The sequence below is a fragment of the Trachurus japonicus genome, chromosome 9, assembly GCF_045865225.1.
Source record: "Trachurus japonicus isolate A0001 chromosome 9, Traja_1.0".
In the NCBI taxonomy this organism is placed as follows: Eukaryota; Metazoa; Chordata; class Actinopteri; order Carangiformes; family Carangidae; genus Trachurus; species Trachurus japonicus.
In genome coordinates, this window is record NC_140915.1 from 19,924,367 (window position 1) to 20,212,724 (window position 288,358).

Sequence of the window (288,358 nt, forward strand, 5' to 3'; positions counted from 1 at the left end):
TGCTGCAAATGAGAATGACACAGCTTAATCACGTTTGAGCTATGGTGATCTAATTTTACACATGGAATATATGGAGCTGAATGTTACAATACCCTACATGTACATTTATATGCTTACTTTATGAATATCAAATGAATGTTCATTTATGTAATGATCCATAAAAGGAAATCAGGTTCTGCCAAATTCTAACTACAGATGATTATGGTGGAAAAAGCAGGACATTCATTTTTATTTTTGCACTGACTGACACTTTAGGCCAAGATTCTGTTTATGATAGCCATGCAATGAACACCTACACAAAACATACAAATTCCCCATTCAGATTGTATCATGACATTGAAAAGTTAAGGGTAAGGGCTTACTGAATGAAAAATGATTCCCAAACAGAACTGAGATAATTACGGTAGGCTACTTGCTCAAATTTGTATTTAAATGAAGCAGACATATCACTTCTCATGATAGGCCTTCAGGAAACTACTGTACCTGTATCAAGACCAATACGTTAAAGTTAACATGACTATTACAGTCACTAACAATAATGACAGGTTAAAAAATAAAACGACTGTAGTTAATGTCATAGGCCTTCCAGTAATAGGAGACAGCTGGTTTGAGATTTGACATTTTTTCTTTTCCTTTTCTTAGAAAATCATTTGTTTTATGTTACACTGGTGGTCTTATGTTGTGTGTTTTGCCAAGAGCTGGCTCCAACAGCGGCTACCCTGTAGTTGTTTTGCTTCTGTTTCCATTAGGCCTAATTGTAGCCAATGTATTTAGCATGCTAAGAAGCTGCCAATTATGGCTCAAGCAAGCTCTTAGTGAGTCTGCTAGCTAAGTAAACAGCCAATTTTAACACTGGCTGTGAAACAATAACAACATTTTAACATTTGCATTATTTGTATATTATATATTGTCAATGATAACCTCAAATGTAGGAAGCTAGGTAGCTGGAGCACACAGTAGTTTATAGAGGAGAACATAAATTAGCTGCTACTGAAAACACCTGGTTTTTGTATGTTGCGCAATATTATTCACAGTCAACATGAATGGAATTTAAATTAGTGAATTTTAATATTAGTGAATGGCATCATGTGTTTTTTTTTTGTCTTTACTGATTAATAAAAGTTAACTTTACTTTATAGGAAGCAATATTCAAACAAATGTTGATTGTGACTTGGAATTGGCTTGTGACATTTTTCATTTGGTCAGTATGCTATTATTTATATATATGTATATATATATTATTTTTATTTTTATTTATTTATTTATTTATTTATATATATATATATATAGGTATATATATATATTTTTTCATTTATTTATTTATATATATATATATATATATATATTTTTTCATTTATTTATTTATATATATATATATATATATTTTAAATAAATTCATTTTGGTTTTAGGCCCTGTGCCACTATTCAAGCTTCCTGACTAAGCAGAGAATAATCCACCTGCATTGGTCGACCACTTGAGCCAAGTCTATGCGATGCATATTGATTGGTGAATAGCCTATTAGTGAGGGCGAGGGGCGGGGCGTCGCGGGTCTCCACACGTGCAAACATTTAAAAGTGTGGACAAACAGTTTGTGCGCTATTTGTTGGACGTTCACGGGTACTGTGGCGGGTCTTTGTTGTTGTACCTGACAGGAACACGGCGGATTCTTGAGTTTTCTCGCTGTTTAGCGTTGGGAGTGTGAGGAGGGAGCTCTCTTTTTGAACTCTGCCTTGTTTTTTGTTGTGTTTTTTGTGTCGAGGTACCACGGGCTGAAAAAAAAAATGTTGCCGGACGCCTACGGATGTGTTGTGGCGAACAGGTTCGGGAATCTTCTGGATGACGAGGCGGACCCGTTTGACTTGATAAACGAAGTGGAGACGGAGAAGGAGAAGGATAAGAAGAAAAAGAAGAAGAAGGATGCTGACGACAAGAAAGGAAAGCAGAAGAAACCTGGACAGAAGGAGTCCCAGAAGGACAGACGCGTCCCCTTTTCGTCGGATGTTCACGAACCAGCTCCAGGTAATAGGCGCCACACACACGGCTGCATTGTCGCTACTCAACACACCCAAACGATTCTGGCAGCTGGTGGTATTTCTAGATGGGATGGTCCAGCCAAGTGGCCAGTTTGCTCGGGCTTTGTCAGCTGCTGATGATGCAAGGTCAGCGAGGCTGTTGAAGCACATGTGCATGATGCTGTCAGAGTGGGTTTTCAGGTGGCTATGTGGCCAAATAACTCTACTAGCTACTAGGGTAGGCTACATATTCCAAAACTGCATCTAAATCCATATATTTACACACGACATTATATCAGCTACAGATTCAGTGTAAATCTGCAACCATGTACAAAACTGTAAGGTTTGCAGTCAACCCCTTATTTGCTGTAACATTTTTTTAAACTACAGCCTTTGTTCTTCCTTTGTTTTCCATCATAGTGTGACTATCTCACACCTGTTTCATTGCAGAATTGTGTGTGTGTGTGTGTGTTCAAGGTTGAGACCTAAAGCTGTTGTACTGAAAGATACTTACAGTAGCCTAGATAGTGGTCCAACTACTCTGATTTGCCTGACCAGACGTGTCATTATTTACAATGCTCATATCATTGACAGACAATTATGACTGTGTAGACTATGACTAAGCGGTGATAATCTCACTAACCTGACCCTCTCTTAGCAGGCCGTAAGCAGCAGCAGCAGCAGCAGCAGCCGCAGCAGGCTCGTCCACGGCCAGTGAATGAGAGTGGAGATGGCAGAGAGGAGGCCCAGAGGGGCATGAAGAGGGCTGCTGCTGCTGGCGAGCGTAGAGCCAACCAAGAGGAGTACTCACAGGAGTTTTCCAACCCCAGGTACGTGTACTCGTACAAGCTGAGGCCAAAACAAAACCCTGATGTGATTTACAGACCATGGCTGCTTATACACACATTTTATTCAGCACTACCACTAATTGAAAATGAGTCTAGGTTCTGGTTAGTATAAAATGTTTTTGCTTCCCCTCCCAGTAACGTAGGCCTATTTGAAAGGTGGAACGACAACACTCTTCCTCTCAATGATAACAGGACAAGTTCATAAATGCTGAAATGCACCATTGTTTTATTCAATACACTCAAAGCTCTTGGTCCTTTGGAGGGTAACAGAATATTGATACACTATGACGATGCTGCGTCGATTCTTTGAGGTGCTGTCGATATTTTATCAATCACAAAAAATAGTGTTATGTTGGCAGTTTCAGTGACCGTGTTTCATATTAGTAAAACTGTCTACAATTTTCATTTCACATTGTTTACCCTTATTGTACGCACCTGAGTTGTTTTTTTTACCTGACTAAAATAAAATACATGAACAGATGCAACAGTTTTGACTATGAATACACAAAAATGCAATATAGAACAGTATATGATATCATCACACCTCCTTCAGGTCAGGATATGTATTGTATTACCAGATTGTTGCCAATAAACAGCCCCACAGATGTTAAAGGCTTGTTTGGTCTGGTATGACTATTCACCAATGAACAACCTAAAAAAAAATCAACCAGGGAGACTCCACAACATAGTTTGAGCCATAAGAGCTGTTGGGGGAATAAACAGTTAATCTGTGTTCTTCAGGCCTCCCTATTATGCAGACTCTGACTCCAGGGGCAGAGGGGGCTTCAGAGGTAGGAGAGGAGCAAGAGGTGGCGCCTACACAAGGAACCAGGACAGCTTCAACATGAGGGGCAAGAGAGAATTTGATCGACACAATGGAACGTAAGCGTTTTTGTTATGTAGATTTAAAAAATCTTATACCCATGTTTATGTCTCTCATAATGGTATTTTGACAACTGTCTTAATTAATTGCAGAGGAATATCTCCTGAGGAAAAGAGAGGAGGCAGAGGGCCCTGGAACTGGGGCTGTGTCGAAGAAGCTGCAAGGTAAGTGATTGTCCATTATCAACATGGAAATGTCAACTTTTACACTTTGGGGCACAATGTAGAAGTATTTCTCTTTTGTTAAGTGAATTAATGGAGGTGACGTCAGACGCCCCGGTCAAACCCGAAGACCCCCAAGTGCCTGCAGGTGAAGAGAATCGGAATCAGTGAGTGACGCGCATGAGCACTTTTCTCTGGTTCAGTGTTAGATTCATCTGTCAAGACGAGAGTGACAGCCAACCAGTCTGAATTTGTTAAACAAATCAAAATGAGAAAGGGCAGACAAAAATCTAGCTATGCTGCTTGAAAGGGATGGTTAAACATTTTGGCAAATTTGCCTATTGCCATAATCCCTATAGTCAGAGGGGTAGATTCATTACCTTTAATTATACACATACAAATACACAATCCAACAACTCCAAAACGCTCTTGTGGACAAGCTGTGACGTGGACAATCACCACACTATAAAATAATAATGCAACATTACAAGACAGAATTGTTTTCGAGGCAAATGCGTAGCTGGAACTACATTCCAGACACGGCTGCTAGGCAGAGTGATCTCAAAAGCGCAAGTAGTTCGAGTATTTGCTTCATGTGTCGTAATGTTACATAAATATACATAAATTGTTGAAATGGGGATTATGGCAAGGCGAATTTGCCAACATGTTTAACTATCCATTTTAAGCCCTGACTTGTGTTCATGTTAAGGGTTTTTCTCATTGAACACTACAACAACATGCAGTGCTGATGACATATGTAAATTACTGATTTACCCCAAATTAAATTTGCTTTAATCTTCAATATGTTGCAAAAAAGGACCTCAGGTTTAGGCTGATTATATTAGGAGAAATGACTTGTGAAACTCCTTACTGTGTATGTAAAAAAAAAAAATGGACTGATTGGATTGTTTGTCCTCAATTATGAAAGAACAATGGAAGATGTGGATGGCGAGATGGTCGTCCAAGTTGCCATGGAGATGTCCCTTGACGAGTGGAAGGCTGTACAGGAGATGAGTCGTCCCAAGCCGGAGTTTAACATCCGCAAAGCAGAGAACAAGATTCCCTCCAAAGCCAAGGTCATCCACCAGTCCAAGCACCAGGAGGTGAGACTGTAAAGCACATTGTAGAGCTCCTAACTGCTAACGTTTGTTTTTAGTCATATCATAAGTCCCATCTTGAAGTGTCGTACAATGGTAGCATATAGAGGCAAGTCTTTTAGGAATAAGCGGTGAGTGGTGCTGAGATTCTGAGCGCTCAACCTAAAAACCATAATGACAAAATTGTACACAACACTTTGCCAGAGTCAGAATTTATGTGGTGGTTAATGGAGAGCTTGAGTATTATTGTATCCGTCTATCAGACTGTATTTAGCATTATGCCTTGAAAATTCAGGGCCCCAAGGAGACTCTGGAGGACTTGGAGGACGATGGAAACTTCCTTCGTAGGTCTGTGAATGACATCACCTCCCTTTTGGACATCAATTTTGGGAGTCTTGGACGACCCGCACGTGGGGGTCGGGGAAGGGGAGCGAGAGGTGGTCCAACCAGTCGCCCAGAGAGACCTAAACCCATATTGGAGAAGGTATGTTCTCAACTCTGAATCAGTGTCTTATAGATAACCACCAGTGAATGAGTAGCAAGGCAAAATTAACATACTACAAGAAGAAAACAGAGTATTAGGAACACATATGTAAAATAAATTGTATAATCTGACTAGACTGGTAATGTCCATCTTCCCATTAGGAGTTTGAATTGGCTCCTAACCCAGATGACCCCGAAGACTTCCCAGCACTACCAACAGGAAGATAATTCACAACACCTCTTCATTTACCTTGTGGGGAAAATTTGTTGCACTTAACACTTCCAAAAAAAAAAATCAAAAAAAAAAAAAAAAAATCACTGTTTTCATGTTTCTGCTGTTCTTAAGATTTGGGGTTCTTACTGCACTAAAGGCACTGTTCAGCATTTGACTCTGGGAGAATAAATGCTTCTGCAAGTTTATCTTGGAGCTGTTTGTTTGATTTATTTATTTTATTTTTTTGGGGGGGGGGTTTGAGCAACTCACCTTAGCTAGGCAGAAGTTGTACTACTACTCACCGTGGTGTGAAAACCAATGAACAAACGGAACCATACTTGGGAGTACAGTTTTATTTAAAATGTCCAATTATGTGCTTCAAGCAAATGTCTTTAGTGGATTATGAATGTGAGTTTGACAAGGCCCCTTTAGGACCACTGACTTGTTTCATAGCATGATTCAAACATAGTACAAAAATATTTACAAAATACAAACCGAGTATATCAAATGCTGACATATTTACAGTCTTGAAATACAGTAGCTGAAAAGCTTCACAAGTAAATGACAGGAATAAAAGACAAGCCAGATATTGAATGGCAGTTGAAATGTGCACAGTATTGTTTTGTGTAATGGATTCTTGCCATAGAGACTTGGTGTTTTGTCTGTATCCTTTGTGTCTCCGACCATGGAGAGTCAAGAGCTGATTTACTCCCGGTTGTAACCATCTCCAGATCATTTAGATTGAATGTTAATCATCCGCGTTATAAACCAGTATATCAGTTGCACAGTGCTCATTTTGGATAAAATCTCTTAGATTTGCACATTCACATGCCGGTCTGATGGATGTGGTTAAATCTGATGTTTGCTAGTACATGCTTTAATAAGTAAACAACCAGGCAATGATTAAAATTATCCATTTCATGATGCTGTTTTAAAAATATAAAACAAAAGTGCCTTATGAGTAAAATAACTTGTAATCAAACAATCTATAAATCATTGAAATGTCACATAGAACAAGTTTGTTCCAATCCTTTTCTCAAAATTAAAAAAACTGAGTAGTACAGCTGTATACGAGTTGGATTTCATGTTTATGTCTTCAGGATTTCGAGATCCGCAGGCTCACCGAAGTAGAGGAGCTCTAGCTTTGGGTATGGAGTGACTATAAAGAAAACAAACACAAAGTCAGCATTAGACCACTGATTAACTATACTATTATCTCAAAATGTTTCCACTCATGCAGTTGGTGTATATTCACACAGATCACAGACATGCCTATAAGAATGCTTCATAATACTGTATAGGTAATTCCAAAGATGTGCCATGTACAGTATAGTATGCCACAGAAAGTGAGGAGGGGATAGATACCATAGCCTGGAAAATCGAACTGATTGCAAAGAGCTGCGAGCTTTACGTCCTCGGGAGACTGTGCGTCTGTTGCATGTGGGAAGTGAAAGAAGGGAAAAGAGGAAGGAGACAAACAACGTAGATTAGCACCAGTAAAAGATGCAGACATGGCTTTTTTGGGCAACAGGCCAGAAGCAGAAGACACAGTGAGCAGCAGAGTCCAGAGAAGCTATAGCCAGTCATACTCTGAAATCCACTATTCTTAGGAAACATGCAAGGAAAGCTTTTGAAAGAAAGACCTCGAGACTGAGGCAGGTGGAGTTTAACCTGACGCTGGTGCAAGAGCAGGACAGATTCTCTGTATATTAGTCCTGGACAATGTCAGAATTTACTGTGTGTAATGTTAGTACAACATCTGAGAAAAGAAGAACTGTGGCTGGGTTGCACCATCTTTTGATATAATCTTCCAGGCAACCAGTGTAGTACTTTTGAAATCAACCATGTTGGACAATTTAGTATGAATAAAACCTCAACTGATCAAAAAATATTAAAAGTGTTTATTGGAAAATGACAAATATATTCTCAATTTATTTTATTTCCTTTTTGTTATTTTAAGATTAATGCTGTTAAACCGTAACAAACAAATTTTCTTAAAAGTGAATAAAGGGAGTATTTAGGTGGATTTCTTTCTTTCTTCAGGAAACTGTCACTGTCCTCTTCACCTAAAAAGACACTGCCCCTCATGACATTTGCCTTCATTTGAGCTGTCAGATCAAAATGGTTAAAAGAAATATCCAAATTTAATTTAGCTTATTTCCTAACCACATAAAACATCTGATTGTGAAGAATTTGTGGCTGAACCATAATTTGATTATGTTTAAACATTTAATCATTGTTGATGCATCCCAGCCTAAGTGCTTTAAGGGACTATGACAACCACTGTCTTGAGCATTAAGAGGAGAAAGTAGGAGAGTGCTGAACCTCTAGACTTTGGCTGGATTTACCCAGGCACCAGTGATCTGTTTGCTTCACAGATCTGATCATCCCTGGCTGCCAAAACCAGAAAAAAATCACTAGTAATAGTGTTTTTTCCCTGTTTGGGCAGAGAGGAGATCTCTTCTTCACAAAAAAAAGTGTTCTCTTTTTTTTGTTTGTTGGTATGCAAACGCAGCCAAAGTCTCCATATGGCTCAGAGTGCGTCTGTGGGAGCTTGCCTGCAGGTGGATCTGTGCCATGTTTAAGTTGATGAGAGTGCCTGCGTTGGCTGTAGCACTGGCTGTGTCTCTATGGCTGCCACATGGCTCACAACACATTGGGTCCCTGTCGCCAGTCACTACATGCAAGTTGCCTAGGGACCTGACCAGTCTGGTGTGGCACAGGGAGCTGCCAGAGAGAGGGGGAAGCTGTTAATTTGCTCCACAAGGATCCATGAGTGGCTATAGCCTCTTGGTTGCTTTTCAACTGTGTCTACTTCACATAAAAAAAAACGGTAACACTTTCTATGAGGCCCCTCCTTATAACGCATTATGATGCGATCATAATGCAGTTATAATGAGGTTATAATGATTTATAACTAGTGTTATAATGACTTATACATGTTCATGATGTGTTATAATAACAATTATAAGCAGATTATAATGTTTTTTTATAATGTTTTATAAGGGCTTAAGCATCATAATGTATCATAAAGTATTATAACTATTCTCTCATGAACGCATTATAATCACAGTTATTATACATTATAACATTATAATAATTTATTATAAGTGTTATGTCAAATAATGGCTGTATGAAATGGTATAATGCTTAAACAGTGATTATAAACCATTATAAGCGGTCAGTGGATGCGTTAAGTAAAGTGAGGACACTCTGGTGGGTTATAGAAAGTCATGATACATTATAAGTTGTTTATAAGCTGTCATTGGATGCTTTAAGTAAAGTGAGGACACTGGTGGGTTATAGAAAGTCATGATACATTATTAGCTAGTTAAAAAATCAATACAAGTGGTCATACTTTGCCTAAGGTCCATGTCCCTCTGGCACCCTCTAGAGGGCACTTCTATCCAACACTTTATTTTCCCATGATCCATTGCGTCACACCACAACGGAAGTCGGTTTTCAACCCCGTAGTAGCATTCTAGCGAGCGGCTAACTGGTAGCGTTAGCCACCGGTGTAGGCACCAAATGTGGGGGCTCCGGGCTGCCAAAACCGCCCTGACTAATCTGATGTTTTGTCAAGTCTACAAAACGAATTACCGAACAAACACCACCGCTTCTGTGTGCACGGCACGCCTCTGCAACTAGTCATGGCTATCGTAGCCGTTAGCTTTGCTGCTGCTGACGGCTAACAGCAGCAGCAAACATACATCAGGACGTCAGCTGTTAAAACCCTCCCGTTGTCGGACACAACATGAAACTACTCCAGTTAGCTCAGTCATGTTGGAACTAGGATATCCGCTGGAAAAAATATTTTTTTCATGGGCTGTTTATTGAGTTATTTAAGACACTGCTAACGGCTAACAGCTAACGTTAATCTAAAATGTAATGAATGGAGTGTCATGGCGACACCCAGCGTCGTTCTCCGGAAAGTGGTGGATAGGGTCAACAAGAAAACAGAATTATTAAGTGCCTGGTCAAAAACAGAAAGTGGGGATATAACATCTGTTAAATTTTAACTACAGACAACTTTTAATCTTAAAAAAAAAAGAAGGGTGCCAGAGGGACATACCTTAGGCAAAGTATGACCACTTGTATTGAATTTTTAACTAGCTAATAATGTGTCATGACTTTCTATAACCCACCAGAGTGTCCTCACTTTACTTAACGCATCCAGTGACCGCTTATAATGGTTTATAATCACTGTTTAAGCATTATACCATCTCATACAGCCATTATTTGACATAACACTTATAATAAATTATTATAATGTTATAATGTATAATAACTGTGATTATAATGCGTTCATGAGAGAATAGTTATAATACTTCATGATACATCATGATGCTTGAGCCCTTATAAAACATTATAAAAAAACATTATAATCTGCTTATAATTGTTATTATAACACATCATGAACATGTATAAGTCATTATAACACTAGTTATAAATCAGTATAACCTCATTATAACTGCATTATGATCGCATCATAATGCGTTATAAGGAGGGGCCTCATAGAAAGTGTTACCAAAAAAACACTTGAAAACAATGTGATGTATTTGTTATTGCACCAACACTGAACACACGTATAACACTAAAACCTGAATAATTGGTATTCATTAGTCTGGTGTTGTTAGTCTAGGTTTTCAACTACTCAAACAAAAAAATGAAATTGGTGTCTATTTGATTAAGTAAAACTTGTCATGTCTGCTTATTTAGAGTGATCAGAGTCATTGAGTGCTCAATATTGAATCCAGCCACTGACCTTCCTCCTACTCCGTTGCCTGGCAGTGAGGTTCTGGTCCTCTTCCTGCTGTCTGAGTGGTCAGACAGAGCCAGGGGGTTCACACCTGTCTTACAGCCCTGAACACTGCCTTGCAGGATGACCATGCTGCACAGGAGAGAGGGAGGGGTGGCATAATGAGTCTCAGCCTTGTCATTGTCATTATGTGCATGGTACTGCACATGTACAGTGAAAGTATTACCTTAGAGACTGTGATGATGACCTGGTGTGAATCTTATTCTCCTCCTGTCTGTAAAAACATAAGTGACATGACAGTAAAAATGTGATTTAGCTTTATATCAATGAGCAATGAGAGAGAGGAGGAAAAGGCTGTATGGAGATGGGCAAGAAGGCTTTTAAAAATTGATAGCTTTAGACTTAGGCACAGATCATTATTGCAGCTTCAGCAGCCAAGTTGGATTAGTAAAGCCAAGTAAGTACCAGGAAAAGCCAAGGGGTGGCACCAAACAACTTGGAGGAATCTGATTTGTCTTTTTACAGAGCCATTATTGTCATGAGCTTAACTCTCTGAGGGGCTTTGATTTTGGCAGTTGGCCGTTCAATCAACATAATAACAGGCAAAGCATGGTGTTTAAAGATGACAGGATGATGGCAGCAGTTATTGGTACAAAATCATTATGGACTGAAACATGGTGACAAGAAAGGCAGGAGCCTGTGATGATTTCAGATTTTACAAATGTGGCTCTTGCTCATCAACTCAACGTTTTATGTGCTCACAAAAAAACGACTGTTCTGATTGGGTTGGGAATTAAAGATAGACAGGGGGCTCACTTACAGCATTCTCAGTTAGAGCTCCAGAACGGGGCAGGACAGGTTTTTGGGGGTCTGACAGGCGGTAGAACTCATTGAAATCCTAACCCGTCTATACAGAAATGCAGGATGGAAGAAGGGAAGCCATACACAATCCACCACAGGGCAAGGCTACACAGGGAGGAGAGCAGCATGGCTACCAGCCATCTGAAAGGAGGACAAATCCAACAACAAGAGCAAACGGAAAAAAAGGGGGGAAAAAAAGGAAGGAGAGACAAGAGACGTCCGGGCAGGACACAAAGCCTCTGATGTTCTGCTTTTCCACTGGGACTGGATTAGATGAAATACCTTTCATGGAGCCTTGTATCCAGCAGTGCTAGACAGCAAGTTTTTGTTCTTCACATGCTGTGATGTGTTAGCAGCCATATACTTAGAGCCCAAATGAGGTGGGAAGTAGATTTTAGTTTTGTGAGATAAAAAGAAAAGCTAATAAACATACTGGCAGACATTCCATTTATACAGAATGTTTTTGACAATAAGGATAAAGTAGTTTTTAAGAGTTGTCAACTGTTGTTTTACATCAATAGTAGCTGTAAGACAAAGAAGTCTTATTAAATAAACAGCATCTATAACACTGGCTTTAATTGTTAGTTGGTAAAAACATTTTTTTTTAAATGTGTCCATTATGAAATTTGGCTCCTCTAAAACAGAAGAACAGATCAATTAAAATAAGGCTGGCAGAAATCTTAAGACTAAACAAACTCAGATGTTTTTTGTTTTTTTTTTAAAACTCCGATCCAGTCACAAAAGCAATGGAAAAACAACAGGCAATTGATAATGAACCCGGCCCAACATTAATTACGTTAGACAAACAATTGAACACAGAGGCATGTTCATGCGTGCATGTCCAAGGATTTCATGCCTGCTGCCATGCGTGAACAAGAAGGCAGAAAAGATGAAGAGAAGTTTTCATATAGTCGTCGTTCTCGCTGAAATTGAACATGCACCTCAATATCACATGATAAAACAGTAGAGCCAGATGGTGAGGTTCAGCTACAAGTTTGATGTTTGTCTAGCAGAAACACGTATATTGATGTGTGGCCTCAAGTTCAAGCAAGTTTCCCCTCTCTCAACTCCCTTTTACTAAGAATCCATTTTTGTCCCTCTACTTCCTCATAAGCTCACATATTGTGTTTTATGGTCCTTTCTATATGTGGATCAGGAGGAATTTACCATACCAACCATGCCGTTTAAAGCTGCTAATTTAATGCATAAAGCGCCTCAGTCAAAGATGATTCAAAAAACAAATGTACTAATGGCAATTTCCAAAAAACACCTACAACTTAGGCAGACCAGTAGCTATGTTACCAAACAATAAGGAAATACCTACAGCAGATCAGACGGCGGGCCAAGTTTCCCTAACTGAACTCTTTTTCTTGATAAGTGCCAAGTCAGTAGTGCAAGCCATGCACTAAAACATTTAATTCAACTAATCCAGATCTCACGTAAAACCGTGATTAGTTGAATGACTGGTGCCGTTGTTAACAAGTACAGCAGCAGGCTCAACTCGAACCATTTACTGTAACTCATATTTCATACAAATGTGTCTATGAGACAGACAATGACAGGCGTGTCAATGTAATGCATCCATTAAGTGCATATCACTTCACACCGTAGTCACCCAAAGAGAGAAAGGAAAGAAAAAAAGAAAAACAATATCAAATCAGCCATACCATTAGCCATACCATTCACTGGCATAGCAACCATTTCTACAGGAAGAGGATGTCAGCTAGAAAGGAAGTGATGTGCACTTACCTCCATCATACATAACCTCACATCCTCTCTCTGTTTTTCCTCTCCCCCACTCTTTCTCTGCCTCTTTCTGCTATCTTTTGAACGGCAGGCAACACATCGGCCACACCGTGCCCATGAGGCTGCAGCAGAACACTACCACCTGCCTGACATGGGACAACAAAAGCCAAAGCCATATGGGTACATTGGCAGAGGCTGGTCAACCATACTCAGCCCTTTCTGACACCCAAGCTTCCACGGCTTGATTTACACAGGCACAAATGATGTAGACTTTATTCCTACAGTGAGGTTGAATTAAAAGAAAAAAAAACTATCAGGGTTTCTCCCGTTTAGATAACTGTAGGAGGTTAGCATTAGTCATTTTTCACTTTCTGATGGAGCACAGTGCTTCCACAGTGCTGGGTATTCACATATAACAGTTGTCCAGCTGTGCTTTATGCTCATTGCACAAAAATGTACTAAAAACAAAACCTAAATTACCAGGTTTCTAACGGCATAATATGTTTGCAACATGCCACTATGACTCATTTGAAATATTGAGTTTTTCTGCTAATGTTGAACTCAATGCTTGTTTCTCCTTCATTTGGCATTTCCAACAGTAATCGAGAAACCGAGTTGGTTTCAGATTTCACAACTGCTAGGCTGTGAAGGCACTTCTGTCAGTGGAGAGCATGGACTCACAGAGAAAAAGAGACATTCCCTTTTGTGTGTTTAACCACTGATAATGTTGAGTGGCAGTGACTATGTCCATTCGCCCCTCCCTCATTATGTTATCTGGGACCATTTCAAATTTGTTCAAGGTTGGTTCTAACATTGTCCTGCCAAAACCCAGAATCGATGAGACTATACAGCAATGCAATAAAATCAGTTTTGAATTATAATGTTAATCAAAATCCAAGTTAAACTATAAGAAAGCCTTCTCATGAGTGGCCCATTTACCTCAAGGACAATGTGACATGATAACCTACTGACAAGCTAGCTCTATACTGATTTGGCCTATATTTTCCCCCTCAACTCTGAGCTTTATCTTTTGACTGGAGAAGGAGATTTACAGATCATCAGTGCTGCACACTCATAGATTCTATCTGTAGCTTCCACATCTTTTGTGCCTCTCTAAATCCAGGCCTCAACAAAAAGGTTTTTATTGGAAGATTGTGTCTCAGATAACTCTGATTATCCAGCCCTATAACAACTATGTCACTCACTCCGCATCTATTTGACTTCCTAAAATTATTGTCCATCCTCCCCGCTTATTGATTATAGATGATAAATGAATGGCTTATATTATTCCTGACCTGCATGTGATGACATTTAATCCAAAGAACCAAAAGGGTACACAAAGAGTTATTAAAGAATACTGCCTGGTTTGTTAAGACAAATTATGATATTAGGATGAAATTGCCATGATATGGATAAAGGAGAGCAACCCGAGGAGATTAGCCGTGGCCAAAACCTGACACAAAAAGACAGCTGACTACCTTGAATAAACATTCGGCAAAGGACAAAGTTCATTAAATGAAATGATATACAAACAAAAACCTACAAGGTCACTTCCTGGACTGCTCTTTATGAAATCCTACTTTTTCCAAATCATAAGTTACCTATGATTTGAAAAATCCCATTGTATTCATGTAATGGTCTGACAGACTGACACGAAGAGGCGTCGCTCAGTTTACAGTTCTACAACACGTCAGCGTACTGCATGATGAAACCTGCAGGCTGCCCGGGTACTTACGATAGTGAACCTGTGGATGATCTGGCCTGCCTCTTGCTCTTCAGGGCTCTCAGTTTATCACCCTGTGTAAGGCCATTTCTCTCATCTTCATCATTGTACTGTGAACAAAGAAAAAAAGGCATGAACTTGCAGTTCATTCTTTTAAAAATCTTGAAAGCATGACAGGAGCATCGTTTTAAAACTCACCAGTTCCATTTCTTCTTTTTTGGCTGCCCTGTTCTTGTTACTCCCGTTTATGGTTATGTCATCCACCCCAGACAGGATCCTGGTCACAGCCATCTTGCCATTCTCTTGTTCATTTAGCATCTTCTCCCGGAAAACATCTCCCTCAGTCCAAAGACCGTTCTGCTTGCTAATGTACAAAAGCACAAACCACAATTATACATGCTGTTCTTTCTAAACCACCATTATTAACATCATCATTATTATTAAGGCCTCTTGGGTCAGACCTGCCCTCACATGAAGTACCAATTGTGCAGACGTTTGTAATATAATGAAAGCCTATTTTCTTAATTATCATAAGCTATGAGATCCCAAGTGAATACAATTTTCAGCCAAAGCTAACAGATTTGTTCCCTTGCCTGGGTGGGGGATGTATACATTGCTGTGTTGCTGAGGGGTAAAGAGAGTACTGGTTGTGGATTGGAGGGTGTTTGTGCATGTGTGCGTATGGGTGGGGGTTAAAGTGTAATGTTGCTATTGTAAGTATTGTGCATATATTTGTCTTTTCTGTAATCTGCGCTACTTTTATTATAGGTCTCATTGCCGTGCTCCTTCTGGCAGGGGGACTGCCAATGGAAATTAGCCTTTTGGCTATAATTGGGTGGGTTTACATTTTATGTTTTTTTAAAATGGTTAATTAATGTACACTGTCCCTCTCGAACAAATAAAGGAAAAAGTAAACTAAACTACATCACACAGGAGATCAGTATTTCTGCTTTTCTCACTGGTTTGAAATGAAAATGCAATGTTAACAATCAGTTACGATATGTTTGAAATGTAGCAATAGTGGTATTGAGTGTCAATGCTGCCAGTAAACCACACCCACAAAGTCCTAATGAAACATAAGTATACCAATTTTCTGAATGTCAGACTCTTCATAAACTACAGGGGTTCTTCTCTGGCCCATGACCTAGCTTGGTGCACATTAGTTTGGTAATTTTTTGCATAATCTCGTTGAGAAATACAAAAGTCATGGGTGACCTTTGTGGCATATCTGGGCTGCTGTAATAACTGATACATTAAAATATTAAACTACAGAGACTACACTGTAGACTGCACACTACAGTTGATGCATGCTACTGTGACAATACTGATATGTTTGCGTTTCTCCAACCATCAAACCACAGTGCAGAAAATAACGAGCTAAGATTACAGGGGATTTTATTTAAGATTCAGCAACCAGGTGTTGTACATGTGGCCTGGCTTCTTTAAGAATAGCTCTGTGTGAAAGAAACGAGTGGGAGGGCAAGTCTATGTGTGACGTGAAGCTGGCAACTAGAGCAGGGAGAGCCAATTAAGGAGTAGTAGCGCAAGTAACAGAGCATTGTTTGTACAGTTCAGGCTGCTTGTCAAAAAATAAATGTTACATCCCAGAAAGACCAAAGCCAGGTTCCTTTGTTTTGCTTGCCACCAGCACTTTGAAGGGAAGTGGCTTCAAAGTTATAAACAACTTTGGGCCTGGAGCACCACACAAGTCTCCCGTGTTTTCCAAGCAGTCTAGAAGCTGAAAAAGGACAGGCTAACAGAGAACATGTCGACAGTGTCTACATATATAGGAAACAGCAGGCTCAGCTGCGAAAAGCACTGGGGAGCAGTGTCCTGACGTTGCCTGACATTGCATAACATTGCATACATCACATACAGTACTGCATAGCTGAGGACAGGGAAAATTCCTTCACCACAACAGATCAAGCCAAAGAAATAATACATATGGATGTTATTTTCTGAACTTTGACTCTGCTTGTAATCTGGACACAAATATTCTGCTTCAGTTGACACTTACTCTTCAACAAAGTTCTGCTGAGGCCCAATGACGGACCCTGGTCGACAGATTCGTATCCAAGCAATGGCCTCTGCAGCGGAGAGGCGGTAATGCTTCATCATGTAGCAGCCAATCAGAGTGCCGGTCCTCCCCAGACCAGCTGAAAGAAAAAAATGTGATAGGTAAGGCCATGATATTGTGTAATACAAAGGACACAGAAGACAGTTTATACAGCCAGGAGTATTTTGTAGCTGTCAGGCATTGACCACAATTAGCCACAGTAGTTTGACCCATCAACAATTCCTGAATATGGGTTAAAATCTTACCTTTGCAGTGGACAGCTATGGCTCCCTCTGCATTCTCACAGATGTTAAGAAACTTCCTAACGATGGTGTCATTAGGCGTACTCCCGTCCACAAAGAACAGGTCGTGATGCTCGAAGCCAGAGTCTGTAAAACGCCTGGCGTCATACATCTTCTTGTTGAGGCGGATGACAGTGCTAATGTTGTGGTTCCTGAAGTAAGGAATGTAGGCCTCAGGAGCGTGCAGAGGATAGCCTGAAGTAAGAGGAATAAAACTTTGTTGTGAGTTTAAGAGGTGTCAAAGTTGAGTTAAGGACAGTTCATTCTGAGGTGTACTTTTCATTTACCATTCTCTATTTTGCTTTTTGGATGAGGCCCACTGAATGCAAGGAACTTTCCTGGAATGATCCAGTTCAAGTCTCCATTTTCTGCCCTCTCATAGTGCTCATATTCTTCAACATCAAAGTTAGAGAAGTCCAGCCAGCCATACTGCAGAGCCTGAAAGATGTGTTGAAAGGGAGTTCATTTCATTAGGTACGTGACACAGCAAGAAAGAGAAATAAATAAATCCAAAAGTTTCCTACCTTGTAAACAGCACGAAGGCAATCTAGGATGTTCAGATTGTACATGCAGGTTCCAAATGAAGCATCTCTGTGAAACATGAATTATAAGTCCCTCTTTATCAGCACAACATACAGATTTCTTTTTCCTTTCCCCCCCTTTATTATCTGGACAGAGTACAGATTGCTATCTCACTTCTACTGCTCTCAACTGCTTTTCGTCTCCCTCGCAAGTTTAGTTCTTTATCTTATATTTACGCTTCTTATTGTTATCCTTTTTCCCTTTTATAATCACAGTTACAGTAGAATAAAAGAGCACAAGAGACCTTGAGCCCTCTAGATCCTGTAATCTTAAACACTTATCATTGTGTTGCAACTTGCACCTGTGTCTGAACACAAGAGGAAAAAACAAACTTCTTTATTTCTTATGGATGATATTCACTTTAATACTTTTCAAGTCACATACCCAGAGATATCATCAATTTTAAAGTTTTTTTTTTCTTCAAAATAGCAGATGCAGCAATCTTTCACCAACAACTCTTCTTCAGGGTTTATTGTGTGTTTTTTACTTAGTATTACAATAAATGCAAAATCCCTGTGATGCTTGTTAGCTTGTTTTTACCATGTATGCTAACCACATCAGTTCTGAGAATGACTGAGATTGCTCAGTACCTGGACAGTCTACACCCAAACCCTAAATGTATTTCAATTTTTGGCTACTTTGGGAATTTAGAAGTACCTTCACTATTTGCTCTTGCAATTTGCTTTTAAAAGAATTGAATTTACTATTGTGAATAATAATGTTGACATTGAAAATCCACAGCTGTGACTCACTCTTAGTTCCCCCAAAGATAACAAGTTAAATGTGAAATACATATGATTGGTACCTGAATGGGATGTATGTTGAATTCCTTGAAACCAGCAGAGTGTAGGCCTCCTCTGGCATCATGTTCAGATGCATTACCTTCAGATACAAACATCTCATCAGCAAGTTCCTTGTTTCTTATATTAAATGATGTAATTTCAATTTATGATTATCTATCAGATTTATGTAAATGCAGTATCATTTCACAAGTTTCATGTTATGTGGTTTGTACACTACTTACAGCATATGAGCCGATTAGGTAGGCTGCATTGGCCTGTTTCTTCTGGTCTCCACATGTGTAAAATATTATCTTCTTCCTCGAGAGTGTAATGGACTGTGGAAATATTATAAATAACAAATAGCGTCAACTGACATATCATGTGATGCCTCATGTTACAAGTAGAAATTACACGAGCGAATCTCTTTATTTATTGGCTATGCAACTGTAGCGTAGTTTTTTTGGACTGTACAGCTGCAGACAATGTACACTCTTGAATGACTTGATTATGACACTGCTACGCGGTGTGATGAAATCAGCAGTATTCGTAAGCTAAGGAAAAGTGTAATCACCACATAAGACAGTTATGCTCCAGAGCCGCAGAAAGCCTGAATCATCTGTGCCTAACAGCCTTTGAGAACACTATATATGTGCCAACTCCAGACAAATTGCCTCGACAAACAGGAATGGCAGTATTGCAAGTTGATACAAGATGACTTGGGACATTAATTTAACTGTAAAAAAAAAAAAAAAAAGTCCTGCACACCAGGTTTAAGTTTATATTGATTAACCTAGATTTGCTTCCCATTCTCTCCTAGGAAGTGAATTAGGAGCAGCAGTTTGCTTTACCTTGAGCTTCTTTGTCAGCTTGCAACAGAAGCGATAAAACATGGCCAGGTTGAGGGGGCCAAAGTCCGCATAGAAGCTGAGAGTGAGGGAGAGAGAGGGAGAAGGATAAAGACAAAAAGGAATTAGTGTGTCAGTGGCTATTTATGCAACCAGCTACTGTCTCTAGGGAAGTTTCACTCGATGGAATCGGCTACCTCAGACTGTCACTGTAAAAACACTGACAGAGTAAAGACTATATTTGGAAACATTTGCCGTGAGAGTGGGTCAATCAGAACAGGACAAAAAGCTGCAAAGACAAGTGGATTTTATTTTTAGTACCAATGGCACAAAATTGACTTGGAGAGGAAAGGTCAGTGGTGTCCTCTCCTCACTACAACCTCTGAAACAGCTGTGGTTGAGGCATGGTGCTTTTATTTACCTTTAATTTTTAAAGCTGTTGTGGTTATTTAGATTTCTCCCAACAGTAAAAATGGCCAGTGCACCAAAATATCCTTAAATCTCATGCACTAAAAATAACCAATATGAATACTGACTAAGTTTGCTCTAATGGCTTCTGCACTCAAGGCTAAACCGAGATCCACTGTATTTTGAATTAGGTATGTGCAAACCTGCTTGCACAAGCACTAATGGTGGAGAGGATACGTTTTAGATGACTGCAGTGATAACACGGTTTGGATAGTATCGTTTACTGCATTCACATGCACGTGCAACAGAAAGGCACAACAAAAGAAACCAATGCATTAATCAAGCAAACTTACATCTAAAAACTTAACTTACTTCTCATATGCCAGCTCTTCATCTATGCAGAAACAGTGACGTTCAGCTGTGCTCTTGATCTTCTGCTGAAGTATGGCGAAGTATAGTTGATCTGGAGGGGGTGGGGGCAAAGGCAGAGGGGAGCAGTTACTTGCTTTTGTAATGCATGTGCACTTCTGTTGTCTCCTAAACCAGCTCCTCTTCGTCAACAACAACAACAACTTAATTTTAAACATTTTCTGGTATCTTACCCTTGATGAACTCGATACATCGTGGCCAAACATCTTCCGCGGTCATCCTGCCCACAGATTTGAACATGATGTTTACTCGAGAAACGTAACGTACGAGGTTGATTTTCTTCACAACGACTTGCGCATAACGTTACTGAGTTAAGCAGACATTAAAAACGTGCGCGGAGATTAACAAAAAAAAAAAGTTAAACGCGAACACCCGCAGAGTTTAAGGTTAAAAAGGTTGTTTTAAGAAAGCGTGGCTTCGCTATGCAGGGCGAAGAAAGTTAGCAGGCGAAGAGGAGGGAAGGAGAGTTTCGTGTGCAAGTGCGCACTCTGCTAAAAAATTATCTCCACTTGACTCCGCCCCTCAGATGTTCCGCGGCACGCTATTGGCTGTGAGGGATGGACAGCGCTGCGCGATTGGTGGAACGAGCTGTCGGTCACGCCTCCTTCAGTTTAAAGTTCTGAACATGAGACACATGATAGGCCCTGGGAACGTTGCCCAAGCGGTTGCTAGGACGATCCGTCAGCCAGTCAGATCCGTGATTTCCACTTGGTGTGACCTCCCTCTCTCCCTCTCTCTCACTTGGGCTCCTCAAGGATGTTCAAAAAGCAGGGAAACGCCACAAAAGACATGGAAATCAACCACGGGCGACGCCAACAGTGGGTCAACTACGGTATGACAGTGCAGCTCAATGTGCACATATAAACCAGCACTTAAATACCCTAAAACAAGACAAAGTTGTTGTAATTTCCCTCCTTTAAATGAATATCAGAGTAAAACTGAACTATTATTGTGTGTCCTATGCGGACTGTCAAGGTAAGTCGATGCAAAAAAAAAAAAAAAAAAAACCGTGCATTAACAATAAAGGGACAGACGGTGTCGCCCTAAAATCTGACCAAAATCAAAGACTTTAACACACCCTGGTCGCTCCGCACAAAATGATGTGCGTGCTGCAGGCTGCTGTGTCACATTTGCCAAGTAGGCTGAAAGTTGACAGGGTTCATTGTGCAGACCATCTTACCTGTTATCTCAATGTAAATATCAGAGTTTAGCTCCGCCTCTGAGCTGCTGTGGGCTGCACAGCGCTTTTTCCTCGACTCGGCTCGTCTCCTCTCGCTCTTGCGCTTCATTTTCTCTTCAGGGCTTCACGGTGGACATTACTGAGCAGCTGCAGCAGACCTCCTCCGCTTCGCAGTGCGGCGGCGGCGGCGGCGGCTTCACTGTCCCCGTGTTTGTTGCAGTGTTATTACGGCATGTCTCGCTCCAGCGCTGCTGCTGATGATCTTCTGCGAATCCGCGTGTGCGTGTAGGCTATGCGTATGCGTGTGTGTTGTTGTATATGTGTCAACCGAGACACAGTTGCCTGCTCCAGACTCTCTGGTGGTGGTGGTGACGTCTGTAAGCAGGGGCAGGTTTCTGCTTTCTGAATCCCCTGCATGTGACGTATCAGGATTAGATGTCCTGTGCCCACCCTTCACTGTTCAGGAGCAGCAGCGCTATCATACAGTATGTTGGGATCCCATTAGGATATATAAGGACGCGGTGCGCAAATGCGTGCAAGTGCATACATACACAGCCAAGAAATAGCAATTCAAATTTATTTTTCAGGAAAATAAGCCATGTGTAAATTTAGAAAGTGGGTAAAAAAAAAAAAAAAAAAAAAAAGCAGCATGAGGACCGAATTTTAACCTTGATCCATGCACCATTGTGTTCATCACTATTTATTACACTATGGCTCTACCATCTTACTGCAAGTAGCTGTACTAACAGAATTACACAACATAAGACATTGTAATATGACTGTGCTGTTAGGACAAAGGAAAAACAAGAACAATGCATGACAAAAACAGTAATGCACACTCTATATTTGGCACAAAAAATGTCTTAGTCAAGGGCCAACTAGCAGCTAATCACATCTAATGGTTCACATAGCAGAATTAGTTTACCCAGCTCACTTAGCCTACTATGGATTTTTCCAGAGCTTTTAGTGTCATTGGCCCATGGGATGTGGCTTAATGTCCTGGAAAAAGGTCAGAATGAGACTTAACACTGAAGATTAAAAAACAACAACCAAAAAACAAAACAAAACAATTTAATAACTAGGCAACTATAACGATCAAGAATGTGGTGTCAAACTCACACTTGATTTTTCTTTTTAGCACTCTGAGGTCTTGCTTTGTTGTGTTATGTGACTGTTGTAAATTGATGATTTGTCTTCTAATCTTACTTTGCATTTGAAAAAATATAATATATCTCAAAAGACTTCCTTGTTAAAAAAAGTTTAAATTAAATAAGTATAAATAAAACTTTCAGCCTTATGCAAAATTTCAGCAAGGTAGTCAAGTTGTGCCAGCACAGGAATGATAAATCAGAAATACAGAGACACCAATATTTGTTACGGAGAATGATGCCGAACCCACATTCTTCTTGTTGCAATTTGTCAGTGCACAGTGTTCGATGGAAATTAACATGAAACATCTGTACACCTCTGCATGTGTGATAATAACAGTGATGGGAGACAGAGCCAGATGGCTATACATGTATGATCTTCGGCTTGTCGCTGAAGTCCAGAGTCTGTTGTACCCCGGCGAGCTGCAGGAGCCAGGGGATGGGCATGTGGTCAAGATGGTTCATGTCAAAATGGGAAAAATGAACTTCAGAGCCTGTGGAGAGAAAACAAATGAAGAGATATAACACAAAGGAGGGAAAGAGAGACTGAACTTTTACAAAGACAGGGAGAGAGAGATAGATAAAACTTGCCTGGCCCTGCAATGATGGCTCCACCTTGCTGATGTAGATCACCCTGAAAGTCAAAGGCAGGGCTGGTCATGGCTCTCCATATACTCTTCATTTGGCCCATGAAAACACCAGACTTCACATGGGGACTGGGCCTTGCTGAGTACATAAACACATACACACGATGCAAGACTTAATTAACTACCACTTCACCACATGTTGACTCATACACTGCCCTTCTTATTGCATTACCAGAGTCTGTAAATTTCTCCTCCCTCTTCATCCCAAGCTTTTGATATATGCCTCTCTCCGGGTCCACGTATATCTCATAAGGATATCCAGTCAGAGAGCAGAATGGCTACATGAGAGAGACACACATTTACATGTAGCCTACTGTAAAATTTAAATTCAAGTTTATTTGGTATTGAAAGGGTTTCGATTCTCTTTGAGGACATAAAAACAAACAGACAGATCTAAAAACCTGAGAGGCCATAAACAATGAATTGTGCAAGCTACATCAGTAGTCAACACTGAAAACTGGTTCAACATGACAGAAATCTTTAGAATATGGTGGTATTATGTGTATGTTGATCATAAATGAATTACCTCTATATGATGATGAGAAGACTGACCAATCACAATCAGTCTAATGTCAGCATCCTGAAACAACACAACAAATTTTGAAGTGATTAGAATAAATTAATTTAGACTGATATGGAACTGATTTAAAGCTGTGATGCAGTCAGTCATGGTTCATGGTCTTTACCTCCAGCACTTCTCTGGGTATTCTGCTCAAATCATCAACATATTCTTTGCAGCTGTAGCACAAGAAATTCTGCAGGGACATAAAGTATAAATCAGTAAGTCGTAGATGACTTGTTCAAACTCTCATTTTGCACCTACAGTAATGAATGCTTAGCTCTCTGTCTTCACCTATAGATTCTGATCTCTTCATTCCTCCACTTCCATAGCATGAGAAGTTGTTGCGGCATCTGTCCATTAAGGCTGAGGCTCACCTGTTGCCTACTTTGATACCTTAGAGAGAAACATATCCCCAAGCTCAATCTAATCATCCTGAATTAATCTCATGGTTAGACTACATCTCCTGACAGGATATAGCCTGCAACCGCCTGCAACCCATCACCAGTCACGTTAAATCAAACAAAATTTTTCCCCTACCCGCACGAAAATTATGACCGATTTCCTGTCTCGATACAAGTCCTTGAAAGGAATTGAGACTCCGTGCCGGTCGTAAATTAAACAGTCTTCAACTTCCTCAAGTCGAATATCGACGGAAGAAGTTTGATTTCCACGATTTTCTCTTGCAATTTGTCGAGTTATTGGTGAAACTACTTCAGCCATGTTTTTGAATCTTCCTGAACTCGCACTGCTATTTTTGGGAGTTGCACTAAACCCCGGAGGAGCAGCACGGAGGCTGGAAATTCACGCCCATATAGCGTGTGTGTGTGTGTGTGTGTGTGTGTGTGTGTGTGTGTGTGTGTGTGTGTGCGTGTGTGTGTGTGTGCGTGCGTGCGTGCGAGAGAGAGAGACGGAGAGAGAAAAGGCGAGGGGGAGGGAGTCTGAATAGAAAAAGAAATTATTTATGTCGATTTCAAATGCATCTCTGCATTAAGTTGACAGTTTATGCAGTAAAGGATAATCATCTATTTCAAATCAGTCCAGATAAGCGTTAGCCTATATATATTTTTTTCAATTCTATTATTTTGTTTAGCTACTCCTTTTAAATTATCATCAAATGCAGGATAAATAACAGAGACGTCTGTGACATACAGTTTAGCACCACCACATGCAGTTGAATCAACATCTCTCTAACAAATCCAACAAAAACAGATGCTTTACCCCCCAACCCTACCCTAACCTCCCCCCAAAGGCTCTACAGCAGCAAGACCACCCAGCCCCCATGAAGAATTACGAATCGCCCTCGTCGGCTTCCTTCGCGCTGCTCTCTGGGTGCGGAAGTGTTGTCCTCCAGAGCAGAGCAGAGCAGCTGCAGCTGCAGAGCCACAGCTACGCTAGTTCAGTAGCAGCGTTTCTTGCCACCGCGTCTCTTTTGCCGGGACTTGTCAGCGCTCATCTCGACCGTGCAGCAGAGCAGTATTATGCGAGCTCCGCCCGGAGTGTGGGAGCACCGTGTGAAGTGGTGAGATATGTTTCATGTTGGAGCTACAGCTAACTTAGCATCTAGTGATGGAGCGAGCTAGCCTGTCAGAAAGCTGATCTGGGTTAGCAACGGGAATCGTGTCTTTTTTCTTTCCTTTTCTCCTTCTTCTTCTTCTTTTTTTACTTGAAGCGAGCTGTGAATATGCATCAAATTTGAGCAAATATCAGACCCAAAGCTGTCGCCATTTCAGAGACAACACAGCCGTCACGTCAGACTGCTTTGTGTATGTGTATGCTAAACAAATGACCACCTGTTCACTGTTTACATCTTTGTGTTTTCATTCGGCAGCAGCCAGACGATGCATCTTTGCTGTTTCCTTGCTAGACTATAGTTACACATTTTTAATAACAACTCCGCTATTCATTATTCTAACCTAGGTAATCCAATTAAGGTAAGAATATGCGATAAGTAAGTTAATGTATTCACAATATAATGCAATACTATTCACGGGGTCTACTTTGTTGAGTGCTGTACTGCAGATTTGATGCAGAACTTTATTCAGGGCAACTGATTATCAGTATATTCACAAACATAGGCTACAGTATAAAACACAACAAATAAGTAAGCAGGTAGCAAGCATGGTAGACAGCCACACTATTTAACGCTCCACTCTCCACATCACTGAGGCTGGATTAGTTGTCCAGAGGTGATGAGTTATGTGTGTGTAGTTAAATTAGTGCAACCTCTGACATATTAAGCACTGTTTCAACACAAATGTTCTATGTTTTATGGGGTCTGAAGTATGGTCTTAAGAGCAGGTCACTGGGGACCCATAGCAATGTGTACTACTGGGTTAAATGGACTACTATGCACAGCACTGTTCAGCTGGGTCACTATAAGAAATCAATGTTTGTATGAATACAGGATAGAAATATGCAACCTGCCTTCAACCTGAAGCGCTAAAAGCTTCATGCACAAGATTCACTTTTACAAGAGAATATGTGGATCAGCCCTCGGTGCTGCATGCTTGTGTATAATAGGCTGCAAAAGCTGATGGGATAAAGGAAAGCCCTGTTCTGTTACTCTTACCACCAAGGGTCAACCTGATGGAAGGGCCCCAAGCTGCATGAATATTGGGTATTGTGGGTAAAGAAATAAATATTCAGTTCTTGAGAAGACTTTCTCAGTACCAACTATTTTTGCTATTTCACAAACAAGTACAGCATTTTAGAAATACCAAGCTAAAATGTTGCAGTACATTCTGGTAATGACAACTCCATGAGAAGAAGAGTGTAATGGCAGTGTTGGTAACCCTCAGTCTATTTTCAGTATCATACATATTCCCAGCTGTTTCAGTGTGTATATATAGATCTATCTTCTTGATTGTCCTTGACACCTAAAGGACAGGTTCACATTTTTCCAGGTCTGTTGTGGTAAACTCACTCACATCATAGTGTTCAGCACTGTGCAACAGTTACATGTGCTTTAAGATGTGTAAGAAGTGATGACAGCTTCTAAAATGGCACAGTAAGCACATTTAAATTGGTGCCAGACAGTTCTCCTTGGTTCCTGCGTGCCTTGTTTCTCAAAGTAGGTGAGCAGGAATGTTCTTACAAGCATCCTCCAAGCATCTTGGAGAACTTGTCATAGTTCCCTTCATGTGATGCTACACAAGAAGCTGAGATCAGGACTCTGTGGTGGCTCTCTCTCATCCATAGAAGGACTCCTTGTCACTGAAGATAGTGCTTTTTTTTACTCTGCCTGTATGTTTGGGGTCAGTGCAAGCAAAGTTAAAGTGTTTTTAGTGTCAGAATTCCTCTTTGCATTACTATCCTTGGGAAACACAAAGATAGACTTTTGTCTTGCTTCAAGAGCAGGAACGGAGAGCAGTTAGATATTTTAATTGTCATTTTCTATTTGCATATACTAGAGATGGGTGTTAAGAGACAACCTTGACTGTTTTCTTTCTTGCTGATGTAGGTCCTTTCTAATACACATGCATTTTCTTTGCTCTAGAGGTACCTTGAATCATCTATATGGGCCATCTTCTTTCGAAAAATGGTTACCGCCTGAAGAAGAGGCCACGCAAATTGCATCACAGGAAGAAGAAGAAGAGGAACTGTTTCCTACAGGGACCTTGCATGCTGTGCTTCATTGTCCACAGCAACAGCGGCAGTCTCGACGACGACAACAACCACTTGGAAGCCGGTGTCAACGGCAGCGGGTGCCGTCACAACAGCGTCACCGGAATCAGCGTCCCTGGTGTGGGTGGTGTCGGCATCGGAGCCGTAGCTGCCTCCAAGCTCGCCGAGCGATACGCGACACTCACGTCTCCCGAGGACTGTTCCAAGTTCCTGTTGTCCCCAAGGGAGCTGTCTATCTGGGAAGGCCAGGGGAGGAGCTTGTTGTCAGCCGTTCCTGCCAAACTGATTCCACCACCAGCGCTGTTTCGAACGGCTGGGGTGTCTGTGACCGTACCCATACCTGTGCCGGTGCCTGGCTGTACCAGCGACTACACTGAGATGGTAGGGTGCTGGGGGGATGCTGCACCAACTCTACTTAATGTTGTAGCAGATGAACAAACAGTCACAATTCACTAGTGCTTATCAGTTCTGAATGTACCAATTAGTTACCACGGCATTTAGACTAATCAGGTATTCTACCACTAAAATGAATCTCTCTCCAGATGGATGCTGTCATGTAAATGGGTCTCTTAAATTTTTATTAACAACCAAATATTCAATTTGTGACAAAAACTGATGCCCTGACACCATTTCTGACAACGGCTAAAGGCTAATGGATCATTACCTTTAAATATCATTAAAGCAGTCTATTCAATAAAATATATTTGCTGACCAAGACCTCATGAGAGCAGCCAATCTATTTAAAATGCATATATATGTATATATATATATATATATAAATATTGTGCTTTTGTTCTGGGGAGGTGGTGGAAATGACTTAAAATAAAGAAATTGTGTTAGAGAACACAGTAGCTCATCCTATAATGCAAACAGGATTTACCAACTCCTATGTCTGCCTGACAGATTGTTTCATGAGTTGATTTTCTGTCAATTTTTGTCTTCTTACAGAACACAAAATCAGAAATACTTAAATGCTTTGTGCAACAGATTCTAAGTGTTTTAGATGTAAAGGTCACACGGGTTCAAAAGTCAAAGCTTCACACTCAATAGTCTTTGTTCCATGTTTTTTTTTTTGAGGATTCAAGGTCAGCAGTGCTGTGTGTCTGTAGTTGCCGTTTCATAACCTGGGCAGTCTAAAGTTCCATGTCCTAATTACAATTTAAGACTTTACAGTGAAATCTGCCTTGGTTTGCCTGAAGAAAAAATCTCTCCACTTAACTGATGTGTGTGTGTGTCTCTGGGTGCAGGTGTGCAAGAGGAAGTGCTCAGAGGTGCAGAGGTGCACCCCCTGTAAGCAGCCGCGCTGTGCCTTCGCTGCCCCTGACGGAGGGCTGGAGAATGGAGGGGGCGGAGGAGAGGCCGCCTCGAACTCTGAAACGGGCCACTGCCACCTACCCCTCTGTCCGCTCCCCTCGTCCTCCTCCTCCTCTTCTTCCTCTGCCTCCTCCTCTTCCTCCTCACCCGCCGATGGCTGCTGTGGGCTGGGTCTTCATGCTGACCTGCCCCACAGTTCGGACTCGTCCCCCTGCTGCCGGCATCAGTATGACGACTGCCAGGCTAGAGGTTCTGAAGCTGCTGATCACTTAAGTATCAATCACCTGCCTTCCTCCATCCTTCTTAAGGTTAGCCTTTTTCTTCTGTTTATATTTTCTGATCATCCTCTTTTACTCTTTTCATTGGAATTTGAGGAAAAAAAACCTTTTCATTTCAAAAAGATGAAAAAGTTTGTACATTTTTCTGCCCTTTACAGACACGTCTGTTATGTGTTGATAGACTGATGATGTTTTTCTGAAGATGTGTTTTGATTTTGTCTTTGTGCAGGTGCTCTCTCACTTGACTGTGAAGGAGCGCTGTCTGTGTGCCTCTCTGGTTTGTAAGTACTGGAGGGACCTCTGCTTGGACTTCCAGTTCTGGAAGCAAATCGACCTCAGTGGCCTACAACAAGTAAGCACATAGTGTAAATGCAAGTTTTGTCTGAGGGTGTATTCAGACCTGGCTCGTTTGGCACAGTTGTTCCGTAACAGGCAGCATTTAACCCCAACGATCGGTTCGTTTTGGGCATATGTGAACGCAGCAGTCGCTCTTGGAGCGGGCTGAGGTCGCCAAGAAGGGGTGTGGTCTCGTTTTGCTTCCATGTGAGCCCCAGAGCGGTTCTTTTGCAGTGAGAACACAAACAAACAAAAAAAACAAACTAGCCAACCACGCTGCTGATGTTCCATGGTTTTTGTTTTTTCCCAGGTAACCTCCTCCTCCTTCCGGGTAAAATTTCTGACCAATGAAAGAGCAGTTGGTTCGTGCATGGCGTTTGTCTACAATTTTGGACCACTTGGGACTGTTACTGTGTGAATACAAACGACCCAAAAGAATGTAACAAGTGTATCGTTTTAGCCCCTGAATCATAACAAAACGAATGAGCCAGATGTCTGAATACACCCGGAGACTTTATTGCCCTAAGGTTGAGCAGAGTGGAACATTACATTTTAAACATCTTACTTGATACTCTGTTTTGGAGGGAATGAGGAGGAAAGGCTTTAGTGTCTTTTCCGACAGGATGGTAACTTCCTCAGGAATCAAAAGCTTTGTCGTTTCTACTGACTTTCATATGTCCTTGTGTTCTCCTTCTTCCCAGGTAAACGATGATCTCCTGGTCAAAATAGCCTCTCGGAGGCAGAATGTGACGGAGATTAACATCTCAGATTGCAGAGGGGTCCATGACCATGGTGTGTCATCCCTGGCCTCTCACTGTCCTGGCCTGCAGAAGTACACAGCATACCGCTGCAAGCAGCTAGGGGACATGTCCCTGTCGGCCTTGGCTACACACTGCCCTCTGCTGGTGAAGGTGCACGTGGGCAACCAAGACAAACTAACGGACAATGCACTAAAAAAGGTTTGCGCAAGAGATCCAAAAACTCTTTTTTCAGCATTTAGAGCTTTTGCTTGTCTGTGTTACATACCTGTTCTTTCTTAGTCTTGAATGAAAATTGAAGTCAAAATCAAGGTTTCCAGCATTTAATCTTAATTTCTCTTTTCTGCCTTCAGCTGGGGGAGCACTGCAGTGAGCTGAAGGACATCCACTTGGGTCAGTGCTACAGTATCACAGATGAAGGCATGGTGGCCTTGGCGAGAGGATGCCCTAAACTGCAGAGACTCTACCTGCAAGAGAACAAACTGGTCAGTCCAGCACATCCAGTCTCATATTCGGTGTTGTGGTTTCTCTTCCTGCTTGCCTCAGGGCTTCTGCTACAGCAGGAGCCCAATTGTCTGTGTGTCTCTGTTGGACAATTTCAAAATCTTTCAGTGTCCATTCCTCTCAGATTCTGTATAAGAGCTCCTCTAAGCTCTGTGACTTCTACTAACACTCACTGTCATCAGAGTCATCAGAATATTGTCAGAGCACAGTGGCCCTGCCTCTTGCTTTTATTATTCGTCTCAAAATGGTACCCAAACAGTGTTCATCCCTACAGCTTTTAGGTTTACCTTTATTTATCGAAAATGGACCCATTAACAAGTTTGGGTAACATAGATTCATCCACATTAATGAGACTTTTTTATAACCAAATACAAACTCCTCATTGTCCCTTTAATTTGGTCACCAAATTAAGATTGTAACCCCGTAATGTTTTAATATATGATGCTTTGATAAGTTAAATGACAGATCTTTTTGTTTTAAACATAATCAACATGAAATGAAAGTTCAGATTTCTTTTAATTTAATTCAGCAGGGTGCAAAAAGTGACGGATGACTTTAAATCACCACTAGATGCCACTGTTTACAATATCTAAAATCAGCCTGGCAGCTGCTCTCTTCTTGTAAGCCGCAGCTTGTTGATACTAATGCTGAGTTGATCATATCTCCACCAAATCACAGCTGCATATCATCTCTAACTGTATTTAGTGTTGGATTCCAATAAGTAGTCATTTGGCAAGTCTGTCTCAATCCCCCTATTATTTAGACCTTCCCTTTTTCACTAATGCTTTTGCCCTTTCTCCTGCTAATATTTCTTTGCAGCCCATGAGTAATTATGACCTTGATGAATTGCACAGCCTTAAGTTGTTAACAATAGCTGAGTTTGTTAAAACCCCATTCATCAACTTAATAGTATATGAAATTAGCATTTAGCACTAGTTGAGAGATTAATATTGCCGCTGATAACATTTCAGCGCCCCGGTATCAATTTCAGTCGTTTTTAAGAGGTGAGATCGTCACAGTTATTTTAGCTTCCTGTCATTAGAGGGGAAAAGAAATGGCCTGGGCTTATATGGGAATTGTTATGTCTAGGTGCTCTGGTTGCTCGGCCTAAAATTGTCATTAAGTTCTCCAGGAATTAAGACGACCCAGAAACGCTACCATGCCAGTGCCCAGAGGGCGTTTATTTCGTTGGACAGTTTCAAAAGCCCTATTCTTCAGCTTCTCAGAAAATAAAAATCTGATTTAGTGGCTTCATAAGAAAATGTTTAATTACAGTCTGCTGATTTGTTTGGCTGAGTACGTAGACATGGTGAGGTGAGCTCAAATAATATGCGTGAACACCAGTGTCGTGTTTTGTGATAGTTTGATTTTGTACTCATCCAGGCTTGTTGGCTTTAATTCAATAATTACAAATATTGTATCACATAAGAGTGTGAGGAATTTAATGAGTGACAACTTGTGCTTTGAAGATCATATTTCACTCAGGCTCAGTTGTTCATAGACAAACTGAAAAGGTCTGAACTTGAAGCAGTGTGGAACAAGTATTTTCTGAAAAGGTTTATGCAAAGACTGAATGGTTGATCACTTCTGGGACCACTGTGTGGGCTCAACCCTTGTTCTCTACATGAATTGATCCAGTGAACGGCATTGAAATGGGCTTTTCACTTTTCAGTGTGCTATGAATTGCACAGTCATGGGACACTACAGTGAAAGCCTCTTAAAGGCTATATTGTAAGGCCTCTCCTCTCCTCTCCTTTCTCTCTCTCTCCTCTCTTCTTTACTGGCTTTTGCGGTACAAGGATCCTGTCTCTGTCTCTCCTAATCGGTCACAGATGAGGATGAGCCTTTCACTCACTCTGATCTGCCCTCTCTTTCTCCTCCTTCTCCAAAATTGAATAATTGAATCGCTGCAGGATTTTTCTGTGTGGTCTTTCACTCGCCCTCTCCCTTTTTCTTTGCCATGTGCACACCCACATACATTTTTCTGTCCTTCTTTGCCTTCTTCTTGTCGTGGTTGTGGTTTCAGTTCCATGCTGGAGGGTTTTTTTCCCTCTGTGTTAAGTCCATATCCAGCTCTGTAGATGGTTAAATGGCTTTATTTTTTTGGAGGGAAGGGGGAGCAGCTCCTCTGAATAACCTTGTGTAGCCTGAGGGAAATATTTAAACACTACCAGCACTAATTATATTAGTAGAAGCAATTCTGCTAATGCTGCTCTGTTTTTTGTGTCCCTTGTCAGTATCCTGCAATGTTAAACCACAAAATTCAAAATCGTGGTTTGTAGTTAACCAAGGAAAACCTTCAGAAAGTTTTTGGAGACTTGAAGTGCAGTCAACAAGTGTCTTGTAATGATGCAAGATGTGCAACTGGCATTTACTACTTTTCCCCTGAGTTAAATAGATAATACAATTAATTCTTGTCATTGTTATCTAGAAGGACACACCAGTTACCTTTTCTCAACAAATGATAACGTTTATGTTTTTAATGTGATGCTGAAGCCGTCTCCAACTCTGTCTGGTGTCTTCAAATTTTGTTTACAGTTGACAAATTGACGCTTGACTCTTTCATTGCTTATTAGCCCGGGGCCGTATCAGCCCAGGGCAATGAATAACCCTGGGCAAAGTGTGTTGTGTGAAAAAGCAGGTGACTCTGGTGTCTCTGTACCCGACTCCTTTTGACATCTATCCTGCATTCTTTATTGCCATTCATCTAGTATTTATGCCGGAGTTGGTTATATCGCACCAGTTGCCTTTCAAGACTTGTTTTCATTTTCTGAAGTCCTTTTTTTAAAAAAAACTCCCCCTCTCCCCCCATTCATATTCTGTGCTCTTTCACCACCTCGAAGGGCAAAGGCTCTGAGAATAGCAAATTCCCCTTTTCCTCATCTCACTTCAATTTGCCGTAGGGGCGAGAGGCAGCCCTGAAAGTTTAACTCTGAGTTCTGTCAGTTTCATAGACCAAACTGGTGGACGAACTCCTAAGCTGCAGAAACCTCTTGTCACTCCATGTTGGTAACTTTGCTTGAATGTTCCTCTCAATTAAACACACATCGCAATCTGCCTACATTTTTTTTGCCAGGGAAGCATTTTTCTTCTCTTTTTTCCCCTTCTCTTAAGAAAAAAAAAAAAACTTTATCTGCTCTCCTGTCTTGTTAAAATCAAAGCGTGTGCACTTAATTTCCCAGCAGTGTGATGGGAAGATTCTTCCACCGGCTCATCTCAAAGACATTTTGTCTGCCTACGCACTCCCTCTCTCTTTCCCTCCCTCACCCTCCACACATACACGCTCAGGCTCAGATTATTTACAGTTTTAATTAGTCCAAAATGTGGAAATGTAAGTGGAACTCGAAGATGACCTAACATAGATTAGCATGTGCCCTCAATTTAGGTGTAATTACCACTCAGCATGTACAATCAGAGCTTCCCTCCCCAAGCTCTCACCACGTTTTCTCGCCGCGATGTTGGGGAGGAAAAGGAACATGTTTGTATGAGGAGCAACATGAAACACTGAGAAAGACGAACTGTCAAAGCGAATGGTGTTTCTTGGCCGTTGGTCAGTGAAGGAGTCCACATGTCCCGCTCTGATTGGCCGTCTGTCTCGCTCATCAATGGTTCGGTTTTTACTGGCAGAGGGAGCGACAGGGAGGCTGCACCGGTCCAATCAGGAGTAATCGCACAATGAATTGTATATTGACATGAGCAGATTTAATTACCAGGATTAGATGGAGAGCAAAGACAAAGGGAGTGATAATGATAGCTGTCAGTTATTATGGGATAGACCTTTTGACACGAGCCAACACACACACACTGACTAAAACACACCGAGGCCTAGTTAAAACACTGAGACAAGCGACACACACATGGGAGCAGCTGAACTGAATGGCTGCCAGCTGCACTGGATTCTCCTCTGGAAACTTTGTTCATATATTTGACTGTAATTAGAGATAAACAGAACCACACTGACCGGCCACACAAACATCCCAGTACACACACACACAAACAGTGCATTGTCCATCCTCTCTACAAGATCTCCCACAATCCCCCCTGGTCTTTATAGACAGGAGTTTTAGACTTAACAGGATGTTGAATGTCAGATGTTGTATGATGTATTAAGTCAGTTAAACTGTTAATGGCAGTGGATTATGTCTGTCAGAGTGAGGAAAAGCTCAGTTCCCATCCCAAATTTCCATGCTTTCATGTCATAAAGAAGTCTCCTTAGTTTTCTCTCCCTTTTTTCTTGTCTTTCGCTCTCTTTGTCTGTCTGTCTGTCTGTCTGTCGTCTGTCTGTCTGTCTGTCTGTCTGTGTGGATTTGGGAGGTAGCCACTATGTGTAGGTACGGTCAAGATAGACTTTGCTGTACGGAGCTGAGGAGATATTGTTTGTTGGTGTGCCTGTTTATGGTGTGTTATCCCAAAGAGAGTGCCAGATATTCTTAAATCCTGTTTCTATTCCTCTCTTTACTATTTCTTTCCCGCCAAAAATATTTTTCCTTCATTTTAAACTTTTATCCGTTCCCTTTCCATTGATGAAACAATTAAGTGTTCACTTACTCTTTTGTTCAGGAGTATTTAAATGTCTTAGTCTTCATCAACTGAGCTTCATCAGCGTATAAAGACCTGTGATATACTTGAAAGTTGAATAATTTAGGTTATTGGATCATTGTTCGGCAAAGCAAGGTATTAAATTATGTTACCCTGAGTTTTGAGAAATTCAATTCTGTTTTCACACTTTGATGCAATTTTATAGACCAAATGATCTGCACAAATGATCTGATCTGTACTCTCTTTAAAACTTTTATTTTCACCATTACCACTGCTTACATTCTCAGTATGTAGTGTAAGCTAACAGCACATTCCTCTCTCTGATATCCTCTTCTTCATTGCTCTTTTAAAGTGCTTCCATATCGATCCCTGTCCCCAAAATGCTTCTTTGTGTGTGTGTATGTGTGCGTGCGGGCTGGTTGCTGATCGGTCTTTGCCTGAAGAGTAATCAGGTGCATTAATGAGCACTGACTTTAACTTGGACAGCCGGCTGCACTCAGACACAGACCTCGTCGATATGTTCCCTCTGCCGTCTGCCCAAGAACAAAACAAGTTTTAAAGGGAGAGAAAGAAAAGGAAGAAAGCGAAAGCACTTTTTAGAAATGCGAGTCTGTGAAGCGTGCCTCCAAAGCGATATTTCACCTTCCTACAGTATTTTCTTTTCAACATTAGTTACCCCGGGAAAAGATTCAGCATCAACATTGGCGATTTCTCCTCGGCTCTATCAATAACACAGGTGGAATTACTTTTTTGAAAAAGAACACAAAGACCTTGGTGCAGCAGGATGCTCTTTTGGATGCCTTGAGTGGCTCATAGAAATGTTAAACTCGTGGAAAGAAAACAAAGTCAAGTGAATGACAGACATTTTACTGGAGAAGTGGGGCAGCCAACATAGCCGACTCTTTACTGCCTAACAGTGACACAGTGCCAAAAATGACAGTGATTATGCCAAAGTCAAATATCTTTGTTTGGTGGGGCAAAAAACAGAGAGCAGCTGGAGCAGTGGAGGAAATTTCTGCTGGTAGGCTAATGTTAACATTTCTCTTTGGTGGCTTGAAAATATAGAGGCTGCGGTCAAAGCTTTTACCAACAGAAGTTAAATTAAAGACTCTATTGCTATATAGAAAATAACATGCCATTTCATCATTGATGGGACCTAATTGATACATATAAATTGAAATATGTAGTAAACCAGGGAATGAAAGGTTCTGTAGTGTTCAACAAATCAAGAGGGTGTTTTAGTCGCACCCTAACATTCCTCTGTGCATACGTGTCTAAGTTCAATAATTTTATCCATCTTGTATCAACAAATTTTGTTTAGTGGTTCATATGTTTACATTTTTTGAATGGTGAACAAATTCATCATGTTGTTAACCTCAGCTCAAAAATAACAATGGAGAGATGGAGAGAAAGAGAGAGAATACATGAGTCCAAAAGGCGATGAGTTTACTTTTACAGTTAGACTTTCTGTCCATTGTGTCCTGAGGGACAAATCATATTGAACTGAAGTCAGATCTATCCGCTCCAGTGCTGTGTGGCTTGGTGTGCTTGATTTCCACCTGCAGAGGGTGCAGTAGGACTGGATAAGAGCAGAGATTCAATGGTGAGTGAGCAGTGGGCAAACAAGCAGCCAGATGCAACCAGAGTGTAATACTTGGATGGTACATAAAATATCCAATTCCCCTTTATAAAATCTTGAGGACAATAATAAATACTTGAGTGACACACATTTTTAATTTCCTCGGTGGTCTCGTACGTTGTCGTTTACATTCCTGCAACAAGTTATAGACAGAAACTCCTCCAAAAAGTCAGTTTTGACTTTGACTTACTATATTTTCCTTCACAAATGAAGGTGTGTAAAGTGGTTGGATGCCTTCTGCACCTTTTTTTGCATGCAATTTTACACAGGTAGTCCTGCAAAAGGTTGTAAACACTTTTTGGTGTGGGATGAAGCAGCACGCATCTATATCTACATCTCCATGACGTTATCAAGCGTTTGCCCACAGCCACCAGAGTAGCAGGAGAAGCACTGACGAACGTTAACGTGACTTCCCTTTCTTTTCCTTTTTCTGTTTAGTGCTCATACCGGCTGAGCACATGGCAGGACCACAGCCTGAGATGGGAGCAAAGCTGAGATGAAACCCACATTTGATTTTGATTTTTTCTTTCCTTTTGTGCTTGGAAGGTTTTTTTTTTTTTTTCTTTCACTGGATGGTCGGTGATGTGCAGGCTGTGCAAATTTATCCTGCCTTCTGGCCCGTAGCTGCTCACTGTTAGATTTTTTTGTTAAAACCTCACAGCTTTTTTGTAAATCTAAAAAAAAGTTTGAGTTGAGGAGAATATGAGGACAGTGCGCAGAGCTGAAATGATTAGCTGATCAAGAGACTATAGTCTCTATAGTCAATTAAATGTTAGTCAGGAAAAAGGCCAAATGTTCCCTCGGTCAGCTTCTCAACATTGAAGTTTTGATTCTTTATCATAAATGATAAACTATATTTTGGGGTTTTGACTTTTTAAGAACTGAAGTTCCAGTGAACTAATTGATTGCCTCCAATTACCTGAACAACTGATTGATGATATAATTCATTTTAAGTTTTAGGTTGTTGACTGGATGAAATAAGGCATTTAATCACGTCACCTTGTGCTCTATATTGCGATGGCCATTCGTCACTGTTCTTTATATCTTTCATACACCAATCTTTTAATCAAGTAATAAATTGGTAGATTAATCGACATGAAACATGACCATTAGCTACAGCAGCTCATAATTGACAAAGTAATCAAGGATTTAATCGATAATTAAAGGAGCGTGTCAGTGCCGCTAACCTTTGGTGACCGCATGTACATTTTTGAACCAACGATTCTACTAATAGTAATAATTGTACTGTGAGTTTGATGCTTTGTCACCCGTGATAGTCCCCAGCAAGTTAGAACTGTTTTGGCAAAACAACAGGCAGCAACTTTTTGACAGGAGGAGAGGAAAAAAAAAATTGGCACAGGTGTGGGATCCCCTGAGGGGCCAGTGCCGGGCCCTGACCTGGCCGCCGTTTAAAGTGCATTGCTTTAGAGGCCCTCTGTTTATCCAGCTCCAGACAGCAGCAGCTCCTGACACCCAGCCAGGGACGTCACTATGATTCATGGCCCTTTCCGACACCTTGCTCACGCCTTTACTCTTCTTAATCTCTTTGCGCTCTCTTTCTCTTTCTCTTCCTCTCCGTCTCCCTCTCTCTGATGATGAGTTTTCCGTTTGTTTGAGAAGGACAGAAATGATGTCATCATTTAAAGCGGGAGCCTGAAGCCAGGATGGAGAGGCCGCGTCTTCAGAGGCCTAGTTTGTATGTAACATGATGAATGGCGCTCTTTGGGAATTCTCCTTTGTCCCGTTTTCCCGTTTTTTCGTTTCCCGAGAAAAGACAGAAGTGCAAAACAGAAGAGGACAGAGAGAGAGAAAGTATACCTGCCCTCTTCAGCTCTTTTTAAAACTCTCTTTATCTTTTAATGCTCATGGTTCCACTACTCGTCCCATCACTCTCCTCCTCTCTCAAACAAGCCATGTCCTCCCTCTCAATTTCTCCCTCCCCCTCTGTCACCCTCTCCTCCCGCTGTTTCTGTCTCTTTGTGATTGAGAGGCCAAACACGGTCTAATTTGACTTCATTAGTAATGATTGATAAGAGGCGGAAAGGTGCGTTCCTATATGAACCTCCATTTGTGTGCGTGACCCATCCCCTCCTTAGCAACCCCCCTATCCCACCACCACTACTACCACCACCACCACCACTGCATCTACTATTTCACCCCTCCACAAGACGTCACCCTTCGGCCTCCCCCTGTAATGCATTCGGGGCCAGGCATAGCAGCAGCGGTTCAATACTCAGGGTAATGAATGTGTTTAATAAGCACAGTGGGTCGATGGGCTTAATGAAGGTGTGACAGAGGATGGCTTGGAGAAGGCTGCTGGAATGAGACGCTAACGAGCCTCTGGGGTTAACGAGGTCACGTTACAATCGGGATTCCCTCACTTGTACAGTTTCTGACTGTCTCTCTCTCTATATATACAGTATATATGTACGTTTTTTACCCCATGCTCGTCTTGTGTCTTTTTTCTGTTTTGTTCTATAGTAAATTCACTTTTTTATTGGTTTGTCAATTTTCTTTCAGATATTTCTGTTCCTCTCCATCTCTCGCCCCCCAACCCTTATTTGCTTGCTCTACAATGCTTCCCTCTGTCTTCTCATCATATTCTTCAACTCTTCTGTCCATCTCTCATGTATGGCTGCCTCTGGCTCGCTGAAGCTTGTCCATCTTTTCAAGGACAACCCAGCTTAGAAATGCTGGCTGAAAAGCTCTGGAGTAGTGTGAGCCCCACCCCCCCCCCCCCTCTTTTTTTTCCGCCATCCTAGAAGTGGGTTTCTAAGAGACCTGCCAGGCTATTTCTGGAGGCTCAGAGCCTTTATTGTAGTAAGACCTGACGTCAGAAAAAACCTCTCTGATAGCTACACATCAAGCTGCTGCACTTTTGTTGTTATTTTTTTATGCATTTTTTAATGTTTTCTTTTGTGTTGTTGTTGGTCAGAGCCAAATAAAACTCATTCAGTTGCACACGTAACTTAGTTGGTTGTTTGGCTGTTTTAAGTGAGATGCAGTCCATATATGAGGCTGTCCATCTCCGTCTATATATATATAGCTGTTTTAATTATTAATAATTGCGGCCTATACTCTACTGATGGACTGAAATGGGAGTTTGTTTGACTGGGAGTGGAGGTTTCCTCTTCTTTAAAACTGTTGACATAAGAGCAGCTCTGTGTTTTCTCTTACTTGAGCTACATGAAAGGATGTGGTGGGTTTTATAGCCTTTGATATTTGCTATGGATAACTGCTCTGAAATGGACACTAAACATTGGAGTCTATTTCTGATAAATCATTCAGTTTGTAAAATGTCAAAGTTAATAGATGTTGTTTCCAAATCCCTGAAGGTGAGTTTTAACACTTGACACATGGAATTGAGAAAGGGAGCCCAGAGGTTGTGTTTGTGATGCTACAACCATATTTGGTTTGCTTTATACTTTAACTGACCAAAATGATTACCATTTTATCAAAGTTAGATTTTTTTTTTATGTATGTCTATGTGTTTAACTAAGGAAAGCTTTTCCGTAGTCATACCCCCCCCCCGGATCCGTCTTTTCTGTCTCATTCACACACCAGTCACCAGTCAGCTTAAGTGCTATGCAGATTTTAAAAAGCTGGCAGGTTAGCAGCCTGCCTGCCACCTGTTGAAGCAATATCTGATTGTACATTGTGGTCTGTGACATTTCCAGATGTGCCCATAATGCCTGAACAACAAGCAGAATTTTGAATTTGGTTACTTTCTTCACATCACTTTTCATTTTTGTTACACCAAAGGGGGCTTTTATTTTCTTTCACTTGAGATTTTCGTCACTTGTCTCTTTTAGAGTTGAAGAGTTCTTAGCCGTGAGAGTTTCTGCGACGTGTTTCCGAACATTTTAAGTAATCATATCTGTATTGTCAGGATTTGTGATGCACAGAGTTACACACCAGTGCGCACAGCTGTCCAAATATTCTTCCACTCATCCAGACTGTTACTATAATCGGTGTCAATAATGTTCAACCCTGCAGCACTTTTTCTGCTCTCAGTTGCCATCAACGCAACACCCACTCCTGTCTTTGAGAAGCAGCTATTACTCTCTGCTTCCTCTCTCTCTCCCAGCACCAGTATTTCACCAGTGGAAAAGTGTGACTTCCTGAACCTCACATTTCTTCGCCCGGCGTTGTCGGGAGTGCAACACCCGTTATGAGATATAGCATAGAGACAAGCAATCGATTAATGGTGCACTTAGCTGGACTAATTAACAGCTATGTAGAAGTGGAGAAAGCATCAGGCAGCATCAAGGAGGTTGTTTCCCCATCGCTAAGACCCCAGATAACCTTTGAAGCATATATCACTTACAGCATGGTTTACATCACGGGTCGCAGGGCCGAGCAGCTTCATAGACACCTTGCACTTGTTCTTGGTCGACTTTATCACATGGAGGGATAGTGTAGGTCACTGAGGTGAGCACAAGTTCGATTGACATTGTTGCTGCTGCTATGAAAACACGTTTTGTCTTGTTATGACAACTTTTAAATGCTGATTTTTGACTGGCTGATGAAGACCCCACTGAGTTTTTTTTCCTCATTCAAACACATTACATAACACCTTACAAATTAAATGATATTTTGACTCCTCTCTCTTTCTCTCCTTTTAAGATAGAAAATGACACAAACAGCAGATTTCATTGTCACCTGTCACACCAAATTTAATTCCCCTTCTTCTCTCGGTGAATCTTCCTCCCTCTCTCCTCCTCTCTCTTTGCTCCCCCTCCTCGGCTCCTGTCTCATCTACCTCCGTTGTGAAATTTGGCTTAGCTAAATTAGCTCTCAATTAAAAGTGAATTTGGTGAAAATGAGCATGCTCCAGAGGGCACAGATGAAAGGGAAGGCAGTGCCGAAGGGCCGCCCGGCTGCCTGACTCGCTGTCTGGCTGGCTGGTGCTCGGCATCGTCGTCGTGTATTTTGGTGCATTCAAAGTAAATTATGTGTGTGTTGTTGAGTGAAGACAGCTGATTTGCATTTAGATAAATCCCTGTGGATGTGTGGTTGTCATTGAGATGCAGGGGGCTGAATCCAGTGGCCCCCCTACCCAGGCACTACTACCTGCAGGAGAGGATATGTGTGATACTGTGTGTGTGTGTGTGACTGTGTGTGTGTGTGTGTGTGTGTGAGAGAGAGAGAGCTCTTAGCATGCTGTACTACCTGGAGCATTTGCCCCACTTCTCCAGAACGTGGTGAAAGGAAGGGAATTATGAGCCATTACTGGAAACATAGGTGTGTTCACATGTGTGTATATCTGCACAAAATAAATCTGCAGCTGACCTTTCTATACGTGCACAGGACTCAAATTATATCTAATAAGAAGTGACTGCACACAACGGGCAGACAGGGCACCCCATTAGACGAACTGTTGATACAGAGAGTTGCAAAGCTAAGAACCGCTGAAGGTGTGGCTGCTCAGCTTCCACATCTGTCCTTCATCATGTACCGTCAGTTCAAAAACACACTCTTATAGCAGCATGCTATGCAACATTAGGCAATGGGTGGTGTCCAGAAGCTGACACTTTCCATTAGGTCTTTTGATCATATAGCAACTTTCCTGCTGCTAGCCAGCTCAGATTGTCACCTGTAATGTACACTCTTTGGAGGGAGTTCATGTTTTATGCATTTTGAATCCTTCCTCTTGTATTTGGGAAACTTGAAGCCTGATTTTTATACTTTATACTTTATACTACGGATGGAAACTAGCTCTGAGCTAAATCCGGCGCACTTACATGACGCCACGGCGTTAAATTGTTCATTCATGTGCACTGTCCTCAGCAAATAAACAATAAATGAAATGAGAAGCAATTATTTGTAACTCATAGGATACACAAATGAGGTAGATTAAAGTTGAAGTCGAAATCTTTTGTTGAAAAGGTTCAGGATCATATTGTAGATTTTTTTTTGTTCATTTGCAGGAAAACACTGTGAAGGGTTTGAGTTTGAGTTGGTATCAGTTTGGCAAAAAAGAAAAGAAAAAGTAGCGTCAACCACTCAAGCGCTGCATCATTGTTGTCGATGTCAGTGTTTGTGCCGAGCGGTGGTGGTTCGGTGCTTTATGCCAGTTGATGGATTGGCAGAGGGGGAGGCGGCTTGCTGCTGATTGACAGTCGGGGCTGAGTGTGGGCAGATGGGCTGAAGTGGCAGTAAATATGAAGCCTGTGTGACAGGTGAAGGTCAGTGTGGTGGGAGGTAGAAGAGCAGCTGAGCCTAGTGGGAGGGTGATGTGCTCTGTGTGTGAGTGAGAGAGCAAGGCAACTAACGCGGTGAGCCTTGGTTTGGGTTGTATATGTGTCCTTGCGTATGTGTGTGTGTGTGTGTGAGAGAGAGAGACGTTTTTCATCTCACATTATTAAAACTGTTGGCTTCTGCACACTTGTTATAAAAACTCAATACATCAAGTTTTTGCTCCAGCCTTGCTCTGGCACACCTGAACCAATTTGAGGTCTCTATCTATGATTGGTATACACGGTGCCATTTCTGTTTGAACCTTCACATTGTACATAGAGAGATATGAGGTTACAAAACAGACTTCAATGTGCAGTTTTAAGGTCACAGATCAATATGTTCTTTCTATTTTGTTTTGAAACTATCCACACTAATTAGTTGCTCAGTGGCACATTTATTTGTTTGAAGTGAACTCAAACATTCATGCATTATGAACCAGACCTCCATGGATAAGTGGCCTAATCAATGTCTGTCCCCAGCAAATGAATCAGCATCTGTTTTGATAATTAATGAATCATTTCTTAATTTTTCATGCAAAAATTTCAAACAGGTTTTATCTACTGAAATGTGAGGATTTGCTGCTTTCTTTGACATTTAGTGAATCATGTTTCAAGAGGGTTTGAACAAAACAAGCCAACTGAGAATGAATTTTTTGTTACATTTAGATTTGTATGTGTTTTTGTATGTGTCAACTGTCTGCTTGACCACTGAGCAGGACATTTGGACCTTTGAAGGACCTTCTGTTTCATTGCATCTCAATGGAATCAGGTGTGCACCAGAGGAGCTGCAGCAAATGTTGAATAAGAATTTTTTCAATATAATCAGACGGACATAAATATCCTGACAAAAAGTTATGGTGCTTCTATCAGAAGTTACTTTCACCTCACAATGTTATATATGATCCTTGCAGTTTTTTTTTTTTTTTTTTAAATCCTTAATTAGCAGTAACAGTTTATTTTGAGTTAACTTTATTCCCCGATATTTCACAGCGCTGCAGAGCTCTCCTGTACTCCTGTCCATTTTATACTCTTGCCTTATCTGAACTGTATTGATAAAAATGGTAATCTTAAACTGATTGCCCCTCTTTTGCCTGTGCCTGCAGACAGACACAGGCTAATGGTATTCAGGAAGTTCTTTGCTCCTCTTCTGCTGTACCTTCCTTCATTGATCTCTTTCTCCTCCTCTGTAAATCCCTCTCTTCCTTGAGTAATCCATTGTGGTGTTTCCAATGTCTGCTGGAGTCGTGCCAGAGTAGCGTGGGATCACTCTGACTGGGGACAGACACACACACACACACATTCACAGAAGTGCACAGCCTATATATACACTTTGAAATTTCTCCCTTTTACAATGTGGGCCACCACAGGAATGTGCCAGGGGGCGCCCATATATTGACTGTGACGGGCCTTTCTGGGCTCCAGGGAACCTTCTGTGTGGCACTAGGTCGAGGGAAACCTTCCTCCCCTCCTCCTCTGGGCTCGTATCAAGGGAAGATTATTTAGGTAGAATCCTGGCTTCCACCGTCTCTCACTGCAGTTTCATAATCTAGTTGGGCAGTAGAGATGGAGGGATTGTTTAGTCAATCCATTTGGTCAGATAGAAGAAGAAAGAGGTGGGAGAACAGAGACAATGGAGAATCCAGGTAGGTAGGCAGCTCTTGTTGTGCAGATTGTGCATTCAAATTATCATTCACTATAACTGTCATGAACACAAATATGGTTATAGTATGGGTCAGTCAAGTATGGGTTTCCAGTCTTCACACCATATGTGACTTTTTTGAATGATCTTAAAAGCAAGTTTGACAAGGTCAGTTTCCTTTTGACTTCGTTTAAAATGAATAATCCCTCTCCAGCCGTGTGCCTCGGGTGAAGCAGATCATGTAGTTTGCTGATTCTTTTGGGAAATGTTGAGCTTTTATCACATTTTGATCTCTATATGTAATTATGACTGAGATTGTTGATGGGAATCCCATGTACAAATCAAGATGTGGTAATATTTACAACTTGGTAAAGTAAGACAACATAGACATAGCATTAAAGGCTACACTTCTCCAGTGAACTCTAATTGGATCAGCCATGCACAACAAGAACCGGAGAAGAAAAAAAAAACTGGTGATACCTGACAACTGGGTTGAGAAGCTAAATAAAAGCATCTTAATAAGGCTTATTTTAAAGAGCCTCTGACTGAATTAGTTTGCAGTATTTCCCATACATTGTTTTATTTATGGCAGCCTGCCACAATATTAACATTTACCGCCATGTATTGATTTTCTTTTCTTTTTGTATATATTACTATTCCAAATGAATAAAATAATATTGTAGCGCTGTGAGCAGCACATGATTCCCTCAGCCCCTCCTTGCCTCTTTCTCCTCTCTCACACTGTGCTCGGACCTGTCCGTCATAGTCAGACTGGCCATTGGGAGAAATCCCACCACATTGGTGGAGCATCAAAAAATTCATAAAGTTTTTTTTACCAGCCTTTTATGTCTCTTCACTGGCCCTCTCTCTGTGCCTTTCGCTTGAGGTGCACATGAGAGCGTGTAACCAAAAGGTTGTTATTTGACACAATGTGAATCAACTACAATATTGTTCAGCTATTCATTTCTCACATACTATATATATTCAGTACATACTTCAGCTACAGCCACAAATAGATAGATTGATTAATAGATAGTTTGTCCAAATCATTAAAGTAGAAAGTAAAATGAAAATGTAGAATATTGTGTGTGGCATGACAAACTTTACATTTACATTCTATTTTCCCCATACATATAATAGTATAAGGACATATTTTTCTTATATTTTATATTCTATCTAGCATATTTTAATATATATTTATTTTTATCTTTAGTCTATTCTTGGACCAACTGTGATGTAACATAATTTCCCCCTGTGGATCAATGATATAGATCTGATCGCACTTAAAGGAAATCATTATTCTACCTAGACAAACTCACCTTCCTAAATATAGTGGCCTACCTCGCCACTGTGTGATTAAAATTCAGAAGGCTAACATTAGTCTTTGAATATTAATCACAGGTACCCAGTGGTGTTTTAGTTGTAAACAAACGTGGTTTATTCTGTTCACTGCACCCATCTACACACAGGAAGCTTGAGTGGAGATAAAGAATGAAACAGATCTTTGACACATACTGTGAGAGATGTTGCTTTGTACAGTGATCATGGCTTGTATGTTATTATAGTATAATGTTATACGGTGTGCAGAAGAGGCTCTCTTTTTACTGTGTCAGCTGACAGTATATGAGAGAACAGGGGTGAGGAGGGTTTGCTGACTGGGAGAATTAAGGAGTTCTCCAATGCTGTATGGGATTCAGCAAGATCAGGTACCACCAGTCATGGTGTGTATTTGTGTGTGTGTGTGTGTGTGTGTGTGTGTGTGTGTGCGCACAGTCTCCTGCCTTTCTATTTTACTTCTTCCTCCTCCTCCCCTCCTCCTCCCCTCCTCTCTCCTCTCTGTCTTTCTCTCAGTAATAAAGGGGAGTATTTATTTCCCCCTCTCTGGCTCTCAGGTCTCTTAAAGGGAGTCGGGGACCGAGCTGATATTAGACAGAATGTGTGTGTTTGTACGTGCGACAGTGTGTATAGGTGTGTGTGTGTGTGTGTGTGCGTATGCGGGCCCTAGCGTTCTCTCACTCTCACGCTGTGCTGTCTGCTTGTCTCATCACCCATCCCAAATGTACAGTTGCGTCTTCTCGCGTGCTAACACACCGAGATTGAAAGTTGCTGATTCCGAGCCGCGGGGACTCGTAGAAGAGAGGCCTCTGGCGGGGGCTGATTGAGCTGTGCTGAGCTGAGGTAGAAAAGTTACAGTAGCATGCTATTACCTGCCAGCGCCAATTGAGTTTATTAGCATTGCAGATATGCTCTGGCAGAACTCAGTGTAGCCAAGCAAATAATTTTATGACTGTAGGTCCATGAGGGAGTTTAAGGCTAAAAAGGGTTGTCTCTGTCGTGTCAACTAGACACTTTGGGTGCTTTGCTTGCGTACGAAAATATCAAAATATATATTTTCCTCATGTGTAAGTATATGCAAGACTCCCACTCGTGAATCAGTCATTATGACTTAACAGTATAGCCACATCTATTAACCCCTCATGTGGCTGACTGCCTGTGTGCTCTTGTGCTGTTGGACAGATATTACAGGTCAAATCTGATTACCTTGTGTAAATCTATCAGGATGACTACAAGCACGGTCATCTTAGATTATTTATCTACAAACACCACTTAACACGAGTCCAAAAGAACATTGAGCTTACCGTTCTTTTCCTCCATGCGAAGGCAGCAGAGCAGAGATCAGCTCAGAGCGTCGTGCTGGTGAATTAGCTCTTCACGGCTATGGGACTGAGCCTGACAGTTGGCACAGTGAAGATGATTTATGACTAGCCAGGAGAGTCAGAGATGGATGAGGAGAAATAACTTTGATCAAAGTTTTCCTCTAACAACAGAAGAGAGCTCCCTCTTGATATCTGGCAGTGGCCTGACTTTATTTTCCAGAGGGAAGCAGCAGAGTCTGTCTGCTTGTTTTATTGTCTTCACACAGATTGCCAGTAGTTCACATGCAGATACAGGAGTACATTATGTAGATACCTGTGAACATTTCAGATGTATATTCTGTATGCAGTATCATTATATTAACATTTAGACACAAACCCTCTCACTGGATTATAATATATCTGCTATTGAATTGCACAGGGTTTCATGTATCTCTTGGTTTTGTGTTGAAGCTGCACATTTTAATTTAGTTTAGTTTTTACACGTAGTCGTTCCTTAATTGTCTGTTAACATTAGAAGCCAGTTGTTTTTTTAGGGTTGTCTTAAATGTATTTGAATATGGATGAAAAATAGATTCTTTCACAACTGTGGCAAATAGGGTTCATTTACATGCAAACCATAGATATGCTTTGTTTTGTCAAATTGGTTATGAGTAAATTATACTCAATGACCTGCTTTAAAAAATGGATTAAAAAACTTAATCTGTCTGCAGAATTTAGAGTCACATTAAATGTTTTTTTCTGGATGTTTTTTACCTCAGGAACAGTAGTCATTTCCTGCTGGGTCCTCATATCAAGTGGATCGATGCCCATTTCTTAGCACTTATCAAAGACGGTAAACCAACGCTGACCATGAACTGTGTCATCCCTGACTTTAGACAGGCCAAGGATCTTTGTTGCGTGTCCTTCCCCATTAGTCAATCCCCTCTTTTCCAGTAATTCCTTGACCTTGATCAGCTCTGTAATAAAGGCATAAAATGCCCCCCAAAAAGCTGGAATAAAACAGGTGGCATACGAGGCTACCTCCTTTCAACCAGTAGAAACACACAGCTTAGTAATTGGACACATGCACAGACACACGGACATGTTGGCTTGTGTTGAGGCCTCTTTCAAGGCTTAGATGTTCTGTAGCCAAGACTCCTGTGGCTTTCCAGCTCAGTGTGTGTCCATCCCTGCTCATCTGCTGCCTTTCTACAGGTCACACCCTAATCCCGTGAAGGGGTTTTGGGGCTAGTTGCCCCCAGGATCCGGATTATCATGCTCGTCTCACAGGGACCAATCAAGACCAGCTATCTGTTACAGTGTTCCTGTGTCACTCTTGTTTAGATCGCAGAAAAACTGTGATGGTTTCATGTTGGGAAGTTTCACAATGCACACTGAAGGCATATTGAGAAGAAGACATCCAGCATGGTTGAAAGAGACATTCAAAATTGTGTAGACAAACGCACAAGCACAGGTTTTGCAGATGGAATCGAGTCTGTTTTTCAATATGTCACCGTTTCAAACCCTGTCTTGGAAACAATGACATATGGTATCTGATATCAAAGACATGTTTGTCTGGTGAGCTGTTCATCAACCTGTCCTCTGTTGTTTTCTACCTGTATGATATCCCTAATTCATTATATAGCCTAGTGGAAGTGGCAACGTAAAAGCTGTGATCCACCATTACTCTGAATTTCGGGAAAGTCCTAAGTCGATTTAGGGATGATCATGAAACCTCAATACTTGTGGCCATAGTGCTGTATGTTAGAAACTTTCAGCTACTGTGCGTTAGCAGGATGTTTTGTTAGGTCTTTTTATACCTTGTTTGATAATTTCTTAGTGACAGTTAAATAGGGACCATGTGATATTGACCCAACCTGAGCTGAAACAGTGTGCATAGTTTCGCCTCGGTATTCAAGATTTACACTACTTTTTAATAATGCTACGAGGGATTATGTTGGAATGTGAACAAAGTGAAAAATTGTGTGAATAACAAACAACACATGTAAAAAAGAGAAACGAAAGCCTGAACCTCAGCTGACAAATTGCCTTTTACTGTTACCTTCCCAGGGACGCCTGTCTGTTCCTATCTCTCCCTCTGTCTCTGCCTCCTCTGGTCTTCCTCCAGGTCTCCTTCTCTCTTCCTCCAGCTCAGACACAGCGCGCTAAGCCCACGAGTGTGTCTGAACTCTGTGAGAGTCACTGTTTGATTCCCTGCTCTGTGTTTCCTGAGCCCAGCCAGCTTCCCCCAAACCCCCCGAAAAAAACCTCCACTGTGTGTCTCTCTCATCTCTCATCTTCCCGCTGCCATAAGACCCTGGCTGACCTGGCACGTAGGCACATGCTCACCCACGTCTCCCACCCATTACACCCCCCCCCACGACACTCCCCGACTCCCCATTTCCCCCAGCCCTCATAGTCTCCTCTCTCAGCAAGGACTTGAATCCACCGTCCAACCACCTCTGTTGTCTGGACCTGAAGCACAAGCAGGTCCCTTTGTTATGACTGATAAAAGGGAGAAAGCAGGGTGAGGGAGGAGGATTAATTTAAGCGCAAGCCAGACGACACATCTGCTTGTTGTGTCCGTGTCTTTCCCTTCCCTCCCGTGGTTTCCCTTGCTTTCGTTCTATTATCTTTGGTGAGAGCAGAGGATATTGGGTCGAGATGCATGGTGAACTCTCAGGGCCGTGACACTCCTCTAATCCGCTCTCTGTTCTGTCTTTTGCCCTTTCTGTCTTCCTGCTGTCTCCATCCAGCATTACCTCCCTTCCTCCCTGAACCCCCCTCCTCTCTTTCTTTCTTTCTTTCTTTACCATAGTTTCCATGTCTTCTTCCTTGAAGTGATAGTGTGCTCTCTTCACTTTTGTGGTGCGGAAGTTATGATGAGAGGAAAGAATGTAGACTTGCTCTTCTTTATGACACAGATTTTATCGCTCATGTGGCCGGTAAATGTCTCCACGCTTGCATTAATAATGATTACAGCTAGGTCAACACAGTGAATCCCTGTAGAATTGGGTTGTGGTTCACTGCTAATAATTATGCTTCCTGTCTTTTGTCTTGCCTTTTTCTATCTCTTCCTGCTGATTGGCCTGAGACTCAAACTGGGTCACTTTTCTTTTCATCCTCGTTTGCGATTCACCTTGGCTTCCGTGGCATCTCTGTCGCCCCCACCTCGTCCTCCCTCTGACCCGTTCATTGTCCTGAGGCCGGGGTCATGGTCACTGGCCCATGTCAGCTTTCTCAGTGGGCGTGTTTGATGGCCTTTCTGCTCTTCTGACAGCTCTCTGGGTCAGTGGAGACAAAGGCGAGGGATGGAAAAGGGATTAGTCTTTTCTTTAAGGTCTTTCTTTTATTCTGCATTCTTGTAGGGGGGAATTTGCAAACATACAATTATATTTTAAAATGCATGAAAGCATATTTTCAGTCATCTTCTCCTACTATTATTGTGAACCCAGTGAATCTACGTGTGCTACTTTTGTATTCTCATATGTATGTTGGTCAATGTGGGCATGCAGAGGGAATGACCTTTAACCTTGACAGTGGTCTTTGCCACATTAGGTCAGTGGCAGGCGCTAGGAACAGATCTAAAACGCCTCTGATCAGACAGGACAGGAACTTGGGTCTCCCTGTTTCCTTGGCCTCCTGCCCCATCCATTGTCATCCTGCAGACCCCTGCTCCTCCTTTCATCCCAGCTCATACTCAGCATCCCACGCCCACTGGACCAATGGGGAATGACTGTAGGAACGAGAGCGAGAGCAAGTCAGAGGAGGAGGAGGGGGGAGGGCTGTCTGCTCTGTCACTTCATGCTGACACGGTGTGAGGTGGAGTGACACTGAGCCCAACCATAGTGTCTGGGAACAGTCTGGCCCAAGAAGTCTGACCTCCGTGACCCTTTCCCACACCACTGGGATGGAGGGGAATATCTTTTGTTTGCGTTGTGTAAATGTGTGCTCGAGAGAAAGCGGTAAGGAAGGCAGAAAATCTGGGGCTGGGGTCTCTGAGGAGGGACTTCCATCTCCAAAAAGGTGCAGATCAGCAAAGCTTTGCTGCTTAAACAATGGAGGAAAAGTTTCTGTTGAAATTGCCTGAAAAATGCTGGTTCATACTTCTGGCTGCTGCTGCTATTGGGGTCGAGGGTTAAAAGCAAACTGTTGCCACTGCTGAAAGTGTAAGAAAGGCCCTTCAACCCCTGCTTGTCACGGGCAATGACAAACCGGGTTACTTTTACAGTTCTGTCATAGTTACTGTTGTTTGGTGTTCAGAGTGCTTGCGAAGCAAATTCTGGAGTCACAGAGATTTTCAGTGAAGAGCGCGAAAAGACGGTTGTACTTTCTGCACACCAATCTGAGGCAAAGATTTGTCCAAAAGTTACAACATTGCAACATATGCTATGTTTTGCACAGTATGAATCTTTATACAGATAGAGTGTGAGTTCTGAAATCAAATTTAAATCATCACATATTGTTACAAAGTTGCTATAAATACAAACTATGACTCACCAAAAGTTGAATTTGTATAGACAAGAGGGTCTAAACTTGTCTAATCAGAAACCACCATTGTAATCAGTTACAGCCCAAAATGCTCAAATCATGAAAACAACAAACAAGTGCATATCTGGAAATACCGCAAATGACAACAAGAAGCTCTGATTGAAAACTTCTTGATAGAAAACAAATGAGATGTAGGTAATACTAATGGGGAAAAGATTGATTCCTCTGCAAGGACGGCCAGGCCTGCTGCAGGTGCCAAGGGTGGACAACAATTAAATATGCCTTTACACCTGTTTTGTGCGCTTCAGTTGTTGGCGTCGTTAGCGGATTGTTTTGGCAGATATAAATGAATGATTTGAAAGTTTGGATACAAATCAACTCACTCACACCAAGACCCATCTGGAGAGGTGAACACTGGCACACTTTCTGTCTGATCTTAAAACCCAATCTGATACTAGTGTTGTTGTTGGGGAAACTGAGGATTTTTTGGATACAGTTAATGTAGGTTGTATGTGTGTGTTCAGGCCTTGCAGAAACCATGAAGTACAGCAGATAAATTCTCATGTGATATCTCCTGAACACTATGAGTGCACCTGCTGAAGCGTGGGACAAAATCATTTTAAACATCACCCGGGGAATTGTCATTCAAATTACATCAATCACAGCCTAGAAAATTATAGTTAATCATGTTACAGTATCCAGTGTTTTGTAGATGGATTTTTTTTTGCCCCCAGGAATGAATATGGTGACATAAGTGTTAAAGTAATGACGTCTTCTGGTCCTCGGGCAGGACTTGGATTGGATTTTCTGCATTGGCCTGAAACCAGGCTGCAGCTGGACACTGTTGAACCCCCCACTGTGGCCCTCCAAGCGACATTTACTGGACTGTGACAACCTTCACACATCCAGAGAAAACTCACCCTCTACTGTGCAGACCGGCCATAACAATGCAATTATCATGCGGCATATACATTTTTGTTGGCAGTATTGTTGTGCCGTAACCTAACTCAGACGCCTTTGTTGCCCTTTCACCTTTGTCTGTATTTCATTGTCACACAGCGCTTTCTGTGGAAGCTGCGCTGTCCTGAAAGCTTGAAATTCAGGGACACAATCACACTGACACTCAACTGGCTTTCCCTTAACTGTAGCCATTTTACTCGCACAGTGAATCAGGAGTTAAAAGAAGAATCCGATAGCAAGGGCTGTTCAGATATGTGAGAAAATGTAAATGATTTGCGGGGGGGAATTACAAATCTCGAGTCCCACAAGAAACACTCTTGTTCAGCATCAAAAGACTTTGGGCACATTTTAAAGTTGAGTGCTGGCGAAACTGTGAGACTGACTCAGTTTTCACTTTCCTTATTTCCCACCTTTTCTCTTGCCTCCCAGCTCGCACAAGAGCCGTGCGACTTTCTGGAGAAAGCATGGACATGCCACAGCTCCATCCATTTCACAAATATACAAGCCTAGTTAGACCACTACACTTACTGTTGTGTGTGTGTATAATGATGTGTCCTGCTTCGGCACAAGGTAAGATAAATGGAATATCTCCTCTGTACTTGTTTATGTAAGTCCCTCAGACGAAGTAGTGACATTGGAGTTCCAATTACCTGTGCAATATCAATGTGGTGCTTAGAACAGAGACTTGACTCCACTTACAGCTGATAGCTCTGTCTCTAAGGGTCTTAACTCCAGCTCCTAATATGTAGTGCCATATAATAGATGAGTTGAGATTCTTGGAAACTTGGCTCCCATGCTGCGGGGAGCTGACAACAGTGCAATGTGGCAGTTTTAGAGATGGAGGCTGCTGTTATGTGCCAACTATCTGCTTTGTGGTCGCGCGGGGTTGATGCGCTGCTCTTTATCGTACTGCATTGTGGGACTGTCAGATACCATGAAATGCAAGTTTATCTAAAGTATGGATTTACTGAAATGGGGCAAACTTTTAATTTGAACATTGAAACCAACATGGCATTGGCGCATACAGAGTGGCATACACAGTCAGAATCACAGCGTGCATTTTCCCTGTAATTCAATTTTTTTGGGAAGATTGTTCACTAAGAGAATCTATCGTCTTCCGCCTGCAGGAGCAGTAATTTCCTTGTCAGATTGTTAGTTTCTATTAGGATGCTGCCTGAAAGCGGTGGTATTAAAAAAAAAAAAGATAAAATTTTAGAGAAATGTCAAAAAAATTACAGAAGGAACAGGTGTGTACTTTTTTTCTCCTTCTGACTTGTTTTGATGATAACACACAGGAAATGCACCGTCTTCCCAGACTTTCTCCTCTCACCGTCTACTTAATCCAATGTTCTAGTGTGTAGAAATGTACTCTCATTTGCCCCAGAGACTGCTGTATATTCATCAAGTGCTCATTTTCTCCTGCCATCAGAAGAACTCATTTACTGCCTTGTACAGTATGAAAACAATTTACAAGCTGGAAAATGACTTTAGCCAGGTAATCCAAAGTAAAGTAAATAAGAAGCCTTAATTTGTTTTGGTTGTTTGCCCAGGATGAGTGTTTTCTTGTCAGTGTGGGCATTATATTACCATGCTTGTTGTCAAATCACTTGACACCCACAACACGAAACTGAGATCTGTGCCAAGAAGCATCCTAATATATTGTATGATGTATTATACAAGGTTTTCTGGTGCTGTTTTAATGCTAATGAAGATACACATTAAAGAATATAATTGCTCATAAAATTATGATCAAATCAACTGGACAAATCAATTGGCCCAAATGTAAAACTTAGAATTGTCTTTTGTCAAATGACAATGGCTGGTCATCACAAGGGCAATGGAGAGTGCACTAAATCAAGATAAATCAAGGCAAATTTTAGGAACTGAATAAGTGGCACTGTTTGTCCAAGATAAATATATATTGATTGATTGATTGATTGATTGGTTGGTTGATTGATTGGTTGATTGATTGATTGATTGATTGATTGGTTGGTTGGTTGGTTGGTTGGTTGGTTGGTTGGTTGATTGGTTGGTTGGTTGATTGGTTGATTGATTGGTTGATTGACTGAACTCCCCCTGCTGGAGAAAACACATTCTTTTTTAGATTTTGTTTGAGTTGGTTAACATTTTTCATTCACAACAGTGACATCCCTGAACAAAATATATATATATATATATATATATATATATATATATATATATATATCACAGTATGCTTGCTACTAATGGAAACTGGATGAAAATTGGCTGTAAGTCAATACACAGTGTGCTTCTCTATTACAGTATAGTCTCTGGCACTTTTGTATGTTTCTGAACCTCTTCAAAAAAAATTTCCCCCCTTGTAGCTTTATCTGGGCTACCAGGCTATTCCATCAAACACAAGGCATCACACATGTTGAGACTGATTGCTGTTGTGTTTATTTTAAGTTCTGCTTCTTTGCACAAGAATACATTTCGTTATAGATGTGTGCAAGTTATACCTGCAATTTGTTAGTAATTGTGGGTGTTGGCTGGGGAAAACATACTGTGTTGTGTACTTGTGCATTTTAGATCAATCTAGAACGCAGTCTTGTGTAGCGGTGTAGCGCACTCAGTCAGAATGGACAACGGGCCCTGTGCCTCCGCCAGACCAATTAGGCAGCAAAGCAAGACTAATGACTGTGGTTAACTTGGCCTCTGAAGAATGGAGCTGTCCCCATTGGACTGCCTCGTTACGTGATTGAGTAGGGTGTGGATGTGTTTGTGAGTACCTGTGTGTGTGTTTGTTGATGTGAACTGGGGTCTAAATGATGACAAGCAGATGCCGGCGGTGGGCGCGTCCACCCATTACTTGGCCTCGCTCCCTCCTGAGCCCACAACACAACACCTCTGTTCCACCTTGCAGGTCCACACCTGGTTACACCGTGGGGGCGGCAGGGGAGAGGGAAAATGAATTTCTATGGTTCCCTCCCTTTTTAACAAGCTAATTAAGTACTGTATGTTACATCCTTAGGCGATATTGAAATGACTCAGTCACAGTTCAGTAATGCCTCTAATAGGCGGAGGAAGAAAGGGAGCTCGGGAAGGAGGGACGCTGAAGGAGGGAACCAGAGAGAGGTGTGGGGGACGGGGAATGGCGAAGGGACAAATTAGACAGCGCTGAAACAGTTGTGTGTAACAAGTTCCCCCGCTGCATCCTGCTTAGATCGACGGCACTGAGGAGGCGCTCGGGCAGACAGGCCAGTCTGATCTGAGGGTTTGTGCTGCAGCTGCAGACACCATCTGTATACGAAACTGTAAACACCTCTAGGGGGCGATATGTCCAGGAGAGATGCTGAAATCCTTCTGCGAAACGCAACATCCCTCTGATCTCCTCTTGCTGTTCTCCATCCTCCTTTTTTTTTTTTTTTTAGCTCATCTTGGCACATTTCTCTAACATGTTTATGTTTTCCCTCTTTTGTAAACACTTAAATATGAAACAGCCATATTGCTATGTGTCAAAACTATTAAAGCTTCACCCCCCTAACCTCCCTAACCCATGAATATCTCTTATCTAAAGCCAACCACAGTGAAACATGAGTGTAGTTTAGTTTAAGGGATCGAAACAGCATTATCTCTGTTTACCGTCATCAGCTCTCTCATGGTGAAAATACTGTAGACCAGGCGTTGATTTTGTAGGATCTGCTTTACTTGGACGATCTCGTACATGTGCATGTTTGACTAAATTGTCATGTGAGACCGGTGCAACGTGTCCAACTTGAAACCAGCAGTCTTGTTGGCAAATGGCAATTATTATTACATATCATTGTTTTAGGTTTATTATTTTTATATCCTGAACTCTGCTTTTGGCAGCTCATTTGCATACAAGTCCTGAAAAGACTTAAGGAGAAGTGAAATGCAGACATATCTTGGAGTTAGTTACTGAGGCACTTTCAACTGCAGATAGAAAAATAATACTAATCATATAATGACTGTTATGATATCTAAAAGCCAAACTTTGTCCATCCTGCTGGACTTTTCTTTTGTTGTAATTTTCTATTCCTTGTTCTGTCCTTTTTTTGTATATAAAAATATTTGATTTGTGAAAGAAACACACAAACAGCGCATATAATTACATAATGATGTTAGATATATATTTTTAAAATGTTGTTTTTTCTTTGGTTTGCCCTCAATAACATGGATGTGCAATATAAACAAAGGTATTGCTGTTGAATTATTAAATGTTCACATACGCACATACATATACTGATAAAGGTTTCTTTTCATTAATCTTGCCTGAACCTTATATTTTAATGGACTGAGGTAGAGGAGCTAAAGCCTTTGTGCTTTGTCACGTCTTCTGAATCTGATATCCGACAGTATTATTCTTTTTGTCCACTGTGATGAAAGGAAATACTCAAAATGAAACCATTACTGACAGACACATAGCACAGAGGTAAAAAAAGAAGAAGAAGAAAAAAAAAAGATAACCCATAGCAAATTAAAAGTACATTTGTGTGGTGATAAGACTAAATGCATTGTTCAGTGTGTGATTCTCAGAACAGTATTTCGCCTAAAATGTTGCACTGTTATTTTGTTGTGAGAATTGTTTGCTCTCCAATTTTGTTTTGGCTTTATCCAGCTGGCTCAATGAATCTGTGTGCCTAAGACCCGTTGGCTTGGCATGACTGACAGTTTGTATTACTGACCTCAAAACGCCAGACTCATTTTCTTTCTACTGGAAAAATATTTTACTGCACCAAAGTGCATATCATTAAAGTATCAGTAATGAGATACCTTCATGTTCAGATCCAAATATGAGCACTTTGGGAGCTGGTCCATCACTGATCCTGAAGTAACTTGTTTTTGGCATGTGCTTATTGGTTGCTGGTTTGGCTTATTGAGGCGCCTCTCAGGCTCTCAGTGGGCCTCATTCACCATATCGTCATATGTTTTCCTTAATATTTTCTTTAGAAATTTAGAAAAAAAATCGTTACATTCAGTATGTGTCCTTGAACCACTGATTTGCATGCTCTATAAAAGAGTGTTTGTCAGTTCACTGTAATTAGGATAGGTCCACAGGCTGCCAGGGTATGACACCCCAGGGCTGTTTATATGCACAGAAATTGCACAAAAGAAAACAAAAGAAACAAATCAATAATGTCCAAACAAAAATCTAAAGATGGTGGAGCACCGCACTCCAAATGTAGGAAAATATTACTTGGTTTACTGGTGCTGGAACTGAAGGTTAGTAGCATCAAGTGTGGATATAAAATAAAAAAATAAATGCTTGGTCTAAAAATAAGAGGATAAAAAAAAAATTGCCGAACACAGAGGAGAGGTGCTGACCACTGGAGAGGTAATAGCTTGCCCAGTGTTATCTGTGCTGGACCAGCGCATAGGAGCCATTATTGGAAAGACAGCACTCTTGGGTTCACCATCATGTTTGCAGCAGCGTGTCAGCACTTTCATCTCCAAGGCCATCTCCTGTCTGGGAAGGCAGCATTTAACACACAAACCTCAACCCCATCACAATGTTTTGATTTTTACTTATAGATGAGTCCCACTCTTTAAGGTGGGATCTGGCAGCCAGTACTTCTCTGTAGCAGCACTTCCTCCATGCATGCACCGCGTCCAGCTGCCCCACGGCGTTCAATCCCTGCACAACCACAGGCCACAATCTCAGAGACCCTTTGAGAAATTAATCCAGATTTAAGAAAAATAAAGATTTAAAGTGAAGCATTTCTTTTTTAAATATTAATTACAAGCAATAAAGAATATCACAAACTGTAAAACCTAATTAGTAATTTATTCTTGTTGAGCAAATCTGTGGTTCCAGGAGTGGGTCAGGATGCACATCTTCTTGAACACAGGGAAGTGGTGCACCATGGCGACACAGGCGGTCATGAAAAATGCACAAAATAATGATGGAATTTGCCTGAGGTTATCTACAGTAAATAGGCGCTCTGATATTTTTTGTTAGAATAAAACACAATTTCTCTGTGGTTCTCTTTACACACACCTCTGGTTTGTAAAGCAGCTTGCCGCCTGCTGCGTCAAAACACATCTAGAGTCCTTTTAAGATGTCAGTGGTGTGCTCAATGGTGGAGCGAGTATGTGAATGCTGCTGATTGAAGGAAACCTCCTGGTGAGTCCAAGGGATGGTGAGTGGTGTCATTAACCAGGGAGTCAGGGCATACCCTCAATCTCCTAATAAAACAAGTCATTATAGGCGTAGAAACCCACTGTTGCTGGAATTAATAATTACTCAGTGATGTTTACCAATGAGCCATGGATCTCCTGCAGCTTCCTGCTGGAGGAGCACATCCACAGAAATGTTTTTGTGTGCACCTCCTGGGAAGTGGGAGTCGGGAGGTGGTACTGGGAAGATGCAGTCGAGCTGTGCAGATATGGAGCGGTACAGTATTGCTCGCAGTTAAGATAAGGGAATGGATCTGGGGAGTGGGATTTAATATGAATGTGTATACAGTCTGTTGGGTAGACCATCCAGACAGAATTGGTTGAAGTGGACCTGCTCTTCTGCTCTGTAGGGGAATTTTATGTCTTGTTTGGCCAGTTGATTTATTCCACCCTCAATCTGCAGCATAGTGTGGCTGATGGATGTCTGTGATAGGCCCAAACTGGGCTGGTCTGCATCCATGGTCCTCGAGGACAGCTATTGGTAGTCTAAAGCCTTGTTGCTCTCTGCATTGTTCTGGGATGTGTTTCCTCCTGAGGGCATGATCTGCAACATCTAAAACCACAGTGAAGCCATTTTCATGTTATTGATTATTGGGCATGACTCCAAAGCAGCACAATTAATCTGAATTGATTTATTCTATATGACCGAAATTATTTGTAAAATACATTTTTAAAAATTGATTTTTTAAATATTATCTTGATTTCCATCTTCTGGTCTTTCTCATCTTTCCAAATAAGTAAAACATTGGTGTCAGGATTCTCCTGGAAACTGTATAAGTGGGATTTCAGAATAAACTGTTGGTGAGGAAGCCCAGTTTGTACACTGAGGCTGTAGGAGATTGGCCTCCATGTCGTATTTTGATTGTGTTTGCTTCTCGACCCGGGCTCTGGCAGATCTTGATTGCTTGCTGCCGCTCGAATGAAGCAAACGTGCTGGCGACAGAGGTTGAGGTAGCGCGCTAACATGGTGAGTGAAACTGTCAGCTACCTGCTGTTTACATTTAGTCAAAACAGGCGGAGACCTAATTTCTCCGGGGAGTCACAAATTGGCTGGGCCAACTTGTTGCCCTGACCCCTTGCTGGTATTTTTTACTCACTTTTAAAGGCTGAGAGAAAAATATATGCAGGAAAAAAAGAAAAAAAAAACTACAATAGAATTTAAATTTGCTCTATTAATTTATGTAAATGACGCAGAGCAGCTGTTTGAATTGGAGTGTTAAATTGCTTACCCAAGCATTGCCATGTAGGCTGTATGTAAATGCAGGTGTGTGCTAATTGAAATTCAATATCCTTCTTGTCAGCAAGGGTTGCTGGCCTTCTCAGCTGAGCTGCCCCCCCTCCTCCTCTTCCTCCCCCCTCTCTTCCTCTCCTACCACACTTGTTTGCCCTCCAACCTTACCTAAGTGGGTCTTTAATTTAAAAGTAAGCGCATTAACTTTTTTCAAACACAGGCTAGATAAAGTACCTCTTGCCAACAAATGAATAAACGGCGGAATAAATAACGCTCTTTCTCGCTCGCTCGCTCGCTGACCCTCACACACACTCACACACACAACCTCACACACACGAGGAAATCGATAAACAGCGGCATTGAGGCATCTCTTGAGGTCTGAGTCTGGCTCAGTGTGATGGTTGATTTATTTGTTCTTCGCAAGAGGCAGTAAATCAGTGCTTACCTTCAGGCCAGCTTGGCTCTACACAGCCAAGCAACCTACTTAGTGTCACTCCTCAACCCCGTTGGTTCAGGCATCTGCCCAGCCTCTTTATGTTTATGTCAGTGCATTCTTGTGTTTGCTACAAACATTTTGATTTTCAAATTCACTTTTCTTCACTTGGAAAACCACATGTGCACAGTTCCAGGCTGTTCCTGGCATCACGCGCGATCGAGATGCATCAAGTTGCAGTTCATGTGGGATGCAGCAACAAAGCTTTCTGTTAATATTCAGCGAGGGTGTGAGGTGGAGTCTGTCTGCTGGCTAATTGCTGCTCAAATATGTAGAAAGGTGGAGGGGAACAGGAAGATGAAGAGGAGAGAGGGACTGAGAGGAGGGTTAACCTTCCCTCAGGGCTCTCTTAGGGGTTGACGCCATGTGTCACTCTCCTCAGCTCCTCTGTTCCCCTTTGCTCTCCTCTGCCCTTCTTCTCTTGCTATTGCCCTAAGACAGGAAGCCAAGCTGTCCTCTGCAAACGGCATCTCTCACCGTTGAGACAGGAGCCACCAGTACAAAAATCTCTTTGAATTCTCTGAGCTTCTCTTTTTCTTTTCTTCATCTCATCTCACCCTCTCTTCACAGAGATATACAACTGGGGGCTACACATTAGAGGATAAACTTGTTTGTTTTGCTTTGTCACGCATACAAACGGAATTTCTCTATTGGCTCAAACTTTTAATTAAGATTTAGTGTGTCTTTAGGCGTTTTTTGACAGTCTGTGCACCAGGAAAGGTGGTTCAAGTCTGGATATTAGTTTGCCCAGTGCAACTTTTCTGTACCTCTTCATTATGTTCAGTCTGCCAAACTGTTGGCCGGGCAAGCAAGATGTCTTTGGCTCAGGCATCATTTGGCTTGAACGTCAGGCCCACTGCGAGTACACACAATGGCAGCTGGTGCCCACTTTGCTCATCAGGGGTGCGACATAGCTAAGAGGCATCAACAGACTTGACCTGCACTTGATTCAATTCAAACACATTGGCCCTCATTTATCAAATTTGTGCATAAACCAAAACAAATGGTGTACGCCAAATCTCCCGCAAGGATAGGCATTTATCGATCTGAATGCGAGCGTAAAGTACGCAAATATCTCACGCAAGGTCCGACCAGGTGTACACACACCTGTTTGAACAGAAACAGTCAATGACCTATAATTGTTAGAGCGGTACACATCACAGAGAGAAACTTCCTCCAGGTAGAAGAAGTGATGAACGGCTGAGAGACGAGCCTGTCCGGGACCTGTCAGTGGCAGATCGGGGATCGGGCCGATGCTTCACCGATCGTTTTCAGCTGCCAGATTTATCAACACCACGCCAGTTTTACACCGAAATTGGTGAAGTACACATCTTTCGACACTTGGCACTCGCTGATATTTACACCATCTACACCAGATCCTACACAAGTTTGATAAATGAGGGCCACTGTGTCTTTTTAATACAATCTCTGTAAACCTTTGGTACGATTTTATTGTCATAACCAAGTTTTTTCTTCACTGCCACACTTGGTTTCAGCTCAACATCAGAACATGAATGGGGCCTGTCCTCTTGAAGACAAACATGGGCATCAGTCCTTTTAGCAAATACCTAATGATGGAATACTGTATGTTTACGTCAAAGGGACAAAGCCCTCTAGTGGAGATTTGCATTATGGCTGGTTTTCTGGAAGCAATAAAGGACAAACTCTGTAGAGGGAGGAGGTTTAGGTGGATTGCAGTCAGTGGTGGTGTCATTGATCATTGATTTCCAAACAGACAGCACTGATGAGCGATGAGGTCAAGGTCAGAGAATCCTTGTGTCTTCCTGGAGAGCTGCCACAAACAAATAAGTTTAATATTGAGGACTTGTTGGGGTGAGCATCTATCAGAATGAACATGAACTTGCTGCACTGTCTTACAGTTCCACTAGGAAGACTAAGATTTGTTTGTTGTGACACAAGTTGTCATTGTGACCAGTGTTAATTTCGTTGACGAAGACTATGACGAAATATATTCGTCAACGAACCTTTTTCACGGACGAAAACTAAATAAAAACTAAATAAAAAGTCAGCTGTGATGACGAAGACGATGATGAAATTAATAAACAATTTAGTCAACGAATAAAAACGAGACGAAAATGTTAGGGAGGGACGAATGTAGAAGAGGTCCAATCATGTTGATTTCTCCGGAAGCAGAGCCACAGCCGCGGCGGCGGCACATGAAAAGTTTCAAAATAAAACTGGCCTCGCTCCTTAGCGTCCTGCGGTGCACGCGCTCCGAGCGCGACAGCATGAGTTATGAACACAACACCACGGAAATATCAGCGCTGAGTTTAGGACGGAAACGAAGAAATGACATCTGGTCACACACTTCACATATGACAACAAGGACAATGCCCAGGACCCTCTGTAAACCGGAGCAGAAATCGCGGGGACCCACATCGATCCACACACCAGCAACGTGAAGCATCATCTGAGCTCATCCAGAACACGCGACGGTAAGCACACACGCTAAAGTTATATTATCAGACAAACCACCGTGTTTATAGGACTAAACATGAAATGCAATAGAAGCTAAAGGAAACCACCTCTGAATTGTATTGATTAGAAGATTGATTCGTTGCGCGTGTGTGTGCGTGTGCAAGCGCGTGCATGTGCCTGCGTGTGTGTGTGTGTGTGTGTGTGTATAGTGTGACAGAGAGATCTGGGAGGACTGAGCGACAAAGATCACAACTTGATTCCCCCCTTATTCACCCTCACAGATACAGAAGACTCTGATGATGACACAGATGATCATGGACCAAGTGGAGATAAAGCTAGTGCTGCTATGCAACCCAGCAGCAGTTCATCTCTACAGCTTCCCTCAGTTCTTCTAGAACAACAGACCAAGGAGCAGGCCAGATGGACTGGACACACACATTTACCACTCACAACTGCAGCTGAGGACTTTGTGCTAATGATGGAGATAGTAGATGGGAGACTGACTAAACTGTTCCAAAGAAAACCAAAGCAATTTGATTGAAACTCAGTATTAACATGAAAGTTAAAAGAACATGAATAAAACAAAATGCACCATATTACAACTGTTTCTGTGCTTGTATTGTAGACTCAAACCTTAATACCATTCCATAACAGATTGATGGATAATTCCAATGACTGGATATTCTGGAGAAACATTTTGTCGACTAAATCCACTGTAATTTTAGCTGACTAAAATTCTAAAGATATTTTGTCGACTAAAACTAGACTAAAACTAAAATATTTCAGATGACTAAAATATGACTACAACTAAATTGTATTTTAGTCAAAAGACTAAGACTAAAACTAAATTAGAATTTGTTGTCAAAATTAACACTGATTGTGACTTTACAGCCCATTGGACTTGATTGTTTACGCTCTTCCGGAAAAAAAAAGGACAACCATTTTTCTGAAAAGCCCCTCTGGTAGTATAGTGTTTATTTTATAGGCAAGGATTTGACTTTTTAAGTGTCTTCTAAATTAGAGGCCTGGTTTAACGCCGATTTAATATTCTGTTTAGATGCTCAATTAGATTTGTAATTGCTCCTCAGGCATGATTGCGTTTATATTGGCTAAGTTCATTAATACTGTGGGACCCAGGTCTGTGGCCAGCAACGCAGTAAAAATGAAATTAAACCCTTAACATGGCGCTCAGGCTGGATTGGAACAGTATCAGCAGAGCACGAGGATGTGTGACTCCAATGACAGATTCAAGGCTGTGGCTGTGTTACATTCAGTAGTTAACAATTTGATGCAGATTGGGGCTGTTTATTGTTATAACTCCTTTTAAAATTGAAAATTCACTTTTTCGTCTGGAGTTTTAAACAAATTGTGTTAACATTTGCTCAACTGTGATGCTTACATATGGTTTAACTTATTTATGAGGTATGGAAAGTGAAAAGTAGTTTATTATGAGTGCGAGAGGTAATAGAAAGGCTACACTGACAAGTAGAAGACAGACGGATGTATAAAAAAAAAGTAATAGTGTGCTTCTTTTGCTTTTGCTTTCCATTCCTTTCCCTTTTGCTTTTCGTCCATCTGTCACTTTCTTTGTGTCTTTCATCATTGCTTTTTGCTGCACAGTATGTTATTATAAAGATGGCTGCTCTCTCGAGAGGTTTGGACTCAACTGGTCCAGAGAGTCCAGTCTGAAAGTCCAAGAGGAGACCCAGATGTCTAGACAGTTCCCTGTATAATTTAGTCATACATTCCTTAAAGGTGTTAGAAAAACACCTGCATCTGGCGCTCTCGCTTTCTCCTGTCATTCTCTCTATGAACCTCTACTTTCCTCTGGCAGCATGCCCTTTCTCAGTGTATGGAAGCCCCGGTGGTTCAGTCTTACCGATACTGCGTTAATGCACTTCAGCACTCAGAAGGCCAGGTGAAAACACAAAGCCTTTATTCACTGCCAGATGGATCCAAAAAGGAATTAGATTAATTGGTGAGCCTGCCAGTTCGGTCACACCACCAAAGTGGAATAATGGACACGTTTGGTTCGAAATCTCAAAGCACGAAACAAAAGAATGTGTTAAAAGCTTGTGATTAGTCTTACATTTTCTCGCATCCAGAATGCCTTTTCATTAAGCCATTTAGCCCACGTCTAATAGAAATGATGTTCTGCTTGACTTTTTTTTTTTTCATTAGCAGAATTCGAACTGATTACGTTTTGGCAAATCTAATCATTCTAAATAAGCTGTGATGTGTGAGTGAAGTTCTTGTGTTTTACTTTACTCCCTCGAGTGGGTCTGAGCAACAACATAGAACCTTTTCATCAATTGTAGTTGGTTTTGGGCCAAACATTCATCAGTTCACATTGTATTGGTGCTGTCAACATTTTGTTTACTTGAAATGGCATTTTACCAGACAATGACCTGCTAAATTGTGTTGAAGTTTTTAATGCAAATTGCCTTTGAGCGCTCTGAAGCTCCTTTATCATGCCAAACCTGTGATGGCTGCGGAAAATCTCTTTAATAACATGGGCTTCTCTGGCCCCACCAGATGATTATAGAGTGCGCATAAACAAATAAATTGTCGCATTGAATAATTCTTTGAAATTTTCAGAAAGCTCTCTTCATCTGTTTCGCTGCCAACTGTCGTGTGATGCCAGATCGCTTTGGCTCTCGCTCTCTTCCAGAAGGGACAAACCGTATTGATGAAGCCACAGTCTACTTCTAATGTGCATTTCATGCTGTGTGGGGGGAATAGTGGCCTCTTGAACTCTAGTCTTCTTAGCTCTTTAAAGTATTACATCAAAAACACATTTATTTCACGCTTTCATTGCTAGGGGCACATTGTGCAGAAAGTGAAAATGTCATTTCAAAGATCAGCCTGATTGTTCTAATATTGTTGATTAGGTTTACATCCTGCCAAGCTTGGAGAAATGATTGTGGAATTATGTTTTGTACATCTGTGGTGGATGAGGTCATCTAAGCCAAATGCTCTGCTATTGATGTTATTTCTTGCAGCTGAAGCTTCTTTAATAAGCCTTGTTTCATTGTGATGTCTCGAACAATATGTAAAGCCCATGTTTCTATTGCAGTTTTTGAAAAATGTTTTTTTAATGTTTGTAAGATTAGTGCAGCGTGCCTGCTGTAATGGATTTCTCCTTGTTGTATAAGTTATATACAAAAGAAACATTTTGTCAGCTTAGAGCCTTTTTCTTGTAACTTTTAACATGAAGCGAGCCTGTGGTGTAAGCTGCATTGTTACATACTTGCCTAGTTTGAATGTCCTGTTTTCCCTGGAGGATAAAAATATTTTACCACTAGGGGACAGATCAGAGATGAATCTTCGTGGACCAATTATCTCGCAATCATGTAGGTAAAAGCAAGTGTATCAGCACTGGCTCATGCTTGAAACAGGCTACTTTACATGAGGCACCTTCCGTCTAAACAAAGTGGTTCACACCTGTCCTAAATGGCCATAGCCTGTCATGCATGGTAGAGAGGTGTAAATGAGGATAACAGTGCACAGTGTTGGACAGTCTCTCTTTAAAGGTGTCGATGTTGTTGCACTTAGCAGCACACATGACAAACTAGAATGACCACCTTGCAGTAATGCCTCTGCCACTAGTTTCAGGTTGCATCCAATGAAAATGTTGTCATAGTTTGTGTGTGAAGTCAGTAAGTGTTTTTTTTTTTTAAAGTATATTTTGGGGGCTTTTATGCCTTTAATGGATAGGACAGTTCATAGAGTGACAGGAAATGGGAGGCAGAGGGGGGGGGGGGGGATGACACGCAGGATAGGGCCGCTCGACGCGGGATTCGAACCGGGGCCGCCTGCAGAGAGGACTGTAGCCTCAACACATGGGGCAGGTGCTCTACCAACTGAGCTAAACACCGCCCCAGTAAGTGTTTTCTGAGGTCATGGTGACGTTGAAAAATTAGTTGTTTGATTAATCGACTAATTGGAACAATAGTTGATAGATAAATCGAGAGAGAGCTTCAACCCCAGTTTGTTGTCTCACCTGCCCACATGTGGCCAGTGGTAGTCAGATTTCTAATTCTGAAAGTTTCAAAAGATTTGAACCACTGACAAAAACAAGGACTTGATGATGTTTACAAGCGTATGCTAACTCTGTGACGGCGTCAGGGGTTCCCTATAGACTTTACACGGGCAGGCGGCCCAAGAACATTAGCAACCGTCTAAGTATGTTTGGTGACCCATTTTAGCATTTTTTATTTTTTTCCATCCAAGAGAACAACACCATCTGCGGTCATTTATCCGATGGGCAGTCTTCCTTTGCTCTACCCCTTCTGTACCTTTTTGGCTATTGTGAGAAAAGTCTATTTACAAACACATATGCTCAGCAGAGAAGGAAAGAGAGAGACTTTGAGGGAGGGTACTCACAATGAAGACAGCTGTATTCTTTAAGTAACTACCATCCAAATGTTAAAGTAATAAAATCTAGCATTTGAAATCCCACCAGACCTCCAAACACAGCAGAATGTCCATGATTTAGGTCTGTCATGCTTGATTAAAAAGTCATGTTATATATGTTTTGCTGCACAAAACAGCTACATTTTGTTTTGTTTTGTTCCAAGATGGCCTTCAAAGAGACGCACTATACTGGAGGTATGGTTGAGTTCGAGAAAAGCAGTGACAAGTCAAGCAGGCACATTTGGCACTGAGTAAGTCAAGCGCCACTGTAATAATTCTGGGAAAAACCTAACTTGAAACTTGCAAAATGCCAAACAGAACACAGCTCGGAGGAAATATGTAGCTGATTGTCTTTCAGTGCCAGATTGTTTTCCATAAAATAGAGGGTCTCCAACTTAGCCCCTGAAGTACTGGCAGCAGGAAGAATAGCCGTCTCTGAATAGTCGCTGGCTTCTGCCAGAATTCTTGAGAAGGAATTATTATATTATCAGCTTGTACGCTTACAGTTTATATAGTATTGTAAACACAGCCCTAAGCCCAGAAAATACCTTATCAAGCACATTCAAGTATTTCCCCAAGAATGAGACAAACACATTGCAGTTTTTGCCTTTTTTATTGTCTCTATTTCTGACAGTGTGTTTGGAGTTTCATTATTTTCCAGCTCTCAACAGGTAGACAACTTCCATCCTGCCGCTTTGTCAGTGGTTTTACCCTAAGAATTGTTGAATTTCACTGTGTTGCTCTCATACCAGCAGTTTTTTTTGTTTGGTCTAAACCTTTTTCCTCACATGGCTTTGATCCATACTCAGGTTTTGTTTGACTCATAGGGACCTTTGCATGGTGGGCTGTTTGAAATAACTATCCATTTGGATATGTTAATTGCCCGACGCAGAGAGAACCTGCTTTGCTCTCTGCAAAAGAAAAGGACAATATCATTTTTTTTCTTTTGTGAAAAAGCTTTTATTTTTTGGGAGAGGGTAATATGTTTCCTGCTGGAGAGACCTTGACATGGAGCTAAATGAAGTTCCCTCATCTCTGACCCAGCACTAGGTCTGTCTCATTAACTTCTCTCCCTCTGCAATGATTGAGCTCCCATGATGGCTACAAGCTCTGCACACACACCTGTGCATACGGGCATCTATTTTTCTCCCATTCATTTGAGATTAAATATTGACTTACCTTCTTAGGACTTTAATTTTGCTTGTCAAAGCTGCTGCACTGGCTTTGTTGACCATGAGCTACTTTAGTTACCTGTGCGTGCATCTTCAAATGTCAGAAAGTTAGTCCCACACGAGACAGTAAACAAAAACTCTGGAAGCAAATCTATGCCTGTTTTCTGAATGAGAAATTCTGGATGGTGTGTCACCCGCCGCTGCTGCTTACGTCAGAGTGACAAATCCAAAATCAGATGAGAAGTCTGCTGTGCACCGACATCAAAGTCTGAATTGCAGATGTAGTGGTAGGCGTAATATGTTGCTTATGCTGGCGATGGAAGGGGTTGTGTGAGTGGATGCACCAATACACATTCTCATTCTCTGCACTGACGAGGTTTCCAGTTTCTTTTGCCTCAGCCCCTTCCCTGCAAGTTGACTGGATTAGTTCCTGAGGTCTGTGATCTATGAAACCCCGGCCATCTGAACGGCTTATTTATTATGATATGTCTTGCATATATGGACATGTTAACAAAGTTAAAAACTTGATTTTTATCATGAGGAATGCATAAAAACCTCTGTCATTTGATGTAACTAAACATTTTATTGTGTCAGTTTCTGCTCCTCATCATGCAGTCCAATTACAACCGCATGTCTCTAAACAATCCAGTGGTTATTTTTGCATGGTTGGCTAGTGGTAGGGTCAGGGAGAGTGTATCCCACTGCAGTTAATTAAGCATTTCATTGACAATGAATGCTTGTTGTCAGAAAAAGAAACAAAAACATCTTATTTAATAACAGGAGTCATTTGTCTGCGGCTAAGTCAAGTTTTTTGTGTTGTTTAGTTATGATGGAAAAATGGCAATCATGCCATCCTGAATAGGTGCAGCTTTAAAATATTCTTAATAAAGGCAGGCTGGAAAAAGTACATGTTAGTTGTCAATGTTTCTTCAGTCACAGTTGAAATATCTTCCTTTTCCTAAACATATCTATGTTTCTAGGAGTACATACACAATGTCTTTCTCCACACACCTTGTTACAGTTGCAGGATAATCAGAGGCTGTTGTCAGCTCACTGAGCACACTTCACTGGAGTTAAGTTCAGAAAGTGGAGATACTGGAAAACAGTGCAGCATTCATCCCAACAGGATCTCTACATTTCAACTCTTCACTTTCTCCACATTTCCACCTCACTGGTTCCTCCGTCCACATTCTTACGGTACTCGTCTTCAGTTTGTCGATACAGTGCTTCTCCGGCGTTTTTATGTCTCGGCCTGCTGTAGCTGAATGTGGCATTGCTATATTATCTTCTTTTTCTTCAACTTCTGCATTACTGAATGCCTGTTTGTGCAGTTTTTTGTAGATTACAGCTCATTGTCATCTGAAGTAAGATAACTTATGTTCTACATTGATTAACTGTTCCAATTATATGTTGTTGTGCTGTGGCTCTGGTAGTAGGAGATAAGGTCTGTGGGAGGTGATGATAAACCCCAACAGTTCAAGCAAAAAAAAAGTAGACTGTCGATACATTCAAAGGGGAAAAAAATATAGAAAAAATACCTCCATTACACTATAGTTTTATTAGGGAGGGGACCTTTTTTATGAAGATAATTAAACAACGCAATGTTTGAGTTCAGTCTGCTCCCTCAGGCCCTGACTAAAAAGCATGTGCAGTGATTCTGAAGGCCATGATGGGGCGATAAAGTGATCCATAAGGAGGATTGTGGGGGTGACCTGTGAAGTTTTGGTGTTATCTTCTCTTACATTTCCAGTAGCCACACTTATGGGTTTCTGTACTTTCTTGCATGTCCACATCCCATTGAGTATGTGTGTCCCAATTCAAAAAGATAAAAAAAACATGCAGTATATTTAACTCACACGTTGTGCACCCTTAAGGCTCAATTATACCACTTACGGTCTCAGTGGCATCCACCATATTTTCGGTGTCCGTGCTGCGACTGCAGGGTTTGTGTATTTATAGTTTTACATCATTTCCGGGGTCATCTCCTTGACCTCTTGCGATGACGTGTTATCGTGGGATTTGTGCGGTTTCTTCTGCACAGTTTTCCATTTGGGGCCGTTGCATAGAAGCCAGAGCAGATAATAATGATAACAAACTTAAAATAGTGAAAATGAGCAAGTCTGGCACGAAAATGGCCCATCATATTGTAGCTGTTCAGTATATTGAGTTGACATCTTGGCCCCCAGCCTTTGTCAAAATATGTCATGTTTGTTGTAGCGATGAGTCTCAAGCGTTGTTGAAATATTAGTAATGCATGGTGCAGAGTGACAGCTGCAGATTTAGTCTTAACCTGCAGTTACAATCACTTTCCCCTGGAAAATCTCATCACAATTATTCTGCTAAACAAAGACCTTACAGACATAGACCTTGCCTTTTCTAAAGAAGGTAATGTTTTCTCTTTGTTTTCTTTGATGATTGTACGATAAATGCAGTCAAGGTTCCGAGCGATGGGAAAATAATATCTGTCATTGTTGAATGAAAAATTGTCACCAGCTCTTTTTTTTTTTTTTAATTTTTGAAAAGTATGTTGCATAAACACACAGAACCATTGAGGTTTTTAACAGCTCCTTCAATATAATTCTTAAATCTGTGGCCATATGCGCTCCTCTCCTCCTCCACTTTCCTCGCCGTTCAAGCCCTTCACCATCCGCCTCAGAGTAATTGATTTGGGAATGGAGTTTTGCATGGGGAATAAAGGGAATAACACATCGTCTGGTCTCAGACTTTTAATCTTGGCTCCATTTGTCGTCCTTTTCATGTCTATAATTTGGTTGATGAAGAAAAAAAAACATCTCTAAAACCATCAAGGTATCCGCCTCCTTTGCTCTTTTTCTCTTCTAGGGACTTAAATTGTATCTATCTGTTTGCTTATGTGTCTTTGTTCTGGCTTTTTTTGGTGTGAACTGGCAGCGGGTGCTTTGTTTCAGTTAAATTATTTTTTAAAAATTATTAATCATAATTCCCTTCACTCTTCTTTTGTTCTTCTGTTTGCTCTTCTTCATTCTTTGGGAACAATAGGTTTGATATATAGTGCAGAGTATCGCCATCAGCATCTCTTCACCTTGCTCTTCCTCCCGCAAAACTCCCATCATCCCTTCCTCCTCCACCAGAATTCATTCGCTTACTCCGACATAACAGTTGGCGAATGTTATGAAGAAAGTTTTACGAGCGAGGGAGAAGCCACACTCAGTTGCCACGTTAAATTTTAATGTCACCCATGGCCATGTATACAGCAAGTCGTCTCAATATTTAATACAGCAATTAGAAAGGTTATGGGGTGCTACTGAGAACCTTTATAACAGAAGCGTAGTCATTGTTTTTATTTATTTAGTTTATGCTCCCTCGCTGTCGTCTTTTATATTTTCAAACTCTTGGTGTCTGTTAGTTTACTCCGTGTTCATGTCTGATATTTTCACAGATAATGCATTATTGTCTCTGGTGCTTCAACTCGATTCGACACTTTGAATAGCCGCGTTTTTTTTTTTTTTTTACATGTGTTTTATAAAGTGGCGTTTTAGCTACTTGCATCCCAGCAGAAGCACACACTCAACCACATTTCCATCTTTATGCTAAAATTGTCTGGATACTAGTAGGCACCTACACAGCAGCCCACCTTCCACCACACACACACACACACACACGCAAACACATGACCAAAAAAAAAGAGCGTTTCCAAGCTTTCTATTTGCCCATTCCCCTCAAAATGGGTGGAAAATGGAGGAGCTGGTGCCAAATAGGCCGTTTGCCAAATCACCGAAAAAACCCCAAATGGTCTCCATTAAAGTTTCCGGGCTCTTGGCAGAGTGAGGCCACGGTGTGTGGAGGTCATTTTTAAAAGCCCTGTGGAAATACCCCCTTCCAGCCATCTCCGACCATCACAGTGTGTGTTTGTTCGTGTGTGTGTAAGTGACTGAGTTCAGGCTTTATTAGGCTTCAGTGGTGTTTGGACAGCCGGAAGAGTAGTACTAATAGGACAGAATGATGCAGAAATGGACAGAAAGCCCCCTTGGAGTTCTTGAAGCTCATTTTCTCTCTCCCTCACTTTTACCCTCTCACTCCGTTTCAATCACTCACTCCTCTTTTCACTCTCTCTCTCTCTCCTTCTCCTTCTCCCTCTGCTCTTCTCTTCATCAGCTTTGCTCTGCTTTCTCCTCCTCGGCTGTCACTCGGTCCCAGTGTTGCTCCACTAATTTTTCACATCCCCTTTATTCCTGTTATTCGGCCTTTCCCAAAGCACTTCAGCGGGGGGGAAGCTTTTAGCCACTGATTACCCCTACACGGTAATTTCTCCTTGTTTTTCTCCTCTTTCTGCGTCTTTTACAAGTTTTTCTTTCTGTTTTTCCATTTTATTTTCACTTTTCTCTGGCTGGCTTTCCCCGAGAGATGTTCCCATACAGTGCCATTTGTTACCATTTGTAAAACATGAATGTGGTATATATATAACATCTGTCTATCTAATTTAACTGTCAGTTACATACATCAGGAAGGTTAAGCAAATCATGTGCAAGGCTAGACATTATACAATTTAAGGTTTTGCACCGGTTTATTTATATATTTATTTTTCTTGCTTTTACTTTTATTTATATATCTGTGTACATATTCCCTCAAGATGCACCACCAGGGATTCTGTGGGTGGGCGGGGTTAGGGGTGAGTTATATGTTTGTTCTGTGATAAATCATACTGTTTCTATATACTGTATCTGTCTATAATACATTGCTCTCAATAAAAAGAAAGTAAAAAAAAACCCAAATACATCTAGGAATAAAAAACAGTTCATAGAGCAGTCATCCTAACACTTATCCAACCCCTTGAAGATGAAGTTTTTACAGTGTAAAATATTGCCAATTTTTTTCCGCTGCTCTAAAACAGTTGCCTAAATAATGACTTGTGCTGTTCAGCTATTGGCAACTACTGTTTAGAGCAGCGAAGTTGAAAAAGTTTATTAATAAATTAGGTAGTAGGCTATCAGATCAGTGTGTTGGCTTGTGTACTCTCACTTCTTCTCCCATGCTGATATTTCAGTATTTTCCTGGGTCAGGTTTTTATATCTGTCTTTCATCCAAGAAATATTGCAATATGCTGAAACACATTGCCTCTACAGATGACTTAGCCTATAATATGCCGTGAAGCAGATATGCCTTGTGGTCAATGTAATGTGTAATATTCATCGTGGACAACACGTGGCTCCAGCCATGGAGCACTCTGGGATACGGGATAATTTTAACTATGGTGGTAAAGTTAAGTCCATTTCCCAGAGTACCAAAGCTCCCTCATGAAATTCCTATATATTTTTATTTTATTTTTTGGGTAACCTGTAGCTAGAGGGACCTCACTCATGTCCTACATTACACCTATATTTTCTACAAGGTGAAATGTGTCTCTCTGGAGAACAAAAAAAGGGGGTTTTATCATTATGATCAGATTGAAACGATCCACTTTAGTCGTAAATAAAACAAACACTGGCAGCATATGAAAAGCATCACAGTGGACAGACACCCCATTTATGTATTCATTAACCCAACAATATTTCAGTGTCTTATTTTCTAGTGCTGACTGGTGGTCGATTCTCTGAAAAATCTGTATTTTTCAGACTTGTTACCTCACATTGCACTTCCCAGCTACTGTCCATGGATTTCTTCTCCTGTCAGGTGATAACGCATCTTCCTCTGTGGTTTTGTAGCTCTCACAGTGGACAAGGACAAACTTATTGCTGTGGTATGAAAATAGTGGGGCTGTAGTCCCGACTTGATAACAGTAATATTAAAGAAGATATTTCCAGGTGAAACTATAGCTGGAGAGAATAACTAAAACACACACACAAAAGAATTTTGCTCCAGAGTAACTCTTCAGAATGATTGCTCTATGTTACTTTGATTTGCTGTGTGGTCCTGGTCCAGTGTGTGCTCAGACTGGCAAACGATGCCAGACAGTAGCAGGCTTTAACATCGGACTTTATTGTAAAAATTCTAACAGTGAACTTTTTCATATAAAAAGATGTGTCCAATAGGCTTCAGGATGGTAATAATTGTTAAAGCAGATATCAGTGGCAGGGCCGTTTCGGCTAATGCTGCGTTCAAGGCAGGCTTTTGAAACCGTAAGTTACAGCTTCAAGTCACAACTACGATTTGGTAGCGTTCCAGGTAACCCGTAGCTCGTGTTTTTACCGTCCTGTTGTCTGTGAAAGTTCCCTATAACGGCCACTCGTTACTTCCGACCCGTGAACTCGTAGCAGATCGAACTGGTATGACTTCACAGGAAGGAAAAACACAAAGTACGAGTTTCCGTGAACGCACCATGAGTTAGCAGCCCCCGCCCTTGTCAGGCATCAATTGGTCCTCGTGCTACGTCACCACATTCACGCGCATCCCTTGGCTGCACACACAGCCCTTCATGCCGTTCTCTCTCCTCATTGGATAACACTTGTATCCCACAAGGAAAATTTTCTCCTCGGGTTACAGCAGAGCAGAGTGACGGAGAGACTCGTGTTTAGGCTGAAATACTTCATGTAAGTGATTGCTGACGGAAAATAGGACTATTTAGGACTTATATTAACAAAAACATTCCACTGATATCTGCTTTAAGTGATTTATGACACATGGGTCTATTGGTATAAGAACAATAAGTATGAGAGTTAAGATGGCTGATATGCATTGGTAAATATGTGTTGTTTCTTTATATCTAACTTTAAATTCAATTTATTTATTTAAGAAAGAAGGGATGATGCATATTTATGAACGAGGAGGAGTTTCTGTGCGCTGCAGCCCCTCCACAGGTGGAGGTCGGTACTCTCAGGGAGAACCAGAAACTTGAAGAATAAAAAGAAAAGCCTGGAGCATATGAATCACTGGTGATAAGATGCATATTTAATTAGTCCATCCGTCTTCATCAGGGTCAAATGCTACTGGTGCGGTTCAAAGCATTTAAATAACCTCCCATTTTGGAGAACAGACCGTGATTGGTTGAGGAGGATAGGAAGCCAGCACCAGTACTGTGACAGCACTCATAGCCCTCAAACAAATCGGAAGTGCTCATATATCAATATACACAGAAATCAATATTTACAACATATACACATACAACATCTATTGCACGTCTCCCTCCTCCTCTGTTGCTCACCCTGAGGTTTCTCCAAATTTTTCCCTGTTAAAAGGGTTTTCTATGGAGTTTTTCCTCAGTCAATGTGAGGGTCTAAGGGCAGAGGATGTTATGATGCTATGTAAAGCCCTTAGAGACAAACTGTTTGTAAAAACGGCCTATACAAATAAAATTGCCTTGCCTTGCCTTGCCTTACAATGTTTACACTGAAGGTTACATAGGTCGACACGAGTGAGTGCACGGCACAATGCAAAAAACACACACATAGTAATGCAAGAAGCATTATATCAGAGAAAACATGAGAGGCTGAGGCATATTTATGAACATTTGAATGTAAATATGCCAGATTGTAGCCCTAACTTTTTAGATGTGGCCAAATTATCTGCAGTCACACTTTAAACGCGTCTTAGTTTAAATTTCCCATGCCCCGACAAGCTCATGGACACCTAAAGCCTTAATAAAGATGGCATGATTGAAAAATATAAGAATTTATCACATGTTGCCACTGCATACATACAAAACGATTTTCAGATGGGATTTTTGTAAATATTCTCCTGCTACATATTAAAATTTCCATCTCAGTGATTTAGGTTTGATGCTGTTTTCAGTAGAATGAAAGCAACTGTGAGTTTATTGCTACTATATCATTTGCATGTTGGTAGTTTCTATGCTAATAGTGTGTATAAATATGAGGAATTCTTTTGGAAAACACAGTTTGTGCTTCATGGGCGGCCATGGTCGGCCATGGTCCTGAGTGATATCTGGAGTCCTGAACCCTCACTCTTCCTGCTCTGAACTCTGAACTCTATCTCAGGGTTGCATGTGTCATTTTTATCCAGGGTCTGACCCTGAAATGGCCCAAATATGTCCCAAGTCACTGGTGTGATGGCTTTCTTCACTCCCTTTTTCTCAGACTTCTCTCTCACCTCCTCTCAATGTTTTTTTCTTCTCTTGTTCAGTCTGTTACAATTTCTTTCAGTTTTATCTTCGTCTCATTCTGTCTCTCCCTCTGATCTGTCTGTCTTTATCTTCTCTCATCCGTATGTGTTTCGCACCGTGTTCTCAATAACAATAGAGTGCACTCCAATTTGCTCTACCGACAATAAAGACGGATGAAAACATGAGTGAGGAGTTGGCTTGTTGATGCATCCTCTGCCTCACAGCCCTCAACCCTCCCCCGATGATTTTTTTTTTCTCCCCCCTGTGTCACAGACTGTTACCTGGCAGTCTGCTCAGCAGAGATGTGATTGTTGGAGCAGCTCGAGCAGAAGTAACACTAAAAGGCTTTTAATCTTTATAAAATCCTCCCTTTCTCATTGGAACTTTTTTTTTTGGTAAAAGAAAATTGAACATCCATTATCTGGGAGCGGTGTGTGGAGAGTGGAGAGGAGGGTTTTTTTTGTACTTTGGTGAAAAGCACGAGGGTACTGTGCTGTGTAAGGTGTGCATTGTGTTCCCCCATGCATTTTTTTGCGTGTGTGTGCCACAGAGGCATTTTTGAGTTATGCTTTGCTCTCAGCAATGTCTGTAATTAGCAGTGAAAACCCCAGTGATATGGCCTGGGCTGCTTTTCAAGGTTATTCATTCGGTCTACTAAACTCAAGGAGTCTCTCTGCCCCAATAATTCTCATATTTGCCAGTTTGAACATAGTTGCTTTTACTTTAATTCTCATTTGAACATTTGCGAGTAGTCTGTCCATGATTAGTTTTATATTCGTTGCGTATTGAATTGAATAATCTATTCCTTAAATAGATTTTTTATGCTGTATCCTTATTTCTGTACTTTAAATGACCTGTGGCCTATACCTCCGTACAGTATATTCCCTCTCTCAATGATGCTTTCTGTTTCATTCATCAAATATTCATCTCATTGAGAAAATTAATAATTTATCATTACAATTCAGAATCAGACATCAGACAATCACCATGAAATAATCATTTTCCATTTGCTCATGGCACATTGAGATTTCATATTTTCTCCACACTTCACCACTTCACACTCTCCTCTCATTTCCCTCCTTTCCCCCTCTCCGTTTTCCCTCTGATCAGCTCAACACCTGGTGAGGGACTTGGGCTGTGTCACTGTCTGTCCTGTTACCATGGTGATTAGGAGGTTAGGAGCCCCAGAAGGGCCCCTAATAAGGAGGAAACAGGGTGTGAAATTAAGGTTGTAGGACAAATATAGCATCTGTTTTTTAAGCAAGGCTGTGAAGATGGTGGTGGTGTAATGTAAATGAACAGAAAAGTACAAACAGCAGGTGCTTTGTACAGTAGTTGCCTTCAGGTCAGAAAAATATGAGTTTGAATGTTTTTTTTTATGTGTGCACGTCCAGTTTTTCTCTCAGCAAAAGTTAATTTACATTTCATTTAATTCACTCGGCCTTTTTTCCCTAAAGCGCACAGAGAATGGACCACAGATAAGCTTTGACTACTCTTCATTATTTCTCATTAGGGTCTGCTGTGTTTTATGTTTTGGGTCAAAGATTTGTGTCCCTTTGGAGGCTTATTGCAGCGACGCTCCTCACGACGCTGCCATACTTTCTGTGTCTCACTGGGCACATTAGTGGCAGACTGAATGTAAACACCTGTATCGGTGCCATGCTTCATTCTGCTGCCCATGTTCCCCATGAGGTGAAAAACCATCACAGAAACCTTTTTCTGCCATAATAGGACCTTTAATGTGGCAATTCAAAAGTCAGCCGTCTGCTCTTGTAAAGGGAATGACTCTCCTGTCGACACATTCATTTGAAATTATCGATTGAACTGAAGTAGATCATGTAATTAGCATATTTCTTTTTGTATCCTGGCCAGGGTCACAGGTCAGACTTGATGCAACAGCCGGATTAAGCCGATGTGAACTCACTCTACCAAGTGAGCAACTGTGTTTGGTGTAATCTGAATTTACATCAAAATTAGGGCTGTCAAACGATTAATTTTTTTAATCGCGATTAATCGCATTTTTTCCATAGTTAACTCGCGATTAATCTCTATTAAAAATATTATATATGGCGCTTTGGACTTTCAACCCTCCAAAGTGTTATAATCTCTAGACAAACAACTTTTAGACCAGACCTAGCAGGCCTAGTACCTAATCATAACACATGATGCATGAAACTCACACAGAATTGAAACGAATTGCATCCAGTGGAAATTGCCCTTTACTTTGCTACGCCTCTGCCTGGCCATGTGCATTTGTTGACAACAAAGCCGTAAAAAAATCAATGGATGGAGCTGTGGATATATGTTAGACTGTGTATATTTGTGTAGCAACCAACTTGAAGGTGCCTTACCGCCACCTACTGGACTGGAGGTCCCACACTCCAGTCCTCCAGTCCAGCAGACAGAGGACAAAATGGGCCGCGATTAACCGCGATTAAAAAATTTAATCGCGTTAATTTTTTTAATTAATCTAATCGCGATTAACGCGTTAACTCTGACAGCCCTAATCAAAATATATAAAGATGAATGTAATGGGTTTTAGAGCCTTTAAATTACTTATGCAATACATATCTCTATTATCTGGATCAATACAGAGGCTGTCAGCATCATGGTGCGATGAGAAGTTTAACTGACACTCAACACTAAACAATTAGCTGACACCGGACGTTAGCAGACCACTGTGCAATATTATCGGCCATAAAATCAGTGGACGGAAAACTTTCTACAAAACAAGACGTCATAGGAAGTCTTTGTCTCTGCTGGGGAAGTGGCGTCCAGAGTGCTCAGGAAGTTTTTTAAGATGTAATGAGGGTGCTCTTTGGCTGGGGACACACCGTTACAGTTCCTCTGGCAAGTGTTTGTGACACTAATGTACCTGTGGGTTGTATCCCAGCTCCATTTTTTACATGCACTAGTCTGTTTTTAAACATTTCATAATGAAATAACCATATCAATAAAGGCGTTTTATATTTTCATTTTGCCAGAGGAGTGCCATGGATTTTCCTCCCTCTCTCTGTAGTGTTTGTAAGGGGGTTTGAAGAACACAACAATTGGTGTGAGTAAATAATAGTTGTCGACTTGTAGATGTTTGAAACAATTGAGTCGCAAGAAGAAGATTTATACTTGTATACTTTGATGAAACTCATTTTAAACTGCAGTTTTTTTGTCAAATCTAACTCCGTTCCTTCATTCCTACTTCGCCGCGGGTTTTTTTTAGTTTGGGCACACACAACAAATTAAGTGTTGTTTGTCGCTGTCAAATTGCAACCCGACACCATCAAGTAGCGTTAATGTGATTTTAAGATGCTGATTTCATGACACAAATATTTTATCAAAATCCAATAAAAATGCAATAAAAGACAATCATAAGTTTTTATTGACCTCCTGTATGTAATATATCAACTTCTTCTTGGTAATAAATGAAAAACAACAAAAAAAGTTAGTTTTGTTCATAATAATACACTGAATCACAACAGAAATGAATGTGAAATGGAATTTTTCTACATCAGTAGTCAAATTTAAATGTTGTTGATCAAAGATGTCATATTGTGGCATATCAGTATCATATTTCCTATCAGTCAGTTACTTAAAAATCTAGCACTGTGTATCCTCAGGGTTAGTTGGAGTCAGATCATTCCCTGTGGCGACCCCTGAAGGGAACAGCCGAAAGGAAAAAGTAGAAGATCCTCCTCATGTTTTGAATGTTTGGTGCTTGTAAATAGATCAATATGAGCAATTTATAGATCAAGGAAACAAAATGCTTCATTAGGGTTAAAACTACCAGTATTGCAGAGTTGCCCATCTACAGCACATTGCCTGTAGATGTTGCGTGTCTACCATGGCCTTAATGCTGTTGGACAGGTATGGGATTGTGAATCAGTGGCCACCAGCGGAGGCTGACCCCGGCTGTCTACTTGCTCATCACTGGGTGCTCCGATTCATTTGTTCAGTTCCTGGATGCCTGTCTTTCCCCGAGGGCAATACCCAGAATGCCCCGGCTCTTTGGCTCACAAAGGGATTGCCTCAAAAAAAAAAAAAAAGAGCCGACGTGGGAGATGGAAGAAGCAGACCGTGTGTGTCTGTGTCTGTGTCTGTTTGATGTTTCAGACAGTTTCAGTCGGTACGGACGCTACATTAAGATTTCTGCCCGTGCCAAAGACAAGCTCAGGCTTTGTCTTCTTGTCTTCTGAGAATTTTTGTTTATGTGTGTGTGTTTGTATGTGCGTGTTTTGCCGTTTGTCATAAGTATGTTTTTGTGTGATTCTGCTGGTGTGGACCGTTTGAGGATGTTCACAGCAAAACGGGCAGGACAACGATGGGGGGTATCAAAGTCTTAACCCCACTACCCCACTGCATTAATCATAACCTGCTTATAATCCAGGCCTGCAGAGCCCCAAACACTGCCTCTTTGGTTTCTATGTGTGTGTGCGTGTGCGTGTGTTTGTGCACATGTTGATACCACAATCAGCAGGGAATGCTTGTTAATAATACATTTACAGCTTTCTATGTGTGTTCTTTAGCTCTTATCTTCTTTTCAGCCCCGAATGCTTCACTGTCTTTTTGTTACCCCCTCCCCCCTTTTACTCCCCCGCTCTTTTCTGTTCTGGCTGGAAGTGGCTTTAACTGTTGATAGTCAATGGGATGCAGGAGCACAGCTTGAATTTTTACACGTCTGCCATGTCAGTCTTTTGATTCATCATGCTGCAAGTAATGCTTATTTTCACCACTGATTAAGCTCTGGGCCATTTTTGTGTTTAATTATTTACTCTATAACATGTCAGAACATTTGAAAGATGCTCTTTGCATGTTCCCAGAGACCAAGGCCGCTGTTTAATTTGAATTAAAGTCCAAAACATAAGGATAACCAGTATTACTGCTGAAGAAATTCACATTCGAGAAGCTGACTTATTCTGTGATTTTTGCTTGTAAAATGATTCATTGATTATTAGAATTAATTTGACAAATAGTTTTTGAAGTAATTGAGTTAATTGTAGCTCTTTTGCCGATTTGATTAAGCTGTTAATGCATGTTTTTGTTCGTCAATGACAAAATTTCTAAAATTCTATGAGGTAAAATGGTCTGGTTTTATTATTTTGAAGAAAAGGAGGAAAAATAAAAATTGTGAAAATGTACATCAAAATCTCCACTAACATTCTTTAAAGCAGAAGTAAGCGGAATGTTTGTGTTAATATAAGTCTTAAATAGTTATATCTTCCGACAGCAATCACTTACATAGAGTGTTTGGTCCGAAACAGGTCTGTCAGTCACTCTGCTCTGCTCTGAGCCGAGGAGAAAACATTTATCGTATCCTACAACCTTTATCCAATGAGGAGAGAGAATGGCATAAAGGGGCGGTCCTCTCTGTGTGTGCAGCCAAGGGATGCGCGTGAATGTGGTGACGTAGGGACGAGGACCAATAGATCCATGACGAGGGCGGGGACTGCTAACTCCATCAGCTGACAAGAAGTTAGCCAAAACGACCGGATCGCTTACTTCTGCTTTAATTTCACCCAATGATAAAATGTCTGATCACCTCAGCAGTATTTTGTTTGATGTAGTTGGAGATTACGACAGACTTATTTATTATTTCTAAAGAAATCTGAGGTGCTTTTAATTTGAAATGCTGCAGACTTTATAATTCACTGCTGATGGCAATGGACATCTTGGTGAGTGTGTGATACTGTGTGTGTGTGTGTGTGTGTGTGTGTGTGTGTGTGTGTGTGTGTCTGATACTGTACGTCTTTGAGTCCCCCTGGTAATGCACCAAGGACTCACTGTGCCTCCTCTCCTCCTGCCACATCACAAAGATTGCCTAAGATAGCACATCTCTGCGTCGACCCCCGCTGCGCTGACTCTGCAGCAGCCCATCCCATAATATCAGATTTTTATGCATCCCTCTAATGCTGCCTGTAAATGTGCCACTCTTTTATCCTACCCTCTGCTTTCTTTTATCATTAGCACGACCTACCAGGGGGGAACCTGTGAAGAAGGTTGAAATGGGTGTTACTCTTTATTTCTGCCCTTGTGTTCATGTGATATCTCACACATTTTCTCTCACACTTAGATACACACACACACACAAATGCTGATGTCAACTTTTCGAGCTGTTGTTCTTTCAATGTGATACTAAGCTGCAACTGACCGAGTCAGCCACTGGCCTGCACTGTGGTTGGAGGAGGAAATGACAAATTCTGTTAAAACCAAATTTTCAGTATTTGTACAACACCACCAGGTCAGGTTTTACTTTTCACTTCCTGTTACTCTAAATCTGAAAAGTATTCTTTAATTGCAGAAAAAAAAGTCATGGAAACAAAATCATTAAGTGTACAACCAATGTCAGTGTTTTTTCTGTCACCTCAGGGGATTTTCATGGTGGAAAACTTAAAAGAAAAACTGCAAAGTGATGTTTTTATTACAACTAGAGGATTAATTTATCCTCCGTTCATCAAAGAGTCTTTCCGGCCACACTCTTAAATACTTCAACCTTGGTCCACAAGACTCGCACCATATCTTTACTTGCATTCGAGGAAATCATGACTTCACTACTGTGTCTGTGAGATGTTCTCTGATCCAGTCTTAGGCTGACATATTAAGTAGATTACTGATCTAAGCCTTTCCAAAATATCAAAATGTGTTTGAAATTAGCAGCAACATCTGCACAGATCCTTAGCAACAGTGTTTGGATCACAAACAAAACCCCGAATGGGAGTCGTCGGGGAAATCTGACTGCAAAGTGTGGTGGAATAAAGCAACCTGTATTGTATCAGCCTTGTTTGTTACTTGCAGTGGTGTTGCATTGGACTGAGGGGAATCCTGTGAGATTACAGATCCTATTTTCAGTAGAACAACTGCAGTAACAGCAGGGGTGCGCCGCTTAATTTCTAAAGGAGTATTTCAACATGGTGGGGAATATGTATTTGCCCTCTGACTGAAATTCACATGGTCAGATCAATCTCTGCTCAATGTCAGCCAGCAAGTTACTGCTTCCAGCCAAGAAAAGTGCAGCACCCTATAAATAACAAATTGTTGTTTTTAAGCCTATGTTTTTGTCCAGAGTAAGCTCATGAGATGCAAGTGAACTTGTAGGAGGCCTTTATGCAAAGCTAAGTTTAACTGCTGCCTACTATAATGCCATATTTAGTGTGCAAGTATCTAATGCACTGTACAACAGTGAACATGCATTTCCCAACTTATGTAACCATTCCTTAGTGTATATGGTCTTGCCTTCTGGCCAAACTGTGTTGATTTTAAATAAGCAGTTGAGAGATATCCAACTGTTTGCATGTTTTTATAGGATCAGTTACGATTGTAGTCCTCTTTATCTGTCCACAGGTTACTTCAGTGACACATTTTTAAAATGACTCATAGAGCAATGGTAAATGTGAGTGTCGAGATACGATACAGCTCCAGTGCTTTCATTTTTTTTTTTTATCTCTCTTTCTTCTCGCAATATTCTCATTTTTGTTTTTGTCTGTTCATTACTTCACTACCCACAAGCTGTTTGACAGCCAGTGTGTGTGTTTTAAAAACAGAGCAGTCTCCCCAGTGGAGGTGTCTCGTTCTTTTATTTCTTGGATTCACAACAAAACCCTGGGGAGCCACGCTGGCATTTCCTTGCTGGTCTCCGAATGAGTGCTGTTCGGAGGCCGGCGTCAGTTTTCCCACCTCAATCACTCACATGCCCGTACATTTGGTAAAAGTGACTCCCTGGACATGTGTGTTTGAGTGTGTGTGGGTGGTTGCTCATACAGTACGTGCCTGAGAGTAACTAATCTATACTTGATATGTTCAGTCGTGCAATGAAAGCTCTTGGCTAGAAATTACCATACATCTATAAGCGAACGCTCTCATCTCTCCAACATGGAGATGAGGCCAAGCTCTCTTGTTGTAATGAAGTATGTGAACAAGTGTTTGTATCTGTGGAAGTGTTGCAAGAAACACTTAACTTTGTGTACCACTGTGCCAATGAGCCCTATTTTTTTTTTCATGTCACGTGCTACTGTATGGTCTAGACCAGGGGCGTCAAACGTGTGGCCTGCGGGCTAAAACCGGCTCCGCAGGGGGTCCATTCCTCAGGATGAATTTGCCAATTGTGAAAATTACATAGAAGACAGAAGAGGCATAATATTGTTGAAATTGCACATTTTTTATCAAGAAATTTCAGGTTGTTCATAATATGTTTTGTAAAAGGATAGATCCTTAACTGTAAACATCTTAAAGCTGCCCTGTGGAGTACTTTCGAGTACTGCAACAATAACAGTCGGCGTGCGCCGTTCGATGACATCGGCAGTACGAGTGACGCTCCCGCACTGCTGCTCCAGTGGTCGCTGCTCCCACAGGTAGAGCTTCACTTCTCTGAAACGTCGGAGCAAACTTCTAGACAGCCGTCGTTTGGATAAACTAACTGCACATTGGGGATCTAAACAGTTACTTTCTTGAAAAAAAAACAAAACTTAAAACTTGATAAAGTGGCGTAACGGCGCTACAGCAGGAAATAAAGTATAGGCAGGTAGTAGTCTGCGATTTCGAAAACAGCCACAGCAGAGCAGCGGAGGAAGGGGCGGGGCCGGCCTGGAGCATATACTGTAGGCATGGCCATGTAGGAGAGACCGGCACGCATTGACGTCAACGCCACTTCAATGTAAAAAAAAAGACAGTAAAACACTGTGCAGAGCCATTCAAAACATCTACGTAGCAGCCTACCTCCAAATGCATTAACCTCATTATATGGCACTTCCACGTCCTCTACAACCATTATCCAATATTTTAAACATATTCACAAGTCTGAAAAGCTGGAAAAGCAAAATAGGTCCCCTTTAAACTCTATGTCAAATGTGTCATTTCCTGGGCATCAGCATGGTAATGTCGCTCCTCAGAGGCAAACCAGAGACTGTTATGTGGTGGAGATCCAATCAATGATCATCCTAATAACTCGTTTGGCAGTGGCTGTAGTGTAACGGACATTGGTTTATATGTACTGTAAAATCTCCACAGGACAGCTTTAATAATCATAAAGTAAGGGAAAAATTCAAAGGCTATCATGCTATTATTTTACTGGTCTGGCCCACTTGAGATCAAATAGCGCTGTTTGTGGCCCCTGAACTAAAATGAGTTTGACACCCCTGGTCTAGACGAATCCACGGCTCTGCTCCAGTCCCCCCCTCACCCCCGTACTGTCTCCCTCATTGTTTTTCTTTCTCTGTTTTCTCTCTGTATTTACATTTCAAACCCTATTGCTTTCCCTCCATCAGTCTCTCGTGTCTCACCCTATGGTTGCATCCCATAGCACACAGGGGACCATTGGCTCTCTGACAACCTTTACCCCAGGCCTTGTTGTAGACACATTTATTATGCGAGCCATGCTGCATATGACCTAGCTCCTGTGGAATTAGCATTGACGTGGGTAATATGGCAGTGAGTAAAGGTTCAACAGTGACCCTTTAGCCATCTGTGATAATGTTTAGCTAATTAGCTTACCACTGATGTCTCGTTCTCTCTCTCTCTCTCGCTCGCTCCTTGTCGGTCAGTCTCATGCATGTATGCGCAAACACACAGTGGACTCCTATAGCTATTAGCCATGGTAATGGATCAGGTCCCTGTTAAACTCCTGGACATTAATTGTCCAGTTGAACAGTAATGGGAAAGATAATGGTCTACTTATCTACAGCTTATTAAGTAGAAAAATAAAGTGCTTGGCCATGTAGCTTTCAGTGGGAACACATCTGGAGAGGCTGCTACCATGTCCCTACTTTTGTTTTGTATTAGAAACTGTTCTTATCATATTGAATGCACTATATCTTCTCTTATTATTTGCTTTTTCTTTAACTCACTCTGCCTTGTGTTTTAAATCTGTTAATGGCAACTGAGAAAGAGAGGAGAGGAGAGAGAGAGCTGCATGTTGGGACGTAAAGAAAACATTTTTATTTATTTTTGGAATGGAACACATTCACTGCTGCATTGTGGCTTCGACACCACCAGGTCGAAGTTACTCATATCATTACCACTAGAGACCGTTTTATTCAATGTTCTGCATCAAATTAGTTTGAAGTTCATACTGGGCAGATGGACCTTAGTCCCCTCAGATTGCATAATTTGCCACAAAAATGGCAAGGTATTGGTTTTTCACACAGTAAATCCCACATGTAGTTGGTCTTGTTAATGTACATTTTTGTGGCAGTTAATGTAGGTCAAAGGAGTTGAGTTTTTATGATATAGTTCCTAACCACATGTCAAAAAAAAAAAAAAAGCTGGCTTCTAGTCAGACGTACAAGAGAATAAATTGCCATGGGATTTCTTAACATTCTCCCTGTGTGGAGGACAGTTGGTTAGAGGCTACCTTACTCATAAAATGTACAGAAAAGACCTCTCTGTCCTCCCCATGCTCTTTATTTGAATCATACCTCCATCTCCCTGACAGCAGATATCTGTCCCTGTCACCGCTCACGCCATCAGCATGAATAATGCCCTGTGAATGAGCTCTGCACAGACAGATAACATGCAACAACTTTCTAATTTCCCTGCCTTGGGCACTGTCACCTTACCTGCCCATCATCTGCATAACAGAACACCCTGGATACCCTTGTGTCGGTGGATTTTCCGTGCACTTGCAGAGTATTTCAGATGTCACCCGTGTCCACACCGGCTCATCTCGCTCTAATCATAAAGCCCTAGCAGGCAGAGGCTGCATGCCCAGTGGCAATGAGGGCAGAGGAGGCCGCTGCCCTACGGCCAGCCTCGGGTCTTTCTCGCCTACCATGACACTGACGAGGTGGAGGGAGTGAAGTATGGAGTTTTGCTGTATAAGGAATGCCTACTGTACTGTAGTAGTGGAAACAGTTCAAATCAGGTCACGGTGCTTAAAGATACAGCATGTCCATCCTCCCACAGAGGAAGAAAACAAACTCAGCTGTAATGATTTCCTTATTGCAAACTGTCGGGAGATGTAAGAAATATTAAAATTTTTAAATGAACTACTATTTGGATGAAATGAATGAATGAACTAATAGTGAAATATTGATCAAATGTACAGCTAAAGTTGGCGTGCAGGAGTGAACTCTTGGCTCTCTTCCCTTTGCACATAACAGACATGCTGCTTTGCTGTCTGTGTCAGAGAAAAGCTGCGTGTGTTCAGGAAACATGTTTCCCTTTAGTCTCTTCCTCTTCCCCTCTTGTCTCTGCTCCAGCTGTCTCCGTGTGCCTGATCTCTCTCTGATCATCCTGTTAATCCGGGAGCTTTCCACTGTAACCGAGAGCACAATGGACCAAGCTGCACCTGTGTCCAACGTTAATGCTTTTTTCAGGGGGTATGGCTTGCAGAGGGCGTGACAAGAGCCCGGTTTAGTCTAAACTGACATGCATCTGTAACAGTGGAGGTGTCTCTTTCAAGTGAAGCAGACCAGACATGGCAAATGAGGGTGAGTTTTGTTTGTTTGTGGCGAAATAAAGAAAGAAGACGTTGACAGCTCACTAGAACAACAGAAAGTGGAAACACATGCAGGAAGTTCAGAGAAATGATCGTGCTCAACAGTGCGTTGGATTGTGTTCTTAAAAGTGCCGGCTGGTGATCTATGGGATCAATATGTCCACTCCTACATATTTTCTGGCATTTCATCAGGGCATAGGCTAAATGATGGAAAGTTTGAAATAATGTGCTCATACACTAAAAAACAGCTTTTCTTGATCTGTGTAGGTGAGTAAGAGAAACCTCTGTACACAGTAGAAGTTGGTACAGCTGAAGGAGACACATTGAGGAGTGTGTGAGGTCACTTTTGGGCATCTGCCTCGTTACAAACGGTAGCACTGTGCAATATGCTCATGGAGGTTGATGGCACAACTACTGCCCCGAGGTCATTTACTTTATTTTAACTAGTTTCTCCGGCGAACCTGCAGTACTTATCTTTGAAACACAAGAAAGAAGAAGCACTCAGACCTAGAGACACAAATTATGTCATGATTAGACAGATAGCCCGGTATGTAGATAACCCACAGCAAGGCCATGCTGCGATTAAAGATTAAGATTGCGATTAAAAATGTAATACGCAAGGGCTCAGGGCTTGATCTTCCCATTATTTGCATAGTTGCATATATTCTCTTCGCAAACGCTTTCTCACATTCACGCGCACACACCACTGTGGGCTTTGTCATATTTGCTGAATAGCTTATTTAGGGAGGATTTACATCAAAGATCCACCAACAAGATCAATGTCATCTCAAAGAAACTCAAAGGTTCTGAAAACCTCTGTTTCCCAGAGAGAGAGAGAGAGAGAGAGAGAGGGAGCTAGCATTGAAGTTCTTGTTTGTTGCTGGTCCTGTGATTCTCTCAGCTGCTGCCAGTTCCCATTCCATACCTTTAGTACTGTGTCGATAAGAGGAAGAGGCGGCAGATCCCTCCATAGACTGCTGAACAGAACAATCCAATATGAGCCATAGCTGTAACGCCAGGCATCGATGGCTGCGTCACCACAACAGCCTGTCATTCTGCTCCAGGTGCGTGGTCAAATTGGCCTCTTTAAGTCCCATTTTTCATCATTAGCCCAAGACATAAAACTGATCTAAGTAAAGCTCAAAGTGTTAAAAGTCAATTTCAGGTGCACTCTGAGAGATTGCCCTGGACTTCTGCTGTGGGAATAGAAAAGGGTTAAGAGGTTCAGAGTCTCTCCTGGTGGCCTCCGTGTTTTTTGTCGGAAAGAAGCAAGAATTTATATAAAGTCATAGTTAAGATTGGCTTTTCTGGAGCATTCTGGTTTTGTTATGTCCATAGTGACTAAATATGCCCTAACTCAGCTAGAGTAACATGGAGTCACCTTAATGCCTTATCTTTGACCACCTTCTGGCATGTCTGCAGGTGCATTCTCAATTATTTTTCATGGATAACCAAAGACACTAACATTTTATGGCTTTGTTAAAGGGACAGTATGGGACTTTATTGGCTTTTTATTGACAAAAATCAAATATCGCTTTCATAAATACGTATTTCACTGAAGTGGAATCGCGCCCGCATACAAACGAGCGCTTTCTCGTACCTTAGAATGAGATGTTACAAGTCGTTACAAACATACAGGGGGAGGTTCACCGAACCTTCTCTGCCATGTTGAATCGCCATGTTTTACGTTCAGTGTCACCGTGGCTGTAAGTAACCACAAACTCGGGCCGCCGGAGCTTCTCGGCTCGGGGAGAAAGTTTTCCAGACAGCGCCTGTTAAAACTGCCACCACCGTGTAGCTAGTGTGAGGAAGGACGGAGGCACTGGTGTTGCCTTCAGGTGCAGTCAGACACCTGAATGACGCCGTGAGTGACGCGGTCGGCAAACCGACTGGATGTTATTTTACTCGACGAGAGAAAGCCGGTAAAACGTGGGTCAGGTAAACAATACGACATCGCCATGACAACATATTGTCACGCCTGTATTGTTTTGCCTCGTGCTGGCGGACCGTTTGTTTACATAGAGGCTTGTTTATCCTGATACATGCAGCGTGTGTTGTTTTTCTGACTTCTGCCCGAGTTTACGTAAACGCAACAGCAAGAATACGTGCCGACATGCAACCACACCGCTAGATGGGGGTAATTGTCACATATTGTCCCTTTAAAACATTGTTATTGCAATTGTTAAAATGAACCTTTCTTGTTGGACTGAGTAAACAAACTAAATGACATGCTCTGTCTGTCGATCTCCACTCTCAAATCATTGCACAGCTCTTGGGGATAACAAGCAGCACTTGACTACAATCAACCTGTCAGTAGTGTTGTCACGATACCAACATTTTGGTACCGGTATCGGTACCAACATGTTTTTCGATACTTTTCGGTACTTTTCCAAATAAAAAGAGAACACAAAAAATGTCATTATTGGCTTTATTTTAATAGAAAATCTTAGAACTATAACATATGCATCAGTAAATAATCAGTAAATCAGTAAACAGTTAGTGCTGCTGCAGGATTAAATTTCCATCTATATTAAAGCAGAAGTAAGTGATATATTTGTGTTAATATAAGTCTTAAATAGTTATATCTTCCGACAGCAATCACTTACATAGAGTGTTTGGACTGAAACACGGGTCTGTCAGTCACTCTGCTCTGCTCTGAGCCGAGGAGAAAACATTTATCGTATCCTACAGTTTTTATCCAATGAGGAGAGAGAACGGCAGGGCTGTGTGTGCAGCCAAGGAACGCCGTGAATGTGGCGACGTAGGGACGAGGACTGTTATGGTGCGTTCAAGGAAACTCGTATTTTTCCGACCGTGAAGTGGTACCAGTTCGATCTGGTACGAGTTCACCGGTCGGAAGTTACGAGTGGCCGTTTATAGTGACTTTCACCTGTAAAACAGGTCGGAAAAACACGAGTGGGTTGCCTGAAACACTACAAAGTCGTAAGTTGTGACTTGAAGCTGTAATTTACGATTTCAAAAGCCTGCCTGGAACGCAGCATTAGCGAAAACGACCGGACCACTTACTTCTGCTTTAATCTGAACTCTTCCTAAATTAAAACATTAGTGGTCTGTTTAAAAATGAATATCAACTTGTTTTCTTTGCATTATTTGAGGTCTGAAAACACTGCTTCTTTTTTGTTATTTTGACCAGTTGTAATTTTTGGGAGAAATTGTTATCACTAGTTTATACAGTAGAATGAAACACAAACGTTCATGTTACTCAAACACACACACACACACAGCTATTGTTTCCCATACGTAGACCAAATTGATTCTGCTTCCCCCCCCCCCATCAACGCAATATCGTTCCGTTAATTCATCTCCACGTAGCTCCTTCGCTGTGCTCACTCACTCACACAGAGAGAGAGAGAGAGAGAGAGAGAGAGCATGCCAGTGGTAGTGCGCGGTAAAAACGAAACTTATCAACCAGCAGTGTTTGCATTAATTAATGAGTCTGTGGCGGCCCGTCTCTCTCGCGCGCGCTGGCGCACACACACAGACACACACACACACACACAAACACAGGCACGTGGACAGGTGGCGCTGTAACGGTAATAAAAAAAGCACCTTGCTTCGTTTGTGGCTCGCTCACTCACCTCGGCTCAAATTACAATGCGGCGACTTCATGTGGCGACGTCACCGCTGCCGGCGGCGCAAAATTAAAGTACCGGTCCCATCTAAGCTCAGTATGGTACCGTTTTAAATGCCTCAGTACCCCGGTACCACTCTAGTACCGGTATACCGAACAACCCTACCTGTCAGTATGTGTGTGCATGCTTAATGCAAGTACTGCCTAATTAGGTTATATATGTGAAACTGTGGCAAGGCAAATTAATACTAATTTAATGACACAAAAATAACAAGAAGATACAACATTAATGGGAAAACCAGTTAAATATTGTTTTGACATTTTCAAAGGCATGACCTATTGGTGATCATTCTGATGGCTGTTGATTACAGATAATACACATAATGTTGAGTTGTATCACTGCTCTTGTTCCCATTACTGACCATTAGATGGAGAACCAAACAAGTCCAGCAGAAGTGTAACTACAGTGGAGTCCAGGCAGAAACAAAAGGTTTTCCTAACTATTGATTGGTAAAGTCAATGCTACAGAAATGACAGATTTGCTGCATATGAAGTACATAGTCAAAGAAAAAAACCTTCACTCACACAGATGATCTGAAATCTGGATAATATTTGAAATGTGAAAACAAGAATGTAAATAACAGGGTGTCCAGATTGAAAGTAATTTGTATTTAAAACTATTTGAACTAAAAAACTGCAATGTTTGTCTTAGTAAGTTAAAGATAAATGATGAACAAATTCACAGTTAAAGCCTTGTGGTCAACTTCAGTTTCCAAGTCACATGTTCAAAGAAGAACTGGACAGCACTAACTGACTTTTTTCTCCTAAAACCAAGGCCTTCTTGAGAGTGCGTCCTTTCCAACGTACAATATTTCCTACTTAATTTAGATTCCGTATCAAACATAAACCATAAATATCTGTTTCCACTGTAATGTGCTTTCACAATTTTGAAAAGGAAATATGCAAATGGTCTTGTGTACTGTGTTTGTTTTTGTGTGCGTGTGTATGTTGTATGGCTCAGCAGCACAAGCTGAAGGGCAGGTTAGAAAATTGATGGCTTGCTCTAGGCACAGTGAATGGCTTTAGAAGCCAAATTTCCAATAATGCATTTTCTCTCCCTTTCCAAAGGAGGGTAAAAAGAATAGGGAGTTTTTTTTTGCTGTGAAACGGTGTGTTTTGCAGTTATTTTGCAACCTGATTATCGAGCACAACCTGTCTGTGCTTCTTTTTAAAGGCTGAACTCTCATTGTGCTGTAAATACCACTGAACTTTCTGCTTTCGGAGCTGACACGCCGCAGAAACGCAACAGAAACATGGACCATCACACCGACTAAATTCAGCTTTCACTTTTCATTGCTCCATAGCACAAATCAGCCTGAGGCCTCTCACTATAAAGCACAGAGCCATTGAACTAATATGGCAAGTTGACACTGAGCATGAGCCCTTCAGTGAGGGTGTGCTCGTGAAAAGAACACACTGGGATTTTGAAAAAAAAAAAAAAAACTCGAGAGAGGTGTTCGAGGACTTTGACAATGTGGTGAAATGACAGCTACCACTCTGCATTTAAAGGAGTAAAATGTGTCTTTTGGCTCTCCCACCATAGTAGCTTCTGATATCTGTCTGACATGCACCAAAGCGCCATTGATATGTTACTTGGGAAAAGAACACACTGGGATTCGAAACCTCAAGAGAATCATCGGAGGGTTTTGACAATGAGGTGTAATGACTACATTTAAAGGAGTAAAGTATGTCTTCTGGCTTCCTCCACAGTAGCTTCTGATTCCTGTCTGACACGCAACAAAGCACTATTGATCCTTAGGGGAAAGAGGCAGGGGAACAAAACCTCTTCTTTATCTCATGCTATGTAGGGGTCTCCTGAAGCCAACACTCACCCGCTGCCACCACAAACACACACACACACACATACACCCGTACAATTACACGTGCACACAGCCATTTCATGATAAAAGACTGTCTGTGGAACTCTTGAGGGAACTGAAAGCTTAAGCCAGTGAATAAATGACAGGTAATTTTCAGTTGAGAGTGGAGCGTGCAGACAAGTGAGGCGATCAATCACTTTGGCGATCACCCATGCAGATTTCAGTCCTCCTCGAATCATCAAGGCTGCTGACATCGATAGAGCAAGACAAGATGGCTTGACAAGTGCGTGTGAGAGAGCAAAAGAGGTGTGTGCCCTGCATACGTGGAAGTAGCACATTAATCGATCTCTGATAAAAATGCATAAAATGCTCTCTTTGTTCGCGGCTATGGAATTATTACTGCTAAGTAGGTAGCATTTACTTTTTGGTGAGATATGTGAAAAGCATACAGCAAGTTTTTCATAGATTTTTCTATTTTTTTTCTCTCTCTTTTGCACCCTCCTCCCCAAGTGTGTCTGAGATGGCCACAGCTGGAGGAAAGTGGACATATTGATCCTGGGAGTTTCATTTTTCAAACATAGTCATCTTTCAGAGCCGGCTTCGATTTTTGAAAAATATACAGTGTGCTTTTCAAATCATTTTATGGCCCTTTTTGTCACAGTGCACAGTGGAGAGATGTGAGGAATGCTGGACCTGGTGGTAGTTTGAGAAAGTGGATGAACATACTTCTACTTCTGCAGACCGGAACTCATTACTTTGCCGTTGTACACGTTTAAACAAGGGCCGCAAGTGACAGTTATGCATTTACCAATTACTATTCTGATTATTATTTTTGGTGGATTATTTGCACTGTATAGTTTGCAAAGATAGACCTCCAAATGTCTTGTTTTGTCTCATTTGTCCCTCAATTTGCTAAAATGAAAAAACAAAAATGAAAACAGAGAAATGCCACAATTCATCACATTTGAGATGCCGAAAAACATTTTTGTCTCATAAATGACACAACGATTATTAAAATATTGATCATTAGTTGTCTGTTCAAAGCGTTTTTGACAGCACCACCAGTGTCCCCTAATGTAATCACTTTCCATTTTAAATGTCAGCCATCTGTAAAACATTACAATTAAGGCAGTGACTAATAGTACATATTAGCAAATTAAATATTTTGTGCATAAAATGTCAGAAAAAGTAAAAAAGAAAAGAAAAGAAAAAAAGCCCAGAGTTTCAAACATTGACTTGAAATTGATGATCGATTTCTGATTATTTTCCCGGTGATTAACAGATCCCCTCGGAAGTTTTACTCAATACAAAACTAAAAGACATTGTTTCTTTTTAGGGAAATGTCTTGTTTGAGAAAAAGACTGTTTTTACAAGGCTGCCACTTGAATCATCTCTTTCTCTAAATACCACTCGCTTGATTTGCCTCTGCATGCCCCCAGTCAGATGCTCGTCTGCGTTAATTGCGTGAGAGTGTGGCCGCCTGCGATCTTTGTGTTACACGTTGACCTTCTGACCGCGCTGTGCTTCCTCCCTCTATCTCCGGCTCATGATAATGAACACGACAGAGGTTAAGAAAGGCAAGAAGTTAGCCAGAGAGAGAGAGTGGCAGATGTGTTGGCTGCTCACACTGAACCCTCACACAGAGAGAGAGAAAGAGAGAAGGAGAAGGAGAAAGACGCACAGATGCTTTTCATTTACGTGAACAAGAAAGCGACTGTCCGCAGCTTGGCATCAGGGGTAGTCAAGTGGTCAGGGAGCGGTTATGTCATTGCTGACTGTGGGTTGCCCAGCAGCAGATCTCACCGTATCACCACACAAACATGAAGACCCCTGGTGGTTGTTAAAGGTCTGCTTGGTGTGAGGCCTCGACAGCACAAACACACACACACACACTGCTCCTGCTCCCTACCCTTCTGTTGTGACCTGACTTCCACACTTGGACCCTTCTGTGAGGGCATGAGTGGGCGTCAAAGAGCAGCCTGCCCTGTCTTCACCTTAAGTTTGAGCGTAAACAAGAACGACTCCTGACCGTTACCTATAAAGTTTAACATTTAAACCGTCATCTTGAATCATGACGCGTGAAGACCCCTTCAGACATGAAAACAGCAACGTGACATTATGAAAACAACACGCTGAGTCACTTTGAGAACTTAACACTTCATTAAGTCAAAATGAATGGTTGAGAATCTCATTTCATTCACTTTGAGGTCACGATGGAGACGGGAGAACCTCTATTATGTTTCGGAGCGTTGCCTACAACGACTGGCGCTGGGGCGACTCCGCATGCAAAGCCGCCGTGGAACGGCAAGAAGATGGATTGTTAATAGAATGTGTTGTAGTGTATTCAGCAATCATTATTAATCTGTGTGTCGGTGGATTCTTCTCTCGGCTCGGCCCGGTGTTCATAAAGGTTGGTTAATTAGACTGATTGATTAGATGGTGGTGATTCGGGGCTCTCATCAAAGCTCCTCATCCCGTCAGACCTCTAATAACATCAGATTGCTCTCATATTCACGTACTCCCCTTCACACACGCACACACACACACATTCATGACTTGTTTGGCCTGTCACACCACCTCTCCATCTTTCTCACTGCCTGTCTGTCACATCCATATTCAGACAGGATTTACAGGCATGAAAGAAGCAGTCAAGCTTGCCAAAGCAATACACTGCAGACTAGAAGCTACATTATGTTAACATAAAAAGATTGCAAATCTCTCATTCCCCGTCATCCCCTTCTTTTCCTCCCCCTCCCCTGCTCCCTTGTCTCTCACAGTGATCCATCCTGTGTTCCTGTCTCATCACATCTCATAAATATGACTAGTCCCTCTGTTTAGCCAAGGAAAACATCACACTGGATATCTGGAGAACAGGAACCTCACATCTGTCTAGACTCAACTGTGTGCTTGGCCTGGGTGTGTGCTGCATGTGTCTTCCTCTATGCCTGCGTGGAGGTTTTTTTTATGTCTATATGGGGAAGAAAAAAAAAAGCATGCACATATCTTTGTTTCTCTGTAGAGTTAAATGTGAACCAGCTTTGCTAAAGCTTTAGTTTGCAGATCAATACACATGCACAGCTCCAAGCGAACCCGCCCTGCACTTAGTGCACAGAGCCTGCTCATCAGCACAGAGACAGCACAGTTAAGAGACTCTCCCTCGGTGTTGTAAAACTTTATGACTTGGTGTTGCTTTTGTCTCCAGGCATCGGATATTACAGAGGATGATAAGTATTAATTTAGATTTTTGCCAGATCACCAGTCCTTAGCATCAATACAGCCCAACTGAGCTCTTTAAAAACAGACAAAGTTTGTTGTGTGTGTGTTTGTGTGATGAACTCGCATTGCAGTATCACCCCAAAGAGAGCATTTATGGTGGGGATGATTACCTTGGAAAGACAGTTCTTTGATGAAAATTGTCCCAGTTAAATTTGTACCTTGCGGGCCTGCAGTCGGTTTCCTTGTGTTTGGTGGGTAATATTGGAAATCAGTAAAATGATTTCAGTGGCAGTGAACTTTAACAAAGATGGTGTTCAAACACACACACACACACACACACACACTGCTGCACAAAATAGCACACCGCTGCATCCGCATTGGAGAATTTCAGGCAAAGCAAACGCAAAATTGCAATGCAACATCAGCCAGGAAAAAGCTCAGGCCTCAGCCAATCAAAAACATTCATGATTGTCACTGTGATAACTTTCCAGGGTCGTTAAATCCTGTGTGATAGTATGACAGACTTCTGTGCGGTGCTTTGGTGCCTGATAAGCCTTCGGACTAGAGGTCTTCACAGGGTCCAGGGGGCCTGAGTTATTATATTGCTGCTCTTTTTCACAGTAGCTGAGCTTTAGAGTTGTGTTGGGGTTGGGTCTGGCTGCTCTTGGGTAACCTCACTGCATCTTTTTCGAAAATCAAATTATCAACGAATGATTCGATAGATTCTCTACCTCAAACTCACAGACCTGTTTCTCTCCAGACTGTCTGGAAAGTATTTTCACTCTCTCATTGTTTCATCCCGCACCTGAAGCAACAGAAACAGGACATTGTTGCTGCTAAGCAGGAGACTGCGCAGTCATCAGGTTAGCTCCATCTCATAGCCCCAACTGTGTTTCGATGAGTTTGGTCTAGAAGGCTCAATGGACTCGTTCAGCTTTCCAAATAAACGATTATGATTACATCAGGTTATCCCTGAGAACCTGCTCAATCAGCTGCTTCTATCTGTCTTTCATTTTTCTCATTGATGAGTTTAATGGGCAGAGGGATGAATGAGTGTTTGCTCAGAGGGGTTCTATTCAAAACATGAGATGTAACGGATAAGATCATACTGGTCTGCTTAATGGCAGACCGCTCAGAACGATCCTGCAGGGACCGGGGTGTGGGAACCGCCATAAATCTTCCCCGCTGTGCTGACCAGACTGGAGATGTGAGCGTTAGATCTGACTTTCCAGAGTCTGAGTTTCCAAACCAGCTGGCGATGCCTCAACATTAAAGTGTCGCTTCATTGAAAACCAGCATGATATTCTTATATACACCAGAAACTTTAATGATCTTTGCAGCGTCGCGTCCTTGGTCCAGATGACAAAATCCTCCATGTTGTCGAACATGTGGTAAGTCCATAATGACGCTGCCAACTCTTGTTTGAGTGACAGTGGTGCAGTTGCTGGCGAGCGGTTAAACATAACTCTGCATACGTTCCTCTTCCCTGTCACCGAGTTCTCTGGCTTGTCACCTCGCAGGCACAGCTGGATCGCAGGTCTAGCTCCAGCTGGCGGAGAGAGGACAGGTTTTGACTTGTGCTGCCTTTTTACCTTTCCCTGGCAGCAAGTGCTTTTTTTTTTTGCGCATCCAATGTAAACAAGTGTGTCTGCCCCCCTGCATCCTCCATGACTTGCAATATGCACAGAGACGAAAGTAAAAGACAGGATGAATGGGAGGGAGTTTCCTTGCTGTGTTTCATCTGCTGAGAATCGGCTCGTTTTTAAATAATGGAGGAATGTAAAACTTCAGTGGGAGTGAGGGATGAAAGGGATGAACGGCAGTCAGCTCTGGTCTTTCTGGGTTTCCGTCTCTTTCGCCCTGCGCGTTTGATGGAGTCAAATGAGTCGTATGATAGACGATATTGACAAGCTTAAATGCCCTTATTGGATGAGAAGTGGCCCCTGGGTGCTGCCCCAGCGTTTTGTAAGAAGAGGCCGCCAGACAAAAACCACACACTCACATATAGCACTACCTCTTTTTGCTACCGCAGCACTCTCAACAATTACCTTCCAGCTCTTTACAGCACACAGACACACACACATGCACACAAAGGCTATCTTTATGACTGCAGCATTTCCACCATTCCAACCCACTACTTTTTTTTTCTGCTTTCCTTACCTCCTTCACCCAGAGACCATTAAACCAGATCCCTTCTAAAAGGCTTTAAGGCCTCTCTTGGCTAGCCACTTCTTCTCCGAAGCTCTGCCATGGCTCTTTTCATGTTTTTAAATCAAAGTCCATGAAAGGTTGAGGGGGAAGAGGGGGAAGCAAGGAGAAATTTGGGACGGGTTTTTGTGTTTGTGGGTTGGAGACAAATCTTAGCTACAACCCATATGGTCTTACTCGCACACAGACACACACAGACACAGACACACACACGTATACACCGGCTTAATCTGATATGGTACATGCCCTCCTGGCTTGTTCTGCTCTGCTGGGATTTTATGTTTTTTTTTCTCTTCTGTCTCCCTTCTCACCTGCTGTGAGTTACCTTGTGTAACCTGTTCCCTTTCTTTTAGTCTCTTCTGCTTTCATACAAAAGTGCACACACACACACACACACACACACACACACACACACACACACAGCACCCACACGGCTCTTGCACAAACACCAGTATGAAAGACAGTCTACCGGTGGCCTCTGCTGTGATTCATGTGCTTCTCTCGCACATGATTGTGATTTAAGGATCACGGCGGTGTGTAGCTTTTTTGATTTTGCTGGTAGTCAACCTGAAAATGTTTTCCTTGATGGTTTTTTGGCAGAGGCCACGATGGGGGAGCTCCGGCCAGCTCACTTCACCTGCCAGCTGCTCAGCTCAGGCTGGTCCTTCTGGAGCTCAGTTTTTTTTATTTATTTTATTTTTTAAGTTTTATTCTCAAAAAGACATCTCTGCTCTGGTCTCTCCCCCCTTATCTCCACCTGGTTCCATATGCATCAGTGTCTCATCAGGTGGGACTCACCTTTTGGTTAATCTTTTCTGACTGCAGCATATGGTGATGTGGTGGTGGATCCAAACCTGAGTGATTGTCCTAAAAAAAAAACAACTAGTGTTCTATACAAAGCACAGGGAGGTACTACAGTACAACTTGTACACACCGATGCATGAACAGCTCTGTTCTGGGTGATGTTTTATTCATTCTTTATATGGTGTTACTTTTACTCACCATCAGCTTTTTCCTCTATCCCAGCTCATGGTTGAATGCCCACTTCAGCAGTAGTTTTCTGATATTGAAGAGGTTAGCCTGAGCTGTCAATTAGCTCAGGTAGATACACCTTTACTATAAGAGGGTTGACATTGTTCATCATTTTTGGGATAAAAAATAACTTTATTGGCACTTCATCTTTATTTCAGCAAATTAAATTCACCCAATCAATCTATTTAAACCACATTTTTGGCCTTACAAACAAAACAAAACAAAAGAAGGCTTCACCAAAGTGTAGTTTGATACATCTTGATTAGTCAAATCATCAGCAACATTATGCGTCTGCAGCCAAACTAGCAGCTCAGTCGGACTATATTTCAAACAAGCAGTGGACTGAGCTAACTGCTAAAATATTCACACTAATTTTCTAAGGTTTAGCAGATAGTAATGTGATTACCAGGTTCACCATCTTAATTTAGCACAGAGCTTTTTGAACACAGCACGACTGAGTCCAATGGAAATGTTATCGCTTTTGCTGTGTTTGGTCATGAACCGGAGCTATCGGTGACATGTGTTTATCTATACATAATATATCCATCTAACAAATTTCAATATTTCATTCTGGACCAAAGTGAAACACTGGCAAAATGACATTGTCTCCATCTAGCATGGCCAAAAAAAAAAGGTCAAAATAGTTGCTACAATTCCCCCTTTTTTCTCTCTCTCTCTCTCTTGGTGCTGGTCTTGTTTTCTGAAGCGTCTCTGGGCTGAGGGTTTCATCGGGGTCATGACCCTGATGAAGACCACAAGCCAAAACGCATCGGTCTAATGAAGTTATTGTTTACCACAAGTGTTGCTGGGGTTTTGACCTTTTTCGACTGTTTCTTTTCTCTGTGCACCTTGGAAACAGGTGAAATTTTACCACAAACCTTCAGTTGTTTCTGCAGGTTTTCTTTTCCGTCACAGCAAAGTAGAGTCCTAACCAACAGTGTTTGGCCCAAATATTTGTCCATTTGTCCCAAACTTATTTCTTAAACACATTTCTCACCCGTGACTGGAAATCCGCTGCTGTCACAGTCTCTATGAACCATTTTGCACTTTACAAGTACTTTGGCTCCTTTCCGATAAGGTGAGAGACACACCTTTGAACTTTACTAGAGTTATCGGTGGTGTTTTACCCAGATAAGCCATACTCTATGTGACTTAGTGAAAGATAAATGGACACCTTGTTCTTTCTTTTTGCGACTTCTCTTTACCCTCACTGGTTCTCTGGCTGTTCCATCTTCCTCATTCTCAACTGAGTAACCTTTAAGGTAGCTCTGGGAAGAGAAGGCGGGTAGTGAGAGAGGGAGAGGCAACCTTAGAGTGACAGAGGTGTGATGAAGTTTAACGGTGTGTCCGTAGGAGAATGAATGGTACGTATAATATGTTAAAGCATAGTGATCGGTAAAGAGTGAGACTTAGCAGCAGCTTAATCAGCCTTGGTGGATAGGGCACTGAAAGGGCAAGGCTGAAGCATATAGTGCAGTCACAGGCTGTCGGTGGGTGGGGTCAAAGGACACAGATGGAGGCCTGTGCAAAGGCCATGCAAAGGTCTACGTTTGACCCCTTGAGCAGGATCAAGTGCAACAGTTTACTTCCTGACTTATGTCCCTGACAATACAATTTATATTTATTTACATAACTTGTCATCTGATACCTCACCCTGTGCTGTGGAGCCAGAACACATGGCCAGTCAGATGTCTCTCTCTCTCTCTCTCTCTCTCTCTCTCTCTCTCTCTCTCTCTCCTTCTCTCTGACACACACACACACACACACACACAATGACAGTGGATGCATCTGTGAACAGCTGCACCGCTTCAAGCATAAACTGAATCAAAATACGATCGCAGGCAGGAGGCAGGATTGCTTTCTTCCCAGAGAGGACCACGGTACATAGCTGCTAGTCGATGTCGACTGCTTGCAAGTGAATAACATGAATGTTAATTTTTAAACTCTGGTGCCGAATGTTTCGCTGCCTCAATACACATGAATATTAAAAACAATTTTCCAGCCTGGGAAAGCTGAAGTCTGACCAGTGTGATTAGCTCCCCAATTAATTTGGTCTAATTCCAGGCTACAACCAGTAGCTACTGTAGAGAGAGTCAGGAAGGGATGTAGCTAATGGAGAGAGAAATGTAGGGAGAGAAGGAGGAGGACAGTGGACAACATGCTGTTGTGACTGAGCCAGCCAGGGCAGGCGGCAACAGGTGAGATTGACAGCAAAAGCAACAAGATTGAGCTTTATATATGTACTGACTAGTCAAATGTTAAATGTCAAAGTCACGCCACTCAGAAAATCAATGTTCCAATGTTTAACACAGACTTTGAAGGCAAAGCTCCAAATGCACAAGTTTAAAAAGCTATAGGATCACAGGTTATAACAGTGGTTTGGCAGCCATTATGGTTTAGAGGATTATTTCCTGCTCCTCCAGCCTGTAACTGTACAACATTTCTGTTGCTGCGCGACTCAATACTGCAGCTCCATTGGCAAATCACCACTCTTTGCAGTCTAACTGGCCAATTAATTATTTTGTCAATCGTGCAGGGAAGACAGTGCCTCAGGAGAAGCAGCAGTTGTAATGTAGTGTTTGGAAGCCTTCCCGCATTATGACTAAGAATCGTCAGACTGTCCAGAATCTTCATTTTGGCATTTTGCATTAGATTGAATAAGAAATGATTTTCCCCCAGTGTACTTTCGGCTCAGTCTCTATTAATCTGAGGAGCTGCTGATGACATTTGATAGTAGAGGCAAATAAGACGACTAATTTAGGCGTTACTGTAAATTCAATGTATGAAGTTTCCTGCATCTTTTATACCCCCTTAAAAAAATTATACTGAAATTTTATGGATTTCACTGTCACTGTAAATACGTCTAAGAAAAGTGAATATGCCACTGTACTATGCTAATTCCTCAAGCTTCAGGCTTATTAAGTGTTTCTTTCAAATTTTGCTCCACTCAGTTTTTCATATAAAACATCAGAATTCAGGCATACTTTTCATTTGCCTTTCAAAACTTGTCAGACTTAGATTTCAGTCTAAGTGCACTTTGTTCAAATATGTTTATGCTGATAAGGAAAAGTTGGTGTGTTTGTATATATCCATCACTGGCTGACTTGCATGTTTTTAAATATATTTTTTGCATTACTGGTTTTATGAAGACACACTGACAAACTAGACAACGATACCAAAAAAAGAAGAAGAAAAAAAAAGGATTTTTGTTCTGTAATGTTCTTTGATGTTTGTTTTTTTGTTCTTTTTCCCAGTTAATCACAGTCGAGGGCCAAGTCTCTCTCTCTCTCCTCCCTTCCCTCCTCTCATCTTATTTTTACCTTCTGTGATTGATGAAGAGTTTGAGGAAGCACTGAGCAAGCCTACAGAGAGGACAAACAATCTCCCACATATTGTTGCAGTGTTGAGTGTGGCGAGGGAGGTGAAGTAGCTATCAATACCCCTATTGATGACTACAGGGGAAGCTGGTGGAAATGTCCTGCTTCCCTATTGATCTCTGATCCATTAGGAGCTGTTAGTAGACGGCTGGGTGAATGATGGGGAGCAGTCCATCCATCATAAGACGACGCCCACGCTGCTTGGCAGATGCACACTTTTAGCTGTTTTGTCTGTTGTCCTCTTCTTCTCCTCCTCCTCCTCCTCCTCTCCTTCTGTGAGCCTCCTTCTCTCACTCCTTTCTCTCTGCTGTTCTGCAAACACAAAACACATCCATCCCTCTGTACAGATGGAGTAGACATTTAAACTTGAGTTTGACAGCACCTGTCTACACACACTAGCTCGAGAAATACTCAAAGAAATCCACTCCGTGTCTTTTCACCATGTATGTCTTATCTTGAACTGCAAATATGAGAGACTGAAACATATTCGACTGTTGAAAAATGAATGAATGAAATGAATCGGTTCTTTTAAGACTGGAAAGTAATGTAAACTCTCTTTTTCTTCCCTTTCTTCTATTCTATTCTATTCTATTCTATTCTATTGTCCAGGTGACTGATCGGTCTGTGCAGGCTTTTGCAGAGCACTGTCCTGAGCTGCAGTTTGTCGGCTTCATGGGATGCCCTGTGACTTCTCAGGGAGTCATCCATCTCACTGCGGTAAGTACCACGCAAAACCTTTGATTTGCATTATCATAGTTTCTTTCTTTTTTTCTTTTTTCCCCCCTCAACTGCGACCTTTTACAGGAACGCAAGTTGTGTGTTTACTTACAGTAAAACCGAAGCTGTGTGCACACCTCCTGTAGCACGGTTGAAAGAAGGTTAATTTCAGTCAACAGCTTAACCTTTTTGGAGTAATTACTTGCATCACAAAACGCCAATAGAAGTGTCGGTGGGAGTTTCTTTTTCCTTCTTTTTTTGTCTAATCCTGTTACTATAGGCCAGCTCTGCATGTTGCTGCAGGCCATGCGTTGTCTCCAGGGGGGGAAATTTAACTTTTGGAGAGTAAACTCAGGACCTCGCTGTGTGTTTTATCTCAGACTTAGTTGTGAAGTTATTTTGTCTTAACTTTTAAATCTCATGAAAGCCTAATGAGATGAATCCTAATAATACGCTGCTGTTCTGGCTTCACCCTGCTGTGTTGGGTATTACCATGCTAATGAGCAGGGCGCCGTGGTTAAAGATGTTCCATGCCATATAAACATGGACACACATGCACTCACTTGGTGATTGCTTCGATGGGATTCGCAAGGAACTACACCTAGTTTCTCTCCTCATTTATTTTGTCTTCCAAACACGATGTCCAGAGATTGTGTGTGTGTGTGTGTGTGTGTGTACTAAGGTGTGAAACTGGTATGTCCGCACCCGTGTGTGCTTGTGAAATACAATTTGATTTGTGTGTGATGTACTTGGGCACACATGTGAGTGTGAATCTACCCTTGTGGACTTGCGCGCGCCCCATTCCTCCTCAAATGCAATTACAGTTGTGTTAATAGGACTTAGACACCCAATGCCATGCTGCATTATTAGATTAAACAGCAGATTAATTTGTGCTCATGCTTTTGGCCCCCTATCATCTCTGCAGCCTCCACTGACCTTGGCCATGGTGTTGTAGACAGACAGTAATGAAGCCAGCCAGTCATAACAGCATTAGCATACCTGGAGGTGGACGCATACACATCCGCCCACACGCACAGCCTAGCACCTCATTATTATTTATTACAACATTAACCAAGGTGAAATTTTAGGAGTTCAGATGAGCAAGTTCATAATTCTGATAATATTTATGTTTTTTTAAAGACGCAGTTTTGTCTCAGCTGAACTTTTCCCCCCACATCCTCTTATCAAGGTTATGAGAATTTGCTTGATTAGTTTATAGCTGATAAATTTGAATCAACTCATATGTCTGGCAATAAGTACCAATAAAACCAGAGTAGAGAAAGGACAAAAATATATATCAGGTGCCGCCGCTGTGTAGTTTGTCGGAGCACTGACGCTGGAAGTTCATTTTCTGACTGCAAAGTGTCTGATTGGGTAAATATCTGGGTGACAGGTCTTTCAGAAAAGAAACTCCACACCAGGCTAAGAGAGACAGCGATTCTCTGCTCTCGCTCGCTGGAGGTTCCAGGTCTGTTTTTACCGCTGAGTATACCCAGAATCACTGATGTGTGTGAGTGTGGTGAGAAAATGTGCTGTGTTGCATCTCTAACCGCACACAGCAGTGAGGCCACAGTGTACTGACACACCCTGCAGTAGACTTCCACATCCCTGCAGCAAAGGTAAAAAGTTAAACCGCCGGAGGTCAGAAAAAACAAAACATATATGAAGTTCCTCTCCAAAGAGAAAAAAAAAAGATTGCGTTAATGTAAAAAGAAAAAAAATCAAATCATCTCATATATTCTTATTTGATTTTCTAACTTCTTAAATAGCCCATGGCCTTTTAAATACTGTAGCCATCTTTAACTAATGGAGTATTTTTAGAAATCCCCAAAATGAATTACAGTCTTTCCCGCTGTCCGAATCACATTTGCATGAAGATTAATTTTTTTTTTCAACTGCTAAAGTACAGTGAAGGAGGGATGACACCATCCAATCAAAAATAACCAACTCCTGTTTTTTTGAAGGTATCTGAAGGTTCTGGCGCTGGTTGTGATGGTAATTCATGAATCGTGATGCGATGGAAATGTTTCAGGGATAACACTCTGACCACAGTCTGTCTGTACAGATTTAGAGTCAGACCATCTCTTTCTTTGTTCCTGTCATAGCCATCATGTCTGTGATTCATCTCTTTCAGACCTCCTCTCTCCCTCTCTCTGCCTCTCTCTCTCTCTCTGTGTCTCTATAATCTCTGACAGTAATTATCTCGTTTAGCAGTTGATTCCTCCCCTCATTCGTTCCCACTTGGTCCCATCCAGTGTCGATTGAAAATCATATTCTCGCGTTTAGAATCGTTGCATTTCTGATGACTCCGTGGACCTGCATGCATTTCCAGGACTGCGGCGCTCCTCTCTTGTTTGATTATCACACACTCCCTCCCACCTCTTTTCTTCCTCGATTTGTCTCTCTCTCTGATAATCTTCCCAGCTCTTCACTTGCAAGCCAGCTATCACCCAGAAAAAAAGGGAAAATCCATTACTTTTATTAACTTCTCTCATATGACACACTCATTTCAGGTTCATAGTCTTTTTTTAATACCGACTCCTCTCATATTAGGCTTTGAGGAAATCAATCGAAATTGTATTTTCTTAATCAAGTGAGCCGATGGTTGAACTAGGCCACCCATGGCGATGAGTTCAATGCAGATGGTCTGTAGAGTAACTGTAAAGCTGTGGCATTTACGCTCCACTAATGGTTTTGCAGTGTTTCAGTCCTACGGGAGCCACAGCGTTCCTCTGCGGTGTGCAGCGCAACTCAATACTTGTAGCCGGGGCGCAGTTTGATATATCATCATCTTGTTAGCAGCTGAAAGGCAAAATCAAGATTTCTGCTGCATGGCCGAGGGTGTAAAGCCTGCTAATCGAAAGCAAGCTTTCCAACACACTCCCTACTCCTTGGGAATCAAGCGTTACACACAGCTTCAGATGCCAGAACAAAAACAGTGATGATTTGAAGAGCAAATCTTTGCCTGATGTGGTGTTTTGTGTTTCTATGCCAGGGATAGAATGTAAATTTTTATTTATGGTCGGTTTTTGGAATGAATCTGGCTTTGAGCTCTTGACATTATAATAGTATTTTTGTTGATGATGCTTGTCACATCGTAAGGCTGCGTAATGGATACAAAGCGCTGTGGGAATGGAGGCTTTGTGGGTGTCCCAGAGCTGTGAGTGTGATTTGGTGCCCTCCCCCAGCAGCCGATGGGAGAACTTTTATATATGTGTGTGTTTGTATGAGATTAATCATTCTCCTAATTCACTTTCAGAGGGTTCACCCTTGAGTCAAACCCCCGACAGGCCACAGAGGTGGGAGCACAATAGGTTTTAGTGTGTGTATGTGTTTGTTTGTGAGTGTGGGTGTGTGTGTCTATAGGAGCTGGGCGTGATTAAAAAGAGAGGAAGGCTTCAATCAGCCAGTTTGAGTGTAACCCTCGTTCTTCAGATATGTGTGTGGCCTTGAGGAGATTGATTGGTTGGTATCTCAGAGGTAGCTAACATGCAGTATTTTATATGCGCTCCCTTCTCATGCAGCTTAAGTCACACTTATTGTGATTGTTGCACATTATTTTCCGTGCCACCGAACAATAGACTCATTACCCAACTATTTGTGTAGTTTTGTTCCTGTTACCTGTTGAATCTCTTTTTCTGCCCAATCTAGTCACTATTGTCCTCCGTATGTATCTCTTTTTCTCTCTTTTACTCTTGTGGTCCATGTGTTTTTGCCTCTCTCTTTCGCACACACACTCTCTCCCTCTGTCTCTCCATCTTCCTGTCAAGTGGTGCTCTTTTCTTCTGGTAGTGATTAAATCCAAGGTCGGCACTATCAGAGCACTAGTGTTTGAGAGCAGCTCTGGGTGCCAGAGAGCCTTCATTCCCCGAGCCTTAGATGTCCCACTGATGGCTTCCCTTTGCTTGTCATGCCTACCCACAATGCCCCTCCTTTTACGTCAGCCTATCACTGCCCTAAGACACTGTGGGGCCTCAAAATGCCTTTTTTTTTTTGCGTGTGTGAAAGTTCCCACCCTCGGGAGAATCAGAGGAGGCCAAAGACATAACAAATGGAGAGACTGTTGAAAAATGTGTCAGAGATGAAAAGAGGTATATTTGGAGACTGTAATGGCGATCTGTTGTCTCTCTGATGTGCAGAACTTGGATGGTTCTGGTCCTAATTTGGGGCCTTGTAGATTAATTCAGCCGTGCCGCTCCACCGGTTTTGTTGTTCTTCTCCAAAAAAAAGTCTGGACCTTTGATAAATGCTCTCTAAATTTGACAGAATTGGACTGTGGGCAGTACCTCATTCTTCCTCTGTGTTTATGAGCAAATAAAACAGTCTGGTTTATGACAGGGAAGCTATTTAATTTCATAACCAGAATCATATGTTCTATCAATCCTGGTGGCTGAGTAAGTGGAGCAGTGTGTGCTTGCAACATACCGAGTTCAACTTTGGTTCCACGGCCGATGACAAACAAGAAAAATAAAGTAATGTTATTTATTGCTTTTTTTTTTTTCTTTAACAAATTGCCATGAACACAGGCTGGAAATGAGGTTTTTAAAGTGGTGAAACACAAAAGGTTAAGATATAGGTCTTCACCCACTGTCACCCCCACACCCAACTCCACCGCTCCCTCCCCATGTAGGATGAGTGGTGTCTGGCTTTGCTGTAGTCTGCTGGCCCCTTATCTCCTCCCCCTGACTGGAGCACAGAAAATACATAATCACAGTGCCCTGTGTCAAACTGATAACCCCCAGCACAAACCAGAGAAGTAAGTGTGTGTGTGTGTGTGTGTGTTCGCTCGCATCCATGTGTACCTTTTCCCTATGTACGAATGTGTGCACGACTGTGTACTTGTAGATGTGTATTGTGTCTCAGGGGTGGTAGAGAGGATAAAGGGGGGAACGAAGGAGCAGAGGGGATTTGGAGGAAGAAAGGTAATGGGGTTGTGGGGGTCGCAGAATGAGTCGAAATTGTAATAATTTTCTTCACTGCTGTATGGAGGAGATTGGGGGATTTATGAATATAATGAGCAGAGAAGAGCCCGCGGATGATGTGTGTCTCTTGCAAGAGTAATTGAAGAATAATTCATTTGGCTCTAAGACTTTTAACCCAGAGACAGACAGAGATAGAGAGGTTTTTGACCTCTGGAGGGAGGGATATCATGTCTCATTATTGGCCCAACTAGTGTCACTGTGCTGTGACTGTCATCCAGTGCCGTCACATCGGTCTGCGCGCGTTATTGCGCGCACGCGGGGGGCGTATGTGCGCTTCCTATGTGGCCATTTGGCTTAGTGCCCCGAAGAGAAACCAACGCTCTCTATCTCCTCGAGCCTTTCCTCGCCACTGAGTTTGTTATCAACACCAACACATGCAGGATTAGCGACTGAAAGGGAGAAAGAGTGAGAGAAAAAGGGGGTAGGAAAGGGAAAATACGTGATAGACAGTAGATGGGCACAAGACAGATAAAGAGAGAAGTTAACCACACATACACTCACTCACTCATCAGCTCACTGGTCCATGACTGAAGCAGACAGTGTATTTGTGATACCAGAGCTGTGGCCTTTTCCTGTATTTGCCCCAGTCCGTTTTCAAATATTCATATCCCTCTGTCTGCACAGGCCTCTATGTATTTATATTTGTGTGTTTTTCTGAGTATGCATCTGGAGAGGGAGGGGGAAGGGGGTTGTGTGTGATTTCGGCTTACCGCAGAGGGATTGTCTCGACACAGCTTTCTCCTGTCTGACTGAACTGTCTGGGATGCTCCAATATGGAGAGAGAGAGAGAGAGAGAAAGAGAGAGGAAAAAAAAGGACAGCGTGTATGCATGAGTGCGCACTTGTATTCACCCGGTGACACCGCTGCCATTCGTCTCACCTTTTCGCCCCCGCCTCATCCTGTCTCACACCGTCTCCAACACCTGCGGACAGCTGAGCAAAATGTGTCGGGGCCACAATGCCACCTCAACAACACCCTGTGACTTTGACTTCTTGCTTCGGACTTTCAATATGACTTCAAAGTGACTAAACTTCAGTCTGCTTTGTTTAGAGGATTTAAACTTGTCTGACAGTTGAGAGTTTCCACTGCTGTGGCTGTTCGCTTTTACTGAAAAGCTACTCTTTTTTCTTTTTCTTTTCCCCTTTTTCACGGACAGCGCCTTTCAAGCATGGGTTCTTTTTTGTGGATCCATATACATTTGCCGTCGTAGGACCTATATTTCATTGACTAGACTCACACTCTAAATCTTGATTTAACTGCAGCAATGAAATAGCAGCTCATATTTTCCAAATCCAACATGTTTCGCTATTTATGACTAAAACAATGCTCGCTCTGTCCGTGCTTTTTAAAATGTCATCTCGCTGCTTGTCAGCTGAGGGTGATGGACAGCAACAGCCATGAACGCACGCTGCTTTGTGCCAACGTTCAACCCATGACATCATACCCACTGCATGGGGTCCGCCAGGCCTCAGCTTCCAGCTTGGCATCATGATGCTTGACGTTGTGTAAATAAATGTAGTAATAGCGCAGGTAGTTACAGCTCTGCAGTCTGGTACAGCGTACCCAGGTACACACACACACACACACACACACACACACACACACACACACACACACACACACACACACACACACACACACACACACACACACACACAGTGATACTGTGCACCAGACTGTGACATACACTAATGTAATAAAGTGTCAAATCAACCTCTCCAAATGTTGAGCTCCAGCCTATGCTTGGCTGAAGGAAAGCGTACCTTCGAAACAGCCACTTATTTTTCTTTCATTTAAAGTGGCGTTTTGTGTTTGACCTCTGACTCAGACTCTCATTTTTCCTGTTGGAGAGAGGCTTCTAATTGAAGCAGGTGAGAGCCAAACTGCTTGGAGCTCAGAGATCTCCTCTGGTCATGTGGACCAAATTAAACAACCACTTTTTTTTATAATAGAATGTGCTGCTACACCCAATCTACAGATGAGAACTATTTGCTTGTGTGTCTCCTGTCAGACGTGAAGAGATTGCCTTTGTCTTATCTTTTGTAGATTAGATTATCACTTGATATATAACCGAAGACATTTGGGGTTTGTCGATACACATTCACATCCAATTTCGTGATTTTTATCTTTTTCTGCCTCGTGGCTCTTTTCAGACCAAATATTTCTCAATTTAATTTAAGAAATAGATGGGACAGACATTAAACCCACCCTAATATACTGTATGTTCAAGCAAAGACTAATCAATTCACTGTGGATTTTAAGTTAAAAAAAATGATTTGATGATTTTTAATTTCACTAAAAAAGAAGAAAAAAAAGAAAAGAAAAAAAAAGGCTAATTTAAACCACTTCTTCTGTGCCGTATTATACTCAATTATTGGATTGTTATTTTTAATCTTAATCTATGAATGAGTAAACAGTACTTTTTGGAGTTTTTTGGTGCTTTTTTATTTATTTATGTAATACATAATCTTAATCTGAAAAGAAACACATAATTCTAGATGTTGAAAATATCGTGGGGTAAGTACGGTGGAATAATAGTTTAATAAAATAGAATTTACTTTCATTGAAAGTACAAGTTCCCCACAATAGTTTTTGGGTTTGAGTCCTTAGACATTTTCGTGCATGTGAATATGTGTGCACATAGTTGTTGAAATATTTATATGATCAGTGTGCGCCTTAATTCCTGAGCTGTGCATGTGTATTAGCGGGGCTGGGACAACACGCCGGCCTCAGAGCAGCTGGGTTTTGCAGGTTTCACTGTTTTTATGAACAGCATGAATAATTATCCAGGTGTAGCTGCCAACTCAGAGGAGACGAGACCAACTCTGCCTGGTTACAGACCTCAGCCAACGAGGAGAAAAACCTGCCGAACCCCTTCGCTGAATCCCCTGCTCTCTATTCTGATGCTCTATTTCTCTCACGCTTGCGTTCCTCACTCGGTTTCACTTCTTTCCCCCTCTCTCTATTTCTCTCTCCCCTGTGCTGTGTGAATCATTCGCTTTGTCTTCCTCTCTGTCTTAAGCTCTCGTGCTCCCTCCTCATGATTCCTCTCCATTTATATTTCTCTCTTTTTACGCCCGTTTATTCTTGGATCAGTGGAAATACATGGGGAGAAAATAAGGTATATTGTGAGTGAAATTACATGAAGAATTCAAATCTTTTACTTTAGTCATATACAGTAATGATCATGTATCAACTATGAGAAAACAAACACTGGCACCGTGGATTGTCACATTCTGATCGTGTAGCTAATTAAAGTATTTTATTTATTTATTTATTTTTTACGTTGGATATTTCTCTCTTTTATTTTCTTGCCGTAGTTTTCACAGATGGATTAACAAAGTCACAGTCTCGGCCGTGACTCTGCCTCTTCTCTTACATGCAGGCATCTGCTAAATTTTCAGATTTTCCTCAACCGAGCCGCACTCTCGTCCAATCAAAACCCACGCCAGTTGGCCTGGTTTCTCATTGGGTGTCCACATCAATGAAACCGTTACTATTGGCTGTAGTAGAAATTCTATTTAGCAGACATAAGCAGTTTTGAAGATTTGGAGAACAAATACTACTTTTGATGTCGGGGCTTTTAAGATTTACTCCAGGCTTAATAACCATAAATACTGAATGCAAATGGCTGTCTGCAAGTGAATAAAAGTGAGACTGTGTGTCTGTGATGTTGATGCCATTCCTTTTGACAGTGTGACTGCGTGTCTGCTATAAATATGAATAGCAATGGTCACTTTGTAAAACAAAAGGCAATGCAAAAATCAAACCTGGTTGTACACAAACATAGACAGACAGACAAACAGAAAGACAGACAGACAGACAGACAGACAGACAGACAGACAGACAGACAGACAGACAGACAGACAGACAGACAGACAGACAGACAGACAGACAGAGAGATCAGCCTCATCCTGCATGAATAATTTAGCACTTCGATCCAACTGGCCACAGTGGCACATGGCACTTTGTGTACATGCATATGTGTGCTTAAGTGTACATTCGTGCACATGTGTGTGTGTCCCCTTGCATTCCCGCACATCTATGTTAATAAATGCAGTGAAGGACCCCCCCTCCGCCCCTTTTATTAAATACCGTTGTTTATCATGTCAGTTTTCACGGTCCCTGACGACTTCTGCTGACCCGTCTCTGCGCACACAAGCTGCTTAATGTTTATTTCATTAGTGTATCTAAGGCCTGTCTTCACAGTGTAGGTGATGATATGGCATAAACAAAATCTGCTCCATGTTTATTTCATGCCTAAGCACACCTTTTATCACAAGAGGTGTGATCCAATTTTCTCTCGAGGAGTGACAAAGTGTAGCCGCAGGCCAGAGCGTTTGTTTGCAGTCGGTGTGTTTTGATTCTCAGTATGTGGGGAAAGAGGAGAGTGTTTACATGTCTGCTTACTTCACACAGTGAGACGTGGTCCTTATCCAACCCCCTCCTCCATGCGTCCTCATGCTGTTAGGTATATGTCATGCCTATGGAGCTGACAATAGTGCTTAGTGATCTTAACACCAACTGTAAGCTTGTTTTCTCTTTAGCCTCGGCCATGACATTTACCTCTCTGCATCCCTGGTGGCTGCCTGGAATATCACACCTCTATTATCTTGCATTCCTGGTGTGTGGAAAGTGTGTGTGTGTGTTTGCGCGCGCAAGCACCTGTGTCTTAAATAGTTCTGAGCGTGTATCAGAGAAAATACACCTGTGCTGTGACTTGAAAAGCCTCTGGTAATTTCAGCGAGCGGGAACGCTTGTTGAACATTGTGTCAGTGTGGATTTTGAAGAGCGCGTCTGGAAGTAGAGAATTTGACTGGAGGATTAATCTAAACCACCTCTTATAAGGTATTCAGATCGGAAAGAGGGATTATTGAAAGTCGGAGAGATGAAAGGAAGGAGGGAAGCGAATGCTCATATTGGCTCATAACCCCTCACACCGGGCCTGCAGACGCAGAATAGTAAACAGTAACAGCAAGCAATTTTGTAGCGTTTTGTCTGTCAGATTCTATTCTGCATTCATGCTATTTTTTCAGTACACGTGGTGAAATACAAGTGTACAAAAAGATAGTTTTTCACATTCCCTTTTGGATACGTTAAAACTATCCACGTAATTCAGCAGGCTTGTATTCCATACATGCTTTTGCAGAATATTTCTGTCCCACAGCTGCACATTGTAACGAATCAGCTGCTGGTTCCTTTGTGAACAGACAGGAAATTGTATGCCTGTATACCTGATTGTGTGAGAGAGAGATTTTATTTTGTTAAAAGAGGCGCACTCTTATTAGGTTGCCTGTGATGCACAGCCACCTGTTTGTGTGAATATGACATGATGAAATTACTCACATGCCTTTTTTTCCCTCTCAGCTGCGTAACCTGAACGTCCTGGACCTGCGGCACATCTCGGAGCTCAACAATGAGACTGTGATGGAGGTGGTGAGGAAATGTCGTAACCTCAGCTCGCTCAACCTCTGCCTCAACTGGAGCATCAACGACAGGTTTGTCAAGGGAACGTTTATTCGTAAAGTAAAGTGCAACATGCAGTGTGTCAATGGGTTTTCTGGCTTGCAACATAACAAACACTGACTTATCCCAGGCTGCGTAAGAGAAGGAGAAGGAACGTGAGGATAGGCAGTTCAAACAGAAAGGCAGCTCCCTGGACAGACACAAGATGAGCCTTAAGTTGGACATTTTTTTTTTTATTGTAATATAATTTCAAATAGATATTTGTAATCCAAGAGTGGCGTTCTAGTGAGTCACTAATGTGTGGAAATGTGGTCTAATGAATCCCATAAAAGAGGATCAATGGGTCTGGGGGGCTCCCTACACTCAGAAACGTATTTGACTAATGGCTCATTATGGCGTAACTTGACAAAGAATCGCTGATATCCAGATATATTTTTATGGGGAGCTGGCTGTCGGTCATTAATTGAGACTAATAATATTGTCTCAGATTTTGCAACTGAGTTTGCAACTGAGTCAACTTATTGACAAGTTGATGAAACCCCATTAGTCGATCGTGGATTTCAAGAGCCATGCATGGAAATCACACACACAGACGCACACGCACACAGACATACACACACATTTGGAGCTGAACCATGTTTGAGATAATTATGTACAAACTGCACAAATGGCAAAGATGAAAAAACATGTTTGACACATCTGACTCTGCCAAGGCCACACAGATGTTTACAACACGACACGCAGTATGCTGGTATATTGCGCACATTCTCAAATACTTGTGAGAACAAAAAACAAACGCACCATACAAAAACATACTCCTTAAGCAAACATTGGCACTGGGAGGGATAGACACAAGAATTAAAAACACAAGTTAAAGGCACAACAAGAGCTCTCTCGCTCTTTGTTTCCCTTCTGTCTGTCTGTCTTTCCTGCTCCCACTTTTTTTTTTCTCACCACTATTTTTTTCTTCTCAAATGGGAGAAAGGCTGTACAGTATATGATGGGAAGAGTAAACTATCTCCTCTTTTATTTATTATCTTGTGTTTTATTCATCTGTTTCTATTTAATCTATTGATTTACAGCTAAGGCTGTGGCTTCTCTGCCGACTGTACTCCCACTCTGGCTTAGGAGTGTGAACACAATATTGAATTTACCATGGTGCATAGCAACAGTGGGTGCGTGCAAGCTGTGCGTGTGTGTATGTGTGTGTGAAATCATTCTTGCATTATTGAGTTTACAGCAGACATGTGGTTGGAAGGTTATGGTAATACCTCCCCCACCTCCTTTCAATCAAAAAACATGGAGTTTGGTGAAATCCTCACAGGAGCACATGGTGTTATCAACTTCTTCCCTTTATCTTACTCACACACACACACACACACACACGCACACACACACACACACACACACACACACACACACACACACACAGGTACTGCCCTGATTGATTCAAGGCTGCATTGATTCCATAATGATATTTGCTGCATTGGTTCAGGGGCTGAAGGTGTTCGTGTGCCTGACTGGTTTTGTCTGGATCACCTGTGGGAATATTGGAATTTAAAATGGCATATGTGTGTATGTGTGTGGCAGATAAAGCTAGGATGTTGGGTGGATGGTAGCATACAGTGGGGGGGGGGTGAGTGAGGTGGACAGTTGTAGCTGAGGAGTCTGACATGCTTCCTGCTCTGATGCTGCACCGCTCCAACCCCCTCTTCACCAGAGAAGGAGTTTAAGAATCCAGCAGAAGTAATGCACAGTGTCTGCTCTGCCCTGTCTCCTGGCCCTGCAGACCCGTCTGATGGTTTGTGTGTGTGTGAGTGTGTGCGAGTGTGCGTTTTTGTGTACATGCTCAAGGTCTTGGAGCAAATAAAAGCCTCCGGTCATAAGCAGCTTTATTGTTACACTTTACAGTCACACAGTTCGGAGTGGAGAAGAGAGGGAAGGGGTTTATTTAAAGGGAGAAACTGTCTGGGTGGTCGTCACTATGTGAATAATGTGGACGTGGCTGTGACTGTGTGTGTGTGTGTGTGTGTGTGTGTAAAAGAGAGAGAGAGAGTGTGTGGTTTGACACACCGTTAAAATCAGATTCAGGTGACAGAGGAAGGTGATGGTTGAAGTATGAGGCATGAGAGTGTGTGTGCGATTTTCATGCAAAGTCTGCCAAACCTAAATTCTGCAAGTGCCATTAAAGTCGCAATGAAACAACAATTATGCTCAACAATGTGACAAATGTTACACTAAAGTATTGAATGCACAATAAGGATTCAAATTATCTGTAAAGATTTAATTAGCTCACTTTGAGGCCAATCAAATTATCAACAAAACGACCTCTACTGCTCAGCTGTTTTGTTAGATCAGGTGCTTAGCTTTATATATATGTATATATATGAAATTACAACCAAATGAACTGAATCCAAACACAAACTTTACGTTACATCACTACATTGCAATCCGGTAATGGTTTTAAATCATGGGTGTGGTTAATTGGTGTCCAGTAATTGCATTTGATTGGATAATTTACTAATGTGTGCTGCTGAGTTCAAGGTGAGTCATCAAAAATGTTTTCAGCTAAACTGGAGAAGGATTTTGCCAAGAACACACAAGATAGTTGACACATATGTGGCATTTTTAAAGAAATAACTTAACAGTTTACACAAGGACACAAGTTTAAAAAGAAAGTTTTCTACGCCTACACACGTATGTAGTTCAAAAAGGCAAAGGTCACGTGGGTCACTGCTGCCAGGGACACACACACAGGTTACTGTGTTGTTATCACAGAGAGGACCAGAGTGACTCAGCCCTCCCTCACATCAGCTCTGAGAGGGTACAGCTGGGTCAGTGTGTGTGTGTGTGTGTGTGTGTTTCAAACTGATGACAGTGTGTTTGAACAGGTAAACAGGCAGAGGAAATGACCCCTTATTCCCAGGATCAATTTGTCCCCCCGACAAGGGACCATTGGAAAGATAGAGCTCTGTGGGAGGTAAAGCATTTTGGCCATTTTTCCTACTCATCTTCTCCCTTTCTTCTTCCTTCCTGTGTCTCTCGTCCTTAAAAAAAATAAAAAAATAAACACTAGGTACTGGCTCCCTCCATCTTCCTCAGTAATAGACAAAAAAGAGCATCCCGGTGTAAGAATGTGAGAAATGATGAGTAAATACGGACTTCCCATCATTGCTGTCCGGCGGCCAGATTGTGACAGTAGGACGCCTATTTTTTGCTCACCGTCATTTCTTGGGGAGAGGGGATGTGATGTGCTGCAGGTGGGTAACGTCGGCCCTGTTATTTCTCTGTATCCTCTCCCAGCGATGATAGGAGACCAAAGTGGGATTGTGTTTTTCAAATGTCACAGTGTTTGAAAATGGGGAGCGAGTCATGATCAAAGTGAAACGGCAGAGCAAATGGCAGCGCTCACTTTTTAGAACCAAGTTGAGAACACAGTGTCAAAGTTAAATGGTTTTCTTTCTTTTTTTTTTTTTTTTTTGGAGCATGGTGTCTTTCTCTTCTCTTTGCCTTTGTGTTGTGCGCATGGTGCATTTGTGATTTTTGTTTCCATTGTTTGTTTTTGTTATGTCGCTGTGTGAAGATTCGTTTGAGGCTGCGTTGGTGTTAAAATATCATTTGAATGATAATTTTTTAGTCGTATTGTAATTTTCTGCCAGACGTAGTAGATTAAACATAGACTTCATGTGAATGTCGTTCTTTTGGACACACAACCTTTTGTTAGAAGTAAGTGTGCTGCAATAAACTTTGCAATTTCCCTCAGTGGTTTTGGTCAAAGCAAAGAGTTAGCCATTATTCTGCTAACATTAACCCTGCTGCTGGACACAAGGCCTGTGTTGACATGCGGATTTATGTGCGTCCTCCTCTGTGTGTATCTGTGCGCGTGTGTGTGTGTGTATGTTGTGGTCATTTGGCATGAAGTCTTCCCTGAAAGCAGATGCACGGAGCAAATGAGTCATTTCTTTTACGAGATCTGTATTGTTGGAAGTTGGGCATTTCCCAGAATCCTTGTTGTTCTTTTCCTCCCCCTTTCTCTCTCTTTCTTCATCTCTCAGTCTTTCCGACAGCTTCAAGCAGGGTGATCAATATTCGTCTCTTTTTTTTTTTCCTTATTTGCTTTTTTCTTCAGGCCAATGTCCCCTTCATATCGCCATCACTTATGAGCATCGCAAATCACAGCTCAAATGGGCTGTTCTGCATTTTTGTCCTCTCTCACAAAAATCAGACTAGATGAGGGATGACCGGGGGGCCCTCTGTGACTTTCAGAAGCTTATAAAGCAGGAAATAATTGGAGAAGCATTCTCCCAGAAACACACCTTCCCTAAAACTGTGAGGCGTGTGGATTTGGAGGCGTTTGCAATGGAAACTCATAGCAAATAGCCTCTGTTGCAGCCAGCTGGCAGATCTCACAGTGCCTGGAGAAGTGTTAAACCCCAGAATTGAACGAGTATATGATGCATCAGTGTGATCACTGACGTGTCAAATGAGACTTGGTTGCTCTCCTTTGCTTGGTCACAGTGAAGGTGACCAGGGACTGCATTTGTCAAAGTTCTGTAGGTTACATTTAAAGAACATTTTAGAACCAACTTGGTATGAAAAAAGTTTTTTTTTGCACTGAATGTGAAGATTTAGGCACGTAAACCAAGTGATTTGCTCCTATTTACGGCAGTGTCAATAAATAGGAGAATTTCTACTTTCTATTGAATTTCTACACTGAAAAGTTATTCTCCAACCTGTTTCCTACAAATTAAACCTAGGTTTAATGTTTAATTTATTGTCGTTTGCATGCTTAGGCATGAAACAAAATTTGTATGCAAGACCGGCAGCGTACAATAAGTTGAAGGAAGCATTACTTTTATGAGTGAATGAGGTGATTGAGGAGGATGATGGACGCACAAAGCACAGGACCATGACCCCAGAGGTTGGGCTTTGTATCCACACTGCTGTTGGTGGTTAGGTTTTGGCATCAAAAAACACCCGAGTGCAGCTGAGGTTAGTGGTTGTGGCTGAATATAGATAAGCGCATTGTGTTGCAAGTAACTGGTTGTTTTATTCTGCATAAAACCAGACCTCTTACATTGAGATTAATAATGCTGTAGACAGCACAAGACAGCACAAGTGGATATTGTACCTCTAAGACTCAGGGTTATATTTTCTAAAAGCCTCTGATTTTAATTTCAAGTTAGTTTTAATTGCTTGAAATTTGGAGTCCCCAGTTGCAATGAAAATACGACATTAACAAGAAGTAGCCTTCAGCTATTTGAACAAAGGGTGAAATTAAAGTAAATTGGCTAAAATATAAACATAAAGAGGAAAAGAGAGAAATGTCTTCTACCAGTGTAGGAGAAACATCAGAGAAAACATACAATAAAAGAATAATTTAATACCACGTTGACAAGTGAGGACTGAAGAAATGCATGGAGGAAGGACACAAGCAAACGATGCAAGTGATGCAAGTGTGTTGTAACCAATACAATATTGTGCACTCACTGCAAAAACATTTCAGAATTCTTTTTTTTTTAGTCAGCGGTCGTTTCCAATTGAAAATCAACTATCAAGCATTTCGAATCTGTGACTAAGCACATAGTGTCAAGCAGTCAGAAGCTACTTTAGCTTAGCATTACGACTGAGAAGCTGGGTTTGAAACAGCCGACGTGATATTAAGTTGAAAGCTTGGTTTTGGGTTTATGATTTAAGAAGACGGTGTTATGCGGTGAGTTTTTAGTGCTCTTACTGTTTCCATCTGTGTCTAGCCTTAAGCTACACAGCAGCTGGCTCCAGCTTCATATGTAACACACATACACGTACAGGGGGGTGGTATCAATCTTTTTGCCCTAACCCTGACACTTGGCAAGAAAGCTAATTTTCCAGAATATCACACTATCCCTATAACGGCAACAAATCTGTGTCTGATTTTAATCTTTGTCATTATCACTTTCAGTACAAAATAGTAAAAATAAATATCATATTTAGCAGCCCTCATTTGTTGCTTTGGGTGTAGGAAACAAGAGATGGTTTTTTATTTTCTGTCACTGTCACATTTTGATAAATACAGCGCCTGGGAATGTAGCCTGCGGTAACGGGAAACTTCTTTTGGTTTTCTGCTTTATACCTACTCACACTTTTGATATAAATAGCGGCTGCCGTCAGCTGAGTGTTGCGACTGTAAAAGTGAAATGACAAACTTGTGGTTCCTGTGGGGTACAAATTCTCTGGCTGACCTCTCTAGCTGCTGAGTTCAGCCGTTCAGGTTCATCTCAGTGAAAGAAAGCAGGAGACTGTGGGAAAGTGAGCAAATCCCTAAGATAAGAGGTCACTTGAAGTGTCTTCATCTATTGTGTAACCTCAACTTCCCACCACGCATAGGTTTCCTCCAGCAAACTATTTTTAGGTCCCCCGCCTCTCCCTCTCTCCTTTTCTTTTGGTTTTGTTGGATGTTTTCTAAATGCCATGGAAAATGTCAGTGGAGCCTGAACCAGCGACCGACAGACATTCGTCCTTGTCTTGTTTCTCCACCACCTGTCTTTCCAGATTTGAGTAGAGGTGCTGAGGGGCCTTCCCTTGTCCTTGTCACTTCGTTTTTCTTCTCTTGTATTTTCACACGTACAGGCACAAGGATCTGCAATTCAAACAACCGTACCGCTACTAAGAATTTCATGCCTCTTTTCTCCCCTTCCGTCAAGGGAGTTGTGGCAGGACCCTGCACTGTACTCGCATGATTTGTGAATTGAATACCCAGGCCCTCACTTTTTTTTATTTTTTTTTTATTTACTCAGGCCTGCTTTGTTGGAGCAGATTGGCTGTCAGCGGAGATTAGAGTCCTGGTTAGCAGAATGAATACACAAGGAGAGCGAGTGTTGCCCTGTTGTCAGACATGATGGGAAGAAAAGGTGCAGGAAAAAAACCAACAAGGTGAAATGGAGGCAAAGTGATTAGGTACGGCAGATGCACACGTATGCATGTAGCAGATTTTCTCTTCATTTCTCTCCGTTACGTCTTTCATCTCAGGCTCTTAGTCTCTTTGTTCTGTCTCTTTTTCACACTTCATCTCCCATCCAGTTGTCTCTCTGTTTTCCTTCCTCTGTCTCTCCCTCTCTCTTTCTTTCCGTCTTCCTCTCTCCTTCCTCTGCTCTGTCAGGCACACAAACACCGTGGTGATTATTTCTGGCAGGTTGGGTGTGAAAGTGTGCTATGATAAACACGCCGCCGTGGTTATTAATTTTGAGTAATGGCAGCTTCAAACTCCAGTGCCTTGATAAGTATCGGAGATGGAGGAACATTTGCGGCGCGGCGCAGAGACACAATGAAGGCAAGCAGCTGGAGCTTATAGGTTACAACAGCGTGAGAGCTGCTGTTGTGTTGAGGCGCATATCCAAAGCCAGCAGCATCCTGCACCTATCTGCGTACGCTTTGAAATGTCAAAGTCTTGACTGACTGTAACATGTAATATTAAAGAAGTCATATATATCATTAATAATCTGATTTATTTGCTGTTGCTCTGCAGAGGGGCTCGGTCCTGACCTCTCCAGATGATGCCAAGTCTTCTTGCTGCTCCTGGGTCTTTAGTGTAATTGGAGTGCTCGCATTTCTGGAAGCCATAAGATTGATTTGTGACACATTGTCTGTGAGAGTGACTGTTGAATTTAAAGGTGATCTTTGACTCATACGACTCTTTGTTGGTCTTCTGCGCAACTCTCGACGGTGTGTAAAGTGTGGCAATAAAGTCACATTTCCTCATTAGTGGATATCAACAGAAATGCTTATTTAGGGGACAAGGAGTGACATACTGGGATTTACAATAAAGTTTTTTATTTATTTATTATTTTTTTCTCTCATCCATGCTAATGTGACATTTGAGCCGCGCTGTCACAGTCAGTGTCTGACTATTTATTCACACTAAATCCTAAACAAAAATGTATGGCGATAGCATTTAAATCACCTCGTGGACCGTCCAAATGTAGTCATTATAGGAGAAGCCCTGCATCTCACAGCTGTGGGCAACATTAGACACAGGCCTTGAAGCGCCATTATCTCATAAAATGAGTCCTCAGCATGTCACTGAAATTTAGCTAAAATCCATTTTAATCGGATTGTTGACCCATGCCAGCAAAATTGTTGGTGCCATTTTGCCCTGATACATTTTTTTCCTTTAATATAATTTTGTTAGCGTATAGGTTTACCCTCTGTTCTGTCAGTCGGGGAAAATGATTACTTATCAGACCAGGAGACATAAGTAGAAGCCAGTAAAGCACAGTGATGCAAAATGTATGTAGATACATGCATGTTTTCTAACAGAAGCTCTGTGCTTAGAGTGGTCGCCTCTCATTTGATTTTTCCCCGTGATCTTATTTTATGTCTTTGTTTTGAGAGTTGATCTCATTTTTATGCTTTTATCCAATCCCTCTAGTTCCTGTGGGCTGATGTTTTTTAATATTAATTCCACGCTAAAGGTTAGATTCCTGTTTTCCCCTCACAGTTAATGTGTGGGCTTATTTTTATGTTTATTTGTTTCATTCATTTCACAACATGCTTTTCTGACTTGTTTTTGCCGTGATGAATCGATTCCAGTCAATCTGTCTGAAGGGGAAGGGCATTTTTCTTTCTTTGTAAACACAGTTATTCATTTCTTTTAATGTGATAATTATTCAGTGTTTAATACAGGCATTCAGAGCTGCATATTTACTGTTTGACTTTCCCCAAAAACAGACAAAAATAAACAGCACGCGTCTGTCTGTGCATATGCACAGATCGCCCGCACCGTGGGGGGCATCTCACTATGCATATTTGTATGCTTGCCCATGAATGGGTGGTTAAGGACATATGGCCTCAAAGCTCTGTATTTGACTTTCACCCATGGAGCCTTGCTGATATATCCCGTCCAAGTGGTCACTTAGCCGCTGGATGTTGGGGTCATGCGTGACAGTGATTAGAGACACTCAAAATCAGCGCGACGACGGAGCTAGTAGGTAAATCAATCAGACAGAGAAGTTCTCATGAAGCGCTCCGTCGGTCACGAACCAAAGGAGCGGACTGTGGCTGGTGACACTTCCTTCGTGGAAAAAGCGTGGCCATCAGTGCTGAAGGGAGCAGAAGTCTTTCACCTTACTCTCAAAAAAAAGCTTCAAATTACCGTCAAAGCTGTGAATTCCTTCCTTTCAAGACACGGCATACCTATCTCAATGTCCATTTTACAACAGACATTAATTGTCCTGCCAGCAAGCGCTCTGTTAAATTGGGCCGAAAATGGTGCATATGAAAGGCAGTGATGTCGAAGTGAGTCAGACAGAGTTATGCACAAGTGGAAAGTTCAGACTGTAGTTCTTTCTTGGAGTGAGAGAAGCGAGTGGCTGTGCTGGCGGATACTTTCGTGGTCAGGATTTCTGTGCACAAGTTGAGGTTTTTGTTTGTGAGCGTGTTTGGCTTACAGGTGGTACGCAGCAGGGGCTGTGGCTTATTATGGTTATCCATACTGTGGGGTCAGAAAGTTGCCAGTATAATCTAAATGGTAAAGAGACCATGGGGCTCGACTGCCCTTGTTTCACCATGCTGGAGACCTGGCATTTGGCCTCTGTTTGAGGACCAAAGCTGTAATTTTCTCTGTCTTCCTCTGTTCTCTGTGGCTTTTGGGAGACTGGGTCAGATGAATAAAACAAAAGCCATATTCAAAATTATTCTTTTATATGCTCATCCTTTTATGCCTTATTTCTTTATCATCAAATGAGCACATGTCCTCATGCCCTTGTTCCATCCCACCAGCACTTTCTATAATATCGCTCTGTTCCCTGTTTCTGCGTTGCTGCGCCGCTTTATTGATACCATCCTCTCCCTTCTTTCCTTCCTTCCCTCACTTCCCTTCTTCCTTCCCTTCTTCTCGCTGCCGCGCTCTGAATATCTCCCTCCATCTCTCCCCTCATCCCTGTTTCCCTCCCTGCAGCGTTCCCCCATTCCCTCTGCGTTGCACTCATTTGTGTGATCGCCCTCTTCTTACCCACAGCACATCCGCTGCCCCGCAAATGAGAGCAGGGAGAGCGGCAGTGCAAAGGGGAGTGCATGATGCAGGGCCCAAGGAGCAGGGTTTAATGAAGCCAGCCTAAATGAATTTACTGCTTTCCATTGAGCTGCTCTGTCCCATGTGGCGGACTAGCACCTCAGCCATTGTGTAGGAGCCCCCCCCTCTGTTCTGCTACCTGTTTGTCTGACACCTCTGTAATTAGCCACCACTATTGAGGGGAGTAATTGCGTATTAGAGCCATGTTCTGTTAGGGGAGCCTCAAAAGTGAACATTTTTATGCAAATGTACAGAATCAGGCCTAGATTAAGAAAATTACCTAGGGTTTTGAGCACTGGAGAAATAGAGGAAGGCCATTTTCTACCAAAGAGGAAGAAAGGAAATTGTGGGTATCGCAGCAAATGGATAGAGGGGACTGTGTGTCTGCTCAGATTTGTTTAGTGGGATATTTGTGTGCGCATTAGTCTCCAGAGATTAACGTTTCTGCTGCGTGGCTGATTTACTATTTCAAATTGGTGTTTTAAACAGTGCTCTGTGATGAGACTTGAATTACAAAGTAAATTGGAGTTATTAACTGCTATGGTTGCTCACCTGGTTTGTATTGGAAGCTCCTGGGGACATATACTGTGCTGATTGTTATTCCTCCTCTTTGTTTTGTTATGCATGTGCATGTGTGTGTATGTGCTTACCCCCCCAGGAAGTCTGCAAATGCCAGGTGCTTGCTTGCAACTTCTCGGGTTAGAAACAGATCTGCAGACGGAGAAAGCTGGATTGCTTTTGCACCATCTATTCGTAACCCCATTAATAATTAAATTCATCCTATGTTCTAAGCAACTGCTTGCTAGTTTCAAAGTGAGTTGTTGACTTCGGTGGCAACATTCGAACTTGAGAAAGGTTGTAGGTTGTTGAGACTTTTATACTTAAAACCTGTCAATGGTGGGAGACTTGAGTTACTGTAGCATCTCAAGCTTAAAATAATAGTTTAAGGAAGAAACTGCACATGTAGGCATTGCTGTATATAATTTGAACACACACACACTGAGAAATGTGTGTCAGAGTTAGATTTATTGTTCAGTTTAAAATCAGCGTGAGGTGTTGGTGTTGGTGCTAAGCTGAACTGAAGGTCATTTAGTCTATCAGCATAATGATTTGTACTTTGAGGCATGTGTTGTTTTAGGGAAATTTAATTTCTTCCCACTATTGATTATAAACAACATCTTGGTGTCAGGTCAGATGTCTTTGTAAAAACTACTTTTACAGGGATGCAGTAATCTCCATTTATTACTTTAAGCTCATGAAGAGCTTTAGACTTGACATTGCACCATAATGCGATATGACAGGGACATACCAGTGCATCCTGCATTTATGTGGAGCGTAGGGATGGGCATTTGAAGAAATCTTTTTGATCTATCATCGGGAAAATTAACGATCAATTATCGATTAATTGTTAATATTAATATTCATATTAATATTTTAAAACAGAATGCGTGCGGCTATGGCGTGTGCCAGTAATCCAGGGCAGTCCCCGTGAAGGAAGAAGGTCAGACAACAACGTACACGGACGTCTGTGTGCTTGTGCTTCACTTAAAAAAAAAAAAAAAAAAGGACCGTTGCGCTGCCTGGCTCACCTGCAGCTGAGCTGTCAGAGCAGCTCTGCTGTCCCTCTCTCTTCAGCCTCGTGTTTGGCTGCACTTGTATGAAAGAAATCGCAAGCACTTTCAAAATGTGAAAGCGTGTGTTTTATTGTTATTTCTGTAGCCAACACACGGCGGAGTAGCGCTCTGATCACAGGAGCACAGAAAAGAGAAACTAACTTTGCAGGATATTTACCTTAAGTTTCATTTTAACCCTAGTTAAACAGCTTCGGACTGATGTTAGATAAATGACTTGTAGCTTGTAATTTACAGAGAGAGTGGAGGCTCCTTCCACACTGCTGCTTAAAGCAGAAGAAAGCGATCCGGTCGTTTTGGCTAATGCTGCGTTCCAGGCAGGCTTTTGAAACCGTAAATTACAGCTTCAAGTCACAACTTACGACTTTGTAGCGTTCCAGGCAACCCACTCGTGTTTTTCCGACCTGTTTTACCTGTGAAAGTCACTATAACGGCCACTCGTAACTTCCGACCCGTGAACTCGTACCAGATCGAACTGGTACGACTTCACGGGTCGGAAAAACATGAGTTGCGGGCTGCCTTGAACGCACCATAACAGTCCTCGTCCCTACGTCACCACATTCACGGCATCCCTTGGCTGCACACACAGCCCTGCATGCCGTTCTCTCTCCTCATTGGATAAAAACTGTAGGATACGAGAAATGTTTTCTCCTCGGCTCAGAGCAGAGCAGAGTGACTGACAGACCCGTGTTTCGGTCCAAACACTCTATGTAAGTGATTGCTGTCGGAAGATATAACTATTTAAGACTTATATTAACACAAAAATATCGCTTACTTCTGCTTTAAAACCAAACCTGCATGATCAGAGCGGGCGGAGCCGCGGGATCACAGCTCTTGTCTCTGTTGCACCGAGTCCGCGACACAAGCGCCCCGTCATATTTAATGAATGATTTCACTCTTAAACCATGTAATAATAATAATAACATATAATAATAATACAGAGTTTATTTTATTAAATAAAACCGGGGTTTATTTCTCCATAACAACATTGCCCTCTACATGATCCCTTATAATAAATCGATAAAAAATTTATGTGATCGATAAAATTCTTAACGATCAATAATCGATCATCAATTAATCATGCCCATCCCTAGTGGAGCGTATGCAAATCGGCATGTATTATTATCAATACTCAACACATGACCTCATCAGTTCTGTAGACACAGGTTCATGACATGCATCCACTTAAACTCATCTCCCACCTCCATCAGTCACCACTAACTTGCCCAGGCCCAGTGACATATGGCCTGTCTGTTTTGATCAGGACTTCAACTTCTGAACCTCAAATTTAATGTTCAGCTGGTGCAGAACGGTGCATAAACACTCTCCAGACACCCCCACGAACTTTGGAAAGTCTGTCTTCTTGGTGGAAACTTTAGCTCAGAAACCCCCTTGTCTGTCATTGAGTACATTAACAAGGCCTGAAGTGAATTGTGTCTACTGTGTAGTATGTGGTTTGTGTGATCTGTGTGTGCCTGAATGCACTCTGTCTCTGACAATGCGTGATTATGAATGCATTTATTTTCTTGTTTTATTCAGTCTGTGGGTTTAACATGTGCTTTTTGCTTTTGGACTCATTCACATCATTTGTGTTTCTTACTTGATCTGCTCCTGGTGAGTTCAAAGGTGTCAGTTTCAAGACAAGGTACAGAGGGAGGTTAAATGCCTTGTCTAAAAACTTGAAAGCTTGTAACTTGGCCTTTAGGCAGAATGACACTGTTTAAACACCCACAAATCAGTATGATGTGATGTGCTGAAATTAATATTCTGCAGTCACTGGTTGTAGCTGAAGTTTCAGGTGTTGATGTTAAAGTTCACATTAGACAAATCATGAGCGATCTTTGAAGTTTAAACGTTTGCTTTGTTGGGCCTGAAAAGGGTTCGGACTTATCTGATGCTCAGCTCTTATAGTGTCCTAAAGCCGCTATGTTCTTTTGCCGTCTGAGGTCCGCTTCCATTACCTACTAAGCCTTTGTCAGATTGCAGGGCTGTGAAGCCGTCCCCTATCACCACCGGTAACAGTGGTTTCCAAGTCCCAGTCTATTCAGCTCACGCCGCCACCCTTCAGAGACTGGTAATGACTATTTACTCAGGCTTATACATTCTCGCCCCCTGACTTACATTTTTTATTCTGTTTTCTTCTCTTGCGCCATTCCGCGTTCATTTACCAGATCCTTATTTTCTTTCCTCTCTCTCCCTCCTTCTCCTATTCTCTGTCGTCATCTTTTCTTTCGTCAAAGCAATCACTATTTAAAGTCTCCTCTGCTCCAAGGTCCTGTCAGATCCCCAAGAAGCCAAACACTATTAAAAGAGGCGTCTAGAGCTTAGCAAGTATATGTATGTGGGTGTGTGCATGTATATGTATCCTTACTGTGAAGGCTTGACTATCTGGTAATATGTGTAAGTATCCAAGTTGGTGTAGAGGGTGTCTCCCTTTTTCATCCTCAGATTCTTCAATAAGAGCGTGAACTCTGGTGGGAAATCTTTTGGCAGCAGATTCAGAAGATTACGGAAATTCGTCCATGTGGGAGGCAGTTAAAAGGTGGTTATTGTAGGAGGGTGGGGTGGAGGCTTGGGGGGGTGAGAGGACTTGGAGGAGCTTGCCAGAAATGTGAATAGTGTGGCAATGATGACCTTGTGGTGTGAGGTTTTGTGTCCCTGGCCTGCTTTGTTTAGCCAAATGGGAAAACAGTTTTCTGTAACACACACACACACACACACACACACACACACACACACACACACACACACACACACACACACACCATGCCCGTAAGTGGAAATGCTCGCTCTCTCTCTCTCTGTGACACTTGCTCATGCGCACACACTTCACTTAAGATGAAATCAAACCTGCTCAATCTTCCTTTCAGAGAAACAAATTCTTAGTTGTGGCACTAAAACTCTGTTTCCTTAAACAGCCGATAAAGTAAAGTTATTTGGCTTTCCATGATCTGTACATTTCTTGATTACTTCCCCAATGAACCTTTAAAACAATTAAATTAATAGTAAGACTTGCAAAAAGGGTTAGGGTTAGAGCCCCTAGAGCCCATGATGGTGCTCTCTCTCTTTAATGCCTGCTTTTGTCCCTTCAACATTAAAAACCTCAAAGATATCGAGTCTCACACTGGAAAAACAGGAACCATTAAATATTTGGCAGTCTTGAAAATGAGCTATAAAATGATGATAAGACCACATGTCTATATTTGGTATTGATTGACAAGCTGATTAATGAACTAATCTCTACAGTATTTTCTTCTCTTTGGCTCATTGCATTCTGTTGTATGCAGATCTCATTAGTAATGATGGTTTTCTTTTTATTACTTTACTGGCAGAAACACCTCCCTTTATTTTTTTACCAGTTATTTGAACCAGTATGCCAGTGTAATGCCGTCCAAGTAAAGATCCTTTGCATGATTTAGTCCCAATGAGTTAGAATTTAATTTCTCATTCACATACAGTAGCCTACTATGTTTTATTTTGGACTTTACTGTGCAGTGCTCCTGACCTGACTGGGCCAGGTGTCTATTTCAAGAGAGAGCGAGACAGAGAGAGAGAGAGAGAGACCTGTTTCATTAGGAGATTGAGGGAGCTGTAATGTGATGGCTGGTTGAGATGGCTACTTAAATGTGATAGGCCATTAGCTATTCATCCCTACTGCACTATTAATGCAAGGTATGGAAAATGCAATCATGCAAATCACTCTTCGATCACAGCTTTTCATAGAGGAATAAATGCTGACGGCGTGGAGGGGAGGGAGTGTTAAGAATGAGGTGGGAAGAAGGGGAGAGAGATAGAGGGAGAGGGAGAGAGTGTGTCTGTGTGAGATACACAATTTTCTGCTATTCCTCCCCTTTCCACTCATATCTGTCTTTGTGTGCACTTGTTGAGCAGCGTGCTGTCGGTCTAATTCAAAGACGTGCGGGTGACATGTCGTGGCACCGGGAGAGAGACATGACAGTGGAGCCTGTTAAGTGCCTTGTCTCACTCTGATCTCTGCCTCTCATCTTAAATCTTCAGTTACATTACCATAAATTAGTTTTGGTATTTATCATAGCAACAGAGCAGTGCATATTGTATATCAAAATGACTCCAGTGTTTGATAACCCCCTTTAAAAGCAATATCATTAAAGGCTCATCAAATCATTTCTGAGCCTTTAAAGAGCCTTTTATTACGCTTAGAAGTAGATGGCAGCATCTCAGAAGAGAGGGGAAGTTAGGGAGGAGGTAGAACTACTTTAAGATTTGTTCTGTGTCTTTGGCTCAGTTTGAATGCAGAGAAACGTACAGAGAAAACCCTGAATCAAAAAACAAAAAGATGCTTATGATCTTATAATAATCAAAGTTCTCCTTTCTTATAGTATAGTGCACTCACCTCTTAATTAAACATCAAGAATGTGGTTGGTACAACATCTAAACCTTTGACTCTCAAGATCATTGATGAAGACAATATAGGATAAAATAATATCAAAAAAATCACAATTTTAGGTTAGAGTTTATTGGTAGTTATGCTGTTTTAAAGTCTAAAATGGAGAATTGATTTGTCTATATATAATATAAAACCATGTCCCTGATATCTATGTCTTGTAAACAGAATACTTCCTCAAATCTGCCTTAAATCTTGCTCAGTTTGTTCATCAGTCCACTTATTCGTCAATACGCCGGGTGAGACGTGGCTCTCCTTGGATAGTCACTTTGAGCAATTGAACCTGACAGTGAATTTCCCAAAAATACTTTTACAGCCTCTCATGAAAAAAATAGTTCATCTGGCCTCAAATTTGTTGATTAGCATATTCAGCTAGGATAGGCTGTTGCTTTACACTTTGAATTAATAAGCCACTAACTGTATCACATTTCACGAGAGGGAGAGCGAGAGAGGGAGATGGCGAGGCAGAGAGATGGATGCCTTTTTTGCCACCTTGTGAAATATGTAATACATCTTCATTTTAACGGGTGTTGTAAATGTCAGGGTACAGATCTTCTCTTAATGAAAAGATCACCCAGTGTCCAAACTTTGACAAATGTATCTGGTTTGAGCTGAAAACCGCTCGAGTCGTCTCTCCCAGTTCCAACACTTTGGATGAGTGTTAACAAACTCAAGCTGTTGCCTCCTCCTGTGCAATTCTCGAGTTGATCAGTTTCAAGATTAAATCCGGCTGCATCATCTGTTGTCACCGCTGACTCACTGTCTTGTGTGGTCACCGGCGAAAATGTTGGGTGGTGAATTAACCTCAGTCGGTAACCTCCGAAAACATGGACACAAAACTTGTTCAGTTAATCCACAATTAAATCACTTAATCCAACGTTAAATCAGCTTCAGAACAAGACCAAGGCCCGAGAGATTCAGCCGAGCTCCGAGCATGAATAAACCTCTTCCACGGAATTACAAATATCAAGCTCAGATGTGTCTCTATTTCCATTCACTGTACATTTTCTTATGATCCTAAAAAAATGTGTAGCTGCCGCACAGCAGGACCGGTTCTCACGGCTGCAGTCAACATCCCGTCTGCACCAGAATCTGAAATTTGACAGATGTTGCTTCACAGTTTGATTCTGCATCCCGCTGTGATAACCCTGAAGTTAGGAAACCGTGCATTTTTACAATGAGTCAAGGTGCTTCATTAATTTAGTTGGATGTGTGGCGCTTTTCCGTTTTTTTTTTTTTTTTTAATTCTGTAACATAAAAAAACCTGGCAAAGTTCTGAAATTTGCAAATCATTTCATCAACACAGAGTTGCTGTTGATTTGCATAATTGTATGTGTTTAACTAATTGCCTGTAACATGTTTACATGAACACATTTTCACAGTTCAAATTCATGTAAATTACTTAAGAAAGATAAATAAATAAATATATGTTCATTAATCTTGGAAATTGATAGATGTTTAAAAAAAAAAAAAGAAAGTCACTCCGTGTTTAAAAAACTTAACTTTGCAAAGGAATGAGCTCATGGTGTGGTGTGTTCACAGCCTAGAGCTGGACGTGTGGGCTGCTTCAAAGCTATATCCAGCACGCTGGACTGTGATTGCAGAAAAGGTTAGTTTGGGTTTGAGGATCTGAAATGTGTTAGATAGTGCTGGCTGCTGTCAATTTGCTTTCAAACCCGCCAGCGAAACTTCTCCTCCTGCTCTTCTTCCCACGGTTTTATGCAAACTTACAACAATGTCACTGACATCAATTTACCCCTAAAAGCTGTACCACATGGAGCCATTACTGAGCGTATGCTATCACTCCACGTCCTCAGGGGAAGAGAGAGTGAGGCGAAAATGAAGAATCAGCATATAGCTGTAGCTTTGTTTTCCCCCCTATTTTACAGCACACAGGTGCAGTGGTTTTGTCCTTATGTGCAACAAGAGCAATTTAAAATGTATTATAATGATATTTTCTTCTATGCTCCAAAGGATAAGAACTCTGTCTATACTCTGCATAGTCTTTTCATCTCTTGCTTTTTCCTTATATACTTTTCATAATGTATCTTCATAACATCCTGGCCCTCCATAGCTGGGGAAATTAACAGGATGTGAATAATAAATGAGCACTTAATTGATCAGGCCTCTGCCCAGGACAGATTGTATAGCTGCGCCCTTGATATTAATACTTTGAGTCAACAAAATCAATACGTTCAACTATGAAAAACCAACGGATTGAGAAATTGTGTTTTCACTGTATTGATCCGCCCTTGTGTTTGTTTGTTTTTTTACCTTGTAATTTTAGGAAAATTTAAGCTGTTACTTCAACCATTTTTACGCTTAACTGGAGCAAAACAGATCAGTGTCCATTTAATGGCTGTAAAATAGCTAAACAGATATATAATTATCTTATTATCAAAGGCAAAGCAAGAACAGTTTTTTTTCTACTTAGTTTTCTACTTTTTTTTTTGCCTTTTATTGCATAACGATGGTTAAGATTCAAACAAGAGACATGGTAGAGAGAGAGAAAGAGAGAGGGTTTTAACATGCAATAAAGGTCTCTGGCTAATTTTATGGAAAGAAACTGGGATGAACCGATTCATTCATTATTAGTTTGACATTTTTTTCAAGTAGCTTTGCCAGTGTTAAGCACCAGTATGGCTACAGAGAGGAAGCAGGGAATTCCAAATAGGAATGGTTGATTATGGCAACATCCAGAGTTCGAGGGCACAGAAGGACTCCAGCATCGATGTGCTGTTGTTGTTGGTTTGCTGGTTTACTTTGTTGTGGCAGCGGGCCTGTTTTTTTTTTTTCTTCAATACGGAGTGTTTTACTGTTTCTTTTCTCTTTTCTTTTCTTTTTTTTTTTTTTTGCCTAAAAGCAATTCTGTATTACAGCTGCTTTCAACCATGTTCATCTATCAAAGAAAGAAAGAGAGACGGTGGGAAGCAAAGGGAGGGAAACAGAGAGCGAGAGGGGGAGAGGACGGAGAGAACGGACAAATGTAGTGACTGCTAATGGCTTTATTGGAATGATACCAGTTATTAATTATTTGGCCCCCCTCTTAAAAAAGACAGAATGAAAAAGAAAGGTTGAGTTAAGGGAGGAAAGCGGCCACAATCATCAACATGCTGTCTCGGCTAATGGCTGGAAGTCAGCTTTTACTGATCACTGGATGGCTCTCTCCTAATTGATGGGATGTGTGTACGTGTGAGTGCGTCGCTTGTGTGTGTTTACTCGGCAGTTTGTGTGTGCGTGTTGATGCATGAATGTGAATGTCTGTTGGCCTTCCAGTGAGCATGTGCATTTGTCCATCAGTGACCTGTGTGTGTGTGTGTGTGTGTGCTGTAAATCTAATCACTGTTAGTGTGAGGTAATGTGAGTGGAAGGATAATATTGTCCATGTCACCAGTCTTTTCCCAGGCACGTCAGTAGATGTGTCCTTGTCCTTTTCTCTTCTTAACTTGATCTGTCCCTCAGTTCTTGCTCTTTCTACAGGCCAAGTGTCTTTTCTTTCTCAATCAAACAAGTTTTGACAGACAGTCAGAAATAATGGTAATGCAGAATTCATCTTTCTCTCCCAGAAATTTCATTTGCAGGCCCGCATTTTGGGCCTTTAAAGTTTTTGTTGGAAGATGAGAATCCACTGGTTTTTCCTACCTTTGCTTCACAGTGCAACTTTGAGTCCATACTAGCACCTGCCAATGCACATAATAAGAGAGCAGATGTCATCCCTGCTAACTGATTTTATCATCTGAAAATGAACACCACCAGTCGCAGAAACCCTGTCATTGTAATTCATAGCAGGCATTCCTCTCCATGTGTTGAATATGCTTTACGACCCATGTGCAATGCCAAACCGCTGTGAAGTGGTAAAAGTGTGTGTGTGTGTGTGTGTGTGTGTGTGTGTGTGTGGTGATTGGGCCCAGGGTGTAGATCTGATGGAGCCAAAGGGATGATTACACTGAAAAGGTCAGATTTGTCTCCAGTTCGTGCAATTAACACAGCAGGGAAAGACAGACGGAGACACTGGATATGTAATGCAGATACAGAATGGAAGACGGAGAGACACAAAAGGGCGAGAGAGATTGAGAAGAAGAGGAGAGATGGCGAAAGCATGAAAAAGATGGAAAAGGAAGAGAAAAAAGAGAGATGTCAATGTTACTCCTGCCTGACATGATCAAATTGTTATTGTATCATTTTATCCACATGTATTCTGTTTTTTTGTTTGCAGCATTTCCAGAGGTTCTGTGAGCAGAACCTTTGACGTTCCTCTGTGCAAGTGAGGCATGTGGGCCTGTTTTTCTGAGGAAATGACTGTTACTGTTTGCTCAGACAACACAAAAATAAGACATAAAGGTCATTTAGTAAAACTATGTGTCAACAGAAATACAGTGAACATGTCCACAGAATTTTAGGCAATTTGACATAATGGAAGCAAATAAATGGAGAAGAGGTGTGGACCCAATATTGAACCCTGGAGAACCCCGTGAATGACCCTGGCAAGGTTTAAAAAGGACAGTTGCCAGTTATATGTGAGTCCATATAAGCTTTGGTCTAAACTTGAGTCCAAGTCAAGATGCCTTAATTTATCATGAGTGTTTGTTGAGTCATTTGATATTGTTTTGCAAGGCCTTGGAGAATTACTGAACCACAAAAAGATGCTGATCTGCAGCCAATAGGATCAAAGTCACTGGTCTGGATCTACTGAATAAGTCAGCGCTCAGACACAGTTGTGTTTATTTGATTGTGAGATCTCATGAGTTACATATTTGTATGTGCAGTGTATCTGCATTGGCATTAATATGAATCTCTTTATTTTCTTGTGTTAGTGTGAGTGCTGAGTATCTGTCAGAACATGTGAGTATATGACTTGTGTTGTGTGCACATGTTTTGTGAGATTTTCAAAGTGTTTTTGAAGTTATTGTTCAATTCAAACGACATGTGTTTGTATCCAGAAACACAGCCTGTAAAAATTGTCGACAGACTGTGCTTCTAATGACGGCCCTTGGCTTGTGTTTTTAATCATGTATGAGAACAGAAAAATGTTATTTTGTATTTTTGCACCTCTTCAGTGGATTGTGACAGATTGCGTTCGGAGTGACACCACTCCACTGAAGATTACAATAGTTGTGACAGGTGCTGTGTTTGGAGTCGAGATACTGATGCCACAGTGACTGAGGCAAGAATAAATTGAACTAGATGGAAGAGAGTGCCGAACTTCAAACCAACAAGTTGCACTTCAAAAGCTCCCTCTTCAAAATCCTCTGCACAAAAGTCACTATTCACTTTGTGTTCATCCTTTGCATGAAGAATGTCGGAATTGGTTTCCTTTTGTGAAGGATTGTTCTTGACTGGAAGGTTAGAATGCCGTTTAATATCAGTTTTTACAAGGTTTTTGCTTTTGGTCTCTCTGCCTTGTAGTACAACTTATGAAAGGTTAAAACTAAAAGAAAAACAAAAGAACCTGAAGGTCAACAAGTTAAACTTTCAATCCAACTAGTTTTGGATAGATGGACTGGTTGCATTTAAAACTTAATAGAAAGTGAGATGTCATGGTGAATTAAGGCCTTGGGTCTTACTGCAAGTCCTTTGTTGCATATCATTACCAGGAGAGACTCGTTGAATTTGCACATTTTTAATCAGTATAAGATAGTGTCGGATACATTTGGATTGCTTTGGTGGGCTGGGGTGAGGCAATGAAAGATTCACTAACCACCAAGTCACCAACAAAACATCAAACAAACCCTACATCACCTGCAGTTCCAATGCACAACTTGGGTAAACTAAAGTGAATCATTACTCCGTTCAGGTACCCACAGTGTTTTATAGCGAAGGCAGGCCGGCTCGCCAGCAACAAGACCACCCCCGCAAACATCATAAAAATGATTACACTTATGATAAATAAAATGAAATAAAACCTTCACCATCCGGGTAAAATGTTGAGGTGCTATTTCACACAGCCTTCTCTTATATTCTTAATGGGTGTGTGTATTTAGGTTTTAATCTACTGGATGATTTGATCATGAGGTGAGATGCTTTTGGATCTGAGTATATCACCTCGCTTTAACTGGATCCTGGGGAAGACCTGAATTTGCATTCATTATTTTATCCCTTTGCTCTGTAGTCCTCAAATATGATTCAGTTGTTGTATTTCTAATTGTTGGGAATGATAATGACACGGTAACAGCAGCAGTGTGTGTATAACAACTAACTGGAAGCTTGGACTAGTTTGTGGAGCATTTTTTGCAGGTGTCTGTCTAATTGTTACTCCACATAGTCTTTGTCTGGTGAAATATTTAGGTGTGTTGCTGCTTGTAGGTCTGGACAGGTAGCGCCGTGCTGCACAGCTGAGGGATTTGTGTTGTCTCCCTACTCTATCCTGACAGCGACTACCTCATTATTTTACACCAGTTCTTCTGGGAGCGTGCTACACTTCCTTCTCGCGCACACGTGCACCCACACACACACACACACACACACACACGTATGCACACATGCACACACTGGCATAGAGCTTTATACCACTTGACCTTGGTTGCTATGACAGCCGCAGTAAAGGCTGGGCTTAGGTGTCAGTGTGTCTCTTTGACAAGTCCCGCAGGCGCACCAACCCCGGCCCACCCGTGTTCTTCGCTTGTGTGTATGTGTGTGATGATGATTAATACCTTTGTTTTGAAAGCCAACTGAGAGTTGTTGTGTGTTTGCATCTGTGTTAGCGTGCGTGTTTGCCTCTCCGTGTGTGCATGTGCTTGCCTCACCGTGGTGATAGGAGGTTGTGTGTGTGTTTTTTTTTTGCCTGTTTGTGTGCTTCAGTAGTTTCTATGCCTCGTACCTTCTTAGCTGTCACCGGCATGATTTGCTGTTTATAGTTTTGACATCTTGCACCTTGCCCCTGTTGTTCATCAACCTCTTACCATGCTTGTGAGAAGTTTTTGATTTAGTCTGGTCTCATTGGCGGCTCTGCCTCGTCTATTTCCCGTCTCTGCTGCAGCCGGGCAGCGCAGGTCACATCGGTCGTTAACATGTTCTGGTTTTAAAATGTTTTGAAAAGCAGAGAGGTGGTGGCTCCGTCTGCACTAAAGCAGCAATTAGGGTGACATCCTGAACCTCCTCTAATTAGTTGTTTATATCTCAACCTTTCACTGTACTGTACCTGTAGGAGGTTCTCATTAATATGTTCCTATGAATTAGTCATCATGATGGCACATTTATGTTACTTCGCAGAGTAAAATAATGTTATACATTGAGATAGCTCAGGACTTAATTTGGTTTTCTCCTAATGTGTCAACAAACAAGTGAAATACAGACAGTGTCCACGTGTCAGACTCAGTTTTAGGAGGCAGCAACGTCTGACTTTGTTGTCAGGACTTACATAAAATACAATTTGAATGGAAGCAGACTATTATTGTCTCATTATTATGCATATTCTTGTTGGAGTTGACTTCAGCCTTTTCTGTTCAGTATTAAGCCACAAACTGAGGTTCTCCTTGCAGTGTGAGTCACTGAACACAGCATACACCTACACATAAAACACTGACGACTGGAAAATTCAGTTAAAGCGTCTCTGACGAATAGTATGTTTATTGCTTTGAACTCATTTTTGAGAAACAACTTCTTCTCTACATATCTACACAATAAATGTTTGGCTCTTGCTCTGTTTTAACGTTATAACACAAACTGTTGCAATCAAATTTTGAATCACCGGATTTGATATAAACTTCAAATTAGGGAAATTTCTATAATTGTGTTTATGTACAGCAACAAGGAAAGGAAAGGATTACAAATAGACAGTCAGGCTGGGAGGCTGGAAAAATGCATTGACACATCACATGCACCTTACCCTTGAATATTTATACATTTTCCAGTTCGTATGAACATTAAAATCAACCTCTCTCTCTTTCTTTTCCATGTGGCTGCTGATGTTGCTGCTTCAAATCCAGGTAAGAAATACATTAATTCCCTTTTCACTCCCTACACTCATTATTCTTTTTCTCTCTCAAACCTGTGCTTACTTAAGCTTTGATCTTGCAGGTATTTTCTGGCACTATGCACAGCATTTTGAAACATTTTAGCTCCGCTAAGGAAAGAATAACTCAGTCCACTTTCTCCACCGCTTTCTCTTCACATCCCTTTCTTCCTTTCCTCTCTTTTAACGTGCTCCTTTCTCTCTGGCCCTGGTCTGATAGGGTTCATATTTTATACCTCACTTATGTTTGTTGGCTCCACATGAAGAACAGGTTTAATAGCTTTTGGACGCCACCCACTCTTCTCCCCCAGCTTTGGCTTAATATCGCCTCCTCTTATTTCTCTCACTCTACCTCTTTCTCCCATTCTTTCTGTGCTTTCATCCTCTTTTATTCATTTTTTTATGACTGTTGTGCGTAGAAACAGCAAGACAGACAGAGAAATAAATGTTTCCTTTCCCTGGACTCTGTTGGCTTAGTCAAATGTAGTGAGGTCATACACTGCTGTAGTCAGGTGTGATGCTGCTCCTGTTGGCATTTTAGCGACCACAATCGTTCATCTAAAGTGGAGATCGCAAGATGGCTTCTATTGCTGCCCCTGTTAAGCTTGTGTGCCTGTATTTGTTTACATTTGTCTGTGTGTGTGTGACTATATGCATACATGTTTTTTCTGGCAGCCAGTATTGGTGCGTGGTGGAGTAGTGCGCTGGCACTGATGAGGTCCAGTTACCCAGAGTGCACTACACCTTAGGAGGTAATACGATTAGGGGGGCAGGGACAGGGGATTTGTTCAAAGAGCATAGAGAGGAACATCAAACACAAAAAAAGGGATGGGATTATCAAAAGATGAAAGCGAAAAAAGAGCCCATATCCCTGTCTATCTTTTAGCCAGCTCCTCTGGGAGTAAAGAGCAGGAGAGACGTTGATGCAGACGCTAGACGTAAAGGTCTATGTCTTTCAGTCTCTCTATCTTTCTCTCTCCCGCTCACGAGTGCCTCGGTGACAGGATCCAGGGAAGCTCCCAGGGAATCCCCATCAAAACTGAGTGTAATCCCACGTCATGAAGTGTCATCCCATAAATTATGCATAAATTCACCACTCGGAGCAAGTGACGTGAAGCCTAAGTATCACTCAAAATGCAATGCAGCGCACAGGAAATCCCCTTTGATTTGCCCTTTTTTTATTTTTATGTGCGGACTGGTCCTATAAACAGAGACATTTTACTGTAGCTTTGATAACACTGAGCTGTTTTTTTGTTTTTTGCAGCAGGAAGACAAGTGACGCACTAACTCTGTTACACACAGCCTTGCAGTAACACCTCGGGCTGCCTCGGTTCACCGTGTTGTCACACTTCCCTTACTCATTCACACAAAGTGACCCCACCGCGGCTAAAATGGCATCAGGAGTTGATTTACTCCAAGAGCCAAGTGCTGATGGATCAAATGGAATCTAATGATGTGAGGACTTGGTTTGGTTTGAAAAGTGCATTTTAAAGGTTAGAGAAAGGATTGTCCACCTCATCTGCTTCCTGAAAGATCTTGCTCTACAGTACTTGCCTGCCTTTTCTTGTCTTTTCTTCTCCCCCTCTCCCTTTCTCCCTCTCTGCATGTTGTATCCGTGGCGGACAGATTAGCAGTGTTGATAACAGGCTTCCGGTGTGAGTGTCTGGATAATTGTTAAAACTCCAGCAGGTAGCTCTCAGAGCAGCTTTGTATACTTTGTCTATTCTCCCTGACACATTAGACGTTCTCGCTACAACATCCTGACATATGATGACAAATAATAAAGTGACATTTTGCTGTATTTTTTATTTATTTTTTTTAAATCTTAATGCTCAGTCTGGATAATGAGGATGTTTATTTGCAGTGCTGCATCCCCTATTAAAGTGCAGTATATGTGGAAATGATTAAACAAACTAATAATAACGGCTGAATCTCAGGGTCTTAGAGCTGATCTGGGCATCGGCAAACTCTTCACAGGCGAACTGTGAGAAACACGAGAATTCATCACCCATTATTATGAAGTCGATCATGATAGTCATGGCCACAGAGGCAAAATCTGCTCCAGGTAACAAAGTGCAGAAAAATGCTAAAAATCCAGAAAGTGCAGAACGGAGCATCCGCACATCCTCGACCAGTTATTTTTCAGAATAAATTAAAGACTCTTGATAGGATATTTTGCACCTCTCCTGCACATGAACGATCAGCCAGGTCTGCCCTTCATTTTGCATTTAGACACATTTTTGCCCTGTGTGTTATGCAGTTCCCGGTGGAACAGCAACAGTCAATTGAGGTGGCAGTTTTTCGACAGATATTAGCTGGTGCTACAGTGTACTTCTGGATTGTGGAGCATGCCTGTGTCTGTCTATGCTTGGGCTCACAGTCAGAGTCGCTTCAGATTACCTCCTGTTGCCTCTCTTTGTCTCTGTGTTCATGTGACAAGCACAGGTCGAGCACGAAGTTGAAGCATATTCAACTCACACGGATGCGTAATATCTATAATTTGCCCGGAGGGGATGGCTCTAAAGTTTTCTCCACATTCAGCCGGAAACACACCTCTTGTCTGTCTCTCACGTGCTTTGTGTGTGCACATTTCTTGCCTTTGAGTTGACCCTCTCCTGCTGTTGCAATCTGATGATTTTTTTTTTTTTTTTTTTTCAAATTGGAGAGGAAAAAAGACGCAGTGGGTGAGAGCTAATGTTCTCTGTGATGTGTGTTTGCTCTCAGTTCACATTCCAACCATAACAATTTGAATCATCAGTTAAAAGGCCGCTTTGGTGTGTGTTTCCAAAAAAGATTTTGTGTGTTTTACCCAGAAATGCGGCGAGGAGGAGAAGCTCAACTTGTAAAACTCGGTGACTCCACCATCAGCATGGGAAAGTATGTGCGGTCTGGGCTAGTGCTGCTGCTCTATGCTGTTTGTCTGTGTTGTGTGTGTGCACTTAACTGTGTATCTGGTGTATCCTCCTCCCCCCTCTGCTAAAGTGTGTATGTGTGTGTGTTTTCACATTTCTGCATTTGTACATCTTTTGGGCCCTACCTTCATGAGGTTAGAGTACGATGGTTTCTCACGCTGGTCAGAGGACGCTCGTAAAAACGGCGAATGAGAGGTTGATGTCATTCACCCAACTGCAGCTGGGCTATTTGTGACTCCATCAACGAAAAGGACGGATAGACGAACTCGGTTTTCGGTTTTACAGAAAAGTCATACGGATCATCTAGCTGAGGACAGATGCGTTGACCTGTATTAGTGCTCACACAGACCTGCCTCTTTTTTTTTTCTCTGTGTGCTCTAATGTGCCCCCTTTCCTCCCGAGTTAGGCCAAAGGAAACATCTCAGCAGCTATTAAAGCGAGTTTGGGCTCTTTATGAGTGGCTGTAATGTTTTTAGTGAGCTGTTATTACACAGTGTTCAGTTTCAGTTGCTCCACTGATGTATCCTCTAAAAACCTGCACCGCACCGGGCTTATTGATGTGGCTTCACTCCTAGCAGCATGAAACAAGCAAACTCAATCTTTCCTCCCTCTCGTCCTCCTCCACTGGCTCTTTTCCCCACTCAGTCCATATCTCTTCCCTTGTCTCCACGCACTTCCTCGCTCTTTTTTCATTATTTCTGTCCATAGAATCTCCTTAATTTGTTCATCCAGCCCTCCTTTCCAACTTCACCCTGACACTTCTTGCTGCTGTCACATCCTGCAGCTAGAAATCTTAGTTTTGGTATGTTAGATATATGTGTGTGTCTGGCTGCATACGGAATCAGCATTATTCCTCACTATCAGTATCTCAAGGGGCATATGATGGTATGGAAATTTGCTCAGCACAACCCCCTAATAGTTCTGCAATGATCGTACTGTGTGGCAGCTCTGGGAAAGACCGGTGGAGTGAAGTGGAGGTAGATGGGAGAGACAGGAGAGAAAGAGAGAGAAGAATGTGGAAAACTGCATGACAAATGGCATAATGCTTAGCATTTAGATGCAAAGGGAGATCCATAATTCATGTTGCTAATGAAAGCTAGGAGGTAGCCAGGGAGTGTGGAGGGGACCATGCTGATCAGATGGGAGGTAATAGCATTACCATACAGATAGAGTTAATGTGCTTCCCATGCCACACCCTCCTCTCCCCTCCTCTCCTCTCCTCTCCTCTCCTCTCCTCTCCTCTCCTCTCCTCTCCTCTCCTCTCCTCTCCTCTCCTCTCCTCTCCTCTCCTCTCCTCTCCTCTCCTCTCTGTGGTGCCAGCAGCTCCTATTCCAGTACGCCCACAGGCCCAGTTTGCCTTGGCCTCTCACCACAGAATATAGACTGAATGATTTGCTCCTACTCTGTTAAAAAGAGCTGATATTGGCAGCAAAGTTTGTTGAACGAACTCATTCCATCCACAGGAGACTGGAAACACGCGTGTTTGTGTGTGTGTGTGTGTTCACACGTGTGCCAGTGTGTGTGCCAGTGTGCGGAGTAGCAGGTGTGTATTTGTCACTCTGCCTGTGTCCTCGTGTTAAAGTATGTACATGTGTGTTCCTGTGGTCAGCAACTGGGACAGGCATGGGGCCCCAGCAGGTAACTGGGCCCGGGCCTCTGTGAGTCATTTGGCTTTGGAGACAGATTTGTGGCTGCAGGCCCTTCCATGGCTGTGTCAGAAGCTTGGCCAAAGTTGGTTCTCGCTGCAGAAAAGGACCTGAGAGACTGGATTCCTTTTTTTTTCTAAGATTATTTTTTGCTGTGCTGGGGAACATAGTGGTTAGAGGTTGGAAAGACAGCAGACAGAGAGGACGACGATGGCCGAGAGACCTGGATTCTAACTCACAACGACCATGACGGAGAAAGGAGAGGGCACTCTCTAGCACTTGTGCTCTGTCTCTGAACGTAATAGTGTCATTCACAGCGCTGTTTGTGTAAACCGCTGGTACACAAACTATGCTATCTTCAAAGCAAAGTTCAAAAGGCTACTGAGGGAAGGGTCTGCGCTCTGCTGTTCCACAGATAAGGCCGGCCTTTTTGAGTTCTCATTGGCAAAGTGTCACAAGAAAAAAGTAATTTTCAGAGAAGGGGATATTGCAGGTGTTCAGACCCTGATCTGAGTGTTAAGTAGAAAGACCTGGCCAACACTTACAACTTGGCCCTTTTCGCCAGATGCACTCACAAACAGAGCTCAGAACAGTGAGGAAAGTGTTGCCCAAGGGCACATCAGCCGGCAGAGAAGAAATTTGAAGATGCTGTTATCATATCTTTTGATGGAGTCACAGAGGGCTAAAGGGTCTGTAGTTGGATAAGCTGCCCTCTCTCGCCTTTTGTCTGTTCAAGACACTGAGACTTCAAACTTCAAACTGGCTGCATTTCAAAGGCTCCGTTCAGACAGTCACTCCATCAGTCTGTCAGTCAGTCTGTCAGTTAGTCCATCACTTAGTCAATATAATGATTCTCTGTGGCCCTCTGAGGTCCTTATGCCCATTGGTTATCTCTCCAGGCTTTCTCATACATTCATTTATGAGCACAACCTGCTCCTTTTTATTTTATTTTTGGGGGGGGGGGGGTGGAGTAGGGTCTGATTGGATTGTCAGAGAGCTCCGTTTTCTTCTATAACAGTTTATCTCATCTCCACCTTTGACTTGTGCTTTTGCCCCTGGTCCACTGAGGTAAAAGTTGGATGCTCCCTCAGCTTGCTTGTACAGTATATCTTTCTAAGGGACAGGGAGGTTATAAATGTTATGGGTATGAGTACTTGTGCACACTTGGGACCTTCTTTGCATATACATGTTGTATACATATGGACATGCATGTGTTGTGAGGACCCCATGGCCTATTTCTCAAGAGCCAATCTAAGTAATGAAAGGATGTGAGAAGGGGATAGGGAGTGCGTTGGTTGGAGGCAGAGGGAGAGAAGGAAGGAGCACTGGGTACAAATTATAATACAAATCATATCAAGTCAATCATAAAAGCAGTCAAGATTTACTAGTTTCATTTCACTTTCCGAGATTCTTCAGTTTAATAGGGCAGCTGGGAGAAGAGAGAGAGCAGGATTGCATGGGCGAAATGGGAAGTGCGCGCATGCACGCATGTGTGTTTGCGTGTGTGCACGTCGTCTATGAATAACCCTCCACAAGCCATCTCAACCACTGGCTCACAGCCCCCTAGCTGAAGATAGAACAGTAATGTATTACAGGCATCTATTATTGAAGAAGCTGAGCTTGTAGGAAGGCTACCAAACCCCTGTCCAACTGTAAACACTGTGAATGAAAAAGAAAAAACACCTTTCCAGATACCTGCCTTGTGGAGAACTTCAAAATTAAACCAACACCACGGTCATTTATTTGTCTCGTAAGCCTTTATATTCAATATCCTACCAGTATGCACTTTTAATGAGTTTTTTTTAGGTAGGTTTACTTGCTTGTGTAAGCCGGTTTAAAAACAGACACACACTTACAGTAGGTTTATCAGCCATGGGCAGTGCAAGACTTCAATGGCAAGACTTTGGGCAAATTTTAGACAGAATAATCTCATCTCAAAGTCCTTTTACTAGAAGTTATGGAGGTTTTCATCCATCACATGGTCTTCCTCATCAGGTGAAGTTTGTTTAACTTCACTTAAGTTCTTATAAAATGGAAATGAATTCTGAACATCCTCAGTTTATGATTGGGCAGACACCAACCTCAGAAGAAGACCGTATGATACAGTTGAAAGCTCCAGAACAAACTGGGCCTTGTCATAAGATTCAACTGTTCTTTTCTTCACTGTGTAGTCTTAATTTTAATTCTTCACAATGTAGTCTAATTTTTGTACGGTGCATCCAAATTGAATGAAATACAATTTTTTTTGGTGTTTCTTGAAAGCAAACAAAACCATTCCATAGCTGCAGAGAACAATGAAATGGTTGATGGTATTACAGTAAGCTCAGAGAATTTTGTGCAAAGGGAAACAAAAACATCCTGGATTCTAGTGTGCTCAAGTAAAACTGGTGTTGCCTGTTTGGAAACACCAGAGACAGAAGGTTCTTAGTTGTTTAGTCTGGCTTTCACAACCAAGACAGACTAAGGTAGCGAGGGCATTGTTTTTTCTTTGACTCTGAATTCTTAACTCAACTTTAGAGGAATGTTTTTCTCTCTTTTGGTGGTTGGGGTGTTTGCTTGGCTATTCTTAAAAACAACACTAAAACCAGAAAACCAAATGCCTTAGTTTGAGTTTAATAAGGGAGTTAACTTTATAACAAACCTTCAAAAACCTGGCATGTTTTGTTCGAAGCAGAGTTACCTTCCATTTCAGTGTAACAGTCTTATGTGTGCTCTCATTGCATTAACCAGCGGAACAGATTCAAAAGAACCAATCTGTCTGTGCAGCAGAGTATGTATTTTTGTGTTTACCCATGGGGGGAGTTGTCTATTTTCCTGTCTGTCTATCGCTCTTGATCACCGTGTGGTAAGTCTGCATATGTATACACGAAGGCGTGCCGGGGGTGTTTGGACATTGAGATGTCCATTGTTAAGCTGTCACAACTGACTGAGTTGGCAGAGATGGACATCAGTCTGTGTGACAGCCAACGATCAACTGTCATACCTCTCCACAGACATCCCTACTCTATCATAGTGCCATAGAGCGAAGAAGTCAGAGAGACCGGACTGAAAGGAGTGTGAGTGTGATGGAGAGGAAAGAGGGGTGGAGAAGTGGGAAGGTAAAAGTAGGTTGGCATGAGCAAATGATGTATGAGGAACAATGTAAAATACAGACATCAATGTTTGAAGCGCTGAACTGCCCGAAACAGTAACACTACTGTCTGTGCATAGACTTATACTACAGTATAGTGTTGCTTAGCCTGCAGGGTAGTTCAGTTTAGTTTAGTTTACATGTGTTAAATTTAGTTTAGTTTAGTTTGTTAGTTGCTTTTTTAAAAATAATAATTGTTTGATTAATTAAACAATTTCCTAAATGTATGAAATCCAAATAACAACTGAGATAAAAATCTGACAGACATGTCCAGGAACTTTTGGCAGTGGCAGATTTTACTGAGTGCCATTTTAGTTTAATACAAGGGATCAGTCTGTTATTGTGCTCATTAATGACCGTTTGAGAAATTGACCAGAGTCAGAGTTTAACATTTGGTACTGTATTAATAATGATCTTCTTATATAAATAGCTCCAACGCCACTTAGCTTCCTTCTACATTCATGAAAAAGAGCGACAGATAATTGACCCCAAGTGGTGATGACACTGAATTTTTAGTTGTTGTTGTAAGGGAGCTTACTGGCGGAACAACACTTACTGTAAGTCAGTGTTGTCTATTTTAAGTTGATTGCAGCCACTACAGCGACCTCTGTGCCAACTGAAAATGTCTTGAGGTGTACAGATACAGATGGATCCCCACTCTTTACTGATTGATACGAACAAGATAAAATGCTACATTGATGCCCTGCTGCTATGATATGATATGACAAACACACAACTGATCATTACATTGAAAGGTTCTGGTGGTTGCTGTCTCTCTGACATCAGGAATAGGGTGATATTTATCCAGGTCTGCCAGTGAATGGCTGATGTTTCTATCCTTTGTTACACATCCATTGGTTTGTTTTGTGCTTTGGTGAGCTCCATCCTCTTCCTCGATCATTAACTGCATATGATCAAACACACCATCCTCCTTGTGCTTGGCACCTGTTTTCATCTCTTTTGAGCCGAAGGATGATGAAACCACATTCGTATACTTGCACTGATTCCTCAGCAACCTGCTGTTTCAGCCCTGGGGGGTTATCAATTATCCTTCTCACTGTATTTTTTTTTCACTCCCCAAACATGGGGCATGTAGAGGCGGAGTGTGTGATTGAAGGCTAATAAGAGCCTACAGGTGTAGGAATATCCTGTACTGAGTAATTTTACCCACCAAATAACAGTTGGACTCCAGCCAGAGATGAGCTGCAGAATTCAAACAGTTGGTAGATGAGCATACAAGACACAGCTCACCTTCGCTGAACTGAAACCAGTCGTGTATGGATGGATTTAAATACGGAGTTAGTTTCATGCTTTTCATATATATAACGGGAGTAGCATAACAAGGAGCCCCTTGGGATGTCCATTTAGTTTCCTTAGTTTGTGTGAGTCTGTGCAATTTGCACCTTTGTATGAATCTGGGTCGGACTGATTCATCCTATCTTTGTGAAGTCTCTTATACTCATAAGCACCACAGTATCTCTTTGTCCGCAGCTCCGGAGCAGATATGTTCGTCATTTTGCTTTTAAATGTGCAAGGTTTGTGTTTTTGTGCGAATGTGAAGGGCCGGCTCGTAACGAGGTTGAAGACCTCGAGCAGCCTCTCGGTTCGTTTATCTTTGCTTCAGCTACCTCCCTCCAAAGGGTTCATGTCGAGGGTGCAAGTTTCAGACTTCAGTTTTTTCCCATTCTCTTCAGGAAATAAACAGCTGAGTACTGTGATATTTGGCCAGTGGTCTTTAATGCTCGTTCAGCTCACGTATGTCAAGATTATTTCCTTTTCAACCTTTTTTTGATGTTTCAATAAAAGCAGTTTGTCTTGGCTCCATCAAAAAGTGTCAGCGGTGGACCCTTGGCTTTCAAACTAAAGCTCTTTTTCCCCAAGGTAACCTTATTGCTTTGTTGTCAGTGTGTTGCCTTCCATTTTAAAGAGATGGGCTTTCCAACTGTTCCTGGTGTGAGGCCCCATATTGAAGATGGGAAGTTTTTCCACTGACATGAATATTGTGTTTCTTCAACATTGTGTGAGACTGCACAATGGGTGAATCCTCATGACCTAAATAGAAACTGTCAGTGACATGATAAATACAAATCTTAATGAACTAAGAGAAATAAACAACTATAGCTCAGATATCAAGCAGCGACTGGGAAGTAGTGTAGCTGTTTTTTTGTTTTTTGTTTTTTTACTGCTGTTACTGACGCTCATATTACTAGTAATTTTGTATCATCTTAAATTACAGCATCATTTGTGTCCAGGGACATTTCTTCTGTGCCAGAAACCTCCCATTTCCTTGAGGGATGGAGGGGAGGATGTAAATCTGCATTGCGCTTGACGCTCCAGAGGTTCCCATAAAGTTTCAATGATTTTTAAATCAAGTGATTTGTGTTAATGACAACACTCTTCGCATTTGTTTAGCAGTGTGTACAGAGTGGGAGTGAAACTATCTGGGAAACATCATGAGGAAATGGTGTTTACACCATTGGGTGTGCTTAATTCTGCAAAATGGCCTCATATTCCTCAGCTGTAATGCGATTTTACAGAGCAGTCATCAGAGGTAGTTACACCTACAAAATGACTAGTGTGGACCCACAACCAAGTTACTGAGTAGAAAACAATATCACTGTGAGGTGTTGATCTGTTTCTGTATCTTCAAGAATTGCTGGAATACCAACATAGCCTACGTGGTTTACGGGCAGAAGACTGTGGAGCTATCAATTAGCAGAACCTGGACGCTGGTCAATGTCCTACCAGATCAACATTTTCATGAATTAATTTGTAAAAATCCACAGCATGAATTAAGTCCCCTCTCATACAGTATGCTCTTCCTGATGTTTTAGGGTCTGTTTTTTCTGTTGCTCTAGTGATTGTAGCATTGAAGCAAATTTGTGATTGTAGGCCATATAAATAAAATCTGACTTGACTTGAATGGAGGAATGGATTTATGTGCTGTGCTATACAAGGATGGGTTGTGAAACATGAAGACTTAATTGTAGGATGCAAAATGGGTCTTGTTTGGCTTGATTTGTGATGCTCATAAAATGTCGCATTGCCAATAATTTGCATTATTGATCTTGTTAATCTGATTCAGTCATGTGTATTAGTTGACACCTAAGGTACCGGGCCCTTGCAGGTAGTCATATGTGATCGCTCAGCTACACGTCACACTGACCTTTCTCAATGATTTGACATGAGTCCATTTTTCATGTGGACACACACACACCAACACACACGCATTCCACTAACACATACTGACCTTTGTTTGATATGTAACAGTGTGCTCATTTTCCATAAAAGCCTGTACCAGCAGGATGGAACAAGAGAAGACATAAATTCAGGGAAAATAGAGGGGAAAGAGGAGGATGGCAAAAAAAGGGGAAAAGAACATGAAAAACAAAGGTCATCTGCAGCCCAGAGAGTTAAGATCTCTGTCGCTGCCCTGGGCTGGAGTCTCATACAGTAGGTCATCCCCCGCTCTCCTAGGTAAGTTCTTTTTCTTAGAATCATTATTATTTGAAGAGCCGCTAGAAGCTAAATCTGGAAGAAGAAAAATGGATTACTGTGTGATGGTCATCATTAATGCCTCCACACACTTCGGCTTTTCGCAAAGTACCGCTACATAGATGGTCACATACAGTTTGAGTTTGTCCTCATTCATTTCTGATTTAGACCAAGGAGCCACATCTGTGATTAAGTGCCCTTAAGTGCATTTTCTTCTTCGCTTGTGCTCTGTTTTTCCATTATAAATTCACTCAGCAGAAGGTTTATGGTGCATGTGTTGGCCTGAGTAATGTGCTGGTCCTCTAGCTTAAGAGGACTTCATAGATGGATCATATCCCGTGATGAAAGGGCCCCCTTCACAGTGGGAGATGGCAATTAAAGCCCAACTGATACCCTGGCTATTATTTGGTTTGAAGATTAATTTCTAAATCCTTTCGGCAGGTTGCCCAAAAATAAACTGCCGAGTGAAGTAAAGTGCAGTTGTCTGCTGGTAGCATTTATGTTTGACTTGGTGACCCCCCCTCTCTATTTTATCTCTCATTGTTTTCTCTCTTCTCGCCGGTTCGATGCAGATGGAATTCCAGAAAAATTATGATGTCACATTCACCCAAACACCAATCAGAAGTGAGCAATATTTGAGGCTGATATGATGACAGTTGTTGATTTGTTTGATTATGTTACCACACACACAGTGAGTTGATTGTGTTACCACATACACATTGATTAAATTATGTTACCACACACACACACACACACTGCTTTGATTATGATACCGCACCCACAGTCCTAATGATGAAGAAGAGTACTGTCGCTGAGTTTTCAACTGCTAAATTCTCACTACATTGTAACTATGGATGTTTCCCTTTAGAATTGTATGTGTGATGTATATACACAGTATATATTTCTACTGCCTGATGATAAACTTCATTATTCCTCTGATTCTTGTATTGCATCTTTATCCCAGAAACTTTATGCGATTATGGAGAAAAAGCAATATTCAACCTCATAATGTATCAGATTTGTATTCATTTCAAACGTCTGCCAGTACATACATGTATGCACTCTTGACATCATGGCATGTTGGTATGATTTGTCACTGTAAAGTTAGTAAAAAGCCTGACGGAAAGCAAAAGATGAAGAAGAGTATTTTGAACCACACTCACAGTTTTGTTTCCCTCAAGTCCGTTTTGTTGACATAAGGTGTACTCCCATACTTTTTTCAAAGTTGGCAGGTCTCTCGCCGTGGATCAGTTACGTATTTTGGCGAGGATCTACTGTAGTGCTGATCATAAAAACGGCTTATTCAATAAATCATTTTCAGTAAAATAGTTCCTCTGATTTAATGGACAGAGAGCAGGCGTACAGTAGTTGCTCTCCCTCAGTTGCGTGCTTTTCCGCTCAAGCCTTCATATTCATTCAAACCCAAAATTTCATTTTCGAAGAGCAAAGTGGTGTTAGGCTATTCTTCCCTCTACTTTACTCGTATTTACATTTATTTGATCTCTTCTCTATCATTCCGAGCTTCCGTTACAGAAAAGTGGCAAATGGAGTTGGAGAGAGAACGAGAGACGGTTTGGAGCGAGACTGATAGAGGGGTGAACGAGAGAGAGAGAGAGAGAGAGAGAGAGAGAGGCTGTGGGTGTCATTTGCTCCCACCTGATGTGCGAGAAAAACACTTGTTTTCACTCCTGCCAAATGACTGTCAGCCTCGGTGAGAGAATTTCATCGTTCTGTTCCATCCTTGTCATTAGTTCACCTGCCTCTTCAGCCTGGCCGGTGATTTTCTCTGATTGGACATATTTATCTCTGACTATCGTGGCAACCATTAGCGTTGGTGGTGTGGAGAGGTGGCAGTTTGACTAATCAGTTGTATCTGCCCTTGCTCTAATGCTTTGTATTTCTATCTCTCTCTCTGCCTGTGTATGTGTGCCACATCTCAACACGTTTGATTACGCGTGTGTGTATCATGACTGTTACCAAAAGGGAGAAAAAAAACAGAGAATTGAGCAATCAAGGGGGTAGAAAAGATGCAAATTTACAGCAAAATGGGACAGAAGAACTGTGCAGAAAGGCAAAAGCTTGCGTTGGTTTTGCAGAGTGAGAGCCAAGCTGCTAATCAATCCAACTGTCAGCGGCCCAGTTCAATGCCTGCCCACTCCTTTGCTGCTTCACACTATACCTCGCAGTTCAACACGACAAGTTGCCGGGTTGGGTTTGAGCAACAGCCTTTCTGCTACAAACCTACACATAACTGGCAGAACTGTAAAAAAAAAAAAAAGAGAGAGAGAGAGAGAGAAAGAGAGAAAGAAAAAGAAAAAAAAGGAGAAACAGCGTAAGAGCTAAATACATTATATACAGTATATCCTCCCAGACTGAGTAGAAAGGACTCTCCTGCTCTTTCCACATACTGTATAACTGAGTCATCAGAGAGAGTAGATTATGTGAAGGTTGCAAAAGAACAAAAGAAAAGCAGGTGGGGATAGAGAGGAAGAGGAATGAGGGAGAAGGAGCGGGAAAAATGTGGAAGTAGATAAAGAAGGCAAAAAGGGGTGTGTGGTGGGTAATAATAAGAGGATAGGAAAGATAGTGAGAGAGAAAGCATCTTTATTCTAATGTGGCCCTGCCCGTGCCTCTGTACAGCATCCTGAAAAGACGAATTTGCTGCTGTTATTTATATTTATGAATTCATGCCATTTGGCCCAGTGTGAAATGATGGGTCATTCCCGCGCAACAAGAAGAGCTGGTGCTGAATTTACAATCATCCATGCCAACCTGCCCTGCTCCCCTGCTCCCCATCTCCACCTTCCACTCCCAGTCCTTGCCTCCTCCTCCTCCCTCTCCCCTTATTCCACATGCCTGGATCTGCTGAATATGGATGGAGGTGGAGGGATGGGAAGAGGAGAGAGGGATGCAGAGAAAGAGAGATAGTGGAGTGAGAGAGAGATGGAGTGTTTCTCTGACTGAGGTTTTTCTTCTGTCACCAGTTTCTCACCTAAGGAGATGTGGCACAGGAATTAATGGCATTCAGCAGCATGGTGAAATAGCTGCTGGCAGTCTGTGCCTGTGTGTTTCTGTGTATGTGTGTGTGCACACATGCAAAGTACATGTACAGTATGCAGCAGGTGAGGTTCAGCCTCTTGATAATCTCATGATCATCAGTGGTTGATTAAGCCTGGTTTCCTTTAAAAGGAATATTGAATTACTTAATTTCTATCTGGATCCTATTCTTTTTTTGATCGTTTAAAGTCCTGCAACTGCCATAAAGAAGCCACCTACTGTTATTTAAATGAATCGCATTCACATCTAAAAGCCTGAGATGTTGTATTAAAGCTGCTTCGCAGCAGTGGTCGGGGCCAGGCAATTTTGGGCAAATCTGATCAACAAGAGACAAAATAGGAAAACAACAAGAACATCAGCATCACAATGGCCATTCTGCCTCAGCTGAGGTTTGAAATCACAAGCTCTGACACCAAGAACCATCCTCTAACTCATCAAGCTAATTGGCTGGAAGTGAGACCATGGACTCAGGGAGTCACTGATGAGGCAGATTTCAAAAATTGTCAAAATATCAAAAATTCTGTTATAAAGATATTAAATCTGATAATACTATTACATTTTGACAACATATAAATGTCGGTAATTTAATTTTAATGATTGTTAAGTGTTTTGCTTGACTGCAGTTGTTCCCATGAGAGCAGAATTCAAAATACAACTCTGAGCTTACGCTGCCTGGCCCCTAATTGCCAGAACCAACAGTGAAATGAGGATGGTGAAGACAACATGTGTACTGGTGCCTCTGTAGCACAATGGCATCACCAAAGACAGGCTGCAGTTTGTCTTTAGCTATTAAGGGAAATGTTGTTCCATCTTTTGAATGAAGTAAGAGAAGAAAATGGAAAGTACATTTAACTTTAAACTTTATGTTGATGACATCTTTTTGCTGGATTTGCAGAAGTGTTTGGAACATTTCATAGCAGCAGCAGCAGCAATGGTTTATAGTACATACAAAATAGTTTCCTCCACCTTAAAGGCAGGTAAGGGTAAGGGAAAAACTAAATGGGGCATGATGAATCCCCAAGGTAAGAAAAAAAAGAAAGTAGTAAAAAGTAAAGGGAAACCATTATATCAGGATTCAAATATGCCTGTGTAACTTTAAGGGTAGTATTTCACAGCAGTACAGTATAAAGCAGTGGGAAGCATGTTAACGCATAGTGACCTGTTACCTCAGCGTCTAGCTAGCTCAGCTGGTGCCCCTGGCATGATGGCATGGGGTGATAATTCATAGGCATGGCTCTGTTCTCTCTGGGCTGGCCTGTTCAAGTGCATATAGTGCCCACTTCTGCTATTGTGGGAGAGGAAAGTGAGAAAGACCATTTGTAGTTGAAATGTTGTAGGAGTATGAATGGAGAAAAGGTAACAAGGTAGCAGCATACACATGTTTTTTCATCTTTTTTTGTGTAGATTATTGTTACACAGTATCTGCAACACTTTTACATCTTTTTGAATGCCTCCTTTATGATTGCTGAAAGAAAAAATGTTTAAAAAAATGTTGCTCGATTTCAGTTGCGCATTTATGTATTTGCAGAGTGGTTCTCTATATGACAGGTTGGCACAGTAATGATGAGTTGGAAGGGTTGAGATTTTACCCAGACGGTGATTCATGTGCCACCTTTTGTAGCTAGAACACTGAAGCGGCTCCCTGTTTCACCGTTCTACCCGTACCATTTTTATTCTGACAAAAAAAAGAAAAAGAAAAAAAAAATACTGAAAAATATCAATACCTTGCTTTTTACCTTCCATGTTTAGTTTGTATTATCAAGTTTTTCCCCCAATATGGCTAGATGCTAGATTAAAGACACCCAGAGGAGTTTGCTTTTGGTAATAAAAGAGTCTCATATTAATGTGGATGAATCTACATTACCCACACATTTTCAATAAACATATCGTTTTGTCTTTATTGTTATTTTGATATTATTATTTAGTGGTCGACCTGCCCAGCATTTCCTAGTTTTGGTTTCCCAGATGCTGCCCGGCGGGTCATGGGAATAACGCCGCCGGATCGCCGTTTATGGTCAGACCTACGAAGGTATCTGATCGTCTTTGAACCTCCGACTTTCATTCTTGATTAATGAAAACATTCTTGGCAAATGTTTTCCTTTTGTCCGTCTTGCGCGCGGGGGCTCATAGGAAATGTAGTGTGAAAACACTTTGCTTTCTGAAACTCCTCATAGTCCCTTTAAAATTAGAAGAGGAACATATGAACCTCACATTGAAAGCTTTTTAAAAAATACACACAATCTGCTAGGACGAAACATTGAAGTGTGAGCTAAATAGCGTCAGTGGGAATAGGAGGTACTGTATGATGCATAATTTTAGGGTATCATTACAGTGATCAGCTTTCGTAATGAAAACACTGAGCATACCTATGGCTGCACATGAAATGACACGTGTGTGTGTTTGTATGTGTCTGAGCATACATGATTGTATTTCTTTTATTGCTTTCTGACTTCAACCATCTGCTTTCTCCCCATATTGTCTGACCCAACTCACCCCTGCACGAATCTAATTACGGTGTAGGAGAGGTGTGTATCCGCCTCTGTGCACTGTTTGTGTGTACTTGGGTGTGAACATGCATGATTATTCATAGAGGTTAAACTGTCTTGTTCTGAGATGAATTTGATCAGTTTTGCTGCATTGACTCCACGTGGACGTAATTTTCTCTCCCTTTGAGAGAATATTACAGGAAACAAATGGCTACCACAGTGGCAGTCTTGAGTTTTATCTTCACGGAAGGCCCGTCAATTACTAGCCACTCTGATGATGCTGATTTTGTTACAAGTTATTGATTGTTTGTGAATATTCTAAATTCTGTCTTTGTGCGCCCTCGTAATTATATTTTTTTCCCCAAAAAAAGTTTATGTTGAACAAATTTTATATGTAGATATTCTGTAAACTTTCTACAATGAGACGGACCTAGTCAGATCAGCAACAGTTGAAATTGCTACTGTTCTTAATTGGCTCAAACACATGCAATTAACAATGATTGCAATCAACAGAGGCAGCCCAGAGTTGAGCAGCCCAGTGTTAAGGTGTTATTATAGTCATTAGTGGCTGCGATTACTATTATACTGCTCTGCACCCTGTATCTTAACCACAGTCTCACACACACTGCTTTCCCCTGGCAGCGTGTTGTTTTGCCTGCAACTTTACTTCCTCACATTCTTTATTTCATGTTTTCATGTAAGGAAATCCATCTCTGTAGCTGTTATTGTCGACTCACAACAAACAGGAAAAGGATCAGCTTTTTTTTCTCTTTCTCCAGACTGTCACTCTTCTGCGTGCTTGTGCATGTGCATGTTTGTTTGTTTATTAGGGAGTCACAACAGTTGGTACGAGGCTGCCTACTGTAGCTTATTCAGGCCCACTAGAAAATAGTGAGAATAATCACTGGGTTTATGGAGATTTATTTTGCTGTAATGTGCACTGAAAATATTATTTTAAGGAAAGAAAGTGTGCATGTGTGTGACGACACAAACCTCTTTGCAACATAGAGAATGTTTGTTAGTATTAAATAATCAGTACTTATTTTTTCTAAAGGAAATATCCCACTATTTCAGATCAATAAGATGATTAGAGAGGTGATGAACTTGCCTAAGTTTTGCAAATATCATTTTCCTCTTCCCTGTTATGGCAGTAAGGAGGGCAAACAACAAAACAAGATACCAGAATGCATTAAAACCAAACATCGCCCAACACCCTGTCCCTCCTCCCTCTTCTCCTCCTCCTCCTCCTCCTCCTCCTCCCTCCTTGCCCACCTGCATCATAATGTAAAACAAATTCGAACAAAGCCTTGTGAAATTGAAATAAGCCTCTTTCGGCATCGGCCTTGGAGTTAGTTTATTAGAATCTAAAGGGAGTCTCAAAAGACTTAAAACCCCATTTTCACAGGGAAATTAGTTTTTAGGAAAAGATACATTGTTCACATTTGGAAATGATGAGTTGGTTTTGTACAAAGGGGAATCTTTTTGGTGGGGACTTTTATCAGATCAAGTCACCACAGGTAGCGGGGATGTTAGATGCATTTTTTGTTTGTCTGGATTAGTTTGCAGATAAGGCTGAAAATAAACAGCGCTTTGTCTGTTTAGACTAATTCCCCTATAGAGATTGTGTAAGTGCGTGTCTGTGTGTGTGTTTATTTGCTATACAAGGTTAAAATAGCATCCTGTGGAGTTGTCGAAAAATGTACATAGACCATAATTCTGTTTTGTTTTGTTTTTTTCTTCCCTGAAACTAACGCCCAAGTTAAAAAGTACTTATACTTTATCCCTCCAGAATTCGTTTTCTGGGTTTAGAGTCAATCGGTGAGATTCTCCCCGGCCTCTTCTACAGAGATGTTGCTGTTATCTCATGTGATTTTACTCTAATAATCACTTCCAACTTATCCTAAAGACTCCACTTTTAACAACTACACAAACTGTGGAGACATCTATTATGTAATGGTTTTATTATTCTTTTTTTTGTTTGTTTTTTTTTTTACAGGAAAACCTTCAATATTGAGCCTTCATAAATTCACAGGTGGTGATGTATGTCAAAAAAAGTGCTGCTATTATTTTTTAAACAATTCATATATTCTTACATCCTGCATCTTGTTTATGGAGGAAGATGGATGGATGGTCGCAAATATGACAGAGGAAGCAATAGAAATCAGGGAGAGTAATGAGCAGTGATTGACAGATAGAGCGATGAGGGTTGGGGAGGAGAGGCTGAGCTGCTTTTTCGATGGATGGATGGATGGATGGATGGATGGATGGATGGATGGCAGGCAGGATGGAAGAATGCAAATCGGTGTGTTCCTGCTGCATTTTGAGGTAGTGCAATGAGGTGAGTAAAGACTTTGATAAAGGTGGAAAAATTGGAAAAGAAAGAAGGATGTAGCACAGTGTAAGAGCACCACGTCTGCACTTCAGTGAATGCTTATTGGTTTCTCTATTCGTTCTCCATCTAATAAACCTCTCGCTCGCAGCGCTCACAGGTGAATAACAAAGAGCGTATGGAGGCCATGCATTCATCTTTGCATGCTTTTAGTTCCACAATTGTACCTGATTATTATTCAGAATAATGTATGAGATTATAGATGGAGAGGCTTCTTGATGGAAAGGAAATTAGTGCGTCTCAAATGCAGACGTTTTGAATTTATTTAATATTTCGATATGTGTTGGTGGCGCGTCTACCAGCCTTTCTCGCTGTCCTTAATCACCAGTGTTGTCGGAGCAGTTGTCGACAAGAAAAAGTTTGCGTTTCATTTCTTCTGCTTGTCAATTAAAGTGTCACGGCGTTTGATGATGGGTCCGATAACGGTGGCGAGAGATTGAAAGAGCAGTACCCGGAGATGAGTTACTGATGTGCAGATTGTGGGAGTGATTGTTGAGGAGGAGATGGAGTGAATTACAGCTGCGCTAGTTGGCAGTGTGATCATGTCCTTGAGATGAGACTATGTGACGCACAGTGAAAGGTGTGGCTGTGTGACATTAATTCCTCCATTACCATACCTGCCGGCCGCACGCATCTCACACAGGAGGACATCTGTCCACCCCGGTGTAAAGTTAGAAGTGTCTGCAAACATACACCTCTGATCCCGCACGGTCGCGCACAAGCGGAGGTGTCAGCCCCCTCTCCATCACACTCGTCTCTTCTACTCAAACAGCTGACTCACCCCATGAAAGACAAGTGGTACCGAGAGAGGTAAGCGGCGAGGAAAGTAGCAGCAGCAGCAGCAGCAGCAGCAGCAGCAGCAGCAGCAGCAGCAGCAGCAGCAGCAGCAGCAGCAGCAGCAGCAGCAGCAGCAGCAGCATGTGTTTGTGTGTGCTTGTGTTCAGTGTACAAAAAAGGGGGTGTATCTGCCAATAATGGGGTCCACACTCCCAGTTGTCATTTTATAACAGCTTGTAGACAAACTCATTACATCCAACACCTGCTCCCGTCACAGACACCCAGGGTGTGTAGCTGTGTGTGTGATGTGAAGTTTGCATGCAAGTCAAGTGCAGGAATTTGCCCTAATTTATCTTCAGTCATTTATGTTGCATCTTTCTCAAGGGCCGTCCTTTCTTTTTGCTTTTTTTTTTATTTACCGTGTGTGAGCGTGTCACAAGTGACGAGTAGCAACAACTCCATCAGTGATAGTCTCTTTCTCCCAGGGGAAGGCACAGGGGTTTCTAGACTCCAGGGTTTGTTGTCAGCTTAAGAAGAGGACAGCCGTAGTGCCAGCCCCTGACAGCCCACAGCCTTGGAACCTGTCTAAAAGGTGACACCCAACTCCACCATGTCGCAGCTCTCTCAGGCCATTGTTGCTGCTCCAGACCTTTTTTTATCCCCCCTCTCTCTCTTAGACACTGGAGTAGAGATGTCCTCATTTAACAGGGGCCCCTCAGACATGGGGCATGTGTCACTGCAATGAAAAGAGATTGTTTTCGAGATGCACACATTATACGTAAACAGTCCTCCGTTTGAATTCCTGTAACTACACAGTCATTGTTGGAAGTTATTCGCAAATGAGTGCTAACCGCATTTCTGCCCTGCATAATTTGCAGCCTGACATTTAGAATTGATTCATACATACTATGTGGCAGTGATTGCTGTGATGGATGAATATGCAGTCGCCCTGATCTGAGTAGAGTTACAGGTGACTGCAGACAAATCTGCCATAGTTTTTCATTGGTTTTGCTTATTTATATTTTGTGCCTTTACAGCTTTTGCATGTGAGTGCAAACAACTGTAGTTAAATTGATAGAGCATCAGAATAGACCAACAAACTCTTCCAGGCAGATTTTAACACACCAGTAAAATATGCTGGTGTGTATACTGTACGTTTTTTTAGACATGAAAAAAAGTATTTATTCTGTGTCCAGAGGGAAAGTTTCAGAAGTTTGTTTGCATCAGTGTGTCAATGCAAAGCTGACAGTAATGTAACAAAGCCTTAATTAAGTTGGATGCTGTCAGTTAATTCATAAATAACAATTCAAAATCAATATATATCCACAGAAATTGGAAAGCTCTACTTGATTAAATGTGTTACACTTGATGCCATTTGAAAGATAAATGACAGCAGTGTGTTTATTTGAAGCAAATAATGGCGCCTCCATGGCCAGAGATTATGAACATGAACATGAACCTTGTCTCCAGTTTGCCTCCAGGCAGAAATCTTTACTGTGTTTCATTCCCAAGCTTCTTCTCCCCTCTGCTCCAGCTCTCTGCTCCTTTCACTCTGTCTGTGGACTAGCATACTTTTAAATCCCCCTACAAGTATTGTAGTATTGAAAAACAGCACTGAAAAAAAATACACATGACATTGTCAGACACCAAATAACTTCTGATAAAAACATTAGCAAAGATTGTGATATCCTCGAGGAAGATTAGATTACTGGAACACAACACAGAAAATAAAGGCAGGAGTAAAAATTACGGATGAAAGAGACATCCCAGACAAAGCCAGGGTTGTGGAAAAAAGAGAACCAGGTTCCTACTGTACTCTTAATGTATTAGAGGCTGAGCCTCCTCCCCATAATGGGACGGGGGGATTAGGGGGATAATCCACCATGTCTTTTCTTTTCCTCCCATCCTCGCTCCTTTTACCTTCCTTCTCATTTTCTCCCTCTTACTGTTCTGTTGCCACGAGACGCAGACAAGACAGCGCTAAAGAGAAAATCAGCACAACAATTAGTGTGTGTGTGTGTGTATGTGTACAGTACCTTTGTGTGTGTGTGTGTGTGTGTCTGTCTATGTGAGACAAGGCCAATGGGAATAGCTGAGAATAATTAGCTCCAGTCTAATGCCAGGTCAGTCATTTCTGGCATCAGTCTGCAAAGCAAGCTTTGTGTATGCAGTAACAGTGTGTAGGTGTGTTTGTGTGTTTGGTTTATGGAATTTCACGGTGCGTTTCTCAGCGTGCGTCGCCTTCGCATGATCATGCTCTATTCTGAACTGTTTACATTGAGGTGAATGCTGGCACACAACATTGCAGTTATGGAGTTTATTCTTTCCCACTGCCCTTGACCAGTCTCTTAACACAGAGAGCAGGCAGATAAGAGAGGATTTACACACAATACTGAAGCCATTAGCGTCTGGCTTTTTCTCCCTCCCTCTCTCTGGGGTTTGTTTAGTTTTATCAGATCCACTGGGATGTGTGGATGGCAGATTGAATGTCCACAGCCATGGAAAAGGCCAAGGATGTCTAACCTCCTATTCGCACGCTGCTAGCCTCATCAACAGAGGACTCTTTGTCCCACAGCAGTCAAGGAGATGGGCAGTACAAGATAATTGCGTTCGGACAATAACCGTCTCCTCTTTTTGTTTGAATGTGTACAGTCTCTTTGGGATGAAATGGTAGATGAGTGTGTCTGTGCGGGAGGGAGGTAGGGGACAAGGGGGGTGAGTGATTCTGTTTGTGTGTCTTTGTGCGTCTCTGAATTTCTCTATCTGTATGCATGCAAGTATGAATGAATGGGCTCGATAAAAGATTTTTGGAAGTGTATCTAATGCTGAGCCGTCATTGTCTATCCGAGAGGCTGAATGCTGACTGGCAAGGACTAGACAGTGAAGTCATAACTTGACTGATAAGATTCTTCAGGAACTGCTATTAGACCCAGCAGTAAAGACAGCAGGGAGGCCGAAATGGATGTGAATGACACACAGTGGGGATGAATGGCAGCATCTGATCTATCAGCTCCCATGGTCGTGCACCCATTTCCTCCCATGATGTCATTCCTCTCTGGTCCAGGTGCTGAAATATTACAGACTGTCATCCTATTTTGTAAAGATATATTACAGTATATGTCTGTGTTTTCTATTTGCTATGCTCAAGTATTCTTGCACCATAAACTCTGTGTATTATAACTATAAACGGTATGGGCCCTGAGTCTGGGAGGTCATCCAAATGTTTATTAGGGGATGTTTTTTTTTAAAAAAAGAAAAGAGATTTTAGTGGAGTCTTTGTTTGGAGCAAGAAAACAGCACATTTGGAAACTGGGGTTTAATCTCAACCACAACCATGAATAATCTGGTTGATACATCTGTCAATCAAGCAAACACACCCCTAAATATATTCCTATCTTAGAGTGATATAATTTGACATTACTAGGTGAGATAGACTCAGTGGTTCACTTTTCCTTGCAACAATAGAAATACTCCTCAATATAATGTAGTCTAGTACAACATAACCTCGGTGTCTTAATGTTAAAACATATAATTTAACGAACACCTCTGTGACAGTGTCCACAGAACGTGAACGAGATAGCCATCATAAAAGACTTAATGGCAGACAGTTTGTACTGGATTGTATTAGACAGAGCAGGTGTGCTAATAAAGCATATTAAGTGTACACATTAATAGTAATGCACTTAGGACAAAGAATAATACTTGACAGAGTGGAAATAATTTTTATTTTCCTCTTTAGTTACACATGAGGATTTACTAATTTTTTTGTGTATTAATTTATTTGTTTTCTCTCGATTTAGTTTTTTTTTGCAAAACCTGCATCTAATGGCCATTAGAGTGAGAATCAGATTCATTGTGTCTTGACTTTCGCTTTCAGCAGTTAAGTGTTAATGTGAAAAATGGGCACTTAGCAGCTTACAGTACGACTTGTAGTTGAGTTGTTCTTCAAAAAATTATTTCAAACCACCTTTCACTCACAGTCTGTATTGTGTCAGATGTGAACCTGCTGGATTTTGTATGCCTTAGTAGAACAAGTGCATGGTCTATATGAGAACATTTCCACCTTTGATCCAAAAGCACGTTGCCTAACCTAGTCCCCCCACATGGCTCCCACTTCTACACTATAACATTTAACACAAGACATTCTGTATTAGACACACTTCACACACAGAGCTATGAGGTACCGTTGCCTAATGTACTTCTTAAGGCTTAGTAAGGGTGGGGGGGACGCTGGGGTGGATTGTTTTGGTTTTATAATGAATAGAGTGGTCCGGAGAAGAATGTCAGCCACTGTTGTCAATTATCACTGTTCTCTATGAGCCTTGCTTGACAGAGAAGAATCACAGCCGGCGCCTGGATCACTTTCTCACTCGCTCCGCCTTTCCTTCCTCCGTCTTTCTCCCATTCATTCTCCGGAGCTTCAGTTGAGTCCCATTGTGCCTCCGTCTCTTGGCATCCCCTCCGCCTTTCCTTTCAGACATTCACCCACTCCGTTTAAATCTTGTTTATTCTTGGCCGTACCTTTTTTAGTCATATTGTCAGTATATAAATATATTTAGTTCATTCTAGTATTTCTGCTGCCCCCTTTTCTCCTCTCCTCTCCTCTCCTCTCCTCTCCTCTCCTCTCCTCTCCTCTCCTCTCCTCTCCTCTCCTCTCCTCTCCTCTCCTCTCCTCTCCTCTCCTCTCCTCTCCTCTCCTCTCCGTCATATCTTTCTCTCCACAGAGGGTGTAGTGGGGTTGACAGGCAGTGAGCTCACAGTTGTAACCTCCCTGCCACCATGCCAGGCGCGGCGCCACTTGAGGGTTTGGCTGCAGATTGAATAGCTCCCAGAGATGTCATATCCAGACAGCCTCCCTGAATTACATTTCCTGGTCTTCCCTGCCTGGCTGACTGCGTGCCTCCACCAATCAAATAGCCTGTAGTTGCCATGTGGCTGCCCGCTCCACTCTCTCCCCCCGTTTTTTTCCCCCTCTCTGTTGCTTCTTTTCTCTCTGTTTACCTCAACACCCCCTTGCTCCCCCACCTACCATCTCTGGGGTGCGTCCCTCACAGAAATTATTCCTTCACCACTTGTCGGCTGATCCAACCACTGTGAGCAGACCAGCAGATGGGCGATCTGATTGGCTGTCAGCCTATGTTTATTTCCTAGTTGTTGGGATGTCAGATGAGATAAAACATTGTTCTGCTGCGTTTTGCATGTCCTCTCTGCAGGGCTCATGAGAAATGAGAAAAGTTAAAGTGAAGCAGATTGGACCACCGATCTCAGAGATGTCCCACTGCATTATTTAAAAAAAATATATGTTTCCTATTTTGACTTGGTTATTTTTGACCACACATTTTTTGTTACACACGTTATACCCATTGTACAGTAACTGAACTTGGCCAACTCTGTTATTAGAACCCAATAATTCAATTTTTTTTTAGAAAGAGTACCATAAATAATTCGGTTGGCAGCAAAATGTGATTATCACTTCAGTGCAGACATTAGGTCACTCATGCAAACTTCTCTGTGAAAGAAAATTTGGCATGGAAATAATGATCTTACCATTTCAGTAGAAACAATACTTTGAATGTGTATACACTATATATATACACAGGAGTTAGCTGAAAAATTGAATAATAATAGCATGTGCTTTGCCCAGGCCAGTGATCCTCATTGTGGTTTTCTTGTTACTGTGTATGACCTGATCTGGCCAGAAGGTGGGTTATGTGAGCTGGAGGAGGAAAAGAAGCCCACTGAGGCTTTATTGTGAAGGAGTGGAGGACAGCCTTCGCCTCATATAGCTGTCCCTCCATAAATTGATTAATGAGGAACAGCTTCATGTGGAAAACAGAATGGATCGCTCAGCAGAGATATCGGACTTGCTCGTGTAAACACACACATGGAAATACTTGCGCACGCGCACGCAAGCATCCAATTGCACTCTTTGGAAGTGGATGAAGTTTGGCTTTGTGTGCGAATAAACAGGTGGTGGATTGGACATTCATACCCGCACATATATAGACACACACACATATACATAAACACACACACACACCTCAGGTGGTGAAGTGAGCTCCCATGCTGTGTGGATTTGTATTAAAGCCGAGACATAAAACTGAACTGGCAGACTGGGAGTCGTACTACTCCAGCCCTCCAGTCTGCTGCTTTTGGGTTGAGTACTGTGTGCATGTGTGTGTGCACATGGTTGTTTAAGCATGAGAGAAAACAGTGTATGCAAGGAAGTGATTTTTGCTTGGTAGTGTGTGTCTTTGTGGACAAAACTTTTTTGGGGCCATTTTGCTTCTGTTTTTCAGATCAGCCCTCCAGCTTTTGGCAGAGGCCTCGCTCTGCCCGTCCTTGAATGTTAACTGGATACTGGAGGGTGCTGAAAAGTTGCTGGATTATGGAGAGTATTATTGCGGTTTGAAATACGTTAGTCTTTATGTGGGCGCATTATCACCCTGCACAATTAGGATTGTCTGAATTTACGGTGGATGACATCATCTTGCATGACGGAGGTGATGGATGTAGCATGGTCAAAGTTTTTACTTTGGTGAAGAGGTAAAGACTGAGAGCCATGTGGACAACCACTTACTCTTGCACATACAGGACATACCTGTGTTCACACACATCTACTCTACACTGGTATCATGTCTGTGTCACAGCATGTTGTCTCTCACGCAGGCATGCAAACATGCTCACGTCAGCGTGATGCTTATTATGGTTGTTTATGACGATGGAAATGAACATTCTCTATGGTTTTGTTTCTTATAGGAGGGGATGATACGGACTATAAATCTGCTTGATCTGCGTACAGTGTCACGGCGAATTACACACCCTTTTGCTGTGGCTTCGTCTCGCAGCGATAGTGATACCACATTATTGCGTCTACACACGCGCACTTAAACTCGCACGCAGTTGGCGTTCAAATCCTAGCCGCATAGCTCCCCGTGTTGCCTGTCTCCGGCCCATGCTGAGTGTGTAATGAGCGGAGCTTGAGTAAGATTAAGGCAGATATTGTATGGCGTTGGAGGATTGGTTTCACTTTGAGCCTTCAGTGTTGTGGCGGAGTGCACTCCAGTGCTTCTGCTGGCGGGCTGAATGGCCAGCAGGATCCCCACTGTTAGTCTCCTGTCATTTGTCATAGTGTTTTACTCGACAGTGCTAATGTGTTTCGAAGCAAACACGTACCACCCATCAGGGGGCATTTTTTCTTTGGATATGTGAACACTGTCGTAAACTGTAAGGAGGCGCGCTGAGACGATGGCCACGGAAGGATGAGAGGCAGTGGTAAAGAAAAAGAAAGCAGGGAAGGATGGATAGGGGAGGGGTGGGGGTGTTTTGGAGGAGAAAGGGGGTCTTAGATATGTTGGCTCCCTGTGAAGCACATGAGGAGGGTAGAGGGGAAGTGATTGTGAGAAGAGGATGGTGTTATGGGGACGAGGGAATCAAAACAAAGTGCACAGGGTTTAGGGAGCAAGAAAGAGGGAAGCGCAGAGAGAAAGAACAATGCCACAGAGACCAAAAGAGGGGATAAGCAGAAACAGAACAGCTGAAAGACAGGAGGAGAAGACGGGATGTTCAGATAAAGGGGTGAAAAGCACAGGATGAGAGGAAAACATTGAGCGGGAGGGAGGGAGTGGGGGAGATGAAGAAAGAGGGTCCAAGGACTGTTATCATCTGGAATCTATAGAAGCTGGATGGGCAGCATGAAGAGGCTGTAATCACATACATCAACAACACTGTCTATTAAAGCCTGTTCCCCGACTCTTGTCTTCTCTCCTTTGTCTCTCTAAACCACCAGCCCTGGTCAATTTGCCAGCACACTAAATAGAAGATCTTTGTGAGGATGAAGACTGTAATATCAATAGTTATGGAGAGAAAAGAGAACAAAGAGTTTTCATCAGACTCTGTCCTCTAACCTCGATTTCTTTCAGGTGACATAAATTCTTTGGTACTCTTTTCAAGTTGTGTAAGAGTGGGTTTATATATATATTTATTTAAGTTCTGATATAGTTCCTATAGACAGTGGAGCAAAGATAGAAGGAAAAAGATAGTTTAATGGTCCACCACAGGGGGAAATAGTTGACGGCCCATCAAGCAGCTTATTGAACATTAGCAGCAGATTATTCCTAGTGTCTGACACAGTGTAATGGAAGTGGATTCTTACAGTAATACATAGAGAGGGAGAAGGGAAAAGAAAAATGGGGACAAAGTAGAAATAGAAATGCACAAGAATCTTGGGGGGGTAGATGAAACATAAATAATGAGCAGAAATAAAATGTTTTTGGAACTTAGATTTTTTTTTTTTTTTTTTTAATCAAACATTGTCTTCAAAATCAGCTAAAATTTCCAGACTTTTCTGGGGGTAAATTAGGGGATGATAAAGATCACAGTGAGCCCTACTTCTACAGTGCTATATATAAAAGCACCTAAACTCCCCTGGTCCCTCCCTCACTCCTCCTCCTCCTCTGTCTCCTCACCCATTCTCCTCTTGCCTAAGCTCTGTCTGCTTAGCCAGTGATAAGCCACTGGAGCGTCGCCTGCTTGAGACTGCTTCAACAAATTCACTTTGCTATCAAGCTAATAGGATTTTGTTTCCTCAGCCCATGCTAAAGATGCCATCTTTGGGTATGAGGAGAAAGAGATGAGGTTTGGTGATGAGGAGGCGTTACATGAGGCAGAGGAGTCGGCAAACTTCAAGGGGGGGATATAGTACACCCCCCCACCACCACCACCATCATACCACACCACCCCACTTCCTCCCTCCCTTACCCCCAGCTCCCACCACCCCCTCCCCCTCCTCCCCTGTCCTTCTTTGAAAATCTCCTCACTTTTTCTTGGCTTGGGATCAAACAGTACGTTCCGTTGGGGAAATTCATTTAGGATTCTGGCTTTTTTTCGAGGGGTGTTTGGGCCAATGAGTTGGTGAGCCAAGCAACATCTGTTTTCATGAATACCTAATGGCTGTGTGTCACCAGAGTCAAACGCCTGCTCTGCTAGACGCTCCCACTGTTATTACCATCATGTTTATTTAGCCACCAGTTTCTCATTAGGATCTCTCCCTCTCCGGTCCCCATGGAGGGGACAATTGGATTAGCAGCTAGTTTATACAGTATATGCTAGAACACACTCTTCCTATATTACAGATTATTTATTTCCTATGGGGAGGGGGTGACATGTAGTGCACTGTGTGTTTTATTGGGAAGTTGTGATATTTTGAATATTATGATAACACCTCCAAGGGAATTGTAAGGGATTATATGGTGTAAATCAAACAAGACAATTCAGTGATAATATCCAGAAGGAGTAGGTGTTAGGTATAGAAATGAGGTGAGAGGAACACAAAGGCTGCTGACATAAGATCTGGTTGTTGTATCAAACGTTAGCAATTTGGTACTAAAAACTTTGAGCCAAGTCTGCGGTGTAATAATAGTTAAGCCACTATTTTAGATTGCAGTGTTAAAGTGTTCCCCTTGCTCATGTTGCCATGGAGGCAGTGGCAGACGGAGGGGGTCATGGTCAGGTCAATCTGGGCTCTTCAGACATCCGGTCGGAGGTCAAGAGTCAGAGGTGATGGTCGCCAGGGTGATGCACAACTTCAGCTTCTTCTTCATGTCCATATTTATTCAGGCAGTATAAAGTAGAGGGTTCACTGTGTATGAAATTATATTTTGAAGACTTGGATACAATATACAGTAGAGTTGCACACTTACCGTAGTCACCTTTTCTGGTTGACTGGCCCACTGCTGTGACCTCATCTTAGCAAAAGAATTTGGTTCTCTATTTTTTCCTGGAATAGCAATTTCCAGCTTAGCAGTTGTGTATGTGTGTGTGGTATCGATGACTGTTATACGAGACATGTTGAACTAGTTTCATGGACGACCTACCGTCTCATAAAATGATGAGACAGAGTGTGACGATGTGATCTGGCATAGCTGTGGTTGTAATGCGGTTGTCGCACTCGATCCCTTAATGCACTTTTTCCTTTCACACTCCTCCTCCTCATTTCTGTGTTCTCTCCATCCAAGCCACCCCCCCTCACCACCAACACCACCACCTCTGCTCCTTTACTTTCTTTACTGTGAATTCAGCTTATGTGATATTTTTTATTTATTTACTTTGCTGAAGAATAGTCTCAGTCAAGGACTATGTCAGTCTATTCATGTCATCTCAGACTCAGTTGAAAAATAACATTTTCTGTAACTTTTGAGAAAAAGACAGTACAACCTCAGGGACAGAAGCTGCAATATGTGCAAAGAGCAAAACATAAAAGAGAGAGAGAGAGATGACAGAAGCCACACTAGAAAGCACACATTTTCAGCATCGATCAACAAACCTGTCCAGTTCGGTATCTACTGTCTCCGAGTCTTTAGAACAGTGTGAGTCCATTGATTAGGCTTTGTCATCCTGGTGTGTGTGCTGGTAAACCCGTGATCCTAATGAAGCTGAGTCCATCCAGCAAAGCTGCAGGAGCAGTGAGCAGCAGCACCTAAACTGTAACAGCTCATTCGTTCTCAACGGGAGCCGACTTATGAGGCAAATTCAGCGTAATTAAAGCCGGTCTGCGTAATTGAAGCGTTCCTCTCTCTATCATGGAAGCATGGAAATTACATGCTGCAGTATGACTTGTTGGGCCATTGTACAGAATTTGTTGTGGTATAATTCAGTGACCCCCCCCCCCCCCAACACACACACACACACACACACACACACACACACACACACACACATACCCTCCCATCCTCACTCCCCCTCTTCCTCCCCCTTTTCTATCTTCATCCCCCTCTTCTCCCTTCCTCTTCATATCCATTAGCCTAATGAACACCCTCCAATTTCCTGCCAACGGGACAAATACGCCACACAGTATTGTTCTCTTCTCTTTTCTGTGCGTCCATGCGTCCGTGCATGCGTCCGTGCGTGCGTGCGTCCGTGTGTGTATATATGTGTCCAAGTGGCATGCACACACTCCTGCATGTGTTTGCTGTGTTTGCATGTGTTTGACAGAGAGAGAGAGAGAGAGAGAGAGAGAGAGCGGGCAGGAAGAGAATGCGTTGGTAAGCGCTCATTAAAATAGATGGCGGTAATCAAAGTGCAGAGCAATTAGCCATGGCTGAGTGGGCGGAGGGTGTACACTGTGTGTTACCGTGTGCCACTGTGTCAGGCCTATTGGTAAACATCGTGATAGTTCACCTCTCTCTCTCTGTGTGCATGTGGACACGGAGCAGAAGAGTTACGATATGCAGCCCCGAGGGGTATGCTCACCTCAATTTATCACAGTCAGACTGGCTGTTTTCTTTAGTGCCTGAAACAAGATTCTGTTATTAGCTGGTAGTTATTGGCTGTATTATCTGCTCTGGAGAAATCACATTTCATCATGGTCACATCATGCTGTATTTTTTATGACAGGAATTTAGAGAAATAGGAGCCTGTTTCCGAAACCAAAATTAAATAGAATAAAATAATTGTCTTATCAATCCATATCTGTGCGTAATTGAGTTTTATCTTTTCAGAATGAGTAACGAAACCTGCCAGTAAAATGTAAATATTTTAAACAGTTTCCTGTACAACTGCTTTCAATAGAAATCAGTGTCTAAGGGTATTACAGCCTCAGGTTAACACTCACATTTCTCAGATTTTTTTTCTTCTTTTAATCAGTTAATTATAGAGTATTGACTTGATAACAAGATGACTTTGTATTGGAACCAAACAGAGTTTGCATTTTCCGCTGTATCTACTTGGAGTGTATGTCCTGTAAATTGTGAGTGTTTTTTGCAGAACAGAAAAAAGGGTGTTTTTAAAGCTGTAGATGCCATAATCAAAAACATATGCAGGGTGCTGCGAGGTTTTAAGCAGTTGTGCCCCAGCTCTACCTGACTGTGTGTTTCAGAAATATGAGTTAACAGATGCATCTGCTGCATTTTATTCCCTACAGTGACACAGTGGCATCTATCATGGGCAACCATCTCTAACCTAACTGCTAACCTCGCATGGGCACAGCTTCACTAACTTTCTGTGCTGCACTCACACATACGCACACACGCACACACACACACATTCGCACAGGCACAAACACCACTGTGTCAGCTCAGACCTGAGGCTGTAAGTGTTATCTCCATCTGCCACGGGGCAGTGCTCATCTTCTCCTGAGTTATTTATTGTGTTATGGCTGCAGTGGGCTGACCGTGGCGGCAGATAGGGGCATGGCATTGCTCTACAGAACCCAGTTGTTCATTTACAGGTGAGTATCTCACTTGCATGTCCTCGGGGGAGAAAAGCGCTTCGGTGCAGACAGAGGGAAGGAGAGGCAAGAGTGAAGAGCTATCAGAGATCCGCTGCGTGAGCGATGTCAGGCCAGTTTGGTTTCCGCTGGCAACCGAGAAGCTGCTTTAAAATGCTGTTTGTGCATGTGCATCACGGAGGGCCCGTCAGCGTTGGCAAGGCAACAGGCTGTCCATTTGGATGAGCTTCAAGTGAATAACTGCCACTTAACCTCACAAAGTGCTTAGTTGGCTTTTCCCTCTGGTTTTTGATGGACAAATCGACTTGTGTCTGAGTGACGCCTGTTTTTGGAGATACTGAAAGTGTCGCCTGATCTTGTCTGTAATAACTGCGGTGAGTTTACAGGTGAATTTAGACCCAAATGTCTTCAGAAGTCTGTTGTGCTTTTGAACTCAGTATTACTTAATGTATATACCTTTAGAACTGCCAAATGATCATTTGCTCTATTAGCAAACGAGTAGGACTCCTGCTGTCTATTAGAACTTTGGCCACTTAGTGGAGGACTAGAAGTGTTTTATCCTGCAATTACAGGTGAAAAAAATACTTCAAGCCTTTAAAGAACCAAACCTTGACTGAGGATGAGAGGAGGCAGTGGCACATTGAAGGGCCCTAGTGTCTCTGCTTTCTGTTCTGTTCGCCTGCGAAGCGTGTTCATTCGGTGCGAGCCGCTTCTTTCCCAGAGAAACAACAACAAAAAAAGGTTGGACAGGAAATGTGAGGATGATGGGCATTTATGGCTCCAGTTATGACCCCATCGGCACATTTTGGAGCGAGCTGATGACAAGCTGCTGGAAGGCCCTGCCGTTTTGCAGAGTCATTTGAAAACATGATTAACGGTGGTGGAACACAATAGGAATGTGATTCTCATTTGAGTGGTGGGTATGGAAGGCTAGCCTGGGAAATCATCCAGGCCCTAATTGCTGAAGCAGACCCTGATTCAGACAGCTGGAACACACACACACACACTCACATACACACAAATGCATGACAGATAGTAGAGATGAACAGTGTACCATACAGCCATGGCTTCTGGATTCATAATTATATCATAACAATAAACACATATGGGATATGTCTGCAAACTCCGTCATGGTCGCATTTAAGGATTTGACACACTATAAGTGGGAGCTTTTCTAAAGCGTGAATGTTGTTATGTTTGTGTTTACAACTTTTTCATTACACATTTTACATTTAAACCTGTTTTTAAAGTATCGTAGAAACATATTAACACTTATGTTTGGTCGAAAGTATGCGGTTAATTATATTCCAAATGAGCAACAGAACAATAGTTCCAGTCTGCACATATTATCAGAGGGTCAGCAATTCGGAAAAACAATGAACACGTTCCCTCGTATTCAATAAAACCTGTATTGCTTAATTTTAAGATTGTTTCTCTCCTCAGAATGAAGTATTTGCTTACTGAAGGGCTCTTTTGAGGTATTGGTATTTTTATATCCCTTTATATTAGCCCAATGAAAAAAGCCTTAAAGTTTTTTTTTGTTCAGAGGATTCCAGAAACTTAGTCTTGCAGATCATCTGAGGAAGCAGAACCCTGCTCCCTTACACTTGTGTATGGATTTATGGGTGATATAAAGAAAATTTACAGCAAGAATCATTTTGCAAGAGCGTTCTCCACGGAAGTATAAACCGCCGTCTTGCCTTGCTCTCCTCCTCTGTGCTGCTCCGCCCTTCCATTTCATTAAGTCTAAAGACAGCCATGGAAGTCTGAAGTCTGGTCTGTCACCACTGCCTGCCTCCTCCCCCTTCTGCTTTTATGTTTTCAACCTCTCCCTAGACCTTCAACCGCTTTTCTTTATACATTTCATGGTTACTTTCTGTGTTTTTCACCCTCTTCTCTTGAAAATCATCCATTTCTATTTCCCTGCTCCTTTTGTGTGGCAAGACAGCCATGTAATTGTGGACTGTGCGAGGAACGGGATGAGACGAGGCCTTGTATTGGTCTGCGCCGTGCTAGTGTACCTACCTACAGCCATTTTCTCAGCAGTGTCTTTGTTCCTGCTCCATTGTGATAGGCTAGCTAAAGAGAAGCGCTACACATGTTGTTTGGCTGCAAGACTGTCTGCAGCCTTTGTGATAAATATGGTCTGCTGTTTCTCTCAAGTATTGTTACTATTCTTCCTCTTGCTGCCTGTCTGTTTGGATACCTCTGGCTGTGTCGCATAAAAGAAGATTAGCTTCACCTCTGAAAGACACAAACAACACACTATGTGTAATCACACACGCACACACACACACAGACACACACACACACTAGTTTGGCCCTCGCTCCCTTTGTCCCTGCTTGCTTGTCCCAGATCTCCTTGTTGAGCTTCACTGTAGAATTGTTCCAGTTTCTGTATTTGGAAATTGCTCAAAGGTGTCTGGACGGTGTTTGGCATCAGCAATAATCCTAGTTATAATCAGCAAATTTTAACCAGCAGACATGTGTCAGACTTCACATGTCATCAATGCATGATCACGAGAAAGAAGGTGATTAAATGAAAATATTGCACATCAATACACATCAATACAATCGGTCAAGATATCAGAGCTTCGCTGCACCAGCGCAACAGGTAAAAATTCACAATAACAAAATGTTTTATTGGGAAATTTATAGAAGAAGAACAATAAATGAATAACAAACAACAAAAAATCATCTTCTTTTATGATTGTGTTGTGTGTTCCTAGATGAATCAGTCTTATTAGGGAGGATGAGAGTCTGTAACTGTAGCTGTACAAAAAGAACAATTATACACTTGATGGACAATTAAAAGGCAATCAGGAGAACTGATAAACAAAATCTCCACAAGGCCTTACGTCTGCCATCATACTATAATCATGCATGTATTAATAATAGAATATCAATATTTCATATTTTGAATACCACAGTTATATAATTTTGATTAATGGCTATTAAATTATATTAGTATTATTATTTATTTCAAGTCTTCACTGACATTTTGGTCAAAAGAATGCCAGTTGAAGATACTAAATAGCAAAATAAGGAGATATTGAAAATAACAATAATTAATGTACAAAGCACAATATTAATCTTCATTAAACACTTACGCTTTTTCATTTCCACCGTGACCATGGCAAGAAGCTCATAGCAGAGATTAAGTTTGATCAAACACAGTGCTGGGATTAAGAGCTGATCAGTAGGCTTTGTCAAGGTTTAACCTCTGGTTGTAAGACAGCGCGCGCACACACACACACATAGACACACACACAATTCACTCAAAAGGCCAGTTGTCCTGTAGGACAGCTTTAAGCACAGTATAGAGCTCAGATAGTAGAAGTATTCTGCTGGATGGTTGAAGATTTTCTAAGTGGTAATCCTCTTTTTTTCTCATGTTTCAAACACAGGTCAAGGCTTTCTAAGTGGCTATATTACAGAAGATGCACAGAGTGATTTTTAAAAGGCTTTCCTATTTTTCTGAGGCGTTGATGACTCACTAAAGCTCTTTGCTGGAAATATAAAGGCAAAGACAAACCTTGTATAAATGTTGTAGCCTTGACTTGAAAGTCCATTTTCCTAACCTTCAGCAGAATGCAGATATGATTTTATCCCACTGGTCTGCTCTTTTATAATTCAAGGGCTTCTCAAGAGCAAGAATAAAAAAGCAATACTTTACAACAATACCGTTGGTGCATATAAATAACATTTTAATAAGATTCTAATAAGACGGGTTATGTTCATTTTATTTGCAGCTTTTTAGAAATAAGTTCTAATGAGACCAATGTAGTTCCTAAAACCTAAAATAAATTTCTATGAGCCAATATACTAGATGTTACCTCGCAAAATCTCCGAACAGAAGTTGGCCAAATATGGTGTAAGTGCTAATTTCATTCCAGTAAAATAGAAATGGAGGTTTGGGGAAAAACACTTCTCAGTCTCTGACATTTCCCTTGCAGTCTACACAGCTTTAGCTCATCATACCTTTGTGCCTCATTTACATATACAGTAAAGACCCAAGAAAATGCTTTTGTCAATCACATGACAAATGAGCAAGGATGTAGTTACCATGGTTTCAGTGTTGCAAAATTGAGTTTTCTTCTTACAAACTCCAAGGGAAGAGCAATTAAGTATCAGCGACACAAATCACTGCATGTTGTGTTCTCCGCGTAATGTGAAGAAAATATAGTTGTATTTGGCTCTTTAAGCAGTTTTGGGTAGATTAATATATTCTTGCTCACTGTTATGAATATGAACAGAGCTTTTGGCTGTGTTATGTGTTACATCTATTCCCTTTTTTTTAATACTACCGTTCAGTTCAGCCTCCCATCCTTCAGTGTGGAGTTGAACAAAGGCTAAACTCTTTGGCAGCCAGCAATAGTTGGCTGGCAAGAAAATAGAAATTAATATAAAAGATGTTTCAGGGTTAAGCAAAGTCCTCGTGGTCCAGTTGTGTGGGTGCAGTAATTCAATTTAGATAGGAACTGTGTGCGTGACTTTGTGCTTAAGGATGAGAATCCCCCCCTCCCCGAAATCCCGGACCCACCAGGAAAGCACACCGAAGTTTGATTTTGTTTGTGTGCCACTGTAGGAGTGAGATAGAGGGAGGAGTGACAGGTTCATTGTTTACCTCGAGCTGTTTACGCCGACAGCACGATGACAGTGAGCCAAACACACGCTGACCCTTGATGACGCTTGCTCCCTTCGGTCCTCTCTCTCTCTCTCCCTCCCTCCCTCCCTTGTGCCTGCCGGTCACACTAATTGCTTACACATACAGTCCCTTAGTTGTCATGGAAACTGTTTTATTGTCATTGTATTGGAAACGGTGGCCTTGAGCCGTATATTAGCTAGCTACACAACTATAACAAAACGCTTTCTCTTGCTCTTTTGATACGTCTACACTAGTATAATATTCTTAAGAGCGTCTGCCTCTCCCCGTGGTAGCAGAGACAACTCGCTTGACTTTCTTGCCTTATTCACTTGTCATCATCATTTACTCCTCATCTTCTTGCACTCCTCCGTCTTGCTCATTTTTCTGTTATTCAAAATCATCCTCATTAGCTTCCCCCTCAACTTACCCTTCACTTTTGTCATCTTGCACTGTCTGCTTCCTCTCCTCCACTTATCCTTTCGTCACTGATTCCATGCAACCTTTTATATCTTTCTGATTCTCTGTTCTATTTTCTCACACTTCCATCATCGCTCATTCTCACTATTTTTCCTGCTTGTTTTTTTTTTTCTTCCTTCAGCTTATTTCTATTCCTGAATCTCACACTGAATCCTCATCATGATGATCCTACACATTTTCTCTTTGTCACCTCATCAGCTGCTTCTCCTATCCCACCTCTTTCCCTAATCCTCCATCCCACATACCTCCATCAGCTCCATCATCCTATCCTTATCCTCCTCCATCCATTTTCTGCTCTCCTTATCTTCTCCACCACTCTCCTTAAATGTGTTTTTCCTCAACAAAGTCTCTGAAAACTCATTTTTCCTCTTCATCCTACCTTTTTACTGGCATTTCCCTCCCTTTTTAAATCACCGGCAGCAGCCTCGTGAGCTCAAGCACCTTGCCACCCTGTTGACTCGCTCTCTACTCTGCATCCTAATGTGCTTCTCTCCACGTTATCTCCTGTAGCATTGCCTCTATCTAAATGTTTAGTATGCACACTGTGTCGGACTGGGGGCTTTTGTCACAGGCTCTGTACATTATTGAAAGCGAGCAGATCACTAATTCATGTCAGCTGAGTCTTGTGGGGTTTGCGTGGAGGTGGGTGGGAGTTTGTTGCTCCTTGAAGGCCTTTCATGTGGCTCGAACCATGTCTTAGCCATCACATCTCACACCTCTGCTCTGTCCTCCCTCGTCTCCTCCGCTGTCTCCTTTCCACATCTTTTCATATCGCCTCACCCCGGCCTTATTAAAGCCTTCTTATCTTTTCTTCTTTCTCTCCCTTTTCCCTTCTTTTCCTAAGTTCTGTCAATCTCCCGTGATGCAGCTCCTCTGTCTCCGTACAGCCACTATCCGCCGTATAGAGATTTCCACTCACTCTGTTTCCCGCTGTAGTCGCTTTCCATCTCTCCTCACTCCCTCCCTCATTCATTGATGTCTAATCTAATTGCTTTTGCTCTGACCCTGGGGACCCGGGCACAGTGTAACAAGCTCCCAGTGGATACACTCTGCCTCCGCCTTCATCACTGCATCCCTGAATCGCTACTTTCTTCTTATCTGTTTCCTCGCCGACTCTTCCCAGCGCATTCATTCATTAGCAACACTAATGCAGTAGCCCCAAGATGCACAGCGTGATGTTGTGATCCCGCTGGCCTAACTGGATCTAATCAAAGGCTGACCACAGCACAACATTGGGTCAGGAATGACCAACTGCAACAGGTCTTTTTCTATTTTGAAGTGAGGTGTTTTTCATAGAGTGGACCACAGAGAGGGGAGAGAGCGGTTGACAGAGTGGACTACAGTAAGATTCAGGGGGAAAGAGAGAAAAATAAACAAGTAGAGGAGGGAAGTGAGAATGAGAAAGTTGGAAAAAAGACAACGTGATAACACTGGGAGGCTCTCAGGACCACAGCAACCGAAATGTAATAGAAAAGGTGAAATATTAAGATGCGGCCCAGTGAACTAAAACAGATAAGCCATTTTAACAGCTTTGGCTCCACTCTGAAATAAGGATTTTAGAAATATGACACACATTTTAACTCTTCTATTCTCCTTGATCCTACAGTGCAATGTGACATCCATGAACAGTGTCACCTTAAATGAAACCTGAAGCAAAAAAAAACCAAACACACACACCGGCTGACAAATCGTGCTGTGATCGAGAGGCTAAAAAATTTCTCTGCACCGAATTCCCTGTTGATCTGCATCTTATTTCCACTGGCTGTTTGCTAGACAGTGAGGATGTGGCATCAAAAAACATGAAAGAAACTCAAAATTCTCAGCACAAGTCCTCACGCATGGTCTGTGGTGAGATAAGCCGGCAGATAGTGAACGGATATGAGCAATGCATTTCAGAATAACCTCGGGTGTCTGTCATGTTGCGTCAAAGTGTGTGAGCGCAGCGCACAAATACCTCAATATTGTTCCTGGTTTCACTTTGACATGAAGCTCAATGACAGCCGACAACTCAACACCACTTTTAAAGTGAGAGCCGTACTGTGTGTGTGTGTGTGTGTGTGTACACTATGATTCTTTTTTTGTGTCATAAATATTCATGATAGAACACCAGCATAAAGATCAAAACGTTTTCTCCTGAAGGTTAATAGGTCAAATGCGTTGATCAAAATCTAGTTGTTGCACACACTCCTCTCATTAGAGGCATTTAAAGAGAATCATTTGATACAGATACTCTGATCTTCCCCTTGGCCTTCCCTAGTGTATACTCTCTCTCTTTCCCTCTCCACACACGCTCCCACACACACAAATGCGCGCACACACTCACGCACGCTCTGTAGGTCCTGTGGGCTCAGGCACTGGGCTGAATGCAGATATCTTTCTTTGAAGTGAGCAAGCATACTATCAATGTGTGCGCCTGTGCACGCGCTCGCACACGCAAACACACACATACCCCGCTTGCTGTGTTAGCGCATGCTTCTTTAATCAGATCAGGTGTTTAATTATTAATGTGTGTGTTACAAGAAGCAGAGGCAGAGTATGCGAACAGTTGTGACCCTGCAGCGCCACGGTTTAACCTTTACTGTAGAGCGATTCTCCATGTGTTTGTGTGTGTGTGTGTAAGGGAGAGATGTAACGAGAAAGTGGGATGCTGTATGTGCATTCATTGTTGAGTTTTGCAGACAGATCCCACCTTCGAGCAAAAGTGAAAGACAATATTCGGGACACAGACGCCTCAGGTGACACTTTAAACATTTGCTCTCTCTCTCTCTCTGTTTGTGTGTGTGTAGGTGCGTGGAAATCATCGCCAAGGAGGGGAGAAGTCTGAAGGAGCTCTACCTCGTGTCTTGTAAAATCACAGACCACGGTAGGATACTTTCAATCACTGTCCTCTTGTTGCCGTCAGCCTCCAACGTTATTATCATAACCATTATTACCCACCGTCACTACCATGATTCAGGACTCATTTGATTTTACGACTCGCCCCTTATGAGACTTTGCAAACAGTAAAAATATTATTGAAAAGTTTCAAACCGAATTAATTAAGTAATGTTCGGTGGATCTCAAGTGCAAGTTCACAGACATTTACACAGAACTTGTACTCTGCTGTAGGATCTCTATATGTTTGCTCGTGTTGGTGGAGGTGGACTAATGTTGTCGGCTGACAGGATGACGTTTCCCTTCCCAGTGCAGAGACAAGCAGCCTTTCTATCCCTCTAGCATCATCTCCTCTTTTTATTTTGTTTACACCACCTTAACACTACCTCCCTTCCCCTGCTTCATTTCTGCCATATGCTTCGCAGAATATTTGAGTCTTTTATCACCTGCAGTACAATAAACAATCGGAGCACTTCAGTACCGAAGCATCAGGAGTGCAACGCTGACAAACACTGCTTGTATGAATTATTTGATTCCCTGTGTGGCAGTGGGTTCGTCTGTTTAGTATTTGCAATGCTTCTGTGTGTGTGTGTGTGTGTGTGTGTGTGTGTGTGTGTGTGTGTGTGTGTGTGTTTGTTTGTTTGTGAATTTTTGTCCCCAGGGAGTTCCACAAATGAGAGGTACCAGCTGTGTAGCCAAAAACTGTTTTTGGGTGCCTACCTTTTTCAAGTGGTACTTGATATGACACATTCTGAAGTTGTTATTGTTTTTTTTTCTCCTTCTTGTCACATTATCTTTGGTCCTATCATCTTTTCAAATCAGAAATACCAACAATCCCCATTGCGTTCAAAACAAAGCCCTAACTTGGATGAATATATAATCGCTTTAGTTTGACTGTCAGACTAAGTTTAATTTAACTTTTGTTTAATTAAGTTCCATGTGCTTTCAATAGAGATGGTTTGTAGCGGTTTTGTCTTGCTTCTATATTACTTAAACTCATCATTGTTTGAATAAATTACCTTTTTCAAAAGTGCACAAAGGGACTAAACAGGTCTTTTGCTTATTTATTTCACAGAGTTTTCTTCACATACATCTTATTTCAGTGGCTTGTTTTTTTTTTTTTTTTTTTTTTTTTTAACTTTTTCCTTTGTCTGAATGATTAGACTGTTGCACAAAGAGATGACTAAGAAAAGAAACAAGGCCTTCTGCTTGTTAGTCCCATGAGCTTAGGCCGGGTCGGGAACTGTTGTTGTTTTGGGCTTGTAAAACTCCTTGTGGCATTGTATGATATTTGGATGCACAGATAAACTTGAAAACCCACACTCTGCTTGAGCACATGGTCTTTCACATTAATAGAAACTTTCTGCTGTTATTTTACCTGTTGATTGTGCAGTGCAGTGCAATTTTTTTTTTTGCTGTGCTTGGGAATTGTTGTGTTGTGATTAGAAACATTAAATGAATCATTTATGCAATACAAACTGTGCATCGACACTGTAGTGGTAGTGTATTACACATATTCATCCCAGTTTAGGAGGAGAGAAAACCCTCAGGAACCAAGTCTTTGCATGAGCGGTGGAGTGATTTATAGGGTGGTGACTGCCTGGCCAAAAAAAAAAAAAAGACCTCACAAAGATTAAACATGTTGTGTTATGCTGTTTGTGTGTGTGTGGATGTCAGATGGCCTGGCCAGAGGATGTTCTTAAGGTGCTGGCTCAGCTGGAGAAGGACTCTAGTGTGCATGCTGTAAAGCCTACAGAAACCCTGTGTGCCCAGTGAGTAACTTTCTTGAATAGGACAACATAAGTTAGACATCCTTTTTTTTTTCTTGCATAGATCCATGATGCTGACCCATTCAGATCCATTGCAAGCCACATCATTATATCTGTCTGAATTGGATGGTAGTCTCCAGCAGTTTAATGGCACCGCAGTCAGCAATTTACAGCTCCAGTTGTTGGCTACTTTTCTGACGTAGCTGTCAGCCATAAACCTTGACAGACTGTGGACTGCTCTTCATCTTTTTTTGCAATCAGTAAACCACCGGTATTTTGCCTATTCTGTAGCAGTGACAGCAGATATGGGGAAAAATAAGGTTTGATGCTATGCATTCATTTCCCAAGGTTTCTGCAATGGCGTTGTGATTATGTCATGTGCGTTGCTGCGGAGTCGAATGGTTATTCTCCAACATGAGCTGCAGTTTGTTGCCAATGCCTGTGAGTTACAGTGACAATAATCACCTTGACCTCTCTGAACTTGAACCCTAACTGTGTGTGCGTGCGTGGGTGTGCGTGAAACATTACGTCGGCGTGTGCATCTACTGGTGTTTGATTAATGACTCCAAGATCACAACAGTACATTAAACCCGGAATGCACACAAACATCCTCTTATGTATGCCTCTCTTTCTGTGCGTCTCTCTAATCATTTTGACCAAGATGAATTGGTGATATCTGATCTTCTTCCTTCACTAATGACCCCTCTGGCCCTCGTTGGCTGATGATGGGGCCTGTGTGTGTGTGTTTATGTTTGTGCATACGTGTGTGTCCTTCCAGGATAAAGATGCCTGTTGTAGGAGCTCTGTGCTCTAACAAAATGATTGGTGTATTTCCTGCTTCAGTCCCTGATAAATTAAATAACAGAAATGAGATTTTACATCTGCCAAGCTGGGCCTCCGTTTTTCTTTTTTTTCCCCCTCCCATCTCCTGTGCTAATTATTTTTATTAATGGCCTTACTGAGTGCATTTGAGATGTCCACAAGCCTCTTATATTTGAGTGTTCTGTTTTTTTCCCCCCGAGCTTTTGCTTCCTGTGTGATTTCATAGAAGCTTTGAGGACGGACAGAGAGAGACATAAAGACAGGTTTAGATGACAGAAAGCGAGAGCGAGGCAACATGTAATTTTACTCCCAGTGCAGATGGTTTTGGGGATTATTTTGTGAGGCAAAGGAAACAAATGGGAAAAAAGCAAGGATGGAGCTTTTTTGGCGTAATGATCTTACTGAAAGCCCTATTAGTGCTGTGGAGAGAAAAAAACAACAACTTCTTAGACTTTTTCTCTCATTCATCAAATAACACAAAATCTAATTAGCTTTATAACATTTTGGTTGTCATCAGTGTTGGTAGAGACGTGTTAAACACCTGGTTCCTTTGATTCACATATTTATGCATTTCAGTAGCTGGTTGTTTTTCACACCTGTAATTTAGGACTGATGATGAATTATGATCATGCTACTGAAGACTTTGTTAAATTTAAGAAGCACATTTCCTCTGACGTTCATCCCACACTCATTTTCTTTGTGCTCCGTAATATTTTTGTACATATTGTGTTTTCGAACTTTGCAGACATTGTCTTTGTCTCACTGACATTTTTAAAATCTATCAACTAGTGCCACACACACACATCCATAATTCCACATAGCTGGACATGGAGATGGTGCAGGAGACAGTAAAATTAGAAATAAGAAAATAGAAATTAGTTGTTAAGTTTAACCTTAAACTAGGGCTGTTCGATTTTGCCCAAAAATAAAATCTCGATTTTCTTCTCTGAAAAATCGATTTCCGATTACGATTACGATTTTTTTGTTAAATGACAAACTATTTTGTGTGCTGTTTGTGTCTTTTTAAATGGACCTAATGGACCGTGAGAGCTGTAACTGTGTAGTGGAAAAGGGCCGTTGGTCTTTTTGGCAACAAAATCCTCACTGGTCTTAGCAAAATGCCGACATGCTTGTTTACAGTGTGTGGGGAGATAGTTAGAGTAAAAAATCGATTTTTACGATTTCAAAAAATCGATTTTTACAATTCCAAATAATCGCGATTACGATTTTAAATCGATTAATCGAACAGCCCTACCTTAAACACCTTTAAGGTTCAACAAAATACCTGAAACAATGGCATCAGTTTGTCTTCAGGCATTAGCCGTTTAATTCATTCACTCACACAATCAGGAAGACGTTGAAGTAGAGATCTCATTAAGCATAAAGTACGTAAGGGGGTATAGAAAAAAAGTTTCTTATAAATAAATGAAATCCAGTATCTGTCATGCCTCACAGAGAGAGAGGGCCACCCAACCTTAGCATATAGCTCACAATGATGAGTATTATAATTATCACCGGTAATAAATCTTAGTGCAGAGTGATAAACAACGTCCAAGGGCTTCAGAGTCGCAGCTGAAGCATGCATGTGTAAAATGTCACCGTAATCCAAGACTGATAAGGAAGTTGCCTCATTAAGCACTTCTCTAAAACACAGAGGATTTAATCCTGTAGAAGATAACAGTCTTTTTCCCCTTATGCACAGCACTTTAGTAACATGATATTCAATAGTTACTTTCTCATCAAAAAGATAACTGCACTCTGAGGTTTTTTTTCTCCAATATTTGGACTATTCTTAGTGGAGATGATGAGTTTTTCCTCTTTAGTGCAACAGCAAAGCAGGGCTAATTAAAAGAAATAATTAATTTGGCATTTTATGCCTCAGTTATTGATATTTTTATAACTAGTGGCTACAGAAATGTGGTCATGTGTGTCTAGAGACTGTACAAATCTATTTAGACACCACAAGTTCTCTGTAACCCTCTGACTCAAGAAACAGGGAAATACATATGGAATACATTTAGTAATACCCTGGGTCCCAAGCTTATTTAGATAATGTAAGTTACTTTTCATAAGGGAACCCTCCAGCTGCAGATCTTTGAGCAATTTTAGGACCTGACCCTTTGTTTAACAACCCCTAATCTACAGAGTGCCCACTTATCACTGCCACTTGCAGGTTTTGAGGGCTGCAGAGACTTTCCGGCACATTCACTAATTTCATATTTAAAATGGCTTTAGTCAAGATGGTGGGGTCTAGAAACATTACCTGTGCTTCAGATTTTGGGTAAAAAAAAGAAAGAAAGCATGTCACTGCTCATCTCTTCAGAATGTCAAAGTACTGAAAAACTGGCCTCTCCTAAGCCCATGAGATGGAGAGGTTAATGTGGCGGCCCTTGGGGTGCCTATAGCATCCCGCTGACCTCCATATGTGGTGTTTCTCTGTCCTTATCTTCCAGCTGGCTGTGGTAGTATGCAGCGTTTATGTTTATGTTTAACGAGGCCCCCGGGCCCGTTGTCTCCTCGGCTACAAAAGCCCTGCCTTCTCCCTCCGGTTCCCTCTCTCTCCACCTGAGTCGTGGGTGCTGCCGGTGTGGCGTTTTGGGTTTGATTAATCTCAGTTGGCCAATAAATGTATTCTTTTGTCCAGCCTATACCCGCGTCTCCCATCTTTTTCTGCGGCCGTTTGAGCCGGGTCGTAACAGTTAATTAGAGTGGTCTGAGATTATGTTAATGATGTATTGACCTAACAAGAAATAACATCTAAAAACAGTATATACTTGCCTTCTTTTCCAGTGAAGTGCTACCACCTGGTAACTTACATTGATGCAGTTACTTGCAAATCACGAGAGACAACACTTGCCACCCCACCTGTTTCTTTCTTTCTTTCTTTCTGAATCATTCACATGTGTAGCTGTAAATCAAAGAAAAAACGGACCACTTGAATTCCTAATTTACAAAGGCATACAGATGTCAGATTCAGTCTTCCCATTACGCCTTGCAGAAATAAAAGTACCAGTATAAGATAAGGGCTTGATACCTGATCCTGATGGGAAAACCTTCTCTGCCTCTCTCTCAGTGCTAATCAGATCCCTGCACCACCACTGTCCTTCTCACTGAACGTAGTGGCCCAAACTGTATCTTCAACACACCTGCATAGACAGGGATGCTTTCTTGTCTCCTCTCACTCTCACACTCGTTTCTCTGTGTGTGTGTCTTTTGTCCTTGTGTGTGCTTTGCATTCACATGCGTCCATTTGCGAGTCTGCGCTGTCTGTGTATATCTACCTGCGATTATCTTGTCCCTTGTAGCACCGCCCGCTTTATCTGGAGACAAAAAGAGAGACCTTGGCACCTCCGTTTCTTTACATATGGTAATTCTCTTTCACCCACACGCCTCCCCACGATCTCTTACCTTGTCAGTCACGGCCTCCTGTGTACATCTGTGCGAATGCAGGATGGAGTGAGACACCTGTGGGAGATGAGCGAGAGGGAAGAAAAGGAGCAGCTTTGCGAGGTGGGAGGAATTATTTCAGGCTTCTGGAGTGATGCAAGTCAAAGTCTCATTTATTTTTTTGCATCGAGTTGATGTGAGGTGGCTGGCGTTTTTTGAGCACTTCCAAGACTCAGATGGTCACGGAATTCTTGTGGTTGAATCACCGCTACAGAATATGAGCACTTTTACACTGTGGACAATTATGGGTTTCAACATTTTTAACTTAAAAATAGAAATTAAGTGTAAATAACACAACATAATGCAAGAGAATCGTTGAAACCTCTGGTGATTCCTGTGATTCAGAGTTGTGGAACATTTTAAAAACTTTGAAAGGGGAATTAAAAGTGGGGTAAACTACTTCCTGAACAAGTGTCTCCTTCTACTTTGTGAGTCCATTGCTCCTAATCGGAAATCTTGAGGATGACAGCCCATCTTCCAGACTGCTGTGATTGTGTTATGTTGTTGTATAAGAGGGACTGAGCTACTCAGATTGTGAATTTCATTATGTCCATCTGTATTTACCCATCTGTCAGCTTGTGAGATTATTCTTGTCATTCAATTTTCATTTGTCTTATTCTCTTATTTGTTCACCCCCTTCACAGCTCCCACGTAGTAAACATGCATCTACATTTTCCTCCCTTTTTTTCTTTTCTTTTCTTTTTTTTCCCAGCTCTGAACCCGATTCCAAGACCAAACCCCCTTCCTCCTCTCTTTTCCCCTCTCGTCCCTCTTTCCATTCATCTTTCAGCTCTTGCTTTCATCTGAGGTGCTTTACTCTAAATGCAGTGAACGTTGATAGATGGGGCTTCCCTGCCCCTCCCCTTAAGCAGAACCTCAAGAACCGCTGTGTGCGTTTTCCTCTGTGTGTGTGTGTGTGTGTGTGTGTGTGTGTGTTTTCCTGCGTGTGTTTGTGTAACTCTGTGCTTGTTTACATTGCCTTTGTGCGAGCCTGTGTGTACTTTAACAGGTTTCACTTGCTGCTGGGGAAATTTTGACACACTCTTACTCCCCAGAGTATCATGGAGCTTTTTACAAGGTGAGGTTACTTAGCATAAAAGCAGCTGAAACAGCATGGTAACTACCTGACTGACAATGAAAATGACATGTGACTGTTACGCTCCCATAGAATATAATGAAACCATTAGGCTATACACAGAGAGTTACTGTGCCAGTTTTTAACCTAAAACATGAATTCACTTTCATATTATCTTGCACTATTTGTGCATGTAAAACCCCTGCAGTGTGATATCCCTGTCTTGAGGGCCATGGTTGTGTTGTACCATACACTAGAGTGGAGTTTCTGCAACAAATTACAGTAAAGAAGACTGAAACAAACCGACAGTTATTGAATCTACATGCAACACGATCAAACTTCATGATTATGTGGTCACAATGTAAAAGGCTATAGCTCCCTCTCTCTCTCTCTCTCTCTCTCTCTTTCTGCCTTCTTCCTTTTTCACATCTCTGCCTGTCTCGAAAGCATTTGTGTGCTCTCCCTCCATCTTGTTTGTTTGCTAAGCAGTTATTCTCCGCCATACAGCCTAAATGCTGTGAAACATAATGTGATGTAAACTTAGATAGTGTAATAGCTTGTTTGCTCCTCTCTGCCTGGCATTCAGTAGGTAAATAAAGTAACTCCACAAGCAGTCGATTACAATGCGCAGAGCTGTACAGCAGATTTATGTGGGCTGCTAAAGGGAGCAAGTTAATAGACCGTCTTTGTCCGTCTGTATCTCCACTGTGACTGTGGCTGTGTGTTTAGAGGGAAAAGGGTTGTCTGCTGGATGTTTTGCTGTTTAGTAAGAGTCTGTGTATCTTCATGGCCACTCGTGTACAAAACCGTTTTCAATCCTGAGGGTTATTTTCTTCTTATATCTTGGTTTTGTGACAGAAGAAAGAAAGCAATTCCTACAACAGTGCAGCCATTTGAAATTATTTATAAATCCACTGAAGAATTCTGATCACATTAAATGAACAAACAGTTATTTTATGTTTCTTGAGAGGAAGAAATCTATACTGTTGCTAAGTGAATATCAGCATATCGATGGGTTCTTTTTGGTTTTGAGGTCTTGGAAAGTCAAATAATTTGTTTTACTCACCTGGAAACTTAAATGTAGCAAGGAGGTGTAGTCATCACAACAGAGCTTGACAGGAGAAACTGCCCAGGCGTGATCCCTCTGACATCAGTTCCATTAAGCTTAAAACAATGGAACTGGAGGTAGCCAAGCCCGTAGGCCAACTCCCATGACCCTTTACTGTATCACGCTGTGACCCTAAAAACCAATGGAGCAGGAGTACACAGAAATAGCACATATACGAGGAAAATTCACAAGTGGTGGTGTTTTCTCCTTTGAGGGGGGTGGGAGAGATGGTAGAACAGGCAGAGGGAGAGAATAACATATGTTGCTGCACACAGTGAGGGCAAAGACTCATAAAGTGGGTTATTATCTCTGCAAATCAATGAGACTTCCTGAGCCGCGGGGGAAACAACCAGCAATTCACCAGGCTCAGAGGTGGACTCCAGTACTACTGGTAGACCGCCTGGTTACTACAGTATAAGGTGATGCTATTTGTTCTGTGTTATCAAGGGCTGCAAATATTACGGATGATTCTAACCAAATAAACGATCATTAAGTGACATGAAAATGAAAAAAAAAAACGTAATTTTATTTTACACATGCAGGAAAAGCAGAGACAAGCATTTAGTCTTCATTTATCTGTTCAGACTGCATCGTCTAACAATGTAAGTAAGGAAAACCCTTAAAAAAAAGAGCAAAGAATTGGCTTCAGCCATGGAAACTGCAGAATAGCCTTTCTGTGGAGAACAAGAAGGATGACCATTTTCCCACCATTTACAAGTTTGGAAACTTCATTAAATAATAGACAGGAAAGCTGAGAGGGTGGCGGGTAAGGAGGGAGCTGACACAGCTCGGGAGGCCGGACTTGAACCTCCACAGGGAAGGTGTTTAACTGGAAGACCACCGCTCAAGTGCATAAGTACACTTCCATAGGGTTCCAATCTACCGATTCTTCACAGCGTACAGTATATAAATTGAGATTTCCATTTCCTTACATCAGCCTTTGCTGGTATTTGCAGACTGGGGACTAGCGCAAAGAGGCTGAAATTGAATTAGTTTCCATATATTGTCCTCTCCTCCTCTTTCTCCAGCTAAGCCCTGTGGTCTATCCACTGTTTGCCTTATGGGGGAGAAAAGTGAGGGGGGCTTAAGCTGTGAAGGCTGGGGCTTATGCTGTCTACCATCTTACTGGTCACACACAAACACACTCACATAGTAACTGACTTGCTCTCTCTCTCTCTCTCACTCACTAAAACACACACACACACACCCTTGCCTCGGGGATTACAGCCCCGTTTGCATTTACACACTCAGACGCAAACACAATCACACAGGGAGTACACACATATTATAGATGCACTTTTGAGCTCATGCTAATATCTTCCTTCACTCACACTATCAAATTTCAGCACACACACACTTTGCTGTAACTTAAGGAAAGAAATGTTTAAGCCCCCGCTATTTTATACTTAAGTGTACGAAGGAGATGGATTGCACTGACTTGGGTGTATGTATGGATTTATATGGTAATGTGTGGTAGTCTCCATGTACACAGATATATGTGCCACTGTGTATGAAAATCTGTGTGTGTGTGTGTGTACATGGTGCCAAAGCATGTAATCATGTATCTATGAGCCGCTGGATGACAATAATGTTTCTGTTCCAGATAGAGGTAGCTTTAGTAACAATAGGCCCCAGGTGTGTTTATGAAGCTGTGATATAAATGGTCCATTTGTTCTATCTCTCTTCCCTCTCTCACCCTCGTCTGTTCCTCTTTTCCTCTCTCGTCCACCATCATCTCGGCCCTGTAGTTCCTAATAACAGCGTGCTGTAAGTGTGCCCGTGGGACTCAATAACACCAAGCTATGTAAGCGTGTAGGAGATGCCCCTGTTATTGTTGGCTGTAAGGTTTTTGTTTATAGAAGTGAGACATTGCATTTTCTTATTTTTCTTATTAGTTCCAGTGTGTGTGTGTGTGTGTGTTTGTGATGATATGACAAGTGTTTCTCCAGAGGCAGCATCACATCCACTGTGCCTTTGCCTCGTAGTAGCACCAATACAGCCCGTGGACAGGTGTAAAATGCTCAGCATTGTTGTAATGACTCAGAGGCTTCTGTCTCTCTCTTTCTCTGTTATCGCATATTATTTTCTTGTGCATTGCACACTTCACCGTCTCGCCGTGTCATTCTTCCCTCATCTTCCTCCTCTCTCTCAGGTGTGAATGGAGCTGTCCTGTAGGTTATGTGGGTGTTGATGTGTGTTGGGGACCAGATTTGGGAGTGTTTAATAGTTAAAGCACCCTGCTGTGGCTTCTATAGTTAGCTCAGGCTCCCTCTGATAATGCTGAGCTGAGGAAGATGCTTACTTACTTACTGCCTAGGAAATCTTTATTTCTCGTCCATCCTTTTTATTCTTATGCCACCATTGCTGCTGCTCTACAGTACTTCCATTCTCCTTCATTTTTTTGTATTGATTTTATATTTTCATGATATTCAGGCATCATATTACCTGGGTGCCACAAACTATTCCTATAATTTACTGCTGCTGAGCTGAAAGACACTAATTTATCCTTACAATATAAAACATGATGATAACAATAATTGTTTCTTTTAGACAACATTGCCCCACTTATGGGACATCTTGCTTGGCCTTGTTAGTGCAGCTTTAGGTGTGTTTCCTCACACAGCCTTGAGAAATTATATATGGTTTTGAAGTGCTACGTCCCCTGATTGTCTGTGCATATCCCTGCAGCAGCTGTTGACACATTGGTTTTACAAATTAAATCATCATCTTTCAAAGGAGATCAGAGTTCTAACTGGAATCAAAAAAGCTGACAAATAGTAGACTTTCTTACCTTGAATGCATCATCCTCAGCTGAGTGCACAAACACGGGGGCTGTCTTCTAACCGTTTCAGATCTTTTCTCCCTGATTTTGACAAAATTGTTTACTTCAAACCGAACAACAGAAGGACAACTCAGTACAATATACCGCTATACAGATCTTTGCTAGAATACAGATGAAGACACAAAAAATAATGAACACATTTTAAATGCCAGCAGCTGATAATGGCCTACTGCGAGCATCCAAGAGGCAGCGTCCTTCCACAGTGAAGTTGGAAAGCCCACAGAAATGGTTCTGCGGTGCAAATGAGTGAGCCAAGATCATTCACCGCTAGAAATGTCAACAGCATGTGTGACTAATGCCATGTTGGCGACATTCAGTGGGGTTCAAAACTCGGAGACCACCTCCCCATTCTGAAAGCTACTGTATTAAACTGTATGAAAGTTGCACATAATTTCACTCTTTTGATTTACAAATACTTCTCAAGTCGATATCCAGCTGGTAATCACAAAAGCCCTCTGGTATGCTTTTTCTTTTCCAACATTGTAGCCTACACGTAATTGACTTGGTTCATATTATGAAAGGCACAAAAACCCAATAGTGTAATCAGTCAAAGCCCACCATGTAACTAAATATTCAGAGTAGCTGTTTAGAAAGATACTGTAGTTTCAGGTTTTTTTTTCTTTCTGTTTTTTTATAGAAAAGGCAGAAAGAAAAAGCAGCATGTAATAGTACTAGAATGCCCGGGGCTCTTTTTGCTGTAGGGCATGATCTTCATTTGAGATTTCTCCTTCACTGATGAGGCTTCAAGACTGCTTTATTTTTTTAACTCTGCTAGCAGTTTCCTTTTTCTTGTGATCTCTTGAAGAAATGTACATGTAGGTACTTGAACTTAAAATAACTGCTTCTTTACCAGTTTTTTGTGCTGTGTATTTAATATCTGTATACCAAGGTTGCAAGTATACTAGCTAATGATCACTGAGCTAATATTAATCAGGCATAAAACATGGGAATGAAAGAGAGATTCATGAATCTTGGTTAACTAATTGTTTAGTTAAACAATTAGTTAACTTGTAATTTAGTAGTGAAATAGTCCACTTTGCTGTCAAAAATAAAACTTGAAATTACAAACTTTCTTTTTTGGAAGGTCACTGTCTGTCTCATTTTTCTACATATGTATTTTGAGAGATAATACCACCGCTAATCCCCGGCAAGGTCAGTCCTTGTATTGCATGATTATCCCCCACTGTTTATTCATACTTCCTGCTGATGTCATTTCCTCCTACTGGCTCCGACCTTTGACCTGTCATTTACCCCCCACTGTTGCCATGGTTCACTCCACCTTGGTGGCCGCTGTCCAAGAGAAGATCCCCATCTTTATCTCTGTAGGATTCCTCCTGCTTACAGGAAGGTTACTGGAGTATCTAAATGCAAAATCTATTTTAAAGGTCACTTGTCATTTGGATTCCTAATATCATCTTTCATCTTGTTTTGTGAACCCTCACTTTTCATGGGCTTATCATGTCAGTGTCTTTGACTTCTTCAGTTTCATGCCTTTTTTCCTCTCTCTTTACAGATGATTTCCGCTGTTACGCCTTTGTTTGACACAAGTACTGTACATGAGTTAGTTGATGGGGAATGGCCATAGTACACATTGCATCGGCCGTGTTCCTATGGCTTAGCTTGTGACAGCTCTGGCAGCGAGCCACAGTGTCACACACAGGGTGTTGGCTATCCTCCTCTCATCATTCCATCAGAGACTCTGATAAAGCAGAAGAAAAACCCTGCCATTACACTTGCTCTGCATGTTTTTGTGTGCATGGACATGATTATATGATAAAAAGGCACATTTAATGGTTGCTTTTTAAACATAAAAGGCAGCAGGGAGTTTGCAGTCTTGGCACAACTGTGATTTACTGCAACACAGCATATACTTTATCCAGCATGTGTGTGTTTTGTTTTGTATATGTAAGATCTGTGTGGGACTGTTTGATTGGCAGGTTGATGCCCCCACCTTGAAGCCATTATTCATCTTTGTAAAGGACATGGAACGGCTTTTCCTAGAATCCATATCTACCTCATTATTTAAAAAAATTAATTTACATTAATTTGAAAGAAAAAAGCATCCAGGGTTAGGATTTATATTTTCTATAGCTAGAGATTTTGAGGCCAATATAAAGGTGAAATTGATTGAAGCTGGAATGACTCTTTTTCAGTGGAAAATATCTCAAGGCACATACATTCCTTATAGATTAAATGAATATTGTTTTCAATTAATCGCTCAAAACAAATCCAGGGGACTTTTGAGATGACTTGAGGCTTTCAATTGAGTAGGCCTGGCTTATGAGTTCAGGTTAATGAATAGAGAAAGGTGAAAAGTGATTAATTAAATTCCTGGGAGTCATATAAAATAGATGATTAACTATGTGAATTCATCCACAGTTAATTGAAATTTGAAAAGACTCTATCAGAATGAAATATTGCCTCAAGATGTAGAGTATGTCACCTTTCAACACGCCAACTGTACTTGAAAGAATCCGTATTAACAAGTTGTCCAGATTGTGACTGATCAAGGCCTTTCTACATTCAAGTGAAAATTAATGTCAAACAGTGCTGGTTGAGTTTTGAATGCTCAGAGCTATTCTCAAAGATAGTTATGCCGGCCCTGCCAATCAAAAAACTTCACATACTTAACACAAGTGAAAGAAGAAATTCTTTCTCTCCTGTGATACTTCCACAGCTGTATGACACGACCTCAGTCTACCACTCTGCTTCACTGTACTATCACATTCCTCCCACACTTCAGTCTCCCACCTTGGTCTTCTTCAGTGCTCAAAGTCCGACCTCGTCTCGCCACCTCTTTACATATTGTAATCTTTCCTTTTCTCTCTCTCCTCCTTCTCCCATCCTCTCTCCTTCTGTTATCAGTCTGTCCTGTAAAGCTTCATTTACAGAGCAGCCCTAATCAGATGTGTACCAGTGGAGGGCAGTTTGCGAGAGCAGTGTGTGGCCCAATAGATAGCAAGGCTTAGCAGAATGGGAGCGCATTGTAAGCCCTCAATTATATGCCTTACACCCAGATGGAGGAAAGAGACACTCGGGAGGCCTGTTTGTGTTTTTCCTCATTTATCTGCATGTCATTTCCGAGTGTGTTTGGTTGTGTGCTTATGGTTTTATATCCTTATTCGTAGTGTTTGCTGCAAAAAAGTGTTTGGAGTGAAAGGAACGAAGTTAGAAATAAGATGTGAGAAAGTCACAGAAAGATGACTTTATCTGAAGGCCACACTTCGAATGATTTACAGCACATCTCATTGTCGGCCTCTTTGTCACTCTGTATTTGTGTGCTATTGATGTGGACATTCTAGGATTGTAAAGAACCAGTGATTATTAGAAAACTGAGAGGAGATGCCTTACCTAAGATACAGAGGTAATTGGCCTTTCTCATCCTTACAACAGTAACACACACTGATCAAATAAGTGGGGAAAAAACACTCAAAAAAACCTGTTAATCAATGACCAAAACTCTTTCTTGAATTATAGTATTTGTTAATTAGCACAGACAGTATCCAAAGAAGTGATTAACCTAGATGAAACAATGATTTTACAAAACATTTTTAGACTTCCCCATTGAGTTATTTTCTACTTTCAATTTAAGACCTTTTCAGAGAAGTCTGTGAATGCCTCTAATCTTTCTTAGTGTGTCTGTGACTGTAGTTGATGTTTTGTTGTCTTCCTTTTTACTTACTTCCTCTGCTGTACTTGGGTCTGTCTCACAAAAGAGATTTCAAAGAGCAGAGAGATTCTTCGTCATCAAACTCTTTTTTCTTGTGCCACTTATTCTTATATCACTATCAATTATACTCACAGGTGAGTCCAAGACCATCCTCTAATGGATGTTCATGTGCATCGTGGAAAAAGTGAGATAAAACTAATAAAACCTCAAATATTTTTGAAGTAGGTCCAGCAGTACAGTGACAACACAGCACGATAAACAATAGTGTAATATTATGAGAATAAGTACATTGAAGTGGAATTTTATTAAAGGATTCATCCACACAATTTATCATGGAGAGCATAACTGTGGGTATGTAGATCAACCCTTTTCTCTTCTGCTTTCAAGGCCATTCAAAGCTTACGGTGAAGCTCTGTGGCATTGGGCCCACAGAGACGCCGGCGTAGAATCAGATGAAGCATGAAAAGGTGAGCTTGGGAGAGCAAACAGTGAATTGTGTTTGAACATTTCTGCTGCTGGAGTTCACTGCTTCAAGGCTACCTACCTCTGCAGATAGAATATTCATCTGCCGTATTGTCCCATAGAGGCACGTAACCTTTAGCGAAAAAAATCACAGTGAAATTCGACCTTGCTTTTCTGTTTCGTTACTATGCAGCCTCCAGTGCAAACAGCAAAGCTTTCATTTGATGCTGCTAATATTGTAGCGTTTCATGTTAACCTGTTATAGCTGACCGTTCTCTTACTGTCTATAGTTAATGGAATGCAACATATCATGAATTACTGTGACTTTTTGTCTTGATAGAGTTTATTGTGGCTAAACTTCATACAGTCAATTCAAAGACCTCTGCAGCACAAGACCAAAGCTGTCATGACTCTCCACTACTGTAGGCATTGGATCATTATCCGCCTGCCTCATTATCTGCCCATTTTAACAACTGCTGGGTAAATATAGTGATTGAGTATGGTCGGAACTGCAAACGGGAATCAAAACAGATGCCCCTCGGATTGTACACATTTACAGCTCATTTTACCCTAAAAGATAAGAAGCTAGATGCCGGGCTCCAAAGACTGAAGAGAGAGAGAAAAAAAGAAGATTTCTTATGGTGTTGGTCACCCACCAGATGTCACCCTCATGTGCATTTAATTCACTGTGTTAGCAGTAAATTACAAAGCACCAGTCATTAGGAAAAACACAGAACTGCGGTATATGAATTGGCTAATGATGTCAACATAAGAAATGCAATACTAATTCATCTGATGTATCATCCAGAGACACCAGAAGATGAAGTGAGAGACCACAAGTGGCTAGTTACAGCACATCCGTTCACCAGCACATGGATTATTGATATTCACCAGGCTGCACTGATGTTCTTCATCTGTCACTACACAGTCCTGTCAACACAAGTATTTAAGAGACTAAATGCATGAGAAGTGCACGTTTGGTGTAATTTGTTTGTCTGTGATTGTGCGGCTTCTCAGTAGAGTCACTCCTAAGATGTGGCATTTGAATTTAAAATGATGTGAAGTCATGTTGATGTGATGGCTGTGTCTAACAACATAGGTCTGGTCTGGAGAAATTGTAGGAACTTCTACATATACAATGGTAATGCTACCCAACCATCTACACAGCAGATTTGCTTACCAATCAGTCAGTCAAATGTGTCATTTTGTGTTTGACTGACTGTTTTGATAGGAACAGGTCTTCTTTGGTCTTGGTTTAGTTAACCCTTTAAATGGGCTGCCTCAATACCACACTGTATCACACAAAGGCAGCCTTTCAGGCCCCCGTCTTGGCAGGAAACCAGCTATTACAAGGTCAACATTACCTTTATTGCTTCTTATTAGTCTATATTATACCTCATGGGAGATTTTACATAAACACACGCCCATGCTGATAGACAGGCTTTTACAGCTATATGCTCACAGAAAATCGCAGTAGGGATCCTGCCTCATGCCAACAGACATGCCCCGGGGAGCTCAGGTAAATATTAACTCTGTTTTTCTGTTTATTGTTTGATCATGGGCTGTGACATGGTTGATTTTTTCTTTCCAATCTGCAGTCTCGACACAGTTTATGGGATGGAAAGTGTAGCTGTTGTTGATGAAAACACCGTCTTGTGTTCTGTAGCTGTAACATTTCAGAGACACATGCAGAGTCGTTCAGCCACACGCAAGCATATACTGTATGCGCCACAACACCGCAGCAGTGTATTTCTAGCACTAATGACATTGAAACTGCACTTCTTAGCTGTAATTGTGGATGTGTGTTTTCCTGTTTGGTCTCTAAAGATTATGTTTGGTTAGACCCAGGGGCCCACCGATTGTTTTGAGTGTCTCTCCAGTCTGTATGACTGCACTGTGCTGCAGGTGTTCAACAAAGCAGCCCCATTGGAATGCAGCAAACTCGTCTCCATAGTGGCATAAGACGCATTTTCATCGACACCTATTTCTCCAGTCCTCTGAGTACAATCAGAGGTATCTGAGTGGTCTTGGCTTCTGGCTAATACAGTGAGTGTAGACAGGCATATTACTCGCAAATACACACGCAGGCTTTCTTTCTTCAACATAAACGCAGCAAGAGAAAAGGCTTTATGTCGTATTGAAGTGGAAGGAAGTGGGTTGTGTTCATGCCTCTGTTGTTAAGACAGAATGGTTGTGATGGAGTTTTCAGTGTCTCCCTCCATTTTTTAGCACTGTTCAGTCAATTATAGCAGGCCCAAGTAGACAACATCCATTAATATCAGTCTTGGCTGTTTGCAGAGAGAAGACTCCCAGTACATGCATCAATAAAGTAGAATTAGGAAAGATAGGGGCAGAAATATGAAATGCTCAATCGAATATGGCATTTGCATTGACAGTCAGACCATGAAATGCATCTCTTTCTCGCTCTTACTTCTACTCTGTCTCTCCCCTTCTCATGTTTTTTACTCTTTCTTCCCACTTATTATTCACAGGCAGTAGTCCATTGCTAAGTGCAGGTGAAAAAAGCCATTAAGTCACTAGCTGGGAGGCTTGCGTGTGTGTGTGTGCGCGCGCGTGTGTGTGTGTGTGCGCTTGTGTGCGAGGAAGTGACAGGAAGACAGATTGCTGCCCATTCTGAAACATGACATTCTAATCGGTGTGCATGTTAATTAAGAGACTTTATTGAAATGTTTCTTGTGGCCAGAGAAATTGGAGGCTTAATAAATGGAATGTTCATGTTACATGCATGCAAAGTGTGTGTGTGCGTGTATGTGTGTGTGCTTGTGTGCATACTTGGCAATAAGGAAAGCCCCTTTAGGACTCTATTGACATTTTTTGTTATATTTCCTTATATGTTTTCTCCACCTCTTGCATACTTGTTTCCCATAATAGTTTAATTCAACTGGTATCTGAGTGAGCTCTGCATTTGGTTTCATTTGGTTCACTCTGCTTCTTTCTTCCCTTTGCTTCTTTTTCTTAAATCCCAGCAGGGATTTGGTGGTGACACTTGTGAACAGGCTTCCCTGACATTTGGAAAATATATTAAATATCCACCATATGCTCTGACTAGAGGCATGGCAAGTTCCCCCCGGTGTGTGTATGTGCATGTGTGCATTAGTGTGTGTATGTATGAGCAAACGTGCATGTCGTTTGGATGTTTGCACATGTGCTCCGAGACAGAAACACATACGGTGAAATGACCCAGTGCTGGGAGTGTCCAAAGTCAAATTTTAATGAACACTTCCCCACAGCTGTCCAATTTTTTTGTCATCAGAGCTCAGATCCATAAAATATTTGCACAAATTCATAAAATGTATATGACAGCCCAAAGTGGCTTTTATGTAACAGCAGGGGCTGGAGGTTATGATTTAAGATGCTTAAATGCAGCTGTGTGTTTGACACTAAGTGAAGCCCACTACGATAGCACCGATTTTAAAGTCACATCACTTCTTTCAGACCAGCAGGCACTTACTTGTAAAATTATCAATTGGCCCAACAACTCAGTTTGATTTCACAAACACTTTGCCCTCTAATGAGGCTCTGTATCTATTTCAAGTCATCCCATTCATACCAACAAAAATCATGTGAGGCTACAGTACGCTCAAAAGTGTGTTTGGATAAAACATGTAGTGAATTTTAAAGGCAGTGAGTCGCACACAAAGTCAACAGGATGTGATTGGGTGCAAACAGGTATGAGTGAAAAATTTGCGGTCAAGCCTCCTCATAGATTTGTTTTATAAACGTGCAGGGATGAAAAGAAAAAGAAGAGAAATTGATGGGAAATCCTTGTGAGTTAGGAGATCGGTATACGTGACTGAAATGCCACACTAACACACACAATGGATGGACTTCACTTATGAAGTGCTTTTCTAGTCTTTTCAACCACTCAAAATGGAAGTCACATTCACCTATTCACACACATGTTCATAGAGTGCTTTTCTTACACATGTAGGCTTTGCCACCATGTGCGCACATTTATGCATTGTTGATACATCACTGGCAATTTGGGATTCAGCATCTTACCCATGCACACTTTGAAATGTTGACTAAAAGAGATGGAAATGAAACCACATATCCTATAATTTGTGAACAACCCATATCCACCTTACAGTAGCCCATATGTGCAGTTGGTGCATGACTTTGAAGCTTAAGCAACACATTCAGACACATTCATATTCAACACACCTTAAGATGGGCCCCAACTAACCTACTTGTGAATAGATAATTGTATTCATATGATGCGTAAAGACGACCATGCTCTATTATTCTTCCTCATGAAGACAGTATCATGTGCCTTTATTGGACCCAGTCAAGACCACAGTGTATCAATTTTACTCTCCTCGTGATTGTAAAATAACAAAATGTATCCATGTACCCTCAGGTCCACAGAAAGAAGTTTTATGGCTTGGTTGACCTTCAGAAGTCACACAAGAGTGAGTTCAAACACTCATAGCACCATTTGCCCTAAGCTTTTGCCTTCAGTGTGAGAACCACAGTGGAGTCAGCTACTACCAGTTGCCACGATCAATTCAGAAATATCCAAAATATTTTTCTCAGATGAACTTTGTTAAAGGTGTAGTGCTGTACCTGGGATAGCTTCTCAAGGCTTGTACCTGGAGAGGGACTGCTAGGCACATCAAGGACCATCCCCCACTGAGTTAATCTAAGACAAGCAAATGAAGTAGTGCCTACAGAGAGGTTTCAGTTGTTCCTAGAGGAGGGAAGGCTTGATTCCATTGGATCCATGCTGTCTTCAGTGCAGCATTTTATTAAAAAGAAGTCTGTCACCTTCCACTATCAATTGCCATGTGCCAGAAATCTGTTCTTATGTGGGGTTTGGGGAGAGATTGGTTTTCAACCACCCTCTGCTGAGGCATTTCCTACAGGGAGCGAGGTGCCAACATCCAATGATAAGTGGAGTTGCTGGTGGTTCTTGACACCCTTTCAAGTGAGCTGTTGGACAGTGTCTTTTTTTTTTCTTAGCCTTTATCAATTCTTTGAAAATGACTACAGCCACCCTGAAATACCTTAAAGGACCAAATAGTTTTTGCAAGAGTGTGCTATCTCTGTTCTACAACTACTTCATGACATTTAAGGTTAAAATCAACTGAACAAAGAGGTGCCACACTTGTCACCTCCCCTTTTCTTTATATAAATGAACCTTTCCTTTTAGAAAACTGTCCAATTTCAGTACAAAGTGGGCAGCTTTAGAAAGAACAAAAGATGAGATTCTTTGTGAAATTTATCATCTGGCCATTGGATCTAGCTGACAAGGGTTTGTTTTTAGGTTTTTATACTTGCACATTTTGCCCTCGGCAGCACGCTGCTTAGAGCTCCATCTGTGGCTGTGAGATGCGTGTCGTGGTAGAGATCTGCCATGTTGGTGTGTTACAGATAAGTCTCACACAACCTTCATATGAAGAACACTGTAACGAGGTAGACATTGTAATTGAGGAGTTGGATGATCCTTCAATAAGGGAAGCTTCTATTACAGTAGGATCTTGGTGGTTGCCAGAGCATGTGCATAGAAATGTTTAAATTCATTGATGTACTTTGTAACTGATGAGTTGCTATAGTCCCATAGAACCATGTACAATGGTTAAACTTCTTCTCATAAAGTGATGGGTATAGAAAGATTGGTATAATTTTCCTTGTGGAAAACACACACCCAGAATCTTGGTAATTTCCTTCTTGTTTTTTGTCATATCTTAATATTTGCTTAGCATGACTGAAATTTACTATAATCTAGTATTTGTGTGTCTGCTTGTATCACTTATTTCTTGCTGGTTGCTAATTTGTCGAAATTGTTCATTATGGTAGATACTATATAGCTTGCTAGATATATATCAATATAGTCATAATTGCATGTTACAAACGGCTGCCCAGGATTTGCCTTGGACATGATATTATAGTCTCAACATATTGTATTGAAGACTTGCTAAATTACGTCCACAGATCTTAGAGCCTATTTCCCATGCCAAACATCTGAGCTAATATATTTTGCAATTAGCAGCATCCAAATCAAAAAAGTGATTACCATTTTGTCATTCTAACAGCTCTGTCCCAGTCCTCACAACAGCTGCAGCTGTACGAGGGTAGACATGGAGGATGGTGACTGACAGACCAGGGACAGGATGACAAACAAGCTTTACCATCAGCTCTGACTATTGATTTCAGCTCAGAGGTCTCTGCCTGATATGGCAGCAGTCAGGGTCGGCCAGCCACCTAAGCTAGAGCTAGCAGGCTATTAGCCTGGAAAGGGAGATGTGGGAGAAGACAATATTATCGTCATGGCTAGTGAGAATCAGGAGTATGATACGTGCACTGCAAGTTTATGATATTGCTCCCATAGGAAGCAGCGCAGAAGGCACCAAGGAACATCACTATGTTGCACCTGGAATTTTAACTGACTGCTATTTTGTGTCCTCGCCTCGGGCAACTTTCTTATAGTTATTGAACTTCTTTCAGAGCGTTTCAGACTCAAACTGGTATTTCAGACTTAAAGAAAATGTAATTGTGCTGCTTGAATTCAGCTTGGTTTGCTTAAAAATCATGATGATAAAGCATTTTTCATCATCACTTTACAATAATGTGATCTGACGTGAAAAGCTTACAGTGCTGGAATTTCGTCCATGACTGTCTCCCACATTTTCCTGCTCGATTAGCTTCACATGCCGGGAAGAACAGCTGTATGTGGTTACCTAGATGGCAGTTGTTTTTCTGGTTGTGATTTACTCTTTCCTTCCAAGGCTTCTATTTGCATTTTTAATACAGGTTTCTTGAAGTGTGTGAGCTATAAGTGCCACAGGGTAGAGCTGAGGCAGAGTGTTGAAACCAGAGGGGTTAGCTGGCCCTCTCTAAGATAAGGCCTCTTTCGTTTTTCCTGGCCAACCAGGTATTTTATGTAGCTTGCAGTTAATACCTTAGCATGGTGATAAAACTTTACCTCAGCTAGCCACAACAAACAAAACAGTTTGTTTAATGGTGTGTAAACCCTACGCCGATGTAGTGGTGATTTATACCTCACAGCATAACCATGAATGTCAAACACTGAGGCTTTATTTTGTGTTTTGGCTCCTGCCACGAGTGAGAGTTTTACAACGAATTTAAAAAATACATATTTATACATGTGCATATGATGCTTGCATGGATCCCTGACAGTGCCGTCTCGCTCGATTTGGTTCTTCCTTTCGCCCCTTATGACTAATGGTGAGTGAGTTCCAATGTAAACATGGGGAGGCCAGGTTGTGCAGACACACCAATCGGGCCTGTTATGTCAATCAGCTTGAGGTCTGTATCAGCCTCAGTCACGCTAGCTGTCTGCAGCCTATGGTGGATGGGATTACAGGTCTTACTTTCCTCTACCTGGCAAGACACCTCGCTCTATACAGCTTCAAAGACAACACCATTGCCCTTAGCATTTTCATCTGTTTTGTAGAACTCATTACAGTACCTCATGTTTTTTAACATGCGGCCCTCTCATTACCTCCAGTTGGCTGCCACTGCTTTGATCTGTGACAATGTACCGTTACAGCTCTGTGCTGCTGCAGCAAATTTTTTGAAATAGGCATATTAGAGCCTAAAGTACATCTGTAGTTTTGATTAAGGTGGATATGGTTGAAATGTCCCCCAGTCAAAGCCAGGCCAACCACTTAGTCACCTTATTAGTGAGTGGATGCTGAGTGCATTGCACGCCCGGATTTTCTTATGCAAAGTCAGTTGATCTGTCGTGTCTTAAACTCCTCAGAAATGCTGCTGAATAAACCCTGAACCTAAGCAATAGTGCAGACAGCAGTCTTTTATGGAAGTGACCAGTGGGCTGATGAGATGCAATTGAATTGCATATCTGAAACACTGATGGTAGCGTTATTTTATGGAAGCTGTTTTTACTGTGCTTTGGAGACCTGCCAGGTTGGTGTCTTGGTGTAGGGAGTTACAGTCCTCTGGACTGAAGTTATACGTCCTTGTTCAAAGGAGTCGGAGGGGTCAGCTTTTTATGTACTTTAATGATAAACGGATGAAAAAAAAGAGAAATAAAGTGAATTCCTATACTCTTTGAAATATGGGGTTGTTTGTGGTGCACAAAGTCCAATTTAATCAAAAGTGGTTGTATTTTACATTAAAAGCTGACATGGATCGGCTGGTTTTTAAACAAATTAAATGCCAGGATCATCTGAAATGTGTGCTGGACAGTCTAGGAAATGTGCTTTACGCTGATATAAGCATCTACTGCATAAATTAATGGGCCTTGAATGTTTCCCTCCACCAGTAAATGAATTACCACTTAGGCATAGCTTTGTCATACAGGCTACACAGGCTCTATGAAAGAAATAGATTGAAAAAATGTTTAAAAGGAATGCCCTTATTTTCATAGTTGTGTTAAGTTATGTAATTGAAAACCCTGTAAGAATAATCAGTTATATTAATCTTATTAAAAAACTGAGAAATAACCCGTGTATTGCGGTAAATTTGGTCTTGTCTGAATAAATGCAGGGCATTTTATAAATGCACCATTTCATCATTGGTGGTTGTTGACCTTCATTTAACACATGAATGGTGACAGCCTGTGGGTCAATGAGGGTTAAATGATGTGTATGCCAAGGTCATCCCTCTGACCATACACTCCACTTCTCTGATTGCACTCTTGTTTTTTCCTCCCCATATGGTCTTTTGTCCCTGCTGGTTTAATACATGATCGCTGCTTACATTATGACACAGATCTCATTGGAGAAAAGCATAATACACTTAAATACCCACATGATTGGGCTCACATGCAGCTATACACCTTCTCTGTGCCATAATCAGAGGATAAGAGGACAGCAACAGAAAGCAGATGATTTGAAATGAAAAAAACAAAAAAAACAACTGTGGGTTGTACCTCAGAATAGGCTCTGAAGAAAAATGACAACCTGTGATATCGGGGAAAAGAGGCACTAGAAAATCATGACATCAAGACAATGGTTTTCTGTTGCCATGACGTGGAGGCGGAGGGAAATAACCTAAAGTTGGCTGGACTGTAGACAGCAGCATTGTGGAGATTTGAAATAAGCAGAGGCTGGGCTGGGAGACTTTACTGTGACGAGTTACAGTAGCAGCACAGCGCCAGGGCCTCATGCTTTTACGATGGAGTCACGGTTTTCAATGAGCCAGTCCATTTTTCACAGGGACGAATTGCTTCTGACAATCCAATGCCCAGGCCAACATTTCGCAAAATGTAAAAGGTCTGGCGCAAATGAGGTCTGACCTTATCAATAGTTGGGACCCATCCATCTAAAGGCAGACCCCCTGTCGCCTCGTGCAACAAGGCTGCTTACCTTCTCTCCCCCTCCCTGCACGGCTGACTTCCATCTCTGAATTGCTCTCTCACTGCTCTAAGGTTCACTGTGCCTATGCACATTCTTCTCTGAATTTGTGGGCAAATAGCCCTTTCTATCTTGGTCTGTGGATTGGTCTCCATTTGGTTGTTTGTTTATCCATCCGTTCCATGCAATATCTCAGACACCATTCGCTAGATCTTGATTAAACATGATAGAATGATGCATGTCTCCACTCTGATCAATTGCATCGATTGCTGGAAGGATAGAAGCACTTGCCACCAGGGCAACTATGTCAAAATGGTAAAAATAAATAGGATATCGTAAGTATCATTTTGAAATGTGCATGGATTGACCAAGCACTTGAGAAAAGGGAAAGGCAAATGTTGATCCGTTATTTAGTAAAGACGATTAAGAAATTGTCACTTCAATTCTTTTTCTTTTTGCATCCTTACATTTTTTTTTCAATCTGGACAAACCTGGCATATTCCATGTAATCTTACCCTTAACTATATTCATCATAATTTCATACTTGTTCTGCCTTTTGTCACTCATCAGGGCCTGGTTTACTACTTTCATTTCATTATCCTTTTCCTGCTTTCTCTCCTACCACTGTTCCTTCCACCAGTCTCTTATGTCTGGTCCTGTGTGATCCAGTTTGCCAACACATCCATCATGCACAGTTAAGCTGGAGTATGGCAGTACTTAAACATGGGAGCTCACATGTACTGTAAATGTATGTGTATGTGTTTGCTTGTAAAATATGCCTCTCATTCTTGATGAATTATGCATGATTGTCAGGGGACTAACAACAATGTTATCGGGAAGCCTTTGTAGCTGAAAACACACGCATAAAAGACACTGTCTTATAATGCCATAAATACAGTCTGCAGAAAGACACTGTAATGAACCAGGTCATTACAGACACAATATTGTTTTAGTTGAAAGGATAACGACAAAACAGGAAAGCAAGACAAAAGGGTTTGGAGTTTAGAAGCCTTTAATCAGACTCTGAATGGTGAGGTGCTGAGTAATGGTAAAGTTTCTTGCCAACTGGTTACTATATAAGAAATAGAAAGAACAATTCATATGACACAATTATGTTGGAGTAAAAATGTTTTCACATGTTTTGTCAACAGAATTAAATGTGTTATCCATTAGAGGTAAGATATTACAAAAAGGGAACATCATGTATCCACTTATAAATTGAATAGTCTATCTGTGTCTATGTTGTTTATTCCTTATACTGTGTTTCTCTGGTTGACTTTGGAACAGACTAATCTTGTAACTTATGTATTTCATTATAACTGAGAGGAGGAGAGACAGTTCAGTGTTGGATCTCTGTATATTAAATCATTGTTGAAGTGTGAAAAAAGGCTGTCCACCAAATGTTTTATGTCATATCTCACTCTAACGAATATGATGATGATTGTGATGGACCTGGGGTCAAACTCATCAACTTGACCTTCAGAGGCGCTGACAGTGGAAATGACCTTTTGTGAACTGAACCTGCGTTATGTCTGTCGTAGCGCCCAGCGCATTCTGAACTGCACTGAGCAGAACTGAACTGATATAACTGAGCTGGGCTTGGCTGGGACTCTGGGTCCTCCCCGAGGAAAGCCAACCAGCTCACACAGTCAGATCTGCACCAACTAGAGGAGACACTTTGGACAAGTTAAACAGTGATAAATCTGCATGTCAGTATGATTTAAACCACGGCCGCTACTTTCTGTCGACGTTGTGTCATATCGCCGCCCCTCGAGGGCTCATATTGTCCGCCACGTGGCTTTTTAAGAAGCGAGGGATGATGAAAGAGTGAGAGGTAAGTGTGACAGGCTTAACTCGTGGAGAAAAAAAGAGAGAAGGAGTTTTGATTAATTGCAGTGGAGGTGATTGTGAAGGGAGATGCCAGGGGGTGAGGTTCTACAGAAGGTGGGTGCGTGGCTGGCTGTTGGTGTACGCTTGTGTTTGTGTTCACCTGTGAGCAGGCTTCAGCTGCCAGAGAGTATGCACTCTATGTGCATACAACATGTGGGAGGGAGTGTAAATGAAAAGAGTCAATATTGGCTACATTCAGGCTTTGAGCTGCTCATGCCAAAAATCAACATCAAGCATTGTTAAGCATGAAAAATCATCAAGTAGTGTAAGAATCACAATTATATAAATCATAATTACATCAAATATTTTTTAGTCTAGCCAATACGACTGTAAGAGGACTAGGAGGGTGAGCAAGGGTGGCACAACTTTTGGGGCCACATACTTTTCATTTTTCTCTATTTGTTTTCATCCAAAGAAAATTGCCACTCATCATTCTCCTTTCTTGCATCAAGCAGAAATGCTTACATCCTCTAGTAAAGAGGTTCTGAACACTGCAGTTGATATAAAATAACAAACTTTAGTTTCTCTATGACACCCAGCCTATCAATTTTGGAGGAAAAAAATAAAATAAAATATCACTTGAGGCTTTGCCAAAGTGAAGCAAAAGCAACATGCAGACTGATGCAGTTTGATGAAGAATAAATGATGTAAGTGTAACTGTCTCAAGACTCTGATTACGGGCCCTGCATGCAGCTTCAGGACGACTCTATGTCAGTCCATTTTCACCATGAAAAATAGCAGGGACTAAGGCAGTCAAGGTAACCTGTAATCAAGCTGCCTGGGACTGATCAAGGTTACTGTGTACAGTAATGAATACAGCAAAAATGTATGAGTGAATATGCATTTCTTTGGTTTAAAAAAAATGCTGAAATAGACTTCTAGGCAAAAATGTCAAGTCATACATTTTTAACATAGTGCAGAAATAACTGACATAATGTAGCAATTGTATTCAATAAAGTAGTGATTTTAGATTGCTAATGGATTTAGATTAAAATTGTGTCCCCAAGAAAATCTGAATCGATTTGTAAAACGATTTTGGTAAATGTTAATGAAATATCAACAGTTTAGGTAAAATACACAAATGCAAATACAAACACGAGTACAGTAACTGTGCGTTCACACCAAAAGCGTCCAAAGCTTCAAAAATGCCAGAAGTTATTCATTTTCAATGAGAGCTCAGCGACCTGAGCGACCAAAGAGTCAACTGCCGTCAGTCATGCTTCCAAAGTGTCACCAGACAAGAAGTTGAGTCTCGGCTAACTTTATGGTAATTAGCTATGACGCGGTTCGGCTGCAACCAGTCCTTCTGCTCCTTTAAAACCAGCGCGATCCAACTTTGACGTCAGTCACGTGAAGAGTCACCAAAGTGGCCAAAATTATTTTCCCTCTTTGGAAGCTTTTGGTGTGAACGTACAGTAAGGTTGTAGTAGATTTCAGCATATTGCAGAACTGCATAATAAAAATAATTAAAAAATAAAATAAAATCTCTCCCGTGTGTTGGGGCTCTGAGGCATGATGCTGCAAAAAATGTGAGCATACTGTTGTCTTTTTAATGTCTCCAACTCTAGTTTGATGAATGACTCAACTTTACCTGAGCAGGCTGCAGTGTTGCAAATCCCCAAACTGCTTACGTCTGTTCAACGTAACTCCAGATGGGAAAACAATGTTTTGCAAAATAATCCACCTCCCACCCCCATACTCCAGCCAGTTAATGTGGGCCATTAGTGAACATGCTGGGTAATTGGCCATTATGTTCTATTGAGCAGCAGTTCATCCAACACTGCCAACTGGTCGAGTGTGCACATTGGCTAAGCCTTTTCTTTTCTGAGCTTCAGGACCCACAAGAGTTAAATGCAGTGAGATGGGAGTTGTGGGAGTTGTGAGGTTTTAGGAGATTAAACACAATGTGGAAGTTTGTTGAAAATGCAAGATTTGTCTCGAGATTTCTTTTTTGCTTAAACAATGTTTGGAGCTTAGAGGTTTGGATGTGCATATAGTTGTTTTAAGAAATGTATTGCATGTTGTATCATCAGCTGATATGTCCTTTGGAGGGACGGAGCAGATTTTTGTATAAAAGCTTAAGATAACAGGAGCGCTTTTCCATCTGGTTTTAAAGGTTGTCACGCGAGTGCCCACAATTTGTCCAGATACTTTTGATTTATAGGTTCTCCTAGTATCTTAGTGCGTTACTGTAGTTTGGTTAAGCAGATGGTTCCTTTTTTCTTTGCCTCATTTTTCTACAGGCACACACACCACATACTTCACACACTTACTGCACAGAGGGTTGGTCTCTAAACCATTCATGTGCATGGACCTTGGCCTCTCCTACGTTCTCCATAATAAATTAAGGGTTTGATCGGCTGCCTGGATCAATACCTCGCACACTCTCACAGCTTGTTAGCTACTTGACACCTAACCTCTAAGCATTTTCATATATTTAACATGTGGCCGATCGTTCCTGTCTTTAGGGGGCTCTTCAAGAATGAACGGCAAGAGGGTGTGGGAAAACCACATTATATGAGTATGTTATAACCACACAATAATAATAATAATATTAATAATAATAAAACAGATATGGTCTTTTCAAGCAAGAATCATAGAGTGATTTCCAGTAGAAGGGAATAAAGTGGATACTAGTGTAGAAGGCCTTTTGGAAAAATAGGTTCCCGCTGTCTAGCAACAACAGACTGCTTTGTCCCCACCTCTTGTCTGAAGTGGCTATAAAATACAGTAATTGTCCCTGGACATTCAGTCCTTTTTCCTCCACCTGACCCACTGTCGCTTCATAAATAAGAAGATATTTCCCACAAAATAATGTGCTGTGATGAGAGAGATAAGAGAGGGGGCAGAGAGAAGAAATGTCCGTGTATTTTGGGTTAATTTGGGATTTGCAAACACATCGAAAAGCATTCATTTTTCTTCATAATGCATCTGATTCAATATCTTGGAACTAACTATGTCCAAGGTTACCTTTAGATAATTAAAATTAAAAACTTTTTTTTACATTTCTTTGTTCACCTCAGATGAAACTAGGACACAGAGCTCTGGTCATGTGATGGTCAAGATTGCAATTCATCTTCACAATATACCGCTGAAGCTAACACTCTTCCCTGGTTAAAGGGAATTGCAATGAACAAGAATGAGGCGAATTAATTATTGTTGCATCACCATAACAGCACATAGATCTCTCACTTGATGAGGATGAGGAGACAGAAAAGTACATCCAAGTTTAAAACATTACTGATCAGCCTATTTTCTATTCTCTTCTCTCTTTCCACTCTCCTACCTCCGTTCCTGGGGTTTGTTCGAGGACATACCTTACCAGGCAGAATTAGATCAATTTCTGAAAATAGTGGCTCGAGGCATATGTCTAAATGGCTGCCCACTGTGGGCAAGCAGGTAGAATAGCGGTGAATTGCAGGGGGTCTTAGGAGGAAAAGCCTGGGCTTTTTGTGTTCACAGTGCTGACTGCATTTTCTGGCTCACAGGCAGAGAGGAAACTGTGTGAGACACAAGCTTTTGCTAATTGAACGCAGGGCTTGACTTGCTAACGTGAATGATTGTTTCACACCCCAACTATAAATCCTTCTCTGTTTCCCCTGAGGTGCAAATGAAACTCGAGTCTTCGCCCTCAGCGATCTTCACTCTCATCTATATGATTGTGCTGTGCTGCGCCTCTCCTGCCTCTCCTGCTCTCCCTTGTTTTTGTAATCTGTGTAGAGAGAAATGAAGCAGCAGGAATGTGTAAACGGAAAAGAAATGTGTCACAATCTACATACACTATATACACTAACACTACAGACTTTTATAATTATCTGATCTTTCTTCCTTTTAAAATACTTTGCAACCTGAAAGTAACCGTTGCTCTGTACATGGAGACACTCAGTGAAAAGACGTGGAACTGTATTTCTTTTTGCAGATGTCTGCAAGTGATTGACAGTAAGCAGACCATGCCGACAAAACCTAATTAAGACTTCATGTTTACTGTAATGGGATATCGAGCGTGGGTAGTAGGTAATTTTCAAGTCTATGGAAGATTTCTTTTATACTGGTTAAAAATAAAAAGCAGCAGATGGCTTTCCCTAAAAGCAGCATGAAACCAACAGTACTTACTGTGTGTAGATTACAGCAGAGAGAGAGATGTAAAAGACTGGGTAAACTTCACAAAACAAGACAAACCAAGTCATTGTCACCATGTACATAGAGATGGGGTAAAAGAATCAGCTAGCACTAGAGGGCACTCTCTATCTCCCTACCCCTCAGACTCTTCTCCGTTACACATGCACACACATGCACACGCACACACACACACACTCTCACACTCACTCATGCACACCGAGAACATGCTGAACATTCAAATATGAAAGTCAGAATGAGATGTTCTCACAGCTACTAGGAGACAATCAATTTGAATTGTATTAATCAGTGCTTGCACTCAGGCCCTCTCTAGTTCACTATTCAATTACAACTGTTACATCTCATCCCTCTCTCTCTCTCTCTCTCTCTCTCTCTCTCTCTCTCTCTTATTCTCTCTCTCACTCCCCTCCTCGCTCTCTGTCCTCCACTCTCTCGCTGTGTCTGGGTCTATATCTCTGTCTCCTACAGTATCCACTATCTATATTAATATTTCCCCCATTGTTTTTCCCCTGCAGCAGCATAGATGATAGATTTTAACCTAATGAAAAGCACTTCTGCTGAGATTGAAAAGCTCCTTAAACACATCACAAGCAAATCCTCAGTTTTTTCCCTCATCCTTCCCTCCTGTTTTTTCTCCATCACTCTCTTCCCCTACCTCCTTCCTACCCGCCCCCGTTCCCTATTCCTCAAACCTGTCTTCACCCCATTTTCTTTCTCGACTTTTTTACGTCATTTCTTGCACCCCTCATGCATCGTGTTACCCCCAAACACTTTTTGCTGTAATCCTGTCTTACATCTGTCTCTTTTCTTCCTCCCCCTCTTTCCTATTCTAAATGGGCTGCATCACTGTAATGAGCTGGTAATTTATGGAGGAGGAGTGGAGGACTTGTATCGTTTGCCCATTGAGTGTTTGGCCTCCCCAAGCTCTAGAAACCCATGTGGACACGCTCAGAGCCGAGAGCAAATACACACATACAAGAAGTAAGCATGGGCAATACTGCTTGCATGCCGAAACACACACACACACACACACGTTTAATAAGAAGTGCACTTAATGACATTCAAGACGAACACTTTTTCAACCCCAGTGATGCAACAAATGCAGGACAGGAGCAACAGCTGTGTGTTCTCTGTCAGTGTACACCCTGGATCTGGTCAGCAACAGTGCTAATATGCAATAACAGACACACACATCACAGCACTGTATACAGTCATATACTTTCCGTGCAAAAAGAAAAAGTCATATGATATATATTAGCACATAGATGTACGTATGTATAAATAAAGTTATTTGTGTTATGTGTCATAAAGCGAGGGCGTTGAGCAACTGCTGAAGCCAACTGCTCTGCTTAAAACTGAGACATATCTCATTACATATCTCTCACCTCAAAAATGTGTTTAAAACAAGTGCAGATTACCGACTGACCCGGGGGATGATTTTTTAAAACAGCCATAATACTTTGTAAACCCAACAAGCATTTTGTGTATAAACTGTTTGATTAAAGATATAAATATTCTTTGAGTTTAAAAGTTAAGATCATGTGTGAGATTTTATTAGATTCCACATGTGCATATATTAGAAAATGGAAATGCATCTAAATGTTACCCTCAGGAAGCAAAAGAGAAACTCACCACGTGTTTACTTGATTTAAAAATGAGGCTGTTATATTAGAACCGCTAAAATCTGAATTTGATCTTTTTAGTTGATGCTGCTACTGAGCCCTTTATTTCAACAGGAAGAGCAGTTTTCATAAGTGTTCTCCTTTGGTTCCCAGGCACAGGTTACAGCCATCGCTTCACGGGATAATTGTCATTGTGGGATGTCTTTCTATTGTGGTTGTGTAACTGAATAGCCTGCAGTTGAAAGTCACAGAGAGGGAACAAGACCTGTTTAGACCACAGGGAGACGGGAAGGGAGGCTGGCCAACAGAAGAAAAAATGGCAAAAATGAAACGGCCAGGGAGGGAGTTTGGCTAAAAGAATGAGTAAAAGATGTCGAGGCAGACAGTCGGGGAAGGTTTGGATATTTTGACTATTTGTCTTGGCTGGTAACCTGAGCAGAAGATTAAAGTGAACATAAAAGGTAACTGTCACATGCCTCTGACATCATGAATAATGTGCATGCACATGTTTGAATTGTACACTATACCCATGTACAAGGATGGCCTCACGCTGGGATGTTAAACACCATGGCGACAGGCGCTGACCCCAGTCTTAAAGAGGTTAAAGGTCAACAGAGCTACTGAAGAGTTGACAGTGACCCTGAACGCAGGAACATCCAATACTGGGATCAGGAGGAGGAGGAGGAGGAGACGGGGTGGAGGTGGGGGAGGGAGGGAGGAGTAGAGGAGGAGAGGACAAAGCAAATACTTGGAGAAAGGAAAAAGGGGGCAGGGGCAGGAGAAGGAGGGGTGGCAGGATGAGCAAAGGGGGATGGAGAGAAGAGGAAGTAAGAGATGAGAGGATGAGCAAAGGAACTGAATCACTGATGAGAAAAGACCCAGGAGACATTCACACATAAACAACTGGGGGGAAAGGGGAGACCTGCATGCAGGGCGCAGGTTGTTGTGTTGCAGGTTTCCAATACAGATGAGATGAGAGTTGTGAAGCAGTTTGTGGGATTTAGTAACTGTGATCTTTAGGCACAATGAGGCACAACACACACTGACCCACTGTTACAAAGCAATAAAAGGCACACGGGAAGAATTGTAAGCCCCTGTTGCTTAGACCGATATTGAAATAATATGGTATACAAAGAACAAAAAGTTATTCTTCTGTTGCACAGTGATTTAATTTTAAAAAAGTTTCCTCAATGAGATTCTAGGCTAATTGTATTTAAGCTAAACTAAAATACTCCTATTGCAGCTGTTAGTGGGTTCCTGAAACAATCAAGCAAATTGTAAAGTCAGCAGTATTCAGGTACATTAAATATTTGCAGTGAAAGAAACTCATCTATTTCCTGAATTGTACGTATAATGTAAATGTGAGGGGAAAGTAATTTTCCCAGCACGTTATTTTCCCTTGATGCATTTGGACAAATTATCCTTTAAAGAAGAACCCTAACACAGTTTCAAGTCCTCAGCCCCTCATTTGGTCTATTGTGTATTTTTCTCTCTGGCTCTTACTATGAAGTCACCTCCTGGAGAAAAGCGCTTTGTATTTTTATGAGACATTCTGACTACGCAGCGGTACAAAAACAAGGTTCTTAAACTGTCATTTTGCATTTAAGAGCACTTATCAATTTCATAGACGCAGTCAGAGCTGCAGTCTCAAGTAAGACATGAGTTATTCTGTGTGTGTCTGAAATGAGCCTTGGGAAAGGTTAGCCATAAACTGAAAAAGGTGTTTGATCTATAGCCAGGTATTGATCAAAAACACTGTCTAAGCTCATGAAAATGTACATGACTGTATGTGTGTGTGCGTAGGTGCACTCTGGTCGACAGTGTGCGGTGTATGCAGTAATGGCACTTGACGTGTGATTTGAGCTATGGCCAGGTATTGATCAGAAAACATCACGGCCGCTTTAAACTTTGCTAAACAGCTTTTGGTGAGACCTGACTAAGTGCTGTTACAGACTCATGAGCCATTAGGAGTTTGTATAAAAGAATAAAGCAAGGCGAGCAAAGAACGATTAGAGAGGAAAAGAAAATGTTGAATGTCAGAAGTGTGTTTTTTTCAGAGGAAAAGGCCACTTCTTAGCAGAGATAATAGTTTTTCCCACTGTCTTTTTTCACCCTTTTTTTTAAACATGTTGAATGGATGAATGATTTAACTTGGTTTGATGCTCTTTCGTAAACTATTGTTTTAAGGTCTTTCACTTTTCCATATTGAAACATAAAACTTTTCTTATTCTTCATGCGGTGCCCAGACCCATCAGCAACATTAAATCAGAGTTTTACACAGATCATCTGTTCTTAACTTCATGCAACTGGCCTCAAGTTTTTCTTACAGGTTACATGTCATTTTTATCCACCCAGAAAACTGGCTCTTCCATCTTTTCTTTTCCCAAGCCTCTCCCTGGGCGGGTCTGCCTGCTATCAACGGTCTACTAACCTAATTGTTGCGCAACTGCTTGGTAATGGGTCATTTGTTTTAGGGTTGTTCTAGGGGGCTATGTCGACCTCTAATTTGTGCGCAGACAGAACCACAAACAGACACACACTTTGTTGCAATCACAACGATTTGGAGGGGTTGTGTCAGGGGTAGGGTGAAGAGGAAATGTGTGTCTGGTTAATGATTCCCGCCGGGTTAGAGCGGACGGAGTGGACTGTTAAATGCTGAAGATAAGGAATAGAAACAGACTTTGCGGCACTTGGATTGTGCTGACAGAGTCTGCTTGTGGTGTATTTTGAGGAGAAAAGGGGAAACCACGAGGTATGGCACGGTAAATAACTACAATAAAAAGGAAGAAAAAAGGGTCCACGGTGGATGCCACCATTTTTCTCAGAGTGTTTGATGGGAAGTAAGTGGCGCAGCTACTTAGCTGTGTATTAACAGCTCACTAGTTTACTTTTGGATGGTAAAATTAATTCCCAGACACAATAATTACGGACACAAAGATTGCTCTGTATCCTTAAGCCATGCTTTTTCCCTTTCCATGATAAAACCAAAAGACCAGGTGCATCAAATTCTTTTACCTTCCACACGAACAGTATTAAGATTGGCATTGGAGTATGTTAACCTGTACTGCATCTCAGCAGTATGTAAGAGCAGCCAGTTTTCTTCTGGATCTTAATAAGTGTGACGTAAGAGAGGCCCATTTCTGTGTCCTGGATCCAATAGTAGCGTGTAATTACCTTTAAGACCTGCTCCCTATGCTAAAGGATTAGCCATAATCCATAACCAAAGCCATAACTATTGCCACGCTACGTTAATTCCAGTCAGACTCATGCAACACGCAGTTCAGTGACTAGGATGCCGTCTGTCTTCATCTGTGTCCTCTCTCCTCCTCTTCACTTCCTCTCCACTCCTCTCTCACCTTCTCATTTCAAATTGAAGTTGTTAAGCTTTATGCCCCTTCGTCTGTGATGTCAGAATTTGAGAGCAGTTTTGCTGTTGTACACAATCCAGAATAGAGAATGAGAGAGAGAGACGGAGAGAAAGGGAGAGCGAATGGAGAAAGAGACAAGAGAGAGAGGTAGAGAGGATTAATATCCTCTAAGGAGAGGTGCATAGGAGCAGAGGTGCTGTTGGTTTGAAATAGAGCTTAATATCCTGCTTTTACTGCTTATGGCAATAAGAACCTCCGTTTATGTGTGTGTGTATATGTTTTGTGTATGTGTGTTTACTTTTTAGAGTCTATTTCCTCATTGTTGATGGTGTCTTTGAAGAAGAATGAAAATATAAAATACACTACTTCCACACAGATTATACACATAACCATGCACCCAAATTCGCAGGACCACCACCAGCTGTGTGTGTATTGAACCCTGTTATGGGATTTTCTCTATACCTTCATACCTATATCGCCTGGGTAATTATATTAGGAGCAAGATTTTGACTTTGATTTTTCTTTTACCTCTATGCAGTTCCATTCTTATATCACCGCAGTAATTTTGCATTTTCATTAGCAGGGATCAATCAAAGCTCGTAAACCAAATCAATGAATGACAATATAAAACAAACTGTGCAAAGAAATCCTTGCAATGTGTGTGAGTGGGTGCGATGGAACAGTTGGGGAAAAACAGGGAGGATAGATTTATCAAATTATCCAATCTTAGTTGTGACAAAATAGAAACATTATGCCTGTGCTTAAATTGGGTCCTTCTTTGGAACAATTTTGGATTCAACTATGATGATAATTACAGCAGGTAGGTAGAAGAATGTGTATGACAGTAGCTGTCTACGCCGTATCATCCAACCTGACAAGCGCTCTGCTACAGTATGCCCCATTCACACTTAAGTCTGGACATATTCACACCCGAATGCTGCCCAGTAAAACCAGAGTCTTAGCTGTTGGACATTGAGCAGCTGGAGGTTCAGAGCCTTTCTCCAGGGCTTTGACACTATCAGTGCATGGCAACTGCTGGGACTATTAATAAACATTTAATAGTTGGAGGTGCTGAATTCCAGTCTCCTGCATGAAATTCAGAAGTGCTACATACGGTACCTCCCCAACACCTACATCCTTTCTCTCCACCTCCGCTACATATCAAGCGTGCCACTCCATGTGTTGGATTGAATTCCTGGGGTTACTGAGCTGTCAGAATCGTGCAGCCCTGGTATACGTAGGATAATGAATACCTGCTGTATTTAAATAGTATTTGAATTGAGAGAGGATCATGTTGAAGCTCATTCTAGAAACTCACTCAGTAAATTATTTTCAAACTGGATTGAATTTATTGCTCTTATCTTAGTCCATGGTAAATTTAGCCAAATTGAGTCCTGATGACTAATGCCAACCTGTTAAGTGACCGGCTATGCAGTGTGACTCAGTGTGTGTGAGTGAGAGAGAGATTTGGTGACAAGTACTTGTGCTTGTGGTGAAGGGAAGCCTGTTGTAGGTCACCTCTGTGATAGCTCCATCTCTCCTTATCACCCCTTCACTCTGTCTATCTGTCCTTGGCCATCACTCTTCTCTTATATCTCTCCCCCTCTCTCCCCTGCTGTCACTCACTCACCTTTCCAATCTTCCTTTCCACTTCAAACTTCACATTCCCTCCACAAGGTTATTGCGCATCAACCACTAAAACACTGTGTGTGCATGTGTATGTGTGTGTGTTTAAGCATATTATTTTCAGAAGCTAGACCATAATAATAAAACACCAAAGTGACTTTTTATGCTTCCGCTCTGGCTACAGCCGTGGCCAGAGGCATTATATGTCTGACTGTCTGTCTCCATTGTCGCACATGCGATATCTTAGCAACTGCTTCAGGGAATTCCTTCACATTTGGCACAAACATACTCTTGGACTCGACGAGTAACCAAATTTGCAAGATAGATTTTGGTGGAGAAAGGTCAAAGGTCAAGGCCATTGTAACTTCACATCTGTCCCGTTCTTGTGAATGCGATATATCTGGAATGCCTGGAGCGAATTCCGTTTCATCTGGCACAAACGTCCACTTTTACAATGGAGGATGAACTCATTAGAATTTGGTGGTCAAAGTTCAAGGTCACTGTGCTCTCTCAGAACATGTTTTCTTGGCTACAAATGAAGAATTCAGACTCTTATTTTGACACATTTGTCTTCACACTTTGTGTCTTATCACTACCACGTGACATTGCAATGTTCAACAAATACAATTTTTTCTTACGTTTCATTAAATTTTCATTAAAAATCCTTGCTTATATTAAAAGAGACTGACAGACATTGACATAGATTTTAACTTGACTGGTTGGCGGAGGCGTAGGGCAGCAGGCCAGTAATTCTAGTTAGTTGTGCTGTCTCTATCTCACCACTTAAACATTTCAGGGTCTGCTGATTACCTCTGTTTCGCTTTCTGTGCCACACACACACACACACACACACACACACACACACACACACACACACAGCTAAGCACAGCACAGCACACACAAACCATATAGGCACACTCTGCCACAAAATTGTATATGTCAGCTGGTTTACATCAGATCTGAGGCTGATTGGGAAAATGCCTGTGCCCTCAGTGCTCACACATACAAGAAGGCACACTGCTTTCTCCCTGCCCTCTGCCTAATTAATTTCCCAGATTGAGCATGTCCCACCATAAAGTGCTCTCCCTCCTTCTTGTGTCGCACTCAATCTGTTCCTGCTCTCTCGTGTGTCTCTCTACTGAGTCTGGCTCATTTCAGTTCCCCGTGGCCTTTGATTGCCTTTGCCCAAAATGTCAGGGCAAAGAACGTCACCTCGCAGAACCTCTGCCTCACTCATTTTCTCTTTCTTCTCTTTCCTAACCCCCCCTTCCTCTTCCTTTCTCTTTGTATCTGCCTTTTTTTTTTAAATCTGCGCTGGAAGATAAACCCTGGTTTGTTGTCACACCAAATTCAGGTTCATTTCCACAACCCAGCAGTTTTTTTCCCTCTAAAGCTGGATTGTCTGCATGCTTTCTCCAGTTCCCTCGAGTTCTCACAGCTTTTAATTTGTTAATTCTCAGTTCACCAAAGGCCAAAGCAACAGTCCCTCTCTTGTCTCCTGTGTCCTCTGTGTGTGTGTGTATGTGTGTGTGTCGTATTTGGTATGTTGTTTACTGCATTCGTCTTGGCACTGCGTTTGACCTCAGTTGGTTTAGCTGGGTACTTTGAAGATGAGCATATTGTGTTAATCAATCAGGCTGTGAGGCCACCGCCTGGCCAGGTCAGGTGGGCATCAAAGGAGATAAGTGACATCCATGTGGTGCTTATTGAGGTTGCATTACACAGTTTTTACACTTCAGCAAGCTGTGTGCTTATTTACACACATGTAAACACACTCGCGTGAGATAATTCTCCATGTGTACATGTACACATACATGCTTACAGTAAACCCTACACATACAGCACAATAAACAGCCGTTAAATTCAAGTCCTTGATGTTCATCCATGAAAAATAAACTTTGATACAGTTTTATAAAGAGTGGAAAATTTGGTACAAATCTTCCACTGTATATATACGTATATATACATATACATATATTTGACATATCATCACAGTTGTTATTTCTTTAAAACCTGTTGATAATTGTCATTTTTAAATACTGCCATAGAGTGCCTTTAAATACTTGACATATCAAAAGACTTAATTATACTAAAGGGATACTTCAACATTTTGGCAAATTTGGCCCATTGCCATAATCCCATATAGTTTTTGTTACCTTTAATTGTCGGTGCAAGCTATTTTTTAGAGCGGTGGAGCAGAGCCGTGAGCTGCTTAGAGTTACGCTACGGAGGCTAATGGGATTTCTTGGTTTCCCTCATCAAACTCATCAAATACACAACCCAACAACTCCAAAAAAACAAAAACTCTGTCTCGTGATGTGAATGTGCAGGTCACAACTTGTCCACGAGATGGTTTTGGAGTTGTTGGATTGTGTATTTGATGAGTTTGACTCCTGCCTTGTAAAAATGCATTCCAGTACTGGATAACATTAACCTGGGGCTGTAGGACCTGTTTACATTTGCAAAGTGCTATGAGCTTTTAGCCCATTTTTGATTTTTAAAGGGTGTTATCAGCAATCACAGACCAACCAATTAGAGCAGTGAAATGGGTGATGTAGTACAGAGCAACAGAAAAATGTAAACAGATTACAGCATAAGTGCAGTTGTTCCTCTTACAGAGAAAATATACTGTTCAGTAAGTTTAATACTGTTGTAATGGCGAATTGAGCTTCACATCAGCCGCAGCCATCTCAGTTGTTAACGAAAATGCTTTAGCAGCAATCCCGTGTCAGTCATTGTATCAAACCTCCTACATTTTAGATAAGTGGTTGTGATTAGCGCAACCGGTTTCTGGATGGATTGAAATCCGTCTTCTGAATGGGAGGGGAGCCAGACCCATCTGAGAGAGTGAATAAACATGAGTTCGCTGATTGGTGTGGTTTCCAGGCAAGGGCAGAATGGGAGAAAAGGAAAAAAAATAGAATTTGTGATATCTGCTTAGAAAGTAGCTTTTGTATCCCTTGTAACTTCCACAACTTAACAGGATGAGAAGTTTTGGTTCTGGGCATACTGCAGCACAGTGAAGAGGGCAAAGCTGAGGCCAAGTTTTTAAACGCAATACAATGAACTGAGTGAATGTCTTTCACATTAGACATGACAGTTGTGCTGTCTGGAATACATCAGCCATAATAAGCCTTTTTTCTGTTGTCCCCACTGCCATATTTATACACACACACTCACACAGACACACACAGCACACAGTGCACAGCATACACACGGCATCTTAGTAAATCTTTACCATATACCACCACATCCTTCGTAGGCATTATGTCTTCATCAGTGGCTAAAATATGGTGTATAGGGTTACTGCAGATGGGGCATGGGGATGGCTTCAGAGCAATAAGATAGCAGTAATGGCACACCATCATTTAGGGGAATGTAATAAGTGAATATCTAATAACCCTGTAAAAGATGCTTAACCCCTGAATTTCTGAGGTCAGCTCCAGAGATAGGAGAATAAGCTGATTAAGAAGGGTTTCTTCTCACGTTGCGGTCATTGCAGGATTGACCAACTCCTGACCCCGCTGTTTGGAGTGTGGTTACCTTCACCTAGAACCACTCCCATGTTTGGATAAATCTGCTATTTATGGTCTTTGATAACAGCTTGTGCCTGATATGGGAAAGCAATGGGTTATCAATCCCCGGCTGGAATACAGAGGTAATAATAGAACACTAAAGATTTGAGGTTTTACTGTGTTATCCATCTTTGCTTGGAATTTGTGATATGGTTCCTCACCGAAAACCACAAGTAGAGTCTTACTATCAAATCTAGTGTTTACAGTAGGAAGCTCTTACTGAAAGAACAGGAGCTCTGGTTTTGACACAGGGTTACTGTTTCTAAATGCACTAAATGGTCACTGACACTCTTTACATTGATTTCTTGTTCGATGATTGATTGACAAGGAGAAACGTTAGCACAAATCCCAAGAGGATTTTAAATTACCTGAAGCAATTGGTTTTAAATGCGAATCCCCACCTGTTTCTCGTACAATGACGTAGTTTCATTCCCATGAGACAGACTTGGTAAATGACAGGTGAAATGTGCCATGTTCAGAATGAATGATATCCATGATTTAAGGTCAACCACACTCTCTGCTTCTTTTCACAGTATAGGTGGAGTGTAGACACACACACACAGGCACACACACACAGGCACACACACACAGTGAGAGAGAACCAGATCCTAAAGCCATTCTCAGGCAGAGCAGTAGAGTGTGTCCTCATTACCGTCTGTGAGTGTGTAGTCACTACTCAGTCACAGCTCCTGCTGCCAGAATGGGATTTTCCCCTCTTTTCTCCACTGACTCTTCCACTCCTCTTTCACCTTAACGTCTCTTGCATATCGCTTCATCTATTTCTCAGACAGAAAATCATTATCAGTCAGGAAAGACAATTTCCTGCTCCTATGGTCCCTTGTACAACGCCAGTCAATTTTTTTTTTTAAACCCTGCATTTTAACATTTTTCGCCTAAATTTCAAGCAACTTAATTGTCAATTAATAGTAACTTCCTCAAAAAGTGAACTGAGAAATGTTGACTGACTTTTTTTTAATCTTATGTGAACTTATCTAGACAGAATGAACTGAGCCAAAGTCCATAACATCTGCCTCCAAACTTGATTGATCTTTCTAGTGAACAAAATGTTATTTGTGTTCCATTACTATATGAAGGGACTTCACTGTCATCGCTGGATTCAAATGTTCAATGTTCAAATATTAAACTATCATTACCATAACCAATGAAAGACTTTCGTGAGAGACTTTACACCTTATTAAATGTGGATATCATGCTGCAAAAAGGCAGAAAGGAGATGGACAAGCCCCGTTAGCTACTTCTGAAATTTAAAATTAGATTAGTTGAATTAAAAGAAGTTCATGTTTACATTTTTATATGTAACCATGCAAAACATGTACTAGTTTTTTTTTGACATTTACAATTTCACCATTCTATTTTTTTTTTAAACAAATAAGACATCACTTTACACATTTTCCTATGTTCACTTTTACTTGTCTGCTTCACAACTATCTCATAAAACAAAGGCAGTGAGCTCCAATTGCACTCTCTGTCCCCGACAAGCTCACAAAACTGCTTTACTATAATAAAAAGGTTTCACTGAAAGCTCCTCTCCTGTGCAAAAGTAGCCAATGATTTCCATTTGCCACTGGGAGTAGCTGGAGTTTACAGGCTCCTGATAGAGGATCAAAGGAAGAGAGGGAGAAACAGAGCACACACAGGGATATTAGACTGTAATAGCAACCAGATGAACTTGTTGATAGAGTACTAAACAAGTCTAAATAGCCTAACACCTGGCTCGTTCTGACAAAGGCATTATCTGACGGCACCAGTTTACCAACTTGAGAGTGTAACAAAATTATGTTTAGTGTTATTTGCTTTTCTCTTTCTCCTTGGAGTTATCTTAAAGTGCCATATGTTTTCTTTATAAAGGCTGGAGCCTGTTGACAGTAATTCAGATGAGGAAGGTTGTGTGCTGAGGTGAGTGCAGCAAAGTAATCAGGAAATGCATGGACAATGTAGTCACTCGCACTTCTTATACATTCACTGTGGTAGGCAGCTGTCTGCTCCTATCCTCCCGCTTTGTCAGGTTGAAAGAAGTGAAGCTGAAGGGGGAGAAACAGGGGGATCCAGAGTAGGTGGGGAGGGGAAGTAGAAGCAATTCTGTTGTTTGGTTCGGTTAACTATGAAGCTTTCCTCTTTTATTTGATCTCCCTCTTCCCTCAGAAAACTCCTCAGTCGCTCTGCAAGCGGTTTTAACAGCTGCAGCATGTGTGTCTTAACATCAGATGAGAGGTCTGAGCCCAGGTAATCGAATTTGGGATCACGTGATTGGACAGGACAAGGGGAACAGAATGGGGAGCCATTTACCCACTTGACCCGCCTCACATACGCTCAAAAGAACAGATACACACAGATACAGTCTCCAGTTTTAGAATACTTTGCCAGGTCACTGCTGGTCAAAAAAACAAAAAAAACACAACATGGCTTCTTATGCAGTTGGCCCATCTGGCCGGCTGGAGCCTCTTCCCCCTGTCCTGTTTTACATGAAACATACTGTTGCTTCAAAGCTGCGTTACTGCCTGTTTAGTCATAATGTGCCATTATGCATGGCATCCAAGAGCATGCTGGAGCACAAAAAGAACCACATGTGGAGCACTGCATGTGCCCAGAGCTATATATTACACATGTTACATACTGCACATGTTACACACTATGTGTAGGAGACTCTTCTTTACATAGTTCGGGTTGGGCAAGGGGGGAAAGAGGGTTAAATACATGTAGTTGATTCAAAAAGCATGAGATTATTCATTTCCCTTCTCCTGTGGTAACAAGTCCCACGCTCCGCAGTGTAAACATACACTCGTCGTGTGCATGTATACATGTGCACACACACGCTTCGATAGCAAGCCCCGACCTAATCTGCTGATTGTATGTTATTTAATACTGTAATGTGTGGAGGCATTTTGAAAAAGTGACGGTGAGAAAAGTGAGGAAGGGGAGAGGAAGAGATCCAACATGAAAACAAATTAATTCGTAAAGATTTTTCCCCTCCCCCTCCCCTTCTTATTGAAGGGGAGACGTTTCAGTCAAGCTTGTTTGTAAAAAAGTTTGAAGTGAAATGGATTTCTGCGAATGAGAAAACAACATCAGGGCTAAGCAACTATTTGAAGGTGCTGTCAAAGGCTTTCTCTGTCTTTACCCTCCTCCTTTCATCTTTCTCTCATCCCTCACTCCACCTCCTCCCTTCCCATTCTCATTAGTGATGGTTGTGAGAGAGTGGAGAACAAAGCCCAGGCCCGGCCAATCGATCACCGAGCCCCACTATCAATCGACTGGAGGAGCACAGGTCTCCTCCATCTGCCCAACGATTGGCAGGTCAAAGATTGATGAGGAAGACTGTTGTGTGTCTCTGTGTGTTAATGCAACAGAGTATGTCTTTGTGTCAGATAAATTACGCAGGATTAAAGCTCATCGCGTTTGTCGACTACATGTTTAAATTTGTACGCTGCTCACAAGAAAAAACCTCAAAAATGTATCGAAACTATGTGTGTGTGTCTGTGTTTGTCTGTGGGCGTGGGTGAGGGGGTGTGTGTGTGTGTGTTTGTGGGTATGCAACAAAGCCCCCAGACACTGACAGATATTTGTTTTGGTGGATACTCTTTACCCTGGCACTATGTTTCTGCCCTGGCAGCAGTAAACACGCACACACACACGCACACACACACACACACACACACACACAAGCAGAATTAAATCATAGACTGGCATGGAGTCACACTTTACCCTGGCACACTGTCATTGCCTTTCAGTGCTGTGACTCATGCCAACGCTCTAATGGATGAATCCTGCAGCAGTCTGAACAAGATTTGTGCGTACGTATGTGTGTGTGTGTGTGTGTTACCTCGCGTGTAGTTGTGTATGATTTCTAGGTGTTGTGTAAACATTGGTATTATGTGTCACAGCTGGCCAGATGACTTGCCCCGGTTTCATCTCGAATTTTTGCACGTCTCTGTGGGAGGACGACGCTGCCACATTTGCATGAGAAAGGTTGTCAGACTAACACCTTTTCTTGTTTCTATCCCTCCCTCCCTCCCTCCCCCCATCCCCATCTCCCTCCCTCCCTCTCTTGTTTCCTCCTCCTGTGTCCACAGCTCTGATAGCCATAGGCCAGTACAGCAGCACCATAGAGACCGTGGATGCCGGCTGGTGTAAGGATATCACAGACCAGGGAGCCACACAGATCGCACAGAGCAGCAAATCCCTCCGCTACCTGGGCCTCATGAGATGTGACAAGGTAACACAGCCCATAATGACTGCTGTCTGTAATGTACTCTATGTCTGACTTTCACTTTAAAAGATGCTTCTGGAGATGTTTTCAGATGTAGCAAATCCTTTTTTTTTTTTTCTTCAATCAATCAGGCTTTATTTGTATAGCACTTTTCATGTCCACAACAGCTCAATGTGCTTTACATGATAAAAACAATGAACATAGGGGACACATATTGGGAGACACATACATTCACATACGCATTCACACCATCATTTTAGAACATTGGATTTTAGAGTCATTGAGAAAACGCTATCTTACACTCAATCATTTGCAATGGGGAAAATAGAAGTAAAATAGAATAGGATAAAATAGAATAAGAATGAATGAATTAAAATAGAATAAAAAAGATGATAATCGTAAATAAATTAAATTAAATAGGTAAAGTACAATAGATAAATATGTATAATATGTAGGTACTGTAGATCAAGGGGATAGAAAGATATTGTAATTAAGACGATAAATAGTTTTATAGCGATAAAAATAATAAGATTCAGTTAAAAGCCAGGCTAAAAAGTTTGTCAGATCTGATTTGAATATCTGATTTGAAGATCTGAAAACTATTCTTGCAATAATTTTGAATATAAAATATTTGTTTACGCCTTTTTCATCAGAGAGTCACAGAGTCATCATGGAACCAAACACGCATGAACCCTGAAAAAGTTCCACGTTAGGGCGACTGGCTAATTAAAAAATATCCAGAGGAGAGCATGTGGAGTAGCTAAGCCTCTGCTGCCTGTGCCCAGTGTGTGTACGTGATGCATGTTTGAGTCAGCTGGTTGGGTGATAACACAAGTAAAGTAACATAATGACCCCTCTTAAAACTACTTAGAGATGCCTCTGGATCTGAGGGACGATCTTTCCAAAGTCACTCTTCAACTCTCATCTGGCCTCTCAACCGTCCAATCACTAACCTGATGGAGGCACATTAAGTGGTACTGCCATGGTAACAAACCGCACCCACTTCTCCAATTGGACATACGCATCCACTTAGTGCGGGATCACTCAGCCTGACACCAGTGGGATAGGGGGTTAGACAAGGAAGGGGAAAGTGAACAGCTGTCTTAACCTAGAAACTTTAGCCCATACTGATATTGTACAGCTCTGTGTCTTCTACTGTAGCCTGGTACACAACGCACGCTTTAATCCCAGTGCTGGTGGGCCTCCATATGGTGAGTGTAACAGTATGTTTTAATGAGGCCTTTCGTTTTCAGGTTGAGGCTAAATTTTACAGTTGGGTTTTGAGCTGAACAAATTTAAAAGCCCCCGCTGCGCAGTAAAAAGTCCAAGTAGAAAGTTGGCAGGGGAGAAAAGGGAGGGAGGAGGAATGTTTGACTTATAGTCGAGGCCTTACACCAGGTTGGGAACTCATCATTTTTATTTCTTCATTATAAAATCAGTGATATCTGTGTGTCACGGCCTCCCGGTTGACCCTATGGATTTCTCTGATAAAAACGCCCACTCGGAGATCGTTAATTGCGACGAGAACATCGGTGTATCATATTTATCTATTTATACTGTAATGAAATTAAAACATATGAGGGTCCGGCGGTGACCCCATATGTGTGGTCTCAGTGATGAAGCGGTGTACTCAGTTCACATTATTGCAGACATGAATGTGTATCCATCATATTTATCTAGGAGTAATAAAGAGTAACTGCATTACATAGCAGGTGATCACTTAGATTCCATTTTCATTTAGTTCCCTCCTGCCTCGCCGACTCAGTGACCCAACAATCGATATTACAGCCATGCTAATAAAAATCTGTTCAGGAACGACCTACATCTTTACTGGAATAACAATTTTTCTCAGTTTCTCTCCACCGTATGCTTTCATGCCCCTGCCCTCTCCACAACAAATTCACCCATCCCTCTGCCCTCTATCTCCCTCTTCAAATGGGATGTTCATACTCGTAATTTGCCCCAGAGGATGGAAAGATAAATAATTACTCTCCCTCTGCTAGAAGGGGGAATTTGGGGATGACACCACTAAATACAGCAATAATTGGTGCTATTAGAGTTGTAATGGAGTGTGAATCGAGCAGAGAGCGGAGTTTGACAGTTTCCAAGGTCAGGTGTGTTACCAACTCTGAACGCAGAATTAATTCACTACATGCTTGCGCCACCCCCCAACATCCATTTCTCTGTTTTCATTCTCTCATGTTATGTCCCTAAAATTGTGTTTATCATAGCAAATGAGCCTGGAGTATCAGTGCGGATTGGTCCTGCCTTGTGTGGGGAAAGAGATCAGCCCAGGGCGGCTACTTTATTTGTTTTTGTTGTCGATGTTGTTGTTGTTGTTTTTCCATTAGGTTAGACGAGGAAGGGAGTTACAGTAGATCCGCTCAGGTTTCAGGAGGAGAGAGAGAGAGAAGGATAACGGTAATCTGAAGTTCGCTCAGAGGGAAACAAATAAACACAATTGCAGCGGTCACAGTGAAAATGAGAGCTACACAGAGAGTTAAAGGGGTAAAAAGGTGAAAGCGAGACACCGGCCAGGGGAATTGTGGTTCTCTTCGTGTCAGCTCAGGGGCAGCAGTGACCATGTTCTTCTTTCTGCTCCCCTCCGACTCTCATCTCTCTTCTCAACTGCCTCCCTCAAACTTGCTGCCCTCGCTGCTCCTCTCCAGATTCTTCAGTCGCCTCAGCTGAGGATCAGTGACTCTGTTTTCCCTGTCTTCCATTTGATTAGGATTAGGAGAGTTTTCTGTATTTTTTTTTTGCAGCTGAATAAATTTAAGTTTACAGTTAGGGGCTTGATCAGGGTCACTTTAACAGGGTCATTACTGCCTGTTGTCTGAGTTTGGCCGGTGACTACTCCGATGTAGAATTGATGCTTTCAGCCTGTAGCCACACTGCTGCTTCACTTCTTTACTTTGCTTGAGGCAAAATTCTTATGTTGAAAAAAAAAAATACAATTATACACAAAACCTTTTTGGCAAAAAAAAGCATTGTAGTTTTCACAGCTGTAATATGTGTCTGCATGCCGTGTCTCCTAAATGAATCAAATCAATACTTTGAAGTACTTTGCAAAATTGTTTTCAGTTGTTTATAGGCAATGCATTCAATTTGATCATCATTTTTTTCCTGGTTTGCATGTGACATTTCAGGCTCCGGGCAATATTGTATCATGCTTTATTTGTGTATCACAGCTGTTAAAACTGCAGGCATGTCAAATTCAATCTGAGGGCAAACTAATCTCATCTCTGCACTTAATGCAGTTCTGGGAAAACACAGAAGCTCGGGGACAACTCTCAATTCCACCATGTTTGCTCATAATGAAAGTCTTGTGCAAATTGCTTGAGTTGAGATTTCTCTCAGTCACACAATGTCTCTGTGTTGACAAATCCATTTGAATGTTTCACCTCATGCCTCATATTTAATTCTTCATTGTTTAAAAATAAAGATGTGAGGCGCAGCTTTGCTCTCTCCATCTTTTTCTTCCTGCTGCCTTGTGTTGACAACATGAACCACCAGCATGTACTGTACCATAAAGTCCGCAGTACTTGTTCAAGTACATATTGAAGTATGTATTTTTTCTACGCTTATAGATTGTTCAAGAACATTTTTTCGAAGGTTACATTCTTTGATAAAATGTTCCAGGCAAAACTACATCATCTGTACAATGTGTCTTCAATTAGATTTGAATGGTATTTTCTAGTGTTGTGGTACTCAAGACCAGTCTTGGTCTAAAGACCACATTTTCAAGGTTTTGCTTGACATCTCAGAAATGACAAAATTTTTACTCGGTCTAACCTAACCCTCACCCTCTTGGGCTTGGGCTTGACTCAGTTTCAACCCCCTCAAAGTCTTGGTCTTTTCTTGGTCTTGGTATGATCTTGTCTTGGTCCTGACTCGGTCTTGGGTTTGTCCTAGTATTTTTATATGCTTGAGCTTGATAGATTTTTATTGGTGTAACACTCTTAGCTCAACTACTCACAACCTCAGATTGTTTAGTTAAGTCACAGGATCTACACACTTGACGAACCATCTCAATATTTACACACAACCTACAACTGTCTCAGCCAACATACTGTTGCTAAGGGGGTCATCGACAATGGCCCCAACCTGAAATAATTTTGCTCTGCGTACCAGCAATGACTGTTTGCGTTGCGAAAATAAATTGTTATACACACTTCCACGAAGCGGTTTGCTTTGGCAGAGGGTTATTCCTTGTGAGAGCTATGTTGACAGTGTTTTGGACATATTACAAATATCCTAAAGTTAATATTTCCCTTACAAGGACTTTGCTTGGTTTCTGTTCAGGATGTGTATGTTGTGGGAATTTAGAACAAATCACTGTTATAGGTAAGCTAAAACCAGCTCAGATTAGAAGCGACAGTGCCACAGTTACACAACTGACCTGCTCAGCCATCATCGTTAGGGCTAGCCTGAGCCTGTCTGTCTCGCAGATGTTCAGGTAACTTCTACAGTATACATTCGACTATTTAAAATAAATACAGTTCCCGTCTCTCCTTATTTCTTCCTCTCTCCCTCCCTCACATTTTTCCTTCTCCCCCCTCAGAGCTTCCTCCCAGACTAACTGATGTGGAGTTAGGTTTCCGTGTGGGTCCTGTCAGTCTTAGACAAATACAGCCTTGTGATAACCTTGACACACGGTGCGGACAACCCAGTCAGCTCTCTGCCTCGGCAGCGCAGCCTTCGCCTGTGTAAATTTGTTTGGAATTGTCAAAACGCTGAGAATTTTAATGTAACAGCTTCCCTGAATGTCACAGGACTTAGAAAGTGTAGAATTCATCTAAGAACTGTTAACAGGATCCAGCTGGCTCTCCTCATGTGGAGCAGTGTGAAGGATCGATTGCCTCCGTCACAGTTTATACAAACGTGCTTCCGTACTGTATACATTTTACTGCTAGGGAACCTGAATTGTGTGTCCATTGCCATTTGGACTGATATGAAGAATTCTTTTTTTTTTTTTTTACGCTGAACAAACACAGACTTAGTAGAGCACTTATCTGTGTGTGTGAAGTCAGAATGTTTTCTTATTTAAAGTCTCATTTCAGTAGCTCTGCCTCACTAGCTCTTAATAGTATGGAATGCATCCATTTGCCGCACTGACTTTTTTTCTTTCCCCTCCTCTCTCCTACATGTCTGAAGGATTTCCATTGTGTGGCTGTGTGTTTATTCATGCTGAAATGTAGTGTCTTTGTGTGACAGTGTGTGTTCTCCGATAGGAATTTATGTTATTTGCTGTTAACACAGTTCATAATGGCGCATTGAAATCAGAACCCCTCCAGGCCCTGAGCAAATGGCGTGCTCCGCCTGCCTCATATGATTACACCCCTCTGCCCTCAGGGCCAAGCGTCCCCGTTCTGATGAGGGGAAAGAATGCGATTGATCCAGACTCACCCCAAAATAATCAAATCAATTCATTTTGTCCTCTTTTCAGCTATAACTCTGTGCCAGTCTTTTGAAGTACTCGGCTGAAAGACTCAAGGAAAACGTGTCTTAATCTCATGAAAAACGGGTCCTTTCTACTCCGCAGTGTCGCATATGTCAGCGCTTGTGTCGTGGAAATGCCCAGCTCCCTGCAGAGTTTACTGTTAAATGTTTGATCTTTCTCAGCGGGAGAAATTCAACTTTCTACAGTACACTTCGACAAACACAGTGGAACATTATGTATTAATCTAGTTTATGCTTTTGAGTGGTGAAATTCAGTCCGATGGCATCATGTGTAATTTTCAACTAAAATTATAGCAATGTCGTAACAACGCTCGGTTCACTGGACACTGGCAGACACTCACACACACAGAGAAAACACAAAAAGGAAACTCAAGCAGACATAAACATGCCAAATCACAAATTCACCAAATGCTTTTGCTGTTGCATTTGTAGCTTTTTTGTTTTGGGCTAACCACAAAATTTAGGACGAGTGTCCAGTTACAGGGTCATGGATGGAGCAGTTAGGTTTATTGATTCGTGGAGAAACTCACTGTGCAGCCAAGCACTACACAATGTAAGTCATTGTGCTCCTTATCTTGACCCTTTTTCATATTTCTTCAGTGCGTGTTAACTTGCTGTTTTCTATAATGTGCCCTCTTGGCCTCTGCTGATGTATAACTCAGGGGATCTTGATCTTTTTCAGCTTCAGTGGAATGTTTTCTTTAGAGACATTCTCACAGCTTTCTCATATGTTCCCCCTTTCCTCTCATCCTCTTTCTTCCCCCTTCCCTATTCTTTCTCTTTCTCTGCTCCTTTCCTGAATTCCTATCTTCTTCAACCCTACGCCCCCTCCTCTCTTTTTCTGCTTCTTTTCCACTACTTCATTAGAGTGAAAACAAATGGGCAGTCCAGGTTGTGAAACAGAGAGGGAGGCAAACTCACATAGTCAGCATGAAGCTGGACTAGGAAAATAATGACACTGACTGCTACCGGCCCCTTCAGGGACAACTGGTGGAGACAGCAAGAGTCATCATAGTAATGGAAGAGATGAGGGAGGAAAATGTAAAGTAAAACAAGGGCTGGCCTTGAGGAAAGAAAAATAATGAAAAAAATGATTTAACGAATGACAGAAACCAAGACAAAATAAAAGTTAAATTAGATCAAATGAAACAATAGAGTCAAAGCTGGCTATTCTTTTCATAAATGGCCCCCCTAAAAAAGTGTTTTGTGTAGGCACATCCGAGGCGTGCTTCCATTACCTGTAGTGAGGTGGAGCACCATTTGGGGAACAGGTATGAGCATTACTGCACCCCCAGATAGAGGAACCAGACAGACCTTGTTAAAAGAACAGACATACCAATCAATATGGCCGTTCCACTGGTACATCCAGCTGCTGGGGACTATACACAGACAGGCACGGCACGGCAATTTGCAGACATAAACAAGGGCCTAATTGTTCAGGGCCTGGAGGTTTGGAGTGAGGAAAACAAAGATGAAGTATGGTGAAGAGTTAGAAGGCATTTTAGCCCTCGTTTAGGAAATGAGAGTTTGGGAGTTTGGTAAAACTTTTTTTTTGATGAGTGTTGTTACTGTGAACAGCAGGAGTCCGTAGTTTAAAGGCTTCTAAAGTGAAGGGGAATTAGAACAAAGATGCCTCACGCACGCCATCAAGTGTAAGATAGGCAGGTTCCCCGGCTCCTATTTTCAAGGCTTTGGTCGGACTTGAATGTTCAAAGTCAAGAAAGCAGTTTGAAAGAGTCATTTGCCATTTGTGATTTTCAGTGTAATCTTGGGAGTCTCATCCCGCGAAAGAAGAGCTGTATTGATTGGCGGTCTTAACTGAAGCCGCCTCCTGATCATCCCTTCATCTTGTTTCTAAAGGGCAGGAGCAAGGGACAGTGAAGGAGAGAGGGTGAAATAAAGTGAGACACCGACAGAGTTCACTGAGTGTTTGAAAGGAATCTCAGAATTGCCCTAACCCCCCAAAAATCTACCAGAGACACACATGTAAACCCAACCTCATACACAATCATAGTGTTTTTGAGTTTTTTGTTTTTTTTGCCATCCCTCCACCCCATTCTGCCCTCTCTTTATTTTTTTGCCCCTCTTCGCTCTTTTTGTCTCTCAATGTCTCCCTCCCTTACCCTCCTCAAAGCAAGGACAGCCAAGGTTGTTTGAATTTTGGATGCTGCTCACATCTTTTGTTCATTCAATTAGTTCATTCAAGCCCCCCCTGTCTTGTCCTTCAGTCCCCCCCCCCAACACACACACACACACACACACACTCACTGTCCCCCCCACCCCTTCTCCCTCCCTCATCCAGTGCTGTTTACTCATCACAACGGAGGTCAACATAATCTCATGGAGTCATGGGCAGACAGTAGACACGACTCAGTGTGGCCTGTGTCCTCAGATTTGCCAATCCTGATATTTTTTGGTGCAATAACTAATGTTCGGCTCAATACGCTCCCTCTATCTCCTGGACGTTGGGAGAGACAGCAGGTGTTCACAACCCAATTTTAGCCTGCAGGCGTAGCGTCTGACTGTGTTGGTGATGAATTAGCTATTTAATGCTAATGACAATGTAGCTCCCCTCGCTGAATGCTACGTCTGTACAAATTAAACACATCCAGACGAGCTTCGGATTTTTTTTTAGGCCGCTGATTAATGTCCGGCTTGATAATTGATTGGAAACACTAGCCAATGGACATGAAAGCTTTGAAAAAGTTGTGCTGTCATTTCTTTCTTGGAGGAAAAGAGTGTCAACAGAAATAATGTTCCTAAGACACATGGCTGCTTAGTTGAGAAAAATAACTATTCGTACCCAAGAGTGTAGAAAAAAGAAAAGGTAAAGATTAATCAAACTGTCAAGATTTGTGTTTGTACTGACAGTGGAATAGAGCAAAAGGCAAAAATCAGTGAACACACTGACCTTTTAAATCCCGAGGAGTTTGACATTAATGGCAGTTCTCTCGTTTGGTGATTCACAATTAACCCCGAAATTCAGGAAAAAAAATACCTCTACAGAAGGTGGTGTTCACGTGTCAGAGTTTGTAACTCAAACTGATCACACAAATCTAATCCATTCTCTCCTCGCTCTGAAGAGTCACTATGAATTTTGCATGGTGGTGTTCTTTGAAAGGACAGGGTCAAGCCGTCCTTGTTCTTTATTTATTCTGAAGAACTTGGGAGTCATGGGAGGCAGAGAAATTAAACACAGTGGCTCTGTTGTGATTATCTTTCAGAAATTCTGCTTGTGTCTGACCTCCAGTAAGCTGCTCTGGAATTTGTTCCTACAGTTTCTGGAGGAGTGCGTGTGTGTGTGTCTACTCTGTACCCACCTTACTATGTTATGCTCCTTGCTATTTGCAGACAAAGGAGTGGTTTTGATTTGCACAGTGTTCAACAGGCCTCTTATTATTTTATGACCCTAACTAGTCCCTGTGGTAAAAGGATGAGCTCACCCTCATCATCTGTGTCTCTGATTCTCTCTCTGTGTTTCCCTCCATCACCACATCTGTCTCTTTCTGTCCCCTGTGCCCCGTTTGTTCTTTTTATATTTTCATGTTTCATAAACTTAAATGGCAGGATTTAGTAGCAATATTGTGATATCAAGTTGCTATTTGCGGTTATAAAATGTTATATCAAACTGTCAATCACATCCAGTCTGTATGGTAATAGAGGCAAGAGTTTGTGTTCCAATCTGAAAAGCCACCTAAACCATATAACCATAATATGAATTATTTTAAAGAAGCAGAGGAAAAGTCCTGGTCTTAGAGGGACTCTACACTCAGACCTGGTCCAAAGTACACACAGGGTTTAATTAGACCCAATCCCAAATGTAGACCACTTCACAGTTCACTCTCTGTCTTACCTCAAAACCACATTTTTTCCAGCAATATTTTCTGATCAAAGCTCATGGTGAGTTTCCTTTAGATAAACTGGCACACAGATCCAGCGTCCATAGCTAAAGAAAGAAGTCTTACCTGGACCAGATTAGACTGAATATCACTCAGATTTAATTGGGTCCCATGTTTATAGTGATGGAAGAACAAACTTATCATAGTATCACTGATTATATAATAAAATAACATAAGACAAAAGTAAATTATTACAGGTAATTCAAGCATCTTTTCACTCCTTTTATATTATAGCAATTCATTTAAAGTGTTAACTGCAAAAGATTTAAACAGTTATTAGCATCATTGCTGCAAGAACATCAGACCTCATCAGGCTGCAAGGCTTCTTAGTTCCCTGTGTCACAACACCTCCAGGTTTAATTAGCTTTATTTTAGTTCTACATAATAAGATGGAGCTGCGATAGTGTTTTACGGTGTTTTCTTTTCTTAGACTAACAAATAAATTGTGCAAAGCCTCTTGAGTTATGGTATGTTTTCCTCCAGTCTGCAGAGATAAGACGGCCAGTGTAGAAAGAGGGATTGGGCTGAGCCTTGTACACATTCCTTTAGTTACCTTTGTCACGCGTGATGGAGTGTGGGGTTTACAAACCTGGCCTCCAGAACCTCTTTCTCTGACCCTGTTCAGTTGAGCCCCCACTTTTCAGCGTGCACGTGTGCATGTGTGTGTGTGAGCGTATGCACCGACACCCGTCTTTTCAGTTCTGCTGCTGTCTGATATTGTGCAGGGATGAAGTTGTGTGAGCGGGACCAGACCTTAGTTGTCGCAAGCGGTGCCTGACCTGGTTTTTAAAAGCACATTCAGAGCCCTGCTCTGCAGATTTCTGTGAGGGGGGCTTTCTGAGACAAAATCAAAATGTTTGAGCTTGGGCTTTCCTCAGTAAAGAGCAGTCCATTCCTTAAGCTTCCAAGCCAATGCATCAATAGTTCATTTAGAAATATTGAATCCTTCAGAATAAGTTTGTGGCAACCACTTTTCTGTCCCTATACTTTTGTTATACTCTCCGCTTTTCCATCCACTCTCTTTGCCCTCCTTCTTCTTCTTATCAGAGACGAGGAACTATCTTTCATTTGTCCAGTCACTCGTTTAGAAACTTTACAACCGGGGCTTTTCCTCTGAGCAGTTTAAAGAAGGCTATAAATCTGGCTTGTTTAAATCCTGACTTGTTTAAGCTGCCTTTTACTGACCTGATGCACTGAATTCTTCTGCTGCCTAAACAGGCTTTTTAAACATTTACCCCAAATGTATTTACTAGTTGACTGATACACTTTCTACATGGGAGTAGACAGGGAACGGGGGGTATTTGTCTCTCTTTATGGCCCTGGGACCAGCAATGACTGCGACATGGCCAAAGAAAATGAGAGAAGAGAGAAGGGAGAAGACAAAAGAAGAGAGAAAAGAACCTGGTGGACCTGTGCTGAATTTAATGAAAACACGGTGGAAATAAAACCATTTTTCTTGAAGAAAAAAAAGAAAAACACTCATAATTATATTAAAAGGATCACTGAACAGATTTTCAGTTTCTAATATCATATGCATGCATGTACTGTATATTCATTTAAATTCAGGTCTGGGGTTGTTCAATATCAGCAGTTTTATTGCTTTTTTTTCCAGGGTCATTGTTTCTACGTAATACAGAACTTAATACTGAACTCAGAGGGTCTTGGTACATTCAGAGGGAGCGAAGGCCATATCTTTTTTTAGTCCTCTGTTTCCCAAACTCTCTCCCTCTTGCTTTATTCCATTTCCTTTGCTTGATTGCTAGGAGCACTCAGAGGGTGTTCTCACCATGCCGGTCTAATATGATATGCATCTTCGTGTTTGTGTATCTGATTATCGATTTACGGCCCTGCTCTTCTTTTTCCCACTGAAAATGTGAACTGCTTCGGCATTATTCATCTTTACGACGTGTTTTACTGTGCCGCTTACCCGGGGGGGAGTGCCCCTGCATTTGCGGTAAATGTATATTTTACGTGGTGATAGAGTGCATTTGCATCAGAGGATTAGTCTTAAAAAGGGGCTCTGTTGAGAAAGAGAGTACTCCCAGAGAGAGCAGAGGTCAGCTCGGGGACTTACCTTCAGCCGTCATGTGTAAAAGTAGAAGAGCAGTTGTCAAGCACTCATACACTCACTGACACACACACAGCCCTATAAACTATTAATGTTTACTGTACAGCATGTTCAAATAAAAGGTGCCTTTTGCTGAATGGCATATCAGACATATATCTTTTTGTTTTCCCCTCATCCCTCTCTCACCCTCTTGTAAACCCTGACAACGGCACATTACCTGTCAGCATGCATTACAATGCACTTAGATCTACAGGACAGCATCTTTGAAGTTAAAATGGGGGAAAATATCATAAGTATAGGCCTTGCTCCAGATAGCAGTGGCTGCGCTCCCAGATGCTTCTCAAAGATTAGAATCATCAGTGGGTAGCGATCTGCTCTATCATATGGCTCCTCTACAGACTTGGCAGCAGGTTTAGAGGAGGGGTTGAACAGTACAGTACAGTACACTGGATCAGGACTGTATGGGGTGAAAGAAAAGAAAAGAAAAGAAAAGAAGAGAAAAGAAAAAGCTCCCTGCCAGAGTCATATAAAGCACCATTCCAGCCACCAGAGCCCCCAGTGTTTTCTGATAGCATTTTTAAGCTTATGTTGCTTAGCAACAAAATATTGTTAAGCACAGTTTTGCCCGGTAACAAAATGTCACTCTAGGAAGAAACAGCTGAATCACTGGTTTGAAGAAATCAGCGGCTCAACTGCTGTAACCGGAGGACTCTCCCCTCTGCCAGCAAGTTACCCACAGCATTTGGTCTGACCTTCATGTCTAACATCAGCTCTGAGCTGCAAATACCAAGCAGGTGTGGTGATGTCATCACATCTCATTCAACATACCACAGAGCCATGCAAAGGGCACGTAGCCACGTTCTGGAGAGAGAAATGTGGCTGTGAACTCTGGGAACTGACTAGAATAGGGTTTCTTTCACAGGGGGCTGTTGTTTTTGGTACAGTAACCGTGGCTGTCTGGCTAGTGCAGTGGAGGAGAGTTAATGGATGCTATGATGTATAAATACTGGATTCTTTATTCAGTGGCAATAAGTTGTTATAAAGATGTCAAATAAATCTCAAACCAGGTAGAGGGAATTTCTGTGCAGTGTTTTGTAACCATTTAAAATTGTGATTGATATTGGAATATATTTTCTTTAATATTGTTTGGCTTTTGCCTCTTCAGTAATTACATGTTTAAATTCCAATTGTTTGGCACCTGTTGTATGTCACATTGTTAACATTTCAGCTAAAACAAACTTAAACAAAATCACACAAAAGGATGAATAATATGCAAACAGTATTATCATCAACAGCTGAGCAAGGCAGGGGAATAGTCAGTCTTTTCATGATTTCCATCAACGTGATCGTGTTGCATCTCTTAACATTAGCAAGGCCGCAACCAGCAATTGGAAAATGATTCAGCATTTTGATTGGGAGCTATTTTGCGTGTGCAGTGTTTGCTCAGCAAGTGGAGGCGCACTAAATTAGCATTAATGAATGTTATGGCCTCCCATCAGTATGACAGGTCTATTCTTTAGATCTCTTTTAATTGCAATTAAGCCCTGATTAACGAGCTGGGGGATGTTTCATTCTCTTTTCAAGAATACAGCGTAATATGTTATGAAGGCAATCAGGGGTTTGTCACTTTATCTGCTAATGAGGCTCAGCCATATGTCATAACAAACTGAACCCCTCTCTGTATTAACAGATTTTGGAGCCCTTGGTTAAGATGCTCCTCTGTTCCTGCTTTAGTTCTCTGTGAAGGCAACATGTGGCCATTTTTTTGCCGGCAACCCGCAGGTGTTTGTGCGAAAAAAACAGGTGTGGGGTCGCCCCTGTGGCTTAGAGTTTAAGACGCTGACCATGAAACCCTAACCTCGTTTCACTTCCTGTCATTTCTCCATGACCACATCCTAATAAAGACCCACAGAAAAATATGAAAGCCCCATCTGGCCCCAACTACTCTTTGCTAATATTGTTGAAATTGAATCAAGACCAGTCAGACCAGACAGTCAATGAGAAATTCTCAATTAAAACTTAAAGTTATTGCTGAGGTCAGACACCTATAGGTCAGTTCCCATACCAAGCGCTGAGAAGATGCAGCAATGGAAATTTCCCTTTGTTGCATCAACCTGTCAAAATCTCAGGTCATAAATCAAGTTTACATCCAAACTCACCACAATTAGTTGAATAGAAATGTCAAGAAATCTACAAAATAAAATAAAAGTACTGTATATCTATAGTATAATATATTGGCTCTACTGATGAAATTGCATGTTCAGTTTGATTTAGCTACAACTAATAATAATAATAATTCATTAGATTTAACAGCAAATCTTTGATCGCTAGCCCTCTTTAATTTTCATTCTTGTCCACAGTTTTCATGCACCTTCCCAGTGTTTGTGGTGTGGGAATAGTAGTTCAAATTTCAAAGGTTTCTCCCAGTCTCTGTTGTCTTTCTCTTCAACCCTGACTGGAAACAGAACTGATGCAAGACTGGTTTTGGCACGTATTCTCAGAATTTTCTCTTAGCATCCGATCAGAAAAACAAAAAGCAGATGAAAATAAGAAGGAGTTGACCCCACAGTTGTAATTTTGTTTCATTGTTTCTTTATCACTGGTATTCAGAAAGTGTCTGTTAAGCCTCTCTGTGTTGGCATCACGTACCTGAATTCAGCTCCCTGCTTCTTCCTTGGCAATCAAAGAGAATGCTAACAGGCTGTTGTTGCCTTTTAGTCTTATTGGATTCACTGGTGCTGTGCAGAGTTTCCATCTTCCAATATGTGACCCGAGAGGCATTGTGGTCTGTTCACTCAAGCAAACTTATTTCACTTGAATTCTGCAGGGTTATATAGTCTATATATATATATATATATATATATATATATATATATATATATATTTTTTGTCCATCTCTCCATTGTTTTCTCAATTTCACAACTTGGCAACTAATTGCTGATACCCACCACTTAAAGAAATTGGGCTCAGTGAGGAGAATGAAAGAATTAGACAGAAAATGACAAGCGCAACAGATCACAACCTGCGCAAGAGCCAAAGAACCCTTACCATGTGAGTCTCCTTCCAGAAAACACAGAAACCAACGCCGGGCTCCCAGGCAGTGAACTCGGGCAAAACTGTGAAATACTTTGTCACTGCTTTGGCAACAACGGATGACTGTGTGCTCAACATGTGTGTGAGTGTTTATACATCATTTCCCCTGGAAAGTGTCACACTCGCGGGTGGGCGGGGGGTTGGTTCTGGGTGGGTTGCGGTTAACCCCTCGAGGTCTCCAGGGTTACTCTGCCTCTGCTGTTTGTCAGATTCTCAGGGTTTCTCACCCTTGGCTCTTTGGGATGGTCTGACAGAGTGTTAGACTGGCAAAGAAGTGCTGCTGGGACCATTAGCTGCTTGTCTTTCTAGTCCTCTGAGAACATGAAGGCCTCATTAGCCCGGTGAGCTCAGCTGTCCTCTGCTGCTGAACCTATTGTCGTGGTCCACTTGTGTGTGTATGTGTGCATACAGTATGTGCATACACTGTATGCTATTAAGAAATGACCTATCCTTCATGATAGTCTAGTGCACCACCATTTTGAGTTTTGACAGAACACGACCAATCCAGTATGTGTCTGTGATTATCTTAATAAGGCATCAACAGGCAGTGGAGTTTGAATAGACGCTAAATAAAGTAATTTATTTATATACTTATTTTCAACCTACAGCACTAGTTCAGATATATTTATATGGTTTTCATCTGGTCTTTCCTTTTAATGTATCAAACCCAAAACTCCTCTTCTGATACTGAGTGAATGACTCTGAAATGTAGTGCTTGACTTTTGTTGACACAAATAATGACAGGCTCAGTGTGTCAATGTAGAGCTGGACTATGGAAAAAATAACCAATAAAATGAATCTCTGTGAACTAATGCATTTTTAACAAAGGTCTGCCCAGTAAATTGCCAATAGTTACAACAAACAACCACTGAACCAACTTGCACAGTATCCTTGGTGGATAGGTTCAATGTCTTTAGATATTTAGGTGCTGATATCAACAGTAAAACAGGTTTTCTTGCTGTAGTCATTCTTTACTCACTTGTGTCTGTGTTTTTGGTGGCTCACATGGTCCTCATCATCAGACAGTCAGACTTAGTCATTATGGGAGAGTAGGTAATTAAGCTTTCCACTGTTCTGTAAACCTGACATCAGTAAGAACTACTGTACAAATGCTTAAGAAGGAGTGTCTGAGGGTCCACATGTCAATGAAAATGTGCACTATAGTGTAAAAAATGTAAAAAATAAAAATAAAAAAAAAAGATATATATTAATCATCATGTTTTTTTTATATAAAGATGTTCATAATGTTAAAATTCTGTGTCTTTGTGTGTGTTTTCCAGGTGAACGAGGAGACAGTGGAGAGGCTGGTGGTCCAGTACCCTCACATCGTGTTCAGCACAGTGATGCAGGACTGCAAGAGAACCCTGGAGAGAGCTTATCAAATGGGCTGGAGCCCCAACACGTCGAACACTTCGTAGCTATTGCTGGATCACACAAACACAAAACAAGTACACATGCACACAGACATACACAACTAGACACAGGCCATTTTTTGTGTACAGATGCACACAATATTTGCAGCTCAGTCATGTTTGCTTCTCACCCACTGTTCAAACATGCATGTGAACATGTAGCTACATACTCACAGATTGAGGTCCAGTCCATCAACTGGTTCATTAAAAAAAAAAAAAAAAATTCACTATAATATGGGCCTCCTGTTTTTTTATAATTGAGTGATACGTTACACATCTACCAATCATAGGTTGTAGTCCTCATCATCATTGGCTATAAGTTAGATTACATCAGACAATGTAGTGTACTTTCTTTGACCAGAGTAAGTGACTAGTTTGTTTTGGTCCAAAGCAGTGCACTAACAAGTGTTATCTGATTTCTACTATAAGTGAGTTTTACTCAGTTAATCGAGTATTAAGCCTCTTACATTTTGAGTTCTCCACATCACCTTGATGCATGAGAAGGCTGCCGTCTGGTCCTGAACATTTGAAAAAAAGCATCCTGAAGACATTCAAAGACACACAGTGATGTTTGGACCAGAGTTATTTTGAATGAAAATAGATTGATAAAGGTTTGTTGCCCCAACTGGCACCGGTGTCCCAGAGCGTCGCGCCCATGTCGGTCTGAGATGTTGACTCTCTCTGAACTGAACTGAACTGCTGCAGTGAGGTCACACCAGACAAAACAGAGACTTGGACTATAACATCTGAACACTTCAGCCTGGAAGACATCAGAACTGCCAGGGCTTCAGACCACACTAGAGGCATTTTGAGAAATCTGTGGTGTTATTTTTTTTTCTTCTTTTTCTGCGTTTTTTGGATGTTGAGTACAGTGTTAAAGGCATTGTGGACTCATGTACATTTGAGATTGTTCATCATTTGAATAACAGAGCTCTTTGCTGTGACTCGACATGCACATTGTCATGGTACGGAAGAACGATTGAGGCCAGAACCAGTCACAGCCCTGGCAAAATGAATGGCAGGAAAACAGCATAGATTATACTCTGAAAGTGCATGTTTACATTGAGAATCTTACCTTATTTTTTTTCAGTTGGATATAAAGTACTGATGATGGAGGAAGATGAAATTAACATCCGTGTGACTTGGGATCAATGCTGCTTTTATTGCCATGCATAGACTTACCGTTGACTGAGCATTACCTTGAGTCATCACAGAATGATTTCAACAGTGCTTGAAATAGAAGTTGCCTTTACCCAAAAATCCTGGGTCACATTATCAGAATATTAACCACAACTACCTTGATGACAGGTAAGAGGAAATGTTGCCTTAAGTGGTTAGTAATTGCCATCCAATTAGTAACCTGTAATTGACCCAGAATTTAATAAATAAATGTTTATCTGCTCTGTGTTTATCAGATACCCTTACCCCATTATTTGTTCTGATATATACATAAATATATATAAATATAAATATAAAAATAAATACTGTGTAGGATTTACTTAACCTAATATTGGTTTTGAGCATATACCCGTAACATTAGCTATGTAGCAACGCAATGAGGGATTTATCTTTCTTAGTGGTGTAGGACGTAACGAAAATAACTGGCTTGGGTCTATAACCAGGGCCAGTAGAAGCTGGTAGGTGAGAGTTGATCTTTTTCATCTATTCTATAGAAACTCATTAGTGTACAGTTAAAAATGCAAATAACCAGGGTATTTTTCTATGGTGTGAACCAGTTCTGGGCTCAGCCTCCACACACTGTCACTCAGATATGAACAATAGCTTACTGAGCTTTGGGTTTGAGTAGAACTGTAAACTTTCTACAGAATATAAAGACAATTAAAAACACGTTCATTTTACCCTTGTCAGGATTTGTAGACTTTAACTGATGGAGAGTTTCTCCCTCAGCCTGGTTTTGTTCTGTTTCTGTTCTTTTGTAATCCCCATATGCACTTTCTTCTCTGCTAGATGTTGACACACTTGATTCCTGATTTGTTAAGGCAACCGTAAATGACTGGATTTACATAAAGATGAATAAAACACTACTACTTCAAGCTTTTTTTCTCTTTTCCTTTTGTATGTGTGGAATTGAGGCAGGAGAAGAATATTCATGATGACAGTGGAATCACTTTTTCGTTCATTTTACATGTGGACTGCTTAAACATTTTTTACTAGTGTTTTTTTCCCCCAAAATTTTTTTATCAGATCGGTTACATTTCAACATGAAGATCACCATGACTATAATGGTTGACATGATGGAAATTTAAATCTAACACAGATTGCATCTGTATTCTCAGGTTAAATGCAAATAAGGATACCAGCATGTTTTCCATCACAGCCAAAGGCCTTGGAATGCGCAAGTACAGTATGATATACCGAGGACTCTGTATTGTTAGAAATAAAGATGTTTTCCACAGATTTCCATGAATTGATAATGTCTTTTCTATTCAGCACCATGTCACAACAATCAACCTGCATTTCCATGTAGGTACACTTGTGATTTCAAGGTTACAACTGTTGTCACAATCACAGGAGCTTCACATCTGAGACAAAGTCAGGAGACATCAGCCTGCTGCCAAGCAAGACAGCAGAGGCCTCAAAGAGCTAAAAAGCTGTCACTCAATATGTCGCCAGTCTTTGACAATATTGTCCCTTTCAAGTGCCTGTTTTACTGTTCAATGTGTTTGTGCTGTTTCATGTCTGGCGATCAAACACAGGAGATAGCATCAAACAGGATGCAAAGGTTGGTTCTTCTCAGATACATTCTTACTGTTGTCAACACAATTTGTGTCAGTGCAAAGCACAATTCAGTCAAGGAGCTCTGTGTTTTTATCAGCAAGTTTCTAAATACATGTGTAAACACAGGTATGGATTCTTACCAGGCTACATTAATGTACTGTTATAATTCCCGCACATGTGTCTTTAAAGCTATTATCCAACTTTTGCCCACCAAATGTCTTAGTGTCGGTTTGGATTATCATTTTTTGAGGGGGTGCAAACCTTTGAGTACCAGCAGCAAAACACTTTACCAGGGTCAGTTTTTGGAACTTGGCATTTCTAAAAATCCATCAGATGTTCATGGAGAAACCAAGACCTGTGCTATCTCACAACCACCGACTGTTGCCGTACTACAGTATATCTAGTCATTTTTATGAGCTTATAATTTCAAAGTTTTCCCCAGACTGTTATAAAACTGTGGTATGTTGTAAGGCTGTAATTTGAGATATTGCACCAGAATGCATTATACTGAAAAGACACAGCTTTGAGATCAGTCTTATAATATCAACTTCACAAGGTAGTATTTGTCAAAGTAATGGGCTATTGTCTTGGATTGCAATAGATTTCACAGGTGTTCATTATATCATGTCCACCCACTGTAACCATCTGAGCATCATTCACTCACAACATGGGGATTAAAATGTTACAGCTGCTGGAAAAAAAAAGCACAGTTGTTAAATACAACACAGTTAAAAGCCTCTGTGTGACTTTCTCTGAGATTTTCTAAGAACTGATGTTTGTTTGACTAAAAATGCCAAACTTTGCACAGGAAAAACTGAAAAAATTGGAGCAATTCTCGTAAGATGATCGGTATTTCACTTAAATCTTGAATTTCGCTTTTATTGGATGGTAACAGTGTAGATACTGGCAAGAAGCAAAGTGAGAAAGTCTCTGGCAAGAATCAAACCACAGAAGATGCCAATATCTGATATGTGACTTAACCACTAAGTCAACATGACTCACTAGATCATGACTTCTGACTAGTGGATTGTCACTAGTTCTCGAGGGTCTTCACCTAACCCTGAAGTGCACCACTGTGGCGCTACCATAGAGACTGTTTTGTGCTTCTCTCCAGCTGATTTCTGGACAAAGTGGTTTTGACCTGGAAGTCCGTGAGGGACTCAAAGGGTGATTTCCTTTGAGACCTGCAATGTGTCTATAGTATCAGCCACATATCTCACTCTTCTTCTTCTCTGCTCTTGTTTCTGTTCTCACTTCCTTAGCACAATTTCCTTGCCCCACACCTGTCCTTGCTCCATCACCTGTCCATAAGACACAAAAGAAGGAAATATTTAGTAAATGATGTCTCACAGTTGTATTTCTGGATGTTGTTTCTTCCATATGTTGGCCACAGTATATCAGCAAATAACGCATAGTATGTCAGCATGGTGAAGGTAAAAGGTGGGGGGAGACTGGTATTGCCACTCCAGGTCGAAAGACTGTCCTTCAGTGAAGACATTTTCTCTAGTTAGAAAAACTCTCCTTCAATAGCTTAACAAGCAGAGACATTAATAATTTGGCCTTTGGCTTGGTCTCCTTTGCATCTGGTGAAGGGTTTCTGATTTCAAAATGACAGTTTTTTTCTAATATATCTAGTACAAATGAGCTGATCTCCCTGCAACACTTTGCCCCCACCTCTCTCTTGGGTAAATTATGCAGCTTGCTGAATTTTACTGCCTGCCAATTAGCGCCTTTGCAAATGTGAGTGTATGCCATCGATTCTCCTGCTGATTGAGGTGGATTCCATCAATGGCTTACACTCCTCGGACTTCTGCAATATTCATCAAGGTGGAGGGAGGCGTTCGGCCAGCACTTGGATGGGAGACTGCCCTCCGGAAAGGAAAAGAGACTGCAGAGCGCGGCAGAATAGCAATAGAGTGCAGTAATTAAACTTGGTAAATATTCATGTGGTCATTACATTTTTAATGAGGAGTTGATAAGAATTGACACTGACCATACAGGACATTTGTCATGTTGGACCTGCAAGGACGTTAGTCCAGTCTTACCCAGAAAATTAGTGTTTTTCAAGACCTAATCATAGCTGACATTGACGGATGTCCTCAACTGAAAAGGTAGCGGCTCTTTTGAACTTCCTCACAAGAATTGATGCAGTGCACCTATACTCTTGATGAAGGCTTTGTTTTAGAAACTGGCAGTCCACCCTTCTCACGAACTGGTGCGGTGACAAGAAACCAAGTATGTCAGAGTCTGTTTGTAAAGCATCAGCACCAGAGCTGGGGGGCTTGAGTCAATACGACATGCAGTTACTTGTTGATCCAGCCAATGGTGGTGCCCAAACCATAGTCTGACGGCATGATTTTATCTCCTGCCACTGGGAAATTCCATCTTGGTGGTATCCTACAATTATGTCCTGTCTTTCACCTTACCTTGATCAGTCATCTTTGCCTCAGATAGGATCGTTGTAGTAAAATAGTGTCCTCTTTCTCACTCTGACCCACAGACTGACTGCGGAGGGTCTACTCTGCTAAAGCTTCCCTTCATCCTATTCATCCTACACTGAATCAACTTTACTCTGGCATCTCCCAGCATTCCCTCCGCTTCACCCTTGCCCCCTCCAAACCCATATTCTTCCTCTCTCCTACAAATTATGTCAGTCATTTGTCTACATCTGGCTGGACTTCTCAAAGAGCTTCAGTATTTATCAGCATGTAAAAGAAAAATATTTCCTGTCCATCATCATATAATGTTCTCAACCCGCTCCCCAGAGGAGAAAGGAAGTATTTTGCTTGCCTATAGCTACCTGTGGTATTCTGCCTGCGTATTGACTTGTGTTGATTCTACAGTTGAGAAAGTGCACCGCGTTGAATAGTGAAGATGTTAATGGGTTGACTTTGTAACTGACACTACCTTTGAGCTGCAAGAGTGAGCACAGTGTTGGTAATCATGACTCCAGAGGAGCCTGTGCAGCTCAGGCCCCAAGGAGACCCACAGAGAACACCAGAGGAGTGTGTTTGAATTACGCTGGCTCGTTTACTTGTTTTGGACGGTTGATGTCGGTTAGAGGAGGACAAATTTCCTCCCAGTAACTGCACTGGGAAATTGAACTTGAACACGATAGACCCCGGCAGTCCTCAGCTTGATGTATGAAGATTTATGAGTATGAATATTTCTATAATGGTTTGCTTCTCACCGGGGGCTACAACTAAACCAGCTTTCCTGTTCAATCCCATAAAGATAAAAAGAAATGAGATTTGTTAATCCACTGAATTTTGACATCATCCCAATAGGCTCATTCTGACTGCCTGGGGAAAATATCAACCAATGCGTACCTTCAAAAAAAGTGAGGTGCGTGGAGCACACGTGTCGGAGGGGATAATGAAGTCACTGTGATTCAACCCCCCCCTGTTGCATAGCTCTATGTAGATGTTGTCTCTCTGTCTTTCAAGCTAGAGTTAATTGCGGTGTTTAGGCAGAGCTCAGTCTAGCTTCTAAACGGCAAAGGTTAATTAGCAACAGAAGGATCTCCACACAAGATATGTTGACATTTACATTTCCTTCCTGGCTAAAACGAGAAAGAACCCCATTCGGTGGCTTTGGGATGGGACAGGGGAGAAAAGCGATTCCTCTACAAACATCCTCATTTCTATGCAAGGCTTGGCGTTGATATGCAGATTTGGCAGTTGGATGACATTTAAAAGTAGTTAATTGTGCAAATCTTTGTTTTAGACTGGAAAGGTCGTGGATAGTGAGAGTCTTTCATCACGAACTAACCCCCCCTCATCAGCACAGCTGCAGAGAGAGGAGGGGTGGGGGTTTGTTGGTTTCTCCACTGACCGCCTTATAAAGTCGCCCAACGCTTTTCAAGGTGGTTCATGAATATTTATATGCACAAACTGTTTGGGAAATGAAAATTAATCTTCAGTCCAACGGGAGATGACTCGGCTATCTGTTTTCACCAAAGAATGTAATTCTCGCTGTTCAGGACGAGAATGCTCCATTGTTTTCTTTTTCATATTCTTAAATGTCTGGATATCAAATTAAGCATGTTGCTTCTTGATGAGGGACAATTTTGTTTTATTGCAATGTGTTCTTCCTCTTATTACAGCACAACTCAACAATTCAGAAATGTGTCTCTTATAAGATTTGTTTGTGTAAGGCTTTCTTCACTTAGCTATTGCAATTTTTAGGTAAACTTGTGCAGCAAAAAATATCCCTCTCTCTGGAAGCAATATGATAATATTAAATAGATTTATTGCATGTACTATTTTGTCCATATTTTGAATATTACCATCTAACAGGCAACAGTGGTGAGAAAGCGCAATGAATTGAAGATACAGCAGGTGCACAGATTGGAAATTTTACACCTGGTTTCACCTGAATAGCACAAATGGATACATAATTGCTCCATTTCATCACTTCCATTCGCTGGATGACATTAAAGGGAGCTCTTTTGAGAAAATGGAATAGGGATGAATACATCCAACTGGGGACTTGAGCAAAGCTCAAATCTGATCATGCGTATTTCTATTTGTCTTTCCGCTGAAAAGAAAAACACTTTCTTTGATTTAACTACCATTAGGGTTCCTCCCAAGGATACGCCAGTCTTGTTTGCTCGTTGAAATAACTTGGTGCACATTTAATCAATGCTTGATTCACGGTACGCCCTTTGTTTTCTCCTTGAAGCACGATCTCACATCCTCCCCGGGGCGGTTTTCATCAATTAAAATAGTCCAGCCCTGTTGTAAAGCTACAGATGGCCAGCGTCAGACCCGACCAGATTCAGGGTCTCCCAGCCAACTGCTCTGACATGTCAGACATGCTGGTATGCCTTGTCACTCCCCACTCCTCCACTGTAACAAAGGTTGGGCCAACTCCCCTCTGGAACGCCTGGCCCAAGTGGCTCGCAGAGACGTGAGGCGTGACGGAGCCCCAGTCTCAAGGCCAAGAGTGCACCCCCAGACCTCCTTTCAAAGCTTCCCCTCCTTTCTCCACCCCCGTCCTCCTCAAACTTAGTGTCCATTTAATCCTTCTTCAATTCCATCTCTCACCACCAAAACCCTCCAATCAACACCCCCTCAGCTCCCTCCAGAGCACTTTCTCACTCTCTCTCTCTCTCTCTCTCTCTCACACACACACGCACACACTCATTCATTCATCTTTGCATTTTCCTCTGTGAATTCTCCCCTCATTTTCCATCTCCAAACCTCACACTTGCTAGTCGCCACCTCTTGGCCCCTCACCACCCCGACCGCCCAGTCCCTCCACCCACCTCGGTTGCTATCCAGGGGTGTGTATTTCACGCCCTAGTGGCTGGACAGGCTCTGGGTGATTTCCCAAGGTGGGGACTGAAGGTTGGGCAGGAACCAGTGGTGTGGAGTGATGTCAGAGCAGAGACTAAAGATTTGTGTGTCTGTGTTTTTGTGTGTGTGTGCGCGGTGTCACTGCATATCTATGTGTCTGCATGTGTAGGAGTATATAGTTTGAACTCCCTTCAAAAGGCCAGCTGTACAAATTCTGCTCTGAATGAGAGAGGTGTTGAATTAACAAGCCATACGAGGCACCCTATTCTCCTGTGTTGCTCCATACACTGACCTGGCAATAATGAGGCAGAGACATATTACAATGGTTCTTTATGGGTTATGTTCTGAGCATTACTAGACCAAAGGGGCTAATGTGCTGGTGTGCGGAAAGTCAGATGAAATGACAGTGCAGCAAGCCAACTGAGCGTAATGAGAATATTGTGTTTTGAATAAACCGAAATGGGGTGAATTTGCACAGGATGTGGGCCAAGGCAACGTTCCCTGCTGTGCTCTTTAGACAGTGTTCAGGGATCTTTTTCAAACCAGCATGACAGTGCTTCCTCTGCTGTGGCTGGCCTCTGAGAAACAGGCTTTATTTATTTATTTACCTCTATTTACTCAGGCTAGTTTGACCACGCGTTCCAGGCTGCTTTTCAGAAACACCCTGCTTCACACACATTCAGTTACACACATTCGCACCTCTGGGAGCCAAGGTTTCCCCACTGTTGTTCACCAAGTGTTTCTACTTGACCAGCCGGGTGTTAATTGCCTTGCTCAGGGTCACTTCCACAAAAGTTACTTGGGAATGTGCTGGCTTTTTCCTCTGCTCTGCCCTCGTGTTCCCTGTGCAGGGATTTGAAGAAAACAGCCGTGCAGTCAAAAGCCCAATTCTCCAAGCTACCCTCATGACTTGTGCAGAAATAGGTAGATGGAGGAAAGCTTTTTAGAGTAAGCCTCAGGTTTTTCATAGCACTCACACATCATTTTTCAATGGGGATGTTAACTGCATCCTTCTGGCAAATTGCATTAGGCTCCATTTATTGTCCTTTAGTAAACTGCCCTCAGTATAATTAGCTGAATGCCAACATGTCAACACTGCAGCTACGTGACGACCAAGCATGTGTCTGAAACTCTTGTGTGATAAGCCGGTGCATATTCTCATTTGCCCAGGTCATAGTATTTCAAAGGAGGTTAAATCGAAAGCAACTGGACTTAGTTATTTGTCTAGGAAGACGTTTCACCTCTCATCCAAGAGGCTTCATCAGTTCATGTACGCATCTGACCAGGCTGGGACTGTCTCACTCTTGTGTGATGTTGTTCATTTATAGCCAGAAATGACTTCATCAAAAGGAGACAGGATTTGTATCTCTAAACTAAACATGTTGAACAATACACTGGTACCAGCATCAATGCCAGACTGTGAGTGTATATGTCTGTGTGTGCGTGGGTGTGTGCACCAGCGTCTGTGCTTATAGGCGTACTACGTGACCAGCTTCCAGGAGACTTGTCTGCATGTCCAACTCCCACTATTGTAATGCCATAAACAACATGTAAAGGCACTATGCAGGAAATTAATTTCTGTGGTAAAAACACTGACAACCTGTCTCCTCACGGCTATTTTTTTTTCTTAAGATCCTGCAGTTTTACTGTATGCAGATTTAAAATGGGAGAAAAGGAAGGAACATACTTTTGCCTCCCAGTTTTCTCAGAATAGTTTATCAGCTTGCTCTTTCTCTTTCTTTCTTTTTAACAAAAGCAATGTTGATGTAGATGACGGGTAAGAATCGCGTCACTTCCCTGCTGTCACACCAAAGCATTAACTTACAGAGTTGATACTAATTCATATAGTGACAGATTATTTGATGAACTATTATGTTTTCTTTCAGGAAATGTAGGAAACTTTAAAAATTGGCTGCAGTACAAAAGTAAACACACTTTCACATAATGGCCCCTCTATATTTCTGGGGTGAGAAGTGGCAAACTTTAGCCAGAGATTGTAAGTCTATTATTTAATGAACTCAGCCAAACCATTTAAAATGTTTTTTAATGCAATAACACAATTTTATCTATTAAATTTAATACTTTAATGACATCCAAATTAATGCTTTTACACAGATATGTCACTTTTAATCCGCTGTGGAAAATCTTTGAATTTCCCCACTGAAGCAAAAACAGTAATAAATGTGCAAAAAAAAAAAAAAGTAATAAAAGCATAAATCATCAAAAGGTAGCCTCTTCCAAATATGTCTAAGTCAACACAGATAGGCTGTGCTGCACGGGTCAAGACAAGGTAAAGAAGAAATAAGAGCTGAAGCAACAGTCACTGAATTATAACCCGTATCTGATTGGCCTGATATCTTTGTCTGGGAGCCAAGTTAATGTTTCTTCTGTGCTTTCCTGATGGACAATAACAGATCCATAAAAGAGGGTGAATTGATCCTGCTGTTTGTTCACCAGGTTCCTTTTTTCCCCACTCTGGATATTTTTTCTGTCATTTTTCTGGCTTGTACTCTGTGCAACTGCATGTGTTCCCAGAATTTGAGTTTGGCTCTGGGTATCAAAGAGGAGGCAGGTGTGGACTGTTTAGACTGTATCACACACATGATCAAGGTTCACTTTCTGAAACTGGGAGGATCCAGGGTCAGCTGTGGTCGGGACGATTCTTCGTCTGAAATGGAAGTGATTTGCAGTTCACTGGAGAAGCTCAGCTGACTAAATCCAGCCTCTCCCTGTCAGGCAGGGAAAAGGAGAGTGGGGACCAATATGAGTAATCCTCCTGACCTTATCATTTGATTAGCTAAACAACACCCTCAGGACCCTCAACGGCCATGTAAATATTATAAATTAAAAAATGAAACATGTTGCCTGGTTGATTGTGCGTGAATAGACAGCAGAGAGCCTGTGTGTTTGTGTCTCTATTCATGGAAATGGGAGGGAAATTTTATGTCACATGAATAACGGATAAACTAAAGGGAAGAAACATTATTCTTGAATTAAAAACTATCAGGAATTTCTTGTTCCATCGCCTCCACAGATGCACGTGTGGAGCAAAAGATTTATTTTCCCCCCAAGCGTGACATGGAAAAGATGATGCTTAAACAGCCACCCAAAAAATCCCTAATGTTATCCAGCAACACACGGACTGATATGTAAACACTGTGCTTTAATAATTACTCTAAGTGAGTGTGAAATAGGTTCCTAGGTCAGATGTATCGTTTTAACTTCTTTATAGAAACATGAACGACTTTTGAATCCTTCTTAATTCTCTATAAGCTTCCCCAAATGACAACATATGGAGAACAAGATTAGCACATTAGCGCATTAGATTAAGAAAGTAATTGATGTGAATCTTTGACTGTTTAATCGACTCCCAGTCAAAGCGGAGTCGGGCCTGCAGAATGGGATCTTCAAATAAAGACAGAATGTATTTTCTCTCACTTTGTCAAGCTTTTCTTCTCCCAGATTAGTGATGCTGCACAAAGCCAAACAGCTGCTCAGCATGAAATAATGACTTTTATTTTGGAAATATGAGAAAGAGCTGTATTGTTTTCCTATTGTTGAGTGTCACTTTGAATGTAAAAAAAAAAGGCAATGAATCACGATTGTGCACTTCACTTATGTCTACATTACAGGTGGTAATCTCTTTTTTTACATATTGACAAACAACTCCAGCAGCATACGGCAGGTTAACCTTTGTTACATGGATTAATTACTTTTAACTGGGGGTAGTTGAGGTACTGTATGTGGCCTCAGGGCACATTCCCTGTTAATCATGCAAATTTTGACTCTCTCCCAAATAATCAAAGACTGCCTCAGAAAAATGTTTTGCTTTCAAGATTAATTGCCGGCAGTACTATAATCTCCAACACCGCCCGGCCTGTGAACACGCTAACTAGCTACAGCGGCAGACTCATACACCTTGCGGAAGGACTCCATTCATCAGCCTGTCAGTTCAATAACATCAATAGCCCCGTGGCCAGTGGTTAATCCAGCTACTTAGAGGTCCGCAAAGCCACACCTCTCCTCTGATCACAGCAGATGTGTCCAACTCTCAGCTACCCCGGTGCGTTTACTCACTCGATTCTAATCACATTCTCTTTCTGCTTCCTCCCTTCTTCACCCGGACTCTTTAATAGACCTGATGCTGCAGACCAGGAGAGGTAATCAGGCTAAGAGACTTCGTATTAAAGGCAGTGATTGCAGCATCATACAGGTATCCTCACGTCACCTTTGGTGTCTGGAAGAGCAACCGTAGAGCATGAGAACGATGCAAAATTCCAGCAATGGAAAAATGCTCTGTGGTTCGATTTCCTTTTTCCTGAGCAGAGCAGCTTTCTGTGATCTCTGCGGCTGCTCCACGATCTGTTATTCTGGTGCCTTCTGGTTGTCTGTCTCTCTGTATTACTCCCCGCAGACCTCCCCCCTACTCTGATCCAGGATCAGCAAGCTTTAACAGTGAGGATTGTCCTGTGTGTGTTTCTCTCAGTAGGTCTCTCTGTGGAGGAATAGTCTCTCGCGCGAGATCTGTGCCCTTAAACGCATCTGTCAGTTCTTCTTCATTCCATTGATTTTCCACAGTCTGAAGGCTTAAAGCTGCTTGTTTGTAACGACCTTTTTTTTTCTCCTCTCTGTATGAGCTTGAGAGAGAGAGAGAGAGAGAGAGAGAGAGAGAGAGAGAGAAGAGAAGAAAACATGTTGTGTGACTTTCCTGTGTGGCTAATTCACAAACATGAGAAGTGACCCTCGTGTGCACATGTACCAAAGACATGGGGTCATGGCCCTCATCTTTCTTAACCGTAGGCTTTGCCGCTCCTTGCCACAGACTGCCTCTCTCTCTGGCTGTGACCTCTCTCCATCTTACCCCAGCCCTCATCACCCTCATACTTCCCCTTCCACTGCATCAGATCCATGAGGTAATAAACACAAGAACCAGCCTGACCTCTTCGACAACAAAGCTCAGAGGAAAACGCCGCGCTCTGTCTGATATGACAGGAATCTCTTTTTCTCTCTTTTCCTTCTCTTTACAAGTCAGAGTGATGTAGAGAAAAGTGTATTGACTTTGAAGGTTGGCTACAGAAACATCACAGGCTTTGTGCTCAAAGCTGTCCAAGGTAAAAAGCAGATCAATACTTTTCATATTCCGCTGTGGTGAAGTGCTATCGACCAGGGCCGTCACATCGCCAGGCCGCTTCACAAACAGCGTTGCACGTCGTTCCAAAACGTGCTATTTTAATCAGGGAGAGACACTCCATATGTCTGACAAGTCTGCTCTCATCACACTCCTTCCTCTCTGTTGTTGTCCCCCCGCCCCCCCACTCGGTCCTGGCCTGGCCTGTCCTCTCCTCTCCTCACCCCCCACCCCACCCCACCCCACTCTGTCCTCTCTATCGTCTTCTCGAGGATTGATGGATCAGAAAAGTGGTTCCATCCACAGAATAAGAGTCTAAAGAGGAGCTGTCAGAACCAAAGTGACACAGAGAGATAGAGACATCCACCGGAGTGCGTGTGTTGTTACAAGACAGTGTGACACTTTACAGGCTTTTTGACAGTGTAAGTAGTAGTAGAGCTGCGACTCAAAGTGTTCTTCGCTGGTGCCAGAAAACAAGCGCCCCTACGGTTTAGTGATGCTTTTCTGCCTTGTTTCTTCTTTAAGAGGCCTGATGTATGTGTATTTCATTGTTCAAACTGCATACTAGATGCAGTCCATACACACCTCTCTTTCGAACACCCTCCGGTAAATTGCATGCAATTTTTGGATCCTTCTTCCCTGCCCTTCACAATGTAATCCAGGAACAGTTGGAGGCCTATGTGTTGATGACAAGCCTGGGGCCCAATCACATTCATTCCACTTAATGTGATTTCACCTATCCCGCTGCTGCTGTCCAGGACCCCTACTGTCAACCTGATATAGCCAAGCATGTCTGCTGCGCTTCTCTTTACCTGTGAAAGACTCAAGAATGTCATTGCCAGTGATAGCAGAGATCATGATCATCACCGTGCTCATCACCACCGCTGGCGCCACCATCACTCTCGCTATCATCATTTTCATCTTTACTGTTGCTTCGCCTTATAGGGGCAGCAGTAGGATGAGGGCTGGCCATGTGAGAGTGGAGGATTCTCTCTCCAGGTGGCTACGGTGTGCAAGGTTTGGTTTCTGAACCCACTGAGAAATACAGATAGTGTCATTTATGTCTTTTCAGACCAGATAAGCTATTGTGGAGGAAAGTATTCATGGAAAATTGATCTGTAAATATTGCAAACACTGAGCTGTATAGCTATTTTTCGTAATCCAGTTGAAAAAGATGTGAATTGATGTCCAGGGACAGCAAACAAACCTTGTCAGAAATGCAACAGGTGAAGAGCAATTTGTCAACATTTTTTACAACAATGCCAAACAAACAGAGGCAACATTCAATATAGTTATAACAAGGGATGGAGCTGTAATACTGAACATAATTAACTTTGTTATGTGAAATATGTGCATGTAAACATTTCCTGTTTCCACTGTGTGCAGGCAACAAGGAAAAGTGGGTAGCAAAACCAAAATGGAAACACATTACTGTAACTGTACATGACCAGGTGTAGTTAGTATTAAAAAATAGGGCATGTTATAAATTGAATTGCATTTCTTGAATAACTGTGAGGGATACAAGATTTTTTTTTTCATAAGACTATTTTACATTTTTTAAAAGTTGCTAATTTAAAAAGCCAGTGAAGTCTTTGCATTGCATTACACTGATTTGACAGAAGCTGTTGTCTAACGGGGACAAAAAATGCATTGAAATTCCATAAGAACAAGATGCCATCAAAAATTATAAGCGGATATCTTCCTAACAAACTGTGCAGATGTTTTTTTTTTTTTCAGTAAGCATGTTGAGCAAAACTATGTTCTGTTTACTTTATGCTAAATTATGCTGCTCATGTTTTAACTGTCTCCTCTTTTTCCTCCATATACTTCCTCTTTGGGCCCTCTGTTTTTAATTCTAGAGCTATGTCTGTCAACTAAAGACACACCGCATGCAAGAAACACACACACAGCATTCTGGTGGAAAGCTTACATTGCATATAGCCTACAGTGCTCAAATACGCATACTTGCACAAACACACAACTTAGAGACTCTAATCGGCTGTCAAATATTAGGAGTGAAGATGTGTCGAGCAGCACTTACACCATGCTCAAGTGTTCCTTCTCTCCACTATGGGGGAAATGAATTCTTAAAAGGGCTATGAGTACTTTATGTAGTGTAATAATGTGTAGGCAGATGAATCGTGTCTGTCATGCATAAAGATGACACATTACTGCTCAAATCCAGTGGGACAATATGATGAGGCAATTAACGGTGCCAGATCCAGACTCATCTAATTATTAAAAGTTTTGTTTGCATTGGAGCTCCCCAGAGGTTTAGGTGTAGGAGTTTGAGTGTCTCCATCTTGACACGCTGCTTATTACTGAGTCCTACTGGGGTACGGCATCCATCGAGACAGATGTTGCGGTAGGTGGAGTGAATGTTGTCTCATTGAGGTCTGTTAGTTCCTTCTGTGCACCCCATAACCCCTTTATTGTTAGCATTAATAGCAGATTGAATTGTAGAGTTATATTCATAATACCATGCTATATTAGTTCCCTTTGTTTCCTAGTGAATTACAGTAGATGCTTTACCAACTCCCTCAGTAATACAACACTGGGCACCAATTATCAGCTGGTGCCAACAGCTGGTGTCCTTTCATCCCTAAAAGCTTGTGGGTGTTCATTTCAGCTCAACACAATCGCCAGTAATGTCAAATCGGGTTACAGTAACACAAACAATCCACATGTTATTGCTTGCCAGAAATAAAACGTTCCCATTGTACCAACCGCATCACCGTGATATCCCGCCTCAAATAGCAGGAGATTTCAGCTTAAGTGTGTTTTGTAAAATCTGAAATTGTAGTGCCAAAGTACTAGAAAGATGTTTTACAACTGATATGACTGTATAAGTGGCCAGCAGAGTTACAATAGAACAAAACAAAAATAATGCAGGTGAAATGCTCTCAATCTATTTTTTTCCTCTTTTCTCATCATCTGCAGTGTTTTTGCCGTTCATAGGGAGAGACAGTTTTGTGGTCCGTGTGAAGGAATGTGGTTGTGTGCTGGTGCATAGGGGCTCTGCAGTACGCGACTCTCCCACAGTCAAAACAAGGGAGATCTTACATAATAATAACCTCACAATAATAATAAGCTACCTGACGCTACTCTATGATCCAAACAAACATGTTGATTCACTTCACATTTCGTTAGGTCAACATTTTTGGGAAATGCACTTGTTCACCTAGTGTAATGTGAGGCCTGGTGACATCATGTACCAACTTTTCATGCAACTCTAACACCTCAAAGCCACAAAATCTGTCTAATTTGCATACATAACGTTATAGCCTCTTGATAGAAAGCTTGAGAATCACACTGAACATCCGAAGTAAAGTGCTGCAGTGTTATTTGTCTTTGTTGGAACTTAAGCATGTGGTCGTGCATCACAGTGTTGTGGGTGTGCAGATCTTTGCTGGTCTTTTCATCTCTTAGAGTGTGTATCAACATCCTCCTCAAAAACTCTTCCTGAAAACAAGAACATCATGAATAAAGAATGAGGACCTTTACTTGACCTGGATCCCTCACTAGATTGTCTCTATATTTACCGAGTCACATTCCTTGTACATGGTGTGTGCTTGGTGAATAATTTCTGATTGTCATTCTAATAAGTGTATATTAGTCATCTACTGTATCATGCAAACCAAATAAAATTATTGGAAAACATAACAGACTTAATGCTTTTGGTGGAAAGTAAAACATACTGCTGGAGTATTTTGTATATTCTCTTATTTTCATTTTTCCAATTTAATTTTCCTTGCTCTCTTACTATATTATATACTTTGTATATTGTGTTCCTTGTCTTTATTAAATATGGGATCTATTGTGTGTTGTTATTGTTTGTTTGTTTTACAGTACAGAGGGGTTTTTTTTTTAATTGCAGAGCCTTCTGGAGCAAACTTGTGTCTTTTGACTCTTTAAATAAAGTTAACTTGTCATGTATCTCATGATGATGGCACTCACAGATAAGTGATGACTTGCTCCTTTATCTTATTATGTTTTTTGGCTATGCAAGGGAGTCACAAGCTTGCCCAGGGCAGCTACGGGGTTGATTATCTTGCAGCTCCATGGCCACGCTCCATAAGGAAACATCACTGTGTCTCTTCTTTGTGTGGTGTTGCAAGGCAGGCAGGATCCTGGCACGGGCTGTAGACTTCCACTGTGAGCTTTCTATGGTCGGCCTGAATGGTGCACTGATGAAAAATGGAGATCACTTCAGACCCCACTGTTCTTTTCAAATTTTACTCTTGGGAACCACATTTATTAAGGGGAAAAAAAAGAGATGGGAGTTTTTTTTTAAAAGTCTTTTCACTGGGCCTGATTTTTTTTGTGCCAATTTCTATGCTAATCTGGGGAAATGTATCTGTTCCTTCTGCAACCAGTGCTATTTTATCCAGTCAGTCTGACTATTGTGTAGTGGAGAGGAGGTCAGACTCTATACATTTGTGTTTCTTGTTTTTGATCAGGTATCTCACTGATATTTTGAGATGAAGTATTTACATTCCTCCCATACCATCCCACACCATCCCACAACTCTCGGTCCCATATTGTATTAACCCTTGCCCCCTTATGCTGTATATATGTGCCCCTGCCACAGCACTCTCATCTGTGCCTGCAGAGGCTTTTCTCTCTCCTCTAAGATATGAAAAAAGCTGAAAAAGCAGACTCGTGACTGAACATACATCCTCACATGCACACATTGATAGACACACACACAGTGTACATGTGGAGGTACACAAAGAAATATGGGGAAATGGCATGTACACATTGCTCAGGCCACATCATTAATGCAGCCTCACAGAACCAGGGCAGATCCAATGCTAAACACAGCACACAGCTAAAATTGACTTTACATGTCCGTCAGACTTTCATCACCTGCCACCACAACCAAAGTTTGTACTTATCCCTCCCTGAAATCCCAGTCAATATGTTTGTTTGGAGAGAATGTGTGGGAGGCAGGGAAAGTGGAAGGGTGAGAAAGATTGTTTGATTAAAAGCCTGTATTGACAGATTTGAGTCAACAGGGACAAATCTCTTTTGCCTAGCTCAATACAATGGTCATCGAACTCAGGGTGAGGGTAAGCACGTGTTTTGTGGGTACATGAGTGCATCATGAATGTTTATGTGGGCGAGTGGTTTGATACATGTTGGTGAGCGGTGGAGTGTTTGTGTCATACCGTGACTCTGCCTGCAGTGAAAGCAGATTAAATCATTTTACTCAGTGGAGAGTATTGGAAGAAACACCAAAGCCACAGTTAAGACTTTAACTCACTGGCAAGACCTCACACATGACCCGAGATCAGTCAAAAATTCAGAGGGAATGCAAGTGGAAACATTTTCAGGAGATTTCAGTCCGTGTAAACCAAAAGCTCAAGTGGTCAGCTGCCTACGCAAACATAACAACATCAGTTGTGTATACGTATATTTTAAGTGCTAAAAGCTCTACTTTGGATATAGGAACTTTTTTGTTTTACTCAGCATCTGTACCTGCGTTTTAGATACAAAAGTTACTAAGGTCTATTTAGTAGCCTGAATGGGCTTCATGGATAATACCTGTCAGCGGAGGATGTGTCATTGGTTTCTGTACTGATTTATTAAACAAAAACTTCAAAGCTGGTACAACTTGTGAACAGTATTCAACTTCATCCATTTTCCGGCTATTGATATTGATTTTCTGCTACTGAATACGTTTTTTGACTAGTTCATGGTTCTTTAGATGTGACAAAAATACAAACAGAAAATGTAAAAGTTTTCATCAAAAATATCCCTAAAATGATTCTTGGATTAATTCTTTCTCTCACGCCCATGTCCATTTGTAGGTAAGAAAAATAGTCATAGTTTTGTATGGGTAGATATTTTAAACCTTGAAGATACGTGTGTTTATGTCCTGTGTGTGTGTGTGTGTGTGTGTGTGTGTGTGTGTGTGTGTGTGTGTGTGTGTGTGTGTGTGTGTGTGTGTGTGTGTGTGTGACATGTGATTCAATCTTGACAAGTAAAGGCAGTTAAACAGCAAGGGCACACATGAAGAGAGAGACAGTGCCTGACCGGAGAGGGCAATGTGAAAGCATGGACGGAGGGAGCTGAAAATGTCACAGTGAAGAAGAAAAAGAATGTTTAGGCTGTGAGGGATGAGAAGAGAAATGCAATCTGGGCCCAGACAGAGGTGTAACAGACCAATTTGTTTGTGGTGTAATGGAGAGAGGATGGCTTGGCTCGGGTGATAAGTTGGCCAGGTCTTGGCCAGGCTGGACTGGGAGGATAAGAGGGGTTCTGAGGGCTGTGTGGAAAACATAGAGATAGACGAATATGTGGTGCAGCTGGGAAGGAAAAGGTAAAGTTAACTGGAACACAAAAAGCATAAATGTGATATTTCAGTGATATAAAGCAGACAACTTATTTACAAAGCTGTTGGGGAAAGTTCAAGTCAAGTTTCATAGGATTCTGCACAAGTCCTGGTCAAGTCTTTAGTTTGTCACATCCAAAGCCAAGTCACAGAAGCCAAAAAGAAACCAGTGGCCTCGGTGGGTTTGGTGCATTGCCAGTCGGATGGCAGACGGAGACGTCGCCTCTGTAAACTGACCCCTGGGTATGGAGACCAGCATCTGGGTCCTACAACTTCATTTAACAGGCAGTGTACAGGCCAGAGCTGGTGCTGGGGATCAAGTGTTACCAACAGTCTTTTGAAACACACTAAAGGAACACTATAGACTATGACGTAATGGAAATTATTGGCTCCCCTTTTTGCAAAACATTTGGTTCTTGGAGCTTGTTTACACAGTGACTACTCACAGGGCTCAAGTGGACTATAGTGAGCTAGCACACAAACATCACAGCCAGTTTCAGAATCCTGTTGAGGGAAACAACACTGTTCAAGCTAATAAACAAGTTTGTTGGCGCGATGTTCAAACAATGCCACAGTACAGCTGATTTGTTGAGGAGGCTGAACTAAAATAATATAGGCTTTGGTGGCTTACTTCATTGTAGAGCTCTCTGACTGAGCCCGTAATGATCACTAACAGCCATGACGTCTTGCTGTCGGTCAACAGTGTAAAATCATAGGAAACCAAAGTTGAAATAGTTCAATCCAGGTCTACTTTGTTCCCTGCACAATAATCCACTAGCACAATTTTGCTGCATTAATTGTGAATAGGCCTCAAGACAATTTGTAAACCTCATCCGATGCCACAATGATCAGATGTAGTCAGTTGCAATTGACATCATCAGATTACACTTCCAAAAACCCCTGGGAATGCCTTGGGATCCACCCCAGAAGACCATAAAATTATTAAAATGCCCTTTTAATCCTCTTCATTGACTTTCTAAGCAGTGGTGTGTTTAATAGCCCAGTTCATGGCCTGTCTGTTGCTGTCCCATCCAGGTTATATTGCTCCCGCATGAGTCCAAAATTATGTTTTCGTATCAGTCATTAATAAGAGTTTAAAGACTAGTGACTTGCTTTCAAGTTACAGTAAGTCCTAAGGCAGTCAAATCCCAAGGAAATCAAGTGCCTCTGTAAACAAGTATATGCCAAGTTTGAAATCTTTTACTTACATAACTTAAATCGGATCCAAGGGTCTAAACATCTACTCTCCTTGGCTCATTTGAAACTATGTGACTAGAATCAATATTGTGTCAAACTGGAATCTGTTAAAAGTGTGTGTGGAGGGGGGGGAGAAGTAAATAAATAAAAGCTCAGAGGTTGTTCGTATTGCTCACGTATGCCAGTGCTGGAAAGGCATGATCCCTGAATAAGACAGATGTTTTGTGTACAAAGAAATAAAACATGTGGGATTTCTAGCGGTAGGCTTCTGCAGTGAGCCTCAGCTTCTCTGTCATGTTTGGATTACCGCTATGGGCCAACTAGATTGGCAGCTGGTGTTACTGGGAAGAGCAGGAGAGTAAGAGCAAGAGGTCAGGGCCAAGAGGTCAGGAGTTGACCCACCAGGAGAGGACGAAGGGAAGAGGAAGGGAGGAAAGGAGGAAAGTGATATGGGAGGAAGGGACCTAGAGCACTGACACATGGAGATGGAGGAGAGAAAGGGAGGGGAGGGAGGAGAGGGTGAGGGCAGAAAGGTGACACGCTTAGACAGAGGGAGAGAGAAGGATGAGGGGGGAAGATGGAGAAAAGGATGAGGGGAGTAGGGGATACTGCTGATCCACTGGTTTGACCTTGCAGACAGTCAGTATGTAGTAGTAGTAGCTTGGGTGTGTGTATTTGAGTACACACATGTTCATATGCACTTTGTGAGTGTGTGTGTGTGTGTGTGTGTGTGTGTGTGTGTGTGTGTCAGAGAGAATGTGAGTGAGTGTTGTTATTTCCAGTATGAGCAAGCTGTGCTTTATTTACCAGCCAGGGTCACATCACTACAAACACACAGAAACGGCTCCATCACTTACACCACAAAGAAATCTTTTATCTCTGTAATCTCAACAACAATCAACAAATCAATGACCAAAACAGTGTGCTTGGATGGATGGTCAAAGTATCTGTGGAAAGGCTCAACTACTGTAAAAACTGCCACTTACTTTGATAGTCTGTAAAAGAAAGAAAAGAAACCTCTTTGCTTATTATGTTGTTAATGTTGTTTTTATCTGTGTGTGTGTGTGTGTGTGTGCGCGCGCACATGTGTGTGTGTGCGTGCGTATATGTGCGTATGTGTGTGTGGATGTAACTGAATGTGGATGTTGAATTCAGCTTTAAAATTGGTAAACAGACAAAAAGAAGAAATTTAGAAGCTAGAAATACATTTCTTTGCAGCAGTGCTAATGAGATGTTGTGATGAACAGTGATATGACAGCTGTTTTGGACCCAAGATATAAGAGATGCTTATTCGAATCCAAACTATATCTTTTATTATTGGTTTTGTTTTGTTTTTGACACATGAGGTTTTTCTGAATTTACAGGTTTTTAAAAGTCTCTGGTTTCAATTATCTGTGTAGTTTATCACCTAAAGATGAGCAGCCAACATGAGCCAGAATTCTACCCACTCAAAATGAATGTTTTATTGTGCAACATAATCCTAGCTTAAGAGTAAAACCAGCAGTGTCCAATCAAGATAAATTATTTATTTACATAAAAAAATAAAATAAATCCATGTTTCATCCATATATATATTTGCTGAATTAAGGCCCAACTAAATGTGAGTAAATTATGGGTAAAGGGTATAATTTAAAGCATCTACGAAGAACTTTCATTTTTTGTTGATTTTGGCTACCCCTGTGGACAAACGCGGTAGTGTTTTGCTGAACTGCATTTACCATGAGCTCTACGCAGCGCTTTTGTTGTAAAGACGCGTATCTGGCTCACATACTGACTGCCGAAAATCGAACCAACCCGACCACTGCCTCCCAAAAGTATAGAATTACACTATTTAGAAATATCTTATCCTCCCACTGATGGCCTCATTTGCTGTTGTAGGTAGAGATATCAGCAGAAGATGATTTTTATTTAATTTTCTCATGGTCATATCCATTCCAATGTTAAAGCCAGCAGTCCAAAACCAGTTATGTGAGGTTATGTGTGAGGTTATACATCATTCAAATAAATGTTTTTCAACCTGTCAACCCAATGTATACTTACTATGGATCTATGCAACATTAACAATTATCAAAATAGCAACTACAACTGAGTGTAAATGAGTATGAATTATTTGAAGGTGGTGGTTATCTGTCTACGTTTCCCCTGGTTGCAATTACACAGCCTGATTCCTTCAGACGGTTTATAAAAGTCACAGGGAAGCAACTCATCAACCAAATACTTTTTTTGTATAATCTCAGTGTTTAGCAGGATAGAAGATTAACAGGGCATTCCCCATTTCATGTTTTTGTTTGAGAAGAAGAAGAGCAGAAGGGGGAACCAAAACATCATTCTACAGCTGCTGTTGACTGCATAATTACCACAACTACTGTAACATTAAGGTAAAGCTAACATACAAGTGTATGATCAGACATTCCTGTTTGTGTCTTCAGCTGTTGAATCTTGTGATCTGTGTGGGAAAAAAAGGTTGGTTATTGTTGCTAACTCTTGTGTTGCCGGTGTTTAGCCTCAAAATATTGCCTGTGCGTCAGGGCCGCTGCCACAGTGCAACATATCGACCATTGTTTGATTAATGACGGTGGCTAACTCTACTGCAATCATCTCTCATCCTCTGGTAATCGCCGTCTCACTCGCCCATCTGTCTGCTCTACTTTCAAATCACCACCATCTACCTGCCAACCTGTCTGCGGCCAGGGCCCGAGTAATGATCCGATCTGCCCTTGTTTCTTGGTGTAAAAATAGTCAGATACATAATTAACATCATCGCTCATAACAGCTCCAATAACTGGCTGTCTTGTGGGGGATGAGGGATGAGGTTTCGGCTCATCTGAAGGCAGAATGTTGTTAGTCCAAAAACTACTCAATCTTCCCGTCTTTACACTTCCTGCATGACAATTGGAAGGTTGCCAAACACTGCAGTTCTTTATTTGCACTCAATTTAGATGGTTTGGCGCCCAGGCTGTCTGTGTGTCTGTGGCTCTGTGTGTGTATTGTGTCTCCGGTCTCTCCTTTCTCCCTGATCACTTTCTTATTCACTCCTTTTCTGTTCACTTTGCTCATTTCCTCCACTTTCTTCTCCTACTGCCATTTGTGTGTCTCCTACTATCTTTTCCCTCTGTTTCTCTCTCATCTGTGCCTTCGCTCGCTACACATTTCACAATATCTCTTTTTCTTTTGTCCTCCGAAACTCGCGACCTCCTCTCGCCACTTCATCACTCTCCCTCTCCCTCGCTTTGTCTCTTATTTCATCTTCTTCTCCTGCCTCTTGAATCATGATTTTACCTGACAGTCTTAGCTGGCCGTTAGTCTGCCCAGGTTGAGGGGTTATGGAGTTCACTGTGCTTTTACAGAGCCAGCTCGAGTCCTTTGCTGCGGAGACTGTCTCGTCTGGCTTCCACGGGCAGGCTGGGAGCAGTTAGCTAAGGACGTGCTCATTATTTGTCACACAGCCTGTGGTGGCCTTCACACACTCACACACAGGCACACACGAGACCCGGGTTATTTGGCTTGACAACGACAAGACTGACTCATTAAAATCTGAAAACTGTGAATCCATCACTGATGCTGCAGGTGGTATGAAAAACATGTATGGCTACTTCTGTGGGAGCTCATCTCTTTTTTAGCATGTACAAGAAATTTTAACTGTGCGGTCAGCAGGCTTGCAAAAGTGAACTAATAGCTTTCTGCACGTCTTCACTGACTTCTTTCACCATCTTTAAAGTTTTCATCTGAGAGCTTTCACTTCCTACTGATTTTGTAGTGGTTCATTTACATGTATGGCACTGTTACTAAACTTTGAAAGGTACATATCCCAAATGCATTTGTACAACCTCACTTATCCGTAAAGTGCTGCTCATATGCTTTGCCAGTACGTTGTTGCCTAGACCACCTTCAGTCTTTTTTTTTTTTTCCTATAAAGGTGGCATCCTGAACACAGGAGCTCAGGGTGCATGGTTGTGTATACTAAGCACATTCAAGGGTTTGTTTCCTGCATCTCACTTTTTGTTTCAGGTACTGAAAACATTTAGTTAAAAATTGAGAAAGATAATGGTTTTGTCGTTTTTGGTGTTGGAGTTTCTATTTTTTATTTTAAAAAAAGAAGATATTATCACATTTCATACTTGAAGAAGATAGTACATTTGTCCATATACTCCCAAGATAAGATAATGCTGCTAATCATGCTTCAGGTGCTCGAAGCGGACACTGCAGGGAAAACAAATGAAATACTTTATATTAACAGTGAACACTCTGCAGATAACTCTCAGCACAGACCTTTTGCTTATAGGCAGAGAGCAGTGTGGCGATACATTCATTAAGTTGATAAAAATGTAATTTGGACACAGGGTGCAGTTTGGCTGTAGAAAAAAAGGAACAATAATAAAAACAGTCTTCCTATTGGCTGCCAAAGCAGATGCCTATGGCATGTTCACCCAAGAAGTGCATTCTTGTGATCCTGTTTGTTTACACCATGTTTCCAGCAGAATTGACTTGTCAGGCTGGGCAGAGGATTCCAGTGAATCAGTGGTGTTTTTAGTCGCTTGTTATAAATGTCTCAACTGAGCCCTGGGCCTGGCAAGACCTGCTTGGCCGTTCTGCTGAATAGTTGCCTGTCTCCCTCCCTCTCTGTCTCGCTCCCTTTATGCTCCTCTGCCATACCACCGGGGCCGATTCTACCATCTGATAGTAGTCCAGTGAGTTCAGCACAGCTCCAGCTCGGAAAGAAACTTCCCAGAACAAAGAACGGAGCAGTGACCTGGCATTCCACCGCTGAGGAGAAACTGCCAAGCTCACTGAGTGAAACCTCCCCACAGCCAGGTCCCTCTTCCCTCCATCCTTCTACCCCACTCTTTCACCCCCTCCTACCCTGCTTCTCTGCCCCTTTTTTATTCCACTCCATCTGACCGCTACGGGGACACACAGAAAGGCATAGAGAGCCACAGAGTGTGTGAGAGAAATAGAGTAGACGAGCCCTCGATCAGGATGCGAGCGGTGCTTGACTCTCCCGAGCACACAAACAAACCTGTCTGCTGGAGAGTTTGGCACACATTGACCTGACCTCATGGTCAAGAGTTCATGTGCTATTTGACAAACTGCAGCTCCAAAGTTTCTCTTCACCTCTTAAAGTGCATGGCAGAGAATATCAATAAGGATTAAGAGTGGCATGCCATCAGAATCACACTAGTGTGTTTCTATTAAGACCTGTAATAACACAGGGGGTCATAATAGGGAAAAATTAGGCACAGACTGTTTTCATCTAAGAAATAATAATATCCCTGAAATCCAATTGAAGGCCAGTTCATAACACACAGTGGACCCCTTTCATCTGGATTGTATTGGTCCAGTGTAATACGCCAGAGGAGGATCTTGGTCCCATTGAATCCAGCTTTGTCAATGTTGACACTGTAGTTTACCTGCTGGTGATTCTCTCCAGTTTCTGTTTGACTATTTGGGACTCAGGGATGCAGACTAACCCCTGTTTTGATGTGCATGCAAATGTTGTCGTAGACAGTCAAATCCAATTCAGAATCCACCACAACTGGCAAAATCCACAAGTTTCAATTTGTCCATATTCATGCTGGATGATTCTGCCAAACCTCAAAATGTAGTTTTGTTGTTGAACTTTCATTCATTCATTAAAAAAAAGGACATGTGTGTGACGGGACAAAAACTTTTTGTCTGCGTCCACCACGCTGACTTCTTTGCCCTCTCTAAATACAGAGTACGCTGCTTCCTGCATTGGCACTGAATACTGGTGCTGGATGGAAATACATCATTTGAGTTCACTATGAATTTCTGGGCTGGAGGACATGATATTCAGCCTGTGAGATGGAGATCTTCATGGACATTACTGTATGGAGAAGCCAGATCCGTTTTTCTGGCCTCAGCTAAACCAGGATCACTCAAGTCCAACACAACTGTACACCACGACTTCACAACAATCCATATACTGTATATTTTCCAAGTTAAAATAGACATGTTTGCTTTAGTTAAGGCCTGATGTAATCCACCTCTGTGGTTTGCTATCTCTTCCTCACAGAGCAATTCAACATTCACAGGAAGACTTTGTTTTGAGGTAAATTGGTATTTTTTGGCTGAATATTACTCACGTTGTGTCAACATGCACAGTGACAGAGACAGAGAGACCAATTTCTTCCCCTAAAAAATGCATTTTAATAAGCTGGCAGTAGCTCAGAATTGTCTCAAACCAGACCTGAAACCTGATAAATTGTTGAGATTCTTCAGGCAAAGGGGAAGAGGAGAGAGCAGCAGAACTAGACTGTGCAATTGATGAAAAATAAGACACTGGCAGAGTTTCTTGGAAATCAGTTCCCCTCATGTCTCTGTCTTTTTGTCATTTGTTCAGCGGGTCTCTTGAAGGTGCTTTTAATATTTTCCCTCCTGTGCTGACTGTCTTGGATGACGTTTTTCTTAAACCCCAGAATTTCTCCTTAATAAGACCTAGTCACAATAAACATCCCAGTGTTTCAATCATAGTTAAAAAATAAAAGGCCACTGACACAATAATCTCAGGAAACATTGCTCAAGATTTCCTTTGTTGTGTATTTTTGACAAAAAATGATGAGAGTAAAATCATGTCTCATATTTTGTCCTTGTAGACTTTCATTTACAAGCATCATCAGAAAATAAGTTGATGTGTGCATCGCTTTGATTTGCACAAAAGAAAAATGTTGTAGGCATACAACCCAAATTTGGCTGGCTGGGTGCAGCACATAGTTTCCAGTCGGGTCTTTTGTTGCAGGTAGATAGAATCTGCCTCTACCTTTAATTAGAAAAACAGTCTTTTCCAGGGAAGTGACACTGGTCTCTTTCACTGGAGAGGAAGTGTGGCATATGGATAGTGAGCTACAGTACCTGGTGCAAATGTGTGTGGGTGTTCAAATGTGTTACAGTTTGTCTGTGGGTGTTTGTCAGTCTAACAAACAAAACCATTTAAAACCATCTGCCTTGTTAATGGGGGAGCATGGTGCCAGTAGATGCTTTGATAGCAACCTTTGAAACTATGGACATCTGTGTGTGCGCGCGTGTGTCTGTGTGTTGTTGGGAGAGGCTCCATCTGTTTGTATTGTTTCTCTCCTTGATTGCTCCGCTTGCAGCAAACTTGTATTGTGGGACTGTTTTATTTTGGAACACGCACCCACATAAACATACACTGTACCTGCAAGGAAGCCTTGCACAGACACACACACACACACACAGAACTGAGTTACATACTATCCTTGTGAATATGGTATGTACACAGATGTGTGCTGTATTTGGGACAAAGGACACAAATAGAAAACTTATGAAAGGCCAGTAATTGTTTTTGTTGAAAAGACTCTTTGTCTCTTTTCCAAACAAGAAGAACTCCATTATGAGGCAGCCCCGAGGCCAAATGTTCGATACAGTTTAATTATGCTATATTTATCACAGCAAGATTTAACATTTTCAATGTAGTCCTTTATTTTGTCACTTTCTTTCTTCCGCAGGGTTAATTCAGTCATGTTGTTTTGCTTGTTTTGTGTGCAAGTGTGTATTTCAGTGTGTATAGAAAGTCATGTCCTGTGATGTAAGTGCATGCATTTGTGAAGTGGCTCCTGGGATCCGCAGAGACATAAGGCAGAGATGGGGGTAAAAGGTTAATAAACACACACATGTGTGCTTGCACATTCAAACACGCACAGATATGGGAAAACAGCCACCAGAGACCAAACATATGCATTCAAATGTCATTATTTCACTGTTGTTTTTCATTCAACTAGATTAACGCACCGAACCTCCTATAAGTGCAACCCACACTGTTGAGGAGATGTCTGAGCTCAGCTGAACAGAGGTCTTAGTTCACAGTGTCTCTTTCATGTCGGTGCTGGGAACATACTGTACATATACTGTATGCTCAAACCTGCAGTAAGCTCATGGACACACATACAAATACTCCTGTATGACAAACACTGCACGTGTTTTGACCCTAGGGCCAGGGGTACACTGCAAGAGTGGCTTGGGGCCAAGAGGGACTTCACTCTGTCTCTGTTCATATTATTCAAAAGAATAAAGCTTCTTTTTTTCCTAGTAAATTGAAATTCGAAACAAAATGCCTATTAAGAGCTAAGAGACCTCCCTGGAGGAAAGAGTGCTGGCATTTAACATGCAGACCTAGTGTTCAGCTCCGGTCCTTTCAAAAAGCAACACAGCCAAACCAATCTCCCTGAGAACGGCACAGCAAATTTCTTGTGGATGAGTTTCGGCTGGAGCCCAGATATACAAAGTGAAATGAAGGCTTCATGGTTTATCAAAGCAGCCATAGTGTTTATTCTACTAGGAGCAAACACACAGGCTGCCTAATAACACTGGCAGAGGATATTTCCTCCGTTACATATACAAGAGGGCCTGAAAGCTACTGTATGGCCCTCAGTGAAAATTTATGTCAACAGGCTTATATTCAAACAGAGGTGAGTGCAATGTTGCATTGCACATGATATGACCCCTTGTATGGCAATAATGATTCAAATGGCATGAAAAGTGACATGCGCGTGCCTCTCACATTCATATTGCGGCTTTAACGTTAAATCGCTGGAATGAGGAACTGTGTTTGACTCATGACATTCGGTAAACAGTGGGGTGCGACTGTGTCATGCAATGTAGCTATGTTAATCCTCTCAGGGGTCAGTGGTCAGCATTTTGAAAAAGACTTATTTGCGTAGAACAATGAGACAGTCATAACATGGGGATTGCCAGGAGAAGCTGAGACAGTCCTGACGGTCCTGGGATCAAGTGAAAGCCTGGAAAACACATTTCAAAATGAGAAACGTGTGAGAGCCAATGAGATCGCGTCGTATGGCGTGTGTCAAATTTGAGCTGCCATGTTTTCTTTAATATTCTCTTGGTGTGCTACTGTGGCAATAATGCAACCACACTGTAACGCCTACATAATATGTTTATGTATGTTATTCATGTTGCCAAATGTCTTTTGAGGATGCATAATTATGAAGTGTGACATTCCGAGAAGTGTGACATCCTTCGACTGTGCAGGGAAGGAGTCAGTGTTTACTGGAGAGCATGGCTTTCTTATATTGGATTAGGACACTAAAAACACCTAGTCAAGGGGAAAATGTGTGGTTTGGTTAGATAACGAACAAATCAATGAAACAACAACCTTGTGGCTGAAGTCAGCATTCCTCAGCATTTAACTAAAACCACACTCTTAGTTCCCATAACCTTAACCATGTTCTTTGATTTACCTAAATTATCCATAAAAATGTGAATCATTCTTCAGTTTCAAGGAGTCAATACTGAAGAGAGAAAAATATATATTTATTCACAGTGAACATCTTGCAGATACAGTACATTCAGTGTGAACATTTTGCACCGGCAGCAGATAAACATTTTCTCATTATGTTAATAATTCAAAACAAATATAATCTGGGTGACATAAAGCTTCATGATTATGCAAATGCATATGAGCATATTCTTTAGGAAACTGGTATGTTTAATGTTGTGCTTTCATAGGCTCTCATTCTATATCTCTGGCAACATTAGCATGACGAGGCATCAGGCTGTTTTCTTACACAGTCTAGTATTAAGTACTGACTGTGAGCACACTTGTGCACAGAAACACTACTTATCTAAGTCCCTTTGTGCCACTGCTCCCAGTAGGCTGCATTTATTCTTTGCCTGTTTATTTGATGTTGATGAAAGAGTGGATCAAGTCCAATCGCATCAATCACATCAAAGACCTGCTGTGTAACGGCAGGAATGCCACACACACACATACACACATAGGCGCGCAGGCACACAATCTCATAAACCTTTATAGTTTGATCAGTGTCCTGATCTTGAGAGGAACTTATCTAGCCCTTTTCAGAGGAATATGAAACAGTCAATGGAGACAGTGTGCTTCCCAGCAGTATCTCTAGGCTCTACCAGCATCCTCCACGACTACACTAAATGCAGACACTATTCTATTCAGGGAGAAAGGAGGCAGGAGTATAACTCTATAGTCTTCATCAGGGGGTCGAAGTCACACTGTGCCACACACCCTCATCGCCCCATCTCTATTTTGGTATCCTGCACCTCTCATCCTTCTCGGCTTTGCCACAAACAGTAAAATGACAAGCATGCTGAGAAAGAAGCTACTCTGATAAACACAGAGAGAGAGAGCGAAAGATGGGGGTTAGACACAGGACCGACTAAAAAAGACAGCCCTCTTTATTTCCCACAGGTCAGCTGACACTTTCTCTCAACTGTCGTGGTCATTCTCCATACCCAGCCCTCCACTGCTGGACGGACAGATGTATGAGTGTCTGTGTGTGTGTCTGATGCGACGGGCATGACGAACATGATACATCTCATCACATGCTTCTCCTTAGCGGATTAACAGGCAGGCTTCCAACAGCATTTACACCAATGCTCCTGTGGGGACTGGCTTTGTGCAGGCAACGGGAAAATTCAATCACTGCCTAAAGGATGGGAACGGGCGGAATGAAACGCTACTTTGGTTCCATTTCCGTGTTAACCGCTGTTTTTCAAGGCTGCAAATGAGGAAAGAGAAAAAATGGAAAGAGAGAGAGCTGGGGAACAACTTCTCCATCTGACCCGCTCGTATTTCTGAGCCTTTATTGAGGAACAAGGTTGTGGCAGGCTGGATTAAGCAAATCGATCATGAGGACACACCTGGTGTCTGATGTCTGCACATGGTCTTAAATCCACATTAAATGTTACTTATTAATCTTGATACCGATATGGAAGCGATCTCATCCAAATGGCATTTCCAGATATAAAAGGCCCCACAGCATTTGAAAAAGTCAGCTCCATGTCAAATAGTAATCCCAATGGCGAGCATGTGGACTGCAAATATGTAGCTTTAATCAACTCTCTTTTCATAGCTATTGAAACATGACCTTAAATTGAAATACTTGGATAAGTTACACAACTTCTACTGATTACCCGCACAAGTTTGCCAAGATAGGTCACAAGATAGTACAACAACTTCGCTTTCACATGAAGCTCAAACTGATAAAATGTGAAGCAAGAAAATTAGATTGTGAGCTAAATCTTTGGCCTCGTAATGCTACACTATCATCCTTTTCTCTAGCTGGACATTTATACAGTTGGAAGTACAAGGTATGTTGCTATTCATGAAATACAAGGTCATGTTAAGAAATAACCCCTATAAGAGAGCCATGATGCTCTGGAAAGAGAAGACCAGAGGCTACCCTGAACTCTCCTGGTGTCACATATACTCCAGATCATCAGACAAATGAAAATAACAGGTAGAGAGTTTCCAATGTTGTAGAGCACGGTATGCCTACTTAAGAGTGTCTACAATATACCAGACATCTGTTCATGCATTTATGCCTCAGAGGATATTACCACGTTGATAGGTATCTCTTAAAAACATCTGCCTGGAAAAACAGCCCAGTCCCAGGCTCAATAACACAATTGTCAAATACACTCGAGTATGGTTCGCCAAGCTTGCCAAGATCCAAGGGGAAGATCCCGATGTCTTAATTTGATCACTATATTACCTACGCCAGTGCAAGCAATATGAAAGCAGCTGTCAGGAAACTAAAGGGCATGCAGTCTCTAGAAGACTCACAGTGTTCATTATATTTGTTCTAACTGACTGTTTCTTTGCCTCCTTTGGTTTGATACCTGTGTGTGTTTACGAAAACAGATCCATGATCCATTCTGGAGTGCGTTTGACAGTTTACTGAGCCTATAGTCTGAAGACAAGCATTTACCTGATAGATGTCAGATAATGGAGGCAAAAACTGTCAAACATTTTCAATTAGCTTCTTGATTAACTGTACTCCAGTTAAATGTCGTGTGACACAGGTGTCGCTTACAGTAAAACAAGTCATTTTTAAAAGTATGCTGAGAAATACATTGTGACTTCTCCAGCACTTGAAACCCAAACTTTGTGACTTACCACTCGACTTGGAGCACGAGTTGACACTTGAAACTGTCTCATGACTTTGCCACACCTCTAACAGATACTACAGTAGTTGTCTGAGATATTGTCAGTCATATATCCCTGAGTGCAACTGAATGAGTAATGCATGTGCGTGTACTTGAATGTGAATATGCGCATGAATGCTCTGGTGCTTGTGTACCTCTGTGTGCTGTGAGTGTTTGTGTGTCTGACTGCTGTGGGACTCAGAGAGGAAACAGGCAGTGAAAGAGAGAGAGAGAGTGTGAGGGAGGGAGGGAGGGAGGGAGATGAAGAGAAAGAAAGAAGGAAAGAGCAGTAGGGGAGGAGAGGAGAGGTAAACTAAAGCTGCATGACGAGTACATCGGGGCACAGAGGCCCGACTGGGAGCGACAGTCCGAACACAGATACACCGTGTCCAAGCAGACAGTGAGGAGTAGAGGAGATTTCCCTACGGAGGCAGGCCTGGGATGCTGGACACCTGAACACACATGAATACACACACACACAGCGAGCCTACACTTACAATCCTGACGGCAACCACTGCAAAATACAAACAAATGATCACACCCATGCGCATGCATATATATTCCGTTCAAAAACACATAGATAGATGAGTGCACACACTTGGGACACACACACAACCAGAGACAGAGTAGTGGAACGACTGATGATATTTTTGCATCTGAGTAGCTATAGGTGGAATTTTTTTCCTTACTCCTTGAAATGTAAAGTTGATTTCTACCAGCAGCATTAAGTCCTTGACAGAATGCACCGTGCGTATGAGGTACATGGAGGTCAATGTTGTCCTGCCCCACCTCGTTGTGCTATCACTGTCAAATTCCCCTCATGCGCACTCTCTTTCTTTACTGAGGCAACAGACATCAGTGTTGGAGGCAGGAACATTGAAAATTGGATATGCACACAATGCCTGGTGCTTACAGCAATTCCCTGAGATGGGATGGTATGTGTAGAAGGTGTGATGCGGTGTAGACTGTGTATGTGCGTACTTGTAGCCTATATATTTTTAGTTGGTTTTCTTTTTAGATTTTTTACTGTCTGAGTCATGATCTGATTGACGTACTTAATGTCCTGTGATGATTCTGTGTGTTTGATGGAAAGAGAGACAGATGAATGAACATCTTGGTTTCAGTGCTCACAAACGGACAAAAAGCTGAAGAAAAAATGTGACAAATAAAACGCTGCTGTGAATGATAATTACATAGAAAAAATACATACATATATATATATACATGCACACATTATTTTGCTGGAAGAAATAGTTGAGGTTATGCATTATACTAAAAAAAAGACTGCAGACTGGGAATAGACAATGGATGTGATTGACAAGGAGATGAAACAGTTCATTCTAGGCTACCAAAATGACAATATTTCAATGTGTCACTCTGTTCTAAAGGAGATCATCATTGAAGATGAGAGTCAACAGCTATCACTTGAAAAGTAAAATCTTGCACTTATAATGTGGTGTTGGCCACCCACAGGGAGGAGAAGAAGACGGAGGGAAAGAAACATTTTTGAAGGACTGTGACCAATCTATTGTCTCTGATTGACAAGTGTTACCCTCAGGGTTCATTTGGGATTGTATGGGTGGAAAAACCATCCAGGTACCTAAGTGGGTTTCCTCCAGTTGAGACAGTTCTATTACTGTCATGTCATACTCTTTTTTTTTTTTTAGCCTGTCTGAATCTGTGATAGCATGACGACGACAGAGATGAAATTTGGTCCCAAAGGGTTGGCAAACTTTTTCACGAGGCCCTCCCTGCATATCCCATTGTTTTCAGTCTTCGAAATGATTCTTTCAGTTAATTGTTGTTTGCTCACCAGCAAATTTTAGTCTGAACCCTCAATAAGTTCATCTAAAAACCAAAAGGAGCAAATTATCCCCTGTAGTTCAATCTAATTGCATTGTTCAAGAGAGAGCTCTCTCTGATTAGCTGGTACACTGCTCACCTAAAAATATAGAAATGTGCTTCTAATATGCTGCTCAGACATTCAGTGCATTTAACAGATACAACACAGAAAGATACATATTTCTGTGTTATACTGTAAAGATATAAGTATTTGAAATTTTGATCCAGCATGTTATAAGATCAATTTAATTATGCTGCATTAGCTGTGCATTTATTTAAATGAAAGATGCTTCTCTTTTTGTTTTTGCTGTTGGATTAACTTCAGTGGCATCTTGACTCAATTTGAGCACATTTGCGATTGGGGCACAGTAGTTCCTCTAGTTACACTTCCTAGTGACACCTCATGAAAGCTAGGGCAGGGTTGGGTTTGTGAAATATACACTACACATGGTGGCTACAATGAATTTTAATTCCAAGCTAAACCTTTCCTTAAATAACCTCTTGGGGCCCAATGGACACACTTCGACCCTTGAGGCCGTACGGAGGTAAGCAGTTAAAGGTTACGGCAGAAAGGGTATGTCAGTGTCATGAATGTTAATAAGTAAATACACTTTCTGTTTGATGCTTGAATCAGGGTCGGAGGTTATGGCTGAGGTTAAATTTAAAAGGTCAGTAGGTTACAATCGTTATTTTTTTGCTTCAGCTCACAGACATTCATGCAAGTCATTTAGATTTTGATGAAATTCAAAGTGTTGAGGGGAGCAGCTTGGGTGGTAAAGGGCACAGCCGGACAAGCCTGAGCCTACACAGAGACATGTGTCACTGTCGTCTGGTCTAAAGAGAAACTGCTGTATGGATCCATCTCACTGATACACAGCATGTGTCCCTGACAGACAGGACAGGATGGGACGGGAGAGGACAGGAAGTAATGCTACTCATGCCAATCAATGATATTTTTATTGAGCAGAGAAAATAGCCTTGTCAATGCACTCTCTCTGATTAGCTATCGTCATCATTGATAGTATGGGCTATTGACTGAGAGCATCAGAGTGCTCGTCATAAGGGCCATAAATGAGAAGAGGTGTCTGTGGGACATTGATCTCTGTCTCTGGGGCACTGGGGTGCTGTTAACAACAGAAAGATAAAATTCTTCACAAACACTGCTGAAGCCAAAGCGACGGACGGTTAGCTTTAAAATCTGAGTATCATCAGAAAGACAGCTTGAGGCCTGATTTCTCCTGCACTGACCGTCCATTCTCCACAGTACAGCATGTGCAGTAATCACACAAATGTGTCTCATCATTGCAGGTTATTCTGCAAGAGCACTTATATTACTCTAACACAGTTCATGCTGTCAGTTTTTGCCTAAAAAAAAAAGAAAAACCTCTGCACTTTAGCTGCTTTTTTGACAATTCGAGTATTTGCAGTTGACATATTTAGTGAGACTTCAAGGCACTCAAACCTTTTAAAAGCTGTTAATCGTCTCTCTGAAATAACAAGTTATAGTTTCCAACAGTTTAACTTTACCCAGTGGTCAAAGATAGATAAAAGACTTTTGTGTTTGCTACAGAACGGAAGAACTGCATATGCATGTATGAGTTTATCCTGTTTTTCTAGCAAAAAAAACAACAGAAAAGAAAATAGCTACTCTAGTCTGGCTTTGCTCGAATGTCTGAATGTATGAAATATAAATGAATAAGATCATGACTGCAAGTGGACAAAATGAGTTCGCTGTAAGGTGGCAAGGCTCACGGTTATGGGTTGTGTAAGGAGCTTGCATGTCCAGAGGGAGCCTGGAGTATTCAGGGCATGTCCAACTGGTGGGAGGCCGTGGGGTAGACAGAGAACCCACTGGAGAGACTACATATCTCATCTGGAGAGACTATATCTCATCTGGCCTGGGAACGCCTTGGGGTTCCCCAGGAGGAACTGGAAATGGTTGCTGAGAAGGATGTCTGGACACTCCTGCTTAACCTCGACTCGGGGAAAAAATGTATGTATGCATGTATCCTCAGAATTCACAATGTAGAAGACACTTTTTGCAACTTACAAAAAAAGAGAGGACATAAATAATTGAGGATTTCTTTGTTGGAAACCACTGACTCTGATATTATTCAAGATGATTTCATGTAGAGGATTGAGAAAATGAAAGACTTATCAATAAAAAAGTCTTGCTTCATATGACTTTGTATTCAACATTAGATTAGTTTCACTAAAGAAAACCTTGACCAGTCCAGATAACACATCAGTGTCTGTGACCTCAAAGCAGCTCAAATGCAGTAATGCACAATGGAAAATCATGAATGTCAAAAACAGTACAAGCTGTGTTCTTTACAGCTACAAAACAAGAGCTCATAGCCTGGCCTAATTAGAAAGACAAGGATGTTAATGACCAAAAAAAGGCGAAAAGAATGTTAATCTATGAGGTCAGGAATGTTGCCTGGGACTGCACTGCCAACTACATCAGGACGGGAGTTGGATGTTAGGTCATAAAGTTGCATTGAATTTGCTTTAATGGATGTTTTAATGCTAAAGTAAATGAGGAAGACCTTAATGCTGCTCCTAATCAAATCTGACTGAAATAATAAGTTACCATGAGCTGCTCATTTAACTGGGAGCCTAGTGAACAAGTTCACTTCATGACTGAATATCTATCATGAAGTTTACAAAGTTGCTTTTGTACTAATGGCACATGTTTGTCTTTCAGAAGCAGGTTTTTTATGAGCACTCATTATAAGAGTTTCCAGTTAATTTCTTTTTAGTTCTTTTTCAGTTTCTTTACCATCACACAGTGACTCACTAAAGCATGTAGCTGCTCTGTATATTTTAACGGCCTGTACCAACACACTTTTAAACCAATTGAAGATTTGAATACAGCTTCACTGGGCTGGTAGCATTCAGCAGCCAGATTGCTACATCAGCTTAGTTGAATTTAAAAAATATTTATTGCTGTTTAGCTCGCATCTGAATACATACTTATGATGTTTACTGTAAGGCTGTGATATTTCTTCTGTGGTGGCGGAAAATCAATATCTTCTAAATAAACCTGAGTGGCGTCTCAGACTCAGGCGGCTGTTTGTTACGACGTCGTTTGGTCGCACCGGTGAGTGTTGAGAGGTCTGATCGAGACTCATTCGTCCAGACATTTTTGACAGCCACCAACTTGCTGATATGAAATAGTGCCTCGATAGCTTGTTATCGACTGTTACAGTATTTTATCATTTATTTTAATAAGTGAAATCAATTTTTGGATGTTGGCCAGGCCGCTATTACCCACTGAGCTACAATGAAGTAGGCCAGTGTCAGGATATGCCCACTCCCAGGTTTGTGTGGGTAAGTGTGAAACAGAGAGAAAAATGATGACATAAATGTCCATTTGTTATCTCTCTGTGTGGGTGGATAAAGAGACTATGAGGTCAGTGATATACAGCCCAGGACAAGGCACAGAGGACAAGGCGAGGCCTGACTGGATCCCTTAAAGATGTTATTAATGGCCATGGACATACGCACACATACGCACCCTGTTTGCAATGCATAACTCAGTAGTAAGCCTCTTTCTGTGTTCTGTCACAAGAGATGGGGAGCAGAAAGCAGAACAGGGTGACTTTATAATCCCTGCTGTATTTATACTCCACCCTGCTGACTTCTGCGCTTCTCACGCTTCTTTTTTCCTTTTTTGTCTTCCCTATTCTTCATCACGTCTCTTCTACAATCGCCTATACACATATCTGATCTTATCTGGCTTTAAAAAAAAAAAAAACTAACTTTCTCTCATATCGTGTTTCACTATATATTTTTTTATTATTCCATCATGGTCCTTTAGACTCTCAGTTTTTTTTTTCCATCAGAGTCCTCTAGTGGCCCTCTTTCTCGTGTTTTATTCTATTGCCTCTTCCTCTATTTTGCCCTTTGCCTCTCTTAAAGTTATAGTAGAAGCAAAGAGCTAAAATGCCTGACCTCATTCCTTCCCTCTCTCTGGTAGGTTTCTCACTAAACAGAAGACTTTGTGTCCTTCTGACCCCATTCTGCCTCCTACCGCCTTTGGTTTTGTTTTTTATTTTCCATTTTTTTTGTCTGCATGATTTTTTCCCCCCCTTATACCACACATTTGTGGCCCTTAACCAATACCCAACAACGCATCCATATACAGTACATACATATGTATGCAACACATAATATCACTGTCTAACACACACAAACAGAGGGAGAGTAAGAAGCTCGTCCAGCAAGCAGGCAGTCTGAGCTGAAATGCATGGATACTGAATGGGAAGGTGAATAGAGGTCTCATCTCAGTCTCGTCTCGACTGCAGAGGACTCTCATCTCCATCGACCACACACATACTTTTACAGATTGAGGAAGAATAAATAAGCAGAAGCAGTAAGTGCAACAGAAAATATCAAGGCTTAGAGTGAAAAAGTTCAGGGACTCATACAAAAAAAAACTGTTTGTGTATATCCCTTTAAAGAAAAAAGAGTTTTACACTGCAGGCATGCAAGCGTTACCATCAACATGTCACGGTACTCTGCCCACTTTAGTGTTTTTCAGTTCATGCCTTGCTTGAAGTTGCTCCACTCTGGAGTGGTCAGAGCAGACAAGCCAAGGGTGTAAATCAATGCTTGTAAAATGACGACGGGGTGAGGCGAACACCAGTGTTCCCCAGGCTTGGTGCAGGTGTACCTTAAAATCAGTGACAAAAAAAATCTGTGGAGCGATACATTTATACAAGTTCAGTTAATATTGTATATTTTACCATCTTGGTGCATTCATTTTGCTCTCTGGTACATATGGCAGACATCCTTGAAACCTTGAGCGCAGTCTCAGTTTTAATGGCGTCCCCGGACAATGAAGCGAACTGCCCACTGTCCACTTACACACATGCACATAAACCAACAACAGCTACAACAAAAATCCATGACAAACTTCCGGGACACTTGATAGCACCACTCATCATAAAGGGCAAGACCACAAGAACAGACAACCCATAACTTTTTTCTTTCAAAAAAAAAAAAAAAAAAATCCTGGATCAAAACTAACATTCAGCCGGTCTGTCTGGTCTTTTTATTTCCCTCTTTTGAATTCAAGTCATGTCATTGGCTACTTCTGGTTATTTTTCTCCTCTTTTTTCCATTGGTTTTGTGTATCAGTTACACTGCTGGACCACACTTGGCTTAATCTTTTCTATTATGTATATTTTTATGTATTTTTACACCCCACATCAGCAAAGAATCTCCTGGAATTCAAGATGGCCTATTAGGTACTTTCATGATTACAATTAATGCAACACCATTTGTTGTTATGGCCTGCACCACTGTACTCAATGTCAATAAAAAATACAAGTTTAACTAGTTAACAAATTCCTCCTGGTATGTGTTTAATTGCTGGCTTTAAAAAAGGCCATAAAAAAAGAAAATCAAAGCACTGCAGTAGCTTTGTGCTGTTGTTAAATCTCAAAGGATATTACCACAACATTAAACCGGCTTAGCCACAACTGCTAACTCCCACATCTACTATTTGGTACAGTATAGCTACTCATGCTGTTGTGACTATTATAACGCTTCAGGTATGAATACATTTTCCATACAGGTACTCTGTCTTCCACTGGCACACTTCACAGTTCCTTCAATCTAAAATTGAAGCCAACAGCTTCAATTGTCGAACATAAAAACCTCCTCATGTCCAGACTGTCGTTATTCAACAACAAGTTAATATGGTGGTATTAGTGTGAACGAGTAATATGCGTCAATGGCAAGGGACACATTGCTCTTCATCCCGTTCCGTTTTTTATGATCTCATTTTCAGCCTCTCATCTCTGCTCCCCGTCTTTCACATGGGCCTCCTCCTCCCTCTCCTGCACAGAGGCACAGACAACTTAGACAACTTGTAAACCCAGATAAGGAGCCCAAGAGCACATCTCACTTTGACATATACGGGGTCATTTTTACAACCAGTTTATACAATCTTTGTCCTTTTATTAGTTTTCTTTATTTCGCTTCCTCATGCGCTCGCAAATTGGATGGCAACTTTTACATGTGGAGTTTGACAGAAGGAGGTCACGGGAGTCAATCACAGCAATTTGGCATGTGTGTGGATGTGAGGTCTGAGGTGTTTAAAGCTGGACATGCTGCTGTCATAAACATAGCAGCGGACACAAATGCCCTGTGGAATCCCACAGCGCCCTCACTCAGCATGAGATTTTATTGGACCCTGCTCTGTCCTGTTTGCACTTCTTCATCTGAGTGTGTGTGTATGTGTGACAGAGTGAGAGAGAGAGAGAAAAAGAGATACAGAGTGAGAAAGAGAGGGAGGGAGATTTACACATGTACAGAGTAACGGGGTAACAAGCACTTAAGCTTGGGCATGGGCAGTGGAAGGGGCGCGGCCTTCTCTCGTTAACTTTAATAAAACACTCCCCCAGTCAATGCCCAAGGCTGTAAAACTCCTGCATCCGTCCGACACTCTCCAGCACTCGTCCTGTCTATCTCCAAATTTTTCCTCTCAACACACACATTCACACATACACACACACACACACACACACACACACACACACACACACACACACACACGCCCTAAAAATTTATATGCCTCCTGTTTTTCCACCCTTCATAAAGTCATTTCCAAAATTTGGTCCAAGCATGATCCATTTGTAGGTCGGAGGCCATTACAAATTGTGTTTTATTGCACCATATTGTATTATGACAGCAGCTTTCATTTGGAATGATGTCTGTGCATGAATATGTCAAAACAAAAACAAACCCTGTGATTACATCAGCACAGATACACATATACTCAAGTCACTTTTTTGAGATGGGACACCTTTGAACTAAAGTGGCTGTGGCTGTGGCAGGCTGCAGAGGGAAGGAGGAGGAAAGGTGATGTTAAGAGGAAATGAGAGAGAATGAGGTGAAGGAAAGGAAAGGAGGAAGGGAAAGAAATTAGGTTGTAAAAAAAAATGATTAAGGGTGTGTAGGGAAAAAAGGAGAGGCATGTAAGAAAGTGAGGAGTTATGAAAGGAAACGGATAGAGGGAAAATGAAAATATCTGAGTCTGTTTTGAATCCTCTCATAGATACCAAAAAGGTTCTATACACCCCCAAATGATTCATTTCAAATCACAACACTGTGCGTTCACAAATAGCAACAATCAACCTAAAAACTCTGCACACACTCCTGTTTATGAAGCAGGATCCTCTATCATGTTGCATGGCAACTGATTAATCAAGATTTATGACAACTCCGCCCTTCTCTCAGTTGCTGAAGTATATCATCAACCACACCTCCCATGGTCCAGTTCAGTTTAATTAAAACAGAAGAAAAATATATTTTATTTCAACTTAATCTGACAAGACTGTAAAAAACTAATTTGAAGATGATTGAAAAAGCAAGTAAAAAAGAAACACTTGTACGGTGCTATGGGTAATGTTTGAAGTAGGCTCTACGGTACAATAAAGTTTGTAATATTTGACCTTTGGTAAAAAAAATAATAATAATAAACAGATGACAAAAAAAGAGAAAAAGAAAGGTGTGTGTGTGTGTGGGATGGGGGGTGATTGGGGTTAAGAATAAAATAGCGTATTCTCAACATGCCAGTTTTAATGAATGTGAACCACCTAAGGCAACTTATTGCTTAAGCAGATGTTAATCGCTTAATCAGATAAGACACTGTACTTTATGAAGTTTAATATATGGAGACACACATGTTCACATGCAGACGTGCTGAGTGATGCAGCAGGGATAGCTGATTAATAAGTTGAGATGCGATGCAATCTCTGTCTTTATTAAGATGTTGAAAGACATAAGACGTTAAGCCACACACACCCTCAGTCACTCACATACATTTGGGCCTGACACAGGGAATTTGCTTCGTGAATGACCACACACAAATACCAGAATGAGGAAAGGTGATACATAACAACACATAAAGACACAAGGACAAAATGATTGTGTATAAAGAGGCAAACATGTCTTTAAGTAAGCACAGGCGTAAGAGAAACTTAAAAAGGTTAAAAGGGGCTTGTGGAGCATGAGGGAGAGGATGGAGGGAAGGATTGTTTTTGGCCCAAGAATAATGAACAAAATGAGTGCAGATGGAAGAGGCAGATGGTTTCATTTGTGATGGGCAGCCTAGGGCTGCCATAGTGCTTGATGGGTAATGGATATTACTCCATGGAGCCCAAGGCCCTTCCTGAGGATTGTGGCACATTGTCAGTCACATGCTGATAGAGGACCAGTTTAGCATGTGATCCTTTAATTGTCCAGGTTAGGTTATTCAGTGACAGTAATTTGATCTTTCTTCAGTATCTGAGGGGGCAACCTGCCCACCTGCACTGGACAACCTGTGACTGGACTGAATTACATCTTTTTCTGTGCAAATACATGCAGTTAATCTTTTCATGCATAAAACTATCTAATTGTTGATCTCTCCATTTATTTGACTACTTATCTATCCATCTAACACTGTGTTTGGCATTGTGTAATTTATTTGTTGTCATTGGCTAAATGTGGAAAACATGTGGGTCACACTGGGTAAACCTGATTTTCCAGTTTCTGTGTAAATGCAATTTGAATGTTCTCTGGGTTAAATCTGAGTACGAGAGATGGGAAAACTGCAACAATAACAGGAACCATAAGGAAATAACAGTACATGGCAGCACTGGCCAAGACAAACAAGCTAGATCAGCACTCCAAGATACTTGGATAAATGGGTGAAATGAGCAGACAGATGTGGACAAGATAAGGTCAGGCAGATCTCATTTTCTCTGCCTCTTGGTACTGCAGTGTTGTTTGCGTGCAAGAGTTGTACTGTATCAGTATGTTATTTTAAAAGTATAAGTGGCATCTACCTGAATCTCTTTATTGAAAGTGCAAATTAACTCTTGGGGGCATCTTTCTGCAGTATATGAGGCGACCAATCTCATTCATCACCTCTGCCAATACCACAATGGGACAGTGAAAACAGTGCTGCAGAATTTCTCAAAGGGAGGGTGATTGTGTATTCAAGGCTAGGTCAGAATTATCTTCATCCCCAAATCACAGGATTATCAGGCCACATCTGTTGGCCATTCACTGGCTGCATATGTTCTAATCATGATGTGAAGAGTAATTACCATTATGGAGCTTTGTGAATGTGTGAAGGAAAGACAGCAGGGGCACCCGGTTTTTTTTCTTTATAAAACTCCACATTCCAGAGGGGTATTTTGAAAGAGTTAAGAGTGACAGATCTTTGGAAATGTCACTAAAAAAAACCTCTCACGATGCCCAGATAATAAGAACCAGAGGGAAGGCATGTGTGCTTCTGCCTTTGTGTGTGTGTGTAGAGAGAGAAAGAGAGAGGGAGAGAGAGCTAGTGACAGTGAGAAGACTTGTTTATAGTGTTGTTTTAATTGTGCATGTGGGTGAAGGCTTGTTTGTAGTGTCTGTGTGGGTGCAGGTGTCTCCACTGTAGATGAGGGTGTGCAGGTGTTGAGGTAAAGAGGTAAGTGACTAAGTCAGTGCGTTGAGGCTTACTTCTCTAATATGTGTGGAAATTTTGCGTGTTAAAAAAAAGTGTGTGTGTGCGTGCGTGTATGAATGTGTTTGTGTTTGTGTGTGCCCCTGGTACACTCTAAGGTATCACATTCAAAGACAAAGCTCCAGATACTGCATAGGTGTGTTGCTCTGAAAGGAGTTTTTATGCTGCAGGGTTCTCCCATTGAAGTTTTTCTTCTCTCCTCTCATCTCCTCGCCTCCCATAGACAACCCAGCAATTTGCCTTAATCCATATTGACTGCTCTTCCATGACCTCACTCCATAGGGTCCAGCACTGGGGATTTACTCTGAGACAGCCAATCTAAACAACCTGATTTAACTTCTTTTCCTCTGTATGACTATGTGTGTGTACAGGCCAGAGAGACATAGAGAGGTAGCTGTAGGTAGGTAGATGTTGAAAATGTGGCAGAGTAGCCAGTGTATGTGAGTAAAGCTTTTTGCTATCACTATTAGACATGATGAATGGGACAAAGAAGTGAAGTCAGAGATACAGTAAAGCCCCAGTTGCTCCCAGGGAGCTCCCCAAGCCCTGCCATAAAAGTCCCCTCTTTTCGCAACCAATCGTTGGCTCCATACATGCAGGCCTGTCTATGTATCCATGAACATCTATCTTAACAGCAGATTTGATTGTGGAAGGTGTGTGTGTGGGTGGGTGGGTGTGAGTGTGGGCGTTCTGTTACAAGCGGCTAAACCATTCACATGTTCCTGCAAAACAGCCATAGTTAGATGATGATGTGAAAGTGTTTCCCTGCTCACTGACTAATTGTTTCTCGCCTGCAGACAGGCTCTCATCAGTGTAGAGTTCGCCTGTGTACATGTGCATGCACAAATGTATGTGTGTATGTGTGTGCACGCATAAATTTGCCACTCGCTTTTGTCAGCATGCGTGCATTTTATTTTTTCGAGGGGCGAGCGTATGTAAATGCATTTTCAATGTGTGTGTGTGTGTACGTGCAGAATGTATGTGGGTGTGTGGGTTGTACCACCAGCTGGGTCAATTTCTATCTCTTTGCTTAATTAATGGTTTGCCTCTGGCACCACTGTGCAGAGAGCTCCGATCTGTCTGCTCCTACAGCTTTCGCACTAGCTGCACTGTGTACACACAAACAACGTATTCCTCTGACACTTACACACACCCCAACAGGTGCACAGATACTTGTGTAGGAAGACAAGGAGAGAACAAACAACAACAGCAATGAGCCTCTCAAACAGGACTCCATGCTCACAACAGGAAAGGAAAAATGTGAAAAAAGGACACTTGACTGTACCCTTTGCATTTTAGCATGTATTTTCTAGAGAGCAGAGAGTTTAGCAGTGAATGTGACTCAAACTGTGGTGACAGAAAACTCAGTAAACCTTAGCAGAATAACTCAAGAACAATGTGGTATGGCCAAATAAGTAAGAAAATCAGAATTTAATTACATTTTTGGGGCTTAGATCACATCCTTCCTTGTGACTAAGTGTTTTTCCGTTTTAATGGCCCTTCTGCATTGTTTAACCTTTTACCATTTTTTGTTGACTTGCCAAAACAATTACTTCTCTACCCCTAAATTCCCCCGTCGCTGTCAAACTCTCTTCAATCTGTCCTCTCCTATTCATCCGTAGCCTTGCACTGCGGATGCAGCCCTTGTTGGGGTATTCATGCATTTTGCCCTTGTAGGGTAGGGTGTACTGCAGAAAGCACCGGAGATCCCACTCAGGGTGGTGTTCTTTTTCCTATGCATAAGATGCATATGTTTAATTTATGATTGGAGATTTTCAAAAGGGATCTGTTGTCTCAGAATCAAGCTTTGCCCATATCTTCCATATATATTGCCTCATTCTCTGTCTCTCTCAATTTTCTTATCCCCTTTATCTTGCTAGGGCTGTCATGCCTACATGGTAGACCCTCAGAGGGAGTATACACACATGCACGCTAACACACAATGACGACACACACGTATTTGTGAACTGAACAGTCGCACAAGGATTGCCGGGCCCTCAGAGCACCAAGAGGAAAATCCCCAGCTGATTCCAGTTAATACCAGAAAAACAACATTAGACGTGGCATGTCTGACGTGCCATTGTTTCACAGGCACAGAGAGCCTTTCTGAAATATATCCTGTGTCAAGTCTGTAATGGAACAGGCGATAAATCTCTCTCTGGTTTGTCAGCCTGCGATTGGTCTGCATGGCTCCGGCCAAGGGAACAGTTAGAGAGGAGCTGACAAAGTGTAAAACAGCCGATAACCAGTTGTAAAAGATAGTGGTAATGTTGGAGCTGGGGACTAGGGCTTAGCAACAATGAAAATGTATGTGTTTTAATAAAATGCGTCATGGCAGCTGTAAATTTGAGAGAGAAAAAATGCTGCTTGTACGTCAGCCAAAGCCTCCAAATTAAATGATAAAACAAGTAGTTTGTCATTGTCTTCACAAACAGTTCACATGAGAATTTCCCAATTTTGGCACCGCTATCATCAGGAAAACACAGTTTATCAGTGTCTTCCAAAATCCTTCTGATTCTGTGCTTAATGTTAGGTGATAGTGAAATGACATTTCTTGAACACTGTGGCGAACACATTGCATCTCCTAAAGCCACTTCACAATAAAAGCCTCCTGCTAGATCACTGATGGAATGCTTTTTAATGTGATGCAGCAGGGCAGGGGTATCAGGACATTTTTGGTTTTGCCTTTAACAGTAACTTACTCAAACAGGGCAGGAAAGTGAGAAGCCCCCAGAGGGACATGGGGGGAAAAAGATTGATGGGTGAAAAAAAAGACATACTTTTTCAAAGTGTTTACATTCAGTGCAATGTACTTCCGGGTCAGTTTGGCCCAATCATACGGGCTTTCATACTAAATTCCTTTATGAAGATGTATATATATACAGTATACACAATATATATAGCATATGACACACACACACAAGGTTTTGGTTATGATTGTTTTACTTGTGCACCTTCTTCCTCAATAGACGTGTGAATGCGGTGTAGGCGAAGCGGGTACCCATCCAGCGTCTGTCTATGTCCACATGGAAGTACATTGCTTTAAATGTAAACACTTTGTGAGATCTCACAAAAGTTTGTCTTTTTTTTTTTTGGTCACCCATTAACCCCCCCTGTAGAAAAGCAATCCGTGAACTGTAAAAAAAAAAAAAAGAAAAGAAAAGAAAAGAAAAAAAAGAGCCTAAGTTTTAAAAGCACGTGTTGAGCTAATCAGATTAGTGAGAGACACAGGTTTGGTTTGACGGGGTAGACTGTCTCATGACCCCCGGGAGACTGTCTCATGTTCATGGTAGAACCTGTTACCAGGCAGGACGACAGTAGCACAGGTCACGGCGGTTACCCTCTGCTGTGAGGACACTGTAAGTAAAGCATGAGTTCAGGGCTCAGTGCACCACTACACTATTTAAACAGAGCAAACTATGACCATGGAATAATGAAATAAAACCACTTGGTTTAGGTTAAGAAATACTGTGGTGGACTCCTGGCTGTGCTGCAGAGACAAAAGAATTCTCTTTAAAACAAAGAGAGAGAGATTACTTTAGGAATTTCACCAAATGACTGCTGCTGCGATTTTCCCAGTGAGGATTCTTTAATTCAAAAACCCGGCAGCAACATAGTGACTGAAGGGTTCAGAAAGGTCTCTCTGGGTTTTTTTCTTCCTTTCTTCTTTTTTTTTGTAATTGCAGCTCTGAATGCATGTGACTGTGTGACAGAACTCAAGTGAATAGTGACCCCATTACTGTATCATATATGTTGCTCTAAATGACCAATTACCGCGCAGCATGTACTTCTGCCACAAATGTTAGAGTCATTGTGTGACTCGCATAATTAATTGGCCTGTTTCCTGTTGTAGGCAGCTGATGATCTCTCTCCCTCCTCAACCTTCTTCCTGTTGCTCTCCCACTCACTCCCCCCGCACCCCCACCTTCTGCCCTTCACCACGGGGCCTCAAGGCCTGCAGTGGTGTGCAAATCCATTGTGGAGCTGTCACTGCTGCCTGTGTTCCTGCTCCACCAGTGGCAGGTGGTCCCATGTCCTGCCTGGGGCAAGGAAGTGTGTGTGAGAGAGAGAGGCAGGAAGAGGGAAGGAGAGAGAGAGAGAGAAGCCGGTGAGATATTGCTACAGGTGAGAAAGTGAACATACTTCATGGGTGGCAGTGAGCAAATCGAGACACGCTTGCGCTCATTTACCTTTGAAAATGATTCATCCGTCTTCTTTCATCACTGCGTTACTTTAAGATGTGACAATGACTGACATGAAGGGAGGCCTGTTTTGTTTCACAGATGCTCAGACATGACACAGAAAGGAGCGATGTGAGGCTCACTGACACAACATATATTTAGTGTAATACATGTTACATTTCTACCTGGAGGCCAAACATGAAGAGGGATCCAAAAATGTTCACTATTTTTGTCCTGCATGAGCTTGTAAGCTACATGAAAAACCTTCATGAGGAGATTTATCATCTAGACTGTGACAATGTTATGTTTCATGGTCTTAAAAGTTATTACTGTCATTTCTCTTCTGGATCACAAAAGACAAGAGTAATACACGTTATTTAATGAGCCGGTGTCTCAGCCCAAGATATTACCTTGTCATCTGGATTCTTTGATGGAAATGCTAAATATCCTGTGGCCCCTGACCTAAGAATATGTTTCTGATGGACACCAGATGTCTTTTCATGGAAGCATGCTAGCCCTCATATTCATGCAGTTTTTTGCAGTGCAGGCTGCTGTGGTCAAGTCCATGGCGAACATGGAAATTTCTGAGCTCAGAAAGCT

At 41.7% G+C, this 288,358-nt stretch overlaps 4 protein-coding genes across 15 annotated transcripts; 2 read left to right on the forward strand and 2 right to left on the reverse strand.

The window, feature by feature from the left end:
* Positions 1 to 1,551: 1,551 nt before the first annotated feature.
* LOC146981350 (intracellular hyaluronan-binding protein 4.S-like) lies at positions 1,552 to 5,905 on the forward strand. 2 transcript variants are annotated; one of them, XM_085786450.1, is made up of 8 exons: positions 1,552 to 2,020; positions 2,675 to 2,843; positions 3,603 to 3,743; positions 3,837 to 3,908; positions 3,992 to 4,072; positions 4,834 to 5,008; positions 5,298 to 5,486; positions 5,648 to 5,905. In XM_085786450.1, exons 1-8 carry the CDS (start codon positions 1,783 to 1,785, stop codon positions 5,711 to 5,713), a joined length of 1,131 nt encoding a protein of 376 aa, XP_085642576.1. In that variant the 5' UTR covers positions 1,552 to 1,782; the 3' UTR covers positions 5,714 to 5,905. The 2 variants fall into 2 exon arrangements, with proteins under 2 accessions (XP_085642576.1, XP_085642575.1); XM_085786449.1 differs by having other exon boundaries at positions 1,642 to 2,020; positions 2,672 to 2,843.
* A 129-nt stretch (positions 5,906 to 6,034) lies between these two features.
* Positions 6,035 to 21,751, reverse strand: cdc14b (cell division cycle 14B). 10 transcript variants are annotated; one of them, XR_015036581.1, is made up of 16 exons: positions 21,373 to 21,639; positions 20,136 to 20,226; positions 19,359 to 19,434; positions 18,753 to 18,845; positions 18,534 to 18,610; positions 17,671 to 17,737; positions 17,434 to 17,584; positions 17,111 to 17,341; positions 16,806 to 16,944; positions 14,987 to 15,152; positions 14,801 to 14,898; positions 11,279 to 11,460; positions 10,685 to 10,732; positions 10,465 to 10,590; positions 7,065 to 7,130; positions 6,773 to 6,858 (listed from the first exon to the last, which is right to left on the reverse strand). XR_015036581.1 is itself a non-coding variant. In XM_085786442.1 (15 exons), the coding sequence occupies exons 1-15, from the start codon at positions 21,479 to 21,481 to the stop codon at positions 6,838 to 6,840; spliced, it is 1,662 nt and encodes a 553-aa protein (XP_085642568.1). In that variant the 5' UTR covers positions 21,482 to 21,751; the 3' UTR covers positions 6,035 to 6,837. The 10 variants fall into 10 exon arrangements, 6 of the variants coding, with proteins under 6 accessions (XP_085642568.1, XP_085642570.1, XP_085642569.1 ...); XM_085786442.1 differs by lacking the exons at positions 7,065 to 7,130; positions 11,279 to 11,460 and adding an exon at positions 8,258 to 8,426 and having other exon boundaries at positions 6,035 to 6,858; positions 21,373 to 21,751; XM_085786444.1 differs by lacking the exon at positions 11,279 to 11,460 and having other exon boundaries at positions 6,035 to 6,858; positions 21,373 to 21,728.
* A 185-nt stretch (positions 21,752 to 21,936) lies between these two features.
* On the reverse strand, positions 21,937 to 24,525 carry prxl2c (peroxiredoxin like 2C). Its single transcript, XM_085788156.1, has 7 exons — positions 24,267 to 24,525; positions 23,854 to 23,922; positions 23,694 to 23,747; positions 23,340 to 23,445; positions 23,112 to 23,246; positions 22,460 to 23,014; positions 21,937 to 22,400 (listed from the first exon to the last, which is right to left on the reverse strand). Exons 1-6 carry the CDS (start codon positions 24,447 to 24,449, stop codon positions 22,884 to 22,886), a joined length of 678 nt encoding a protein of 225 aa, XP_085644282.1. The 5' UTR covers positions 24,450 to 24,525; the 3' UTR covers positions 21,937 to 22,400; positions 22,460 to 22,883.
* A 514-nt stretch (positions 24,526 to 25,039) lies between these two features.
* fbxl17 (F-box and leucine-rich repeat protein 17) lies at positions 25,040 to 241,625 on the forward strand. Of its 2 annotated transcripts, XM_085786476.1 has the most exons (11): positions 25,040 to 25,248; positions 27,226 to 27,734; positions 28,601 to 28,975; positions 29,175 to 29,297; positions 29,983 to 30,240; positions 30,393 to 30,524; positions 103,968 to 104,075; positions 114,425 to 114,555; positions 178,606 to 178,682; positions 223,500 to 223,642; positions 239,440 to 241,625. In XM_085786476.1, the coding sequence occupies exons 2-11, from the start codon at positions 27,246 to 27,248 to the stop codon at positions 239,575 to 239,577; spliced, it is 1,974 nt and encodes a 657-aa protein (XP_085642602.1). In that variant the 5' UTR covers positions 25,040 to 25,248; positions 27,226 to 27,245; the 3' UTR covers positions 239,578 to 241,625. The 2 variants fall into 2 exon arrangements, with proteins under 2 accessions (XP_085642602.1, XP_085642603.1); XM_085786477.1 differs by lacking the exons at positions 178,606 to 178,682; positions 223,500 to 223,642; positions 239,440 to 241,625 and adding an exon at positions 134,537 to 134,651.
* The last annotated feature ends 46,733 nt before the right edge of the window (positions 241,626 to 288,358 follow it).

What these genes read in the sequence shown, in the direction of transcription:
- fbxl17 (XM_085786476.1), top strand. Translation starts at nt 27,246, where the DNA reads ATGGGCCATCTTCTTTCGAAAAATGGTTACCGCCTGAAGAAGAGGCCA. An exon ending in CTTCCTCCATCCTTCTTAAG is followed by an intron (nt 28,976 to 29,174) that starts GTTAGCCTTTTT and finishes GTCTTTGTGCAG; the next exon opens with GTGCTCTCTCACTTGACTGT. An exon ending in CGGACAATGCACTAAAAAAG is followed by an intron (nt 30,241 to 30,392) that starts GTTTGCGCAAGA and finishes TTCTGCCTTCAG; the next exon opens with CTGGGGGAGCACTGCAGTGA.
- LOC146981350 (XM_085786449.1), top strand. Translation starts at nt 1,783, where the DNA reads ATGTTGCCGGACGCCTACGGATGTGTTGTGGCGAACAGGTTCGGGAAT. An exon ending in TGTGTCGAAGAAGCTGCAAG is followed by an intron (nt 3,909 to 3,991) that starts GTAAGTGATTGT and finishes TCTTTTGTTAAG; the next exon opens with TGAATTAATGGAGGTGACGT. An exon ending in ACCAGTCCAAGCACCAGGAG is followed by an intron (nt 5,009 to 5,297) that starts GTGAGACTGTAA and finishes TTGAAAATTCAG; the next exon opens with GGCCCCAAGGAGACTCTGGA.
- prxl2c (XM_085788156.1), bottom strand. Translation starts at nt 24,449, where the DNA reads ATGGCTGAAGTAGTTTCACCAATAACTCGACAAATTGCAAGAGAAAAT. An exon ending in TACCCAGAGAAGTGCTGGAG is followed by an intron (nt 23,748 to 23,853) that starts GTAAAGACCATG and finishes GTGTTGTTTCAG; the next exon opens with GATGCTGACATTAGACTGAT. An exon ending in AGCCATCATTGCAGGGCCAG is followed by an intron (nt 23,015 to 23,111) that starts GCAAGTTTTATC and finishes TTCTCTCCACAG; the next exon opens with GCTCTGAAGTTCATTTTTCC.
- cdc14b (XM_085786442.1), bottom strand. Translation starts at nt 21,481, where the DNA reads ATGAAGCGCAAGAGCGAGAGGAGACGAGCCGAGTCGAGGAAAAAGCGC. An exon ending in AAAAAGCAAAATAGAGAATG is followed by an intron (nt 17,342 to 17,433) that starts GTAAATGAAAAG and finishes CTCTTACTTCAG; the next exon opens with GCTATCCTCTGCACGCTCCT. An exon ending in TGGCACAGATCCACCTGCAG is followed by an intron (nt 6,859 to 8,257) that starts GCAAGCTCCCAC and finishes TTTTCTTTATAG; the next exon opens with TCACTCCATACCCAAAGCTA.